The sequence below is a fragment of the Microcebus murinus genome, chromosome 10 (genome assembly GCF_040939455.1).
Source record: "Microcebus murinus isolate Inina chromosome 10, M.murinus_Inina_mat1.0, whole genome shotgun sequence".
In the NCBI taxonomy this organism is placed as follows: Eukaryota; Metazoa; Chordata; class Mammalia; order Primates; family Cheirogaleidae; genus Microcebus; species Microcebus murinus.
Genome location: NC_134113.1, coordinates 51,345,147 through 51,557,706, shown reverse-complemented (window position 1 = coordinate 51,557,706; position 212,560 = coordinate 51,345,147). Strand labels below are relative to the sequence as shown.

The 212,560-nt window shown below is 35.1% G+C and overlaps 1 protein-coding gene across 1 annotated transcript; it reads right to left on the bottom strand.

Moving 5' to 3' along the window:
- Positions 1 to 785: 785 nt before the first annotated feature.
- On the bottom strand, positions 786 to 168,243 carry ARID2 (AT-rich interaction domain 2). The gene is made up of 21 exons (XM_076007199.1): positions 167,962 to 168,243; positions 167,755 to 167,848; positions 166,589 to 166,686; positions 85,323 to 85,456; positions 79,600 to 79,818; positions 76,315 to 76,382; positions 59,336 to 59,402; positions 58,996 to 59,246; positions 58,573 to 58,669; positions 58,277 to 58,486; positions 57,267 to 57,434; positions 51,040 to 51,121; positions 48,996 to 49,130; positions 47,843 to 48,039; positions 44,847 to 47,704; positions 36,552 to 36,700; positions 10,880 to 11,018; positions 10,703 to 10,788; positions 9,299 to 9,422; positions 9,113 to 9,204; positions 786 to 3,888 (listed from the first exon to the last, which is right to left on the bottom strand). Exons 1-21 carry the CDS (start codon positions 168,051 to 168,053, stop codon positions 3,744 to 3,746), a joined length of 5,505 nt encoding a protein of 1,834 aa, XP_075863314.1. The 5' UTR covers positions 168,054 to 168,243; the 3' UTR covers positions 786 to 3,743.
- Between the last annotated feature and the right edge of the window lie 44,317 nt (positions 168,244 to 212,560).

Sequence of the window (212,560 nt, the reverse complement as noted above, 5' to 3'; positions counted from 1 at the left end):
GTCTGTAATTGCACAGCAGAGGTGTTTCCAAGAAATCTGAACAGTGGTTATCAGGCAGTGGGGGTGGAATCCTGCAGATGGGAGTGAGACTTGTCACTGAATATTTTTTAAAAACTTTGATTCCTGAATCATTTTTGTATTACCTACTCACAAAAGCTACTTTTTAAAAGGCAGTTTGTCTTCTGAATAAATGTATCCAATGTGGTTGTATTTCAGACTGAAATCCACAGGAAGCAGGACATAATGATAGTCTTTTTTCCTTAGTCTCATTAATCAAAGGAAATGGATCTGCTTACTTAAGCACATATGACAGTGTGTCTTAGGGTTTCTGATTCATACGAAAGGCAATTCTGGACTTAATTTTTACCAACAGGAAATGAGGATATGCAAATGCAACGAAAGAGTTACAAATATCAACTGTAGTAAAGTGAACACCAGCTGTAATGTATTACTAATTAGAAAGTGGTACTTTCTTCCTTTGTTTTGCTGCCTCTGGAGAAGGCTGATGTAGTTGTTAAAATTCTGAGTATCACAGTGACTATTTCATGTCAACCAGTACGAGAATGGTAAGCTAAAATTTCCTTTGGTACATACTGGATATTTTTCTTTTTTAATTTACTATTTGGTAAAAATGACTAAGAGTAACGTGCCAGGTGTCCCACGTGGTTAATCCTACAGCTCCACTCCTTCTCAACTGCTTTGGTGATAAAGAACATCATGTTTTCTTTGTTTGGTGTTTAATACTTGAATCACAGTGATTAAGACAGAACTCACTTATCCAAAACATTCTCATTTAAAAAATCATTTTTATTGTCATTTTGTGGTTTAAAAAAACATACATGGCATGACTATACAGTAATGAGACGAGTTTTCACATGTGGCTTGGATTACTGAGTCTCATTAGTATATAGTCACATCCTGTCTCGAGCTTGGAAGAAAAATATGCCTTCGCTATATGATTATCAATTTTGTTACTTAAAATTTATTGAGTGCCAACAGAGCACTAGGCACATATATAACACAGAATTGTACAGTCTCTATGTTGTAGACTATATTATTTACATAGATTTCTCAAAGGTAACATTAAAGCATGTATTTACAGAACTTTAGACAAAAATAACAATACTGGAAATCAGCAAGTTTCTGTCTAGCCAGGAGCACCTTTTCATGAATGAGAGGGTTACGCAGAACTTATTGTGCAAGAGCACTTTAATTCCATTACACAGCAAGTCCATGTTGTTATATAGTTCTATAAAGCTATAAGAGGAAAAACCTAAGTGAGAAGCCATAAATTGGTTTCATTAGGTCAAATACATTTAGAAAATTCTCTGCTGAGACCAATGCTTAAAGGACTACAGTCATATTTACATATAATAGCACAAAAGCTAGAACTACAGCATGCAATTCAATGAGGTGGAAGAATGGTCAACAGGAAAATCATTTTTCTAAACCCGGAGTTTCTTCTCTTTTCTATTAATTTAATTACCATTGCACTTTCTTATTTTGAAAAGAAAAAGGTACCTTTAAAACAAATGATGTTGCACAAAATTACTTTACAAAAATTCAAGAGGTTTTTGGATAAGTAAAGTGAATAGAAAATTCCCCAACTGATGTGAACCATCAGGAGCCTTGTAAGTTTGAAGGGTTGGAAAGCCATTCTAGGGTTATCCACATGATCTCTAGGGTGTCTGCTGGGCAGCCCCAGTCTTGGAAGATGGGCCAAGCATAAACCCCACAACCCTAAGAAATAATCCTGACTAATGTTGGATGAAATTTCTCAAGCATTCATTTGAGACAAGGCAGCTGTGCCAGGGATCCTCCTTCAGGGAGAAATTAGATTTTCCTTGGATACTACTTGAATCAGAATATTTTAAAAAATTTTTATATCCAAACTACGGCTCTTCACTCTAAGAATCTGCCCTCGAATTCAGATTAAAGATTTGGATACACTGTGATTCTTAATAAACAGTCAAGAAACACAATATCAAACAATGAGAGCTTTCAGTCAGATGTACAGTATCCAATAAAAAAAGGTATATTGAGCTTTAACTGCACCAATCATATACTATTATCTGGGTCTGCTCTGCATTGTAACAAGATATAAATATTCAGTCAATCTCCTGCTTATGTCATGCAAATTGTCACATAAAAGACCTCTCTTATCTTTTCTCTAATATATTATCAATCAAGATATAATCTAATAGGTAGGTGACCGTTAGACCTTGCCTTCAGCTGAATTTAGGATTCTCTATTTTTTTAAGACTGTCTTAAGCATACTCAGAAATGAAGGACTCAAGAAAATGTTCAGTCTTTTATTTAAAAACTATAAACAGTCACCAAAGTAAATAAAGCCATTCTATAACATAAACTGTTAGGTCTATACTTTTTACTGCACATCCTAAGGACACAGCAGAAATGGTGGTTGGGAGGCCTTCCACATTTTTGGATGCTAATAGAACAGGCAATAGGCAGTTATAAATGGATACATTTCACGCTGGGGGGAAAAAGACAATTTAAGGAAGTGAGCAGTTTCTGAGCAGGAATGTGGTACAGTATTAAGAATGGAAGAATAATACAATAAAATTCCACACTATATTAAGATAGAAAAAGCAGTGAAGAAAATATCATACCTGCACATAATGCATATATAACACAGGAGAAAACCTGTATAAAATTCCATGTATTTAAACCAATTTACAAATACAAAAAATTCTGTCCAAGCTCTGAGCTTGCACATGACAAACGTTTACAGTGGATACATGTTAGGGAAAACCAAAAAATACCTTCAAATAGTTTTCTTCTACAAAAATGACATGAGATATATTATTCCATACTCTTTCAGCCAGCAAAATGAGTTCTACAAGGTATATAATACAAAAAAAAGAAAAAAGAAAAAAAATCACAGTTCCACAAAACTGTTTGACTTTACAGCATCAGTACCTTTGCAGAAGTATTTACACAAATTTAAAGAACATCCACTGCGTAGAATATATCACAATTACTTACAATTGACAGGAAAGTCTAGAAAACTTTAGAACCTACCAATAATGCTTCTAGGACACCACAGAATGTATTTCCAGTGGCTGCAGTGGCATGAAAGGTGGTCGTTCTATTCACAAATATTTACAAGATCTATTCAGACTGGTAAATTTTTATGATAATAAATAAGTGAAAATATATTGGCTCAAGTAAGAAAACCAAGCTACTGATTTCTAAACAAAACACACAATCCATAGCTAGATATTGGTGGCCCCCTCTGAGATTGGGGGTATAAGTGTGCTGAAACTTTTTTTTAATTATTCAAACCAGCTTAAACGGTTTTGTAAATATAAAAATGTGCTCCTTTTGGGATATAGATAAAAATATTTAATGCTTCTATTTCATCTGCTCATGTAGGTTTTACAATATTCCATGTATATTCCAATGTGGATGGTACTGAATTCTGATCATACCAGTTTCCATCAGGATTTATCCGATCTGAGAGACATCCTGCAGATAAGCTGGTTGACAATCCCACAGCAGTTCTTTTTTTTTTTCCTTTTTCTTTTTAGATTTTTTTTTTAAACAGAGAACAAAGGGATTCGCTCAGAGATCAGAATACGAAGCTTCCTCTCAGCATCATGGGAGGAGATAAAATAATTCATTCAATGGTCTCTGTTCCATTAAGACTTGGTGCTTTCTTCAGTAACAATATGTGAAATGTATCTGACTTTGAGTCCCCACTGCGTAAGTGGAATTATTTTTCACTGCAGCATTTCTGACTCTTTTTCTTGTTCTTTACTCTGAACTGTAAAATTAAGTTCATAAAGGCATTTGGCAAGGGTGGAGGAAGCTTCCATGTTACTAATGGCTAGCACTGATAAGTTGTTTTCATGTCTCTTTAACAATCTAAAAAAAAAAACATTAAGAAGGCTGTCAGTCTTCAAGGTCACAGTGATGATTCCTTATCATGGATTTTGCAAGTTTAAAAACTAAAGTATAAACAATACTAGTTCCACACCCAGTAGAGGTTAATATAGCATTGCAGGAAGAGAGGGAGGCATCTGAGAAACGAGTAGCTTAACCTGTTCAATTTACAGATGAGTAAATTGGGGCCAACTTGAAGCACCCCAAACTGAACTGACTTTCTAGCTAGTTGAGGTAGAATTAGGCAATACCATCCAACTGCCTTTTCTCTGTGGTACCTTTCTAAACATGGAAGATTGCATAGCACAATTCTGTATCTATCTCCATTCATGCTTTTCTTTCAAATTTATATTATGTCAGAAAACAGCTGGAGAGGAACAAAATGGTTGCTTTTAGGAGATGATGTGAAATTAAAACTATATTGTAGGTATGATTAAAGTTTCTTTCTCTTCATTAATGAAACCAAGCTATAGCTAGTGTAACTACAATCTGAATTACCCACAAAAGAAGTTTTCTAAAAATTTATAAATTTTAAAAGAAATTTTCTACCCAAAAGATCACAATATTGATGTTGCTGTATGTATATACAAAGACGGGAGATTACAAAAGTGAGTGTTGTCTAGCAAAGAACAAAGTGTTGCTGAGGGCTGAGAAGAAAAGTGGTAAAAATTAGCCAGAAATGGAGGGATAGATAGGTGTAGTTTCACTGCAAATTATTTCAAGTGTGCCTTATGTGTGAACAATTTCATAGTAACACACTGACTGCCACACTAGCAAAAAAATTTTTCCTTGGGGCTACTATTTTATTATGAAAATAGAATAAAAACTTCAAAAACAAAATGCTCCTTTCTTATTTAATGAAAAATTTATTTTTTGTTTTCTGCGTGTGAGTTATATGCAACTTGAAAGACAGTTCATGCAGCTCCCAAGGTAAAGAGACGTGTGAGTTACATACTCTTCACAAGACCCCGGGCTCAAAACTAGCATGGGTTAAATACAACTCACATGGCAGTTAATGTGTTAGATGATAGGAGAAAAATCAGCTAGCATGAGATTATCCAAGAACCTTGGCATTTTCATGAAAATAACTCTGGGTAAGACAAAAAAAGAGGAAATGAAGACTCCTAAATTATGAATAAAAAACATTACAGAAGCAGTTTATGAAAAAAGACACAAAAAATTCAAAATCAAAATTTAACATGAGGACTTTAAGTCACTTTTACCATAACAAAGCAAAGAAAGAAGTAAAACAAATCTAACAAATTGAGATTAGCTGGGCACAGTGGTTCATGCTCGTAATCCTAGCTACTCAGGAGGCTAAGGGGAAGATCACTTGAGCCCAGGAATTTGACATCAGTCTGGACAACATAGCAAGACCACGTCTCCAAAAAAAAAAACCAATCAAGATTAAAAAGATGGCCATCTTTTCATATGTTTTTTGACCATTTGTATATTCAGCTTTATGTAGCCTCCCTATGTTGATACCACCTTCCACCCAAAAGAATGGCTAAAATTAAATATTAAAATCACATCCACCAAATGTTGGCAAGTATGTAGAGCAACAGAGACTCCCATACTTTCCTACAGGGAGTGTAAATTGATAAAACCTCTCTGGAACTGGTTGGCATTATGTAGTAAAGTTGTAATATCCTATGAGTCACTGATCCTTTTCAAAAACTCAACAGAAATGTGTACATATATGGACAAGAAACAGAATATGAGTTAGACTGTTCATTGCAGCATTATTCTTAATAGCCCCAAACTGGAAATAGCCCACTTGCCCATCAAAAGTAGAAAGAGGCTGGGTGCAGTGGCACATATCTGTAATCCCAACACTTTGGGAGGCCTTGGTGGGAGGACTGCTTCAGGTTGGGAGTTTGAGATGAGCCTGGGCAACATAGGGAGATCACCATCTCTACAAAAAAATAAAAATTAAAAAAAGCCAGGCATGGTGGCACATGCATTTAGTCCCAGCTACTTGGGAGGACTGCTTTAGCGCCGGACTCTGAGGTCACAGTGAACTATATGATCAGCCCACTGTACTCCATCCATCTTGGGCAACAAAGCAAAAAGCCTCTCTCAACAAAAATAGTAGAATGAAAAAATAAACAATTCTATACTGCAATAATATGTACAAAATACTGCTATATGCAACAACATGAATCAATCTCACAGACATAATGTTGAAAAGAATACATACTATATGATTCTACTTTTAGGAAGTTCAAAATCAGGCACAACTAATTTATGGTGTCACAGATCAGGACAGTGGTTCCTGGAGGGAGGGAGAATGGAGTAGAGATTGGAGAGGACATGAAAGGGTTCTGTTGGCACCAGCACCGCTCTACTTCTTAACTTGGACGGATAGTTATATGGGTGGTTCGCCTGGTGATAATTCATTGAGCTTTTACACCTCTGTTTTGTATATTCCTACATGATATACTTTAAAAATTCTACTTAACAAATTTCTATGTTTTTTTTCTGAAAAAAAATGAGTCATAAAAATTTGACTTAAATTTACATATAATTTGCTAAAAACTAAATTAAAAAATAAAAACAAGTAAAAAAAAAAAGTACAAATTATTTTCCCTCTGGATCAATGTACATTTTGACCAAAAAGAGCCTTTAGTTTCAAAAACTTAGATAAAATTATAATAATATTTTTCAAACTAACAGCCACATGTTGAAAAATATTCCTTTATTTGCATGTCATATGGAAAAAAACTAGAAAGAATAAACTGAAATCAACAGATGATTTCGAGGTCACTAATGATTTACTTTTTGATATAAACTAGTATCTTTTATTTCTTGATGTTTTTAAAAATGAAATAGGCATTTCGTTTCAATACAATGAAATATGCCTACTTTGTTTTTATAACATGATATTCACTTGAGGCCAGGAGTTGGAGACCAGCCTGAGCAACACAGGGAGACCCTATCTTTACAAAAAATAGAAAAAATTAGCTGGGCATGGTGGTGCATGCCTGTAGTCCCAGCTACTCGGGAGGCTGAGGCAGCAGGATTGCTTGAGCCCAGGAGTTTGAGGTTGCTGTGAGCTAGGCTGATGTCACAGCACTCACTCTAGCCTGGGCAACAAAGCGAGACTCTGTCTCAAAAAAATAAAAAGAAATAGTAACAGACATATTATTTAGAAATATGGAGGCAATTCCTAGAAGAATTGGCTCAAATTGTTGAAAGCTCCCCTCTTGGAGGTGGACAGGAGAGGTGAAGTGGGGAACTATTATACTTGGATATATGCTTTTTAGCACTTATTTTTTTTGTTTAAGAGTCTACTCCATTGCCCTGAGTAGAATGCCGTGGCATCAGCCTAGCTCACAGCAACCTCAAACTCCAGAGCTCAAGTGATTCTCCTGCCTCAGCCTCCCAAGTAGCTGGGACTACAGGCATGTGCCACCATGCCCAGCTAATTTTTTCTATATATATTAGTTGGCCAATTAATTTCTTTCTATTTATAATAAAGACGGAGTCCTGCTTTTGCTCAGGCTGGTTTTGAACTCCTGACCTCAAGCAATCTGCCCACCTTGGCCTCCCAGAGTGCTAGGATCACAGGCGTGAGCCACCTAGCCCAGCCTAATTTTTTCTATTTTTAGTAGAGACAAGGTCTCGCTGTTGGTTAGGCTGGTCTCCAACTCCTGACCTCAAGCCATCCTCCTGCCTCTACCTCCCAAAGTGTTAGGATTACAGGCATGATCCACCATGCCTGGCCTGATTTTTAAAAAATTTATCTTTTATAATAGCTATATTGAAATATAGTTCACATACCACACAATTGACACATCTAAAATGTACAATTCACTGGTTTTTAGTATATTAAAAGAGTTGCACAACCATCACCACAATTAATTTGAGAATATTATTACTATACTATTCTAAGATTATAGGAGCCGAAGATGCCAGAAGAGATTTGGAAGGGTTAAATAACAAAATAAAACAAAAACTTTAAATTAAAATTTTTTGGCTCAACAACATATTAGACCTAGTCAAAGAGGCTTTGCTATAAGGCCAAGAATGTGCAATTTGGATGTGAAAAAAAGCCCCTAGGGTATTCTCATATGGTTACTAAACCTTTTTTGTTTTCTGAAAAAATGTGCTTAGATGTAGAAAATTTTTTTATTTGCAAGAATACTCAATAAAATTAATATACTAAATTTTGTCGTTGCACACACTTTTTTTAGACTTTAGTTTTAAATGTTATTCACCTTCAACTTACAGAAATTTTAAAACTTGATACAGTCAAATTCATTTCTTTCTTTTATAATTGATACCACTGTTTATATGTTTGGAAAATCTAGTCTAAAGGTTACTGCAAGGAATATCATAAAAGACCTAAAACAAGGTAAAATAGGGGTTGGGGGAAGAACTAAGGTAGATTCAAGACATACTGAGGAGAGGGAATTAACAGCATGTAAATGGAAAGCCTGGTATAGAAAGTGACTATCAGGAATGCAAGATGCATAGGAGGACAACTTCTCCAGTCAGGGAGCCTGAGATTGGTCAATCAAAGATGTAGGAGAAATACTAGAAAAGTAACTTCATGGGAGACAAGGTACAGAAGGCATCAATAGAACATTCATATTTATTCTTTCAAAGATTAAAGAGTTATCTTTCCCAGTTTCTGTAGATCTACAAAATCCTAAGTTTTCTCTTGCTTAAGTCCATTAGAAAGTAACTTTAAAAACTTCAAAATATTATAGTGAATCTTAACAATATCATGACTTTGATGGGTACCTTAAACTGCTAATTGTCAATATGAATTTCATTTTGATTCCACTTGATTCAAATGACCAATTCCTTTTATTCCCCAATAAACATCCAAGTTTCCTCTTCAGTATAGCTACTTTTTGTTCTAAATTCTATAGCCAGGAAGAAAATTAACTTAATAAAACAAGTTAAAAGACCACCTTTTGGTTGTTTCAACTTTGTTCTATTTACTTTTGGCTTTTTTTTTTTTTTTATTTCGGCATATTATGGGGGTACAGATTTTAAGGTTTCAATAAATGCCCATTCCCCCTACATTTGGCTTTTAAGAGATCATGATGACCTGACCTTGACATAAGCTTTTAGATGTACTTGTAAAATTGGTGAGAAAAACAGTAAATAAAATATAGATATCTAGTTTTATTAACTTATATGTAAAAGTAAAATAATCTAAATTTACTTTGGCTAAGGAAAACACATTACTCACCTGCGACCACATTCTGAATATTTACCAATATTTTTTAATATTAAGGCAGCTGTTAGTCGGATGTGTTTAGTTATTGGTCCTTCTTTTTCATCCTTAAAAGGAAAGGAAAATAAAAAAAAAAAGAATAAAGATCTAAATCATACAGGGCTCACACCTTTACACATAAGGCTTTCAAAGCATGCTTACTGTAAAATCTCGAAAGACAAGGTTTCTTGATCCTCTCCTAAGAGCCATAAGTGCAGCACTGGGATGATTCACAATGGCCTTTTGTGCTCTAGGAGTTGAGCTTGTGCCCCCTACAGATGGCTGCCTAAATTGATCAGAGAGCAAGAGACTGTTAACATGATACTCCATAGAGACTGACAACTACAACCACCCTGCCAACCCCGTAAGGTGGTTACTTTGAAATTCTGGATAGAGGGTGATTAAAGGTCCCATGGTCCAGCATTAATGTTTATGTTTTGTGTCAGCTTAGGCAAAGGGGCTGTTAGGATCCAGGTGAAGTTTCAAGTCTTTTATTTTCCAATTTATCAATTTTAAAGTAAACAACAGATATTCTATCTTTAAAGTTACTGTGTTGGGTAAGTATGCAATCAAAATAAATATAACATAGTACCAAAGTTGTAGAGTTCTCATTTTTGACTATAATGTGAAGATGTTAACAAAGAAGAAAATAGTCTACAACGTAACCTGCAAATTTAGAAATACTAAATTGTATCTAAGAGCAAAATAATATTACCTAAGAATGTATTGGCATAGGGCATCCAGGAAAAGATAATCTAATATGATAATATGAAATTATGCTAAATACATTTCAAACTATTACTTTCTTAAATCTTATTTCATTATTACTTAGTAATTTCAATCAGTCTTTTCAGTATAGTTCTACTGTTCTTATATAGAACAGAGGAGCTGTAGAGATGGTTTGATATAAAGTCAAATTCAAATTATTATAGATTTCTTTGGCCAAGCAGATACACTGCATCACTATCTGTGTGCTCTGCTGAGGCAGTGGTGGAAAGAGCACTGACCTATGTGAGGAAACCCTGTTTCTGACGCTATAACTAGCTGCAGTATTTCTTTTCATATCTGTCAAGTGGGGGTATTTCTGGTACTTTTATTTTTAACATGAATGAATTCTGAATATTAAGTCAGATAATGTGAAAACAATCTTTAAAGTGTTAACCAGTAGGTGTGCATGTTTATACATATAAAGAAATCTCTTTGTCATTATCAAATAGATGTTTAATTCTCTTAAAGGACAAAGAACTATACATAGTACTTCTAGTTTACTAAGCATTTCTCATATATTAGTATCATCATCTGTCATTATTCTAAAGACTTGTCTACAAAGTAGAATCAGTGTTAGAGGTACAAAGTACCTTACAGAGACCTTGTGGTCTAACGAATATGAAAAGTGATGCCTAGAGAACTTAAGGAATTCGAACAGTCGCGTAGCTGGTTAGTGGCAGAGCTGGAGTAAAACCCAGGTTTCCAGTTTCCCAATATGCTAAGTTGCCTTTCATTGTTTCTGTGTTTTGCCTAGTTTCTTTTTGTATATACAATAGGAAGTGAACTCATTTTCCTTACTTGGTAGAAGATTTTTGACTTCCTGCTTGTCCTGGTTCATCTTGTTTTAATCCTGCAAGCAGTGCATCTTTTGAACAGTGCTTATCCTTTTTGATAAAAAGGAAGTAAAAGAATACACATCAACATCTTTAATGCAACTAGATGACTTACTGATCAAATAGTATTAAGAAAGTGTACCTGCAAGTGAGTAATAAAAGAAAACCTCTGTCGCTGAAAAGGCTCACAACCTTCCCAAAGACACTGCCCTGGATATACATCTTTTCCTCCATGTTCCGTTGCTGCATGGTAGAAAACCTGTGAGGGTGTCTGAAACCACCTATAAAAAACAAAAGCAGTAGAAATTTTCTGACACTTGGATGTATTCAAGTACATGTTGAAACTACTTTGAAAAACTCTCTTGTATTTCCAAGTTGAGTCATTCAACTTCAATGAACACTTATTCCCTATCTTCAATGAAGGCTAAGAATCTCTTGAAAGTGAATGAAATATCATTTTAAAACACAATAGAACATTATCTTATAAACAAATACCATACTCTATTGTACCTTTAGAAGCTGTTCAAGCATTTACTATATTTCATATTATATATAATAATTCTAGCATATCCAATCCAACAACTTATATTCTATACATTTTGGTAAGTCTGCCTTTATAGCTGAGTTCACATTTTGTATGTTCATCCATGTTTTACAAAGTTGCATCACCACCAGGGCTTAACAATACAAATGTCTAAGTGGGTAAGTGGCAAAGGACACAAAACTGAAGGAAGTCAGGTACTATTCTTCTTTACTAATTGGAAAACATGGAAATGATAGGGAACACTAGAATCTAGATAGCAAAGAATGTATTTAAAATGTCAATTACTAATTAGTAACCTAAAAAAAGTTGTTTTGTGTGTGTGTGTGTGACAGTGTCTTGCTGTTGCCCAGGCTAGAGCACAGTGGCATCATCATAGCTCACTGAAACCTCAAACTTCTGGGCTCAAGCAATCCTCCCACCATGGCCTCCCAAAATAGTAGGATTAAAGATATAAGCCACCTTGCCCAGCCCAGTAATTCAATTATTTGTACAATCAGTCTCTTTAAGGTCTGTGGCAGAGATCTCTTAGAACTTTATTTTTTATGGCTGTAATATAAACATGTCTATATTTGAAACAATTTTTAATGTATAGCATATATCCACTATTTCAAATTAATATTCCTTTAGGAAATGACTTTTTAAACTAAATTTTAATCAAAAAGTAATTGGCATATTTAAAAAATGTAAAAAAATCATTGTAAGTTACATATTTAATTTCCATTCATATTCCTTTATATAAAAACTTACCAAAAGTTTACTGTGAAACTAAAATCGTTAAATACATTTTAAGTTTTGGAATTTCTTTTAATTCTCAGAATTCACAGGGCTATTTCATTCATATGAAATATGTATGATTGGAGGTCTGTCATACAGACTAATAATTATCACAAGGAGGCATTTCTTATTGTGTTTTTAAGGCTTTAACTAAACACTATTAAATCATTAGTTGAAATATAAAGTCTCTACACAGACACACACCCTCCCCAAACTCAAATGTGCTATTAGTCACTAGTCAAAATGATTTCTATTTTTAAACTATTTTGCAATACATAAAATTAATCAAGTTTATTTGCAATACATAAAAATGATGAATTTCTTTAAATCAATTTTAATTACTAAATATATACAACATATATATGATTTTAAGACAACAGAGATTTTTAAGTGTTCATTACTCTACCTGCCCAATATAGAGTCTATTATTGCTCTCTAATTTACTACCCTTTCCCTCATCCCAAGTCCATTTTCTAACTACTCTGGTCATACAAGCCATTCATTGATTGCTGTGGTGGTTCAAGATGAAGTTCTAATATGACTATGAATGAAGCTAATTGCAATAATCACATGAGGGTGAAAAGCATTTAAGAGTTCTAAGTCCATTAAATGGAATATCTGGATTTTACAAGTTTAATTGTAATATTGGAGAGTTAAACTCTAAAGAAATATAAAAGAAACAGATAATGAGTTTTCAGATTATAGATTTTTACTGGATGGTGTGGGGGAAGAATGAGAGATGAGACAGGATGCTACTACTGTTTACTATCATGTCTAAAAAAATGATCCTCACTACTACCTTTCCAGCAATCACCTCTGTTTGCCATCTCTCATCCCCCTAAATCATAAAAAAAATGTTCATTTAAGGAAACTGGGAAAATTTAAGAGTATTCAAAAGAAAATAAAAATTCCCTGTGAATAACCAGACTGCTAACATTGTAGTGTATTTTATTTAAGCTTTCTTTATATATGTGATGCAATTTTATGTATGGTACCTTTACATAAATTAAAAGAATGGTCTTTACTAAGATACTTTACTGCCCTCTACTGAAAAACTGTATTGCAATATACAGTTTATGGCATATATAATGTGAATGGTGCCCCCTTTGATGTGCACAGTAATAGGCAGCAGATCTGGGCAAAACGTACTTCTCTGAAACTCATTTTACTTATGAGGAATCTAGCCTTCATGGTAGTCATGAGGCTTACATTTGACAATATGTGTAAAGCTATTTGGCAAATAGGTCATAAATAAATAATAGCTTTTATCATCAGGATCATTAGTAGTGGTAGTGCTAGTAGCAGTACTGGTAACTGCCTGTCTTTTCACCTACCTATCTTACTAATCTACCTTGAGACCTTCTATTGCAAAATATTCAGACTTTGCTCAGTAACATTTGATCTACTTCCAAGTTAATGCCCTCCATTATCAAATGACACTCACCATCACTACAACTAACTGTATTCATTTTTCCTCCTGAAAAATCCTCCCCATAGAAACAGCTCCCAACTCAACTTCAGTGAAATACTGAACTTCACTTCAATCTTATTTTAGAGCTTGTCTTCCCTTGTACTAATGTGAGATTGTAAATTTAGAGACAATGGTTTATATTTATTTCTCTGAAGAAAAGAAAAAGCTTATTACTGAAAGAACTTAAATTTACTCTCTTAGAGCTTCCTTCTTCTCTACATTACAACTCCAGACATTGTTCATCCTTTCTTTCCCTTGGATCTCAGCCAAAGTAGCCACTGTTTTCAGGGTTAACTCTTTCACTTATACACTGGATTCTATTGTGTTCCTTCATATATTATCCCTCTTTTGCATCTTCTATATTTTCATCTCTACTGAAGACTACACTTAAGTATAAAATATATATGCTATTGTAACTAAAAACAACAGAAATAATACTTTTTCTTTCATCTGCTACTTTCTCAAAAGATAGGAAACAGAATGTATCAATATCTGGCAAAATAATACAAAAATTTTAACACATATTTAACAAAATATTTAACACATTTATTATAGTAACTATTTCTGACACTTTTCTCTCAGTCATTGGCAATCTTTTAAAAATCCATATTATTATTTTCAATTACATTATCAATACGATTTATAATGGCTAGTCTCCTGCTCATTATTTAAATAATTACAGTGAAGCTCAGGATTTGCTTCTACTCTTTCATTTAATTCCTCTTCAGCGAAATTATTTTTTCTTTAATCCTATGAAAAATTGTTTGGTTCAACTGAATAGATATTAACAAAAGATAACAGGTACAAGTTTCCTGATTCCATCTACCCAAAGCAGCCAATTAAGATTAGCATACTTAATACTGGAACTAAAACAAAGCCAATAATCATTACTTTACTGGTATAATTTATACTGTAATTGTTACCATCACTTTTCCTATCATCAAACAGAATTTCTTAGGCATCATAAACACATAAACAAGTGAAGTAAATAAAGCACAGTTTTCCTACCACCTTAAGAGTTTATTCTTGAGCCAGGCACAGTGGCTTATGCCTGTAATCTTAGCACTCTGGGAGGCCAAGGCAGGAGGATTGCTTGAGCTCAAGAGTTCAAGACCAGCAAGAGTGAGACCCCGTCTCTATAAAAAATAGCAAAATTAGCTGGCTGGTGTGGTGTGCGCCTGTAGTTCCAGTTACTCGGGAGGCTGAGGCAAGAGGACTGCTTAAGCCCAGAAGTTTGAGGTTGCAGTGAGCTGTGATGATGCCACGGCACTCTACCCATGGTGACAGAGTGAGACTCTGTCTAAAAAATAAATCAATAAATAAATCAATCAATAAAAAGAGTTTATTCTTTAAAAGCCTGCAATGTACAATGTACTCAGGAGGTGATACATAGTAATAATGTATAATACATATAACATTTTAATAATTTACCATATTCAAAAGAACAATTTGAAAACAAACATCAGTGATTATAAAGCTAAGACTGTTTCCTTTGTTTTAAAACCATAAATAAAAGGGTTGAACATAGCACTCAAAATTCATTTGGAGTTTTCTTAATCAATCAAGTTCTTGGCAGGCTATTTTTGTTTAACAGCCAAAAAATATTCCATGTCCTACTTAACAACCCTCCTGCTACAAAATATTTTATTTAAGATGCATAAGGGTGTTGTGTTTTTTTTTGCAGGAATATTCTATTTTGAAAGACATGCAGATAAATGTTTAAAATTCACATAAATGTATATATGACTATACATAAAAAAATCCACACTGCAAATATATTTTAATAAGAAAGAGCTCCATTATTTGTGGCAGAACAACTAACTTTTACCTAAACCCTTGACATATAATTGTTTACATACATAATATTCTATGGCAAAAGAAATAGCAAGAACATGCATTATTTTATATCCAAATGAGATCTGATAACAAGCTGCTAAAATTTGGGGGGGGAAAACCCATACCAACAACCTTGGTGGGAGACTAACAGAATTTTATTTTATCCAGATGTAAAAGTTCAAAATGGGGAAAAAAATACTAATTTCACTATTACAAAATTTAATTCCTTAATGCCTGACTAAAAATTACAAACTGGAAAGCCCAAAATCAGTACTGGTGTTCTTAGAAACTAAATACTGCTCTTCCTACAGAAATGAATTCTCCAGTCTCAGCTTCTCTGCCACAGTCAATCCAGATTCCAAGTTGCAGGTGGTAACAACGGGATTGACTACTGTAGTTGCCAAAGGCAATGGAGGAGGAAGCAAGTATTTGGCCTTTTATTGGCTTTTGGCTTCTGTCTCCCAGTAAGATTCAAATTGTAGGAAGTATCCCAAATATAGGAAAGGGGTCCAGATGGAAGACAGCCCAAACCAACTGTCTTCAGCTTCACCTCCTTTCTTTCCTTCTAATACTTGCTAGAAGAAAGGATTTCTGAATTTGCTTTTTGATCTTCCAGCACCAACTCCTACTAACCTACTGGTCTGTGAAGCACTTATTTTACACAGCAAAATACTAATATAAAATTGAATTCTTTTTTTTTTTTTTTTGAATTCTTAGAGACTCTGTTTAAATATGCTCTTAAAATGTGTAACCTCCGCAAAAGTATGGATGTTAGGCTGAAATAACAGTTTGAAAAGCACTATGGAAGTGGATTTGTACAATTCAGGTATTATAATTATGCTATACTAATAAGCTAAAAATAAGATAAAAATAAGTGATATGTGTATCTTCAAGTTTTTAATGAGATTAAAAAAAGCATGCAAATGATTTTCAGATTTCTAAATTCTAGCTCGGATATTCACTTGGTTTCCTTTAAAGATATGGCAGTGTATCACTTCACACTGTTCTTGACAGAGCTGCACACAGCATAAAGCAACTCCCTACCTGCACTTTAGTTTGGTCAGCACTTACCATATATCTGGTATGTTCATATGGCATCTTATTTGATTCTCATGATTGCTCTTTAAAGAAGGTAAAATTATCCCCACTTTACTGCTGAGGAAATGTGCTTTCAAAAAGTAACTTTCCCAGAGCCATACAGCTACATGACAGAGCTGGGAACTGAAACGAGGTATGTCTAATACTAAAGACCTGATTTTTTCCTACTATATCATAACATATAATTATTTACTTAAAATATGCATAAATTAATAAGTTAAAAACTGAGGTAGAATTTTATATACAGTATCCATGATACTATCATTTTTTAATGCTAACAAATTCTGAAAGCATACTAGGTTTAAGAGGTTAGCATTAGTACACAATTCTCCTTATTCTATGCACAAATTTCTAAGGAATAAGTAAAGTTTACTGATAAACTACAGGCTCTATTCTCACTTTTGGAAATTTTTTCCCAAAATAGTTTAAGTATCTGACACTGAAAAGGACTTTAACACAATTAGGCAAATTCATCTCACAGTATATAACATTTTGGTATTTGATAACATCTTTAATCAAATTCTTTGGTATTCATTCAGTGTTTGAAAGAAAAGAGTAAGGTAAAGAACGCTGCCACCATGTGTGGTAGAAATTAGGGCTTTTCCTAATAAAAAATTTTATTTAGGCAGATTAATAGTTAAGGCCCAAGGGACACATATTTCTCAAACTGATGCTACCAAAAATAATTACATGAAATTAATCTCACATTTATAAAGGCTCATTAGTTGAAATTATAAGTAGAGTAATATTAGTAAAATACCCAGTGATTCTAGAGCTTTTACACAAAATCTTTTATAAACCTACAAACAGCAAAATCATGACCTGTTATGTTGATAATTGAAAATGCAAGATGCCAGTAAGTTAGGTCAGCAAAGAACTGTTGACTTTAGAATCAAGCTAGGCAACCTTCCTTCATTTAACTCACTCAAAACATAACCCTCTGAATGTCTCTTCTGGTTTTATGACCACAAAATTGAGACAAAAGATGCTATAAAACTAATTTCAATTTTTTTCTCCTACTGACATTTAATACAAGTTGTTGAACAATTTAATTACTGATTAACATTCAACCTAAACTGGCAGCTTATCAAAAACTAAGCAGTCCTTGCTGAAGGTGCAGAATCATGAATTAAAAATTTCCACTCTGGATATTTTACTCTACCAAATATTTCCAAATCATCAAGATGGCAGTTTTGTAAATAAAACTCAACTAGTCTTTAGATACTTCTTTACTTAATATAAAATGTATGAAACTGCCATCAATTTTTGTTAGATATTTGATTTTTTCCCAGTATTTTTAAACTGATTATATTATTTCTGAAATATCAATTACTAGAGGAAATTATTAATAAAGTTTTACCAGGAATTCTGGACGATACTTCTGGAATAAGTAGAAGCACCTTTATTGAGAAAACAAATTCTAGCTATCTCTAAGTTTTTAATCATTTGCAAAATATAGTGAAGTTGATGTGTACTGTTTTCTGTTATTTTCCATCAGACCAAGCATTACTAAAACCTCAGCCTGATATAAAAATATTATTCCACCTTGTACAGTAGGAATAATTAAACCTGTGACAGAACTTTTAGGAGGAATTGCAACTGTATAAGTTTCAGTAGGAACTCAGTAATTTGAACCACAACATAACTTAAGTAGATTCCTGAGAGGTTGACAAATATCAATTTTATTAGTACCAAGTAAGAGTCCCTAGTTCATAGATTGGTGACCAGCTTTCACATTGGCAGTTTGTTTAGAATAGGTTTGAGATCCTCTACATTCCTGATTTGACCTTTAATGATGCAATTCTAAATATAGACACAAAGTAGACATGTTCCTGTCAAGGGGAAATAATTTTCATCTTTTAGGTAGCAGTTATTAACTAGAAATCTATGAGGAACAATGTATTCTAGAAAAGTGGTTTTCAACTGTCTTTTTTGCAGCAGAAACTACTTTTCAAACAAAATATTACTTAAAACCCCTATATATAAAACAAAAACAGAGACCTAATGGTTAAAGGCAAGTTGAACAGCCTCTCTTAAACTTTGCCCCTATCCTAACATCGCTCATTCAAAGAACACTGTGGCCAAGAAACAAAGTAGAAAAAACACTGTGAATATAAATTCTTGACTACTCAGAGGCATCAAGTCCTTTTCTCCAATTATACAGAATTTAAAAAAGCAATTCATAGGTGTTTTTTAAGAAAGGGAATTTTGGGGGTCCACTTTCTTAAAGGAAAAAAGCAAAACAAAATATAATCACATTATTTATATATTTCAATTATAAAGCAACAGTCAACCTCATGTTTAATGATAATAAACAAATGAGGATAAAGACAAGTATGAGGACTCCCAGTTACCTTAGTCGTGAAAAGCTTGGAAGTTACCAATCCCATCCTTACAAGAAATAAGCTGAACAAACTAAAAATTAAAAACTCTTCTTGAAGCTATCATTGAATTGAGGTCACAGGGAAAACTGCCACTCTGAAAACTGGAGAGACCCATGAATACAGAGATTCACAGTTTATTGCTGGAGCCAGTAACTTGTAGAAACAGTTAAGCAGTAACTGACCAATTACTGGAAACTTACTATGGACTATCTTGAGAGTTAAACACTCCTGGGAGGCCAGTCTCCAGGGAGAACCCAGGCGTTTTTTATGATTTACCTCCAGAAACCCCACCACGTTCTCAAAGTGAAGACTGAAGAAAAATTCCCTAGCATTTCCAGAAGGAGGGAAGTAACCATTTTTAATATACTCAGAGTGTTCTTTTCTCCTTAATGAAGGCCTGCCTTCAAGGAAAAGTCACAGTCCTTAGATGAAGGCCCCTTAAAACAAAGTAAGATTTAATCATAAGATTGTATAACACTTCGCTTCCCCCAATACCTGACCAACAGGGCTCCAGTATTATAGCAGTGGATTACAAATAAGAGAGATACAAGATACAGACTGTATTTAAAAAGGAGTTTCTGGCCGGGCACTCTGGGAAGCCAAGGTGGGAGGATTGCTCGAGGTCAGGAGTTCGAAACCAGCCTGAGCAAGAGCGAGATCCTGCCTCTACTATAAATAGAAAGAAATTAATTGGCCAACTAATATATATAGAAAAAATTAGCTGAGCATGTTGGTGCATGCCTGTAGTCCCAGCTACTCGGGAGGCTGAGGCAGCAGGATCATTTGAGCCCAGGAGTTTGAGGATGCTGTGAGCTAGGCTGACGTAACGGCACTCACTCTAGCCTGGGCAACAAACCGAGACTCTGTCTCAAAAATAAATAAATAAATAAATAAAAAGGAGTTTCTAAGGAAACCCAAAGACAGCAAGGGAAGGAAAAAAAAAAAAAGACAAGAGAGGGAACTGAAGCCACTGACATCTACCGCTACAACAAACATTAAACATAACTTCCACCAGATAAACATAAAACTTCACACTAAAGGTCTATCTAACCCAGTCCCTATTAACTGAAACATCATGTTTGACTTTCAACAAAAATTCACAAGGCGCACTAAACATAAACACAAAACCTAACTTGAATCCCCCAACGTACACATGCACACACACACACACACACACACACACACACACACACACACACACACACACACAGTCAGAAGAGACAAAGCAAACGTTAGAACCAATCTCAGATATGGCATACCTTTTGAAATTATCAGACTAGAAATTTAAAATAATTATGATTAATATGCTAAGATTCTAATGAAAAAAGTGTAAGAACAAATGGATAATGTAAGCAGAGAGATGCAGATGCTAAGAACCAAAAGAAAATGCTAGAAATTAAAAAAAAAACCTGTAACAGAAAACAAAATGCCTTTTTTTTTTCGAGATGGAGTCTCACTCTCTTGCCTGGGCTAGAGTGCCGTGAAGTCAGCCTAGCTCACAGCAACCTCAAACTCCTGGGCTCAAGTGATTCTACTGCCTCAGCCTCCCGAGTAGCTGGGACGACAGGCATGCGCCACCATGCCTGGCTAATTTTTTCTATATATTTTTAGTTGGCTAATTAATTTTTCTATTTTTAATAGAGACAGGGTCTCACTCTTGCTCAGGCTGGTTTCGAACTCCTGATCTTGAGCCATCCTCCTGCCTCAGCCTCCCACAGTGCTAGGATTACAGGCATGAGCCACCGCACCCGGCCAACAAAATGCCTTTGATGGGACCATCAGTGGACTGGACACCTGCAAGGAAGGAATCAGTGAGCTTCAAGGTATGTGAATAGAAACTTCCCAAACTGAAAGGCAAAGAGAAAAAAAAGGAAACAATATCCAAGAACTGTGGGACAATTACAAAAGCTACAAATACATGAAATGCCCGTAGCGGAAATACTGGAAAGAGAAGAAAAAAAGAACAGAAAACATATTTGAAGTACTAATAAAATGGATGAGAATTTTCCAAAGTTAATGACACATTAAACCACAGATTCAGGAAACTCAGAGGACACCAAACAAGATAAATATAAAAAATCCACATCTGGGCATATTATATTCAAACTGCTAAAAACCAAACATGAGGGAATAAAGTCTTCAAGGAATTCAGAGAAAAAAAAAACCACTTTATTGATGGGAGGACATGGACAAGATAACACTGATATATCTTCAGAAACAATGTAAGCAAGAGTGGACTGAAATATTTAAAGTACTGAAAGAAAAATATCTACCAACCTAGAATTTGGTATCCAGCAAAATTATCATTGAAAAGTGAAGGGAAATTAAGACTTTCTCAGACAAAAACTGGAGGCATTTGCATCAGGAGACCTGCCTTAAAAGAAATGTTACAAGGAGTTCTTTGGAGAAGGAAAATATAAAAGGTCAGAAACTTGAATTTCCATAAAGAAAGTATTAGGGAAGGAGTAAATGGAAATAAAATATTTTATTTTTCTTATTCTTAATTGATCTAACAGATAATTTTTTAAAAAGTAATATTAGTAACAACATATTTGGTAATTATAGCTTATGGATAACTGAAATGACAGCAAGGGTATAGGGGACACAAAAAAAGAATTGAGAGTATGCTGTCACAAGGGACTTGCACAAGCCATGAAGCAGTAAGCAGGCAAGCCTCGTTCCACTGGGCTGCGCTTTATTATGCTTCCCAGATAGTGTGTTGTTTACAAATTATAGGTTTGTTGCAACTCTCCTTTAAGCAAGTCTAAAGGAGTCATTTTTCTCACAGTATGTGCTCACTTCCCGTCTCTATGTCATACTTTCGTAATTCTCACAATATCTTAAACATTTTCATTATTATTGTATCAATTATGGTGATCTGTGATCTTGACGTTACCATGGTAATTGCTCTGGGCCATCAAGAATCATGCCCATATAAGATAATGCACTTAATTATTATTATTATTAACCGAAAACATTTATAAATATTATGTGTGTTCTGACTGCTCCACTACCTGGCTATTCACCCATCTCTCTCCTTCTCAGGCTTCCCTATTCCCTGAGACATAAAAATATTAAAATTAGACCAATTAATAACCCTACAATGGCCTCTAAGTGTTCAAGTGAAAGGAAGAATGGCATATCTCTCACTTTTAATCAAAAGTTAGAAATGGGGTTGGGCACGGTGGCTCACGCCTGTAATCCTACCACTCTGGGAGGCTGAGGCGGGAGGATTGCTCGAGGTCAGGAGTTCGAAACCAGCCTGAGCAAGAGTGAGACCCCGTCTGTACTATAAATAGAAAGAAATTCATTGGCCAACTAATATATATAGAAAAAATTAGCCGGGCATGGTGGCACATGCCTGTAGTTACAGCTACTCAGGAGGCTGAGGCAAGAGGATCGCTGAGCCCAGGAGTCTGAGGTTGCTGTGAGCTAGGTTGATGCCAAGGCACTCACTCTAGTCTGGGCAACAAAGCGAGACTCTGTTTCAAAAAAAAAAAAAAAAAAGCAAAAAAAAAAAAAAGTTAGAAATGATTAAGCTTAGTGAGGAAGGCATGTCAAAAGCCAAGACAGTCCAAAAGCTAGGCTTCTGGCACCAAATAGTTAGCCAAGTATTGAATGAAAGGAAAAGTTCTTGAAGAAAATTAAAAGTGCTACTTTTAGGAACACATGAATGATCACAAAGCAAAATGGCCTTATTGCTGATATAGACAAAGTTTTAACCACAACATTCCCTTAAGCCAAAGCCTAATCCAGAGCAAGATCTTAACTCTCTTGAATTCTATGAAGGCTGAGAGAGGTGACAAGTTTGCAGAAGAAAAGTTTGAAGGTAGCAGAGACTGGTTCATGACACTTAAGAAAAGAAGCCATCTTCATAACATAAAAGTGTAAAGTAAAGCAGCAATTACTGAGTAGAAGCTGCAGCAAGATCCAGATCTAGCTAAGATTTAAGATAACTGATGAAGGCAGCTACTCTAAACAACAGATTTTCATTGCTGATAAAACAGCTTTTTAGGGAAGAAGATGCCTTCAAAGATTTAAAAGAGAGGCTGACTCTCTTGGTTAGAGATTAATGCAGCTGGTGACTTTAAGTTGAAGCCAATGCTCACTGACCATTCCAAAAATCCTAAGGCCCTTAAGAATTATGCTAAATCAGAAAAAACAAAAACAGAAAAGAATTATGCTAAATCTACTCTGCCTGTGCTCTATAAAAGAAACAACAAAGCATAGATGGCAGTGCATCTGATTACAGCATGGTTTACTGAGTATTTTATGCCCACTGTTGAAAATTACTGCTCAGATAAAAAGATGCTTTTCAAGATATTACTGCTCATGAATAATCCACATGGCCACCAATGAGCTCTGATGGAGAAGTACAAGAGGACAAATGTTTTCATGCTGCTAACACAACATCCGTTCTGTAACCCATGGATTGAGGAGTCATTTTGACTTTCAAGTCTTATTATTTAAGAAATACATTTCATAAGGCTATACATGCCAAGTATGGTGATTCCACAGACAGATCTGGGAAAATTAAATTGAAAACTTCTGGAAAGTAATCACCATTCCAGATGTCATTAAGAACATTCATGATTCATAGTAGGTTAAAATATCAACACTAACAGGAGTCTGAAAGAAGTTGATTCTACCCTCATGGATGACTTTGAGGCATTCAAGACTTCTGTGGAGGAAGTGACTGCAGATGTGGAGGAAATAGTAAGAGAACTAGAATTAGAAGTGGAGCCTGAAGATGTGACTAAATTGCTGCAATCTCATGATCAAACTTGAATGGATAAGGAGTTGCTTCTCAGGAATGAGCAAGGAAAAATGGTTTCTTGAGATGGAATCTACTCCTGGTAAAGATACCATGAACATTGTTGAAATAACAATAAATAAATTAGTACAGTACATAAACTTAGCTAATAAAGCAGCGGCAGAGTTTGAGAGAATAGACTCCAATTCTCAAAGAAGTTCTATGGTGGGTAAAATGCTATCAAACAGCATCACATGCTCTTGTAGGAAGGAAGAGTCAATCAATGCAGCAAACTCCTTTGTTGTCTTATTTTAAGAAATTGCCACAGCTTTCAGCAACCACCACCCAGATCAGTCAGCAGCCATTAACACTGAGGCAAGACCCTTTACCAGCAAAGATTATGACTTGCTAAAGCTTCAGATGATCACTAGCATTTTTTAGCAATAAATTTTTAAAATTAAGGTATGTACATTGTTTATTTAGACAAAATGCTACTGTACACTTAATAGACTACACTACAGGTAAGCATAAATTTTATATGCACTGGGAAATCAAAAAATTTGTGAGACTTGCCTTCTTGAAATATTTACCTTCCTTGTAGCAATGTGGAATCAAACCTGCAATATATCCAAGGTATGCCTATAGTGTTGTTTAAAAGTGGTCCAAGTAACTATAAATATATATTGAAAACTCTAGAACAAACACAAAAAATCATTTTAAAGACATATAATTAGTATGCTAAGTCAGAGTGAGAAAGTGGCAAACAGCTCAATTAAAACTAGAGAAGACAGAAAAATAGGAGAAAGCAGAAAAAGAAACAAAGAACAAGTGCATTTACAAATATGTAGATAGTAATGCAACTATACCATAATAACTTTAAATGTGAATGGACTAAATACACTAATTTAAGGACAGTGACTGGCAGAGTGGATTAAAAAAAATCAAGACCAAATTATGTACTGTTAAAAATAAAGACACGGATTACAAGTAAAGGGATGGAGAAAGATAAACTACATTAACACTAATCAAAAGAAAGCTGAATACCAATACTAATTTCAGACAAAGCAGACTTCAGAGTATGAAAAATTATCAGGGAGAGAGAGGGGCATTGTGTAATGATAAACAAGACCTAACAATCTTTCCAAGAAGACATAACAATTCTTAAGGTATAGGCACCTAACACAAAGAATCAAAATATGTGAGGCAAACACTGATAGAACTATAATACAAGGAAAAAAGAGCCAAATCCACTATTATAGCTAGAGACTTCAACATACCTCTACCAGTAATTGACAGATCCAACAGGCAGAAAATCAGTAAAGATATAGTTGAACTGAACAGCCACCATCAATCAATTGGATCTAATTGACATTTATAGAATACTTCATCCAACAATATATTCTTCTCAAGCTCACATGGAACATCCACCAAGACAGATCACATTTTGGGACATAAAACACACCTTAACAAATTTAAAAGAATAGAAATCATATAATGTATACTTTCAGACCACAATGAAATTAAACTAGAAATCAATTAATGAAATGCTGGAAAATACCAAAACATTTGGAGATTACACAATACATTTCTATAATATTCTGAACTAAATGCAAATGGAAATACAACTTACCAAAATTTTGGGGATATGGTAAAAGCAGTACTTAGAGGGAAAGATACAGCATGGAATGCATATATTTAAAAAGAAGATTTAAAATCAATAACCTAAGCTTCTAACTTAAGAAACTAGAAAAAGAAAAGCAAATTAAATTCAAAGCAAACAGAATAAAAGAAATAATAAAAATTAGAGCAAAAATCAATGAAATTGAAAATAGGAAATCAATAGGGAAAAATCAACCAAAAAGCTGGTTCTTTGAAAATCAATAAAATAGATAAATCTCTAGCTAACCTAACCATGAAAAAATGAAGAATATACAAATTACTAATATTAGAAATGAAAAAGAGGACATCATTACTGATCCCATGGACACTAAAAAGATAATAAAGGCATATTATAAACATCTCTATGCTCACAAATTTGATAATTTAGATGAAATGGACCAATTCCCTGAAAGACACATTATATCAGAACTCACACAAGGAGAATGAGATAATCTGAATAGCCTATAACTATTAAAGAAATTGAATCATTAATTAATAACCTTCAAAATAGCACCAGGACCAGATGGCTTCACTGCAGAATTCTACCAAACATTAAAGTAAGAAATAATATAAATTCTTTACAATTTCTACCAGAAAACAGAAGCAGAGGAAACCTTTCCTAACTCATTCTGTGAGAACAGCATTACCCTACCAAAACCAGACAAAGACATCACAGGAAAACTACAGCCCAGTACCTTGCATGAACACAGATGTAAACATTCTCAACAAAAATATTAGCAAATCATTATCAAACAATGTATAAAAAGAACTATATACTATGACCACATAGTATTTATTCCAGGTATGCAAGACTGGTTAAACAGTCAAAAACTAATTGATATAATCCATCACATCTGTAGACTGAAAAAGAAGAATCACATATGATCATGTCAACAGATACAGAAAAGTATCAGACAAAATCCAATACCCACTCATGCTAAAAACTCTCAGCAACAAACAACTACATTAAAAAATGAGTTGAAGATCTGAATAGACACCCCAACAAAGAAGATACATAGATGGTAAATAAGCAAATAAAAAAATGCTCAACAACATGTATCATTAGGGAATTGCAAATTAAAACAATAGAGATACCAATACATACCTATCAGAATGGCTAAAATCCAAAACACTGACAATACCAAGTGCTGACAAGGATAATAAGCAACAGGAATTCTCATTCACTACTGATATGAACGCAAAATGGGACAGCCACTATGGAAAAGTTTGGTAGTTTCTTAAAATGCTAAACATAGTCTTATCATGTGATCCAACAATTGTGATCCTAGGTGTTCGCTCAACTGAGTTAAAAAACTCATGTTTACAAAATAACTTACACGCAAATGTTTATATCAGCTTAACTCATAATTGCCAATAACTAGAAGCAAGTAAGATACCATTCAATAGCTGAATGGATAAACAAACTACGGTATACATCCATACAATAGAATATGATTCAGAGATAAAAAGAAATGAGCTATTAAGCCACAGACACACATGGAGAAATCTCATATGCATATTGTTAAGTGAAAGAAACTGGTCTAATAAGGCTATATGCTGTATGATTCCAACTATACTACATTTTTGAAAAGTCAAAACTATTGAGATAGTAAAAAGATCCATGGTTGCCAGGAGTTGCCAGTTAGGCATGGGGTGAGGAGGGATGAACAGGTAGAGAGCATGGTGGATTTTAAGGACAGTGAAAGTACTATGTATGTTACTATAATGTTGGAAACCTGATAATTATGTATTTGTCCAAACCCATAGAACCGTACAACACAAAGAGTGAATCTTAACATAAAATGAACGTACTTTAGTTAATAATGTATCACCACTGGCTTATCAATTGTAACTTAATGTACCACACTAATGCAAGGTGTTAATAATAGTGAAAACTGTGCTGGGAAGAGCAAGTATGTGGGAACTCCACACTAACTGCTCAGTTTTTATTAAACCTAAAACTGCTCTAAAAAATAAAGTCTACTAGTTTAAAAAAGGTATATATTAATATTATCACTATTACTGTATAACTGAAAACATTAAACAATATAATTAGAGGGCAAAACATGAGGTATAAATATAGAAAACTATCAGCTAAAAAAGGTAACGGAAGATCATTTATGATAGCAACAGAAAAGAATACCTAGCAATAAATTTAATAAAGTTACAAAATTAATGTGAAGAAAACACTAAAGCTCTACTGGAGAAAAAAGACCATAATACCATGGGCTGATACCTTTTTCTTGTAAAAGAAGATTCAATATTGGGAAAATGTTCACTTTCATAAAACAAAAAACACTGTTCATTAGCAACTGCAACCCAAATCCCAACATGGCTTCCTTAGGAATCTCTAGAAACATTCTAAAAGAATAAATATCAGTGCAGGTACCAAGTCTGATTTACATAGCACTCTAATTTTAATACCTAGCACAGTGCCAGACACAAGGTAGGTCCTAGAATATATGATGAGGAACTATAAAAAAGAAGAACCAGCACAGGTAACTTGCTATATCCAACATTAAAATATATTTTAAGTGATGGTGTGATTAAGGACAGAAATCAATGAGATAACAAGTAATCCAGAAATAGGCAAATCATACATAGAAATTTAGTATATGACTGGAGTGGCAATTTAAATGTCTAAGGGAAAGATAAACTTGCCAATAAGTCAGCATTTGGAAAATTATTAAGGTAAAGTCATACCTCACTTTATATATCTAATTAAATTATAGATGGGCCAAAAAGTTAAAATATTAAAGTACTACAAGGCAATAAAATGTGTATTTTATGATCTAAAAGTTGAAAAGGTCTTTCTAAGTATGACACAAATATTTAAATTTTGTATAGCAAAATATGGCTAAAATCTCAAGACAAGCAGGGTTGGTATATAATGAAGAGTTAATATACTTAATATATAGAGAAGTATAAATTTCTAAGAAGTACAATAAAAAATGAGCAAATTACATGAGAAGGCAATTCACAGGGAAAAAATCCTATTTAAAGATGTTTAATTCATGAATAACTGAAGAAATAATTAAAACAGGAGTTGGGGGAAGGGAGAGATGAAGAGGCATAACAGAAGATTTTTAGGGCAATAAAACTATTTTGTATACTATAATGGTAGATGTATGTCATTATACATTTGTCAAAACCCATATAATGTACAATAATCAAGAGTGAACCTTGGCCAGATGCGGTGGCTCACGCCTGTAATCCTAGCACTCTGGGAGGCCAAGGCAGGCGGACTGCTCGAGGTCAGGAGTTCAAAACCAGCCTGAGCAAGAGCAAGACCCCATCTCTACTATAAATAGAAAGAAATTCATTGGCCAACTAATATATATAGAAAAAATTAGTCGGGAATGGTGGTGCATGCCTGTAGTTCCAGCTACTAGGGAGGCTGAGGTTGCTGTGAGTAGGCTGACGCCAGGGCACTCACTCTAGCCTGGGCAACAAAGCAAGACTCTGTCTAAAAAACAAAAAAAAAGAGTGAACCTTAATGTAAACTACGGACTTCGGGTGATAATGATGTGTCAATGTAGGTTCACTGATTGTAACAAATGTACCACTCCAATAGAGATGTTGATAGCAAGGAAAGCTATACGTTTGGATGGACAGGGGCTATATGGGAAGTCTCTTGTACTTACAATTCAGTTTTACTGTGAACCCAAAATTGCTCTAAAAATAAAGTCTATTTTTTTAGAAATTAAAATAACAAAAGAACAATAAAAATCAAAGGTCTCTGTGGGTATCAAATTGGCAAAGATGAATAATTATAGTAGCTAGGTAGTGGGAAACAAGTTCACACTGTATTGTTAGAATTATAAATTAACATAACATTTTTTGATGTTAATTTGTTAATTTCCATAGAAATAAAAAATGTATATACCCACCAACTCTGCAATTCCCAATTTGGTACTTTATCCCACAGAAATACTTGTAGAAAATGTTATAGGCAGAAAATTGTTCACCACAGCTCTGTTTATTTGTAATAGCAAATAACTAAAGACTCAAATAGTCTTAATATAAGATATGGTTAACAGATTATAATGTAGGGCTATTGCCTTTTATGGAAAGAATGTGTCCTCGTAATTCAAGAGTAAACCTGTCAAAGAAGAATTACCAGTTCTATTTACCAACACAGGTAACCAATACATATATTGTAAAAGCATTCATATTCATAAAAAGGAATTCTTGATATTCAATACAAAGAATGCGTAGATCTATGTGTTCACATTTAAAAAGTATATATATTCTATATTAATGAATATATGTTATCGAAGCAAGTTCTGTATCTATATATAGCTTGCTTAGTTTAAAATAAGAAACAAGGGATACGCTATAGTTGTACATGAAAAAGAAGGTTTGGAAAGATATACATCAAACTGACAACTATGATTATCTTTCAGGAATGCTATTTTTAGAACTTAAATTATTTTACAAGGTAGAAGTATAATTTTACAATTAGAAAAATAATTACAATAGGAAAAAAGTTAACAGTCTGGAGTCAGTATTTATTTATAAATGGTTTACTTATAAATCATTTTATGATATATATAAATTTATAATAAACCAAGTCAGGTTTATTTATAAAAATAAACCATTTTTATAGTATAAGGAAAAATGGATAGTTATTGTGACAAAGCAAAAGTCACTGACTCACCTTATTTCCTTAAGATTAGATTACTGACACAGGGAAAAATTCCAAAATGTAAGAGATTTAAATGTAAACTATAAAACCACCACATAAATTCTAGATAAAAACATAGATTCTGTAACAAATACCTTAGACCAGGAAAAGAAAAAAAAAAAAGAGAAAAACACATTCTTCTACAATCTAGGAATGGAGAAAATCTCCTTAACTATAACCCAGAGATCCAGAGGCGATATTGGAAAGGCTAACAAATTTGATTACAGAAAATTAAAAAAAAACAAAACTTTCTCATGACAAAAAACAGATAAACAAAAAACAAAGGGCAAAGTAAAAAAAATGATGAACTGGGAAAATCTTTTCAAGTTATACTACAGCAGACAAAATGTTAATGTATCTGATATAAAGAGCTTCATAAAATAAAAAAGAAAAAACCAAACAACACTATAAGAAAACAAGTAGAGACATGAAGGGTTGACAGAGAAAAAAATGCAAATTAAAATTGTACTGAGTATCATTTCTCACCCATTAGATTCGCAAAACTCCAAATGTTTAATAACATACTGTATTTGCATGGTTGTAGAAAAATAAGCACTCATAAATTGCTGGTGGGAATCCACAATGGTGTACTGCTATGGTAAAAACAGTAATATCTAGCAAAATTACATATATATTTATTCTTTGACTTATCAATTCCATTCCTAAGTATTTACTTCAAAAATATGAGCAAAAATACAAAAAACCCCGCACTATTCCTTAGACAGGGTAATTCAATACAGCAATATTTTTAACAGGGAAAAAAAAAAACAACCCCAAAACAAGTGTCTATCAATAGGGAACTGGTTGACCAAAATAATGTTATGTCTACACAATGGAATACTATGAAGGTGTACAAAAGGAAGGTAGATTCTCTCTATATGCTACTTTGAAGAACTCTCTAGGATATATTGTTAAATTTAAAAAAGCAAGATAGGCTGAGCATGGTGGCTTATATCTGTAATCCCAGAGCTTTAGGAGGCCAAGGTGGGAAGATCACTTGTAGTTCAAGACCAGCTAGGGCAACATAGTGGGACCTTGTTTTCACTAAACAGAAAAAAGATAAAAATTAGCCAGGCATGGTAGCTTGCACCTGTAGTCCTAGCTACTCCGGAGGCTGAGGTGGGAGGATCACTTGAGCCAGGAGTTGGGGGCTGTAGTGAGCTATGATCATGCCAGAGCACTCCAGCCTGGGCAACAGAGGGAGACTTTGTCTCTAAAAAGGTAGGGAAAGTTAATACAGTATGTATATTTAGTTTCCTATTGCTGTTGTAAAAAACACTACAATTTAGTAGCCTAAAACAACACAGATCTATTTCACAGTTCTAGAGGCTAAAAATCTATTTCACAGTTCTAAAGGCTAAAAATCCAGAATGGATTTCAATGGGTCAAAATCAAGATGTTCGCAGGGCTGCACTCTCTACGGAAGAATTCACTTCCTTGCCTTTTCCACTTTTAGAAATTCATTCCTTAGCTCATGGCCCCTTCCTCCATCTTCAAGCCAGTGGCATAGTAACTTCACATTTCTCTCCACTTTCATTATCACATTGCCTTCTACTGATCTCCTGCCTCCCTCTTACTACATTAGTGATTATATTAGACTCATTTGGATAATCTCATCCCAAGGTCCTTAACCCAATCATATCTGCATAGCTTCTTTTATCATATAAAGTAACATTTTCAGGTTCTGGGGATTACGACATGAACATTTTAATGAGGATGGGGCCGTGGGTCTGGGGATATTATTCGTCCTACCACAGTATGCCTCCCTTTATTTAAGAAAGTAGAAAATACAAATATATTTGCAATTTATTTATATTTTAAAAGGTAAAAAAGAATGAAGGTTATTTATGGGGGAAGGAAGAAATAAAATGGAAGAAATAGTGATAGAAGCTAAATTTCTCTGAAGATACCTTGTTTTATTAATTCTACTTTGAAACCATGGAAATATTTTTAAATAATTGTAAATTTAAAAAAGGTAAGCCCTTAAAATATAAAATGATGCAAGTGAACCATTAATGTTTCCAGTTTATGATATAACCAGTACTCTGATATATATGATATATGACATATATATCTCATATATATGATATAACCAGTACTTTCTTCTAAGTGAAATAAAAACATGGAAAATTGTGACCGCACAGCCCTTAGTGAGATACACTTTAAAGCAAACAACAACAACAAAAAAACCAGCAAAGGCTCACGCCTGTAATTCTAGCACTCTGGGAGGCCAAGGCGGGCAGATTGCTCGAGGTCAGGAGTTCAAAACTAGCTTGAGCAAGAGCGAGACCCTGTCTCTATTATAAATTCATTGGCCACCTAATATATATAGAAAAAATGAGCCAGGCATGGGGGCACAGGCCTGTAGTCCCAGCTACTCAGGAGGCTGAGGCAGTAGGATTGCTTGAGCACAGGAGTTTGAGGTTGCTGTAAGCTAGACTGACACCATGGCATTCATTCCAGCCTGGGCAACAAAGCGAGACTCTGTCTCAAAAACAAAAAAAAAAACAAAAAAACCAGCAAATAATTCTTAAAACTTTTTTCATTAATCATATTGTTAGAGGTAGTATTGAGTTTATCTTCACACTGTTACATAGGTAATGTAGGATTAAGCATAAATTGTATTGAAAAATGGCATTTTTGGTATAAAAGAAAGAAGATACAGATGTGAAAATGATGAAGTTAAGTAAAGATCTTCTTGTACTGAATTTAAACTCAAAGTATAAAAAAGAACACATCGAACATCTTGTCTAACAGAAAGCAAGGAAGCTATCAAATACTTATATTAAGATCACAATCAAAGGACTTGGGAATTAGCTTGAGTTGTCCTTTTACTGGCCAAAGATGGCACAAGTTGAACACCAAGAAGGATACAATAACTGCAATGGACTGAAATACCTCAAACGTTTAAATTGAAAAGTTAGCCCATAATGACACTACAAAACAAAACAAAAACCAAACCTTATGGTCATCTTTGTAGAATATTAGTAAACAACTTATTATTTTTAAAACTGGTAAATATGGGAAATAATCATGCATGTATCTTGCCTTTCTTCTAGGAACTATTCCTCAGAGAAACCAAGGAGTTGATAAAAGGGGACCTTTAATATTTTACAAATCTTAATGAAATAACATTCTGGGCAATGATCCTCAATGGCTGTTTGCATCAGAAACAGAGACAAGGAGATATTACATATCTCCTGATGTAAGCACACAATACCATTTCTAAAGTGGTCTTTTTTAAGCCAAATCAAAACTTAACCCAAATCTGGAACAAACTACCAATGTACAGAAAAATCAAAGTCAGAGTAACGTGCTAAAGAATATCAGTAAAACCCAGCTTGTGATGATCTACAGGACAAATTACCCATTTTTTTTTTAACAAAAAATTGTAAAAAAGGAAAAAAAAAAGAGATGGAGGAGTAATCTACAGATTAAAAGAGACTTAAGACTAAGGCAATGTTTGAACCTTGGATTCCGATTCAAGCTTTAAGCAAACAGAAGACCACTGGAGAAAGATAAACATTGACAAGATATTTGAAGAATTTATATTAATAATATTAAAGGAGTTAATGTTATTTTTCTGCAGGACTGTGGTGGTGGTACACTGGTTATCTTTAAATAATGGGGTCCCTGACTTTTAGAGATACATGCTTACAGATTTAAAAAAGCAAGTATTGGCTGGGCTCAGTGGCTCACGCCTGTAATCCTAGCACTCTGGGAGGCCAAGGCGGGTGGATTGCTCCAGGTCAGGAGTTTGAAATCAGCCTGAGCAAGAGTGAGACCCTGCCTCTACTATAAATAGAAAGAAATTAATTGGCCAACTAATACATATATATATATATATATGTATTAGTTGGCCAATTTATATATATATATATATATAAAAAATTAGCCGAGCATGGTGGCGTATGCCTGTAGTCCCAGCTACTAGGGAGGCTGAGGCAGAAGGATTGCTTGAGCCCAGGAGTTTGAGGTTGCTGTGAGCTATGGGCAACAAAAGCTAGACTCTGTCTCCATAAAAAAAAAAAAAATAGCAAGTATTGATATGTGATGATGTAAGAGGGAGTGGCTTAGTGAAAAGAATCTATATTATACATAGAAAAGGATAATTATAAAGACTATGTAAAGTGTGATCCCACCATAGAACTAAATAAAAACAGGTTAAACATACTCAAAATTCACTTTAAATTCCATGAAAAGAGAATATATAGTTAGCTATTTCGATTTTAAATACTGAGCATTATCAATATATCAGTGAAAGAAATAATTTTAGCTCTAAATCTGATGGAAACAAAGAAAGTTCTTTATTAATATTTTTGATCTGGCATTAAATAAATTAAAACCTAGTCACTTAGTAGACAACGGCTATGACATATATTTTTCCACGTGGAATTGGAACTAAATATGAAAAATAAAAGCCATTACTCTCTTTCTTCATGTCTTTATGCTCTTGGCATTCTAAACCTTTCAGTTTCTTGAGCATACTAGGTCCTTTTTAACTCCTAAGTTTGTACTTGACTTTCTGACAGAAATTATTAATATTTTTGCATGACAAATTCCTACTCATTCTTCAAGACTCAAATGTAATGCTTGTAGTGAAACTTTTCCAACCATCCCAGCATTACATTAACTGTCCACTATGAGGCCAACAGCATTATGAGGCCAACAAGAGCATTATCTTTTTATAGCTCTTATTTATATTGTAATTTATTAGTTTTATGGGTCTGTGTCCCTAAGGAGTAGGAGTAATCTTTGTCTTTCTAGCTCCTAGCACATGCACCTTCCTAGAGGGTGCTCAATAAATATTTTCAGACTCAAACTGAACTTATTAGCAATGTAGTATCTAAAAACTATGGCTTAAAAAAATGACAAACTCTAAGAAGCCTTTTTGAATCTGTCTTATTCAGAAAAGCCTTACAAAGAAAAAGTTATAGCATCAAATTATGTAACTCTGATCCAATTAGTAAGATGGGAAACTGTGCTGGTCATCTAGGTTCATTAACTCTTCCAGCAATTTTTTTTTTTTTTTTTTAATTTTAGTAGAGACAGGGTCTCGCTCTTCCTGCTCAGGTTGGTCTCAAACTCCTGACCTCAAGCGATCCTTCCGCCTGGGCCTCCCACAGTGTTAGAATTACAGGCATAGGCTACCATGCCTGGCCAATTTTTTTCTTGAAGTACTCTAAATACTTCATCTAAAGCAGTTATTCTAAAACTTTTTTATTTTTTATTTTTTGAGAGAATGAGGTCTCACTGTGTTGCCCTGGCTGAACTCAAACAACTGGGCTCAAGCCATCCTCCCACCTGAACCTCCTGAATAGGTGGAACTATAGGCACAAGCCATCACACCTGGGTTCTTAAACTTTTTAAAAAGTCAACAAACAGCTTTTGCAGACTACCTACTCCATCAGCTACTATTTGCCATTAGAAAAAAAAAAAATCTCAAAACAAATGGAGAGGATAAAATTGATATTCAGTGAAGAATGTTTCAAATTAACTTATAACATACACTAAAAACAAAAATGAGACGGTCAAATTAAATACATGCAAGAAATAATCAGAAACAACTTGAAGTACTAGTTTTTAAACAACTTTTTGACAAATAGATTTTACACTATTATCAAGAACACACACATATATATATAAAAACTGAAATCAATACTTACCCTTACTAACATGATAGAATATGATATATTTCATACATTTTTTTCATTGAAAAGAAAAGCAAACAAACAAAAACCTCCTGGTCAAGACCCACTAAAATAATTCCATGACCCCGATACTGGGTTGAGATTTAAAGTTTGATAAGTACTGACCTATAAAAATTTTGCATATTATTAATAATCCCTAAGCTATACAGATAGCCATAATCCTATAATAAATCTGTATATAAAGTTCATAATGAAATACAATATCTTTAATATATCATAAAATTTAGGAATAGCAAATATAGATTTTTTAAAAAATATTATTTCTGCTATCAATTAGAAAGAATGAAATGGAATCTTTGGTATCTATGAAATAAAGAATATGTTTATTAAGACAAGTGCCTTAGTCCTAGAGCTCTAAAGTATGACTCAAGGCAAAGGGTCTTAGCAGAATACTGTTGAAAGCACAATTCTAAAAAAGGTTTATTTAAGAAGTTCGCCTCAGTTATTAAATTGTGAGATGGTATGGCTTTAAAAATAATTTTCATGGGATGTCTACCTGAAATTCAAACTTACATCATTTTCTTTCTAACAGATTATTACTCTAAGCTACTATAAAGAAATTCTATAGCTGTCACTAAGTCACTTTTAAAAACCTATCTCTTTTTCACAGACAAATACACAAATTCTTAACAGATTTTATTTTATTAAATACTAAGGCTGAACCACATTCCCCAATAACCTACCATTAGGCAATGACGTTCTTTCTACTATTTATATAAATTTCTTAGATTAGGTGCCACTGGATCCACATAAATATAACACTTAACATAAAATATTTTTGCTAAAAGTTAATAGTTTCAAAAGATAGTTTTCATAAAACTATAGAGAACAAATTTAAATATAAAAGCATTCCAAAACAAAGAATACTTTTATATATCAAATAAAATTGCCATTTACTTTTTACAAGACTGCCACAGACACATGAAGTTCTGTCCAGGTTTTCTCATTGGATCCCCATGTTGACTGGATGCACTGAATGGAGAAGGCTGAGAACTGGTAGGCTGGCCCTGCACTGATACAGCTGGTGAAGGTGGCATAGGAGTGTTCTGTGAAAAAGAACAAATGTAGAGTTGGTGACATGACACTGAAAACCATTTATGTTTTATTATACAGTCTTATAAGTTTAATTGCATTAGTAGTTATTCATTTCTAGCATATGAAATTTACATTTTATAATTTTAAGATAATAAAATTCTTTAAAAAGATATCCTTTAAATTTTAAATTCTTTAAAATTCTTTAAAAAGATAATTATTTTTATAGAAATATTTAGACAGTCTGATTTTTATTTAATATGAAACCATAAAGGCAAGATCACATTGTTGTAACCATTATAAAATATATATTACTTAAAATTAAGATTTTTAGGTAGGAACAACACAATTATAGATATAAATGAGAAATATAAATGTGCCCATTTGATTTACTTATGTTATTTTTCACAAGAACAGACTGACTGCAAATTATTTCTTTGCAAATTTTTTTTTCAGATTTTCTAAAGACTATGAAACAAAATATGGTAAAAAGCAAAGAAATTTTAGATGATAGTTAAAAATGATATAACCATATAAGTAAAATATAAATATTAACTAATTTGCAGTAAGCTATTTAATAATTTTAGTCTTTGAAGTTGTTCAATTATGTCTTTTGATATTAAAGGATTCTAATAATGGGCATAAAGTCTTTTAAATATAACCTATATTGTTTTTTCTTCTATATCTTATCTATTTCTCTCTATAAAACACTAATAATTATAATGTAGATTAAATTATTTTTAGGAAATACTTATAGTTTTCTTGTAGTACCACAAAGGAAAAAAGACCATTGAATTTCTTATAAAAATGGTAGCACATCATTTTCAAAGCATTGTCTGGAGGCAATAAGTTAAAACTTTGGGAAAATATTGAATGTATTTGTTCATTTATAAGGTAATATAGTCATGCATCCACTTAACGATGGGGAAACATTCTGATAAATGCATCATTAGGCAAGTTCATTGATGTGTGAACAAAGAGTGTACTTAAACAAACCTAAACAGTAGCCTACTTACACCTAAGCTATATGGTAGAGCCTATTGCTCCTAGGCTACAACCCTGTAGAACATATGTCACTGCACTAAACACTGAAGGCAACTGTTACCCAGCGTGAAGTATCTGTATACCTAAACATAGAAAAGGTATAGTAAAAATACAGTATTATAATCTTATGGTACCACCATTATATAATATGTGGTCCTTTGCTGACAGAAATGTCATTATGTGGTGCATGACTATATTGGGAATAGGTGAGCAAACACCAAGTTAAAATTGCTGAAAATTTCAGATTAAAAGCCATAATAATTTGTTTTTAAAGAAGAGATAAAATACAAACATATCAGGCTACCATAACATAAATATGAAGAAGAGAATAAAATGTTGAAAGAAAACATTCTTATCAGAAATTGGAAGTCATAAAAACTTCTGAGTTCTAAGCTCTGGAGAAAAATATCTACTTTGGAGATGTGATATTTCTGTAATAGGTTCCTGCCCTTAAGATTTTACAATAGTTAGAAAACATATGCATGCATGAAAAACATTTTAGGGCAAAACAGATGTCACAGATAGGATGAAGATTTTCCAGCTTGACACATCGGTATTCAAATTTTCAATCTGACTTTTAACTAGCCACGTGATCTTGGGCAACCTCTCTCATCCTCAGTTTTCTCATCCATAAATCATAAATAATAAAATCTAACATATGAGATAATGGAAAGACCAGAAAAACTACAGATGAAAAGCCTAGCTCTAGATTCTCAATAAATGGCAACTGTTACTATATTATTACGCTAATTGAGAAGTCCAGAGTGAAACCATATTTTGGAGGAAAGATGATGAATTCAGTTTGGGAACAGTGACAGATGAACCAACTAAAAATGTCTATCTATAAAAATTTAATGCTAGAAACATATTTGACAATCATTGACCTGCAAATTGTTAAAGCCATAAAAACTCTGATGGTGAGAAAATAGACAGGAGAAAAACAGGTTACAGAGAAAAGAAGGAAAGATAAAATTAGAATCAGTGTATTTAACAAAAAAATTAGTAAAATTGTTTCCTTGAAATGAAAATTACACTAAATGAATGAATTACATTAAATGAATATTACATTAAAAATCTAGGAAATTCTAATAACTAGAAGTAACCAGAGGATCAGTGCTATCCAAATACAAACGATGAGTAATTAGTTACAAAAATCCCAGAATTTTAATTAAAGGATAAATTTGTCAAAGGTATCAAATTCCCTCAGAATGAATCTTCTGGTTCCCTATACTACAGGTTGAGTATCCCTTATCAGAAATACTTGGGAACAGAAGTACTTTAGATTTTTTCAGATTTTAGAACATTTCCATATATATAGCAAGATACCTTGTGACTGGGACCCAAGTCTGAATGTGAAATTCTCCTATGTTTAATATAAACCTTATATACAGAGCCTGAAGCTAATTTTACACAATATTTTCAATTTTTGACTGCAACCTGTCACGACAACAAGCGTGGAATTTTCCACTTATGGTGTCATGTTGTGCTCCAAGTTTCAGATTTTGGAGGATTTATGATTTCAGATTTTTGGATTAGGGATGTTCAACCTGTATTACCACTTAAATTAGGTATTTTATTTGACTATCATGTCCTATATTTATAAATTAAGCTTAACTTTATAAGTGCTAACTTATAAATCGTAGGCTTTCCTAGACTACCCAGGGTTTTTTTTGTTGTTGTTGTTGTTGTAACTGCGGAACTCTTATTAGTGTCATGTAGAAAATTTAGTAAGATCATATGGTATTTTAATCCCAAATGCTAACAATGGATGTGGCAAGGATGACTGAAGTTAATCTAAGCTGTTAAATAAAGAATAAATAAAAGACAAACTAACTAAATGCAATTTGTATAAGAGTTTTTGGATACTAATTCAAACAGGCTGTTAAAACATTTTTTATGACAACTGGCAAACAAACACGAACTGAGCATCAGATTATATTAAGAAATTATTATTTTTTTAGGTATGGTTTGGAATTGTGGTTTTATATACCTATTTAATAGTCCTTAACTATTAGAGAAATATATACTGAAGTATTAATTGGTGAAATGAAATAATGTTTGTAATTTTACTTAAAGTACTCCAGGGAAAAAAAAATTATAGTGGTCAGGAAAAGATCAAACCACCATGTACTCACCATCAAATTGGTATTAGCTGATCAACACCTATGTGCACATACAGTAGTAACAGTCACTGGGTGTCAGGCAGGTGGGAGGGAGGAGGTAGGATGGGTATACTCACACCTAATAGGTGCAGTGCCCACCATCTGAGAGACAGACATGCGTGAAGCTCTGACTTGGGTGGGGCAAAGGCAATATATGTAACCTAAACATCCATACCCCCATAATAATAATGCTGAAATAAAAAAAATAAAAAAAAATGGCAAAACATTGATAATATCTGAAGCTAGGTGATGGATACATGGGGGTTTACCAGCTCTATTTTTGTACTGTGTAGTTTTCAAAGTACTAAATTAATCATGTTTTAAGAATTAGGTCTTTTACATGAGAATGGAAATTACATTTCTTTTAAGATATAAAAATTTACTTTTTAGGCCGGGCGCGGTGGCTCACGCCTGTAATCCTAGCACTTTGGGAGGCCGAGGCGGGCGGATTGCTCAAGGTCAGGAGTTCGAAACCAGCCTGAGCGAGACCCCGTCTCTACCAAAAATAGAAAGAAATTAATTGACCAACTAAAAATATATATACAAAAAAAAATTAGCCGGGCATGGTGGTGCATGCCTGTAGTCCCAGCTACTCGGGAGGCTGAGGCAGAAGGATCGCTGAGCCCCGGAGATTGAGGTTGCTGTGAGCTAGGCTGACGCCATGGCACTCACTCTAGCCTGGGCAACAAAGCGAGACTCTGTCTCAAAGAAAAAAAAAAAAAAAAATTTACTTTTTGTGAACTGCCAGAACATTAGCCATAGCCATAACTCAAATATAAATGTAAAGTAGATTTCTATGGCATAGTTTTTGAAATGACTGGCTCTTGAAGAATATTCTATATCCCTACTCTACTCTGCTAAGGAAGAACTGATTTTTCATATTATAGTTATTAAAATCAGAGTGGAAAGGGCACAACTTCAGTGAGTGACCAGAAATATAAAATTAATGTAGCATTTTTATTTTTGGCAAAGATATTGATTGTTGTTAAAAGAAAGAAATTATAATCTTGCATTCCTTTATCATCTTTTCAAGAGTAAATTACAGTTGGCCTCTATATCTGTGGATTCAATCAACCACAGATGGAAAACATTTGGGGGAAAAAAAACTTCCACAAAGTTCCAAAAAGCAAAACTGGAATTTGCCACACACCAAGAACCACACTGAATCCAAGTGAATGAAGTCATGTGTAGGCATTGTATTAGGTATTATAAGTAATCTAGAGATGATTTAAAGTATATGGGAGGATATATGTAGGTTATATGCAAATACTATACCATGTTATATTATGGACCTGAGCATCCACAGATTTTGGTATCCATGGGGGTCCTCAAAACAATCCAGCACAGATACTGAGGGGCTATATAGACACAAATTCTAGCTAACACTGACAATACTTTGATGTGATGCTCTTAAACCCTTACTTTCTTATTACTATTAAACTTTAAAAACCTTTGAATAAGACTAAAATTTAAACATTTCAATCTGTGTTAGAAAAGCCACAAAGTCATAATCTATTCCCCTCAAAATAAATTCCTAGCAGTAATGAGATACTGTGTTCAGTCTTAGCTACACATTTTGAAAGCCACTTACAGAATGGAACTAGTTGAATATGATGAATAAACCAGACATTGTAACACCTAAAGTTGAAGTGAAGGAAATGGGCAAGTGTATTCTAAACAAAAAGTAAAGAGAGATACTTTTAAGAACTTTTAAAAACTTAGGAATTATATTCACTCTAAATGTAATGTAAAAGAGATTACATTTAGTCTAAACGTATAGATCTTTAGAGAACAGAATTAAGACAACAATACAAATAACTGGAAAAGAGAAGATTTTTGTGAATGTGGGCAAGTCACTTCAAACTCTTAAAAATGGGAATTTTGAATACGAGACAATATCTAAGACTGCTTTAGCTCTAACATTCCTTCATTTGCTTGAAATACCAAGTTTTTTCCTCTTATTAAGTATAAATCTAGATCATCAATAGATAACCAAGCTTGCTTTATAAGAAAACATGAAAATACAAACCAAAAAATTATGTTTAATGGTAACACCTTTCTTGGTTTTTATAATGTGTAAATCCGAGCAGTAGTACTCTTAGAAAAACATTAAAATGATATTCTTATGGTTCTTACATTTTATAAAATGATCTTTTATAGCTATGATTAAATGCTGCTGCCCCCTTGAGGCTACAGATCTACTTTTTGATGGGTTGAGTAACTTTCGCAAAGCTCATGAATCAAGACAACACCAATATTGAATCAGGATGGGTAAGTAAGGAATGGTATGTATATATACCTTAAATAGATACATTCTTAAGTAAACTATTTTTATATACATAAATTTGGCATGTTATCAGGTTATGGGCTTAATAGATACAGGTATGTTCAACATGTGTTTTGCATGATCCTGGAAAAAAAAAGTCTTTAGGTAAGTATAATGAAGTCTGTTTCATTTTTAAATTCATTTTTATTTTTTAATATGTCAATATAGTTTTCTGCCTCTAGCAGATATTAATTCATGAATAGTAGAAGAGGATAACAGGGCTGTTGGAAAAAGTATAAGTTAAACTTGAACTTGCAAGTAAAACATTTAAAATAAGCAGTTACAAATAAATCTGCTTTTGAAGAGGTACAATTTTATATATTATAAACTGCCCAACTAAATACTACTTAAACACAAAAATCTATGGCTATATCTTTTACTTTCATGTGTATCCTTCCCTTACTCATTGTTATATTTTTCTATAACAAAATTAATACAGCTGATTAATGGAAGCAAGAAGGAACAAAATTGAGAATAATCATAATAGCATTAGGAAGGATTACCTGTTGGCCTTTCTCACCAGGAACACGTCCCTGTAGTCTTTCCAGCCCTGAGCATGCAAGTCTAGAAATCCCTTCCTGGGGTCCAAGTACCTCTTTAACATACCTAGACACCTTGAAATGGTATAAATAACAAGTTTTTGCTAAAAAAAAGTCACCTTTAAAATCCTCTTATTTCATCTACCCCTTTAAGCTACCAATTCAAATAGTAAAAAATAGTGGTGTTAAACCAAAGTGTAAAATGCAATTTTAAAGAGTATATAAAGAGGCCAGGTGTGGTGGCTCATGCCTGCAATCCTAGCACTCTGGGAGGCCGAGGCGAGTGGATTGCTCAAGGTCAGGAGTTCAAAACCAGCCTGAGCAAGAGTGAGACCCCCGTCTCTACCATAAATAGAAAGAAATTAATTGGCCAACTAATATATATATGTATACAAAAATTTAGCCGGGCATGGTGGCACATGCCTGTAGTCCCAGCGACTTGGGAGGCTGAGGCAGGAGGATTGCTTGAGCCCAGGAAATTGAGGTTGCTGTGAGCTAGGCTGACACCACAGCACTCATTCTAGCCTGGGCAACAAAGTGAGACTCTGTCTCAAAAAAAAAAAAAAAAAAAAAAGAGTATATAAAGAAACTTAAAGAATTTGATTAAAAAAAAAAAGGATTTCTATTAATTAGCAGGCTCTTAAAGAAGACCCAACAGACTATCCCTTCAAAAGAAACTTATTATGCTACCTTGAACAGTTCATTCTTTTTTGATGAGTTATTTAGCATCTTGAGTCCTCATCTCTAAAATGAGGATAACAATTTATTAGGGTTGTTGGGAGGATTAAATGAGAAATTGATTTAGTACAAAGTCTCTAGCATATTTCCTAATCTTAGTATTATTATTCATTCTTTGTTATTGTGATATCATTATTGACTATCATCATACTGGAAGATTACGGGCACAAAAAATAAGGGTTGATAAAACAAATCCATAGTAATAGAGTTTTTCTCTAATTTGGCTTGGTCTACTATATTGTTTTATAAGACTCTCCGAGGGAAGTACTTTCTACCAATAACTCAGTATTATTGTCATGTATTTAACATCCACTAAAGAATATACAGCTTAGTTACTTTGAAATAGAGCTACATGATACAAACATAGAAATTAAAATCCCAGTATGTCCCAGAGAAGCACTGTCCAACTTTATCCATTCATATGAAGAAAGACACATATTAGTAAAAAAGAATTGTTCTGAAGCAAGAGAAAACTTCCTTTTATTCTTCTATCTTCCATTTTGCTGTCTCAGCACCACACACCCCCTCACCAGGCCCCACCAAACATACACATACACCTAGATTTGGTACTAATTCCAACAATTTTGCTAGCAGAGTTGAGAATAGCCACAAAAGGTTCTGGCTATGCAGGAATTAGGAAAAACAGAGTGAAAGACAAGTGATCCAGGAAATAGGTGGTAGCAACTATTACATGAACCTATGATTTCAGTGGAAATAGCATGTAAGGTTGTCCTTAAAATTTCTACAGGCTGATTGGTCCCTCAATTCAATAGTGCTGAGCCTACAAATACTTTTATTTACTAAGGCAAAACACAAAAGAATATCAGAATACCCGAAACAAATTAAAATTATAATAATACTTTTTTTAAGACTAAAGGAAACTAGCTCAATACATAAATTTAACAAGAACCAGTTATGAGATTCACCCTTATTACAAAAGTACTGTTAAACACACTTGCCAAAATCAAATACAGAAATCCCCATTTGGAGCACTCTTAGGAACCTCTCTACCATCACCCATAGTAAACTCTCTTTTTTGAGACTCTCTTTTTTAAATTCTCTAAAAGCTGTTAGATTAGCAGCTGCTTCTTTACTTTGGGAGGTCCACAAAATTACTAATTTGAGTATATAACAAAACTGAAAGATTCTTTAAACCATGTGCTAGAAGTGGCAACTGTTGACTATTACAAAATATTACAAAACCAGAAAAAAACAAGCAGGACAGCTTGAGTACAAGTGAGCTGATACAGTAACTTTTCAAGATGAGACATGGAAAAACAGTGCATTTCCCCCTAAAATCATATTTACAGATCAGAATTTTTATAAGAGAAATTGTGACAGAATGACTTACCTGTGGGACCACATTCTGTATGTATGTTGGTGGAAGCTGTTGCTTTTGCTGAACAGCACTTTCTATTGCTACTTTAGCTACAGTGCTTGGATCTGCTCCTGCTGGCACAGCAACCATTGTTGCACTGCAACCAGCATTGTTGGGGTCACTGATTGTAACAATTCTAACTCCTACTTTATTTGGAATTCCTGTGACTGTTTCCCTATCATTATCCTCTGCTGGCCTCTTTACAGTCTTGCATTCTGCTGTGCCATTTGTAGACCGAACGTCAGATGACAGGGCAGGAGAATGGGACACTCTTGATCCTGAGTGGGGAACTGCTATGATTTGGTGCCCCTGTATAACAGAGGTTGTAGAGTGTGGTGAGACAACTACACTTGGGCGTTGCTGAGGCACATCTGAATTCAAACTTGAAGCTAGAGGTCCATTAGGCAAATCAGTACCACTAAATTGCTGTGTTGCCACATTTGAAACCTCCTGTATACTGCTCACTGATGATGAACCACCCAAAGTCAATACAGGTCCATTAGAAATTCTTTCTAGTTGATCACCTTTGGCAGTATCTTGCTGAGTGACATCTAAAGTCCCTTGTGGTTCCACTGGAGATATCTCACCATTTCCCACATGATTGGAAGTTTTGTGATTTGGAATGTTTTTGCTTAAATGGGAACCATCTCCTTTATCAAAATCACAGATCCCATTAACTAGGGGTTTTTTCAAATCGCTTTTGATATCCTGCAGATCCATTTGTTCTGAGTTCTGTTTTCCAGATGCTCCATTCTCACCTAATTCTAATGATGGCCCATTACTGATTAGTGAGCACTGATTAGCCTCACTTTGAATTTTCCCTGAGTTTGAAGGAGGTAGACTTGAGTCACTGTACTTTCTCCCATTTAATAAGCTTCCCACCTGCATTTCATTTTCCTTTGTATCCCCATTGCTGGTGTTTGTGGATCCTCGTCGGCAGGATGGGTTCTCCATGACCTCAATTTTACGCTCATGAACATGTAAACCTGTTGCTTCCTTTGCTTCCTCCTCCTTTTGGCAAATTATTTTATCACCTTTGAATGGGAGGGTAGCAGTAGTACATGATGATTGTCCAGCTGGAGACACTTGAGTGGCTGGAAGCGCTTGCACATGAAGTCCAACTCCTGTCTGCGTTCCGCTCATGGTAATTCCTGCTGGAGCAATGAGCTGAGTTGTATTTCCCTGACTCACAGTTGCAGTTGCAAAACTTGTATTTGGCACAACTGTTATGGTTACCTGGTTGCCAGAAGTCCCTTGGAAAATGGTTGCTGGGCTATTTGAGATCAGTGGGCCTGGCAATATTTGTAAGTTCGAGATGGGCATGGTTTGTACTCCCCCTGTGGGTGGTATTGCACTTTGGACCAACTGAACATTTTGCTGACCAACCAATAGGGGCTGAGCTGGAGTTTGCCCTTGCACTCCAAAACCTGCTGCTTGGTTATTGGCCACCTGATAGACCACCTGAGGGCTAGGAGCTCTTGCATTATTAGGAGGAGGAATCTGTGGAGCTGGGAGAATAAGCTTACCACCTGGTGTTGATGGACCACGCTTTGGGAGCAGCAGCTGTTTTATCAGACTCGACTCACCAGAAGCAGATTGACCAACTCCTGCATTTGTTTGCTGAGGCTGAACTTGCATCTGTACTTGTTGTGGCTGCTGAACTTGTACTTGTACCTGTTGTGGTGGGGGTGCTGGTGAATGCTGCTGCTGTTGCTGCCTTTTCACAGATAGCATTTGACTGACAGTAGGAGGTGGTCCCTGTGATTGAGGGGTGGAAGAAGATGAGATGGCAGTAGGGACTTGGTTAGCTGGGGCAGGTGAGGGTGAAGAAGATGGAGTTATGTTTGGTTGTCCAGTTAGTTGAACTGTTTGACCAGCTGGAAGAGCTGCTGGATTAGCAAGAACAATTTGGTGAATGGCTGGTGCATAAGTTTGACCTTGTTGAGCTGGCTGGCTTACAATCACTACACTTTGTTGGGTTGGCTGCTGTGGTTGTTGAATAGGCTGCTGTACCACTGTTGATGAAACTTGCTGAGAAGGGAGAGGTTTGGGTGCAATGTTCTGAAACCCCACCCTTGAGGGTTGTGGACTTGGGACACCAGCAATGGTAACCATTTGTCCTGCAGCTACCTGAAAATTCTGTACTGAAGTTGCTGAAACAATATTGGATGCAGAAGTTGTTACATACTGTGGGGGTGCTATGATAACAGTGTCTTGTGGCTGGCTGCTAGCTGACGTCTGTTGAGATGAAGTTTGCACAGGTTGGGGTGATGTGGTGATTAACTGTTGACCCTGTGAAACTGTAGAAGTACATGCTGGTATGTTCTGTACTCTTCCAAATATATGACTCTGTGGGACAGCTTGTTGAATTACTGTAACAGGAGTGCCTGAAGGTATCTGTCCTGGTACCACTGTGTGTAATGAAGACTGCTGTGGAATTACAGATGGATGGTGAAGTAATGTCTGAGAATTCACAACTGTAACAGGTTGTGGTCCTGTACTATGATTTGGAACCACAGAACTCTGTGTAGGTCCTCCTCCAACAGCAATACTAACAGGAACTGCTGTCTGGGGCATAGAATTCTGTATTACGGTAGCCTTAACAACTTCACAAGGAATTGGAGCTTTATTTTGAATGACAGTCACTGGAGCATTTTGCTGCTGGTGGGTATGAACTGAAGGATTTGGTGGAATCCTTGAAACAGTCTGTGCCACAGTATGAACACCTTGTACTGGAAAAGACATTTGTGTTGCAGTCAAATTTGAAGATTGGTTGGTGACAGGAGTCCTCTGAAAATGGTTTCCTACAGTTTGTGGTCCATGAGGGATTCCTGAAAATATGAGGAAAAGGTCAAAATTCCAAATGAAATGACTAGAAAAACAACGAAAAGATATACATTTAAAATATATATAGTATACATTTTTAATTCAGTTTTATTAATAATATTTAAAATAATAAAAATTAGTACCTGCAGGTGAAGGAGTCGGAGACACATCAGGAACAGAATCAACACGAACAACAGGAGTAGAAACTGGTTGTTGCTGATAGTACATCTGAATGGGAAGTGGTATAGCCCTCCGTTTTACTCCTACCACATGAATATGTGCTTGACCACTGTTACTGGAATCCTCCACTCTCTTCACTGTATGATTTGGAAAGACCGTTCTGTAAAGTACACATATACTCAGTATATTTTGATAACTATCACACTAGCAAAAAACACTGACTTCTAACAATGTGTACATGAATAATGGCAGTATATTTACTGCTACTTATGTATGTATCAGTATGAGTCATAAAATTTATAAAGTTATATTCTGTAAGGGTAGGAAGCAAAGAAAGAAATACAGAAAGTTAATCCTCCAATTAACAGTGTTGTTGGGTTTTAAACAATCCCACCCATGTATAACTAATAAAAGACACCTATTTTATAAACTTTGCAAAATATCAAAAAGCCATGATATCTGAAGAGTATTAATTATAGACTATTATTCAAGAATTAAAAGGCCTAAAGTCATATTTTTAACATGTAAAAGTAGGTACATAAAAAGTAAACTTAGTTTTTCTTTTCTTTGATAAAACTCATGTTTCAACACAAACACCAGATGTGATTTCCAAAATTGTCTTTTATTTAAATTTCCACTGCACTACAACCTATCCATGTGAAATTTCTTTTTTTTTTTTTTTTTTTTTGAGACAGAGTCTCACTTGTTGCCCAGGCTAGAGTGAGTGGCATCAGCCTAGCTCACAGCAACCTCAATCTCCTGGGCTCAAGCAATCCTCCTGCCTCAGCCTCCCGAGTAGCTGGGACTACAGGCATGCGCCACCATGCCCGGCTAATTTTTTCTATATATATTAGTTGGCCAATTAATTTCTTTCTATTTATAGTAGAGACGAGGTCTCACTCTTGCTCAGGCTGGTTTCGAACTCCTGACCTTGAGCAATCCGCCCGTCTCGGCCTCCCAGAGAGCTAGGATTACAGGCGTGAGCCACCGCGCCCGGCCTGAAATTTCTAGTAGTAGATATATTGAAAACTAGTTAGATAGTTTGGTATTTTCTCTAAAGAGCAAAAGGTGTCATAAGTGGTAAATGAACTTTATTCAAAGAACTATGGATCCTACCTAAGACATTTATAAAATCCAGTTGATGTTAGGATTCCACCACGCGCTAGTTTACTGCAAGTTGAGAGGTATTCAGAATACATTTCTGCTCGAGAAACAGAACAATCTGGATTTACTTCAAAATGAGCATTTAGCCTAAAAGAGGAGAAAAATTAAGCATTATGCAATATAGTGTAGGAATGTCTATATTTCAGCATACTAAAGCCATTTTGAGACAATGTATGATAAACTAGTAATTATACCTATTAATCAAATTCCACTATCTCATATGTTAACAGCAAAAATACATGCTAGGTTTTAGATTAAAACCAAAATAGATTACTGAATCATACGTATTTTACTATTAAAAATATCATTAACAACAAATATAAAAACTGTTTATACTCTAGCAAAAGCAGGGATGGTCTGTGGCAACAAATGTTCTATAAGCAATAGTTTTATTCAGTGAATATCTCCTCAGGTTGCTGTCTTGTAATAATCATAATACACAAGAAGTTCCCAATTATGAGCTATTTGCATTAGAGTTGAGAAAAATGGCAGAAACACTAAACTATCGTTACATTTTTCTTGGCTCTTGAATCAAATTCCTTCAGAAAAAACTTACCCAAAGCTTTTCAACTACTCCCCAAAACAATGACACTTCCATGCTGCACACTCCCATTCCCCCATTCCAAAACACTTCCATTTGCTAATCCATTACAAACTAATTCAAATTTCAGTTTCCCTTTTTCTTAAAGTGACTTCCACCTATAAATTAGGATTGAAGACCCAGTTACTCTTACAGGACTCTTTCCAGAACTCACTATATATAATAGGCCAACTTAATAGCTGTTTCTTATAAACTGAATCAAATAATTATGATAAAATAATTGTAAAATGATTCTCTTTTTGCTTTCCAAGAACTGGCAGAAATGTGCAACTGGGATTTATAAGATCAAATCTATGCTTTACACACACAGATTTTATAGTGGTTGTGGTATAATCCTCTTTCCAACTTTCATAATCCTCTCTGTACTGAGATTTCAAAAGACTACATATAATAATCTTCAGTTTGGTTGCAAGGCAGAAGACAAACATTTCCAAATATATTGGAAGAGATTCCTGAAGTAAAAGGGGCCAACATGTAAAAATATAGAAGGTAAGGAAAAAGCAAATAATTAGAGATATTTAAAACCATAAACCTAATTTAAGCAAAGTAGAAAAGTCTGGAGAAAACTGTCACAGAAAAAGATATGAAAGCATCAAAACATGAAACACAGAGCAACAGGAGCACGGAATGGGTGACAAATAATGTTAGAGAATGGGAGAAAATGGATCAAGGAAAGAAATTTTTATAAGTGAGATTCACCAGAAAGTGATCTTATATGTCCATCTGTTACTCTTCTAAAAAATTTAAGTTAAACTTTGTAAATAATGCTGAGGCAACTATTCATAGCAAATGAAATCTAACATTTGTTTTTTCAGAAAGTGGCTAAGATATGATTATTCAATCTTCTCAAGAAAAGATTACTGTCAAGTTGCTTATTTTAAGGTAGATACACTGGTTATCTATCATTTGATTAATTTCCCCTTACTACTTACACACACAAAATTAACTATCAGTGAATAAGAAGGTTTGCTTTAGATGGAAAAGAAGGGATATTGAACAACAAAACCTGGTTTTATTTTCTTAAAGTCAGTTCAATTCAGTTTTAACAAAACACTTATTTTAGAAGAACAAATTTTATGTGACAAACCTTACTTTCTACAAAGTAATTTTTAACACATATTTTACTCTGAAAAGAAATTACATGGTGTAATTTAATGAAAGTCTAGTCATGCCATTTTAATTCTGAAACTTTTGAAGAAAACTTTTCTTTCAAATTGTTCCAATATACAGGTGAAGTGATTTTACAATGTCCTTTCTTTGTATAAGTGATATTCTACTCTAACTAAAAAGAAATGTGGAATAAAACATTCTGGATGACTATTGAATACATTTCCTTTTTTTCCTTTTGCTTTATTCTTCCCAAGGATAAAGCCTTAATAGAAATAAACCACTTACCACTGACAAGCAAACTTCTCACTATCTATTTCCACTATTCCTGGAGGTGGAGCAACATGCTGTGCTACAACTGCTCTGGAAGCTAAAGAAAAAAATACATTAGCTACATCATTTTTTAAAATTTAGTCACTATATGCCATTTAGTTCATGGATACTGAACCAATTAATATTCACAATGAGTATCTTTTAAAAAGGTGTATAAACATATGTAAATACACAAATTTGAAAAGGAAACTAATGTATAATGGAGCACATATTATACCAGGCACTGTCTTAGAGGCTTTGTATGACCTATTTTGTTTAACCTCACAATCATTCAAATAATAACAATATGGATAATTTAGCTAATATAAACTCTATTTTTCCCATGGGCCAGACACTGAACTAAATACTTTACATATATTATCTTACTTAATTCTTCTGTGAGATATTAACAGATGCAGATAAGAAAAGTAAAACTCAAAGTGATTAAAATAACTAGCCCAGGGGTTACACAGTTCAACATATAAGTAAATAAGCATCTTTCAGTTTAGTTACAGAATCAGAATAAATCAGAAATTTCAACTTCACTTCTGAATTTAAAAGATTAATATTAACTCAGTGGCATATATAAAAACTTTTGGAATACAATGAACAAAAGCTAATTAATTTAAAGTCCTACATTCACAATAGGACTTTCATAGGTTATTTTTCTGGGGAGGAAAAAAAGGGAGAGATCTGTTGTAATAACAATTTTGAAGTATATTTTTTGTCCTGAAAAAAAAGCAACATGATTGTATAAAAATGTACTAGCTATTAATCTTAAAACACAACTAATTTCTAAGATTTCACGTATAATGCATTTTAAAACAACTTCAAGGCCAATGAATAAATGAAGTAAATCATCTATTATTTTCTAATAAGCTGAACAGATCTGTAGAAAAATGAATATATGTTCTTTTCTTCTCTATTATGTTATACAAAAGAACTAATGAAAATATGAAAAATAGAATATAAAAGTCATATTATAAATTATAAATATGAATCTTGTGTATTCGTAAATGAAACTTAAAAGTAATTATCCTGTTATACCATTGAATCAGCATTATTTTATAGTTTTAAACATATAGAGTATACCCACTTTTTTTCAGATAACATTTTAGAAAAACTTCTCAGAACTCTCAAACAGAACAAGTGCATTTCTAAATTATTTTAACTAGACAAACTCCATAGCACAGTGGAATCTGTGAATAATCTTAAGTAATCATGACCTTGATGAGGGCCCCCTGCTTTCTTCGGGATAATAGATAATAGCAGCCATTTATATTTATATTTTTATTTCAATCTTCATTATAAGTTTAATTATCTCTATTCTACAGATAAGAAAACTAAAGGTTAGAGATTAAGTGCATGCAGGAACACATGCTAGAGATAGGGCTGGGTATAGTGGGAAAGTCTTTTTTTTAGAAGTGTTGGATGTGAATCAAGGTCTGTCATATATCAGAGGCCATACTGTGATATGCTGTTTCTTAAGAGAATGTAATAATTAGAACCAAAATAATTTTCCTGTTGGTAATCCTAGCTTATCTTTTCTTCTCCTTCTAACTTGATACTATTATAGAAAATACCTTTCTAGGGCCTGAACCTATGTAGAAATCTTCTTACCTTTTCTTCATTACTTACACTATGAAAAGAGAATATATCCTACTCAGAATGAAATCTCCTGAATCAATTAACAATCAATTTTGTGAAACATTAGAAATTATGTTGAAATTATGAACTCTATAAACAATGAACAAAAAAGAATGATGAAGTCACAATTAAAAATTTAAACTGGAAATGTATAATTACTATAAAAAGTAGCTACAAACTGAGCAGCATTGCCTTCAGAATACCTGAAGACATTCCAAATGATACAAAGGCACTTATACTTTGAAAGGAATGAATTTTCAGGTACACAACACTTTTATATGTATTCTTCCTAAAACTGCTTTGCCTGCGAGCATCACCTTCTCTTTAATAACTGTTCTCCCAGTTTGGAATAAAAACTCTCACCCATCTTTTATAGCACTGCAAGATTATGCATTATGGCTACATACATAATGCACAATTCTAGAGTTAGAAGGTTCTATCACTCATTAGCTGTGACCATGGGTAAATTATTTAACTTCTCTATCTATAAAATGGGGGAAAGTAACAGTATACTGATGTCATATGTTGTTATGAGGATTAGAGGAGTTTATATGTAAGTCACTTAAAAGAATGCCTGGCACAAAGTAAACACAATGTAAATGTTAGCTATTAATTATTATTACTGTGGTGTAAAATCCTCTGGAAAACCAAGCAGAGAATTAAAAACATTAGTGTCCACATAGGCTCTTAATCAAGGTAGTATGGTAGAGCTTCCTATCAATCCTAATGTTTTATTCATTGCAGTTAAAGGCAAAATTTGGCATTAAAAATTGGGTATTCTGGTCCTTTGGTGTGTTCTGAATTCAGATATATTATATGTGATGACAATTTTGCTTAATGTCCTTGCCTCCTCTATCTCTTGACTACTGTCAAAGAATGCATTACTTCTGAGGCAGAATCCTACGTAAAAGCAAAGCACAGAAAATACCTTAAAGAATTATTGAAAGTAGTTGTATCTTATTAAGATTACAAACTCATGGCAATTTAACTATTAGAATTTTAAAGTAAAGAAGGTGTCACAGTAATATATATTAACATACTTTCTTGAACTGAAAACCAAAGTTGAACTTTTTCTAAGTAAAAGAAAGTGAGTCTGATGAAGAAAGAGACTTGATAATAAAAACTACTTTTATCAGTTAGGTTATGTGGCATTTTTCATAAACTGAATGAGGTAAATCTGCAGTGCCAAGATTTCCACAAAAATATACTCGAAGCCATGATGAAAAGCACTTTAGAAACATCAAATACACTGTACTGGTCTTGAACACTATTTCAATTTTCCTAACCCAGTAGTCCTCAAAGTATAGTCCCCGGACTTGCTGCACCAGCATCTCATGGAAAATTGTCAGAAATTAAAATTCTTAGGTTCTATGTGATTCAGAAACTCAAGTTATGGTGCCCAGAAATCTGAGCTTTAATAAGTCTATCACATGATTCTGATGCACCATAAAATTTGAGAACCACTGTGTTAAAACTTCTTGAATATATTAGGTTACACAAGATGCCTCTAAGTAAAAGAGTAGCAAGTATAATTTATAGCCCGATCTTATTAATATCTTTTTGATATATTTTCCAGAAACTTAAAAAAAAAGTATCTAATGACTATGCTACAAATATTCTTAAAAGTTAGGTACGTCAGGTACTTGTTAATTTTTTTACTTCGACCAAAAAAAAAAAAAAAAGAACACAAGTTGTCAGATGACCATTAAAAATAAATTTAGTACTTTTTGGATTCAAAGAAATTCAAAGAACTGTAAGTTCTATCATCATCCATTTATTGATGTGAACTAGATTTTTCAATGTACATCTATACAAAGAAAAAACAGGGATAAAATTGATACTGATTCCAGTTTCATTCTAGCAATAAGTAATATTCACTGAGAGATACAGCTTCTAGAGGATTAGAGGAAAAAAGTCCCACCATGTTATTAAGAGATACACTTCCAATAATTTTACTTTTTGTGTAATATTTATAAAAACTTGTGTTTACTATTGTTTGATATACTGTTTATTACTAAAACATGTAATGATAAATATTTAAACACAGCTTTATAGAATAACAAGGAATTAAAAACCTTTAAAATGTTTATTTTATAGCTAAAAAGTATTAATAGGACGATGAATAAAAGAGTTTCAAAGATAAACTGTATTATATTAGGATAAAATTGTGTGAGGATATTGGAATTTGTGTTCAAGATAAAAAAGGAATATTGTAAAATTTCTGATGTTAAAGAGTGTGTATTTTTTTAAAAAAATGGATTATGATATAAAGATTCCACTGAATACAAAAGCAATGTAATTAATTTTTAAAATGTATCTTAATATATATCAAGAAAATATATTCTTTACAACTATTTAAATTATGTTAAAGAAATTTAGATATCAATCTAAAAATGGGTGAAAGGTTATAAAAGTTTCAATAGGGATGAGGGAAGTGAGAAAAAGTTTGAAGATGACTACTTCATAAGAATGCAACATTAAACTATGGGGGGGGCGGAGGATAGGCCAAACTACAAACCATAACTAATCAAACAATTTAAAGTTGTCATTCAGGGAGAGCATAAATAATAAACTGTTTCTCCAGCTCAAAATTAAACCTTTTATGTACCTAGAGGCCTATTCCCATCTCTATCAATGAATTACTACATAAATGAATGAGCCACAAATTCTCAATGTTTAAATTTGTCCATCTGCCAAATGAGATCCAAATCTTAAGTTGGGGAGTACAGGTTCATTTCTTGAGATCAAAAGAATTATTAAGGCCAAAGGTCTACCATACAGCCTTCATCACAATCACGTTTGCATATTTCTCAAATGGCTCACTACAGTTCAGTGTATTCACTGATTATTTGTCTAATCCTCTGTTTCTTTATGGCCTTCAATTAACTTAATCTCCAGTTTCTTCTCTGAGGAAAAACATATCCTCACTACCCACTTCACTGGCAACATGAACTGTTTTATTTCTTTGTCAAGGTTGAGAAACCATTACTACTCTGACTGTTTAACATCTATTACCTGTGGGTGAAAGCTCACTGAGTAGACTAGCAGTCAGAAATACCTATTTTGTTTTTGCCATCTGTGATTTTTCTTCTTCTGTTTGGTGGATTCAAGTAAATTAAATGAACATAGGCTACCACTCTACCGCATACTTCAGAAAGACATAAGAGAAATAAAAGACATAAAAGAAATCAATGAAATATGTGATACATATTATATACTTTGCAGAAATAGAGCCTATGATTTTAATACTATGAGTTGGAGTAGAAGAGAGATTGGGACCATGAATGAATGTGAAGAGAAAAGGTAGCTGGAGAGATACAATAAGAATTTGAACTGAGTCATAAGCACTGGCAATTGACAAGACCAGGGTATTTAGGAAGATTCAACAAGACTTGGTGAACATATGGATGTGACAGCCAAAGATTAAGAATAATGAGATCTCTGGTTTGAGGATAGTGAGGTAAAATGAGAAAGACCTGAGTATATTTCTCGCTGAAAGGAAAAAGCAAATAAACAAAGAGGTTTAAAATATGAGAACAACAACAACAAAAAAGACACAGGAACAAGGAGATGAGAAAGACTGATATTCAGAGGGCAGATTCAGAAGTTGGCAACTCTTTCTGAGACAAGCAGAAGCTGAAGGAAAATGAGTTCAGATGCTAATAAGTTTGTAAGTGAAGGAGTAAAAAGTTGAAGAAATTCATTCTACACATCCACCATATTAACTGCAATGTGAGAGGTGAGATCAACTGATAAAATGAGCATCCTCCATTCAAAAAACACAAGGAAATAAAGCTGTTTTGGGGACAGCAGAAGGTGAGAGGGTAAAAAGTAGAAGGGTAAGTGAGGTGAAGAGGATTATTAGGACAAACAAAGGTAGAAAAAGCACTCTACAAAAAGGCTGGGAGTGTTAAAATATAAAAATAATGACTCATAATGAGCCAGGAGAAAGAAGTCCAAGGACTGAAGAGAAGGTTGGTCATTAGATATGTATATTTGCACTATAATTACAGTTGTGTTAAACAGAATTGAGCCAAGGGACCCCAGGAGGGGTGCATATGTGCAAGTATATATGCTTGGATGTGTGTATGCATACGCAGGTGTGTGTGCTCCTAGGCTCTGATTCTGAGGTGTTGGGTTCAAGATTGAGAGGTGATAGGGGTATTTACGTATCCTAGTACTCACCTGAGAACACTATAAAGTAATATATGATTAACCTAATCCTGATATGTCAATGTTCCCATGACCAAAATCACAAATAATAAGCCCATTAGAGCACTTCTTATTGATCTTACAATTGCAAATACTGAATCCCATACATTCCTCCAAATCCTTCTCAACTGGATTTCCCTATTATACTATTCTTCCTGTGCTCACCTTGATCCTGCTACTCCTAAAACATATATTATCTAAGAAATTAAGGTAATACCCAAATTCTTCTTTGGCTTCTCTATTATAAAATATCAGTTCCCTGTACTGCACATTGAAATTTATCCTTAGTATAAAATCTTGCACACCAATAAACATACTGAAGATGAAAATGTAAACACACTAACCTGGGGCAGATGCTACATGGGTCTGGGTTTGGACTTGCTCTATAGCTTGTGGCCTAATTTCAGATAAAACTTGATGACTGGAACTTGGATGCTCGACGAGTTTTACTGCAGCTAGTGCATCAGGGCCAAACATCTGAATATCCATAGAAACCAGACACACTAACATGTCTAATATAAATAAAAAAACAATAGTTATTAGTCAATAATATTATAAAACAATGTCATCACTGATGAACATATGTTGTACAGAATACTTCTCAAATGCCAGTCCACGAATCATTATACATCAGAATTACCTGTGGATCTTTTAAAAAGATTTTTAGGCTCAATCTCTGAAGACTGATTAAGTAGCTCTGGAGTGGGGGCTAGATATCTGTATTCTTAAAAAGTTTTCAAAGTGATTCTGATGTGTAGGCAGATTTAGGAACCACTGATATGGAAAGTGATATCTTCATTTCTCAATAATAATAATTTCTAAGCTAAATTTTTATTAACTCTGATTTTAGTACTTATATCCAAAAAAATACATCATTTTAATCACCGAGTAAAATGTTAACATGGCATGCTTTAGTAAGTATGTTTAATACTGACAACTCTTAAGGAAGTGAGTTCACTGATTTTTGAGGATAGTACCAATATCAGCAACTTCTAGGAACAGAAGGAAGCTTGTTTCACTTAGCTTTAGTTGTTTAATAGTAGTAGCAGACCATATGAAACATAAAGACCTACTCCCAGAGAAGTCAGACATAGAAGTTTTGTCAATTTCAAATGTGATATATAACAATAGGAATAAAGGATTGCTGATAGCCACATATTCCTGGTTTCTATAAGATAGATGTTTCTTGCTTGTCTAAAACGGGCCGAAAGAATAATGTAAAGAAAGTCTGAGAGGGTAATGACTCCTCAAAATAAAACACAAAACCCCAAATATCAATTAAGTTTTTTGTATAGCACTATATTAAATATTTTTCCTTAAAAAATAATTTAAATGTTTTTTTGTCCAGTCTTACCTATGCTCTTTTCTACTTTTGCAATTTTTGTGCAAGCAACATCTCCCATTTCAGTGAGCATGTATAGCACCTCAAGTGTTGAGATTACGAGCAGCACATCAGGTAAAGTGAGATGACAAATGATCTCTCTGTATGAATCCTGATCCACATATTCACAAATTAAAACACCATTATCTTCTGCTTTGCAAAGATTTCCCAAAATTTCCATGCCTGAAATACACACACATATATTTGTTTTTTTAACAAATGATAAAGTTTGTTCACTTTAGACAATAAAAACTTAAGTGACCACTTACCTCTCATCTTTAAAAATCTATCCCTTGACATTAGGCATTTTGTAACAGTATGAAACATCAGATGAGTAGTTTTGAAATCAACGGGGTCCAATAAAAGCTATAAAAATAAAAAGAACATTACTGTTGAGGTATGCTTCTTTCAGAGATGTATATTTCAAATTTAATAAAAATTAACAGGATAGTGTTGTATATCTTTAAAAAATGTAATTATTATAAGACTAGTTATCACTGTTTGAAGTATCATTTCAAATATTTCTTTTCTCTACAAAAGTGTGTGATGCTTCTACACCATCACTTTTAACAAAAAATATATGTAAGCATTTAATATTCTGTAAATATGGCAACTATAAAATGCCACACCCTAAAATTTTAAAATAAATGTTGCTAACTATAAAACTATTTTAAGGTACTTCACATGCTTACCTCAGCTGCAATATTTCCTAATGTGTCAAGGCCTAATTGCCTTAAAGAAATAAAATGACTATGTGCAGAAAGTAATAGGAAACGAAGACAGGTACGATTAGCTGCCAAGAGCTTAACATTGCCCTCCTCAAAGGAAAGATTTCGCAAAATCACTGCAATCTGAAGTACCCGCTGTCCTTCAATATCGTTAATGCCCAGCTTTCGAGGTGGATGAAATAAAGATTCCCAAATCCATTCTCCTGATGTACCTTCTACAACAGAAAATATATATTTCACTTAAATTGATACTTCATTATTGACACTTAAAAATTATTTAATAATTTTGCTTTCACTGACTTACCATGAGACTTGTTTCTGTCAGAAATGAGGTCACGAACTTCATTATCATCAACAATGTCTTTCCAAAACTGTAATGAGAAATCACTATATTTAATTCTTCTGATTTGAAAAAACTATTACTTTAAAAATACTCATACATAATATAAAACTGTAATATTTCTAATTTCTTTTTAGTACATGTGGATATTGTTACATTCTATGGATTTAATTCTTTGATATAAATGCTTGATTTCTATAGTTCAAGATATTTATATAATAAAGTATCATTTATGATCAGAGGTTCTTAACCTGGGAGCCACAAACCCAAAGGTCTGTGAAAGAAATCAGGACTTGGATGGGGAAAAAATGACATCTTTATGCTCATTAAATTCAAACTGAAATCAAGCATTTCTTTAACTTTTTCTTCAAATCTGAATGTCAGGCAATGAACCATAGTAATACTGGCAGTGCCTGTGACTTTGTTACCAATAAGAATCGCAGATATTTTCAAATCATTTTACGGCCATAGAAAATACCTAGAAATAGTGTTTATGCTAGTGAGTACTGGAAATTTATGGGAAATATTAAAATCACTTGTAAATTGCACATAATCACAGTATTCCTGTTTACAGACACTTCTGAAATACAGCAAGTGGTGAAATTGCATGTTCCTAATTTGATAATCCAGACATTTAAGTGATTTTCCACTATTCCATATCTAAAAATTGCTTTTTGATCCATATATGGGAAGAGATGAGTCAAACTCCACCCAACTGTTTAATATTCTTTTTCAGGCTAAAAAACAAATGCCTGTACACTGATATATCTCTAGAAAATGAACTTTTCCTATGATACATAACTGTTACTTATGTACTAATAAAGAAGCACATGGGCTATTAGTTCACTTTTTATTTCTAAACATTATGGTATTATGTATTTTTCAAAATAACTTGCTTTTTTTGGAATCATTCTTTCACATTTAAAATCATTAGTCTAAGAAGAGGTTCCTGGGCTTTATGAAATACCACCAAACAGATCCACTACAAAAAACCCATCATAAAAAATTCTAGTAGCAATACAAAAGAACTAGACATATTTTTAAAAGATAACATTCAATAACCAAGAAAAAAGGATCTCAGGAATTCAAATATTATAAGAATTACAAATATTATCAGACAAGAAACTTAAAATGACCATGGATAGTAAGTTGATAAAGAAATAAAAGACTGAAAATTTTGGAAAGAAATGAAATAGAACTAAACAGAAATTGTAGAATTGCAAAATATAACAACTGAAATTAAGAAGTCAATGGATGGATTTAAGAACTGATTAGATACAACTCAAAAGAGTATTAGTGAATTAGAAGAAAGGGAAAAAAATAACAAATTTGTAGTAGAAAGAGAAAAAAGGACGAACAGAAATAGCATATGTGAGATAAGAGGCAAACACAGAAAAGTTCTAACATACAAATAATTCCAGGAGGAGAGAGAATGGGCAGATACAGTATGTAAAGAGATAAGGGCAGTTAATTTTCTAAAACAACTGAAAGATGTCAAACTGCATATTTAAGAAATACCACAAACTCCAAGAAAGATAAATAAAAATGTATAGCAATATCATAATTAAACACCTGAAAAACAAAGGGAAAATTCATAAATGCAGATAGACAAAAAAAACCCAGAGAAGCTTAAAAAGGACAACTGAAATAGCAGCAGACTTTGTAATAGAAATAATGGAAGCCAGAAGACAATGAGATATTTTTAAAGTGATGGAAGAAAATATCTGCCAACCTAGAATTTTTATACAGTAAAATTGCTCAAGAATGAAGATGAATCCCTGTTCATCTAGTGGTTAGGATAAATTTAAAAGTAAAAGAGGAAAGAAAAAAGAATGAAGGTGAAATAAAAACATTTTATGACAAATGAAAAACTGAGAAAACTCATTATCTGCAACCCTTCACTAAAGAAGAATACATGAAAGGCCGGGCGCTGTGGCTCACGCCTGTAATCCTAGCTCTTGGGAGGCCGAGGCGGGCGGATTGCTCAAGGTCAGGAGTTCAAAACCAGCCTGAGCAAGAGCGAGACCCCGTCTCTACTATAAATAGAAAGAAATTAATTGGCCAACTGATATATATATATAAAAAAAAAAAATAATAATTAGCCGGGCATGGTGGCGTATGCCTGTAGTCCCAGCTACTCGGGAGGCTGAGGCAGGAGGATCGCTTGAGCCCAGGAGTTTGAGGTTGCTGTGAGCTAGGCTGACGCCACGGCACTCACTCTAGCCTGGAAAACAAAGTGAGACTCTGTCTCAAAAAAAAAAAAAAAAAAAAAAAAAAAAAAAGAAGAATACATGAAAAAGGTAAATGTGGTTAACCTAAAATAAATATTTAATGTATAAAACATTTTTAAAAGTATTATGGAGTAATAACATGTAAATTTAAAATTTAGAAAAAAAAAATTGCTTTGAATAGACTTTTGCTTAGACCGTAATGGAATAACTAATACCTAAGTAGTCACCTTAGCATAAACCAACATGCTTGAAAAAATTGTTTTCAGACATTGAAAACAGGTATTGTGAGACAATCACTGAAACAAAGGAAACAAATGAGATGAACTCAATGATTGGCCCATGCTTTTTTACCTTGCTATTATTTCTAGACTAAGACATAGGGAAAAAACCCTAAGAGATCATAGCAATTGTTTAGCTAAAGACACTGACCAGAGCTTAGCAAGCTAAGGCAGACAGAATTTGAGAGCAAATTTGCAATAAAAGAGAACCGATACAGAGAAAGAGCTCCATGAATATGCAGAGGGCTATCCTGAGGCTGTTGCTAAGTAATAAGTTACACATGTGTATGGTCAAACTCCACAATGTCAGGCAAGAAAATAGATAGATAGATAGATAGATAGATAGATAGATAGATAGATAGATAGATAGATAGATAGATAGATAGATAGAATCAAAGAGAACTACTGAGGAGCTATAATCAAACCATTCCAAAAATAGAGAAAACTCAGTAGATACCCAGTTTATTCAGTAAAAATTCCTCAAATTCCACACTTTAGGGGTAACAATAAACTAGCCATAGAATAAAGGCTAAACGGCATTTGTCATAATAAAGCTTTAAAATGACCCTACTACAATAATCCACATATCAATTAACAGTGTGCTAAAACAAAGCTCAACATTCTAGAAAAACACCAAAATCCACTCAACCATGTAATATTCACAACATTCACAGACACACAAAGAAACTAGAAAACAGGACCCATAACCAAGACAAAAATCAATTTCAGCAAAAATAGACCCTGAAATAACAAATATAACAGAATTAACAGACAAGAAGTTTTTAAAAACTGTTATTAAATATGCTCAAGGATTTAAAGGAAAATATATACATAATTAGGAAACTAATGGAAAATATAAAAAGATAACACAACTGAATTTCTAGAGCTGAGAAATATAATACAGATTTATAATGGGATTATACCCCGATAAGCCCACAGTAAGTCAAAAATGCATTTTATATCCCAATAAACCCATAGTAGTTGAAAAATTGTAGGCAGAACAATCATAACTCAAAGATCATCTGTAGCTGAAATGAAAAAAACTCATGAAATTGGCTTAACTATTTCCTAGGTAAGAAGATAATAACATAACTATAGAAATAATCCACAATGGCATACACAGTAAAAAAAAAAAAAGCCTCAAAACAATGACTAGAGCTTCAGAGACCTGTGGAACAACACATGGTCTAATATATGTTTACACAGTCAGCCATTAGTATCTGTGAAGGATTGGTTCCAGGACTCCCCACAGATACCAGACAACAATCTAACAAAGAGCAAATTAATGTGTAAAAGAGTAGCATATAAATCAAGACTTAGTAAATGGAGATGAAGTTCTTCTAGGATCCCAGTCTTATCTAAGAGGTGGTAAAAATATTCATTTACTAAATTAATAAGGATTCAAAATATAATCTCCATCCAAACAAACGAGAGAACAGAAAAAGTGTATATAATTAATATACAAACTAATAGTGGGGAGAGATTAAATAATAAATAATACTCAGTTGAATCACTTCAGAAAAAGAGAGGAGGAAGGAAAAAAACCAGAAAAGGAAGGACATATAGAAATTAGAAACATGGTAAATTTCAACACAAATATATCAAAGTTATATTAAATATAAATGGAATAAATGCACTAATTTAAAAACAAAGCTTTTCATGCTAGGAAAAAAAACAAAGCCCAAACATATGTTGTTAACAAAAAAACTCATGTAAAATATAAAGATAAGAAAGGTTGAGGCCAGGCGCGGTGGCTCACGCCTGTAATCCTAGCACTCTGGGAGGCTGAGGCAGGCGGATTGCTCGAGGTCAGGAGTTCGAAACCAGCCTGAGCAAGAGCGAGACCCCCATCTCTACTATAAATAGAAAGAAATTAATTGGCCAACTAATATATATAGAAAAAATTAGCCGGGCATGGTGGCACAGGCCTGTAGTCCCAGCTACTCGGGAGGCTCTGGCAGAAGAATTGCTTGAGCCCAGGAGATTGTGGTTGCTGTGAGCTAGGCTGACGTCACGGCACTCTAGCCCGGGGAACAGAGTGAGACTGTCTCAAAAAAAAAAAAAAAGAAAGGTTGAAAGTAAAATATAAATCATATAAATGCCAATCAAATGAAAGCTGATACAGTTATACGGATATCAAGACAAAAAATATACATCAAGGCAAAAAGAAAGACACCTCATATATTCAACTGACCAGAAAGATACAACTACACTTGTGTGCACTAAATAACACAGTCACAAAATATTAAAACATAATTATTAAAGAACTAAAAGGAAAGTCACATCCATAATCAAACTGGGTGATTTTAACATACCTCTTTATAGAAATGAAGGAGTGAACACACAAAAATATCAGTATCGATGTGGAAATATGAACATCAAGATTGTGTTGGCCTGACATACATAGAAATCTACACTCAACTTCAGTATATATATTCTTTTCAAATACATGTAGAGTACTGTTTTAAAAATCTGACTAATGCTAGGGTAAAAAATAAAGGGTGAAAACATTTCAAAAGGTTAAAATTATACAGAGTACATTCTTTCTCAAAACAGTGCAATTCAGTTAGAAATTAATAAGAAAAAGAAAACTAGAATAAATTCATATGATTTGGTAAATTAAGAAAATTACTCTCTAAACCTACATAGCAAGAGAAAATCATAATAGCAATGAGAAGATACTTAAACAGAGCGTAATGAAAACATGACATAACAAAACTGGTAGAATAAAGTTTAAGTTGTGCTTAGAAGGAATTCTGGGCCTTAAATGTATGTATCAGAATGTATATATTAGGAAAAAAAACCAGTAATGATCTAAGCGCCAGCTCAAGAAATTAGAAAAAGGACAGCAAACTAGACTCAAAGAATACAGCACAGAGAAATCAATTAAAACACATACAACAGGAGGAATCATCTACTCTTCAACAGATTTGTATCTTCTTAGTGATTATACTGACAACACTCACTGCCCACTATGACTGCATACATAAACACTGCGTGCAACCCACAGATTTTCCTGAGGTAAAGAAATTACATAACTCTATAATCAAACGGTTTGGCTTTTAATAGATGGGGTTAAGGACAGTATATAGGACCTTGGGTCAGCTTGTGAAGTGGGGAATTAGAAATGCAACTCTGTATCACTGTGAAAAATTTGAAGATCTAATACCCTAAAAGAAAAGGAGACAAAAGGACTTGACTCTACCTGAATTTTGGGTTAAGAATGACGCCCTAAATTTTCACCACTGGCCTGCTCCCCAATCTCCATGGGTTTAGTTTTACTACCTGAGTAACTGGAAAATCAATGAAGTTAATATAGTCATTCTAGATCAGATTTTCTCCTAAGATGGTTGGCAAATGCCATACAGCACTGGAAGAATAAACTCTTAATCCAATCTGTACAAAAATCCCACAAAAACAAGTCTGCTGACATTTGTAACTAACATGATAAAACAGAAGGGACTAATTCACTCATTAGTTAGTATTAATAAAATTAGTTACAAAAACTTCAATCAAATATTGGAATTATCAGTTGTGTGCATTTAAATTTAATTTACATTTTTATATAGAGTATTTATATATTTTGTTCATGTTATGTAACTGTTTAATTAATATATAATTTAAATTAATTCATAAAAAGATATTTTAAAAATATATATCATATTCAAAATTATTAAAAGCATAGAAAAAGAAGGTCAAAAGGGGGAAATCTGAAAGAAGACAGAGAGTTCCTAGAAATTAGGACATGGTCACTAAAATAAAAACTTAACAAATGGGTCAAATAGCATATTAGACACACCTCAAAAATGAATAAGGAACTGAAAAACAAGCCTAGGGAAATTATCTACAATTAAAGAGATAGAATACACAGAAGAAAGGTTAAGAGAAATGTAGGAAGATTAAGACAGTTTAACTCCGTAATTCCAGAAGTAAAGAAAATCTACAACTTGTCACATGGTTGCAAAATACCAAAGAAAAATAGAAGATCTGAAATTAACAAAAAAGAAAAGATTACCTTAAAGGAAGGTAGAAATCAATCAAATGACAATAATACTTAAGAAGGCAACTTACAGCTACAATTCTCATAGAATGTGGGCAAAAATAAAGACAATCACAAAACTCAATTTTACTAGTAAGATATCCTCATTGAAAGATATAGGTAAGAATGTGTTATACTATGGAAAACATACTCAAAAGGGAAATGGGATATGTAAGAAAGACTAGGGACAAAGAAATGAAAAGACCTGCTTTTTTGGGTTTTAAATTACATGAAGGCATAAAAATAAAGATAATATTAGTAGTAAGGAACTATGAATAAAAATATGAAAATAAATGAATTTTTTCTAGTTAAAAAACAGAATTTTTAATTGAAATTTCAATAAAAAGAAATCTAATTTCAAACTAAAAATCTGATAATTTAAAGCCTTAACACAGGGGAAAAAATGGAAAAAAGAGCCTAGAAATAGATCCACACATATATGACTTGTGGATTTATGACAAAGAAGATAATGTAACACAATGGGAAAAAAAGATTTTTAAAATGAATGATATAGGTTCAACTGGGTAGCCATATTAGAAAAAAATCAAATCTTGCCTCCTAACTTATACTACACACACAAAAGCTCCATATGAATTACAGCTCTAAATATGAAAGGTAAAACTGAAGGAAAAAAGTAGACCATGACTTCATGGAAAGCAAAATTTTGGCTCAAAAATGGCTAACTTTAAGAAAAAAACTGATAACCTAAACTACATTAAAATTAAGAACTTAAGTTCATCAAAAGACACCATTAGAGAATGAAAAGGCAAGCCAAAGAAAAAAATATTTCTAACATATCCTAAAAAGAACTTTTACCCAAATATATAAAGAACTCTTATGAATCAGCAAGACAAGCAATCTTAAAGAAAAATGGGCAAAATATAGGTACTGCACACAAGAAGTTATCAAAACAGCCAAAGGTATTCTGTTTCTTATCAGTCATTAGGAAAAAATGAAAATTAAAACTGGAATGGTTTCACATTAGTAGAAGCTATAGTGAAAGGGAAAAAAAACTGCAATGTTAAAAGGAAAGAGACCGACAATACTAAATACTGACAACAATGAGCAACTGGAACTCTACATATCGTACAACCTAGCAATTACACTCCTAGGTTTATTATCCAACAAAAATACATGTGTACAGTTACCAAAATACATGTATTATATAAACCCCCCTTCATTAGCAGAATTATTTTTTTCTAAACTGGAAATCACTTCATCCTTACTACTTTCTATATTTAAAGTAGAATGGACAAGCTGCTACATATTCATGCATGTAGTGCTATACAACAATAGAAAGGAAGTACAAATATTTAAAAGAATATGGATGAAACATTCAGAAACATAACATTGAACAAAAGAAAAAAGACAAGTAGCATGGGGAGGGGAGGTTAACAGGTGAGCGAGTGAAGGAAGAAGTGACTGCAAGAAGGGCTTCAGGCTTCAGCAGGGGCGCATCAGAGGTGCTCACGGCTAAGCTCCGCTTCTTTGCCTAGGTAGGATTACATTGGTGCATTCACTTTATAAACTTTTATTCCTTTTTTATTTTTAATTTTTATGGATACATAATAGCTGTTGTAAACATTTCTTGAGCTATATACTTATGTGTGCTTTTCTAAGTGTGTGTTATAATTTGGTTAAAAATTTACTTAAAAGATTTGGGAAAATATATTAAATAAAAAATTTCAATGTATCTTGAAGCTTAGTTTTAATACAGACAAAAGATATAATGAATATATCTTTTGGTATTAATCAGAATTTTCTGTTAAGTGCACATTCATATCTAAAACAGGCACACTGTTTGCCACAACTTTCTCTTTTGTTTACCAAGATCCTGCCACACACGCATACTTTCTATACTTCAAACTGAATTTGTTCTTACCTCAGAGCATTTGCATTTGCTATTCCCTCTGTCTGAAAAGCTCTTGCTCTACAATGTTGGTCCCCTAATATCATTCAAATCTACCAAAAATCATCAGATATAACCTCCTGAGAGAAAGCTTTGCTGGTCATTATTACCTACTGTTCCCACAAATTCACATGTGTCTTCTCTCTATCACATTTTCCTGCTTTATCATCTTTACAATACTTACAAAAGCCTCAAATTACACTGTTTACTTTTACGTCTGTCTTTCTACAACAGAATGGAAATGTGGTGAGAGTGGGAACCTTGTTTTTTCAGTGTCTGGAAAAGCGTTGGCATGTGGAAAATGCTCTGGAAATATTTGTTAAATAAATAAATTAATATACAAAATAATTAAAAAGACACAACCAAGTAAAATAGTTCAAACTACTTTTTTTCTGAAGTAAAGTGATTTCAAGTTATCAGATATTTTTTACCAGATGTTATCAGATAAATGTCTTAAAAATTTTAATCAATTATACAATATGTAACACTAAGCCAAGCTATTTGGGGCTAAAAATTTCATTTGGCATAATAATATATAAACTGTAACTTTACTATAAAATTCAGTTAAGGTAGTATACTTTCCTTGAAGGATTTAATACACAATTTGTCTCAGAAATTTTTCTTGGAATTATCTTAAGGAAAAAACTATTTTATTCTTGTGGGTTTGGATATAAGTATGTGCATCCCAGCTAGGTTTATAACAAAAAATAGAAAAAACCTAAATTTCAGACAATATGGATTATTCACATGAAGGATGAAATATCTGTAATATGAATGATGAAGTGACCATTAAAATGTTAAAGATCAAGGATGAAAAGAAAAGCTCACAATATAATAAGTGAAAAGGACAGGTTACAAATAAAGTTTGAAATAATAACTTTTGCTTTTAAATAATATACACATACAAAAAACCCGATAGATGTATATAAAAGTAATAGTAGAATTTATTTCTGGATGGATGTGATTTATGGTAGTTTTAATTTTTGCCTTTTGCTATATATTACAGCTTTTCCAAAATGTGCATCCATTACTTGTATAAAGTCATGAAACATTTTTTCTTTTTCTCCACTATTTAACATTAACTCAAATATTACTAACTTATTAAAATTCACATATACATCTCTGAAGAGACATTATATGTTCCTATATTGCTTGAAATATTTTAAAATGAAACTGTTTGTTTTGTAAAAAAAACTATTTCGTAAACAGAAAAATGGTAAAGACATTTATGTAGAATGTTTTATATCTAGTCCATACTAACTTTTAATTCTTTACTGAAAAGTAAAAGAATAATTTTATATACAGAACTTTAACAAATCTACATGACACTTAATAAAAAATTATTTTAATATAAGCCAATGATGGTGACTATCTAACTATAATAATCTAATTTTATTTCTTCTTAAAGAAAAAGTTAACACATTATAAAAGAAATATGCCTCAGTGATAATATTAGTTAGAAAACAAACTTATAAGGATTTTCTGAATAATCAAACATTTGTAATCCACAAAGAATTCAAGAAACCATGCTGGTCTAGTTTAAAGTTTCAAAAATGTCTTGATGCACTACTATTCCTAAAGACAATTATAATTCTTAAAATAGCCTACTGAAAAAGAGTCAAAGTTTCTTATTTGTATAACCACATCATTAGCAGTTTTATTAAACCTAAAAATGATATCCATCAGCACAAACATTTTACATTTCTTTGTGCTGGAAACATTTCAAATCTTCTCTTCTTGGTATTTTGAAACATATCAATTATTAACTATGGTTACCCTACTGTACTATTGAACAGTAGAACTTATTTCTTCTAACTGTATGTTAATACCCATTAACCAACTTTTCTTCCTCCCTCCCTACCCCTCACCTTCCCCAAGCTCTGGTGACTACCATTTTACTCTCTATCTCCATGATATCAACTTGTTTCACTCCGACATGAGTGAGAACATGGGGAAGTGTCTTTCTGTCCTACTAAATCTCCAGTTTCATCCATGTTGCTGCAAATAGCAGGATTTCATCCTTTTTATAGCTAAATAGTATTCCATTGTGTATATACTGTGTTTCCCTGAAAATAAGACAGGGTCTTATATTTATTTTTCCTCAAGAAGACTCTCTAGGGCTTATTTTCAGGGGATGTGTTATTTTTTTTTTAAGTACAGTACAACAATCTAGATTTATTCTAATATAGTTAAATCTTCTTCTGGAATATCATCATAACTCTCCAAACTCCGAATTCATCCTGAATTTCTTGCAACTCTATTTCCTTTAGAACAATTGGCCCCAATCTCTCATGTCAAGCAATAGAGCTCTCATTAAATGAGCATCTCTTATCCATGTAACCTGCTCGGAGTGCATTGGTAACAACACTGTCAGTGATTTTATCCCATGAATTCTTCATCCAAATCACCCCGTTCTTGTAGGCTAGGCTTCACAAAGTTTCCAAGTTGATTTCTTGTCATTCTATTTTCATCTTCTTTATCGCTCCACGACGAAATGCATGGGTTGCGCAGATACACAGCATAGCCACGCCCATCACTAGGTCTTATTTTCGGGGTATGGCTTCTAGTGCGCAAATGCTTAGAAATCCTACTAGAGCTTATTTTATGGGTAAGTCTTATTTTTGGGGAAACATGGTAGACCACATTTTGTTTACCCATTCATCTACTGGTGGACACATGTTGATTCTATTATCTTGCGTATTATGAATAGTGCTGCAACAAACATGGGTGTACAGGTATCTCCTTTGATATACTGATTTCCTTTCCTAATGATAAATACCCTGTAGTGACACTGCTGGATTATATGGTAGTTCTATTTTTAAGTTTTTTGAGAAGACTTCGTCCTGTTTTTCATAATGGCTATACTAATTTACATTCACACCAACAGTGTGTAAGAGTACTCATTTCGCTAGCATTTGTAATCTTTTTGTCTTTTTGATAATACCCATCCTAACTGGAGTAAGATATCATTTCATTATGGTTTTGATTTGCATTTCTCTAATAATTGGTGATGTTAAGCAATTTCTCATATATTTCTTGGCCATTTGTACATCTTTCTTTGAAAAAAGTCTACTCATCCTAGCACTCAGGGAGGCCGAGGCGGGCGGATTGCTGGAGGTCAGGAGTTCGAAACCAGCCTGAGCAAGAGTGAGACCCCGTCTCTACTATAAATAGAAAGACATTAATTGGCCAACTAATATATATAGAGAGAGAGAAAAAAAAAATTAGCCGGGCATGGTGGCGCATGGCTGTAGTTCCAGCTACTCAGGAGGCTGAGGCGGGAGGATCACTTGAGCCCAGGAGATTGAGGTTGCTGTGAGCCAGGCTGATGCCACGGCACTCACTTGAGCCTGGACAACAAAGTGAGACTCTGTCTCGAAAGAAAGGAAAGGAAAGGGAGAGGGAGGGGGAGGGGGAGAGGGGAGAGGGGAGAGGGGAGAGGGGAGAGGGCAAGGAAAGGAAAGGAAAAAGGAAAAAGGAAAAAAGGAAAAAGGAAAAAAGGAAAAAGGAAAAAGGAAAAAAGGAAAAAGGAAAAAAGGAAAAAGGAAAAAGGAAAAAAGGAAAAAGGAAAAAGGAAAAAAGGAAAAAAGGAAAAAAGGAAAAAGGAAAAAAGGAAAAAGGAAAAAAGGAAAAAGGAAAAAAGGAAAAAAGGAAAAAAGGAAAAAGGAAAAAGGAAAAAAGGAAAAAGGAAAAAAGGAAAAAAGGAAAAAGGGGAAAGGAAAGGAAAGGAAAGGAAAGGAAAGGAAAGGAAAGGAAAGGAAAGGAAAGGAAAGGAAAGGAAAGGAAAGGAAAGGAAAGGAAAGGAAAGGAAAAAGGCAAGGCAAGGCAAGGCAAGGCAAGGCAAGGCTACTCAGATCCTTTGCCCATTTTAATAGGATTATCTGTTAGGTTTTTTTTGTTTGTTTTGTTTTGTTTTTGCTGTTGAGTTGTGTTCCTTGTATATTATGGATATAAGTCCCTTGTCAAATGAACAGTTTGCAAATATCTTCTCCCATTCTACTTGTTGTCTCTTCATTCTGTTGTTTCCACTGCTTGCAAAAGCTTTGTCGCTTAATATAGTCCCATGTATTTTTGTTGTTTTGTTTGTTTTTTTTAAGAGACAAGATCTTGCTCTGTTGCCCAGGCTCAAGTGCAATGGCACCATCACAGCTCACTGCAGCCTCAAACTCCTAGGTAGTCTCAAGCCATCCTCCCATCTAAGCATCCCAAGTAGCTGGGACTACAGGTATGTACGTGCACACCATGCTGGGCTAATTTTTATTTTTTGGCACAGACAGGTTGTTGCTATGTTGCCCAGACTGGTCTTGTGCTGGCCTCAAGTGATCCTCCTACCCCAGTCTCCCCTCCCAAAGTGCTACCATTACTGCCATGAATCACCACACCTGGCCCCACGTGTCTACTTTTGTTTTTGTTGCCTGTGCCTTTGAAATCTTAGCTTAGACCAACATCCTAAAGCATTTCCTATATGTTTTCTTCTACTAGTTTTATAGTCTTGGGACTTACATTTAAGTCTGTAATCCATCTTGAGTTGATTTTTGTACATGGTAAGAGATAGGGGTCTAGTTTTATTCTTCTGCAAATGTATATCCAGTTTTCCAACATCATTTATTAAAGAGGGTGTCATTTCCCTAACATATGTTTTTGGTGTCTTTATCAAAAATCCGTTGGGTGTAAATAAATGGATTTATTTCTGGGTTCACTATTCTGTTCCATTGGTTTATGTGTCTGTTTTTAAATCAATACATGCTGTTTTGATTACTATAGCTTTCTAGTATATTTTAAAGCCAGGTAGTGTGATGCCTCTACCTTGGGTTCCTTTTTCTCAGGATTGTTTTGGCTATTCTGGGTCTTTTGTGGTTCCATACAAATTTTAGCATTGTTTTTTCTATGTCTAGTGAAGAATAATAATGGCATTCTGATAGGAATTGCATTGCATCTGTAGAATGCTTTGGGTATTATGGCCATTTTAACAATATAAATTTTTTGATCCATGAGCATGGGATGTGTTTTCATTTCTTTGTGTCCTCTACAATTTCTTTCATAAGTTTCACAGTTTTCCCTGTAGAGTTCTTTTACCTCCTGTTAACATTATTCCTAGGATTATTTTTTTTGTAGGTATTGTAAATGGGATTGTTTTCTTGATTTCTGTTTCAGTTCATTCATTACTGGTATATAGAAACGCTACTGATTTTTACATGTTGATTTAGTATTCTGTAACATTATTAAATTTATCAGTTCTAAGAGTTTTTTGGTGGAGTTTTTAGGTTTTTCTATATACAAGATCATGTTATCTGCAAAGTGGGACAATTTGACTTCCTCTTTTCCAATATGGATGGCCTTTTCTCTCTTTTGCCAAGCTGCTCTGGCTAGGACTTCCAGTACTATGTTGAATAGGAGCGGTGAAAGTAGGCATCATTGTCTTGTTCCAGTTCTCAGAGGAAAGACTTTCTGCTTTTTCCCCATGCAGTATGATGTTAGCTGTGGGTTTATCATCTATGGCCTATACTATGTTGAGGTATGTTCTTTCTAAGCCTGCTTTGCTGAGAAGCATGAAGGAAAGTTGAATTTTATCAAATGCTTTTCCTGTGTCTAGTGAGATGATAATTTTGTTTTTTGTCCTTGATTTTATCAATATGACGTATCACACTAATTGATTTGCATATGGTAAACCATCCTTGCATTCCTTGGATAAATCTGGCTTGAACATGGTATATTATCTTTTTGATGTGTTATTGGATTCAATTTGATAGTATTTTGTTAAGGATTTTAGCATCTACATTCATTAGGGATACTGGCCTGCAGTTTTCTTTTTTGTTTTATCCTTGCAAGGTTTTGGTATCGGGGTAATGCTAGCCTCAAAGAATGAATCAGAAAAAATTCCCTCTTCAATTTTTTTTTTTTTTTTTCTGAGACACAGTCTCACTTTGTTGCCCGGGCTAGAGTGCCATGGTGTCAGCCTAGCTCACAGCAACATCAAACTCCTGGGCTTCAGCAATCCTTCTGCCTCAGCCTCCCGAATAGCTGGGACTACAGGATGTGCCACCACGCCCGGCTAATTTTTCTGTATATTTTTAGCTGTCCTATTAACTTCTTTCTATTTTTTTGGTAGAGACAGGGTCTTGTTCTTGCTCAGGCTGGTCTCGAACTCCGGAACTCAAACGATCCACCTGCCTCGGCCTCCCAGAGTGCTAGGATTACAGGCGTGAGACACCACACCTGGCCTCCCTCTTCAATTTTTTTGCAATAGTTTGAGAAGAATTGGTGTTAATTATTTATAAGTTCGGTAGAATTCAGGAGTAGAGCCATCTGGTCATGGGCTTTTCTTTGTTGGGAGAAAACAAAAACATGGGAATGTCTCCAAAATGTCTAGTTTATGTACTACTCTTTATATAGAAACACCTATTGTAAGTTTTGTCTCTTTTCCAAAACAACCCTTGATGTTGCTGCATACATCATAGACCGTGACACAGTAACCTACATATTCCTTCCAAAGCATGTATACTTTTTCCCCAATACATAAGCCCTTGGTTTGGGGAGTTGGGGTGCAGAGATCTAGCTGTCTTGCAACTACCCAAGACCACACTTCTGTAAGTTCCCCTAATAAATCATCCCACACCAAAAACTGAATTTATCTGCCTCATTCTTTTTTGTAATTTGTTAGCATATAGTTGTTCATAATAGTCTCTAACAATCCACTGTATTTTTGTGGTGTCAGTTGTAATATCTCCTCTTCTGTTTCTGACTTTATTTATTTATTTGGGTCTTCTCCCCCTTTTTCCTTCTTGGTTAGTCTAGCTGGCAGTTGATCCGTTTTGTTAATCCTTTCAAAAAAGCCACTTTTCATTTTATTCATCCTTTGTCTTTTTAGTCTTTATTTCATTTATAATAGTTCTGCTTTCTTCTACTAATTATGGGTGTTTTTTTGTTTGTTTGTTTTGCTTATCTACTTTCTTAAGGTGCATCTTTAGGTTATTTAAAATCTTCCCGCTTTTTTGATGTAGGCGTTTATTGCTATAAAATTCCCTCAAGATTGCTTTTGTTTTTTCTCATAGGTTTTGGTACGTTTTGTGCAGATTAAGTCAGATTTTCTTTGTTGATTTTCTGTCTAGATGATCTGTCCAAAACTAAAAGCGGAATGTTGAAGTCCCCTATGATAACTGTATTGGGAATCTATCTTTTTAGCTTTAATTATATTTGCTTTATATATCTGGGTGCTCTGATATTGGGTACACATATATTTATACTTGTTATATATACATCTTCTTGCTTAACTGATCCCTTTGTCACTATATAATGACCTTTTATGTCTCTTTGGGTTTTTTTGAGACAGAGTCTTACTTTGTTGCCTGGGCTAGAGTGAGTGTCCTGGCGCCAGCCTAGCTCACAGCAACCTCAAACTCCTGGGCTCAAGCTACACCCTCCTGCCTCAGCCTCCCAAGTCACAGCCTCCTTGAGACTACAGGTGCAAGCAACAACGCTCAGCTAATTTTTTGTTTCTATTTTTAGTTGCCTGGCTAATTTTTTTCTATTTTTAGTAGAGACAGAGTCTCGCTTTTGCTCAGGCTGGTCTCCAACTCCTGAACTCAAACAATCCTCCCACCTCGGCCCCCCAGAGTCCTAGGAGTGAGCCATCACGCCCATGCTCTTTTTATGTTTTTTGAGTTAGTTTATTTTGTCTGATTAATATCAAAATTTTTATTATAATTGCTGATTACTCAATAACATCTATATATGTTATATATCATGGTGTTTTGGGAGAGTAATTTCAAGAATCAAAGTAGACAGGTTTGGAAATTTTAGCCAAAATGAAAAGTAATCAAACTTAAATATCACTCATGTATTGGTTTTACATTAAAAGAAAATATGTTTAAATAATGCTGTTTAATGTGCATGTTCTATTATTAGACATGATAGCCTGTACCCCAGATGATAAGTAAAAGTATCTTATACTTTGAAAGCCACTGAAGTTAAACAAGTATGAATGAGAAAACAGTATGTTCAAGATTTTTTATAACTTCTTGAAATTCACAACTAGATTTTTTTTTCTAAAATGTATTTCTAGATATTTTCCTGTATACTGATACCTAGTAATCTTTTAGTCATATGTCTTTCTAAGGATTTGATGATAGGTCTGGAACTTCATTCAATCCTGAATTGTATAATTTCAGAACACACATAAAAATAAAACTTCCCTGAAACCCATGTTCCACAGTCCCAGGTGGGAAAAGGGTCTATTAAATGTTTATTACTATTACTGAAGATTTATCATTCTCAGAAATCAATATATAATAAAGTCAAATTTTATTTATGTTTATTAGATATACTAAAAGATTTTTTACTCAATTTAATCACAACTCCTAAACAGGTATGTATATATTAGGTAAAGATAAAAGTATGGGTAGTATCATATGCTCATAGAAAATGAGCAAAAATAGGCTTGGCCGTATTTAACTCAATAGGTCAACATTTTAATTTACGTGAATTACCTTAACAAAATCTCTATCAGTCTTCTCTTTCCATTCTTCTCCAAATACAGTGGAAAAGGATCCTAAAGCTAAAAAAATAAATGGTACATTCAGTAAAATGCAATTAATTCTTACAGTTAATTCTTTAATAATAGGTTGGCTTGGAGAAACAATAAAACTACATTTTAATATTTCTTGTTCACTAGAAATTATTTTTTTATAAATGACAGAAAGTCATGATAATTTCTTTTGAAACACATTTTTTAGTTATAGGATTTAAAGAAAATCTGTATTGCTACAAATTAAAAATATAGTTATATAGATAATAAAGAAATGAAGAGTACTATAATAATTACTTTGCATTAGTTTTCACTTTTAGAGAAGGAAAATATTAAAAAGTCAAACTGATGTTAATGCTATTAGTTTTCTAAACTGTTGTCATTTAAAATATTTAAATTAATTTCAGATATAATTGTGTAATTCATAGTTCAAAAAATATAGAGCAAGGCATTCTTTGAAAATAATTCCATAAATAAAATCTCCCCTAAGGAAAATTCTCAGACCAATAGCATGTTCATGTTTCTTGATAAAGGTGCTTTATCAACAACTTTATGACCCTGAAAAGTCTAATCATCCATTTTTAAAGGCTACTTCTTAATAGCACTCTCTCTCACCCATATATGTGGCACTAATTTCGCTCCCACAAAAAAATTAAGGCATATGGGTACATGTTACATTATGTTTTTCTCCTTTATGTTGTTAGCTCATACTGTCAGTTATGGAACAGACTAACAAGCAGTATGATACAAATATCTGAGCTGTGACAAAATATATTTTTTTCTTTAAAATTTAGGCCAATCCTTCATTAACTATCAGATTAATTCTGTAACAAAGCTACTGCTTTTGGAAAAAAGAAATAAAATAATATAGTGATAATTGTAAACAGAAAAACTAGTTGTTATGAGTATTAATCTTTTAAAAAAGTAAAATGAAGCCTTCTTATTGGACATGTCATGACAAGCATAACAAGTAGTATGTTTTCTGTTATAAAAGATTTATTGAATCTTTATAGTCTTGTTACGCCTTTAAGTGGGAACCTAATATTTAGTTCATACTGAGTAAGATAAAGTTTGTAAAGCACTTAGGTTAAAATAAGAATTTTCATTTTAAAAAGTATTTAAAAGGGTGAGGAATAGAAACATTTTAAAAATAAGTTATATTTGTTAATGATTTTAAGACTGATACGGTTATAAGGAAATGATAGAAATAACAGATATAAATGTTTATAATAAATAAGTTAACTATAGTGACCTAAAAAAGCATTTCATAAAATATCAAACTTACATATAAGTAGCAGCTTAATCAGAAAAATGAAGCCCACACACCACTAAAGAGATACAGGGTTTTGTTTGTCCTGCAAAGCTTTATTAAAAAACTTCACTGGGAAAAAAATATTGGATAGAAATATAAGATGGAAAAATTCAATTTTTTGTCACATAGAATTATTATACTTCTTCAAACATAAAAAATGTATAAACATTCCACACTTTCTAAAGGAAGTGACATCTATATTTACCTCTCAATTAAAATCACATTCCCTAGAAGACAAATCAAAATTTCTCGAAAGACTAAATAAATCAAATGTATCTATAATCTTTAAACTCCAAAGAGAATTATTTTTATCATGTAAAACCACTATTTTAAGTATAGAGTCTTCATAAAGTCCACTATACTCTGGAACCAAGCTTTCTAAGACTGTTCAAATGACAGAAACAATCCTTAAATAGGATTTGCTAAATTATTGATTTTTCAGTTTGCTATACTAAATAATATAATTGTCTAAAATAAAATAAAAATGCCTAAAGAATGCATAAAGAAAAATTGGATCTAAAGAACCCATGCCTTGGTTCACCAAAAGTGATAAGATTAATTCTTTCATATGCACATCTTAAGTTATTACGTTTCACGTAATTCTATTCAACAATTAAATGCTAAGACTTCACTAAAAGTATTCTGCCATGAGTATATATATTCTCTCCAAAAGCTTCATTTTAAGGTTTCTAAAAAACGTGAAATAATTTCCAACTCCAGTCTATACTAAATGTTGAAAGTTGCATCGGAAAGACCAAAATAAAATATCAGGAATCAAAGAACATGAAAGTGAGATGGAAATTCAACAAATTTATATCTTCAAAGTTATGACAGAAACTGAGAAGTAAAGGTCTTTGTTCTTCCCCATTGTAAGCAAGAATAGTTTCAGTCAGGTTAAGAAACTAATTTTCACTTTTGTTTAAACTAATTTCAAAATTGTTTTCATATAAAATAAGCACATGTCAAATTTCAAGGAATCCTATTAGATAATCCCAAATAAAACCAAAAAGTATACCACTTGACTCAAATCAAATTGCAGAAAAATGAACTCTTTTGCAACATCTTTCTGTTTAAAGATAAAAACAAAAAGTCATCAATCTGTAAAATGTTCCATCACATTCTCTCACTGACTCTGCCTACTATGCTATATACATAGTTTCCTATAAGATAAAATAATTTTAATATATGTCAATATCTCATGCTTTAAAAGGATATGCTTCTGGCAAAAAAAGTAAAAACAATGGGGTTGGGATAAGGGGAAGGGTTGGAAAGCAAGAAACAAATTTGTATCAAATTAACAATCAGCTAACAGATATTTTACAAAGAAAACCTATGAGCAAGAAAACATTTCAAAATATGTTTTCTAAATCTCTATTCAACTACCATCAGAAAACTGAAGAATTTTGTCTGAACAGTAATCCAGTCTTAATAAGAGGTAATTTCAGAAAAAATAATGAATTTGATTTATAAAAATCTACAACTAGCAAACTCTGCAAGTAAAAAAGATAAAGCATTTAATAAACTTTATTTTGATCATTTAGGGAAGCAAATTTTCAAAAGTGTTTGTTTTAACTAAAAATTCTAGTCACACACTAGTAGAAACAGACTTCAGAAAACAATTTGTTCCAGATCCTACTTTTCTTTATCAGAATTTTAATCTTCTCAACTCGAGAAACCTATATATTACTCCAAGAAAAAAAAAACAGGATTTCTACTTTAAAAGGTCTAATGAGATAAAATTAGTATTCAAATACTTAATGTTAAAATATCCCAAACATTATCTTAAATAGTATGCATTTAATATAACAAAAGGAAATAAAGAATGCCATTATATTGACAAATAAAAAGTACTTTTCTCCTTAAAAACCTTAAACAAACCCAAAACTTTAACATCTTTGTAGAATAATTATACAATATATCCAGCTTTAAACTTACTGTCATCAAACACCCCGGCATTAGCAAGTAATAAAGTGATGATTTTAGGGTCTTTTTCAAGTTGCATGACGTGCTTGCTTTCATTTGACAGGAGAGTGCATACATTAATAGCAAAGTCCACTTCATTTGGGAGTCCAGATAACAGTGAAAGCACCAATTTATTGTAATCATTTGGCGAATTAAAGTCCATAGATAGCCCATAACTTTGACGCAGATAATCTAACAAAGAAAAACAAAAACACCTTAAATATATCAAGAATTCGATACCCTTGTGGTTAATATCTTTTGAATGTAGAACACAGCTTTATTATTTTTTTAAATAAAAGATAAACTGATTAGAAGTTGAAGAAGTGCAACCTCTTAGGTTTACTAATCACTAAAATTACACTCATGAAAAAATATTAAAATACAAATATATACATATATACATATATACACACCCACTTGGACATCATTGTCAAAATATTATTGCATCATTATTTTAATTTACCTAATCTATACTTTTGACTATTACATTTCAAAGGATTTATTCTGATTTATTGGGATGTAATTTACATGGTTAACAGCCATGCTTGTTAGTACCATAATTCTATGAATTTTAACAAATGTATAGTATTTTAACTACAACCACAGTCAACAGATAGAATATTTCCATCACTCCAAAAAGTTTCTCATGCTTCTTTGTAGTCAATCCCATCCCCTACCACTAGGTAACTTGCATTCTATTTAAAGAGGTGGGTTTTTTTTAACTTTTTAAAAAATCCAGATATTTCTGAAATATTCTGAAATATTTCATTTAGAAGTTTATCTGTTCCTAAAGCTTTGTTTCATTTCAAAATGCAAAATAAATGAAGTCATATGGTGTTAGCCTTTAGTGTCTGATTTCTTCCATTTAGCAAAATACTTTTGAGATTCATATCCAAGTTGATGTGTGTATTAGTTGTCCATTCCTTTGTAAACAGAGCTTGTTTATCCATTCCATAGTTGAGGAACATTAGGATTGTTTCCAGTTTTGGGGGCTTCTGAATACAGCTACTATAAACATTCACATATGGGATTTTGTGGCGATATATTTCTTCATTTCTCTTGGCTAAATACCTACAAGTAGGATTGCTGGGTCATACATAAGTATGTATGCTTACCATTGTTAAGAAACATGAAAATGTTTTTCAAAGGGGCTTTTACCATCTTGCATTTCCACCAATAATGTACAGAGAGTGTCTCTTGTCAGTACTTAATATTGCCAGTTTTAAATATGATGAATATGAGTGCTTTAATATTTATTTTGCAAATATTTTCTCCCAGTCAGTGGTTTGTCTTTTCATTCTCCTAAGTATCTTTGAAGAGAAATTTTAATTTTGATGAAGTTAAATTTATAAATTTTTATTTTTGTGGTTCATGATTTTGTGTCCTAAGGAATCTTTAATTAAACTAAAGTATCTTTGATTTTTTTGTGAAAATATTAATTTAAAACATCTATAAAACTTGGAAGGTGGGGGAAGATGGGCTTGCAGAATGCTAAAATACTATATAATCATAATATGTACACATGAAAAATGTTTCTAGAAATACTGAATCTTAACTGGGGCAGTTTAGAACTTGGCAGCTATGTCCTGAGACAAATATCCCAAGTACATTTTTCAAATAAAGCTGTAACTAGTTTAAATGGAAAAGTTAAGAAATTAGAGTTAGAAGACTTCCAGATGAAATATTTCAGAAATATCTGGACTTTTTAAAAAGTTTTTTTAAAATCACCTCTTTAAATAGAATGCAAGGAAATCTGTCACCATATATCATAGAAAAAAATTACATAGATAAAGAATTTCTTCATTTCCCAATGTAGACAGTCAAAGAGATACCTCTTCAATTCTAAACTATTCCAGGAATGTCTACAATAACATAATGAAGTACCACAATACAGTTGTAAATGACTATGACATAGATTCTTTACAATATTTAAATTAGGATTAGGATGAGGGTTAGGTTTAAAAGTTAACGGTTAGGGCTGAATAATAAGAGATTTCATAATCTTTATGCATGATATTTGTTATAAATTAAATATAATATCTGCAGAAAAAATAATGAAACTTCTATAAATATAAATTTCTGATATTTCTTCTCTCTCTCTTTTTTTTTTTTTACAGATGCGGTCTCATTCTGTCACCCATGCTGGAGTGCAGTGGTATGATCATAGGTCAATGTAACATGCAACTCCTTGGTTCAAGCAATCCTCCCATCTCAGCCTCCCTGGTAGCTAGGACTGCAGGCAAGCACAACCATGCATAGCTAATTTTTATTATTATTATTATTATTATTATTTTGTAGAGATGGGGTCTTGCTATGGTGTCCAGGCTGGTCTTTAACTTCTGGTCTCAAGTGATCCTCCCGCCTTGGCATCCCAAAGTGCTGGGATCATAGGTGTGAGCCACCACGCCTGACCAATTTTGATATTTCTATTCTATAAACTGGAATTGATGATGATAAGCCAAATTTCAGAAAGTTAATTTTTTAGATTCCTCATAGCTTTTATGCAAGTCTCTTGAATAGAAAAAATTTGGAGCCCATACATATTGTCAGAGTCTCAAAGTTTATGTACTTTCAATATGACTTTAGAATTGTTCTATTTCCTACTAAAGAATGACAGATACTCAATTCAATACATCCGTATGTGAATGACTCTGTCAAAGACATCTTCAATTAGAACAAAAAAAAATAACTATGAAATTATATCAGGCTTGGTAAAGATACCTAAAATAATTCAGGAGAAAATGCTTACAAGATTTTAAGATCCTCCTTTCTCTTCCCAAAGTAGATATGATTGAATACCTACACTTTTATAATCAGAATGAGATTAGATATTTATTTACAACATTCTTGATTCAAAGTTTATACAAGTAGATCACTGCTAAGAAACTTAATTTGAGGCAATCACTTCTCTTTGTTTTCAGTTTAGAGGAAAGGGAGAATTGTTCCTGGATTGCTCTTGTTGTAGTCCAAATGTATGTTAGAATATGGAACATTTAAAGAAAAATCTTTACTCAAATATAACTTACAAATTTTTTTAAAAAATCTTCCTGCATGAAACTTTTCCAAATTTAAGTACCAAAAATGCAAATGGGCAGGGTGCCTGGCCTAATTTTATTAATATGTTGAATTTGATTAAATGATCACTAAAATCCTGGTTACCTCTAAAATTCTATTAATTTCAATGAGCTATCATTTGTCAATTTTGTCTAATTTTTCTATAAAGGTACTGCAAATACATTTTTCTTAAAAAAGGTAAAAAAAAAAAAAGAACAAAAAAATCCTTAATAATCCATCCAATAATCCTACAGAAATGATTGTATCCAATCTTTGTTTTATATCCAATCAATACCAAGAAGAAACACTGAAAAAGAAGTAAATCAAAGGATTGGGAATTTATGTCAAGAATAAGTGAAAAACTATCCGGGATAAATGACAAAACCACCATATATTGATGCCAGTGTTGAATTATCCTAAAACTCAAAGCAAAATGCACATGATTTTTTTGCCATTTAAAGTCACTGGGCAAAAGTAGTCAATATCCTCAATGGCAAATTCAGTCTATAAATGTATGATATTATATATCCTGGAGCTACTACCAATTTAAATTCATTATATCACCTTTCAAAACATTGATTTAGAATAGCTTTTCTTATTATCAACAATGTAAGCATCTCTAGATAAATACATTTATCCAAACCTACAAGGGGAGTAACACTGTATGATCAAAGATATAGACACAAATCTTTTCAAGGTTCTAAAAAATTTTTCTAGACACTCTTAATCTACTATTAGGTAATTCCTTTTTTTTTTGAACACACAGACACAGATGTACACACACACACACACACACTGAGTTATGAAGCTTACTCTATTTTTAAATAATACTTGAAAAGAATAATCAGTGAAGATTTGTTTTATGTAGTGATAAGTTAATTTTTAGAACATAATCATGATGTTGCTATGGCTTTCTAGAAAAATAAAAGGCACCTCTACATTCATAAATGCTGCCCTAAAATACTACCTCTTTTCAGTTTGAATTAGATATTCTGAAACTTGATGTTTCCTATCGATTCTCAGTTTCTACCTCATCATGAATCCCCAATCTTAATTTTGTCAAACATGTTACACATTACATAATTGTTCAGAAAGGAGTTGTTAAAACAACAGATTAAGCAATTCTATCATTTCTTTAACTTTTTTTAATTAACAAGTTTCATCACAGGTTTCTGAAATACTAAAAATATTTCACATTTTCTTTCTTAAAGTAAATCAATTATAATTAGGGGAGAAAAAAACAATATCCAAAAAAACAATCTAATTTTAAACAAGACCAAACATAGAAACGGGTTGGTTTGAAGAGCTATAGTAGTAGATGCCAAACTTTCTTAAAGTTACAAGGATGAAGCTCTGCTGCTATTGTAATATAGGAATCGCACAGTTTTAAGTTGAAAATGATCTTTAAAGGTCATTAGTATAACATATCATGCAATGCAGGAAAACCCTCTGGAACATTCTTGAATTCGATAGAGGTCATTAGCTCTTTTCAGGAACAAAAAGCATATCACCTAACAAGTCAACCATTTTATTTTATCAGCTTTAATTATTAGCATGATGACTTAAAATGTTCTCCTTTAGTCTTGGTTCTTACAGTGTTATAATAACTACTCATTAAACACAAAGCTAGGTTTGGCTTGGACTCCCTGCGCTACCCCTACCCAATTATACAAAAGCATCAGATGAGGACTCTTCTAATGGAGATTATAAATTGTAAAAGGAGATTCTGTTTCTTCAGTCATTACTAGTTGGGGAAGAAATATGCAGTCAAATTCAACATGAAACTTTGAAAACAGATGATGTGAAAAAAAATTGATGACACTGCCACAAATGAGACAGCTTAAATTTAAGGATAACCTATAAGAGATTGGCACTAGTATCAATTAATAATAATAAATATTTATAATAATTGTAATTTTTATAAAGAACATACTTTGAAAAAGAAATAGCTCCTCTTTTTTTATAGGACAATGTTGATGACTACAGAAACAGGAATAATGTATCTCCTTAGAGCTCTCTTATTAGTCATCAGTCCTGACTCTCAAGCCACTAAAACTGGAATCCCATCTATTCTACTCAAGAATCTCTTTATCAAACTCTCAACTTGATTATTTCCAATTTGAGTCCATCTCTTTTCAGCTGGAGATTCCTCTACAGCTGTTACGAGAATGAAAAGCAAAAAATAAAAAAATAAAAAAAAAACTTCTTCCTCGTACCACAGCAGAAAAATAGAAAATTAGAAACATTTCTGATAATTGTGGTGCTAAGAACCCCAGTAATTGTAAGAAAATTATAGAAAATCTAATAGATTCTATATGAATATTCTTGGCTTTCCTAATCCCAGCAAGACCTTCCTCTTCTCATATTTGTGACTATTCAGGATAAATCAATGATCAGTCAAAGCAATAAGGAAACATTTTACTTGAAAGCATAAGTATTTGTAACTAAATATTTCTGCAACTACAATTCTTAAGCAACAAGTGATAGAATGGTCCCTGGTATCAATTAGATATCAATCTTTGAAAGCTGTATTACCCTAGGCCTTGAGTGTTCTCATGTGCAAACTAAGGGACTAATTCATTGAATGATGTCTGTTTTCCTAATTCAAAACCTTAGCCCTGTTAATGTCGGGTGATATTTACCTGACACACTGTGTTGCTGGTAATTGTAGGAAGATGGAATTGCACCAATAGGAAGCTGTGGCTTTGGATTGCCTGGTGGTACCTCATCATCATCCTCCCCAAAATGATGAACTTTCTCATACTTTTCTAGGTAACTGAAATAGAAAAACAACATGTAAAGATTTAAACATAGATTTATGTCTTATTTTTAAACTCCTACCACATACATCTCTTTTCCTTTTCTAAATGCCCCCAAATCTAAAAAATAATATAAAAATACCATAAACCTCATATATCAGCAGAACAGAAACTTCAGTATATTATTTATTATTTATTAATATTGCAGATAAACTCAATACAACAGTTCTAAAAATATTTTTATATTTTCAAAAACATGTAAGAACATAAAATAGAGAATATCAAACAACAATTATATGTAGAGAATAGTACATTTACTTAGATTTTTTAAAAAAAGTTATACATGGTTGGTCATCGTAAAAGCCAAATAAAAATGAGAAGATTCCCTAACCCCTGGCTTCTCCAATCTCATTTATCAGAGATAACCACAGGTTCATGTGCATACTTCAGCATATTTTCTATAAATATTTTTATTTAATAATATATTTCAGAGATCTAAGCATGTCAATACATACTGTACTACCTCATTCTTTTTAAACAGGTATATAATATTTGATACTATTGATACCTAATAATTTAACTAGTTCTCTAGCAATTCATGTAAGTTATTTTTAGTTTCCATTTTTTGCTATCACAAATCATGTTGTAATACACTTAATCTGTACACTTGTTTGAATATTTTCTCTGGAAAGTCACTGGAAATGTACAAACATTTTAAACAGCAATGGCAAAATTCTAATCCAAAAGTAGTGTGCCTAATACATTTTGACCAATTTTTAAGATAGTTCCTATATCCCCCACTGTATCACCATTACTGGGTATAATCAATATTTTTAATATAAATCAGGATTAATTTTTCAAATTCACAATCTCTTATCACCTACCAATTTCAAATAAAATTTTCAAGTAAGATTTTAAAATGGGGAAACAATTGGTGAATCCATGTCAAATATCACACTGTATTCTAACACAGTTATTATTGTATTTCACAAATAAGAGTTAAACTGATTAATATACTAATTTACATTTACCATAGAAAAGTTCTACATGTAATTATTTAACAGATCATCAATCCTTCTACAATTCCTGATTCAGGCAAGTACTAAGTCTATTAGCAACCAGGCAAAGGCATTATATGTAACCAAAATGTAGGTTTTTTAGACAGCTGAGGTCAGGGAGGTGGGGTGTCCATGAATATATAAGATGATCTCAGAAGTATTATTTTGTTTTGTTTTTAGTACCAAACCTTAATTTTCAAGGTAGAATAAATGGAAGCTATAATTTTACAAATATAAAAACTAGTGGCATGGAAAATCATTACCATTTATCATTCTCCCCTTCCAGCTTTACAAAGCACAATATTTCAAATCCTTGAGCCTGGAAATAAATTAAACGGTTCCCTTCCATTCCTACCAAGTTCTCTATATAAGCTCATTTTGAGCAGGGAATTCTTTCCTAGCAGGTAGCTTGATAACTAATGAATCCAACACTTTTCTTTATGATTGTAGATACAGCATACCAAAGCAGAGACATATGCACAGATATAATCCCTGAGTGTTGAAAAGGGTATGCAGCTGCACACATTTAAACCTGATCCTGGGCATGTCCCCAACAGATAGAATTTACAGTGTAAAGATATAAAGCAAACAAAAAATGATTAAAAAGGGGCAGTCTCTCTCTAGTATAAACCCATAATGGTCTTAAATGGGTAAATGAATCAAGCCTATTCTTTTTGGATTGCTAATACCATAGAAAGAAGAGTATATATAAATGTAGACATAAAAAGCAAACTGTCCTAGCACTCTGGGAGGCCGAGACGGGTGGATTGCTCGAGGTCAGAAGTTCGAAACCACCCTGACTGAGACCCCGTCTCTACTAAAAATAGAAAGAAATTAATTGAGTGACTAAAAATATATATACAAAAAATTAGGGCATGGGGGCGCATGCCTGTAGTCCCAGCTACTTGGGAGGCTGAGGCAGGAGGATCACTTGAGCCCAGGAGATTGAGGTTGCTGTGAGCTAGGCTGACGCTATGGCACTCACTCTACCCTGGGCAACAAAGTGAGACTCTGTCTCAAAAAAAGAAAGCAAACTGGAAAAACAGCTGCTCAAAATTTATGTGACATCTTTTCTGCAAATGAGGTATAATCTGTCACATGAAATCACCTGGATTAGTATTGGTACATGTATTTTAGACAGGTCTTTTAGAATTGATTGAACTCATTGTAAAATTGGTTAAAAAAGACTACAGAGAATAATCTTTACAAAATAATTGTTATCTAAATATATCAAAATAACAATGAAGATTTAGAATTTTAAAATCAAAATCTTACAACCAACTAATATGTTTAAGATGCTCTTTTTATTAATAAATTTGCTACTCATAATTGAGCACGGTAGATTTAAAATAGGTATGTTTTTCATACAGCTGAAAGAGCAAACATTACTAGTAAAGAAACACTATAAATATGAACTAGTCCTTCCTATAACACCCAAAATGGAACATAAGCAATACAGACTGAACTGATAACAGAAGTATTATATACTCATAATATATCACATATATTATTATAAACATAAAGCCCTTTATAATTCAAAATTCATAAGATTTTAAAAATATATTATTAATACTTCTGACCCCTTGTGACATTCTAACACTATTCCTCCAAACAGAGTCTTTGCACAATTCCAAACTCCCACAATTTATGATTTAGGCTAATTTTTATGATTTTTTAAATTTTTTATTTCCCTGGCTTGCAGGCCAGTACTTGCTCTCATTGCCATCATTAAATATTTCCAAATGAGACAAAAAAAATTGGCAAGCAGTCTTGTTCCTCTCAATAAATAAGTGCAAAGTCTTTTAGTTTTTAGTTATAATTCTAAAAATTAAAAAGTATTAACAGCGGAGAGAACACAGCTAAAATACAAAGTTACATTTCAAAGTCCAAGTCTTCTGATTTAATTCTCTAACATGACCTTGAGTTTATACACTAAGAGATCTACTGTGTTCACTCATTAAACTACAATGCTAAACTGCACATTTCTTTTTCTTTCTCAAAGTCAATGACATCACTTTTAATAGTTAACATATTAATCAAACAAATATTTACTGAGCTCCTACAGTACTCTTCCTAGTATACTACATATGTAACTCAAGATTGTAAAATACTAGAATCTAGATGGAAGCCCAGTTCAACATTGGGAGGGATGGATTACATCTTTTTCTTCAACTTGGCATGAATTTATTTCATGGTGGTGTCTCTATGCCATAGAAGGAGGCAAATATGAAAAGTTGGCATATAAAACAGAATTTATTTTAAATTAAATAATTAAAAAGCTTAAGTGTGACCAATACAATGGAGGAAAAAGTCCACTGAAAATAGCATCAAGTAACACGGACACCATTGCAGTGAATGTGGAGAAATTAAACATACCTCTTGCGGTATCTGACAGAGTAAGTAAACAAAAAAATAAATCAGGTTATAGAAGACTTGAATATAATCACCAATAAGATTTATTTGACACATAATGATTTTGTTTTCAAATCTCCATGGAAATTGTAAAACTGATCATATATCAATTCACATAGAAAACCACAGTAAATTTAAGACAAAAATGAAAGACATGTATGATAAACAGGAACTCAAACAAAGAAATAAAAAATTTAAAAACTGGTGGTCCTACAGAAGAGACCAGAATAAATGAAACAGAAGCAATAATCATTGATATAACAGAAGAATTTCTTTAACTGAAAGGCTTAACATATATATCAAAAAGTTCCCTAGGGTTGGGGTGTCAGGGTGAATACATCATCAGACAAAACTTAAAGAAAAGGGAAAAACACTCAGACACATCTTGATGAAAGATTTAAGCTTCAAAGATAGAAAAGATTCCTAGAACTATCCAGAACCACCATTTCCCCACAAAAAGTTACATGGAACATTTGTACAAGGCTGTCTTCTCTCCAAAATAAATTGCTAGAAGATAATGAACAAATATGTGAGTTTTGAGGAGAAAGGTTATTTCACAGGAATTCCCTATACAACAGAAATTCACTTTCAGATATATAAAGACTCAGAAAGAATAAAGGCATAGAGCTCTCAGGGAAGGGGGTGAGGGACACTCAAATAAGTGCTCTAATTGACAGACACATCAAAATTAAAGGAATGGTTAGAAACAGAGAATAGAATGGTGGTTACCAAGGCCAGGGGAATGGAGAGAAAGGGGAGATATTGGTCAAAGGATACAAACTTTTCAGTTATGATATGAATAAGTTCAGGGGATCTAATATACAGCATGGTGATTAAAGTTAACAATACTGAATTGTTACACTGTATTTGAAATATGCTTAAATATTCTTACCACAAAACAAAAAGGGTAACTAGGTGAGGTAACAGATGTGTTAACTAACTTGATAGTGGTAATCATTTTATAAAAGATGTATACCAAATCATGCCATTGTACAGATTAAAATATTCGTCAATTATTTCTCAATAAAACTGGAAAACTCTTAAAAAATTAAGGAATCATTAAGTAGCAATGCTGATGACTGATAAGCTTAAAAAATGGAACACTATTAAAATAATTCAAAAATTATACTCCTGATATGAAGCTCAAGAACTTTTTCACAAAGATGGGGAAAAGAGAACAATGCATTAAGAAGAATTAAATCTGTACTCTGTGTGTTACACAGGAAGAGTGAACAAAATGGGTTTATTCTCATAATTAATATTAATGGAAATATGTTCTCAGCTGAGTTTCTAAATTTTTTTCAAGTGTTTAACAGCAAAAGTAAAATCAGGAGGATCATTACTTTCAAAATCACCATAGGGAAATTTAAGTGCTAGTGTATATAAATACACAGAGAGGAGGAGAAAAGAATATTCTGTGATGAAGCAATTCCATTTTCAGGCACATAACAACAACAAAAAAACCCTGCATACAACACAAATATCCATAAATGACAGCACAGATAAAAACACTGTGGCATATTCATGCAATGAAATACTATATGGCAATAAAAATTAAACTAAAATGAATCTATACAAATAACCACCAACAACAAAACATTAAGTATAACAATCGTTTCAGAAGAATCCATTATGATTCTATTTATATGAAGATCATATAAACATGCAAAACACTTTGAATATATTTTTAGCAACATGCCAGTATGTAGTAAAATCACAAAGAAAAGCAAGATAACGATCACCACCAAAAATAAGCTAGGATTTACCCCACTATAGAAAGATGTAATAAAGGAATACAATGGTTTTCAAAGGTATTAGTAAGGTTAATTTTTTTTTCGTAGTATAGATAAACTTACATGTATTAAGCTTTAGTGTGTGTATATTTCACAATTTAAAAACATTAAAAAATACCAAAAAACAATAGTGAGTTATTTCAAACTATTAAAACAGATATTTCCATTGCTATGTAAAATCTTTCCAATTATAGAAAAATATTAGAAGTTACCCTGAAAAGTATAATTTTTTAAAACTCTTATGTCATAAAAATTGCTGTTAAAAAATTGCTACATATAAAAATAGTAGAAAAACCAATCTATTGGTATATATTAAATAACCACCCCACCAAGACTCTCAAGATTTTACCGTGGAAACCCAGTGATAGTCCAACATTGAAAATTTCATAACATTTAACTCACATGTAGATTAAAAAAAAAAGATATATATAAACAAAGAATGCCAAAGGCATTTAATAAAATGAAGTATTCACGCTTCACTGAAAAAAAATTAATTAATAAAGAATTCCAGAATACTTCTACTTTTGGATCTCTCCGATGGAGCCTTTGTTGTACAATTCAGGGAATTTTCAACATACCCTTTTTCCAGTACAAGCCTTCTCTGGACTTCACAACCCAAATTGAGCCATCATTTTTGCTTCTTTAGAAAAGTACTCTCCAAAGTGGGGCACACACATAAGACACTCCAATAGGAAAAGATATTTAATTTATAGATTGACACAATCTCCTCCTTCCCTCACTTCATATATCAGGGAGAACTACATATGTTACTCATCTCATCTGAGACAATGTGGAGGGGCTAAAAATGAAACTTTCACTCATTTGTTAGCTCAGCAGTGGGGGGAATCTGTGGCCTTCTATGTCCTTAGATGTGGTCTTTTGACTGAATCCAAATTTCACAGAACAAATCTTTTTATTTTTATTAATACATTTGTCTTTTATGTTTTTTATTTTTAAAATGAACCTACTTAAAATACCACAGAATAAAATAAGTTTCAATGAAATAATCCTCCAAGATTGACTGGTACAATTAGAACATTAGTAAGCCATAAGAGCTAAACTGACAGCTGCTACACTCATGATTTAGTTCTGACTTTCCCTGCCTGACTGGCACCACTACCACATGAGGCTGGTTAGCTAGAGTTTATGGGGGTCCAGTATGCCAGTCTGTTATCAGCTTTTGACAATGGTGCACTGTGTTTCTGTTTGAAGCAGAATTTGTGAATAGTTGCACAGTTCGACAGTATTTTTTAATTGTATCTGCTTAACAGCCCATCATATCAAAGAAGACCAAGAGAATGCTAAAGGAAGAAAACATTTTTAATGAAGTTGAGAACTGCAATATTATCTTGTTTCTGCTAAAGATAAGATGATTTGTTTGCTTTGTGATACACTACACTATCAACACTAAAAAAAAAAATCAATGCTCATCAGTATTATAACACTTATAAGGACCACAAATATTTTAAATTAGAGGAAGAGGTAGGAAAGGTTATATTGCAGAATATAAAAGATGAAAAGCAAAAGCAAAGAGTTCTTTCAAGCAGTAATAAGACCTGGAAATAATACCACTGAAGCAACTTATAAAGTAGCTTATATACTTGGGGAAAAAAGGAAAGCCATTCAGTGATGCAGAAATTGTGAATGAATGCACTGTCCAAGTTGTAGGATGCTTAGACTCCGATAACATTTCTAAATATAAACAACTGCCCCTTTCAAGGAGAACCATGACTAATCATTAGCCTTCAACTTAACAGAACAACTTCATGCAATACTTCAAAAGGAAAATATATATTATTCAATCACTTTGGATGAATCAACTGATACTACTGACTTGGCACACGTTTTATACTTCATTCAAGTCACAACAGAAAATTTTCTTTGCTATGAAGTCACTCACTTTGGGCACTCTTGAGAGAATTTGGGGAATAGATATCTCCAACAACTTTCAAGGTAAATGTCATGAAATTGGACTTAATTTGGTAAATTTAGTGAGTGTATGTACAGATGGCGCACCTTCCATGACAGGAAAACGTGAAGGGTCTACTGCACAGATTTTAAAAAAGTATTAACAGATACAGATGCTCTCATTTCTTTTCACTGTATCTTACATTGGCAAAACCTCTGTGCTAAAGCTACTATTTTAAGTGACATTTTGCAACAAGTTACAAGTACTGTTAACTATATTCATGCAAATGCAACATGGCATCATCAGTTATATAACACGCTAATGTAGAAAGATGAGGTATTCAGTGTGGATCTGCCATATTCTAAAGTGTGTTGGCTATCACAGGGACAAGTGTTAGGCAAAATTTTATCTCTATGAGAACAGATAGTTAAATTTTATGAAGAATAGAATCAGCAATGTGAATTATTGAAAGAAGGTTTCTATAGGAATGCAGCATTTTTGTGTGATATGTCAAATCAAAATGACTTGAATATTTCTTTGCAAGATAAAACTGAGTCTATATAAGACATGTGGCAAAAAAATCCAAGCCTTTCGAAAAAAGCTACCTTTTTTCAAAATATTTCTTCAAAAAAAATTTGAGATGAACACTTTCCCCAGTTAGCAAAGGTCACTGATGACCAGATGACACATATGAATCATTTGAAGAATATGCAACTGTTATAGACCTATTAATTAGAAAATGCAATGAAAGTTTCACTGACACTAAGAATCATGACATCACATTCAAGTTAGCATATTTCAGCCTCACCTCGTGACATCACTAAGTCACCTAAATAACCACAGATGGAATTGATTAAGCTCTCAGAGGATCACATTTTAAAGTCATTGTTTGATACCAAGAAAGATCCAACTGAAATATGGAAAAATGCAGAATACTCATGCCTTCATTAACATGCCTGAAAAATGCTTTCCTGCATTTCAACCACTGTTGCAAATCTACATTTCCTACCTAACCCAAATCAAGATGCCCTTAAGGTCACAAATGACTGATCCATCTACAGGATCAACTGAAACTGCAGACCTCCATGCTACAACCAAATATTTAAATACTTTCATACTTTCAAACAAAAAGCAGACAATAAAGTCATTAAAAAGGTTAGTTATCTTTAAAATGAACAAAGTTTTCATTTTATGAAATTAAGTACATAGTAGTTAGATTTTTATAAAATAATATACATTTTTAAGTATATCTAATTGAAGTTTCTTGAATGAAGCCTTATTTGATAATAGCTATATTAATGCAACCTTCCAACAGTTCCCCACCCCTGTTAGCTTTTGACCAGTGAAACCTTTACTCATGCATTACTTTGCATAAACTAATGTCTGTGTGTGTCTAGGTTAAATGGATTTAAAGATAATATTATATAATTTTAGCTGAATTATCTCTCACAAAAAGGACAATATTAATGGATTCCTCCAAAGAAATCAGTTTCCATAATGCAAGCAAAAATAAGCAAGAAAATGGCAGAGTAGACACTTATAACATGAGCTTATGGTCAACCACACTATGAAATTGACAATGCAATCAGATACGAAAGGATTACGCCAAAAATTTCAAAGTTACAAAAAAAAAATAAAAAAATCTAAACTCTGGGTTTACATGCTCTAACAAGGAAAATGAACCTTGTCTTAAATTAGTGCTATACTTTTTGTTACCAGATGATTTGTAAGATGCTTACAACTTAGTATCTAGAACTTAAAAGACAAACCTCTACATTTAGGAATATCTTCAAATCACTGAAACTTAATCAAGTACTTTTTAAAGCTTAAAATTAAATATTATTACATGTAAACATATTGATAAATATTTACAAGAATCATTTTGGATGCTAACTTCTGTGTCACTGAGGAAAGATTTATTCATTTTCTCATGATAAAAATGGCAATTGATAGTACATAGAAAATGCAGCAACAAAACAAATACTGTTGGAAATAAGAAAACATTATTGAAGAGTTGAAGAAATAAGGATTAGAGCAAATTACACTGTGTGGGAGGTTTCTATATAGCCGAATTCAAGTACAGATGTTTCTAACATGTCTGAGCTTATGGTATTTACTAGATTTTCTTTCAAAAATGAAATTCACAAATAACTAATTTTTGGTGACTCATTAAAGGAAAGCTGTACCATGGAAAATATATTGTCATAAGCAAATGACTTGTTTTTAGAAAAAGTTTTTTTCAGAAAAACATGTTAAATCTACTTAATGCCATAATGAAGAAGCAGCTGCTTTAACTGTAAAAGGGAAGAGGAGGAGAGAGTAGTGGGAAAGGAAAAGGAAAAAGAGGAAAAGAGAAGAAAGGAGACCTTACAGGGTAAGATTAAACCTGTGAAAATCATTTATTGCCTCATATATATGAGGTAATCATTTATTGCCTCAAATTGACAGGCAAGCCAATGTAGCAAAGAAGCTGGACATTAGCAATGCCAAAGTGCTACAGGATAATTTCAATGTAGTCAACTATATAAAAACAAAGTTTTTGATATATAGCAAAATTTTCCCATATACTTCGTGAGATATGAAGCAATATGAAAAATCTTATTTTCCCACACAGAGTCTGAAGGGATATCTCAGTGAAGAGTGCTTATAAATGCTGCCAACCTTAAGAAGAGTTATACACAACTTTTCTAAAGTCCCAAATTTTCTAACTTTTCCTGTAACAACATTAGATAATGGGCAGTATTTCAACCAGCAGATTATTTAGAAAGCAAAGCAAAGCAATAAAGATGCTTAATCCATCTTATGAGCCAGTAAAGGTAAAATTTTAACAATAAAGAACCTAACTACTTTTAAAAAGAAACGTATGCAATAGAGAACTTTTTATTTTAAAGGCTATTTTTTTAAAAAGTATTTTCCTTCTATCAAAAGTGACTTTTTTACTGAAAACACTGTGCACATTGTCATATTAAAACTTTCATATCTACACTGAACTAGAAAAAAAGAATTTTCCAAACTATTTAAAAATTTTCCTTAGGTTTCTGTAGGCTTTCAATCCTTTAAAAACAATTTTTATATTGCTATAGATTCATACTTTTCTTCAGAACAATAGAACAAAGAATTCATACGTACTCTATCCAGATACACCAATTGTTTACATGTTCCTTCACTTGCCTTATCATAGTCTCTCTCTCTTTCTCTCTCACCCTCCTCCCTCCCTACACACACACTTTTTTTCATGAACCATTTAAAATAAGTTGGTTTTCACTGTTTTTCACACCCTTGACATTCTTCAAGAGTTTAGGGCAGGCCAGGCGTGGTGGCTCAAGTCTATAATTCTAGCACTCTAGGAGGCCGGGGTTGGAGGATTGCTTGAGTCCAGGAGCTCCTGACCAGCCTGAGCATGAGTGAGACCAATCTCTACAGAAAAGAGAAAAATTACCTGGGCATGGTGGCGCAGGCCTGTACTACCAGCTACTCTGTAGGCTCAGGCTCTGCACCTGAGCCCAGGTGTCGGAGGATGCAGTGAGCTATGATGATGCCACTGCACACTAGCCCAGGTGACAGAGCGAGACCCTGTCACAAAAAAACAAACAAAAAAAAAACTTTGAAGAAAAAAAAAGCGTATAGGACAGTTATTTTGTAGAATATCCCTTAATTTGGGTTTATCTGATGTTTCTTCATTAATTAAATTAGACACAAAGAATGCATTTTGAGCTGGGCGTGGTGGCTAACGCCTGTAATCCTAGCATTCTGGGAGGCCGAGGGGGGGGGAGTCGCTCAAGGTCAAGAGTTTGAAACCAGCCTGAGCAAGAGTGAAACCCAATCTCTACTAAAAATAGAAATAAATTAATTGGCCAACTAAAAATATATATAAAAAATTAGCCGGGCATGGTGGCGCATGCCTGTAGTCCCAGCTACTCGGGAAGCTGAGGCAGGAGGATCGCTTGAGCCCAGGAGTTTGTGGTTGCTGTGAGCTAGACTGATGCCACGGTACTCTCGCCCAAGCAACAGACTGAGACTCTGTCTCAAAAAAAAAAAAAAAAAAAAAAAAAAAAAAGAATGCATTTTGGAAGGAATACAACTGATGTGAATTGGTATCCTAGTGCACTGTTCTAGATGCTAAGAATACTTAGTAAACAAAACAGACAAACATTCCCAACCCAATGGAGCTAGTTATGACATTCTCATGGGGGGAGAAAAATAAACAATGAGAATAATATACTTTTTAAAAAGATCATAAAAAGATTTTTATCTGGTTAATAATAAAATTTAAAATATAATTTATTTCATTTTATTTATCATCTTAAAAATTTACTTTTTACATATTTCTATCTCAATACATTTAGGTTTTATTTGGAAGATATACCCTAATTTTTTACTCTTAGGAATATAATCATAGTCTAAAGAACAGAAAAGTAGAGAGGAAAAATGCCAAGAGTTTTTAGATGTAAAGCTGGATGGAAGAAATAAGTTATGAAACTTCAGGTTGTCCCCCCTTACAGAATGAATAAAAGCATTTCCAGGTTTAAGAAGAATCATTACGATTTAATAGGCTAAAGAGGTTTTTATTGTTTCCTGCAAGTATGTGTATGAGAAGAGGGTTGTCTTAGATATTAAGCAGATAAAATTAAGGCTGCATTGTTTGTTTGTTGATATCCTGCATTCAAGTACCCTACTATTTGGAGCACTGTCCAAAGTGATGGGCAGTAAAGTCTGGCCTCACACTAAAAACATAAAAGGGTGAAAAAAGCCTACTCTTCACTTCTAGGTAGCTATAACATGGACATATAACTCAATTTTGACCAAATGGATGATCTTGCATGAAAATTTGAATTTTTAGGGAATAACAAACATAGGTTTATTCAGAACAGTGGTAGTAGGAGCCAATTCCTGGTTCTCCAGACTTCTTGCAAATTTCTTTTCTTCTGAAATTTGATTTACGTTGTTTGTAACTAGTTACAGTCCATGACCCAATAATTTCACTTCTAGAAATTTATACTGTATGGCTTGCAGGCAAAGACTAGATAAGGATATAGAATACTACAGTACTTTTTGACAACAAAAGACTGGGGTGCGGGGGAACCTACATTTTCAAATAATAGGAAAGCACTGTTTTAGATTCTTAAATTAGATTAAGCTGTAAAAAAAAAAGTCAGGGCCGGGCGCTGTGGCTCACGCCTGTAATCCTAGCTCTTGGGAGGCCGAGGTGGGCGGATTGCTCAAGGTCAGGAGTTCAAAACCAGCCTGAGCAAGAGCGAGACCCCGTCTCTACTATAAACAGAAAGAAATTAATTGGCCAACTGATATATATATAAAAAAAATTAGCCGGGCATAGTGGCGCATGCCTGTAGTCCCAGCTACTCGGGAGGCTGAGGCAGAAGGATCACTCGAGCCCAGGAGTTTGAGGTTGCTGTGAGCTAGGCTGACGCCACGGCACTCACTCTAGCCTGGACAACAAAGTAAGACTCTGTCTCAAAAAAAAAAAAAAAAAAAAAAAAAAGTCAGATCTCTATTAATATATATTATATACTAATATATATTAATATGTAATTTTAAAGAGTGCAGAACAACTGTGTATATGATAAATTTCTATCTATATAATAAAAAGGAGATCAGCTATACTCTTGCATGTGAACAAAGTATTTCTGGTATAGAATAAATAATCTATAATAGTGGTTACCTTCATATTGGAGACTTTCTTACCCTTTACGTTATTTGAATTTTTCCCTTTTTTTAAACAAAATGCTTGACTACTTCTCAATAAAAAGGGTTAATTAAAAATTATAAATCTGTTAAAAGGTAAAATACCATGCTCATGGATCAGAAAAATCAACACTGTTAAAATGTCTATACTACCCAAAGTAATCAACAGATTCAAAGCAATCCCTATCAAAATACCAGCATCATTTTTTGCAGATAAAAAATAAGAGAAAAAATAATTCTGTGCCTCATACAGAACCAGTGAAGACCCTGAATGGCAAAAGCAACCTTAAGCAAAAAGAACAAATTGGGAGGCATCAATTTACCAGCCTTCAAGCGATACTATAAGGTTATAATAACCAAAAAGCATGGTACTGGCACAAGAACAGAGACATAGACCAATGGAACAAGACTGAAAACCCAAATACAAAACTATCCTCATATAGCCATCTAATCTTTGACAAAGCAGACAAAACATACACGGGGGAAAAGAAAAGAATCTCTATTCAATAAATGGTGCTGGGAAAACTGGATAGCTACATGCAGAAGATTGAAACAGGATCCACACCTTTCACCTCTCACAAAAATCAACTCATGATGCTTAACAGACTTAAACCTACGGCATGAAACCATAAGAATTCTAGAAGAAAATGCTGGAAAAACTCTTATAGACATAGGCCTAGGCAAAGAATTTATGAAGAAGACCTCAAAAGCAATCACAACAACAACAAAAATAAATAAATGGGACCTGATCAAATTAAAAGGCTTCTGCACAGCCAAAGAAACTATTACTAGAGCAAACAGACAACCTACAGAATGGGAGAAAATATATGCATGCTATATATCTGATAAAGGGCTGATAACTAGAATCTACATAGAACTTAGGAAAATCAGCAAGAAAAAAATCAAACAACCCTATCAAAAAGTGGGCTAAGGACATGAACAGAAACTTTTTGAAAGAGATAGACTAATAGCTAAAAAACATATGAAAAATGCTCAACATCTCTAATCACCAGGGAAATGCAAATGAAAACCATAACGAGATATCACTTAACTTCAGTGAGAATGACTTTTACCACAAAGTCTCAAAACAACAAATGTTGGCATGGATGTGGAGAGATAGGAACACTCATATACTGCTGGTGGGACTGCAAACTAGTGCAACCTCTGTGGAAAGCAATATGGAGATACCTCAAAGAACTAAAAGTAGAACTATCATTTGATCCAGCAATCCCACTACTGTGAATCTACCCGAAGGAAAAAAAGACATTCTATAAAAAAGACATCTGCACTCAAATGTTTATAGCAGCACAATTCACAATTGCAAAGATGTGGAAACAAGTGCCCCATCAATATATGAGGGGATTAATGTATTATACCATGCATTACTACTCAGCCATAAAAAAAAAAAAAAATTATGAACTACCTATTGTATTACCCTGGATGGAGATGGAGCCCATTCTTCTAAGTGAAGTATCACAAGAATGGAAAAACAAGCACCACATATACTCATCATTAAATTGGTACTTACTGATCAACACTAATGTACACATATGGGAAGTAACATTCATAGGATGCCGGGCAGGTGGGAGGGAGAAGGAGGGAATGAGTAAAACCACACCTAATGAATGCGGTTCACATGGCTTGGGGATGGGCACACTTGTTGGGCAGTGCAAAGGCAATTTATGTAACCAAAGTGTTTGTACTCCCATAATACTCTGAAGTTAAAAAAAAACAGAATAAAGAGTTGAATAAATAGAACAGAGAATCATAATATAAAAAGGTAGTATTTGAAATATGTGTGAGTAAGTAGCATATTCAATAATTAATTCTGGGATACCTCATTTATTACTGGAAAACAAAATAAATTAACTTTGTGCCTAATACTGTACTAACCAAAGTAAATGCCAGGTGAAGTAGCAATTCATATGTAACATTTTTTAAAAGAAGAAGATATAAATTAATATATTTATATTATTAAAGAGCGGGGAAAACCCTTTTCATCATAAGAAGTTATCACCCACAAAGATTAATTAATATATTTACCTCATGAAAATTTAAAAACTCTTAAGGCAAAAAGTAAAACAATGCTAAATGATAAACAATAACTTGGAAGAATATTTTGTGTTATCTTAAACTACTTTAAGTTATTATGAAAGGGACTGATACAATTTTTTAAATGAACAATGATATGATTTTTTGAAAACAAAGGAATATTTGATGTACATGAGAAATGCAGATTTTAAAATCTGAGATAAGTTTAAAAATATATAATACCCAGTTATGGCAAAGGTAAACAGAAACTCACAGAGTAAAAACATATAGTGGTACATCTTTTCTGGAGAATAATTTGATAATTGGGGAATTGGTATACTAAGTTTTATGCAAGAGAAGTCCATGTGGCTAATAAAAATGGTGGTGTAAAAGAATACTTAGTAATATGTGAAAATATTTTATATACTATAATAAAAAATTAGAAAATGCAATGCATAGCATGATTCTATTTATTTAAAATATTCATTCCACAAGTATATTTGAAATATATATAAAAATTTTATCAAGGAAAAAGGAGTATAGGTAGAGAAGTTATTCATTCTGAGTGCAGAGTGAGAAGAAAAAAAATGACTTAAGATATAAATCATTTTGAAGTAGCAGGAAAACAAGTTGTAAAAAAAAAAATCTAAATGCCAGTTTCTATTTTCTTAGTACATTAGGAGGATACCTAAAAAGCATACAGCAGGTAGGAGTGGGGACTGGGGGATTTAAACAAAGTGATATAACATTAAAATGGCTTTTGTAGACAAAGAGAATGTGGTTATTTCATGAGATGGTACCCAGGCAGCAGAGGTAGTGTTATCTAGAGAAAGAGAGGTTTTAAACTTAGAAAAAAGAAATTTGAGGGTGACAGAAAGTGTGTAGGAGGGGCAGGAAGAGGAATAGGATGGAAATCAAGGGAAGAAGAGATGAGCAAAGAGGATGAGAAGAAAAGAAAAGGATGGGGGAGGAGGAAATAAATTGGGAGGTATGAAAGAAAAGGGAAAGGGCACAGGAATAGGAAGGGAAGAAAAGGAAGGCTGAGGAGGAAGAAAGCAGGGCTGAGTACCACAAGAAAGGACTGATAATATAAAAGAGTTTATACTAAATGAAATAAGATATCCAGAGGCTCCAGTGGAGTATTATAGTTAGCTGGAAAATAGTGTCTGTATGAGAAAAGGAGTAGACTTGTAGTCATAGAATAGGTAGAAATGATCCTTTACAGAGTGAAGGTTCTAGAAGCACTTTGACAGTGGCATATGGTGGGTGCATAAGTGGCATATCATGGGATATAATATACCCCTATACTAAAATGCATCCTTCATAAATGTCTGTGTTTATTTCTGAATTTTTACAAAAGGTAAAATCTACTTATATCTCCTAAATAATTTAAGAACTCTTTCAGGTTTAGAAATCTAAGAATATAAAAACTGCAGGAAACAAAAAAAAGGACAGGGATGGAAACTTACAAGATAGTAAGTTTTAGACTGAAATGAGAAAAAGAATGGCACTAGTGGTGAAAGTCCTCTGGAAAGCTGAGAAAAGGGGGTAAATATTATCATGCTAAATTGCTCAAGATAAAAATAATAACTAAGTAGGCAGAAATTATGAAATTTCTTTTCATAGTTCTACCACTTAATATACAAATTAGCCTCATTATTTAATAACTGCATTTTGTTTTCTGTTCTCAGACATGAAACTGAATGCTCTGGCTAAATGAGAAAGAAAAAATCTCTTATCCTCAGGAGAGACAGGCTTGTTTAACCAATGAAAGTACATGGGACAAATGCTTCCTATCACCGGGATAACACAATCAGAACAAAGAGCACATTGGGAGCTCTCCCTGGTGCTGCAGTTGGCCCTGGCTACCTGAGACCTGACCTAAACTCTAGTTTTTTTTAACACTAAATCCAAGCTACTACTTCTATGCTGATTTATTGGCCTGAATTCTCATGTCTTATTCTAGCAAATTATACACTTACTTGTGCCTCTATAAGTGTAATATTTCAAAGATTATTAGAAACTGCATAAAATATAGTGATAGAGAAAAGGGTTCCAGTCTAGGTCATTTATGCAAGATGTTTTTGTCATATTTTCCAATAATTTTAAAAATTAATAACCAAAATACAAAAGCATAATGATACTAATGAATCCAAATAAAAGTATCCTCCTATGCATATAAGAAGCACTAGATTGGCCAGATGCGGTGGCTCACGCCTATAATCCTAGCACTCTGGGAGGCCACGGAAGCGGATTGATTGCTCGAGGTCAGGAGTTCGAAACCAGCCTGAGCAAGAGCAAGACCCCGTTTCTACTATAAATAGAAAGAAATTAATTGGCCAACTAATATATATATAGAAAAAATTAGCCGGGCATGGTGGCCCATGCCTGCAGTCCCAGCTCCTCGGGAGGCTGAGGCAGCAGGATTGCTTGAGCCCAGGAGATTGAGGTTGCTGTGAACTAGGCTGACGCCACAGCACTCATTCTAGCCTGGGCAACAAAATGAGACTGTCTCAAAAAAAAAAAAAAAAAAAAAAAAAAGAAGCATTAGATTAATCATAGGCCATATGGTCAACTAAGTATCTCTAGGAATTAGCCTTTCTAGAAAAAAAAATTCTCCTTTGATCTTACTTATTCAATTAATGTATCTACAATCATAACATCTGTAGATCTTTGGGGTGTTTTCCCCTTTCTGATATATAATTGACAGCAATTATTCCACTGCCTAATTAGTATCCATTTTATTACATTTACTTGTTTAAAAAAAACACACACAACCATGTCATATAAAAAATACTTCCAGGCCGGGCGCGGTGGCTCACGCTTGTAATCCTAGCACTCTGGGAGGCCGAGGCGGGCGGATTGCTCAAGGTCAGGAGTTCAAAACCAGCCTGAGCGAGACCCCGTCTCTACTATAAAAATAGAAAGAAATTAATTGGCCAACTAATATATATATATATATATAAAATTAGCCGGGCATGGTGGCTCGTGCCTGTAGTCCCAGCAACTCGGGAGGCTGAGGCAGTAGGATTGCTTAAGCCCAGGAGTTTGAGGTTGCTGTGAGCTAGGCTGACGCCACAGCACTCACTCTAGCCTAGGCAAGAAAGCGAGACTCTGTCTCAAAAAAAAAAAAAAAAAAAAAATACTTCCAGAATCTAAGCACCCAGCATTAACTAAGGAAGATAACCAGAATTCCCTAAGTCATAACACAGAAATCACTGAGAATAACTTTTAACTGCCATTTATTCTTAGGAGAAAAAAAAAAACAGTAGTAGTTTTGGTTGCACTTATTTATTAATAGGATGTGCAACACAAAAATGACCTACAAAGAATCAAGATATTGCAATGTAAAAGTTTGTCAGAATGACTGGACATTCCAACAGATACGGTAGCTTTACTAAAGATGGTTTACAATGGAAAGAGATAAAAACAAAGAGCTTTAGAAAGAACTGTCTGATATAAGGATAAGTAGTAGAAACTCGAAATTTTTTTCAAATGACCTAATCTAATTTTCCTCTTGGTGGTTGGTCCTCTAAAACAAGAGTTGCCTCCTCTCATGAAGAGCTTAATCTAAGAAACTTATCCAGGCAATCAATCGTTGGGATATTGTTTGTCTAAAAATACTCAAAATAAATAATTCTCTTTATACTACCAAGTGATCTATAAATTATAGGTCCAAAAATTTTGAATTTTTTTGTCAATAAGTCATGTTTCTTATTTTTAATCATTTGTTCCTATTAAGGAAAAAGAAAGAAGATATAACTCAGGACAGCAGAACCCATTCTTGCCTGAAAGCACAGTTTGTGAAAGACATAAAAAGAAACTACACCTACTCCAGAATCCTGTCCAATTCTCCCATCTCATTACCATCTCCCTTGTGGTCTGAGGTACCCGTGCAGACACTTAGCAGCTCTTTGGAGCAGACTGAAAACTTACTGCCTAAGAATGTAAAACATTTTAAGTTGACTGTTGACACATAACTTACATTAGTAAACAATGAATAAGAACAAATTAGAATCAAAGGTGAATAGGTGTGTAGTATTGAAAAGCAATAAAAATGTCTATATTCTTAATCTTTTTAAATATAAGACTTATATTCTGTTAAGTGGTAAAACACTATTATAACAAAGTTGCTGATTTAATTCAGTGGTTTTCAATTGAGGGTGATACCATTCCTGGGATATTCTGAAAAAGTGTTGGGTCATTTTTACTTTTACAATTAGTAAAGAAGCCCTAACAGTAATTACTATTCCTGGGATATTCTGGAAAAGTGTTGGGTTGTTTTTATTTTTACAATTAGTAAAGAAGCCCTAACAGTAATTACTACATAGAAGCCAGGGATGCTAAACATGCTACAACACCCGAAGAATTGTATCATACCGAATGCCAATAGTGCTTCCACTGAGAAGCACTGATCTAATTCAACTTTCAAAGTAAGAATTCCCAATAAACTGGAAAACTAATATTTGTTTCATGAACATCCTTTCTAAACAAAAGAAATGGGGACTCAAGAGGAGCCCTGCCTCCAATGGAAATAAGTGTCTTAGCATAACCAAATCATACCACTTAGGGAATGACTATACATTATTTTATGCAGGCTTTAACAAGATGCTGCGACCCAGAAGTATCTCTCTTGCCCAATCTATACAACAAACTAAACAAAGCAAACAAAACAATAAACAAACAAAAAACAAAGAATGAAAGAAGAAAGATATGCATGCTAGCAACTGTAGGAGAAAAACATAAAACACACAAAAAAACCCACATAAAATCCCTTTGGAAGAATATTATTGCAAAGCTGAAATTTTACCACAATGAGTTAAATAAGCAGTGAAGGCCAGCCTACAGATCATTATGACATTTCTATCAGACTTCACACTCGTTTCCAAGCTAGTTGTAAATAACGAAATAAAACTAACTTATAAATTGCTATCAAAGGCAAGGAGTAATAGTGACTTTGACATCACACCAACGGTTCAATTTTTATATATGTAATTCTCTTTTTTATTGATTTCTTTTTTTAAGCTATTCAGTCTATGGTAATAATTCTCTCTTTTTTTTTTTTTTTTTTTTTTTTTTGTGACAGAGTCTTTGTTGCCCAGGCTGGAGTATAGCCGTGTAATCATAGCTCACTGTATGCTCAAACGATCCTCCCCACCTCAGCCTCCCAAGTAGCTGAGACTACAGGTAAGCACCACCATGCTCAGCTATTTTTTTAATTTTGTATAGAGACGAAGTCTCGCTTTGTTACAAACACTGGTCTCGAACTCCCAGCCTCAAGTGATCCTCCTACCTTTGTCCCCAAAGTGCTGGGATTACAGGTGTGAGCCACTGCATCCAGCCTATATGTATAATTCTTTAGTTTGAAAGACAAACATATTTACCACATGCTATTCTAAATCTGTTTAACTATCTTAAACATGTATGTAAATCTTTAAAAAATAGTCTATATTTTGAATATATTAAAAAATAATACTAACTATTGATTTCTTTGCTATAAAGTAGTAAAAAATTAAATTCAAATGTTTTCCTTATAAGAAGTTCCAAACTATGAAAAAAATTTTTACTAAAACATTATTAAATCATTAGAAAAGACTACACTGCCTTTTGGGGCCCTACAGCTAACTGAGAGGAACTCAGACGGTGAGTTCCCCACCAGCCAGCCCTCCCAGGAGCTGCTGGCCCGGTGATCCCAGAAGAATGGGGCAGACCCTGAGGCTGAGAGACACAGACCCCGCTTGGGCTCCCCATGGGTGAATTGGGACCAGCACTCCTCTCCCTGGTGGAGATATAGTTTGAACTCTGGGACCCAGAGGTCAGACCTGCAGATACAAGTAGATCCTGTGCACCCAGGTCTCACATTGCCCGGGACACAGAAGGGATATATGTGAACAGCCTACTGAGGTGTGTGTGCCTTCAGAGGAAGATCAGCGTCCTAGAGGGCAACCCTCCTCCCAAAAGGAGGCTGTGTACCAAGCCCAGGTGGCATTCCTGCGCAGGGAACCTCCCTGCCGGCATCACAGCTAGGGGAGGCCCGATGGTGTGAGGTCTGGCCTGCTGGCAGACACCCATTAGTAGCTGCAGAGTTGGGGAGGGTGGAAAAAAGCGAGGCCCGCTCCAAACTGCGGGTCTCAGACAGCCCCACCCCACACGCAGACTTTCTGACCGAGCAGGGCCATTCCAGCCCCTCCTTGGCAGCTTTTCCCGGAAGCAGAAAACAGAACTTTGACCCCTACTAACCCTCTACTAACAGTATTGGTGGTGCCTGAGGGCAGGCTTACCCAACCCAGCTCCGCCCAGACTCACTCCCAGACCAGCCCTCACTGAGAGGGAGAAAAGGACATACCTGGAAGTCCCAGGGCCCCACTGACCACCTGAGGCACTAGAGTGCCTCTTCAGGGGAACAAGAGCTGGTCACAGGTCACAAAAACAACAGCATAGCCTGTTCCTCCAAGCAAGCGCCACCTACTGACAAGGAGGACACCCTGCACACCCTCTTCACAGCACCTACTGACTCATTATACAGGGAGTGGTCGAACCTCACCTATCGACACCACCTACAGACACCACCTACCGGCTCAGAAACTAAACAAGGCGTGTGAATATCCAAACAAAAACCTAAAGGAAAGAAACAACAACTGATCAATATGGGAAGAAATCAGAGAAGGAACTCTGGAAATATGAAGAACCAAACGGAAACCACACCGCCAAAGAGAAGCACTAGCCCCTTAGAAATGGACACCAACCAAAATCAGGCAACCAAAATGACAGAAGAGGAATTCCAAATGTGGATCATAAGAAAATTCAACGACCTGCAAGAACAACTCAATAACCAACACAAAGAAACCACAAAAAGCCTCAAGCCTCCAGGACTTAGAACAAAAGTTCACTAAAGAAATCGATACAATGAAGAAAAGTTTAACTGAACTCCTGAAAATGAAGAATCAATTCAGGGAACCACAAAATTCAGTGAAAAGCCTCAAGAACAGGGTAGATCAAATAGAAGAAAGAATCTCAGAGATTGAAGATAACACCTTCCAATTAAATAAATCAGTCACAGAGATACAGCAGAGAAACAAGAGAAAAGAGCAAAGCCTACAAGAGATATGGGATTATATGAAGAAATCTAACGTGAGGGTCACAGGGTTGCCAGAAAGGGAAGAAGACAACACTCAAGGGTTGGACAAGCTATTTGAAGATATAATAGAGGAAAATTTCCCAGGCCTTGCTAAAAATCTTGATATACAAGTTCAAGAAGCTCAGAGGACCCCTGAGAGATTCAATGCAAACAGGAAGATGTCACAACATGCAGTCATCAGACTGACCCAAATATCAACTAAAGAGGCCCTTCTAAGAGCTGTAAGACGAAAGAAGCAAGTACAATTCTAATAACACCAGACTTCTCTACTGAAACTTTACAAGCAAGGAGAGACTGGGCCCCCATGCTCACTCTTCTGAAACAGAACAATTGCCCAGCCTAGAATCTTATTCCCTGCAAAACTAAGTTTTGTATATGAAGGAGAAATCAAGACATTCTCAGATAAGCAAAGACTGAGGGAATTCACCGAGACAAGCCCAGACCTTCAAGAAGTACTCAAAACAGTGTTACCCACGGATCAGCACAATAAACACTCACGAATGTAAATCTACTCAAAGCTAAAGATCAAAGCCCAGACACTACAATGGCTCAAAAGAGAAAACAAAGCAACAAAGTTCAACCCAACATAATGAACAGAAATCTTCCCCACCTATCAGTTATCTCAATAAATGTGAATGGCTTGAACTCCCCACTCAAGAGACATAGGCTGGCCAAATGGATAAAAAAACACAAGCCAAGTATCTGCTGCCTTCAGGAAACACATCTAACCTGCAAGGACATTGGCCTAGGCAAAGAATTTATGAAGAAGACCCCAAAGGCAATCACAATAGCAACAAAAATAAACAAATGGGACCTAATGAAATTAAAAAGCTTCTGCACAGCCAAAGAAACTGTCAAGAGAGCAAACAGACAACCCACAGAATGGAAGAAAATTTTTGCGAGCTACACATCTGATAAAGGGCTAATAACTAGAATCTATATAGAACTCAGGAAAATCAGCAAGAAAAAATCAAACAACCCTATCAAAAAATGGGCAAAGGACATGAATAGAAACTTCTCAAAAGAAGACAGAATAACGGCCAACAAACATATGAAAAAATGTTCAACATCTCTAATCATTAGGGAAATGCAAATCAAAACCACAATGAGATATCACTTAACTCCAGTGAGAATGGCCTTTATCAAAAAGTCCCCAAACAATAAATGCTGGCATGGATGCAGAGAGAGAGGAACACTCCTACACTGCTTGTGGGAGTGCAAACCAGTTCAACCTCTGTGGAAAGCTATATGGAGATACCTCAAAGCGATACAGGTAGATCTACCATTTGATCCAGCAATTTCACTACTGGGCATCTACCCAAAAGATCAAAAGTCACTTTATGAAAAAGACACCTGCACTCGAATGTTTATAGCAGCACAATTCACAATTGCAAAGCTATGGAAACAACCCAAGTGCCTATCAATTCATGAGTGGATTCATAAAATGTGGTATATGTATACCATGGAGTACTACTCAGCTTTAAGAAACAATGGTGATACAGCACCTCTTGTATATTCCTGGATACAGCTGGAACCCATTCTACTAAGTAAAGTATCTCAAGAATGGAAAAACCAGCACCACATGTACTCACCAGCAAATTGGTATTAACGGATCAACACCTAAGTGGACATATAGGAGTAACATTTATTGGGTGTCGGGAGGGTGGGAGGGGGGAGGAAGGGACGGGTATATACAACCACTACGAGTAAGAAGTGCAACGTTTGGGGGATGGACATGCTTGACATACTCGAGGGGGGAGGGGAAGCATGGGCAATATAAGTAACCTTAACACTTGTACCCTTATAATATGCCAAAATAAAATTAAAATTAAAAAAAAACAAAACCATAATGTAAAATGAAAAAATGTTGCAAAAGAATACATGTAGTATGACTTTCTTTATATAAGGATTAAATATATAAAAAATCCTGTGAAATATTTATGTATACATGTATAGTAACAGTATAATAATATGCATTATAATTATACATACCAAGCTCTAGAGGAGAAGCAAAAAGGAAAAGTTGAGGAGCACAATTTTAATTGCTACAGCAACATTTTATTTTTTAAAAAGGAAAAGAGTTCTGAAGGAAATGTGGCAAACTGAAAATTCTTGTTAAGTTTGGTGGCTACATAGGTGGTTATATTATTTTCTGCACTTCGGTATGTTTGAAATATTTCATAATTAAACAAAATAAAATAAAACTGGAAGTCCTATTTAAAAAAAAAAAAGACTACACTGCTGAAAAAGTGAGTACACATTGCCATACCATCATATTAGTAAGTCAATTCACAACTTCTCAAAAGTAGAGTAGGATCTGATAAAATAAACATATGCATTATTATTGCTCTACATATTAGACTTCTTTCAAGTAAGATAATAAAAGAACACATTAAATTGGAAATTGCATATTAATAAAAAAATATGCTGTTTAATTGAAGTTTTGATGAAAACACTTTGAAGGACTTTTTTTTCCTAAAAAAAGAAATAAGCTCTTAAATGGGTATTTCTACTTCTACATCTATGCTCCTACTGAGAACCAGAAACGCTGAAATATGTAAATATGTATATTTGCTAATTGTTCAAAGGCATCAGAGAATGAGAACTTAGCAAAGACAATGAATTAAGAGGTAAAAGAAAACAGAAATCCAGAAAAGCAAACAGTATTTGGGGCCACGTTTGCCTTGGGAGCAATGTGGAAAGGGTGGTTGGGCCAGAGCAGAATGTTTGACAGCCTAGACAAATTTTAAGCCCTAAAATTGAATTAAGGCGATCCTAGATTGCTAATGCCCTCAGATTCCTGTCATAAGCAAACTATTCAAAATAAACTCTGAAGAAAAACAATACAAGTTTAGTTCTCGTTATGCCTATAAAAAATTGTTAAGTACAATCCAGTATACAATCAGAGACAACCAGAAAAACCAAAAGGCAAGAGACATAAGCCAACAGAATCCTGATCTGCAGTTTTGCTTTGCGCAGTTTCAGTTACCTGAGGTCAACCATGTGGTCCTAAAATATTAAATGGAAAATTCCAGAAATAACAATTCAAAAGGTTTAAATTGCCATTGTTTGAGTAGCTCAATGAAATCTTGTGCCACCCCCTCCCAGAGCATAAATCCTCCGTTGTCCAGCATATGTACTCTATATGTACTACCAGCCCACCAGTCACTTAGTAGCCCTCTGAGTTATCAGATCAACTATATGGTATGACAGTGCTTGTGTTCAAGTAACCCTTATTTTACTTAATAATGACCCCAAAGCACAAGAGTAGTGATGTTAGCAATTTGAATATGCCAAAGAGAAGCCATAAAGTGCTTCTTTTGAGGGAAAAGGCAAAAGTTCGGAACTTAATAAGGAAAGAAAAAAATTATGTGCTGAAGTTGCTAAGGCCTATGGTAAGAACAAATCTATCTGTGAAACTGTGGACAAGGAAAAAGAAATCTGTACTAGTTTTACTGTTGCAACTCAAACTGCAAAAGTTATGGCCACAGTGTATGATAAGTGCTTAGTTGATATGGAAAAGGTATTAAATTTATGGGTGGAAGATACAAACAGAAACAAATTCTGATTGATAGCAATTGGGTTCAAAACTACCTGAGGGTTCAGGCATCTAATGGGGGTCTTTGAACATATTCCCAAGGATAAGGGGGGAGTACTATAAAAACACACTCACAAATGCTCCAAATACTGGGATTATCATAGACTAAAACCCCAGGCAATATTAAAAAGAATTAATACCTGCTTATAACATGTAAGAGTATAGAAAACCAAAGAGAAAAATAATTATTAAAGACAGAGGAAAAATAAGACATTTTCTTCAAAAAGCAAGAATAGAAAGACATTCAAGTACTCACTAGAAACAATGGAAACCAGAGACAATGGAATTAAATTTTCACTGTGTTCTTAAAAAAACTGAAAATTTAAATTCAACGTCCAGAGAATGTATCATTCAAAAACAAAAACATTTCCTAATATCAAGAAACTATTTTTTTTGTTTTTGTTTCAGCAGACATGAACTGAAAGACAAAAGGTTTTCTTTAGGCAGAGGGATAATGAATACAACAGAAGTATGGAGATGTAATGAAGAACCATGAATACACATATATATTTGATATATTGTCTTCTTCAATTTAAATATAGGCAGAATAAAAATATACAACACTCATGGCATATATGGCATATAAATCACAGGCAGTTATATAGTTAAAATATTCTAAGGTCTTTCAATTAGGTCTTTTAATTTATGGGAAAAGGATAAAAGTACCGAATATTAGACATTGATAAATCAAGAGTGAATGTTATTAGTGGAAATACCCATACCATAAACAACATAATAAAGATATAAAAAAATTCCTCAGTGAATTCAAAAAAGGTAAAAAAGGAGAAAAATATATATTAAAAAAACAAGTAGAAAGATAAAAATACAAAATAAGACATTAGATTTAAACCTAAATATATCACCAGTTGTATTAAATATAAATACACTAAACATTCAAGTTAATAAAACAAAGATTCTCCGACTACATTTTTTTTTAAGACAGGGTCTCACTTTGTTGCCCAGGCTAGAGTACAGTCACATTGTCATAGCTCACTGCAACCTCAAACTCCTGAGCTCAAGTGATCCCCCTGCCTCAGCCTCCCGAGTAGCTGGGACTACAGGTGTGTGCCACCACGCCTGGCTAATTTTTTCTACTTTTAGTAGAGACAAGGTCTTGCTCTTGTTCAGGCTGGTCTTGAATTCCTGACCTCAAGAGATCCTCTTGCCTCCCAGAGTGCTAGGATTATAGGCGTGAGCCACTGTGCCTGGCTCCAAATACATTTTAAAAATTCAACTATTAACATATGCTATTTGTCCAGAATGTTGAAAATTTAAGAATGTAAATACTAACCAAATATTAGCTGATATAGCTATATTAATATCCGATAAGGCTTTAACACAAAATCTTTATTAAGACTAATTTTATAATGATAAGATATTCAATTTTCTAACAAGCAAAGGTTCAAATCATCATGAAAATATTACCATTTTAACTTTGACCTAGTAAAAGCCCCAAAATATATAATACAAAAATTGACAGAACTCAAAGATGAAATAAGACAAATCTACAATTTTTATGATAGTTTCACTTTTTAAACATATCTCTTTTAATAACTGAAGAAACAACAAAAACCCACTAAGGACATAGTTTTATCTATATGTTATTAACAAACAAACTAATGGACATACTGCATAGAAAGCACTGCACTCTGTGTTACAATGCAGAATATACTTAAGCACACAAAGAATACATAAAAAAATTTACCAGACATAAAATAAATTTAAAGAATTTGGAATCATATATAATATGTTTTCTGACCACAGTGCATATAAATCAGATTAACAGTAACAAAAGACTGGAAAATCACCATGTTTGGAAATTAAGAAATAATACTCTTAAATAACCCAAAAGACAAAGAAGGAATCCTAATACTGTAGAACACAGAAAAACATTTTAATTTAATCATAATAAAGAAGAACATGCGGCCAGGCACTGTGGCTCATGCCTGTAATCCTAGCACTCTGGGAGGCCGAGGCGGGCGGATTGCTCGAGGTCAGGAGTTCGAAACCAGCCTGAGCAAGAGCAAGACCCCCGTCTCTACTATAAATAGAAATTAATTGGCCAACTAATGTATAGAGAAAAAATTAGCCGGGCATGGTGGTGCATGCCTGTAGTCCCAGCTACTCAGGAGGCTGAGGCAGCAGGATCGCTTGAGCCCAGGAGTTTAAGGTTGCTGTGAGCTAGGCTGACGCTCTAGCCTGGGCAACAAAGCAACACTCTTGTCTTAAAAAAAAAAGAAAAAGAAAAAGAAAAAGAAAAAAGAACATGCAAAACTTGTGATAACCAGCTAAACGCAGTATTTAGGAGAGAAATGTGTAGTCTCAAAGGCACAAATATTAAAAAGATAAAAATTGATGAGCATCCATCTCAAAAAGTTTTAAAAAGCAATATCAAAGTAAACTCAAGGAAAACTGATGAAAGAGAATAAAAGATGAAATTAGAAATTACTGAAATAGAAAACTAATATAATATAGAAAAATCAACAAATTCCAAAGTGGTTTCTAAGAAAGCACTAATAAAGTTGATTACTCTCTGGAGAGATTGATGATGGCCAAAAGGAGAGGGCACTAACAACAAATGTTAAGAATGAAAGTGGTGGCTCACGCCTGTAAATCCTAGCACTCCCAGGGCCAAGGTGGGAGGATCACTTGAGCTCAGGAGATCGAGACCATCCTGAGCAAGAGGGAGACACCATCGCTAAAAAAAAAACATAGAAAAATTAGCCAGGTACAGTGGAGCATGCCTGTAATCTCAGCTACTCGGGAAGCTGAGGCAGAAGAATCCCTTGAGCCTAGGAGTTTGAGGTTGTAGTGAGCTGTGATGACACCACTGTACTCTAGCCTGGGCAACAAAGCAAGAGTGTCTCAAAAAAAAAAAAAAAAAAAAAATGAAAGAGGGGACACCAATTACAGAGCCTGCTGCCTCTTTAATATCTGACTAGTAATTATTAAAGAAATTTCATCTGTAATCACAAACCAACTCATAAAGAAATCTCTAGACCCTAGATGACTTCCTTGCTGGTGGGAATTATATCAAATATTTCAGAAATAAATTACAACATTACATATACTTTTCCAAAGATAAGAAAAAGAGTTCATCATAACCCTGATAGCAAAACCCAGTAAGAGTATTTCAGGGAAAAAAAGGTCAAATCATCTATAAAAAGAGATGTAAAATTATAAACAGAACATTAGCAAATTAAATACTAGGATATATATAAAGAATAATACTTTATGACTAAGTTGAGTTTATTCTAGGAATTAAGATTGATGTAATACTTTAAAATGTGATTGGCTAAACTTAAAGAACATAGGAGACAAATCATATAATTTCAATAGATGCATTAAAAGTTTTTGATAAAATTCAATGTTTATTTGCAATTAAAAGAAAACAAATTACTACCTCACACCAATTCAACCATTAGAATTGCTGCTATTTTAAAAAAAAAAAAAAAACAGAAAATATGTGTTGGTAAAGATGTGAAGAAACTGAAAGCTTTGTGCATTGCTAGTGGGAATGTAAAATGGTGTAGCCCCTATCGGAAACATAGTGTAGTTCCTCAAAAAATTAATAACAGAATTACCACATAATCCACAAATTCCACTTACAGGTATATGCCGAAAAAAATTAAAGCAGGGACTTGAAAGATTATTTATACACCTATATTCATAGCAGCATTATTCACAACAGCCAAAAGGAAGAAGCAGTGCAAGTGTTTATTGATGAACGAAAAGATAAAAAAGAAAACAGAAAAACCTATTTTCAAAGTAGGAATACAATTCCTTATTTGATAAAGATAGGTTTTTATTTATAAAAAACCAACAACAAACATCATATCTAAATGATAAAAGCTTGTTTAAGTGATAGAATCAGGATTCAAACTTGTTTAACTTTAGAGCACTCTAGTGCTCTGATTTCTGTAGCCTCCATCTCATTTATCTCATTTTTCATCACCTCCTTTTTGGCAAAGAATTAAGAAAAAAGGGAGGCTGAAGACTGACAGAAAATTCTCTAGTTAGAACAAAGTTTTCCTTCCTTATGTCTAATACAAATTTCAGCTATTTACTCATAATTAGGTAATTTACTGTACTGGAAAGATCTAGGCTCAAAGTATCAGCATCTTTAACTAGTTGCTTGGTTTTAGGAAAGTCACAACCTTTTCAAGCCAGTTTCCCCACATGAAAAAGGGATGATATTATGGATAATACCAACTATGGGGTTTAAGTAACATTTGTGTAAACTGGCTGTCGATAGAAAGGCTGGAGTTGAAATAATATTTTCTTCCTGTGTGGTTTGCTTCTGAATGAGTCAAGAATATTACAACAAACAAAACCATCAAACACAAATATACACAAAAGACACTCATTTTACAAAGAATGATTCAAAACCTAAACGACCCACAATTTTCAGCTGGGTTTTTTATTTATCAGTAGAAGTTAATCTCGATTGTAAAGAAATAAGTGGAGATATAGTAGACACAAACAGTTATAATGACAATATTTCAAAATGTAGTAAGTAAATAAATGCACTGATTACACTGCATTGTAATTATTTATTTATATGTCACTCTCTTGGTGGAGCTTCTGGAAAACAAGTGAATATGTTTAATATTAGTTGCTAACACTCATTTAGACAATCATTCTCTTAGCCAGGTACTATTCTGAGCACTTTACATGTACAACAGTACTGTATGATTGGTTCTATTTTTATTCCCATTTCACAGATGAGGCAACTGAGACACAGAAGAGTAGTCACTTGCCCAAGGTTACCCTGCTAGGAAGCAGTAGAGTTAGAACTCAAAACCCTACCTAACCTGACTCTCACAAATTTGTATCTATAAATGTCAGGAAAAATGGGCATAATTTGTATTTCCTCTTAGTATGAGTTTTATCCTGGCAGGGAACAAGGGCTGCATAGTTTTGAGAGTTCATAATGCCTAGATGATCCATCCCCTTCAATTTTACGACTTATGGCTTACACTCAAACTGTTTCCACCTGCTTTTCTGAAATTGGTCTACTGTGTTTTCTATTAAGTACCTATAGGGTATTACCGGGCTTTCCTACTTTTTCTGGTCTTTAAGATAATCGATTGTTTCTCTGTGTTCACTCCTTCATGGAATCTTGTAGTTATGATTTAGCCCATACTCTTATAAAAAAGGGCTCACAGGAATATCTTAATAGTATTTTGTAGATGTTGTAAGTGAATGTTTTGCTTTGCTCTTTAGGTAGGCATCTTCTAACAAGGCTCCCAATGATTCCCTCCTTACTCCTTTTCATCACTGTGTAATTCCCTCCCTTTGAGCGTAGGCTGAAATTACTGACTTGCTTTTAATATCAGAAGTGGTAACATGTCTCCTCTGAGATTAGGTTACATAAAGACTGTGGCTTCCATCTTGTTCACCTTATTTTGCTCTCCTGCTTGCTATCTCTGATGGAAAGCAGTTGCCATACTGTGTGGTGCCCAATGGAGAAGGAACCGAGCATGCTTCCAGCCAACAGTTAGCAAGGAACTGAGACCCTCATTCCAATAGCCCACAAAGAAATGAGTTCTGACGACAATCCCTTGTGTGAGTTTGGAAGCAGAGCCTTCCCCAGGAGGATAACTGTAGCCCATGGCAACACTTTGTAGTCTTGATTATAACAGATTGACTGTAAAGAGACTCTTAGCTAGAGTACATAGCTAAATTACGCACAGATTCAGAACTCACAGAAACTTTAAGATAATAAAATATTTGTTGTTTTAAGTGTTGGGCTTGGGGGGTAATTTGTTATGCAGCCATAGATAACTAATACATTTTCTTGCAGCTCTGTTTTCATGAGGGTAGGTGATTTAGAGAGATTCAAAACTATTTCATATGTAATTTAAAAAAACAAATATTACTCTTAAAAGTAATTAGTATATTTTTCTTTAATTTCTTAGGCCACTTTTATTAGCTTAGCAAAGAAAATTCTTTCTATTAATTTACTTCAAAATGTAAATGTACTCTGCTATTTAGTTCTCAATAAAGCAATTCCTTCTTTCTCTGAGAAATTGAAATAATTATAGCATCATTAATTCCAACATGCATTACCATAAAAAAATCAGTTGCTTTATTTTCTAGCAGCTTGAGTTTGCCATGTAAAGAAAAGCAGATACTAACTAAGCACATCACTTTTCATATGAATATAAATTATACAGAAAACAAACAAACAAAAAAACCCAGTGCAATGGTATTCCTCCCCCAAAAGACAGAAGTCATTCTTTAACTTAATTTATTAGTGTAAGGTCATTTATTCCAAGTTTTAAAAACTCCTATTTATGGTTACTCTAATTTTGCAAGATAAAATTATCTCACCTCACCCCCAATTATAGTTTAAGTTCCATCAGAGATTTGTCAGTTTGTTTCATCGTTATATCCTCAATGTCTCCAAAGTATGTGGCACACTGTAAACATTCAGCAAATTCTTGGTGGATAAATCTATCAAAATCTGCTAAAATATTGCTAGCATTTATTTAGCATTTACCAACTACCAGCACTCTGCTAAGTACTTTACATGCATTATCCTTTAGAAGTCCACCTGCTTTTAACCTTCATTTAATAGATAACAAACCAAGGCCTAGAAGTTAGACAACTTATCCAATATAAACATTGTAAACAAGAGGCATAATCTTTTTTTTCTTTTTTTTTTTTTGAGACAGAGTCTCACTTTGTTGCCCAGGCTAGAGTAAGTGCCGTGGCATCAGCCCAGCTCACAGCAACTTCATTCTCCTGGGCTCAAGCAATCCTCCTGCCTCAGCCTCCCAAGTAGCTGGGACTATAGGCATGCGCCACCATGCCCGGCTAATTTTTTGTATATATATTTTTAGTTGGTCAATTACTTTCTTTCTATTTTTAGTAGAGAGGGGGTCTCGGCTGAGACTGGTTTTGAACTCCTGACCTTGAGCAATCCGCCTTCCTCTGCCTCCCGGAGTGCTAGGATTACAGGTGTAAGCCACCACGCCCGGCTGAGAGGCACAATCTTAATAAACCACTAAAAAGTCTAATTTCAAAACAATGCTCTGAAACTCCTATACTGTAACTGCTATTTTCTAAAACTTGATAAAATAGCAAGCATTAACTTAACTACGTTGCCCAGACTGGACTTGAACTCTGGGCTCAAGAGATCTTCCCACCTCAGCCTCTTATATTTCTATAGTAAAAAAATATCTTCTCAGTATGAATTTTCTCTTGCTTTAAGCTGCTTTGTTTCAACAATAATAATTTCACATATTGTTATATATTAATTTGGATAGTAAAATAGTCCACTATTCTTCACTTGGCAAAACTAAAAGATGATGATAGCACAACTAAAGAGAATTACTCTAAAAATCAATGTAATTATCATAGGCCCTCGACAGATCTAAAGCTGCAATGCAGTTCTACTAATCAAATGCTGGCTCCCAAAGGACAGTCTGACCATTACAATGACCAAATACTTCCAAATCTTCTATTGTTGACAATGTTCTACTAAATTACATTTTAATTTAAATTCATAAAGTCCAAGTATGATTTTTCGAAAGTTCAATTAATCTATTTAAAACTGTAATGCAAAATAACAATATTTTTAGTATTTTCACAATATTTGATAAAATAAGATAAAATTTTTCATAAATGGGGGCACGGTGGCTCACGCCTATAATCCTAGCACTCTGGGAGGCCGAGGCAGGTGGGTTGCTCAAGGTTAGGAGTTTGAGACCAGCCTGAGCAAGAGCGAGACCCCGTCTCTACTAAAAATAGAAAGAAATTAGCTGGACAACTAAAAATAGAAAAAAATTAGCCGGGTGTGATGGCACCTGCCTGTAGTCCCTGCTACTCAGGAGGCTGCGACAGGAAGATTGCTTGAGCCCAGGAGTTGGAGGTTGCTGTGGGCTAGGTTGACACCACAGCACTCTAGCCTGGGCAACACAGTGAGACTCTGTCTCAAAAAAAAAAAAAAAAAAAAGATATGAAAAATGCATTGTTTACGTTAGGTTAAAAGGAGGATATGAGTAATCCCAATTTTAAAAATTTATTTTTCAAAAGACTGGTAGGAAATACACCAAAACATTAAATGTGATTATTTCTGAGTGTTAACATCATATGTAATTTATAGTTTCTTCCAGATACATTTTTCAGATTTTTCCAGGTTTTCTATAATTAACAAGTGTTAGTTTTTGGATTAAAAAAAGAAAGCCCATTCATTATTTTCCCAAGGGTTGGATATGAATAATTAAATAAAATATATGAATTTTAATTTTGAAATATAATAAATCATGTAAATGAACACAGCCATTATATTACATTATAGAAGCTAATTTAAATAAAAATATATTAAGTAGAAGTCATGAAAAGACTGATTTTCTTACTGATCTAAACAAATACATTGTAGAGTAAACTATATATACTATATATAACTTCAGAGCAAATATACATAATTAAGGCCCCAAAGTTTTTTTTATTACTCTTTCTCTCTCTCTCTGCCTTCTCTACATATATATATTACTATCAAAAATAGTAAAAAGTACTAATATACATGTAACTTATATTCTTTTTTCACACAGAATGTACATATATCCCTGCCCTCTATCCAGAGTTATGAAAGTTAAACGCCCCATTGAGAATAAAGTGAAAAATAGCAAATTAACAACATAAGAGGTCATTCCCACTCTGCCATCTATATTTTGAATCAGTAAAAAGGCATTCTCTGAAAAAAGAGAAAACAGGCATAATATGGGGTTTTAACAATTCTTATTAGCAAAATTACTGGATAGTCCAGTATGTTAAAATCTTATTTGTTGATCAGGTTGTAGGTTGCCCATGAAAATGTAAAAAAGAAAAAAAAATCTTACCTGTTGAGTATAACATAAACTTTAGAAATAACAATCCATGTACTTAGGACCTACAATCTAAGACAACACTAACAAAGGCTAATGTATAAGCTAAACTAACATTTATGTTAGTCTGCCAAGAAAGATAACATATGTAGCATCTTTATCAAAACAGAATTAGGAAATAGATTCATGTTAAGAGTTTAGTAGTATCACTTACATATGAAAAAATATAACTTACAGAAAGAAAAATTAAGGTCACCAGTTGAAATACTTCTACATTAATGTACTGCTTTTGCATGATTAAGAAGACCCAAAGATTTGAAAGCTATGGATAACACAGTTCCGTATATTTAACGTTATTATATCTCCTATATATTACACATAATATACTATCATTTCAATGGTAATTCAGTCATTATGGATACATTAGAGCACTAATAAATAGCATATTACAAAAAAAAAACACGGCCAGGCGTGATGGCCCAGGCCTGTAATCCTAGCAGACTCAGAGGCCGAGGCGGGTGGATCGTTTGAGCTCAGGAGTTTGAGATCAGCCTCAGCAAGAGCGAGACCCTGTCTCTACTACAAAATTAGAAAGAAATTAGCTGGACAACTAAAAAAAATCTATATCTATATCTATATCTATATCTATATCTATCTATCTATCTATCTATCTATCTATCTATCTATCTATCTATCTATCTATCTATCTACACACATACATATAAAATTAGCCAGGCATGGTGACGCATGCTTGTAGTCCCAGCTACTTGGGAGGCTGAGGCAGTAGGATTGCTTGAGCCCAGGAATTTGAGGTTGCTGTGAGCTAGGCTGATGGCATGGCATTCTAGCCCGGGCAACAGAGTAAGACTCTGTCTCAAAAAAAAAAAAAATTTCTATACAATATGTATTTACTATACAATGAACTTTTACACTATATATTTCAAGACTTTTTTTGTTATATGATGACAGTTTTCAGCATACTCCTTCTTCATATCTATTATCATCACTCTAATTTCCATTTTAAGTTTCTATGAGTGCATGTGGACCCCCAGATAATGGGTTCCACAGATTAATCCCTTGATTTCATACCTCAGAGTTCTGTTTGAATCAGCAGCCCCTCAGTACCAAATAATCATTCTCCCACAGTGCAGGATTTTGAATTAAATATCTTGAGAGTTTTATTTTATAGTGATTTATACAAATATCTATCCTGTTTCCTTCAAGTAATATTTCTCAAATCCTTCTTTATACACTCTATATATGCTATGAGTACAGTCAATAGTTTGGACAATTTATCCTCCCACAAGTAATACAAGTTTCCAATGTGGTAGGAACAAAAGCAGAACAAGTATCCTGAATTAGTGAACTTAATTCAACAAGTCACTCTCTGTAGAGCAGTTACTAAACTTTAGCAAACATCAGACTCTCCTGGGGGACCTGTTAAAACACAAACTGATCAGACCTACACCCCTCACCACAGAGTTTCTTATTTAGTAGGTCTGAATATCTGCATTTCTAAACAAGGTCCAACATGATACTGATGCTGCTGGTCTAGGGGACTTCACCTACAAAATCACTGCTATAGAGTCTTGTGAACCATACTGTCTGAAATAAAAATTGTAACTTATGTCAAAAGTTCTCTAATTAAAAATAAAGTACATATCTAAATATTTGTAAGCAAATATTCTCTTGCCTAAGAGGTGTATTAATTAGTTACTGGAAGGAAATTCTTTTTTTTTTTTTTTTTTGAGACAGAGTCTCACTTTGTTGCCCAGGCTAGAGTGAGTGCCGTGGCGTCAGCCTGGCTCACAGCAACCTCAATCTCCTGGGCTCAGCGATCCTACTGCCTCAGCCTCCCGAGTAGCTGGGACTACAGGCATGCGCCACCATGCCCGGCTAATTTTTTGTATGTATATTTTTTTAGTTGGTCAATTAATTTCTTTCTATTTTTGGTAGAGACGGGGTCTCACTCAGGCTGGTTTCGAACTCCTGACCTTGAGCAATCTGCCCGCCTCGGCCTCCCAAAGTGCTAGGATTACAGGCATGAGCCATCACGCCCGGCTGGAAGAAAATTCTTTCAGAGAAAGACGGTACCATTGGATTTTCACCAATTTACTATTACAACATAGGCTAATAACATTCTTCAAAAGGTTAAGTTTATCTGCTAGAAATTACTAGGATAAATATCAGAAATTAATTACTTCAAGCAGAACAGAGAAGAGTCCTAAATAACTTATGAGATAAAAATATTAGTCCCTTAATATATTTAAACTAAGTTCTATTTGCATCCATCTGGTAGTAGAATTAACATAGTATGCTTTTATGTCAGATAAACCTAAAGCTAAATCATGGCTTCACCAAATCACTTTGATCATGTGACACTGGCTGAGCTAATGAGTTAATATTTAATATTTCGCCTGTCTTTTGGTAGAAAATTCCAATATGGGCAGAGCTTTTAAATGCTTTGTAATGCCTTTCTCCATTACATGAAACTACAAATGTTCAGAGCATCGTATTATAAGAATAGGAATGAATAAATTTTCAAAAGGAGTCTAGGAGCCTCTGAGAGAAAAAGGATTGAAAACTTAAAATTCTTTTCCCACCTGGACTCAGTGATTGAGTCCCACTGGGTAGAATGAAAGGCAGACCAAAAGTGAGGGCAAAAAAGAGCAATGATGCCTCTTAGATACAGTCACTATTGAGAGAAGAAATAGACGTTTTGGTGGACTGGGTCAGGCATAGAGGGCAGTGATCCAAAAATAATTCTAGGTTTTCTCTGAGATGGCAGACATCCAAACCTTTCCAGAGCTAGATATATAAGGTGGCCAGCTTATGTCCTAAGCTAAGGAGAAGTAGCATAAAAATATCAAAGTTGAACCAAACACTGAAAAGAAAGCATAATTTTTCCTCAAACTTTCAAGAATCATTGCTCATAGGATGATGGCAAAATCACTCTAGTTCATTCATGGTTTCTCCTTCCCACCACTATTAACGTTTGGGACAAAATAATTCTTTCTTGTGTGGGGCTATCCTGAGCACTGTAAATATTCTTAGTATCCCTAGCCTCTACTTACTAGATGCCAGTAGCACTACCCAGTTATGACAATGAAAAATATCTCCAGACACTGTCAAAAATGTTCCACTCACTCAATATACATTGGCTATTATTATTATCATGTTGTATGAGTACATGGCTGCACAGTATGTTGGCAATAACAGTAATCTGAATAACCAGCTTCTTGTAATAGTAATAAAAAGGTTTAGGAACTCAGGAAGGAGAGAAAAGAGTTCCAGTAGTGCTGTATATTGGGACACTAAATGGGAAGGCATAATTTACACCCCAAATGGTAAGAAGTATGCCACAATTCATATTCACACAAACCTAAACATGCACACACGTACACATACACATGAAGGTGAAGAAAAAGATGATAATATAATAGTTGACCTACAGCCCTCAAAGATTTGTAATGCTCGAAATACACACAAATGATCTCTGACAAACGATATACAAAGAGTCTCTTAGAAAAAGTGATGTTAAACTATGAATAGGAAAACATAAATGAAACACAGAAAATGAACATTTTCTTAAAAATTGGTAATTTCAACCACAACTTGTACTTTTTAAGCTTATTCAGAATGACTCAAGGAACACAAAAAGATCTTTTGTTCTTATAATAGACCATAACACTAACAATTAGGTAATTAAAATCTGAATATGAATAATTTAGTAATGCCTTTAGACTGATATTATTACATTAGAACCTATAAATACAACTATTTATTCAGTCTTTCTTTGTAAATTCCAAACCTTATTGAATCTTTAAATAAATTCAACCATCAATGATCTGCCTTCAAAAAGTTTTCCTCACACAGACAATACAATGTATTTTAAGGAAGTTATAAGTTTTATAAACTAGTTACAAGATAATTGAACCCAGGAAGCCACTATATGGGAAAAAAAAGTTTCTATTGAAAGCGGGGCTCCTATTTTTCCAGTTCCAGGGCAAGATAAATAACTTACTGCCATCTTCCTAATGCTCTTGTCACCCTCTATGCCACCAACTGCTGTAAGGGGTACACCAGGCCCCAACTAAGTCCATTTTTTGCAAGAGTGTACTACTTTTTATTTTAACGTTTGGTAGAACTTACAGCCTGTGAGTAGTTTATTTTCAACTACTAATCCAATCTCTGTGCTTGCTATATAGGTCTATTCACACTCTGTTTTTCTTGAGCCAGGCATGGTGGCTCATGTCTGCAATCCTAGCACTCTAGGAGGCCGAGGCAGGCGGATCGTTTGAGCTCAGGAGTTCGAGACCACCCTGAGCAAGAGCAAGACTAAAAATAGAAAGAAATTAATTGACCAACTAAAAATATATAGAAAGAATTAGCCAGGTATGGTAGTGCATACCTGTAGTCCCAGCTACTTGGGAGGCTGAGGCAGGAGGATTGCTTGAGGCCAGGAGTTTGAGGTTGCTGTGAGCTAGGCTGATGCCATGGCATTCTAGCCTGGGCAGAGTGAAATTGTCTCAGAAAAAAAATAATTTGGTAGTTTGTATCTTTCTAGAAATTTGTCCTAGGAATCTCATCAAAATTACCTAATTTACTGGCTTACACCTATAACTATTCCTCTAGTCTTTCACTTCTGATTCTCGTAATCTGAGTTTTCTCGTTTTCTTCTTGTGCTACCTAGGCTAAAGGTTTTGTCAAATTTGCTGATATTTTCAAACAACCAGCTTTCGGTTTTACTGGTTTTCCCTACTGTTTTTTTATTCTTTATTTCATTAATATCTTCTTTTTTTTTTTTTTTTTTTGAGACAGAGTCTCACTTTGTTGTCCAGGCTAGAGTGAGTGCCGTGGCGTCAGCCTAGCTCACAGCAACCTCAAACTCCTGGGCTTGAGTGATCCTTCTGCCTCAGCCTCCCGAGTAGCTGGGACTACAGGCATGAGCCACCATGCCCGGCTAATTTTTTATATATATATCAGTTGGCCAATTAATTTCTTTCTATTTATAGTAGAGACGGGGTCTCGCTCTTGCTCAGGCTGGTTTTGAACTCCTGACCTTGAGCAATCCGCCCGCCTCGGCCTCCCAAGAGCTAGGATTACAGGCGTGAGCCACAGCGCCCGGCCTCATTAATATCTTCTTGAATCTTTATTTTTTCCTTCCTCTACTTGCTTTAGGTTTATCTGCTCTTCTTTTTCCAGTGTCTTTAGATGGTTATTAATTTGAAATCTTTCTTTTTTTAATACACATTTACAGTTTTAAATTTCCCTCTAAGCACCACCTTAACAGCACCCATAAATATAATATACTAGGGTCTTCATTTTCATTAATCTCATAGTATTTTTTCCACCTTAGAGATAGGATCTCACCCTGTTGCCTAGGCTCGAGTGCAGTGGCACAAATATAGCTCACCGCAGCTTTAAACTCCTGGGCTGAAGTGATTGATCCTCCTGCCTCAGCCTCCCAAGTAGCTAGGACTACATACAGGCAGGCACTACCATGCCTAGCTAATTTTTATTTTTTGTAGAGACAAGGTCTCACTATGTTTCCCTAGCTGGTCTTGAACTCCTGGCTTCAAGCAATCCTCCTGCTTCGGCCTCTCAAAGTGCTGGGATTAGAGGCATGAGCCACTGTGCCAAGCCTCATGGTATTTCCTAACTTCACTTATGATTTATTCTTTGACCCACTGGTTATTTAGAAGTGTTTTTAATTTCTACATATTTGTGAATATGTAGAAATTTGTGATTTTCAAATTTCTTTCTATTTCACTTTATAGTGGTTTAAAAACATGCTTTGTATTATTTCTATCTTTTTAAATGTAACGATGTTTCTTTTACACCCTAGCATATGGTGTTTCCTGAAGAATGTTCTGTGTGCACTTCAGAAAAATGTATATTCTATTGTTGGGTAGAGTGTGTTACAACTATCTGTTAGGTCTAGTTGATTTATAATACTGTTCAAGTCAGTCTTCTATATCCTTGCTGATCATCTGCCCTAGTTGTTCTATTCATTATTGAAAGTGGGGTACTGAAGTCCGAAACCATTATCATTGAATTATTTCTCTATTTCTGTCAATTTTTGCTTCATATACTTTGGAGCCTTGTTGTTCAATGCAAATATGTTTATAACTGTTATGTCTTCTTAGTGAACTCACATTTTCATCCATATATAAAATGTCCCCTTTATCCTCTAACAGTTTTTCAAATTGTTTTCAGGTCCATTTTGCCTGATATTAGGATAGTCACTCCACCTTTCTTTTCATGTATAATAGTTTGCATGATATATCTTTTGTCATCCTTTTATTCTCAATCTATATTTTTGAGTCTGAAGTGTGTCTTCTATAAAAGAGCATATAGTTGGATCCTATATTTACTTTTTATTGTATTTGACAATCATCTCTGCCCTTTTTTGTTTAGAAACAGGGTCTCACTATATTGCCCAGGCTAATGTCTAATACATAGTCTCAAGTCATCCTCCCATTTCAGTTTCCTGAACAGCTGGGACTACAGGCGTATACCACTGAGCGCAGCTTTTGCCTTTCAATTGAAGTGTTTAATCCATTTACATTTTATGTCATTATTGGTATAATTAGATTTTCATTGGCCATTTTACTTTTTGTTTCTATGTGTCTTATGTTTTTTACTCCAGTCCCCATTACTGCTTTATTTTGTATTAAGGGAATATTTTCTAATGTAGCATTTTAATTTCTTTACTGATTTTTTTACTATATTTGCTATTTCCATTTTTCTTTATACTTGTTATTTCCTTCGTGTCTGCTCTAGAGCTTCCCACATACATCTTAACTTATCATTTTCAGCTTCAGATTTATATTAACTTAATTACAGTGAGACATAGAACATTATTCCTATATAGCTCTACTTCCTTCCCCCTTTTTGTGCTATTACTATTATATTACATCTATAAATGTTACAAACTCAACAATACATTGTTATAACTATAACAATTTACATGATTTTATGACTTTTAAAAAAGCTGAGAAAAGAAAGAAGAGCAAAAAGAGCCTTGGTTATATTAACTCCGTATTTATCGTTTCTGGTTCTTTTTATTTGTTCTGTGGCTTCAAGTTACCATCTGGAGTCATTTCCTTAGCTCAATACATTTTTGTTCCAACAAACCTCCTTTATGCTGCAATTGGCAAATATATGCATTTTTATGTATTATAAGCCCAATCATATATTATATACATATTGTTTTACACAATTACTTTTCAAATCAATTAAGAAATAGAGAAGAAACATGCATTTATGCTATCTTTTAAAATTACATAATTACCTTTACTAGTGGTCTTTGTTTCTTTCTATAGATTTGATTTACTATGTGGAGTCACTTGTTTTCAGCCTGAAGAACTTCTTTTAGTATTTCTTATAAGGCAGGTATGCTAGCAACAAATCCTCTCAGTTTTGTGTATCTGGGAACATTTTTATTTTGCCCTCATTTTTCAAACATAGCTTTCCTGGACATAAGATCTTTGATTGACAATTCTTTTATTTTGTTTTGCCCTCTCTTAGGCACTTTGTGTTATTCCACTGCATTATGGCCTCTTTTCTTTCTGATAAGAAGTCAGCTATCGATTTTATTGGGGTTCCCTTGTAAATGATGAATTAATTGTTTTTTTTCTTGCTGCTCTCAAGATTTTCGTCTTATCCTTGACCTCTACAATAAAGTGTCTGTGGATCACTTTTGAGTTTATTCTACTTGGAGTTCCCAAAGGTCCAGGTTATACAGACTAAAGTTTTCAATAAATTTTTTAATACATTTGTCAATAAAAGAAAATTTTTCATTTATTTCTTCAATTATTTTTTGTTTTTTTCCTGCTCTTTTCTCCTTGTCTTCCCATTATGTGTATGTTGGTACACTTAATGGTCTCCCACATTTCTCTGAAACTCTGTTGATTATTTGCCAATCTTTTGCCTCTCTGTTCTTCATGTCACATAGTCTCTATTAATCTATCAAGTTGGCTAATTTATTCTTCTGCCTGTTAACATCTATGACTGAGGCCCCTTTAGTGAATTTTTCATTTCAGTTTTAGTACTTTTCAATTCCAGAATCTCCACTTAATTCTTTTTAAAATAATTTCTGTATCTTTACTAACATTCTCTATTTGATACAAATTGTCATTATACCTTCTTTTTTAAAAATGGTTTTCTTTATTTCTCTCAGCAGATTTACAATGGCTATTTGACATTAAATCCCAAATCTGCTTGCTTTAACAGGCAGTTTCTATTGCCTGCTTTTTTTCTGGTGTATGGCTCATACTTTCCTGTTCATTTGTGTGTCTCACAGCTTTTTGCTAGAAACTAGAAATTTTAGATAATATATTATTGCCAGTCTGGATACTGATTGTTCCTCTCTGGGGTTTGTTATTGTTATATCTATAGTCATTGGCTGGACTGTTTTAGTGAGGTCTATTCCCTTATCTACCCTCAGTGTGAAGGCCCTCATGTTCCTCATCAGGAGGCAGAGCCTTGGGTATTCCCAAAGAGATGAGATGAGGTGAGATGACAGTGGTTTTGTCAGGGCTCTCTTTTTTCTCTTTCCTAGACCATACCCAGTTGTTAGGTACCACTACTTGCTGACTGATTACTGTTTTCAACAATGGCCCCAAGGTGGGGCAGAGACTGGGGGAGGGGGAAATGCCCCAAAGCACAAATTGCTCTACAGACCAAATTGCTCTGGCTATACCAGAATGGAGTGGAATTTCTATTTCACTAAGCTGGGAGAGGGGAAAGAGGAAGTGGGTCTCGGTTCAAATACCATGTATTTTCTTTTTCTTTTTTAATTTCAGCATATTATGGGGGCACACATGTTTAGATTACGTATATTGTCCTCCTCCCCCTTCCCCTCAGAGCTTCAAGCATGTTAATCCCCCAGACAGTGTGCATTGCACTCATTATGTATGTATATGCCCAACCCCCCTCCTCCCCCTTCCCATCTGCCTGATGCCCAATAAATGTTATTCCTATATGTGCACTTAGGTGTTGACCAGTGAAACCAATTTGCTAGTGAGTACATCTGGTGTTTATTTTTTCCATTTTGGGGATACTTCACTTAGTAGAATGGGTTCCAGATCTACCCAGGAAAATACAAGAGATGCTATATCACCATTGTTTCTTATAGCTGAATAGTACTCCATGGTATACATACACCACATTTTATTAATCCACTCATGTATTGATGGGCACTTGGGTTGTTTCCACATCTTTGCTTTTGTGAATTGTGCTGCTATAAACATTCGAGTGCAGGTATCTTTTTTATAAAGTGACTTTTGATCTTTTGGGTAGATGCCCAGTAGTGGAATTGCTGGATCAAATGGTAGATCAACTTGTATCTCTTTAAGGTATCTCCATATTGCTTTCCATAGAGGTTGTACTTCTTGGCAGTCCCATCATCTATATATTAGTGTTCCTATCTCTCCACATCCACACCAACATTTATTGTTTTGGGACTTTTTAATAAAGGCGATTCTCACTGGCAATAAGTGATATCTCCTTGTAGTTTTGGTATGTATTTCTCTGATGATTAGAGATGTTGAGCATCTTTTCATGTTTGTTGGCCATTATTCTGTCTTCTTTTGAGAAGTTTCTGCTCATGTCCTTAGCCCACTTTTTGATAGGGTTGTTTGATTTTTTTCTTATTGATTTTCCTGAGTTCTAATTAGATTCTAGTTATCAGCCCTTTATCAGATTTATACCATGCAAATATTTTCTACCATTCTGTAGGTTGTCTGTCTGCTCTCATGATAGTTTCTTTGGCTGTGCAGAAGCTTTTTAATTTGATCAGGTCCCATTTATTTATTTTTGTTATTGCTGTGATTGCTTTGGGGGTCTTCTTCATAAACTCTTTGCCTAAGCCAACGTCTAAAAGAGTATTTCCAATGTTTCCCCTACAATTCTTATAGTTTCATACCTTAAGTTTAAGTCTATTATCCACTGTGAGCTGATTTTTGTGAGAGGTGACAAGTATGGGTCCTGTTTCAGTCTTCTACATGTAGCTATCCAGTTTTCCCAGCACCACTTATTGAATAAGGATTGTTTTCCCCAGTGTACGTTTTTGTCTGCTTTGTCAAAGATCAGATGGCTATATGAGGATAGTTTTATATCTGGCTTCTCAGTTCTGTTCCATAGGTCTATGTCTCTGTTCTCGTGCCAGTACCACACTGTTTTAATTACTATAGCCTCATAGTATAGTTTGAAGTCTGGTAAATTGATACCTCCCATTTTAATCTTTTTGCTTAGGATTGCTTTTGCTGTACAGGGTCTTCTCTGGTTTCATACTCAGTGTAAAATTATTTTTTCTATATCTGTGAAAAATGATGATGGTATTTTAATAGGGAATGCATTGAATCTGTAGATCACTTTGGATAGAATAGACATTTTAACAATGTTGATTCTGCAGATCCATGAGCATGGTATGGTTTTCCACCTGTTCATGTCCTTTGCTATTTCCTTCCTCAGTGTTTCATAGTTCTCCCTGTAGAGATCTTTTACCTCCTTAGTTAAGTATATTCCTACGTACTTTATTTTCTTTGTTGCTATTGTGAAGGAATACCACAGATTTTCAATATTTTTACCAAGTTTTAGTAGACTTTCTTGAATAAATTTGCTGTACGCTGGCAATTTCCAGAGACTTCGAATGACCACTTTTTTGAAATAGCAATTTCACTGGGAAGTGGGTCCACCAGAGAGCTTCATGATGTCCTGCTGGAAGCAGACTGTCCCAACTAAATCTATACCTCAAACATCTCTTAATGATTTCTTACTGTGTCTTCCTTATCACATCCGTCCTCCACAGTAAGAGATGATTATCAGAAAAAGGATGAAGAGGTTTTTTCTCATACCTCCAATAAGAAAGATGTACAAACTATAATTCCACACCTACATCCCGTATCACAGGCCAATACTCTCTGCAGAGCCCCAAGTTTCTTGGTATTTTTAGTGAGATGCCATTGCTACCCAGTCATTAGAGATTTATTTCCTCATTGACAGAATTATTCAAAGCATGGAAAAACTCTATTTTCAAGTAACAATATAAAAAACGATTTAAACAAAAATTGCAAGTTATAGTCCCTTAAACAGACCTGTTTGGTAAATACAGAATTTTACCCACATAATTCAGTCAAAGAAGAAAATATCCATTTTTAGAAACCAAACTTAAAAGTTGACTTAAAGCCATTTAAGACCCAATTATTTGAATTTACTACCAAGGGGGATCCTAACCACACAAAACTACACTTTGTAAAATAAACTAGCATTCATTTCTACTAGAAATTCCAATTTATCAAGAGTACCTAAATTATCAGTAAAAATATATCCAATAGGATCATTTTTCTGGTAAGATGAAAGGAAGCAAAATAGTGAGTATGATATTTTAAGGCTGAAGTGACATATTTAGTCATATATTAAAATAGGAGAGGTAAAAGAACTATAAAGTTATATGTGAGGCACTAAATTCAACACTGAGATCTTTTGATAAGTACAGCCATGTGTCACTTAACAATGGAGATAGGGTCTGAGAAATGAGTTGGCAGTTGATTTTGTCCTGTGTGCACATCATAGTGTACTTCACAAACCAATGCGGTACAGCCTACTACAATGTTACTATACAGAATACTTTGGGCAATTGTAACACCATGGTAAGCATTTGTGTATCTAAAGATTTCTAACATATAAAAGGTACAGTAAAAAGATAACATTACAGTCTCACAGGACCATCATTATTAATCTAGTCCATCACTGACCAAAATGTCATTATGTAGCATGTGACTGTACATCCATCAAGTAATAAATTTCATTCATTTATACTATTTTCCAAGTGTGAAACTAACTTTAAATGTGTGATGTAAGAATTCTTGAAGAAAACCTACAAGCATGAAATTAAGGTATCTAAAAGTATATCCACTGCAACCCATTAATTAATTTAGAATTTATAAATCATAAATCCCTAAAACAAAGCACATTTAGATAAAGGTTGAAACAAAAAAACTGGGGCCAGGCACAGTGGCTCACACCTGCAGTCCCAGCATTCTGGGAGGCCAAGGCGGGAGGATTGCTTAAGACTAGCCTGGGCAACATAGTGAGAAAGATCTCTACAAAAAATTTAAAAATCAGCCAGGCATGGCGGCATGCACCTGTAGTCCTAGCTACTCAAGAGGCTGAGGATTTACTTGAGCCCACGAGTTCAAGGGTGCAGTAAGCAATGACTGAGCCGCTATACTCTAGCCTGCAAAACAGAGCGAGACCTTGTCTCACCAAAAAAAAAAAAAAAAGGAAAAACTAGTACTTAAGCCAAGACAGATGACAGGAATTGGATTTTATGGAAATCTGGATCTACAACAAAAGAATGAGAGAAATGGAAATAGTAACAGTGTGGAAAAATACAAAAGATTTCTTATTATTTAAATCTCTTTAAACAATCAACAGTTTTTAACAAAATTAGCTACTATGTAGTGCTTAGTTTACAACATACGTAGAATAAAATATAAGAAAACAATAACACAAAGGCCAAGAGGGGTGCAATGGAAGTATATTATTGTAAGATTATTATACTATATATGCATAAGATCAAGATGATAACTATAATAAGTTACAGCAATCACTAAAACAAAAAGTTATAGCTAATATGCAAAGCAAAGGAGATAAAATGGAAGCATAAAAAACATTCAATCCAAAAGAAATGGGGTAAAAAGTTTAAAAATGGATAAAAGAACAATTAAATGAGACTGTGAGACAAACAGATGAGACAAATAGAAAACAAATCACAACATTAGGCACATAAAACGTAATCTAAGCACCCCAATTAAAAGGCAGAGATTGTCAGATTAGGAAAAAAGGACAAGCTAACTATATAGTGTCTATAAAAAAATGCACTTTAAATATATGACACAAATAGGATAAAAGTAAAAAGGATGGGAAAAATATACCAAGCTGACATTAGTCCTTTAGTCAAAAGGACTAATGGCCACCTTAGACAAAGTAGATTTCAGATCAAAGAATATTACCAAAGATAAAGAAAGCCATTTCATGGTTATAAAACGGTCACTTTACCAAGACAACGTAATGATCCTGAACATTTATATACCTATTAACAGAGTTTCAAAAATACAAGAAGCAAAAACTGATAAATTACATGGTGAAATAGACACATCTACAATTATTGTCACAGTTTTCAATCTCTCTCTCTCAATAATTGATAGAACAAGTGGATACAAAATCAGGAAGGACACATTAGGGTTAAATAATGTTATCAATATATTTGGCCTGAATGACATTTATCGAATACTCCAAACAAAAAGGCAGAACATGCTCTCTTCTCAAGTACACGTGGAACATTTACCAAGACAGACCATAACAGGCCATAAATCAACTCTCAATAAATTAAATTCAAGGCATGAAAAGTATGCTCTCTGACAACAATGGAAGAAAATTAGAAGTCAATAATCAAAAAATATCTGAAAAATCCACAAATATTTGGACACTAAATAACATACTGCTAAATAACCCATGGGCCAAAGAATCCAAAATGAAAATCAAAAACTACATTGAATGGAATGAAAATAAAAATATATCAAAATTTCTGGGATCTCACTAAGGCATTACTTATGAGGTGACTAATAGCCTATAATCCTAGCACTCTGGGAGGCCGAGGTGGGAGGACTGCTCAAGGTCAGGAGTTTGAAACCAGCCTGAGCAAGAGGGAGACCCTGTCTCTACTAAAAATAGAAAGTAATTGACCAATTAACAAAATGTATAAAAAATTAGCCAGGCATAGTGGCGCATGCCTGTAGTCCCAGCTACTTGGGAGGCTGAGGCAGAAGGATTGCTTGAGCCCAGGAGTTTGAGGTTGCTGTGAGCTAGGCTGATGCCATGGCACTCTAGCCTGGGCAACAGAGTGAGACTCTGTCTCAAAAACAACAACAACAAAAAAGAAGGTGACTAATAGTAGACACAACATGAATAAACTGACTCAAGATAGATCATACATTTAAATATATTATAAAACCTAAAACTATAAAACATCTAGAGGAAGATACAGCAGAAAATATTTGTGACTGGATTGGGCTAAGATTTCTTAGATACAACATCAAAAGCATACTTGAAAAAATTTTGGTAAATTCAACTTTACGAAAATTAAAAAATTATTTCTCTTTTCCTAAGAAAGTGAAAGCACAAGCTATAGATGGGAGAAAATATTTGCAAATCACATAGCCAATAATATTCAGAATATATAAAGAACTCTCAAAATTGAATACAAGGAGATCAACTCAATTAAAAAATATACAAGATGATTTGAACCAGCTTTTCACCAAGGATATACAAACTGCACAAGTACTCAACATCATTAGTCATCAGGGAAAAGCAAATGCAAACCACATTAAGATATTAAGATATCACTACACACATACTAGGATAGCTATTAATACAATTAAAAAGATTGACCATGTTGAATGTTGGTAATAACATGGATCAATCAGAACTCTGCTCTACATTTGCTGAAGACAATGTAAAATGTTACTACAATTACGCTAAAGAAGTTTTACAGTTTCTTTAAAAGTTAAACATACACCCACCATATTACCCATGTGTTTTACTTCTAGAGAAGCTGAAAGTATAAATTTATGAAAATATTTGTATACAAATGTTCATAGTGATCTTATTTGTAATAGCAAAACAATGGAAACAACCCAAATGCCTATCAACGAGTGAATGGCTAAACAAATTATGGTATATCCATACAACATACTACTACTCAGCAATAAAACAGGAATGAATTTTGTCATATGCAACACAGATAAGATTCAAAATAATTTTGTTGAGTAAAGGAAAACAGAACACAAACTGTATATATAAATTCTAGATAATGCAAACTAATTTGTTATGAAGAAGAAAAAACTAATAAATTAGTGGTTGCTTGGGGACAGAGAGGGAAGGGATTACCAAGGGGCAGAAGAAGACTTTTGAGGGTGATGGATATGTTCATTTTCTCGAATGTGGTGACAGTATCTTAAGTGTATTTGTATGTCAAGACTTACCAAATTATATACTTTATATATTCGGTTTGTTGCCTATCAATTAATATATCTCATTAAAGTTTACTGAAGAGAGAATGAAAAGACAAATCACAGTTTGTGCAAAAATATCTGCAAATCATACATCTTTTTTTTTTTCTTTTCTTTTTTAGAGACAGGGTCTCACTCTGTTACCCACACTGGGGTACAGTGGTATGAGCACAGCTCACTACAACCTCAAACTCCTGAGCTCTAGTGATTCTCCCGCCTCAGCCTCCTGAGTAACTGGGACTTTAGGCATGTACTACTATGCCTGATTAATTTTTTAAATTTTTTAAAGAGACAAGGTCTCGCTACCTCACCCAGGCTGGTCTTGAACTACTATTGGCCTCAAGCAATCCTCCCACCTTGGCCTCTCAAAGTGCTGAGATTACAAGCATGAGCCACCTGTACCAGCCATGCAAGTCACATATCTGATGAAGGACTTATATTCAGAATAAAGAACTCACAAAATTCAATAATAAGAAAATAATCCAATAAACAAATGGTTAGAAGATATGAACAGATACTTCATCAAAGAAGATAGACAAATAGGAAAAAAACATAAAAATGCTACATCATTAGTCATTTAGGAAATGCAAACTCAAGGAACAGTGAGATATTACTACACATCTTTTAAAATGGCTAAACTTAAAAAAACAAACTAACCATATTAAGTGCGAGCAAGGTTAAGGTACAACTGGAACACTCATACATTGCTGACAGGAATGCAAAACGGTTCAGCCATTCTCAAAAAGTTTTAGCAGTTTCTCATACAGTTAAATAAATATTATGGTATGAGCAAGCAATTTCACTCCTCAGTATTCACCCAAATGAAGTGAAAATTTCTTTTCACACACAAACTTATATGCGAATGTTTACAGTGTTTCTAATGTTTACAGTGTTTCTAATTAATTCTAAACCTGGAAACACAAATTGTCCCTCAACTAGAAAATAAAGAATCTGCAATATATCAATACAGTGGAAAACTACTTGACAATAAAATGGAATGAAATTTGACACATTTGAGTGCAAGACATACAAGCACACAGTAAATACCTCTTCAGTCTTCATTTCTATTTGTTTTTTATAAATAACAGATACTCCGAAAATTAAATGGTTCTGTTTAATCATCCTAAATACAATCCCAAAACCAAAAATCAAAAAATATAATAAACCAGAAAAAAAAAACATGAACTACGTAAAACTGACAAATTCTCTAGGTCTCTGTTCCCTCAATAGTAACAATCTCTAAATTTCCTCCTTCAATTATTTTCCTATTCTACAGGCAAAACATTTTATGACTTTAATGGAATTTACTAATTTTTGTCTTAAAGAGACAGTAGTAATACACAATTTTCATTATTAAGTTAAAACTTTTCATTGGAGAAATCGTCCTGGTCTTATCCCAACATTACATACATAAAACACTTAGCTCAGTACCCAGGACTGTGAGTATACATGTCCTGGGTACTGTACATGTATACCAACAGTCCTGGGTACTGTATAACAGCTATTATTTACTGAGTGCTTACTGTGTAGTATGTTATAGATCACAATACTTTAAAGGTCAGTTACAATTCTACCACAAAAAGTTTGCAAACTATACCATAACCAGTGAGGAAAGAGACATAAATTGTTAAAGATACATTGTTTCCTTGTACCTTCAAAAGAGTACTCCAAGTTGTTCTGAGAACTTGAACGAAATTTAATAATCACTTACAGCCACTACCTATAGAAGTTAAGAGATGGGTTTTGATTTCTGAAAAGGTAAAAGACTAGCACCACCTGCTGGTTGTTGTTTCCTTCCTATAAATCCTACGCTAGAGATGATGCCAAGGTAATATTATATAAACATAGCTGATCTCAGAAACCAGTTAAACAACTCTTAAAGACACAGATAATGGCAGCGCATATTCAGGAAGTCACAGAGCATATCAAAGCCAGAGTCCACTTACTGATGGGAAGAATAAACTGGGGTTAGGATTTCTGATTTGTGTGCCCTTTTATTAGGCTAGATTTTCTTATGCAGATAGATTATTGCCTATGTTACAACTACCACTTTAGTGTAGAAATCAGCAGTGACAAATATCAAGACTAAAACAAAAGAGACAGAGGTACCCTACTGGTATAAGCAGTAACTATAGAGAGGTGTCCCTAAAAAACAGGAGCTGCAAGTGGGCAAGATGCCAAGTATAGTTGAGCTTAATGTATAGATTATAAAAGATTAACAAATGGTAAAAAAGTAAAGAGACATTTGAGAAGCATTAATACGGGGAAGGCAAACACACACTCACAAGAAAAAAATCTAATCAAAGAAAAAGCAGAACTAATCAAAAAAAGAATTTTAAACAGTCATAATAAATAACCTTAGTGAGACAAGAGAAAATTTTAGAAATGTATAGCAAGAGTAAGCAATTAAGTGGAGATGTTGCTGTAATATATATATATATATATATATATATATATATATAATCACTGAAATAAAAGATTTTTAAATGGTTTGAATAATAAAATGAATAGAGCTGAAGAACAATTTAGTAATGTTTAAGACTGAATTCAGGAAATGTTCCAAAGAGCCTCAGAAAGAGATAAAAAGATTAATATAAGAGCAAGTTAAACTACTAAGGGGAAAGTAATGTAAGTGTCAATATCCACCTAAAAGGAATTCCATAAGCAAAAAAAGAAGAAATGAAGAGGAAGAAATTGAAAAATAATGACCAAAAATGCCACAGAATTTAATATATGATCTTATATTGAAATGGCTTAGAGTGTTAAGAAGAAGAAAAGATAAGAAAAAGTCCCATACCTAAACATATTAGAGTGAGATTTTCAAAGACAAAATTTTAAAAGCTTCTAGCAAGAGGATTAGGGGAAAGATCACCTATAAGAGAGCAAGATCAAATTGATATCAGACATCTGAAGAGCAACACCATGACAAGCTAGAGGACAACGAAACCTCACCCTCAAAATACTGACCGGGGTGGCAGGGGTGGGGGGTGGGGGCTGGAGGTGGGTAACTTATGCTTAGGATTTTATATCAAGGTAAATTATCACTTTAATGTGAGTGGTACATATATTTATACCCATATAATATCTCAAAGTTTACCACAAAAAGATCCTATTTCAAAGAACCTATGAAGCATGTAATGTAACAAAAGGAAAAATGAGTCCAGAAAAAAAACAAAATATGCGAAGGGAAAATTTTAGAAGATTTACTGTTATCTTAAAATAATTACATTCATAAGAATAATGAAAACATCTCATCACCCTATTCCAAGAAAGTAGAGTAGGGAGGGGAGAGTATGCTAAGGTTCTTGAAATTTATTGGGCAGGGAAGGAGTAACACACAGAAATTAAACTTAGACACTGAAAGGATATGATATAAAATGGCAGAGCTAAGTTCTAATAACAATAATCACATTAAATATAAATGGGTTAACTCAGAAGATACATTCTTAGATTAAATGTAAAATCAAGATTCAGCAAAACTAGGGGGAAAAGGGACAAAAAAGGTAAATTAAGAATATGAACCACAGCACTCTGGGAGGCCAAGGCAGGCAGACTGCTTAAGGGCAGGAGTTCAAAACCAGCCTGAACAAGAGCAAGACCCCCGTCTCTACTATAAATACAAAGAAATTAATTGGCCAACTAATATATACAGAAAAAATTAGCCGGGCATGGTGGCACATGCCTGTAGTCCCAGCTACTTGGGAGGCTGAGGCAGCAGGATTGCTTGAGCCCTGGAGTTTGAGGTTGCTGTGAGCTAGGCTGACGCCACAGCACTCACTCCAGCCTGGACAACAGAGTGAGACTCTGTCTCAAAAAAAAAAAAAATATATCAACCAAAAGCAAGCCACTGTAATATCAAAAGAATTAAAATTCAAAAGGAGGAACAATAAGAGACAAATACAGATATTACATACTGTTAAAAAGATAAAGAATACACACACACAGCTTCAATGTATATAAGCAACAACTAAAAATTTTGATGCAAAAGCAACAAATCAAGAATTCTAACTGGAAGTTTTGTGTTTTATTAGTTGTTTTTTTTTTTTTTTTTTGTAGAGATAGCGTCTCCATATGTTGCCCAGGCTTATCTTCAACTCCTGGCCTCAAGCAATCCTTCTACCTTGGCCTCCCAAACTGCTGGGATTATAGGCATGTTCCACAGCACCTAGCCTCTAATTGGAAATTTTTAAACATGACTTTGGAAAATGACAATAAAAAAGAACAAAAAATTGAAAAATGCTACCTTGAAAACCTAACATATGACATACATGACATCACAACACAGAATTTCTTTTTGAGCTTAAACAGAACATTCATAAAAACTGACCATATAATAGGCCATAAAAGACACCTCCACCTCAATTCATACCCCCTCAAGTCAACAAACTACAAACTATGTTCACAAGGTATATAACAATTAAAATTAAAATCAATAACCAAAAGAGAATTTTAAAAATCTTATATCTGGGAATTAACCTGTGGATTACAGAGGAAATCCTACGTATAATACTTAGAGCTAAATGACAAAGATATTCTACATCAAAACGTGTGAAATCTAGGTAAGGCCTAAAGAGAAGTTTATCTGAAAACATTTATCAGAAAATAGAAATCATTAAAAAAAAAATTTAAGATTCCGTCAAATAATATATACATGGAAAGTGCTTGTTAAACTAAAAAACTTACCAAGTGGAAAGTATTATCATAAAATACAGTTAAAATTATTTTCTAAATGTAATTGTTTTAGTTGGACCTCAGTATAAAAATTATTATAGTAGGCTGGGTGTGGTGGCTCACGCATGTAATCCTAGCACTCTGGGAAGCCGAGGAGGGCAGATGGCTCAAGGTCAGGAGTTCAAAAAATTATTACAGTAAATAGAATTCATTCATGCACAGTTGTTTACATTACAAAAGTATGGTTTTTACAAAAAAATGAATGGACATATCTTAATATATATATTTTCCTCTATATAAATAACATATATAGCCGGGCGCTGTGGCTCACGCCTGTAATCCTAGCTCTTGGGAGGCCGAGGCGGGTGGATTGCTCAAGGTCAGGAGTTCAAAACCAGCCTGAGCAAGAGCGAGACCCCGTCTCTACTATAAATAGAAAGAAATTAATTGGCCAACTGATATATATATAAAAATGAGCCGGGCATGGTGGCGCATGCCTGTAGTCCCAGCTACCCGGGAGGCTGAGGCAGAAGGATCACTTGAGCCCAGGAGTTTGAGGTTGCTGTGAGCTAGGCTGACGCCACGGCACTCACTCTAGCCTGGGCAACAAAGCGAGACTCTGTCTCAAAAAAAAAAAATAAAATAAAAAAAAAAAATAACATATATATACCATTTATCTTTACAATTTTAAAACTTAAGAATTTAATTTGGAAGCAAGACCTAAAATCTCCCAGGTCATACTAAAATTGGAATTGCAATTTAAATGGGCCACTACATTAAGTCATTATTTTTTTCCATTTGTGGAAAACAACTGTAATCAAAAGTACTCATTTTATGTGGTATATGTATACCATGGAGTACTATTCAGCTCTAAGAAACAATGGTGACATAGCACATCTTATATTTTCCTGGTTAGAGCTGGAATCCATACTATTAAGTGAAGTTTCCTAAGAATGGAAAAACAAGCACCACATATACTCACCAGCAAATTGGTATTAACTGAACAGCACCTAAGTGGTCACATAGGTACTACAGTAATAGGGTATTGGGCAGGGAGCAGGGGGGCGGGTATATACATATATAATGAGTGAGATGTGCACCATCTGGGGGATGGTCATGCTGGAGACTCAGACTTGTGGGGGGAGGGAGGGAAAAGAATTTAACAATTTTAAAAGAATTTAACAATGTACAGGTCTAAATGAAATGCATTCTCAAACTGTATTCCTATGACAAAAATAGAATTTGCACTTAAATGTAGAAACCGAATCCTAACAACTCTCCATACTAAATATTTGCTAATTCACTAATCAGGGTCCATAATCTCCAGACTTTAAAAGACTTCTCTCTAGGACCCAATTCTACCTAAGTTTTACTCTCCTGGTGTGTTTAAATCAAATCTATTAAAATATGATTTTTCTTTTTTTTCTGCCAAGCTATTTAAGATCATGATCAATCAATCATGTTAGCCATGCATTTCAGAACTGAAAGGGCAATGGGCTTTCCACATCTATCTCAGTAAATTAAGCATTTTTCAAAACTATTCAAGTTGGAGGCCGGGCATGGTGGCTCACGCCTGTAATCCTAGCACTCTGGGAGGCCGAGGCGGGCAGATTGCTCCAGGTCGGGAGTTTGAAACCAGCCTGAGCAAGAGCGAGACCCTGTCTCCACTATAAATAGAAAGAAATTAATTGGCCAACTAATACATAGAGGAAAAAATTAGCCGGGCATTGTGGTGCATGCCTGTTGTCCCTGCTACTTGGGAGGCTGAGGCAGGAGGATTGCTTGAGCCCTGGAGTTTGAGGTTGCTATGAGCTAGGCTGACTCCATGGCACTCACTCTATCCTGGGCAACAAAGCGAAACTCTGTTTCAAAAAAAAAAACTATTCAAGTTGGGTCCACTTTATTTAGCAAGTTCCTTTGCTAACAGCAGCATTTCTGAAAACAGTTCACAATTACTCTGTGAGTGGGTATGTATGCTTGGGGCTGGTGAGGTCAGGAATGGGAAAAGATGGGACAATTAAGATCAAATGTGTTTAGGAAATTCTGTGGACAGTCACAAAAAAAACAAAAAACAAAAAACCCCCCACAAACTTCACATCTTCACTATATATAGAATAAAGGTCAAATACCTTGATCTGATTTTAAAAATCCTCCATTCTAATACCAATCTTTGTTCCTGGTCTTACATTCCACCAATCAAATGCACAAAGCCTATGCTGTAGAAGAGCTCCTTTATACAACTAAAATAAATTATGCATACCATCATTTCCCCCCTTCCTCATATTATGCCATTAAATATGAAATGTCCACTTTCAAATCTAAGTGTACTTTATTACATCTCAAACAAGAAGCAGTACAAGTAATCAAAGTATGTGTCTAAAGTATTGACATAGTTTTTTCATCTTAACCGTAGTTTGTTTCTGCCAGCAGCAGCAGAAGAAGCCTAGACAGAGAGTAGCAATGAAATAGTCAAAGTCGAAAGTTGTTTTCCACACCTGGTTGAGAACTGAGTATTTTTCCTTGCAAAAAGTGGTCCAAAGCCTGAAAGAAGTAGTAGTCACTTGGTACAAGGTCTGCATATTGTGGATGACAGATAGTTTCCAAGTCCAGCCTCTGTAGTTTGAGCAGTATTGTTTGTGCAACACATGGTTGAGCCTTGTCTTGCAAGAGGAATGGCCTGTCTCTATTGACCAATCCTGGCTGCTTAATTGCAAGCTTCATCATCATTTCATACAATTGGGTGTAGTAGACATCCGCTGTAATTGACTGACCAGGTTTCACAAAGCTGTAGTGGATAATACCAGTGCTAGACCACCAACAGACACCATTAGCTGTTTTTGATGAATATTTGGTTTTGGACTGTGTTTCGGCACTTCATCATTATCCAACCACTGTGCCGAATGCTTGCGACTGTCACAAAGAATCCATTTTTCATCACATGTAACAATACGGTGTAGAAATGGTTTGCCTTTATGTCCTGACAGCACAAAAAGGCAAGCTTCAAGATGATTTCTCTTCTGACACTCGTTTAATTAACGCAGTACCTTCTATCCAGCTTCTTTACCTTGCTGATTTGTTTCAACTGGTCCAATACTGTTGGAACAGTAATGTCAAACCTTGCGGCTAATTCACGCATAGGCTCACATAGATTCACTTCCACTACAGCTTTCAGCTCATCATTATCCACCTTGGTCTCAGGTCACCCACGTGGCTCATTTTCAAGATTAAAGTCACCAGAATTAAACCTTCAAACCATAGACTGACTGTGAGTTCATTAGCCACATCCTTCCCAAACACTTCAGTGATATTTCCATCTTATCTGCGTTGCACTGGTTCCATGCTCCAAAAACTTTAAAAGATAAACACAAGCCAAAACATGTGTTTGGCAAGACTGGGGATGTACCTTCACAATAAAAATAAAACTAGAAGTGTCAAAGCAAAATGTCAGAGATATCGTCAAACTTAGCACTTAAAGAAATCAAACATTTCATACTTAATAACGTAGTATCTAAAAAAAAAAAAGTCCTCCATCTTCCTTTTTTTCCCTGTATGTATCCAACCATTTTCAACGCCAAGCTCGAGGTTTTTCCGTAGGATCCTCTCTACCCTCAGATAGAAATCAGATAAAAGTGATATCCTTGTTTTCTTCCAATTATCCTTTCAAGCATTCATTCATTGATTCCATTATACACGTTAGGTAATTTCTATGCACTAATCAGTGTTGTGTTATGATGTTGGGGGCTACAAAAATACACAAAACTAAGTCCCTACCTCCTTGAACTCACAGTGCAATAGAGGAAATAGACAAGAAAAAAGCTGTTATAGCAGTGTCTACAATAGAGGTATAAATAGGGGGAAAAGTGAGATTATAAAGAAGGATCACTTCAAGCTGCTTGGTGAGATAAGAAAAGGCTTTTTAGAAAAGGTGACATTTGTGTTAAGTTTCAAAGACAGGTAGGAGTATGTCAGGCAAAGAAGTAGGGAAAGAAATTCCAGGCAAAGAACACAGCACATGCAAAGCCAGGAAGGTGAGAAAAACTTGGCATGTTTGGAGAACTAAAAATAGATGAGCATGGCTGGAGTTCAGAGTATATAAACTAACTGTACCAACACTTACTGTCCATTCACCAAGACTTAAAACAAATGAAAAAATCACAGTATGTGTCCTCAAAAAATGCAAGGTTATGGTAGGAGATGAGAAAGGAAAAGTAATGAAGGACCTTGTTTGCCCTCCTAAGAAATCTGGACTTTTTTCTTTAGCAATAGAGAGCCACTGAAGAAATTTAAGCACTTACCTGCATCACTCAGCCCATATATTAATATTTTTACTATTAATAGTTGTAACACTATTAATTAATATTAATACTGATACTATTAATTATGCTTTCAAGGAAATAGGACGGTTCTAAAAGAAAAAAAATTTGCTTTTAAAAACTAAGCTAGACTTTATTCATTTAAATGAATATTATTCTTTTCCAAGTAATCACTGTTAAATTATAAATTTATTTCAATGATACTGTTATTAGTTAAAAATAATGTTTTTAGTAGTTGCTTTAGAAATGACTTCAGATATACCCAGAAGCATCAAAAATCTTCAGATTTTATTATGTTGAAAATAGCCAAAGTCACTAAACTAAATTTGGTAAATAAGGTAGATGATAGGTAGATGTTAAGGTTGAAACTTAAGTTGTGATTATGTTTCAGATCAATCAAACAAGGTCAATCAGAAATTAATAAGAATTAGCATTTATAGATTACTTACTATATACCAGGCACTATATATACTAACTTATTTACCACTCACAACAACTTTATAAGGTACATCCTTAATTACTCACCTTTTACAAATGAAACTGAGATACAGAGTAACTTGACCAAGGTCACAAAACTGATTAAATGGAGAAGGTGAAATCTGAACCCAGGCAGTGTGACTTCAAAGCCAACTCCTAAATAACTATATTATAGACTATCATGAGGAGGGAAAATTTTTAATGAACAAATTTAATGAAACAAATTTTATAGCATGATGCAAACTTACTCTTCGTAAATTCCATAACACCTTTTCAGAACAATAGTATCACTGATGGCCTCTTCCCAAAGTGACTGCTTTGAAAAGCAGTAGTCATTATAGCTTAATTTCTATTATGTTTGCTTAAGAAAAATCAGCCTTATTATTTTAAAGTTGTACTGCTGGTTGTTTCCTTCTTAACTAAATTGCAAATCATTGAATCACATATGGCATTTAGAATAGGTCAAACAAAACAAGCAATACTAGCACCTATTACAAACCAAACACCATGAGAAATAAATAGCACGGTTCCTATTCTAAAGGAGCTAAGACTTTAGTAGAGGAGATGAAGAGCCATCTTATGGTGGATAGGTTTAATGGTTCCATTCTTATGAAAAAAGACTAGGAAAAATATGCCAAGATATTTGTTCATAGTGCTCGATATTTTTCCCAAATATGCTAAAATAGTACTGAATAGTGCTGAATATCTTCCCCTTCATGAATTTTCTAAATTGTGTACAGTGAAGACCTTACCAAAAGCCCTATAAGATCTGCTACCAGATCACACCTCTCTAATTTAATCATCTCCAACTGCTTTCTTCTTTCTCACTAACTGTAGCCACTCTAGCCTCCTTATTGTTCCTTGCTGTTATTCACTCTTATCCCAGTTATCTACCTGGTTTGCTCCCTCATCTCCTCTAAGTCTTTTATTCAAAGGTCACCTTCTTGGTAAGACTTTTCCTTAGCACACAGCTGAGTCTAGAAAACAAAGAAAAAAAAAAAAAAAAAAAAAGACTTTTCCTGTCCAGTTTACTTAAAGATGTAACACTCTACCCATATGAAAACTGTTTTCCTTTATTGGCTTTATTGTTCTCCTTGCACTTATTATGAAATATACTGTTTTACTCATTTGTTTACTATTTGTCTCCTTTCCCTAGCTCCAAAGGGGAAAGATTTTTCTCTTTTTCATCATGATGTATATCTAGTGCATAGAGTAGAGTCTAGCAGGTGATAGGTGATCAATCATTATTCATTAAATTAATGACTAAAGAGCAGTACTCTGCATAGCCATTAAAAGTTTGGTCTCATGAGGCAGAAGATCTGGATCACCTTGTACTTGTGTGACATTGTACAAGTTGCTTAACCTCTCCAAATGTTAGTTTCCTGATTATAAAATGATGATGATAGTATCAATCTTATAGGATAGTTTTAGGGATTAAAATAATGTAGATTGAGCACACAGTGCCTAACAAATAGTAAATGTTCAATATATGTTAACTATTATAATCACAATGAACATTCCTAACTTCTAAAATGCTTCCACCAAATTATTACATCATTTCAAGTATCTATTTTTTCAGAAATAGTAATTATTTCACAAAATCCTTGGATCTTCACATGTCAGTTTAAACCAAAGTCAATACAGATATATTTTATTGTGCTTTGCTTTACTTAGCTTCGTAGATATTGTGGTTTTTGTTTTGTTTTGTTTTTACAAATAGTAGGTCTTAGGCAACTCTGCATCATGCAAGTTCACTTTTTTTTTTTTTTTAAGTCCACTTTTTTAACAGCATGTGTTCACATCTTGTCTCTGGGTCACATTTTGGTAATTCTTGCAATATTTCAAACTTTTTCATCATTACTATCATTATTATAGTGATCTGTGATCTTTGATGTTACTATTGTATCTGAGAACACCACCAACTGCAACCACATAAGACGGCAAACTTAATGGATAAATGTTGTGTATGCTCTGACTACTCCACCAACCAGCCATCCCTCGTCCCTCTCCTCAGGCCTCCCTATTCCCTGAAACACAACAATATTGAAATTAGGTCAATTAATAACCCTACAATGGCCTCTAAGTGTTCAAATGAAAGGAAGAGTTGCATGTCTCTCATTTTAAATCAAAAGCTAGAAATGATTAAGTTTAGTGAGCAAAGCATGTCAAGAGCCAAGATAAGCTGAAAGCTAGACCTCTTGTGTTAAAACAGTTAGCTCAGTTGTGAATGCAAAGGAAAAGTTCTTCAAGGAAATTAAAAGGCTATTCCAGACAACACAATAATGATAAGAAAATCCAAACAGCCTTATCGCTGATATGGAGAACATTTGAGTGGTTTGAATAGAAGATCAAACTAGGTATGACATTTCCTTAAGCCAAAGTTTAATTCCAAAGCAAGGCCATAAGTCTCTTCAATTCTATGAAAGCTAAGACAAGAAAAGTTTAAAACTAGCAGAGGTTGGTTCATGAGGTTTAAGGAAAGAAGTCATCTCCATAACATAAAAGTGCATGGACAAGTGCAGTAAATTATCAAAAGAGCTAGCTAAGATCATTGACCACGGTGGCTACATTAAACAACATATTAATATTTGCAGTGTGGAGGAAACAGCCTTCTATTGGAAAAAGATGCCATCTAGGACTTCTATTGCCAGAGAGAAGGCAATGTCTAGCTTCAAAGGACAGGCTGACTCTCTCTTGTTAGGGGCTAATGCAACTTTAAATTGAAGCCAATGCTCATTGACTGTTCTGAAAATCCCAAGGCCCTGAAGCCTTTGCTCTATAAACGGAATAACAAAGCCTGGATGACAGCACATCTGATTACATCATGGTGTACTGAATATTTTAAACCCACTGTTGAGACCAACTGCTCAGAAGGAAAGATTCCTTTGAAACTATTATTGCTCACTGACAATACAACTGGTCACCCAAGAACTCTGATGGAGATGTACAAGGAGATGTATGTTTTCAGGCTGCTAACACAATATCCATTCTGCAGGCCATAGATCAAGGAGTCATTTTGACTTTCAAGTCTTAATACTTAAGAAATACATTTCATAAGGCTACAGTTGCCATAGATTGTGATTCCTCTGATGAGTCCAGGCAAATTAAATTGAAAACCTTCTGGAAAAGAGTCAGCATTCTAGATGTTATTAGGAACATTTATGATTCATGACAGAAGGCTAAAATATCAACATGAACAGAGTTTGAAAGAAGATGATTCCACCTCTCATGGATGACTTTGAGGGGTTCAAGACTTCACTGGTAACTGCAGATGTGATGGAAACATCAAGAGAACCAGAATTATAAGTGGAGACTTAAGATGTGACTGAATTGCTGCAATCTCATAATAAAACTTGAACAGATAAGGAGTTGTTTCTCATGGATAAGCAAAGAAAATGGTTTCTTGAGATGACAACTACTCCTGATGAAGATGCTATGAACACTGTTAAACTGACAACAACTATTACATAAACTTAGTTTGGAAAGCAGTAGCAGGGTTTATTGGCTCCAGTTTTGAAATAAGTTCTACTGTGGGTAAAATACTATCAAACAGCATCACATGAGACAGAGGAATCTTTTATAAAAGGAAGAGTCAATCAATGTGACAAACTTAATTGTTGTCTTATTTTAAGAAATTGCTATAGCCACTGCAACCTTTAGCAACCATTATCCTGATCAGTCAGCAACCATCAATATCGAAGCATACCCTCCACCAGCAAAAAGATTATGTCTCACTGAAGGCACAGATGATTTTTAGCATTTTTTAGCAATAAAGTATTTTTCAACTGAGGTATGTACATTTTTTTAGACATAATGCTATTTGCACACTTGAATACTGCATTATAGTATAAACATAACTTTTTATGCACTGGGAAACCAAAAAATTTGCACAACTAGCTTTCCTGCAACATTCATTTTATTACAGTGGTCTGGAACTGAACCCACAATATCTCTGAAGTATGCCTGTATTACTCTATGTCAAATCTTACCCTACACAAGATTCAATTGTCATATTGTAGTCTGTAAAGAGAGATGAAGAGACATTAGTGTGTGGTTTCCTTAAAAAAATTTTTAAGTAATGTATATAATTGTACAAAATGCTATATTTATCACAATATTAATTTATGTTCTACAACTAGAAATGACTCTTGGTGCTTTTTTCATAAAACCACACAAGAAAGGGTTAAACTTTGGGCCAGACCAACGGAATGCTATACTATTAATTCTAAATTTAGGATATTTCAATTCTCTCAGAAGTTCCCAAATTAGATTTCCCATTTGCTGAGACCCTACCATATCCACCTGAGTTCATAAGAAGCTTCCCTAGTGGCAGAAGATCCTAACTCAGTTCCATGACCATGTACCAGATATTAAGAAGTACAAAAACATTTTTAAAAATTCTTTCACCTCAAGACTTTGTTTACTAGTAAAATAGAAGCAGTATATTATAATTTACAAAGCTAAACTCTAATCTTATATTAGCAGTTGTTCTTTTTTTTTTTTTTTTTTTTTTGAGACAGAGTCTCACTTTGTTGTCCAGGCTAGAGTGAGTGCCGTGGCGTCAGCCTAGCTCACAGCAACCTCAAACTCCTGGGCTTGAGTGATCCTTCTGCCTCAGCCTCCCGAGTAGCTGGGACTACAGGCATGCGCCACCATGCCCGGCTAATTTTTTATATATATATATCAGTTGGCCAATTAATTTCTTTCTATTTATAGTAGAGACGGGGTCTCGCTCTTGCTCAGGCTGGTTTTGAACTCCTGACCTTGAGCAATCCGCCCGCCTCGGCCTCCCAAGAGCTAGGATTACAGGCGTGAGCCACAGCGCCCGGCCAGCAGTTGTTCTTAAAGGCTTTTTTCCTGATCTATAAAATAGGATAATACCTGAGTTGTAAAAATCCGCTAAGATGAGTATCTGCAAAAATAAACTATACTATAAACTGTACTGCTCACACACATATTATTGCAAAAAGATATATTTAAAGGATTTTTAAAATAAAAATAAAAGCCATAATCCCATGACAATCCCAACCATTTTCGTATTTTGCTTATTCCCTTCACGTCCTAATCTTCACATACTTTTTTATAAAGTTATAATCACATATACTTGGGAGAAGATAGTATAACATGTCTTTTTTAGAGCTGGATGGCCCAGGTCCTCAACTTACTTTGTGACCCTGGGCAAGGTTCTTAAACCCCTTTGTCCTGTTTTATCATCTGCAACATCAGGATAATAACAGTACCTATATTACAGAGAGGTATGAAGAAGAAATGAGTTACCACTAAATACACTGCTTGTCACATGGCAAATTAAACATCTGTTAGCCCAAAACTGAAATATAAACATAGTAATTTTTTTCTGACAGTGTCGCTCTGTCACCTAGGGTAGAGTGCAGTGGTGTGTCATCATAGCTCACTGCAACCTCAAACTCCTGGGCTCAAGTGATCCTCCTGCCTCAGCCTCCAGAACACAGGCGCACGCCACGACACCTGGCTAATTTTTCTATTTTTTGTAGAGACGGGGTCACATTCTTGCTCAGGTTGGTCTCGAACTCCTGAGCTCAGGCAATCCTCCTGTCTTGGCCTCCCAGAGTGCTAGGATTACACTCGTGAGCCACCGTGCCTGGCCAGTACTGATTTTTAAAAACTTGATATGGTGTCATAAATCAAAAATACCCTATTAAAGTATCATAAGAAAGATAGTTTTAAAAGAACTCTAGGATATATTACATTGACTGGTTTTAAAAGAAATCTTTTTACCATCCCTTTGTCTAGATATTTTACAATGTATAATAAAACCTATCTATTACTTCATACTTCCAGCAGAGGTCTCCATCTAAAAAATAATGTACCAAACTGAAAACTTTAGCTTAGTATCCTGATTATTAAAAAAAAAAAAAAAGAATTAATCAAATATGTAAGCTTTATCAAATATGCAAGTTTAGGGTTTTCCAACCAAAACATTTTTTTTTTCTAGTGATTGTTATGTTTTGGTATAGGCTCACCAATAATACTCATTTGTGTTATAATCACAATCCTTTGGACAGGGGAAAGAGGTGAGACTATTGTATTAAAATGATAAACCAAGTGCAGATTTATCATCTTTACTGACCAACAATTTAATACCTATGCCTCACTAATGGCATAAATCAATAGAATCATCTTAACGTAAAAATAAAGATCACATTTTATATAACAGAGAAATCTCTGTTATATAAATCTCTGTTTTATATAACAGACAAATCTCTACAATTACTCCTTTCAAAACAGAATGGAGTTTCTAGTGTAATAAAGGCAGCTCTGGTTGGTTTCTATTAATACTCCTCACCCCGCCCACTCCATCATTCAGTAGCAGTGATCTTAGGCCAGTCAATTATCCTTTACAGACCTGCCAGAAAAAAAATCCTTATTTCTACCCTACCAGAAAGCAAAGGGCTAGATCACCTTCTTAAAATCACTTCTAGTACTAAGACTAATAATACTATGAATTAACAGGTTCACTAGCCACATCCAATTGGAGCTAACTTCATAATTCTTGTCCCCATCTTTAGGAATCTAAAATTTTCAGCTCTGTAAGGCCTCTATAAAACATTAAATTTGCATACAATAATTAATATTTATTTATACTTCAACTTAGCCTCTTAAATGTGTAACACTTGCTAAATTCCCATAAGATTGGATATGACCAAGAAATTATCAAGCAATATGCCTAAAGCTCTGAAGAGTGCTACACATGTACACAGGCACAAACACTTTATGTAATCCCCACAGTTTAAAAAAGGGGGCCAAAGAAGGAGGGATGTTCCAAGCAACTCTCAAAACTAGCAAGATATTTTTTAATAACCATATTGTGTCTAATTCTGAGGATCAAAATTACAATGTAAAAACATAAAATATTTCATTTAGTGTTGATGGATTTAAATGGATTCACCTAAACAAACATATAAGATTTCTTTTTACTTAATATAAGATTTCTGATTGTAACTAAAGTATAATTTTGCTTTTCTTCTCTACAAGGTTCATTAACCTATAAGAAAAACTTTTTAAACCAAAATAATTACTTTTCACCTTAAGAAAACAAAAACCAAGCAATGATGCAAATTACTGCCTTATTTTTGTATATTAAGTAATGCCATCAATGACCAACAAAGAATAAAAACCAAAGAGTTTATAATAGATAGATCAGGAAAAGTTATTTTTCTCAAAAGTTATCATTAGCACTGTGGCTGACTTTTGTTTATAAGTTAAATTCATAGCACAAGAGAAACATTCACATTCAAATATAGGCTGCAAAATAGGATTTTAAAAGTTTAATATTTACAATTTGCTCTCCTCTTGAATATAGATAATTAAAAACACAGATTTCATAAAATTAAAACCGAACTATAATAGATAAAACATATAAAAGTTATCAATCTGACTTCTAAGTATAACAATATTGCTCATCCAATAAACAGATACAGGTACCCTTTTATATATCACAGGATTATTACAATTAAAGTCAATAGGCCAGACGGAGTGGCTCATGCCTATAATACCAGCACTCTACAAGGCCAAGGCAGGAGGATGGCTTGAGATCAAGAGTCCAAGAGCAGCCTGAGCAAGAGTAAGACCCTGTGTGTACAAAAACTAGTAAAAAACTAGCTGGGCATGGTGACACATGACTGTAGTCCCAGCTACTCAGGAGGCTGAGGCAGGAGGATGGCCTGAGCCCAGGACTTTGAGGTTCCTGTGAAGTGTTTGGTCATTAAATATGAAATGTCCGATTTCTAATCAAAAGTGTAGTTTATTATATCTCAAACAAGAAGAAGTACAAGTAATCAAAGTATGCGCCTAAACCAGGGGTCCTCAAACTTTTTAAACAGGGGGCCAGTTCACTGTCCCTTAGACCGCTGGAGGGCCTGACTATATTTTAAAAAAAACTATGAGGCTGGGTGTGGTGGCTCACGCCTATAATCCTAGCACCTTGGGAGGCCGAGGCGGGCGGATTGCTCAAGGTCAGGAGTTCGAAACCAGCCTGAGCGAGACCCCGTCTCTACCAAAAATAGAAAGAAATTAATTGACCAAATAAAAATATATATATACAAAAAATTAGCCGGACATGGTGGCGCATGCCTGTAGTCCCAGCTACTTGGGAGGCTGAGGCAGTAGGATCGATGAGCCCTGGAGATTGAGGTTGCTGTGAGCCAGGCTGACGCCACGGCACTCACTCTAGCCTGGGCAACAAAGTGAGACTCTGTCTCAAAAAAAAAAAAAAAAAAAAAAAAAAAACTATGAACAAATTCCTATGCACACTGCACATACCTTATTTTGACTTAAAAAAACAAACAGGCAAAAACATCCCCATGTGGCCCACGGGCCGTAGTGTGAGGACACCTGGCCTAAACTATTGACATAGTTTTTTCATCTTAACCGTAGTTTGTTTCTGCCAGCAGCAGCAGAAGAAGCCTAGACAGAGAGTAGCAATGAAATAGTCAAAGTCGAAAGTTGTTTTCCACACCTGGTTGAGAACTGAGTATTTTTCCTTGCAAAAAGTGGTCCAAAGCCTAAAAGAAGTAGTAGTCACTTGGTACAAGGTCTGCATATTGTGGATGACAGATAGTTTCCAAGTCCAGCCTCTGTAGTTTGAGCAGTATTGTTTGTGCAACACATGGTTGAGCCTTGTCTTGCAAGAGGAATGGCCTGTCTCTATTGACCAATCCTGGCTGCTTAATTGCAAGCTTCATCATCATTTCATACAATTGGGTGTAGTAGACATCCGCTGTAATTGACTGACCAGGTTTCACAAAGCTGTAGTGGATAATACCAGTGCTAGACCACCAACAGACACCATTAGCTGTTTTTGATGAATATTTGGTTTTGGACTGTGTTTCGGCACTTCATCATTATCCAACCACTGTGCCGAATGCTTGCGACTGTCACAAAGAATCCATTTTTCATCACATGTAACAATACGGTGTAGAAATGGTTTGCCTTTATGTCGTGACAGCACAAAAAGGCAAGCTTCAAGATGATTTCTCTTCTGACACTCGTTTAATTAACGCAGTACCTTCTATCCAGCTTCTTTACCTTGCTGATTTGTTTCAACTGGTCCAATACTGTTGGAACAGTAACGTCAAACCTTGCGGCTAATTCACGCATAGGCTCACATAGATTCACTTCCACTACAGCTTTCAGCTCATCATTATCCACCTTGGTCTCAGGTCACCCACGTGGCTCATTTTCAAGATTAAAGTCACCAGAATTAAACCTTCAAACCATAGACTGACTGTGAGTTCATCAGCCACATCCTTCCCAAACACTTCAGTGATATTTCCATCTTATCTGCGTTGCACTGGTTCCATGATGAAACTCATATACGAAAATAACACAGATTTTTGACTTATCCATGGATTCACAAAAATTGCTCCAAAAATATTGAAAGACAAACACAAGTCAAAACATGTGTTTGGCAAGACTTGGGATGTACCTTCACAATAAAAATAAAACTAGAAGTGTCAAAGTGAAATGTCAGAGATACTAACTGTCAAACTTAGTACTTAAGGAAATAGGACATTTCATACTTAACAACCTATGATGCACTTTAGCCAGGGCCACAGAGCAGGATTGTCTCAAAAAAAAAAAAAGGTCAGTGGTTAACACTGCATCAAAAACATAGTGGGCAGTATCTTACTCAATGAGGAAATGTTAGAAGCATCAAACTAAGGTCAGCATCAAGGCAAGGAAAAGATGTCTCCATTTTCCCTACTACTTAGTACTGTATGTATGTATTGTCCAATGCAATTAGACGAAACAAAGTAACTGAAGCATAAAAATTAGAAAAGTAAAATAATCCCTATTTGCAGATGACATGCTAGTATACACAGAAAAAAGAAAAAAAGAAAAAAATCAATGATAAAATTAACACAAACTGTAAAACAATTTAAGCAAGGCAAGAGGTTAGATAATATGAAAATTCAATAGCTTTCACATAAATAAACAATAAACAATTAGAAGATAAAATGGGAAATAAACCCACACTTGCAACAGCAACAAAAATAACATCCGTAGGAATAAACTTTTAGAAATGTCCAAACCCTACGAAAAGAAAACTTTAGGCTCCTGAAGGACACAAAAAGATTTGAACAAATGGAAAAACTTCTATTGTGTTGGGTAAGTTAACTCAGTATCATCAAGATCTGAGTTCTCCAACTTATAAATCTAATGCAATCCCCATAAAAAGACCAATAAGATTTTTCTGGAACTAGAACAAATGGATACTAAGTGAAGTTCGTATAGAAAAACAAACATAAAAGAATACCCAAGAAAACCTTGTAAAACGAACTATGAGATGGGAACAGTACTACCAAATATTAAAACATGCTATGAAGGCCAGGCATGGGAGCACAGTGGCACACGCCTGTAGTCCAAAGGCTGAGGCAAGAGGATTGCTTGAGTCCCAGGAGTTCGCGGGTATAGTGCTAAGACTGTGCCTATGAATAGCCACTGTCCTCTAGCCTGGGCAACACAGCAAGACCTTGTCTGTGTTTTTTTTTTTTAAAAATGCTATAAAACCTCAGTAATTAAAATACAGTGAGATAAATATCTTAACCCCCTAGATTGGTAAAATTTAACAAGCTTGACAACACATGGCAAAGCTATGGGAAGAAGGCACCATCATACACTGCTGGCAAGAATAGGAAAAAGTTCTCTCCTACAAAGGTTATTTTGGCAATATTTAACAAAACCATAAAAACTATATATACATTTATTCTTTGATTGCTGCTTCAATCCTCACTTTAGCATTTTCCTCTGAAGACACATCTACAATAATTTGGAAATAGGTTTACATAAGGATACTTAGATTTATACAGAGTATTCATATAACATTAATTACTATTGTAGCATATCAAAAACAACCTAAATGCCATCATGTAGGGGATTGGTTGAATAAATCAGGATACAACCACACCACTGAACTCTGTGCAGCTGTAAAAAAAAAAAAAAAAAAAACTGAGAGAGAGAGATTCTATGGATGTAGAGTGATTTTTCAAAACATATTACGTAAAAACAAGCAAAATACAAAAACAGTGTTTCTTCCTCTTAATGAGAAGAACTAAGAATGCATGTACATATATATTTACATATCTCCTTAATTTTGCAAAGATAAACACAAGTAGGATAACTGAAAACTAAGCAAGTTAGTTACTAACAAAGCATGGGTAGGAATGGGATAGAAAAGATAAGAAAAGGAAAAGAGTAACCTACAAATATACCTTTTCTTAAACCTTGATTGTAGAATTCTATTAAGTGTTTTACATATTCATCAACAAAATTAAATAAAGATGTGAGAAAACACAAAATTAAATAAAAATTTTAAAAATATGAATTTTATTGTATTTCAAGTGAATAATAAACACCCAAGAAAAATATAATCACTGTAAATTTTTTAACACAATATAGTCATGTGTCACTTTGTGACTGTGACACATTCTGAGGAACACATTGTTAGGTGATTTCATCATTGTGCAAACATCAGAGTGTGTACTTCCACAAACCTAAATGGCAGCACCTACTACACACCTAAGCTATAGCCTGGGATAGCCTATTGCTCCTAGGCTACAAAGCTGTACAGCATGTTACTATACTGAATACTGTAGACAACTCTAACACAATGGTATCTGTGTATCTAAACATATCTAAACAGAAAAGGTACAGTAAAAATATGTATTATAACGTTAAAGAAACTCTGTCATATATGTGGTCTGTCATTGACCAAAATGTCATTACGCAGCACATGACTGTACATTAACAATACATTTTCAGACTAAATACAAAAAGAACCACAAACAAATTTGTGGCTCTACTTGGTAGATTTGTTATTTAGTGGTAATGGTATGCCAATTCTCACAGTATATGTATTATAGAACTGAAAAGATAAATAAACATACTGCTGTAGAGAACTAGGGTTCTCATTGTAAGTTAAGGAAGATACATGGAATGGAAGAAGGTAAGAAGAAACTTGTTTGGACTATAAATACAAGTATGAGCATAACCTCATGATTTTTAAAATATATATATATATTTATATATAAAATGAAAATTTTTCCTAGCTCTGTTCTCTATAAGGGCCTAAAAGAAAAAATAGCCCAATAGCAATGAGCACACCTACCACCCAGATCTTGGTTTCTATACGCCATTCCATACTAAAATAACCAGGACTTCTTGGAGAAGTATCTGATTCTAAAGCTGGGTAGGCAAAACACAAATTGACCCTGGAAGATCTCGTTTTGTCAGAAAGCAAAGAAGAGCTCAAAAATAATAGAAACATGTTAAAAAGACAAAGGAACCAGCTTAAAAGGGCTCCTACTAGCCAAATTCAAGCAGCAAAATGCATAACAATACTAGATTTAAGTCACTGTATAAAATAAAAATCTAATAAATAAATAAGAATGAAAATATTTCCCTTACTATAGACCTGGCATCCTCAAACTATAGCTCGCGGGCCACATGCGAGTGTTTTTGCCTATTTGTTTTTTTACTTCAAAATAAGATATGTGCAGTGTGCATAGGAATTTGTTCATAGTTTTTTTTCAACTATAGTCCGGCCCTCCAATGGTCTGAGGGACAGTGAACTGGCCCCGTTTAAAAAGTTTGAGGACCCCTGCTATAGACTATCAACCAATAAATGTAGAAGGAATGACAGAAAATAAGCGTCTTATATATATATATATATATATATATATATATATATATATATCATAGTAATAACTAACTCAAACAATAACCATCAGTGGAAGTTAAAACTATTGGGTAAAAATCTGACAGTAAGCAAGATATTTATGAAATCACAAAGTATGTCCCCAGAGGTTATTAATTAGAAAACAGAAAACGGTAACTTTACGGTAGAGAAACTGGAGGATACCACCTTAACCAAAATTAACCTCAGCAATAATGGGATGAAGTGACATGATATGCCTCTTAATCTAATCCTGAATAAATATCAGATAAATCCAAACTTTATAGTACATTTGGCAGTTCAAAAGATATCAAAAGGCTGAAGAACTGGAGATGTGATAATTAAATACAATACAAGATCATGGATGGGGGATATGATTGATATAAAAGATATCTTTGGCACAATTGGTAAAACTTAAGATTTGTCTGTATATTCGGTAATACAATGGCATCCATGTCAAGTTTTCTGAATCTGATAACTACATTGTTACATTAGAGAATGTTTTCATTTCTAGGTAATATATGCTTATAAATAACAGTAAAAAACATTATACCATAATAATATCAACTATTACACAATAGTAATAACAATAATACGTGTATGTATATATAATCACATGTAAAAAGAAAAATATAAAGCAAATGTGGCAAAATAATAATTAACTGGTCCGTCTAGATGAAGTATAAAACAAGAGGTCATATAGATAGAAAGCAAAAAAGAAAAATTAAAAGTTTTAAGAAAAGAAAACATGGCAAAAAAGAAAAATGATGGGCTCACCATTTCTCTCCGACTAGACTATTCTAATAACACAGATTTTTACTAGACTGAATTAATACGTTGTAATGTGGGGCTATCTGAAAAAATGATTCAGAAATTCAAAACTTTGACTCTATTGGTGTAAAGTAAAAAGATTATACCAACTACTTAAGTACTCTTTTTTTGTTTTTTTGGTTTTTTTTATTTCGAAGTAAAAGTCATTGGAAATACTTAAGTACTCTTGACAGACCACCCATTACTTGCTAGCACACCTGGAGGTACAGGCTACTAAGGTCCTAACTACTGTTTAGGAAGTACTAAGTGGTATGGTCTGAGCTCAAGCACATTGAAAATTCCCTTAATCTGTGAACCATTATACAAAATTTGATCAACTTGGGTGTTACTACTGACAAATTTAAATTCAGCGTAATCTCAAAAGCACTACAAGTTAGGTATCTTTTGATAGGGCACTAACTTATAGTCTCTTCTTTGCCCCATTTTAACAGAAGAATGTTCCTACTGACCACATGTATGTTTATATTAACATTTTATTAATTTAATCACTGGACTAGAAGGACAAAATAAAATTTTACCCAAAACATTTCACCATGAAAGATATCTGTGTTATATAATAAAGATCATCTTTGTGCACATAGCAGCTGACCACTGGACACTGCAAATAAAAATTTATCAAGTAAAATGGTAAAAACTTGGAAAGATCAGAATTATAGAATCTTGCCATATTTTATAATGGGATGTATATCCAGGCAATAGATTATTACAGCACCTTATTCAAATTCTGCTTCATAAAAACTTTATATTTTAGCCCCACTACATGGAAATTTAAAAAAATCATTTACTGATAGAACCAAAAGCAAAACACACTTTAACATGAAATATACCTAAAGATATTTAGCAACTGTGAATAATGGAGGATTATGTATAAGATAATGGTTTGTAAAATGTAAAACAGGTCTATCACCAGGGAAGGGAATGAGAAGGTGAGATGGGGAAAGTGTGGTCTGAAAATACGTAAAATAGAATTTCCTGATGGCAATTTTGGCTGACACTTAAGATTGGGAGTTGGATATAACCTAGAACCTATTTTTCTTTTTTAAAGAAGTAACCCATATACCCCAGGAAGAAAAGAGTGGTGTAAAGAATTTTTTCCCTAAGTGTTGTTATTTTCTAAGATTAAATAACAACTGTGATTACTTCTGAAATTTAAAATGATAAAAATAAAATCTCACATATGAAAATGCTTTGAAAAATGAAGATACTGTGCATTAAACAAAAAAAGCTATTGCCAGTATTGTTGTTTTTAATGGAAATTTATACAAGTTAAACTTCCCTACACATTACTAGGACAGACTAACAAAATACTCAACAAGAGAACATACATTCAATAAATTTAATAAAACAAATGATACTCCATTTGGGAAGAATATTGTAAAATCCTATGTATAGGTGAAAAAACACATTATATATTAAGGAAATTCTCTAGTTAGGAATAATGAAGAAAAACTTATTTTTAAGTTAATTTTTAAAAATCCAAATTATATAAATATAATTAGGATGAGTTAAAATTTGGTAGTTTGCCCTTTTGTTCCCCCTTAACTGAAGTGAAGCCCTTATTACCTTCTATGGAGCCTAGAGACAAAGTATAGGGGATGTGTCCAGACCCTGCTTAGTGATGACAGGTGCAGCTTGAGCAGGTGCCCTGTCATCTGCTTAGTGACCAGATGTCACTAAGAGGTTTTGTTCTGGATGTAGGCCTAGCCAACATGTGCATGCCAAGTTAAACCAGTTATCTCAGCAACTAAATTGGTTTCATTACAATACTTAAATCAACTGTTCTCCAACTCCAATGTACTTAAAAATCACCTGGGGCATTCTTTTTAAAAATACATATTAATCAGGCTATTAATACCTAAAATGACTGTTCAGTCTTAACATCACTAAAAACAATCAACTAAGCATTATATATGACTCATGATACGATGAAAAGCACAATACTACCTATTAAGTATGCCTAAAATATTGAACCTGAATGATCTAACCTTTAGATCTATTGGTTTTCAGGAAATAAATACAAAGGATAGAGGAACAAGTTAACTGACACTAGAAGGAAGCAATCAACCAAATCCAGAATTTGGGACATTCTAAAGGACAAATGATCCCATTACTTCAAATCAATGGCATGATGGGGAAAAAGAGTGAAACAGCCAAAACATCAAAACAACACATTCTTCCTGGGGCCCTGCCACAAAATTCTATTGCAGTAAGACAAGGGTGAAGCCCTGCAAACATTGACTTAGATATTAATGGAACTATGGATCTGTCATTTTGGGGCAACAATATGTGATAGCTATTCCTAGACATCACCAAGAGACTTTAGTTCCAGCAACAGATTATCGCAATGTACTTAGTCAAATGAATTAACCTGCAATTCACAACAAAATAAATATGCAAAAAGTATCCATGCACTTAAGTAAAATTTCCTTATGTTTTAAAACAGAAAAATATTATGTCAGACTCTACTGTAAAAACACAATTCTTAGAAAGCTTGAATGCTATGAGAGTGACAATTTGGTCTAAACCATCTTTTATTCCAGGTGCCCCAAAAGTTTTGTTTCCTAGGCAAACGCTTCAGTAAGTTTTATGATTGGTAACCCATACAGATCCATCATACGCAATTTTGGGCACTTTTGAATAAACTAAAGAAACTTGCCAATTTCTTTGGCTCTACTATGGATAACTGAACTAACCATATTATATGCGTTTATTTTAAATTAAAAAGACAGTATTTTTGTTTTTCATAAAAATTATGCTTATAACTAAGTTATAAAATATTTGAAGATAATCTTTAATCTTAACATCTCCCTTTAAAAATCAAACAAAAATCTCCATTTTTAACTCCAATATAGTCTGGTCTTTAGACCAATATCTATTTCTAAACAGCTTTTCCATAACATCAAAATTCATGATATGACTTCTTAGTTTTTAAAATCAGAGAACTGAAGCAAATACAAATTTTAAGCAGGACTACTATCATCGTATTTCAAGAAAAGCAATGCCTATTCTATAAAACAGTATTATAAAAGATTCTGCCACAATTCTCTAGAGACACTTGTTTATATAGATTTTACAAAACAAAGTTTTAAATACAAATAACTTGTCTAAAAAAAGAAGGATCAAGTTAGAAGGGATGCTTTATTTTTTCCCTTTTACAGAGAAGAAAAAGGAACAGTGACTTGCCCTTTGAGGGCTGCTAGTTTAAATAAGAATGTCAAGGGTAAAGAAGACCAAACCAACCAAATAAAATTAACCATAAATTCTTTTGTTGTAAAGAATATCGTGTCAATAAGTGAATCATTGCCTGAGACTTAAAACTCTTTGTCATGGTCATGTTTTTTGTCATTTGTCACATTACCGTTTAAACAGTAGAAAAAATACTGTTATGTATCTATGATGATGTCTTTCCCCATTCTGTATCAACTAAGGCCACTACTTATCCTATCCGTTCAACTTTTCTTCTGCCAACATTTAGACTACAATATTTCTTGACCTTTCTTTCCTGTCGATAAACACAGGATAATCTTAAAATCTCCCTACTAGAACAACTATTTAATAAGTATTACCAATATAATTGCATACACTGGTAAAGATATGCAAATAGTAATTCCATAAAAATTATTTAAATTTGTATGTCCCTATATAAATATGCATATAATTACCTCTCATCTCATTTTCCCCATTATTTTCCATATTTAAAGTTTTTCTTATTTACACTCCTTTCTTCTAGCTCACAGTTTCCCAAACTATGCTCCAAAGAACTTAGTAGGTATTCCTCAAACATGCTGTATCACACCATATACCACTGTGGTAGTGTTTGAGAAACACCATTTACTACGAGGAGTAAGGGAAAAGTGTTTTCCCAAATTTTCTAGAGATCCACAATACACATTCACAACATAAAATCTCTAAGAAATCCTGCAAAAAAGTAACCCATGGTTAGCTTTTTGCTCAAATTCATTTGGCCTTCTTTTCCAGGAAATATATTAACATTTCAGGAAAACTACTGTTTCATAGAGCACAAATTGGGAATTTCTACTCTAAGTGACCCTGAATACCAAACAGTAGTGATGACAGTAGTGGTAGATCAAAGAGAGAGAGAGAGACAGAGAGAGAGAGAGAGACAGAGAGAGAGAGAGAGAATATCCCCTACCCCCACCTAATTCTGCCCCATATGCCCTCTAATTCCCAAATCAGACTAAATCCATTTTTGCCATTAAACTTTAGTAGGTCTGGAAAATGCCCAATAGGCAACCTTCACAAAATAATAAAAACTCTTTAATACTTTATCTAAAAATATGTGTTAAGTACTTGCCCACTAACGCACTTAAATTCCAAGGAATTAAAATGTTTTTCCTTCCTTTTCCAAATTCTAATTTCATTCAGTTTGAGAATATGAAAGATCCATAGTATTGATATATTTTTCTATCAAAGTGATTTCACATACAATCAACTATGAAAATACTGCATCTACAACAGAACAGAGGTAGGATTACAAAAGAGTGCTTCTATTCAGAAATAGATATTTTTAGTTAACAGCTAAGGTAGAAAATTGAAATGCAAAAATGCATATAAACATTTTTGGGAATCATACAGTTCTTAGTTTGTATGCTCAGTAAAATCTGTAACCTCAGTAAACTATCTACTTGGAAAGAATTCAACTTATTTCTACTTGGGTTAAATTTAAGCTGTTTTAAACATCAATTCTAAGACACAACACTAACCTAGCTGAGCTTTGATCAGTCTTTCAACTTTCTCCACTTTCTACTCCTCCTTTCAACAAGTCTGCATGCCCTTTAAAAATGTAACATAATATCAGAAAATATCAAAATCAGGTTTTATTCATAAAATATAGAGTTCATAAAATTAAATTTAAAATACATATATAAGTAATTTATTCAGATACAGTTGTTCTTCCAGTCTCCATATTACTTTTATTTTCCTTTCTTGAATGTGGAGAGTAATCCGTTTATTCAGCTCCATTTAGTAATTTACAAACGCAATGTGTTACTTTACTTATTTATTACAACTTTAAAGAATTCTTTTACTTAACCTCAAGTGATTCATAAAAGGCTTTCTCTTAAAAGAACTGATCTACATGGTAGACACCAACTAAAGAACGCATGAGTGTATTCATTCCATTTAACCGGTAAGTGTAAACTCCCTCTATTGGTATAATTTAAGGGAGGGCTTTACCCACAAAGAAAAACAAAATAGAATAAATTCACAATATAATTGAAATTCCACTATGGTGAGCAAAACTCTACAACTAAGTTTTTGACTATTCTAAAGGTTGGTACATGTAAAAAAGAAATCACTTAATTAAGTTTCAGTGCCAGAAAACCAATAACATGTAGTTTCCTATAATAAATTTTTATTGTCCAAGATACTTCCCCTCCCTCCCAAAAGTTTTATAAAAGAAATATCAAGTTAACTTTGACTAAACTGTACTACTTTGTGTCAGTGAGCAAAAACAAAATTCTTCAACTAAGTATTTGGAATATATAACTAAATCTTCATACCTAAGCTTCTAATTCTTAACCTAAATTAGAGTAGCAAATTGTCCCCCAATCTCAGTACTAAAACAGAAAAATAAAATTCACTGAGTAAATATAGAACACATTGGACAAAGATATACTTGGGCATAAATTTAGCATAAATAATTTCTAATTATATTTTAATTTCTTAAAATCATTTGTAACAAACTAAACTCATAATAGACTGATTAAATATTACTGAATACATCATGAACCCAACCTTTTTTGTCCAATTAATGAATGCCCCTAAAGCCACTTTAAATTTTTTTGCACTTTAGTATCTCCCATCTACAAAATGTGGGAAATACCTCATAACCTTTTATACTTATAGGAATATTCCAATAATAAACATTTGTAGAACACATTGAGATGACATACCAAGAAAATAACTAAATGAAAATAAAGTACATAATATCACAGATGATTACTACCCAATTTTTAAATAGAGTACTTTCATATGTTATCAATAGGCACCTCTATTTTTAAAAATTAAATGCTGATGTTAAAACAAATAAGTGCATTTTTAATTTTAGACTTTGATAAATTTGTATAGACAATCTATAGCTGAATAACTATATATGATACAATCAAGCTAACTTTTGGCAGACTATAAACACTCAAGTTTCTGTATTTAATGACTGTGTATATTTGTACCAAAAAGAACATAAAGCTGTTATAACAAATATATAGCCAGCATGATATTTTGCTCTTCCTTATTTAAATGTCTGTAATATTATGAAGATATATCAGAAAACATTAGGCTAACAGCCATCCATCCAATTAATACTAAAATTACAGGGGAATGTGAACAAATATTAAACCTGTAAAGTAAAGTAAAACTAACACATGTAATAACATCCTTACAATAGGTCAAATAGGCAGTGCATATTAAAAAAAATTATTCCATCTGTAATTTATAAAATACACTGCATTATCTGCTCATCAGAAACTATGATATTAAATTTGATGCAGCAAAGAGGTCACTGATTACTATCTCTTACTATGAAGAGGCACTCTTATGGTTAACAGAATTACTGTTAAAGCTTGGCATCTTGTCTACTAGTTCAGATTTTTCAGTGGAAGGTGTAAAACCCAGTATAATACATATCTTCTAACTGCAATATTACGCCACTAGGAAAAAATTCTTTCAAGGTTGGTAGTACCCAATTTTTAACCAGCATATTTCTTTTATATTTCTTTACAAGTCATGCAAATCTTCACATGGTTTTATTTTCCAAAACAAATGCTTCAACTTTTTTCCTAGTAGCCTAGCTACAACCCTACAAAAACAAACCTGGAGAGTGACATATGGAGGAAAAACAAGTTTAGCTAAGGACATAGTTCAAAAAGCAGCTTCTAATAAGAGCATAAAGCCCAAATTGATCTGAGAACACTAAATACTTACAACCTTGAAACTATAAAAATAGTACCTATAACTATAATTAATGGATGATAAGATCTCAAGACAGAAATGACAACTGGAAAAACAATATTTATGATTTACCTTTGTAAAAAAAAATTGGGGGCCTAGACATTTAATTGACTATGTTAAAGTGTTAGGATCAATGTAAATTTTTCAGAAAAAATATACAAATCATGAACCATATATATCATATCGTACCTTTTAGATACTAAATTTCAATCAATCAGTCAAATAAACACCAGGCAAAACTATAAAATATATATTTTTAAGAGTCCAAAATCCAAATGGTTCAAACTGATTACCATAAAACCAGAATATGTACTAACATGTTCCTCTCAATAGCATGAATGGAAACAAGCAAGTAAATATTATGATAAATATAAATTCTCTGTTTCTCATCCCACTAATTCAACAGTTTTGGAGATTGTTTTTTTTATTTAGCCTTTATGTACTCTGACACACATGCAAGACATCACACACATACACACAATAGATAACAACCATATTTAACATTTCCTAGACTTTTTGTGTAACTCAGTACTCCACAAAGTTCTGTGAACTCCAAGCCTGAAGTCAATCTAAGATAGCCAATAGAAAGTACACCTGTGCAATTACTGTACTTCCTATTTCAGAATGCTAAGCATAATACAGAATAACTGAGTGCATTTGAAGCAATAAATGCAAAACTCAAATTATGCAGAAGCTACATTACAAAAAAGGCCATTCTGTAATATTGCTATTTAAAAGCAATAAATACAAGGAGTATTATTTTAGTTTCAAATAACAACCAACTTATGACCCTCTATGCCTAAGTAAACATTAAAATTAAAAGACGACCTAATAATAAATTATAATATGAAAGTATTCCTAGAAGAAAAACTAGAAGGAAAAAATTAAAGCTAACTCACAAAATATATTACCTAGACTGTACCACATACCAACTGAATAAGAAATTTACCCTGTCAAATAAGCATCAAAAAAGATGGGGGAGAATGAAAGAAAATGCAAATTACAGTATTGTGTTCCACAGTATCCCCATTTTCCTAAAGGTAAAATAATCCTTTTGAACGTTTTTAAGTCACTCAGAAACTCAACAAAAAATAATCCTAAAAACAATCCTGGTTACCTAAGGCACCAACATGTCATGCTATGTAGGAATATTCTACTGAAAAACTATTCGATGACACAGTTCCAAACAAGAAGTTTCATTTATTTTTTAAATTCTGAAAGTCAGAATTTTAAAAGTAAAGGAGTTTCCAAAACAAAGAGAAAAATTTTCCCAAAGGTTACAAAGTTTCATTAACTATCTTAATTCTTTTACTAAGCATCACCTTTCTGCTCCTCAGTGGATACCAAGCAATCAATAACAATGTCACAAAAGAATGTTTACCCAGATTGGGGGGTGTCACCTGTAATGATTTTGTTCGAAAAATATAAACGATCCTAAAGTGGTGAGGAAAACTTCACCTTCCTACAACCTCACTTTGTTTATATTAAATGTTTCCCAGGCTGAAATTAACACGAGATTAGAAACTGGTGTGCAAGGTTCGCTTTTGTTTTGCTAAAAACAAATCTCCCCATAAGTCCCTTATTTCCAAATACCGTGGAAAAGTCACTACTACTCACCGCAAGTAATACTGCTTTAAAGCAAAGGCAGCGTTAGAACAACTTCTGGGAAAGTTGAACTCTTCAACAATTTCTCCCCACTGATTCTTCTCAGAAACCTGGTAAAAACACAGGCACACTTGTCTCAAAGTGCACAATCCAAGAAAACCTTAACCTAACTATGAAATAAATACCCATTCTACAGAGATCTGTAGATACCTAAGGCATCAATGGGTGTTTCGGATCGATCCGTAAGAGTTACTAAGGAAGGGCTTTTTGAATCACTGTGTTTTCACCAGAGAGCCCTGTATTTAATAGCACTTGTTTTGTTTGGGGGGGGTTTGGTGGGTTTGTTTTGTTTTTGAAGCCCGGACAATAACCAATCGCAAGTCCCTCTGTCGCCCCCTTTTAAATCTCAACGCGGTCCGTTTACACTTAAAAAAAAAAAAAAAAAGTTCAATAGGATCAATACTGTTCCGGACAGCGACGTCCGCGGGTTCTGGGGGGGCCGGGGCTGGAGCCGATTCCGATCCCTCTCCCAGATCTATCCATCTCCATAGGCCCTTCTTTGAGGCCTACAGCTTCTGCCTAGCCTTGAAGCCTAAGATGGCTATTTGGAGACAGGTCCTGGTTTCTTTTGTTAGCTGTATAAACCGAGGGCGACGGGGCCGAGGCTGTGCCCCCGGCTGCCGGGATCATTTCGCAGCCGATTATCGATGTTAAACCTGCCCGCGCTAATTTTGAGTTGCACGAAAACTGCTCTCAGAGTCTGTGTGTCTCTGTGTCTCCGCCTGTGCTAGAGCGGCAGCGGCGGCAGAGCTGACTCGCGAGCGAGCGAGCGGGCGGCGCGGGCGCGGGGCGGGCACGGGGCTCGGGCTGGCGCCCCGCACGCCCGCACTCCCCGCCGCGGCGCTCAGACCCCGCCGGGCCGGCCGGGCACCGGGCAGGACGCGAGCCGGCGCCGGGCCGCCCGCCCGCCCGAGCCCCGCGCCGGCCGCGCGCACGCGAGCCACCAGGCCAAAAACAGCCCCGCCGCCGTCCGCCTCCGTGCCACCGGCTGGGAGGGAAAAGAACGCCTTTTGCCCCCGCGGGCCACCCCCCCAGCCCCGGGCGCCCACTCCGGGGTCAAAGGAGACTTTTTGGAGGAGGCCAGAGAGAGGGAAATACAAATTAAAACTTCCACTCACCTTCGCGAATCCGCCTAAAGTAGTGACTCTGGTGTAGAGACCGTGAAGATCCAGCTCCTTCCCACCCACCGCAGGGATTTTTTTAAAAGGCGACCTGCGGGAGAGAGAAAGCCCCGCACTTGTCAGCCGGGACCCCGCGCCCGGCCCGGGCGGGAGAGCCCCGTTCGCCCCAGCTCGCCCCGGCTGCCCCCCCGGTTCTGCTCTCACCCTCTGCTGTGGTGGAACTGCCGCAGCTCGTCCAGGAAAGCGAGTCCCTTTCTCCGCTCGTCCGGAGGCGCCTTCCCCGTCGAGTTTGCCATTATTTTTTCAAAGGAGGTTTTAAAAAAACCCAGATCAGTGTTTTAAAAGCGCCCCCCGCTCCCAGCGCTTCCTACCAGAGCCCGGAGCCCATTCCTCGGCCGGCGGCGGCGGGGCTCAGTCATGGGCCGGCGGTGGCGGCGGCGGCGGCGGCGGCGGCGGCGGCGCAGGGAGGGAGGGAGGGAGGGGGAGGAGGAGGAGGAGGAGGGGAAGGAGGGAGCAGGAGGCCAGGGGGAGAGGAGGGAAGGAGGGAGGGGAATTTCTAAAAAAGTTTAAAGAAATCGGAGCGAAACTAGAGGGGCAGGCGACAGCCGGATCCGCGCGAAGCCGCGGGGCGAGCGCGGCCCCCACCCCTTCCTTCCCTCCCTCCCTCCCCGCGGCCCGGCTCTCGCCCGCCTCTCAGCGCCGCCGGCCCAGGCGGCTCGGCCCGGGGACGCGATTCAACATGGTGCTGCTGCCGGGGGCGCGCGAGCGGACGAGGGGAAAGGCGAGCCGACGGTGAGGGGCCGGGGCGGCCAGAGGCCCGAGAGTTTCCGCGGCCGCGGCGGAGGCAAGGCTGGGGCAGGCGGGGCTGGGGGTGGGGAGGGGGAGGTCTGTGTGGTGGTTTGTGGAAAGCCGGGTGACAGCGTGTATTCCGGCCCCGGCTCCGCGGGGCCCTTGCACACATTCACGCGCGGTCTCGGCCGCGGCGGCCGGGGCGTCCCCAGGCAGAGGCACCGGCGGCAGCCGAGCCGCTGCGCGCCGCCCGCCCGCTTCTCTCCCCGCCAGCCTCCTTCTCTGCTGCTGCCGGTGCCGCCGCCACAGCCCGGCAGCCAGTGCCGCACAGCGACCCCCGAGGGCCGGCCGCGGCACTGCGCCTGGCTCCACACCGCCCCGGCAGCTCCTCGCGGGGAACAATAGACTCGGCTCGCCGGGCTTAGGGTTCATCTGCAATGTGCCGCACATTTCACACGCACACAAAGCCGGCGGAAAGGGGGGCGGCGCGGGGAAACGGCCACTACCGGTTGTTCCAGGGTTAGGGGTGGAGGCGATGTTCGCGTCCCCGGCCTGGCTGTGGCAAGGGCCGCCTCGGAGTCCCCGCCCGCCCGACAGAACCGGTGTGGCGCTCTGGAGGGAAAGGGAGCTCAGAGGGGCATCTCCTCCCGATACGGAACAGTCACAAAGCGGAATAAAGTCAATTTCTTACCTTTTGGGTTTGTTTCTTTTTTTAGGTCTACAGGAATCGGCTTTTCCGAGCCTTATGCTAGTATTTTGGGGCCTGATTAGCACATTTTCCATGAATTATCCACAAGCTAACTTTAACAAACCGTACACTGAACACCGTGAACTGTCCTAGTTCTGTGGAAATAGAGTAATGCTCTTAATACATCTTGCCTTTGATTGGTTTCACGTATCAAACTGGATTATTCTATGACCAAAGTTATGCAAACAGTAATTAAACTGGTTGGGAAGCAATTTGTCGAACTGCGACAATAATAATTAACGTGTATATTTTTATTGTAAGTTATCTTAAAAGACTGGGTTTAAAATAAATATCGAATAAAACATGTTTTCCTTGCCTTTTCCAGTGTCTTAAATATCCTAGTTTAAAATAGTTTTGAAGGTTAAAATAAAAAAGGAAACCTTAGCTTAAATGGGAGATACAAAACATCTCAACAAACACTGTCACTTAAGTTTGCATTTACAAGGGGTGTTGGAGCCGGCCCTTTGCAACAAATGTTCATTAAGCTTACAGCCTGTGAAGCGTGTTATTACTCCTATTTTAGTGACGGCCACTACGGGCAAAGTCACTGCCTAACCCAAGGTCGTAGGGGAGTGAGGGTCTGGATAGGTTATTTCAGGTAGTTGTTCCAATGGGAACATTTATTTGGTGGTGAAAAATTATGCAATAAAGCCCAGCGTGCTTCCGGTGCTCACTCTAGGAAACAGATTTATTTCCCAACTAAAGTTTTTCTCTTAAATGGGGTCGAGTCGGAAAGAGGCTGTGGCTAGGAAGTTCCTGACACCACGGGGCCAGTGAATGTCTCTGAAACCGATGGGGGGCGGAGACCCGGCCGGGGGAGGAGGAGAAGCTGGGCCCGAGCGCGAGGCTAGGGGTGGTGGTAGGAGTGAGACCCGGTCAACTGGCCCTTCCCCCACCGGTCCTCTTAGGGGGAGTGGAGATGTGGGCCTCAGAGCTCCGCGGCCCGGGCTGTGCGGATTCCCTGAACGCCGCACTTGCGCACAGCCCCTTACGTAACCGTCAGTGCTGGGGATTCCCTAGAGGGGGTCATTCTATTCAACCATTACACACACCCCAGGCTCCTGCCGCCGTGCCGCCGCCTCTGCCGCCTCACAAAATGGCGGCGCCCATAGAGGAGACAGCGGCCGGTTCCTCGGCCCCATTTTGTGGGAGGCGAGAGATCTGTCAACATGGAATACCTCTGCTCAGGATGCATTCGAGTTTGGAAATCCTACCTGAAGGATGGAGCCTAGGGGACCACAGTAGACGGAAAATGCCAACGACTTCTAGCACCTCTACGCTTTTTTACTTTTTCATTTTCTCGAAGGAAACGCCAGAAGCCTCCGGGATAACTGTAACTAAGGGGAGAAGGGACAGCGGCGGCTGGCTGCTCCGGGGACTTGCCGCGGCGCCTCGGTGGGTTTGGTTGCAACCCCACGCTCCCGGCAGCTGACCGGGACCTCGCGGAGGGTTGCTTTGGCCGCCTCGGTGGCCTCTGCCAAGCCATTCGTTCAGTGAGACTTTTCGGTAGTTTTTAAATGCCGGAGTCCACGACCCCAAGTCGTCTGAGTCCTGGGCTTCTGGAGCCCTGGAGGCCCCAGCTCCGGGAACTCGCGGTCGAGCGGGAGCCGGCGTACTCGCGGAATCCGGCGGCCCTGGCGGCTGGCGGTCGCGGCCCGGCTGCGGGCCGGGGATGGTGCGGATGGGGCAGGAGTGGGAACGAAGGCACGTACACTGAAATTTAAGTCGTCCGAGTCGAGACCTAGGGTTGTACGTTAATGTTGTCTCAGGTTAGGCGTTGGAACGTCTTTTTCAGTTTCCCAATCTGTAGTGGGCGAAATCGAAGGACAGAATGGAGGGGTGACATAATTTTACTTTTCAAGGGGAGGTTGCCACTTTTAAGTCACCGACTGATATTAGTGGGTGTGTGTGTACACACACAAACATGCATGTACGGTAGTGTTTTGCTTTTCAGAGCAAGTATTACAGGCTAAAGGCTTGAAGTGATACTGAAGCCTTTTTAAAATTTAAGATGTAATGTGAAACCAGAGAATTGACTTTAAAAGAAAATTCCTTTTCTATAGAAGATGCTGTCTTCAAAAACAGAGTCCTAAAGTATATCTGATGACCGGTTTTAAATCCTTAACACTTTATATATGCTATAGTCAGAGTAACAGCATAAACATAAAGCTTGATATTTATCACCTTACTTACATGGTTCAGCTTACCCGTGATTAGAAAATTGTAAGACAAAAGTAAGCTATTAACGGTATTTGCTTGTAAGAGTAATGTAAAAGTTTAAAGAACGATGAGATTCATCTGTTGAAACGTATGCATTACACGAATAATTGATTTTTAAATGTTTTCTAGTTGAAGCAATCATTTGTGTTTTCATGACTTTTTTTTTGGAAGTGTTTTGTTTATGTTGATTTTAACCCTCATATTTTCTCTAGTACAGAAGTGCCGCTTTCTGCAGGCTGTTCCTCAATCGCTAAATTCCACACCCCATCTCCTGCGGCAACCAGTTGCTACTGCGGGCGTGTGGGTGACCAAGATACAGTTTCTGGTCCTGTCTGTTCCTACTGATGTCCTTTAGATTTAATAAATTTGGTTGCCACTAATCAGTCTGTATCTCTTTTAAGAACACCATATTTGGCACCCAAGTAGCCAGAGAATTTTTTTAATGGGATTGCACTAAAGTAACCCTAGTGCATAGTATTACATTTCTTATTAACATATTGCATTTCCTATAGTGGGCAGCATAGAGCAGGTGGATCCTGGAAAAGTAATGTTAGAGATGTGCTGACAGTTTTACAACAATGTTCTCCAACTAATAAGATATAAAATGAAATATAGTTCATAGTTTTCAAGCATTAATGGAAACTGTTCCTATAAAAAATTATTAGTGAGTGAAAATTGTCCCAATTCAATTTGTATAGCTTACTGTTTTAATGAGAAATAATGACAAAGCCTTTATGATGGGGAAAAATGCAAAACCTTGCTGTTAATTGTAACTGCAAACCCTGCACACCATAATTAGAGGTTTCTGTTATTTTATATGAGTCTTTGATTTTTATCTGTTTTAATATTAGTCAAGAAATTGTGGTAAATTAAAAATTGCCTTATTCAACTAAACTTTAATTGTATCTGGTTTCAAATCAAGCATGTCAGGTATATGACTACAATAGCTGAAATAACTTCATTGAGGAATTGGTATGTCAAATTATTAGAGAAAATTTTGCATTTTAGGTCACTTTAGATTTAAAAGAATAGTTTGGTTGGTTAAACAAGGCTATTGATGTTAAATTGATATTTCTTTAAAGATGAAGTTAGAATAAAGGTACTGATGGTGAAATGTGAGAATGGTTTCTTGGCACTCCGCTATTCTGCTATATTTTTTTACTGTGGGCTAATTTGTCTTATGTGAAAGTTTGGTTACAATATCAAATCATAGTTTAGGCCTATATATTCTGATGGTGATTCTAAGGAGTATTTTAAAAGGTAGGGAAATAGTTTATTCTATTGCAGATTGGTGTAATTTTAGTGCAGATACTCTGGACCTGCTATAGCAGATTTCTGAATGATTTGGCTTAAAAGGATCTGGTCAGCTTTTGGGGATTCTTGAAAAATTTCATTAGATATTAGATGTTACGCTTTGTACATAAATACTGAGTGACTTATTTTCTTAAAGTGATAATTTTCATTTAATAAGACTTAATAACTAAAAAATTAAATTTTAGGCAGTTAATACTCCTTGGAGAAGCATTCCCACATGTGCTTTTGACAAGGAGTTGGTCTCATTAGTTGTTTAGGTCATCTATGTAGTCCTGAATTTTTAAAATTGTTACGGGTTTAATGTGCTACATTTGTCCAATCTTGTTTATTTTATCTATTTTGATCTCTGAAAAGTTTTCCACTAATTGACTGTGCTCATTATACACGGTTTATAGTATTTTAATAATTTGCTCACAGTATTCAGTAACATCTGAAAACTTCAGGAGAATACAAATACTAAACCAAGATACTATTTATTTATTATCAATGTGGATTACTAAATCATTGAGTAAATATTTATTGAATGCCTACATTGGACAAGAGGTAGGGAGATGGAAGGAGAATAACTTAACCCTCAAGGAAATTATAGTCCAGTACTAAATGTTTCGGGACTGTTAGCTTTAGAAGGTTTTATATATAATAAAGCTGGGAGCCATCTACTCAGAAGGTTGAGGTGAAAGGTTCCTTGACTAGGCAACCTAGTAGGACCCTGCTTCAAAAAAAGGGGGGAAGGGACAGTTATAATTATTTAGAGTAGAGTGTTTTTAATACTTAAGCAGGATCTTTAACCTAGAGTTAAATTCAAAATTCTGTTTAGAATGGGGACAATTAAATATAATTATGTACAAAACAGCTTCATTTTAGTGTTAGGATCAGTGTTAGAATTAGTGTTACTCAAAGTGCTTTAATGTTAATAACAAGCGTTTAAATCACATTCTTTGAAAACTCAGATCTTACAAAAAATAAGATTCCAATAATTAACTTTTTAATTATGGGAAAAGCGAAGGAATGTTCAGTGAATGTAAAAAATATACTATAGAGCAAACATTGTTTTAATGAATTTTTGATTTTCTGTTTCAATTTTTTGGTACATTGACTCTTCTTGACATTGCACTTTGTTATTAATTAAAAAAATTAAACCCCAAAGACAAATTAATTCTGTATTTAATGCAGATTTAATTCTTGACTAGCTGTAAAGCTTAAGGAGTTGGCAGTCTTGTTGGCAAAACAATATAAAATAGGAATTAAACTGAAATGCAAAACCATGTAATAATTAGGTTTCATGAAAGTATATATAGTTTTTCTTCATAACTACATGAGTGAGAGTAATACTGACTTAATAACTGAATTTATTTAGCTTTTATTTTTCTCTGAAAACATATCACAAAGTACTTATATATAGCATCAAAATGGAAATTCAGCCAGGGCCAATGTAAATTGTTGAAGCTTATTGCTATATATTAAGGAATATGCTAACCAAGTAAAACAACTTTTTAAAGGTGTTATGACTCTTTAACATGATTTATAATATGTAGAACTCAAAAGGATTCTAGAATAATCTTTGATAATGTACATGAGAAATATTTATAAATAGTTCTTTGCGAGTACAAAATAGCTGACATAAGATTTTGCAGTTAACTACAATGCCTCCAGGTATTAAAGATGAAAATTTTAGAGTATTGTGTTACATTTTTATAACCAATTTCCCTTTTATTAACAATACTAACATTAATAACATTTAGCCATCAGTAATTATAGATAGCCTAAGTAAACATGAGTGTAGGTCCTGGTTCTAACGTCTATTCATTTTAACCCCATTTAAAGACATTTCCTATTTATGGCGCTCAGGGTTAATCAGAGGTTAAATGATGGTCCTCCTGTTTCTCTGGAAACGGAAAAGAAGCTTCCCTTTCTTTAGAGTATGTGGGAATTTGCTCTCTTCCCACGGAACTGAATTCATCCTTTACATTGCTATTTGCTAACCTCAGTTGTTTTTCTGCTCCGTTACAGTTGGGGCCACCAGAAATAGTAGTAATATCACAATTATATCCTGGGTGGGTTTGTACCCATTTGCAGATACCCTCCTTCCTGTCCTAAAAGGCTTTTGAAATAATAGTATACTCCCATCTGGATAATAGTGTCAACTTGTGGTCTGTTAATAATAGTGATCAAAGAGTCTGTGAGCATTGTAAAATGAGATGTCTTTACTTATATTTATGTAGGAAGACGTTCTCAGTAGGCATGGGCATCTTAAAGTGCCCTATGATACACAAAAAGTTAAACCTCTATTTGCTAAAGACAAGTAGTAGGTTTAGAGGATTGCTTCAGGTGCTGCTTTTTATTTTATGTATTGTTGGCCTCTTGGGAATAGCATTTTGAAACTTTAAGGAATACCGTTTTAATTCATCAAATTGAAATAATTACAACAAACAAGCCAAAATCTATTTCTAAAGAACTACATACAATAGATACTTATAGAAAAGTTTAGATTAAATAACTTTTGTGTGTGTGTGTGTTTTGGTTTGCCCTTTATTGAAAATGTATAGATGAGGAATTCCATTAATTCTACAGTCCCCAACCTCCAGGGCAGTGGCTCCGTGGCTGGTACAGGTCTATGGCCACAGACCTGTTAGGATTTGCAGGGCATCACTGCCTGAGCTCTACCTCACCACCTACCTCTGCGTCCTTGGAAAAATTATCTTGCATGAAATTGGTCCCTGGTGCCAAAAAGGTTGGGGACCACTGCAATAGACTCCAGGGAACACTCATTCTATGGCATAGAAGGAGGTGTTTCCTAATAAAAATTAAAAAAATTTTTTTAAAGATAAAAATAGTCTCCAAATATAATTCTTCAACTAACTAATTGGGAATGCTTAAGGATATATATGAATTTATTACCATTTTATAAGTAGTAGCATGTGCTTGTGTTCATGGAAGACATTCATCAGAATGTTTTCTATGATTTGGCCAGGTCACACTGCCATGTTCCTGTTCTTTGTGCTTGCTTGCTCTGATGCTATTTGCTACAGTATCTGAGGATTGTACCTAGGTTTTGGCCTAGCTAAACCTTGTTTTTGTAGAGATCATCCACAGGCCTAATTTATCCCAAATCATGTTCTTATAGCTTATATGTGAGCCCTAAGTAAAATTTAAACTTTAAGGATACTACTTGAGACTGCAATTCAGCATAACCTTTTTTTAAAAAAAAAGGTTAAACTATAGTAATTCAGTCCTAATCTGTACAAATTCCAAATTGTTCATGGCTGTTAGTAAAATATTAATTATTTCTGTGCCCTTTTGGGGATAATTAGATTCTTAAATGAATAATTACTGTTATTTAAAATCCACAACTCTGTGTATTCTGGATGGAGAGGGAAAGTGAGTATCCCATCATGTTTTACATATATGTTAACTTTTTCCTTTTTGGCCCATTCCCTACTGAACCAAAATGAAAGGTTATATTTAAGAGAAAACATGTGCTTTATTCAGGCTCCAATAATTAGGCTGATGCACTTGATTTAAGTTATATGTGGAGCTCATTCTTAAGATGTAAACATTTTGCCATAAACCTTCTAGCTCCCAGATCAGTGCTTTTCCTATTAAACATTCTTTCTGACTTGCTAATAAAATCCAATTTCCAGAACCAAGTTAGTTGCTAAGCAAATAAGCATAAAACCATAAATTTATCTGAATCATTTATAATTTAAAAAGTACTGTATAAAAGTTTAAACAGAAATCGTTGATCAGTGAAAGTGATAGAAAATAAGCAAAATAAAAAATAGAACTAGAGTGGGCTAAAAGGCCTTTTTTAGGTAATTATTAGGAAAACTGAGCTCAAATATAGGGTATGGGACTTCTCAGGCAATACTTTACCTTAGATTAGAATATACATGAACTTCCTTATCACTTATTCTTGATTTTCTTTGCCATTGTGCACTATTTGTTTAATAACCAGATAAGAACATTTGAAATGAATCTTTTTTAAGGTTACAATTTATATAACATTTTTATAAATGTTACTGCTATATATAGAGAGAGATCAACATTTTTAGCCTCACTATAATACCTTGCACAATTTATAACTGCCAAATGGCCTATAAAAGGCTACCAGCCCATGTAAAGCCAAGGTGATACCTCTGTCTGGTACATCTTGGAAAACTCTTTTTGACATGACTTGAATTGCCAGGAATGAAGGAGCATCTTTCCTTGCCAGTGAGAGCATACATCCTTTCTTTGCTGGCTAAATTGAAATCTGAGGTATGTGATTCTACAAGACATTAGTGCAATGACCATTTTCTCGGTAGTGAGCAGATTTAGAGAAGTAGTCTTATTGTTAGCTTTTTAAAATATTTTAATAGTTTTCCGGCTTTCTAAGATTGTGTATAACATCACTTGATGAGACTGGAAGATAAAAGCCAGGACAAATACATATGACTATGAATGAGCATGGCCTCAACAAATAAAATAGATATCTTTTACAAATTATCATACTCTGTTCCTTAAAGTCACAAGTTAATATCAGAGGTTTCACCCAAAGTCAAAGTGCCAGATGGCAGCCTAGAATAAGCAGCTCAGTTCCCATTAATATAGTACAAGAACTCAGGAACATCAATTGCTAAATGCAAGGCAGTTACCTCCATGTTTTCCCACAAATTTTATTGTGATAAACCAGTGCCATACTCTGAACATTAAAGGTTTTTTACCACCAGCTGTCCAAACATTTCACATGTTTTTCAGGTAAAGGCACTGGTATGGTAGCAGTTTCTCCCTTAGTGTTTTGTGGTAATTGACAACAGATCCAGCATTTAAGGAATGCATTGTTATTATAACTTTTGAGTTTTCAAAGCCAAGAATATAAGCAATAACTAGATAGAGATTCATTATTTTTAGTAAAATTAGTTTTACTTGGCCTTTGGTAGTAGACACTCCTCACATTATAATTGAGAGTCAATAACAAAACCAGAAAGTTCAGGAAGTATAGGGTAGAACTGTGGTCTGAATGTTGAAATCCTAACTCCCAAGACATTAGGAAGTGGGGCCTTTGGTAATGATTAGGTTATGGGAGAAAAGCCCTCATGTATTGGTACCCTAATAAAAGATACCCCAAAGGAATTGTTGGCCCCTTATGCCCATGGGTGGTTACAGCAAAAAGACAATCATCTAGAAAGGGGTACTTCACTGGACACCAAATCTGCCAATGCCTTGGTCTTGGATTTCTCAGCCTCCAGAACTGTAAGAAATAAATTTCTGTTTATAAACCACTCAGTCTATGGTATTTTGTTATAGCAGCCCAAGAAGACTAAGTAACAAAAAGCAACCTTCACAGTGCTTTTACTTAGTGTCACGCACTTGTTCTAGTAGTAGTTATTTGCCAGTCTTTGATGAGGGAGATTAGCAGTCCTGCTTTCTCTTGCTTTGAGTGACAGGTCTCAAGTAAGTTCTCAAGATTCATTTTCTGAGAAGAAATTGATTAAACAGATTCTTTGCAGAAAAATGTTTAGAGTGGTAAGCAGATTTAGAGAAGCCTTAAAAGTTCTGTAGTCTTTGGACCTAGTTCAGAAGTGGCCAAAGCCAAACCTCAAAACATAAAAGCAAAAGTCGGACTGAACTTAAGGGAAACAAATTACAATCTAGTTAAGAACCATCAAATAGGCCAGGCGAGGTGGCTCACGCCTATAATCCTAGCACTCTGGGAGGCCAAGGCGGGTGGATCGCTCGAGGTCAGGAGTTCGAAACCAGCCTGAGCAAGAGCAAGACCCCGTCACTACTATAAATAGAAGGAAATTAATTGGCCAACTAATATATATAGAAAAAAAATTAGCCGGGCAGGGTGGCACATGCCTGTAGTCCCAGCTACTCGGGAGGCTGAGGCAGGAAGATTGCTTGAGCCCAGGAGTTGCTGTGAGCTAGGCTGATGCCACAGCACTCACTCTAGCCTGGGCAACAAAGTGAGACTCTGTCTCAAAAAAAAAAAAAAAAAGAACCATCAAATAAGGTCAGAGACGAGACCTTTTTATTGCCAGATAGGCAATGTTAAGTGCTATGTTCTGGATGTTTTAGTTGTTTCATGGTGGACTTCCAGAACATATCTGGAAGGTTTTTTGGACATCTCTAAACATGGAGTTGAATTTTCCTTACTAGCCAGGGTTAAGACACAAGGTCCTCCAGCCATCTAGAATAGATGGTGTTAGCACTACCAGAAGCTATCTGTATCTGTAAGCTGCAGCACTAGTCTGGTGATTCAAGTGAGAAGTGTCCAAGAAACTTTCTTTTAGAGACTGTGTCTGCAAGAAACCAAAGATTAATAAGAAATTGTTTGATAGATGAGATGAACATCTTAAACATAAAGCATAAATCTAAGACAGAAGAACTTGGTACCTGACAAGTACTTGGGAGGACTTTAAAATGCCCCCTTAGGTGAGGTTCAGTCTATGTCCTCCACTAATGAACCTGAAAAATCCCAACTTGTTGCTGAAGAAAAATGGGCAGTATGCCTGGCCACTTTGGTTCAGTTTCTTTAGGATTCCATCTAGATGTTACACTGTCCCTATTGTTTCTAGATGGAGAGGTAGCAAAGGCTTTGAAAAATCTATAGTACTTCATAAACTTTTACAATCTATCTTATAAAGTATATTCCCTGATTATTATAAACAGGCAAATGCTATTCCAAACCTAGCAATAACCACTTTTGCCAACATTCATTGTGTCAGCTCTCGCATATATTTCTGCCCATCCTACGAAAGTACACATAATCACTAAAATCTATTCTTATAGCGACACATATATGATACTAATCTGAATATTTACAGAGGGCTTCCAAGAGTGATGATTTTGTTTATTCATTAATTCTATTTATTTGTTAAGTTTGCAGCCTGATCTTGAAGAAGAGTTATTGCTGAATGAGTTAGCCAAGGAAATCAGTTGGTTAATAAAGAGCAAGGATGCCTATGAACAAGATATCTCCACAGCCTTAGTTTAGTAACAATAACAATAATTTGTAATGCCCACAGCAGAGGAGAATGTAAGGACTAGATATTTTAGCTCCTCCAGAAGTGAGGAATCTGTATTGTTTTTGTAACTGTCTACAATCAAAAACACCCAAAAGCTTGAGGGGGATCAATCACAACTTATGATAAGTAAAAGTATAATATCAGGTGAGGATAGCACTTTCTGCCACCTAGGAAAAATATGGAGAAAGCAAAATTTTTTAATGCCTTGTATTGAGCATAGACTGTATATCCAGAGACCAATTTATGTTTTTCTCCAAGCTACCAGTTCTTTCTTCAATTTGTTATACACAAAGTGTTTGTTTTATTTTGGTCATAGCACCTGTTATTATTATTTTTTTATTTTTATTTTTGAGATAGGGTCTCATTCTCTTGCCTTATCTAAAGTGCAGTGGTGTGATCATAGCTCACTGCAACCTCCAACTCCTGGGCTCAAGAAATTCTCTTGCCTCAGCCTCCTGCGTAGCTAGGACTATAGGAGTATGCCACCACACCAGGCTAATTTTTTAATTTTTTTAGAGATGACATCTCACTGTGTTGCCCACGCTGGTCCCAAACTTTCAGTCTCAAGTAATCCTCCCTCCTCAGCCTCCCAAAATGCTGGTATTACAGGTGTGAGCTACCTCGCCCAACCCCTATTATTAAACAAATTTAGACATTGAAAACTCTTCAAGAAATCATACATAATAAAAGTTGTGTTTGACCATATATTTGAAAGAAAAAGGGTGTGTCATGATTTTTGTCTCACTTTAACAAATAAATTTGCAAAGGCAATTTTCAGAAATCAGAATATTATCTTAAGTATTTTTAACAGGGGCACAAATTATTAAATCAGACAACTAATCAGAATTATGGACTTCATATGTTATTTCCACCGGATATAGCAACACTGAAATCCAGGTGTCTGACAAGAGTACTTTTGTTTGAAATAATATTTGAAAGGGCAGTTTTATGATGTAAAATAGAATTCTATTTGCATTTCTACAGTAGTAGGGAAGAGGGAACATCTTCCCCTTTTGAGCTTGCTAATAATGTTTTTTTCAAACCGGCAATTAGAAGTGTTTAAATACTGGAATTCATTAGCATCAAGAAAAGACAGCAGGTACAAACTTAAGAAAAGGGCAGAAAGATAATGTTAACAAATGGAATATGAAGCATGTTATGTCTTGCCTTCATATGTAATTAAGAATATTAGTAGGCCGGGCGAGGTGGCTCCTAACACTCCGGGAGGCTGGGGCAGGAGGATAGCTCAAGGTCAGGAGTTCGAAACTAGCCTGAGCAAGAGCGAGACCGTCTCTACTAAAAATAGAAAGAAATTAATTGGTCAACTAAAAATATATAGAAAAAATTAGCTGGGCATGGTGGCACATACCTGTAGTCCCAGCTACTGGGGAGGCTCAGGCAGTAGGATTGCTTGAGCCCAGGAGAGGTTGAGGTTTCTGTGAGCTAGGCAGATGCCATGGCACTCTAGACTGGGCAACAGAGTTAAACTCTGTCTCAAAAAAAGAAAAAAAAAGAATAAAAGTAAAATTTATCTCTAAGAATATAAGTAAAATTTGACCTGGTGTGATGGCTCACACCTGTAATCCCAGCCCTTTGGGAGGTTGACGCGGGAGGATCACTTGAAGCCAGCAGTTGCAAGACCCTGTTCTCCAAAAGAAAAGAATATATAAGTAAAATTTATCTCAGATTAAATATTGAAATATTCTGAACAGTCTATATTCAGATAAAGCAAATTTTAGTAAAAGAATTATATATGTTTAAATCACCTATTTTTAAACTTTAGGGCTATTTTTAGTCTTAGTAAAGCATAATTTACAATTACAAATAATTGTCTGTTGTTTTGGAAAACTATTTGTTATTCTTCCCCATCCCTTAACCCCATACCTCAAATTATTTCAAAATACTTTCCCCAAAATTACAAACTTGCTCTTTTGCATATTTTCTAAAAATGTGAAAGGTATTAAAAGTTTTGTGTTTTCAGTGCCTTAGTAAATATGTAAGAATACATTTTTTTAAAATTGTGTGCCTAAATCAACATTTCCCAAAGTATGCTGTTATCTGTTTATAGGTATTAGGTTAAAAAAAAGATTATGCAGTTACATAATTTTGGGAAAAATTGCCCTTTTAATGTGTTTCATGGAAAATACTGGGAAATGCTGACCTAAATATTATTAAAAATTGAGCGCATATGTCTAAAGCAAGAAGTGCCCCATCCTTGACTAGATTGTGAGCTCCTTAAGGGCAAGGACTCATTCCTTGTAATCCCATACTTCATAGAATCAATACACTGCTCAGTATATTTTATCGAATATATTAATATAAATCTAATAAGTGTTGACAGTCCATTTTTAAATGCAAACCTAGTAAACTTCTGATTTGTTGAAGTTAATTATTTTGACTTATATATTTTTTGTGTGTGTTCTTTTTTTCTTCTCCATACTTGGAAGAATTAGAATATTTTAAAAGAAATGGACTATTTTATAGTTTCAAATTTAGGATGGTGATCAGATATTTTTATTTATTGAAAAGTTTGTTGACCTAATTGTATAACAGATCTGCTCATAAAACATGAAACATTCCAAAACTTCAAAATTCTGGTTCATTTCATTTCACTGTAATATTTACCCTTCTGGGAATCTGAAACTTTTTTCATATCCTTCTTCCCTCTTAACTCCTACTTCCCAAGAAGATAATTTGTCTACTTATGTTCCCACTCGTTTCTGGAGTCCATACAGTTTCCCAGAGTTCATGGAATCTCCCCCCACCCATTCCTGTGGCTTTGTATTAGAGAGCCTCTCCCGGGGCTTTCCCATAGGTTCCCTGCCTCCTCTGCCAGAGGCTCCTTGCAGTTCTGGGTGTGCTGAAGACACACGTACCAAGGTGAAGGAGCTCTACTAGGAGAGTAGAGCTCTACTGCACAAGTAGTAGTAGATCTTCAAAGCTCTACAGCAAGGACATTTTGGAGACCTCACTTACCAAGTATGAAACATATCTATAGGGAGTCTAGAGAATTTTGCCCTCCTTCTTTTTAGTGGAAAGGGAAATTTGTGGGATTCCTTGGAGATTTAGGGGCTTCAAAGATGATCAAAGACTTTTTATATATTCCAATTGGGGATCTTATCAAAATCAAAGACCATAAACTATAATAAAGTATCAGGAGCAAATGGGAAAAGAAAAATATATGAAGGAATTTTTTTGTTTGAGTTAAAATTTAAAAGGGAGAAAACAGGGAAGAATACTTCTAATCATTAAGTCAGTTTAAAGATAGACATATTGGGAATGCCCGATAAAACATGTTTTCTTAATTAGATTATAATGCTCTTTAGAGGACCCTTAACAGGTAGTGTGAAATTCATATTTTGACAATTTAGGCATCCATTTTGTAGAATTTTATGAGTGTTTCTTGTGTAAAAGATAACTTTTAACAAGAGCTGTATGATACAGAAAAGTGTTACGAATGGAAATTACGAGATTTCCTACCTTGAAGGCCTTTTAAAATAGGAGATAGTCATCCAGTAGCTTAAATGAATCACTCTTATAAACAACCAGAGAGTTCTTTAATATCCTTTAGAACCAAATGTTTTGTTGCTGATGCTTTTTTCTATCTTCATTCGAACTACCATTAGTGGAACACCATCAGCCAAGTAATGTGCTAAGATAAGAAGCTGTTTGAAGAAGGTGCAGGGACTTAAAATGATGAAGGAGTATGATGGAGGTATTGGCTCTGCCTAAAGAAGTCTGGAAGCCTTATAAGAATAGTGTTTTCAGGCTTTGAGGGATTATGAAAAAAATAGTGTATCTTAAGAATGTTCATAGTTGTGGATGGAGAAGAAAGGGCTAGGATATTCAAAGGCTCAGGGGCATCAAAGTGTATGGCATGTTTGGGGAATGATGAGTAGCCCACTGTGAATGAGCCCATTTTGCAGGAGCCAGAAAGCTATGTTGAGGCCAGTCTGGGATTTGGACTTTTTCCCTGAAGGCTGTTATTCTCAATCATTTTTATTGTGCTATGCAAATGATAGATGAACATGTGTGTGGAAATATGTATAATTCCTGGACCCTGGCTTTTTCTGCACTCAATTACATCCCATTCAAGCATATGGGACTAAAAGAAAGGAAATAACATTATTGTAGATAATTGCAAATAGATACAGATTTGACTTTTTAAACATGTTTGCCTTTTTAAGTTATTGTGCACAACTGGTGAAAACAGTTGTCTTGACATAGGTTCAGAACAGGAGGTGGCTTGTAAGAATACAGTAAACCACTATCATAACAAAACAGGAAACTAGAAGTGAGGGCTTCATTAACAGAATGAGAGGACAGAGGATAAATGTGAGAAATATTGTAGCAGTACAATTGAAAGGACTTGACTGATTTCCAAGACCCATACCATACTTTATGTGTGGGTCATTGTTCCTTACAACAGGACCTTTTCCAGTAGCTGCTTTACCATGGGGCCATGCCTTTTTGAAATGGCTGCTCAAAAACACATACTTTTTGAAAAAAATCAACAAGTTATGCAACAGAGATCTCTGACCCTCATCATCATCCTTATCCCTGCTCATTGCATCCTTCCCTCTATCCCTGAATTTAAAAGATGAAACGTGGTAGGTACCTGTAGTCCCAGCTACTGTGGAGGCTGAGGTGGGAGGATCACTTGAGCCCAGGAGTTTGAGGCCAGCCTGGGAAACATAGCAAGACCCCTGCCTCTTAAAAAAAAAAAAAAAAAAAGATGAAGCACAATTTAGAGAAGTGAGGCTGAATAAAAGTTTCTCTTGCATACTTTACTTGGTAATTTAAAAAATTAAAAATAATTTTTAAGAAAGCATTTTAGGCATCTTCACAATATCCCTGTATCCAAAGGGCTACTTCATAGTGTTAAGGTCTTTACTAACATTTTCTTTTTCAAACAGATGAAGACTAATTTATTTTTCTTCCTCATTCAAAAGCTCATTTATCATCTGGATTTTTTTTTTTTTAGTTTCCCTTTTATAGATTTATTCTAGCTCTGTGTTGTCTTTCAAAGGCACAGCACCTGAAATTTGCTTGTTGTATTCTTTGTGCGCCGTACATGTTTTGGTATGAGAATAGAATGAAACTTTCTATTTCATTTCTTGCATTCTTATTAATTCCAAGCAGTTTCACTGGTACTTAGATTTTAATATCACATTGGTATAGTGGTTTTAGGCAACACTTATAATTGATAGTTCATAGCTCATCATAAAATACAGAGCTTAGAAATCAGCTAATCCTACTTGCACATTTTATAAGTAGGACAACTGAAAATAAGAGAAGTTAACATATTTGTTCGTGATAACACAGTAAGTTAGACCTAGAAAGTCTCTTAATTCTATGCCAATGTCTTATGTTTTTTCTTTTCTTTTTTCATATTAATTTTGAATCATAAATATATTCCTCTTGTAAAAAGTTAAAACATAAATAATTTAAAGCTCCCTTTAGCTCTACGCCCACCCCACCCAAATCACAGCCTTCTCCCTAACTTTAACTGTTATCACTTTGTCAGATGTTCTAGTAGCGCTTTTCTCTGCATTTGCTTACATTTTATACATATGTATATATATACACATACACATATATTATGTGAGCACATGTATGTGCTACCTAAATGATTTTTTTCACTAGTGAATTTTTAATATACCCAGTCATTGTGTAAGCATAGTTGAGTTACTTTTTATAAATGTACCCCTTACACTGTGCACATGGAAGCAGATCTACCACTTATCTGTCCTCTCCTGTGGCCTCATTGGATGTTTGTCCATTCATTCAGTGTGTAAGTGCCCATTACATCCTGCCCTCAAGAAGTTTACATTACGCTTATAAAAATGAAAAATGTTCAAAGATAACTAATATCAAATAATAAGCACTATTAAAAATGTCTAAGGAGTCATTCTGTTTTATATTTCATTATCTAAAAGATCTGAATAGCACAGGAAAACAACTTTAAATACGTTATATAAATCTCTTTGATGCAATCAGTCAAATTCCATGTTTGTTTAGGTTACAAGTATTTGGACAAGACTCCACTTCAATTGACCATAACTGGAGTATTAAAGTATTATAACTAAGATCCCAACCATCTTTGAATTTATGTAAGCCTAAGGCTTAGCTTGAAATTAAAACGTCAGTCTGTTAACAGCTATTTTTTTTTTTATGAACTTAAGAACCAGGTAGAATGTAGGTATTGCAAAAATTAACTGCATACAACTATCATCCATGGTAAAAATATATGTACAATCATATGCTCCATAACAACATTTCAGTCAATGACAGACCATGACAGTGGTCCCATAGCATTATAGTATCATATTTTATTGTACCTTTTCTATGTTTAGACACACAAATACCATGACGTTACAACTGCCTGCAGCATTCAGTACAGTAACATGCTGTAGAGGTTTGTAGCCCACGAGCAGCAGGCTGTATAGCCCCGATATGTAATAGGTTATACCTTCCAGGTTTGTGGAAGTCTACTCTGATGTTCGCACAATGACCAAATCACATAACAGTGCATTTCTCAGAACATATGCCCATCAGCCCATCATTAAGTGATGTATGAGAGAAAGCATATATTTGCTTTAGAATTGGCTCAGACACATGCAGCGGTGAGAAACATTGAAAACTTTGGGATTTTTATTGATTTGGTAGCTAGCTTTAACCACCTCTGGTTTCAATCATAGCATCTGGATGTCTGAGCAGAAAAAATCCTGGATCATATGACTTCTCCATGAAGAATAAACTCTAGATACAGCTCTAACCAGGTGCACAGAGTACCTACCCTGTGCCAGGCACATTTATATTAATATGTGGTATTTCATTTAGTCACTCATAGATGATTAAATCAGCTCTAAAAAAGTTAGAATGATTTTACTTGAAATGAGATTAATGTGCTCTGAGACCCTGCACTATAAAATAATTATTTTTCCAGCATGATCATTTATTACAGTTAAAGGGAAATGTTATAAAACATTTGGATATTCTTCACAAGCTCCTTGTATAAAATGAGCAGATTTCTATTTCTTTCAATATGACCAAACCCTAAAGCTTAAATGCTTTCTTTCATAATTTATAATAATTCCATATTAAATATTTAAACATACAATAGTAATACTTTAATATTTAGTAATAGTAAATATTTAAATATATAAGAATTGTCCAAAACCAAAATAGGAGTTCTGGGTCTTACTAGTTCCAATACTAGTTTACTTTGGAATATTGAATGAGCAGTTTCATATTTCTAACCTCATTTCTCTTTTAAATTAGGAAAAGATTTTCTATTGAATATAAAAATCAGTTTGAAAACCCTAGGCACGAGGTATAAGTTTGAAGTGATAACTACTCAAGGTTTATCCTAGAGGGAAGTGGTTTGGATTGAGAGAGATATATAAGGTGATCATAAAGACTATTCAGCCTCATTGAACTTTAAAAATATATATCCTTTTGCTATAATAGATAAGCCTATATTTAAAAGCTATATATTTTAAAGCAAATATTGGTCTTTGTGGTTCTTTCAGAGACAATAAAACCGCAGGGGGTATTTGTGATTTTAATATATCGACTCCACATGGCAAACAGTTTTCTTCTTCATGTGGAACTGAAGCCTATCAAGACATCAAATACTAATTAGGGCCTGTGCTAGAAACCATGGAACATGGCTCAAAGAATAATCTGAGTTTCAAGGTCTTGCACTGAAGCCAAAGAGAAAAACAAACATTGATAAACCAATTTGAATATGAAACATGCAAAATCTGGTTATAATCTTTTTCTATGTATTTTACTGTTTTATGCCTTAAGTTTCAAATCCTGGCTGTAATTGTATAATTGCTAATATGTAATGTTTAGCTTTATTTATACTAAGGAAAAGTTTCATGGAGGAAAAAGAAAATTGGGATATTTTAAAGGAGGAGATGAAGGGCTGATTGGTAAACATGGAAAGAAATTATTCTGGTTTATTGAGGGAATGGAGAGGGAGAGACTCTAATGAAGGGTTAGAAAAGTTTGCCAGTAGCCTTGAGAAAAGTAAAGACAGGAAAGAAAATTAGATAGATGATAGCAAATTGACATATGCTTCTGCACAGATTTGTTGAAGGTTTTTGAAAAGAGGAAATGATTGATATCATACATGGGTGAAAATTTTAGTTCGTAATTTTTTATATGCCCAGAGGAGAAGAGAGCTGGAAGCCGATGAGGAAGCGGTAGCACTTGGAAACAACTTATATGGGGAATTTAGATAGTAGGACATTCAGAAAGGGATGGATTTTTTTTTTTCCTTTTCTTTTTTTTTAGTGACAGGGTCTTGTTCTGTCACCCAGGCTGGAGAGCAGTGGTGCAATCATAGCTCACATCAACCTCAAATTCCTGGGCTCAAGCAATCTCCTGCCTCAGCCTGAGTAGGTAGGACTATAGGCATGTGCCACCACACTTGGCTTATTTCATTTCATTTTTTTTAGAGATGGGGTCTTACTATGTTGCCCAGGCTGATGGAGAACTGGCCTCAAGCAATCCTCCCGTCTCAGCCTCGTGAGTTGCTGGGATTATAGGGGCAAGCTGGTACACCCTGCTGCAAAGGATAGATTTTTAAAGTGTTAAGGAGTTAGTGTAAAAATTGCTTTAAGGACCCATTGAGTAGTACCAATCACTGAAAAGCAAAGCACTTTAAGTTGTAACCACTGTCATGGTGTCCCTTTAATTTTGCCATTTCTTAGCTTCTTGCTACTGTCTCTGGACACCCTATCTAAAATCTTGCTTATCATTTGTTTCCCATATCCATATTCCATTAGAATTCTATGAGGTTAAGAATTTCTCTGCTTCTCTTTTTACAGCTATATCCTCAGTGCTGAGAATAATGTTTAATGAATTCTGGGTCTAGCCATCAGTGTCTTGAAATATAGCCTCTCAACTTGATATTTAGGATCAATAAATGAGACACAATCTTAAATTTGGCATGGACCTCAGGGGTCATGCATCCCACTGTTTCTTCACTACCTATCTGTGGTTATTTGAAGAAGATTTTTACCACTTGAGTCTTGCCCCAGTCTTGGGAATGACAATTCTAACTATGTGCTTTTCTCCTCTCTTCCCTTCTCCTTTTCCCTCACTTTTGGGATGTAAGGTATATAATTTAACTAGTTTTCCAGTGCAACAACACTGATCTGGTCCAGTCTCCCACCTAATGCAGGAGTTTATTCTATGGCATATATTTTCATAAGTCCCATCTAGGAGTAAAGAGCACACTGTTGTGTGTGTGTGTGTGTGTGTGTGTGTGTGTGTGTGTGTGTGTGTGTGTGTGTGCGCGTGCATGTGCATGCATCCTAGTGTTTCCTCTAAGGAGTATTTATTGAATGGCTACTCTGTGCTAGGCTAAAGATACAGTGGCAAAAAGATACATTCCCTGCCCTCACTTGACTTATAATCTGGTGAAATTTTACTAGCAGCAATTTAGTCTCTAAATTTGTTCCCTGTCCTCTTTTTATTCTCAAAGCTTTTTGGAAAGAAAAGGCAGAATAATGGGAAGAAATAAAGAACAATGAGAGTTAAATTTCCACTAAAAATATCCACTTTTTAGTTTGTAGGGCTTTTAAATTCAATCCAGTTCCATTCAACAAACACCTGCTGCGCATCTCCAGCCCTTGGCTAGATTTTGAAAAGCTAAGTAAGATATACCTCCTACTCACAAGGAGGAAAAATGCAAATGTATAAATACTCTTTAGTGTGATAAGTGCCATATGTAACTGGTTTTGTTTTTCCCTTTCTTTCATTTTCTTTTTCTTTATTTTCAGACAGGGTCTCGCTCTGGCACCCAGGTTGGAGTGCAGTGGCATGATGATAGCTCCCTGTGGCCTTGAACTCTTGTGCTCAAGGATGTAACTGTTTTTTGAGGGATCCCTCTCATTGAACAGTCCTCGCTAATAAAAAGTTGTTTCTTATACTACACAAAAATCTGCCTCTTATAAATTTCTGTTTGTTTTTGGTCCCAGTTTTGTCCTCTGAGTTCTTCATTCATTTGTTTAACCCATAAATCTTTATTGTGGAACTAACCCATCCCATACTTTGCTGGGTTCTCCTCTTAGGCAAATAGGGCATGATCCTTGTCTGAAAAATAGTTAGGATATAATTCTACAACATTGAAGAAATTGCTTAACCTCTTCAGGCTTGTTTCTTCATCTGCAAATCCAGGGTAGTATTAATACCTACTTCCTAGGATTATTGTGAGAATTAAATGAATAACGCATGCAATGTACTGAATACAGAGCCTGGTACACAGCTTTCAGCAATTGATAGCTATTATCATTCCTATGGTTTAAAGGGGCAGAGGCATATAGATAAGTAAATTAGCACTTGCGGGGTTGATAGGAGTGCCCTAAAAGAAGTAAACATGTAGTGCCGTGGGAGTATAGCAGAGGGGTACCTAATCTTGGCTGGGGAGGATATGGAAACACTCTGCAGGAGGAGAGATCTGCACTCTTTGTTGAAGGACTAGATACCGGTAGTTGAGCTGGGAACTGCATGAGTAACTCAGGGAAAGAGGTTAGAGGGCATGGTGTTTTCAGGGTGCTTCAGTTGTTTAGATGGACTACTTTCAGGAAAGCTGAATGGCCGTTGATGCCATGCTAAGTAACTAAGGATGTGTCATGACAGTAATGGGATGGGGAACGATTGAAAAGGTTCTGCACAATTAAACTTTCACCTTTGGAAAAAATCTCTCTGGCAGTAGTATAGACAAACAAAGCAAGAGGAAGGAGAGAAAACCAGTTAGAATGCTATTACTCAGTTCCTACTGAGAAATGTCCTAAATGAGGGCAGCAATGAGAGTAGACAACTGATTCAAGAGAATTAGGACTTAATGACCAATTAGATGTAGATGTGGTAGGAAAGGAAGAGGAGGTTATCAAAAGATCATTCTTAAATGACTGTCTTGAATAAGTGAAGGAAAGGCGATGACATTAGTTCACACAAAGGATGCGTGGGGAAGGGTGGTGCAGGTGAGCCCAATTGTAGACGTGTTGCGATTGAGGAAGGCTAAGCACTTTAATATTCAGTTCAGGAGTTTAGACCGATCTACAGCAGCGGATTTAGGATATGTCAACAGATATTAGTTGGAGCCACTGTGTATGGTATATAGAGGAAGGCCAACATTAAGGGATGATCAAACAGCTGTTAAATACAATTTATGGGAAGCCATTGTTTTGGTCTAGCCTCCTGCACTAGGCCCAGCTACCCAGACCAAACCATAATGGATTCACTCATGCTAGGTGCCACGTAATCAAACTGAACTCTGAAGCAGGCTAGTTTTCCAAAAAACAGGAGATTCACAACAACCAGTCAAAAAGGGGCATGCTTTACCTGAGTGGGCATGCTAAGGAAGTCCCCTCTGTTTTAACCCTGTAAAGAAAGTAACTTTGAAATGACCAATCTACATCTTTCCCTGTTTCTGCTTTCTTCAGCCCTTTTCTGTCTATAAAGCCAACCTCCTTTGCTCAGTTCATCAGAACACTCCTATTTTATAGAAAGTGGTGTTGCCTGACTCTCGAATTACAAATAAAAACCAATTAATATCTTTAAGTTTGTTGTAATTTTGTCTTTTAACATGGCTCATGATGTCAATCGAGAGAATGTTAGAGGAAAATCAAGAAATAGAACTACCACAGAAACTAAGGGAGGAGAGAGTTTTAAAAGAAGTCAACAGTCAGAAATGCTATAAAAGGACAAGAGATAATTGTTCTTTGGATTTAGCAACTAAGAAGTCACTGGGCAAGAGCTGTTTCAGAGTAGTGAAGGGTCTAGAATGTAGATTGCAAGACACTGTGCAGCACAAGGGAAGTGAGTGAGGAAGAATGCCTGGAGGCTCCCTTTTTAGAAGCTGTGAAGAGTAGAGGAAAGATAATGCAGAAGCCAGAGGGCAGAGGGCAAAGGGCAGGTTCTGGTTTATTTAAAGATAAAGGAGACTTGACCTCCTTTCTGTGTTGACATGTAAGAGCCTGGAGAAAGGGAGAGTTAAGGATATAGAATAGAGTGTACACAAATAATAAAACAGGATTCCTGAGAAGGCTGAAGAGATGACATCCAGTGGAGAAATGTGTCTTTTTTTAAAAAAATGTTTTTTATGTTGTTGCTTGTTATGTTGACCCGGCTGGTCTCATAAACTCCTAACCTCAAGCAATCCGCTTGCCTCTGCCTCCTAAAGTACTGGGATTACAGGTGTGAACCACTGTGCCCTGCCAAGAAATGTGTTCTGAACAGGAGGAAAAACTCTTCCACTGACTAGAGCTATATGGACACATATATCTGAAGGGACTTAAAGAAATTGTTTGATGATCTCTCTGAGGCCTAGTCATCTGAGAGTCATAATGGGAGTGGCAGTGGGATTGAGGTGTAGGAATTTGAAGAGGTCCCTTGAAAAGAGGCTTAGAAATTGTTGCCATTTGGGGCCATATGCTTTGTCAATGTACCACTTTAGTAACAGGCATTCCTGCCCTGACCTGCACTAGATGGGGTCTGACCAAGGTGAGACCCCTGGCTCCCTTCAAGTGTTAGTTTCTTTGTTTGGAATTTTATACTTTTACTAATGTAGTTTCTGATGGCATGAGCTAATTTTTTTTTTTTTTTAACAGCTCTTTCTACTGAAAGACCCAGAAAAAGCATTTCCCCAGAAGCCAGGGTCAGAGGAAAATTTGAGTCAGTAATGTTTACTGTTCAAGTTATAAGAATGAACTACTTATAAAAGTCAAGAGTTAATTCAGGAATTGTTGTTAAAATTTAATTGGAAACCTTTCTAAATATTTTCAACATAGTGACAAACACAAGCAAGAATCAGCTGAAAAATGAAGGCCTGGTTGATGTTTAAAAATGTCTATTGAATGTTGAATGCAGATGGTATAGACATCAAATAAGCATACTGTGTGGATATGCCATCATTCCCTACTGTGAGCTGGAAATGAAATTCAGCAATAGATAGATTTTGCTTTCCAAAACATTGTTTTTGTTATTCACCCACCATTCCCCATTATCCTACACCTGGCCAATTGACACTCTAATGTTAACTCCCTAGCTTCTAAACCCATTTGAATTGGATACTGCTGCCCTAGGGTGCTCTAAATGCTGCCATTTGACTAGATCAGCTGAAAGTTACAACCGCTCATGCTATGTTCATCTCAAATAGAGCTGCTTTTGCTAAATGGCTATTTTGTGTGCATGCATTGGCTTGTATTAAAGGATGCAATAATAAAACATCTTCATAAAACATGTAGTTGTGATTACTATAAGCAGAGTGAGCATGTATTTTGATTTGAGGGGGATAGTTCCAGTTTACACCTATTGTCCCAGCTAATGTCTAATAGTTCCCCTTTCACACTAACAAAAGTCACCATTATTATATGATCAGGATATTGTTCTTTTCATTATACTATGCTGTCTTTATAAGGCACTTTTACACTTTTCATCCCATTCATAGGGATCGGCCATATCTGTGCTTTTGAGCAATTGGGTTATTTTTATTATATACATGTGGTGACTCATAACTGCTCAGGTTTCCCTTTTTAAATTGTCCTTAGAAAGCTTAGGGCCAAATTTGCCACCTGTCTCATAACAAGTGTACAGAACTCAATGGTATGCATTTTTATTTTAATCTTACTCCTTTGTTTTTTTTCTTTTTCTTTCTTCTTGTTCCTTTTTACCTTACTTATTCTAATTTATATCTTGGATTTTATGTATCTTTGTCAGCTATCTTAAATTCTCTTTGAAATAAGGCAATGAATAAAGAAGCACAAAACAAAAATACTACTTCTAGAACTTATCTGATATTCTTGGATGACTGAAGAATTGGCTCTTTTTCAGCTTGACTGTTTAATGTTTCCCATTTTGGTCTATTTCTTTAATCCATGATAACTTTTGAAGGAATTGTCAGATTTTGACCAAGTCAGATTCATTATTAAGAGTATAAAGATACTATGCTTCTAACTTGATCTTTGATCAGTCTGCCTCCTTCGAATATAGCTGGTAACATTTTCTGAATGGTTCTATCTTCTATGATTGCAGAGGTTGAATAGGGAAGCAATCTGGCTTAGTGAAAAGAAGCACATAATTTATAATCAGACAAACCCACTTATTATGTAACTTTGGAAAAATTATTTATCTTCTCTCAGTGTCAGGTCTTTCACCGGTAGCTTAGAGATAATATTGCCTAATTCTTAGAGTAAATGAGACAAAATACATAAAGTGCCTAGTTAGATACCTAGTAAATTTTACCCGTCATTATTGTTGTTATCTTTACAATTTACAAATCACTAACACTAACGATTTTGCATTTGGTAAGAACTCTGCCATTTTGTTTTCCTTTTTAACAAAAGAAGACTTGAAAATTAAGCTATTTGTGATTTCTCTGCGGGCAGCATAGCAATCTAGATATTCTTGTCTTTTCCACAGCTAAATACCTAGATACTGGACAAACCATATATAAATTTACTTTTAAATGTATTGTTGAGCTTGCAAACAAATAAAGAGAATCCCCAAGATTTCTACATACCCCCAACAAAAATTAATACAATATAAATACCAAGCTGAAATCAGAGAGGTAACTAACTGAAGAACTGTTGCTACGTTGGGGGTATAAGCCAAGATCAGAAACCTGGAGTCCTGGTGTTATTAATATGGAGCATTCAGAAGTCCAGGAAACCAGATCCCAAGACCCGTACACATTGGAGGACCTAATTCCGAGATACCCCCACCCCCGCCAAATAAAACTGAGATACTGGAAGAGACTATAACTTCATGAATAGATGACTGAAGAAAATGCCCTGCAGTAACATATGAAAATAAGAAACCTGTTTATCTCTGTCATAGCCTCAAGAGGAAAGCAATTAAAATGATAGAATGTATAAACACATCGCACATGGGTCTGGGGTTGAAATTTATGTATTCCTCATGACCAGAACCAAGAAATTAAAATGATCATAAGTTGGTAGCACCTCCTGGCACCCAGCAGAAATAATCAGAAATCTTTTTTGCAGGAAAATATTCTTTAAGCCCCTCAGAATTTCCTCAAAGTAAATTCAGCCAATATGAATTCATAATAAAAGATTAAACAAATGTGTAAGGGATAAGAAACAACAACCAATTGGTTTAGACTTGCAAGATTTCAAATATTGCCATTATACTATGATATGCAGAATTTAAAATAGCTAAATATGAAGTATTTAAGTAAAAGATGGAATTAAAAATATGAATAAGGTGGCTGGGCATGGTGGCTCACGCCCGTAATACTAGCACTCTGAGAAGCCGAGGTGGGAGGACTGCTTGAGATCAGGATTTTGAGACCAACCTGAGCAAGAGCGAGCCCCGTTTCTACCAAAAAGAGAAATATCAGGTGAGTGTGGTGGCGCATGCCTATAGTCCCAGCTACTCAGGAGGCTGAGGCAGGAGGATGGCTCTAGCCCAGGAGTTTGAGGTTGCTGTGAGCTAGGCTGACACTACTGCACTCTAACCAGGGCAACAGAGCAAGACCCTGTCTCAAAACAAATAAACAAAAACACATGAATAAGGAAAAAAGGACTATCAATATATGACCAGGCAGATTTTAGAAGAAACCAAATACAACTTGTAGGGAAGAAAATTGTTACATTGCTAAATAAAGGATTAGGGATAGTTGAAGAGAGAATTAATGAATTAGAAGAAAAATTTGAAAATATTACCTAGCATGGATCATAGAGTTTTAAGCAGATGGGAAATAGGAAAGAGAGATAAGCATGAAGGATATAATGAAAAAGAAAATAGAGAAAATGGGGAAAGGAAACATATTAAACATTATATATATGTATGCATATATATACAATTATGGTGTATACATGCATATATATATGTAGTAAATCTTTCAGAATTGAGGAAAACAACATTTTTTCAGACTCAGAAAGGTGCAGGGAATTCCATGTGGGATAAATAATAAGATATCCACATTTAGACACATTGTAGTGAAATTGCACTACCCCAAAAACAAATAGAATATATTGGTAGACAGGCAGAGAAAGGATTACTTTCAAAGGGGAAACAGACTAATAGCAGACTTCTCAACAGCAATAATAGACAATGAAATAGTGCGGACAGAAAATAACTTTCAACTTAGAATTGTGTACCCAGCAAAGCTATCTTTTAAAAATGATGTGAAATAAAGATGCTTCCAGACAAAATCACTGTAACTTAAAAGACTTAAGCATATAGCATATTTAAAAAACACAACAAAAATAGATATTTCCTTGCATGTCTCCTTTATGTATGGTCAAGAGAATAATCAAAATTTTAACAATTACACTGTTCTTTTTGAATAGCTAAAGGCTCACCATTGAGAGTCCTTGTCTTAAGGAAGTAATAATTAAGTTGTAACAGTACTAGCTAGAAAGTTATGAACTATTTTATCTTCCAAAAACCACACTGAAAGGGAAAAAAAAGAGGAAACTTTGTTGTTCAGGATGCATGTTCCCTACAATGGTTTTTCTAGCACCTACCTTTTTTTGGAAGCTATGCTGCCCTCTTTTTAAACATCTCTATAGGTATATTAGATCAATAAAAATATAGGGCAATAAGCTTATAGAATACTAAGCAAAATTTATATTCTGGTTCCATGGACAATCAGGAATGATACATGCTGCAGTATCTCAAGAAAATTATTTCAAAGTTGTCCCAGTAGATTTGCAGGGTAGTTACATTCAAGATTTCATTTGAAAAATGTGATAGACACTTCATTTAAATAAACAACGATTTTAGTATAGCAAAACATTTAGCCATTTATTCATCTCTTCTTAATACATTTAGGTAATTATTGTAGTAGGAACTGTTCAGCTTACTCAGCCAGAGCTTAAATTGGGCACTCTCTAAAATTCCCTGCTGGATACCTTTCCCATTTTACGAAGGACCATAAAATGTGAAGAAGAATCCAAAACCGTGCCTCCCGGTTCTCATTATTGAACTTATATGTGTGTCTCAGTAGAAACGGGAAATACACAAAGATAATTTTGTATCTTTTATAGAAAATTACTCTTTCACTTGAATGTGTTGCCTGGAGATATTTTATGGGACACAGTGCACACACAGTGCAGCTAACGCATCACAGGACAGGGTTTGTGTAGCATCAGCAAGGAAAACTCTAGGTTACGCTTTCAATGCCTTAGTAGCAATAATAAGAGGCTAGGGAAATTAATAAGCAAGATACTGACAGTAGACAGAAAAAATAAAAGATGAGTATAGAACAGCAATGGAGTGGTTACTTTTTCAAATTCCAGACACTGGCCGGGTGCGGTGGCTCATGCCTGTAATCCTAGCACTCTGGGAGACTGAGGCAGGAGGATCGCTCAAGGTCAGGAGTTTGAAACCAGCCTGAGCAAGAGTGAGACCCCTGTCTCTATTAAAAATAGAAAGAAATTAATCGGCCAACTAAAAATATATAGAAAAAATTAGCCGGGCATGGTGGCACATGCCTGTAATCCCAGCTACGCAGGAGGTTGAGGCAGGAGGATCCCTTGAGCCCAGGAGTTTGAGGTTGCTGTGAGCTAGGCTGATGTCACAGCACTCTAGTCCAGGCAACAGAGTGAGACTTTGTCTCAAAAAAAAAAAAATTCTAGACCCTGACCATGGCTGCAACTATTATTTGGGCTCCTGGGCAAGGTGATAATGAAAGACAACTACTTTGACCTTTTGAATTTAAGATCTGTGAGTCTATATATTGTGCTTACAATAAATAGTATTAGCACTCAGTAAATAGGAAATAACATATCATCTCATTTCATAAAGATAAAGATTTTTTTTTTTTTTTTTTTGAGACAGAGTCTCGCTCTGTTGCTCAGGCTAGAGTGCAGTAGCATCATCATAGCTCACTACAACCTCAAACTCCTGGGCCCAAGCGATCCTCCTGCCTCAGCCTCCAGAGTAGCTGGGACTAAAGGCACAAACCACCACACACAACTAATTTTTCTATTGTTTTGTAGAGATGGGGATCTAGCTCTTGCTCAGGCTGGTCTCAAACTCCTGACCTCAAACAATCCTCCTGCCTCAGCCTCCCAAAGTGCTAGGATTACAATTATGAGCCACTGCACCCAGCCCCATAAAGATAGTTTTAATTTGAAAAATAGGCAGGCTAAGTCTTTGAATAAAGGCCTGAGAAAGAAGAAAACATCAGTATGGTACCAAACACAACACTAAGAACAGAAGTGCTTGGTAGATATTTGCCATTAAATGTTACTTTGGGCAAGTCCTTACATTTCTGTGCCTCGGCTTTCTCTCAAAATAACCCCTACGGTTTCCTAATTAGCAAGAGTTAGCATGTCAGTGTTTGAGAAACACTCTTGTCAGAGAGTGTTCTGTCAGAGCCCCCACAGAACAGAACTAAGTGAAGAACTGTGTGTGGTTTCTTTAGGAGAGAAACTAAAAGGAGTAAGAAAAGACTTACACTCTATCAAATTTAGATTGTGCCTTGAACAAAACAGACTTTTCCTGAAAGATAAATAAGATTTAGAAACAAAAGAAACCAATTGCAAGGTTGTAGTAGTCACATGCCCTGGAAATGGTAAAGTTAGTTTGTAATTTGGGGTCAAAGAAGAAAACTGAAAACTGAAGTAGTAATAGCTCATGATGTCATTCACTTCAGAATTGCTGCTGGGTTTTTTGTGTGTGTGTGTTTGTTTTTTTCTTGTTGTCTTTTTGTTTGTTTGTTTTTGCTATTCACAGCATGTTATGGAGGAATTTCAAGCAATTGCAGTTTCCTTTAACATGCCACTGTATGAGACTACTGACAAGTCTGAGGATAGCCAGCTCCATGTTTCCATCTATTATGTACATACCATGCCATTAAAAAAAAATCTATTTTAAGAACCCCTTTGGGAAACTTTTAAAGCTGTCAATATCTTTGAAATGGTGAAAACCTCTTTGTCAAGCAAAACTTCAACTATGCTTCTCAATCTGTTCCAATTCTATCTATGGCCCATGCCAAAAATGGTAATCGTTGTATGGTAAAATGGGATAAACACAGAAGGTTGCTTACAGAAGAGACCGACCCCATCCAGTTGCCCCAAGGACAGAGCGGGGGTGGGGGTGGGGGGTGGGGGGTGTCAATGTGTTAGAACACCTGTAAGCAATTCAGGCACAAAGGTTGGGATGTTCTACTCTAGAGTTGCTAGACTCGCTGTGGTATTAGTCAAAGAAAGCAGCTCTGCACATCAATGAGCCTCACTTTTGAAGCTTTGTCATCAATCTCAGTCAATAGTCCCAAAAGAAATCTCATCTGTTGCTGGGGAAACAGGTGAGACTTTCAAATAATTTTGGATGTATATAACACTCTTCTCAACAACACAGAAATTGGCTGACTTTGCCAATAACAAATCTTGAAGGGTTTGATTGAAGTAGTGAACTCAAATAAAATTTTAAGCCCCCCAGATAACTCAATGGACTTCCTCTTGGCCAAGGGGGACCTCAGAAAAAACTTAGAGCTGAGTTGCTGGCCATGAGGAGAAAGGAGGTCAAACACACCTTGTTACACCTCCTATGTTTTAGAGTGACTCTTTGTTATAGAAAGATACTAGATCATTAATAGGCCTCACTAAGGCTATGCAAGACAAAGCTTAAACCACACCTGCAGGCCATCAATTTACTTAACATATCACTTGAGTTTCAGTGAATGTGCGTAAACCAGCCCCCCTTTGAGATATCCTGTCTTTTCAGGTCAAACTAATGTACATCTTCCAAGTACTGGCTACAGTGGGCACATTTTCTTAGAGCCTCTTGAAAATATATGGTCTAGGGCTGTTGGTCACACACACTGGGCTGAGAATAAACCTCTTTAAATGATTTTACAGAGTTTGCATTTTTTTTTCTGTTAACAAATTTCAGACAAACATTTTGCTTTTGTTTTTTGCTGAAATAAAACAATAACCTATGACAGGGGAGAGCCCATTCATGACCTCTTTGATAAAATAACTGAGAGAATTTTTTGATGTTGTGTAAGATTGTAGGAGAGGAGATTTGATGAGAATAACCATGTAAACTGTCCAGTGATAGAGGAAATGCTTCTGTAACTGCAGTGATAAAACTTTACCAGTTAACTTGAATTGATAAAGCTTTATCAATTTCTCTGTAGACAGGAATGCACAAAATACAAGAAACGCTATAATCACAGATGTTACAGTTGATGTGTATGTTGCTATGGCAAAGGCCACCCCTCAATGTCAACTTCTTTTTTTTTTTTTTTTTTTTTTTTTGAGACAGAGTCTCACTTTGTTGCTCAGGCTAGAGTGAGTGCCGTGGCGTCAGCCTAGCTCACAGCAACCTCAAACTCCTGGGCTCGAGTGATCCTTCTGCCTCAGCCTCCCGAGTAGCTGGGACTACAGGCATGTGCCACTATGCCCGGCTAATTTTTTATATATATATATGTCAGTTGGCCAATTAATTTCTTTCTGTTTATAGTAGAGACGGGGTCTCGCTCTTGCTCAGGCTGGTTTTGAACTCCTGACCTTGAGCAATCCGCCCGCCTCGGCCTCCCAAGAGCTAGGATTACAGGCGTGAGCCACAGCGCCCGGCCAATGTCAACTTCTTAATTGGAATAAACACAGCCTTCTCAGTGAAATTTTCCTTTGAGCAGAATTAAAGCTAGGTTTTTCTTTTTTCTTTTCTTTTCTTTTCGGTTTTTTTGTTTTTTTTGTTTTTTTTTTTTTTTGAGATAGAGTCTCACTTTGTTGCCCAGGCTAGAGTGAGTGCCATGGCGTCAGCCTAGCTCACAGCAACCTCAAACTCCTGGGCTCAAGCAATCCTTCTGCCTCAGCCTCCCAAGTAGCTGGGACTACAGGTATGGGCTACCATGCCTGGCTAATTTTTTCTATATATATTAGTGGGCCAATTATTTCTTTCTATTTATAGTAGAGACGGGTCTTGCTCTTGCTCGGGCTGGTTTCAAATTCCTGACCTTGGGCAATCTGCACGCTTCGGCCTCCCAGAGTGCTAGGATTATAGGCATGAACCACCACGCTGGCCTAAAGCTAGTTTTTTGTTTTCTCTGAACAGTTTTCTTCTTTTCAGAATGAAGCTGTTAACTTTTGTATGAAAAGATAAGGAAGACATACATATATCTTAGTAAAGATGTAAAAAATGTTTTTATGTAAGGAAAATCTATTTCCAGTGCAACAAAATTAATTGTATGCAAACATTTCGGTGTGTTTTATGTACATTTTTGGTGTATGCTTTATGTACATTTTTGGTGTATGCTTTATGGAGAGAAGATCCATAGCTTTCATTTGATTCACAAATGGGTCTGCCCACTCCCTCACCCTGCCGCTTCAAGGTTCACAGATTACTAATATAGAATATAGGATACTATTTAGGTTATACAACCCTTCCTTTAATGCCCAGTAACCTAATTATCAACACTCCTTTGGTATCTACAATTTTAATATTGGGTATCCTGTTTAAGTTTACATCTTGTCTCTCTCAGCAGTATGCATCTTAGAAATAGAGAGATGCCCTTTCTCCTAATATAACTGGTTGTACACAACAAATTTTTATTTGGTACTAGCTTAATTTTAAAAATCCTATTTAAGGACCAAATTGTGTACTGATACATTATTGTACTGATACATTATGGTATATATATATATATATATATATATATATATATATATCATACTTTTTAGAAAGAAAAACTGTAGATAATTAAAGTTTAATTGAGCAAAGAACAGATTCACAAATCGGGCAGCCCCCAGAACCCAAATAGGTCCAGAGCAACTCAGGTGCTGCCTCATGGTCAGAGAAGATTTATGGACAGAAAAAGGAAAGTGACATCAAGCTTAACGCTAAAACTTGAAGAAAAGAAAAAAAAAAAAAAGGAAAGTGACATACAGGAAACGAAAGTGAGGTACAAAAACCCCAATTGGTTACAGCTCAGCGTTTGTCTTATTTTGCACACGGTTGGAACAGGTGGCCAGCAGAGTGGTTGACAGTATGGAGGCTGTGACTGGCTGAGACTTAGCTTCTTGTTTCAAGAGTAGGTTACAGTCTGTTTGCCTACTGAGTTAGGTTACAGTGTACTATGTATGAATGGAGAAACCTTTAGGCTGAACTTAAAATATATGAGGAGGCAGCTTTAGACTAAACTTAATTTAACAATATTGATCAGTACAGTGTACTAATTTTGCATTTTAGAGAATTTGAGTTACATTGGCTACAGATTAGATTCTAAGCACACCAAATCTATTAATATTTCTACTGTGTATACCTGTGATATTGTGAAATATTTATCTGGTCTTCATCCCTATTTCTTGCATTAGAACTCCTAAAATCCTTGGAATTTCCGAAGTGATAAACATCCTTTTGTATGCTAATGAGTTGAATGATGGCTAGCAGCCCCCTACTTAGCTTCAGGATGGGGGCTGGTTCCCAGAAAGATCAGGGTTGGGTTAGGGGGTTGAGGCTTTCAGCTCCATCCCCAACCTCTGGGGAGGGGAGAGGGACTGAAAGATTGGTTGATCACCAATGGCCAGTGGTTTAATCAAGCATGCCTACATAATGAAGCTTTCATAAAAACTCCAAAAGACTGGGTTTGGGAAGCCTCCTGATAGCTTAACATGTGGAGGCTCCTGGAAGGTGATTTGCTGAGAGAGGCCTAGAGCTTTCCACATGCCTTGCCCTATGCATCTCTTCATCTGTATTCTTCGTAATGTTCTTTATAATAAACTGGTAAATTTAAGTTATCTTGCTTCCTGAGTTATGTGAGCTGCTTTAGCAAATTAATTGAAGCCAAGGAGGGGGTTGTGGGAACCTGCACTTACAGCTGGTCGGTGGGAATACAGGGGAAACAACCTGCAGCTTGAGATTAGTGTTGGAAGTAGAGGGCGGTCATGTGGGACTGAGCCCTCAACCTGTGGAATCTGCTGCTATCTTCAGGTAGATAGTGTCAGAACTGAATTGAATTAGAGGACTGGTGTCTACCGCAGAACTGCTGGATGTATGGAGACAAACCTCCACACATCTGGTGTCAGAAGTGTGTTGTTAGAGTATAGTGGTGTTAAGTAGATATCGAGGAATTCCAGGTCTCCCAGGAACGAAAGTAGGTCCCCTGCCTTAGTGCTGCCCCACCTTAATCCTGTCCAGAGTTACTGCCATGTCTGGAGAAGGAGGGAATACCCTACGAATCTGCCAATCAGAACTGAGTGCACCAACTGCAAAGGAATGTAGAGACTCTGTAGCCCACAGGCCAAGCAGCATAGGCCTGATAAAGTCCGGAAAGTGGCCCAGAACAACCCACATGTATAGTAAGACTTAGTTCATGCAACTCCCACTGTCCAATCAAAGTGGTTCCATGATGACCTCTGAACCACTAGGGAGGTCCCAATCAGGGCACTATAAAACAAGACACAGACCTTAACCAGGTTCCTTCTCTTTTGCCCTCTTTTGCTAGGATGATGGGTGTGTTCGTCATCTGTGGCTTATGTATCTCGCTCTGTAAACCTATGTCTTGCTCTTCCTCTATAATCCTATGTTTCTTTCCTCAATAAATCTCATCTTTGCACTTGCCTTACTTTGGTGCATCTGGTCATTCTTTGGCCACGAGCTTGCCAAGAACTGACATTTCAGACCCTGAAATCTGACAGTAGGAGAAACTGAGTTTGTTCATTCCTATATTCACAATACCTGATGTAAATTCTAAGTAAGTTATTACAGTTTTATAATATATGTTCCTATTCCAAAAAAGGTAAATTCCCCTAGATTTTACCACCAGATAGAATGTTGCTTCGAACATAGTAAGTTCTCAATAAATCTTTGTTATTTGGAGCAAATGTAACAATTTAATGACAGATGGGTTGCTGAAAATATATGAAGTTCTTTGTATTTCCCTGTGTAGTTTAGTTGTAAGGACAGGATGAAGAATGCATAGTCCTGGCTTTGCTATTAATTCGCTGTGCGTTACTTTTCCCTCTTCCTGCTCACAGTAGAACTTAAGCTCCTACCTAGTTGAAGGGATTAGCAGGAGATACTGAGGTTGAAAATTGTGACTGAGAGCTCTGTCACTATACACTCTTTAAGGACATTGGTATTTCTATACCAAATCCTTTTTCTAATCAAAAGACTTTTTGTCTCGCCACTAAAGCTGGCCATCTGTACAACAAACACGGTAACTATAGTTAATATTTATTGTACAATTCCCATTTGCCAGGCACTATTTCGAGTACTTTTTGTATTAATCTTCACATTTAATCCTCACAACAGCCCTGTGAAGCAGGTTACACATGGGGAAGTAGGTCTTAGAGATAGGTAATATTTTACCCAATATCACAGCCTTATTAGTAGTGAAACTGAGATTTGCATGCTGGCAGGACCCAGAACCGACACTGGTGATCATTACAGGTCCTTGCATTTAAAGTTGAGCCATGACAGTGAAGAGAAACTGTCTTCTTCTGCTTCCATGTTAAATAAGAACAGTGTCGAATTTTTTATCTGACTAGTAAGAACTTGGGGAGACAACTGTATCTTTCAGTTTTATGCTTGCTTTCCTTAGCCTTTTCTGTGTGTGCTTAATATGATTTTCAAGTGTAAAATTAATTCTTTAGTACTAACTCATATTTGAGTGTGTGCAGCTGTTAATAAAATGTAGGCTAGTGTTTGAAGTTGTATATAATGTCATTTAAAAATTTTATTTTGGCCGGGCGCAGTGGCTCACGCCTGTAATCCTAGCTTTCTGGGAGGCTGAGGTGGGAGGATTGCTCGAGGTCAGGAGTTCGAAACCAGCCTGAGCAAGAGCGAGACCCCGTCTCTACTATAAATAGAAAGAAATTAATTGGCCAACTAATATATATATAAAAAAAAAAGTTAGCCGGGCATGGTGGCGCATGCCTGTAGTCCCAGCTACTGGGGAGGCTGAGGCAGAAGGATTGCTTGAGCCCAGGAGTTTGAAGTTGCTGTGAGCTAGGCTGACGCCACGGCACTCACTCTAGCCTGGGCAACAAAGCGATACTCTGTCTCAAAAAAAAAAATTATTTTATTTTATTTTTATTTTTATTTTGAGACAGAGTCTCCCACTGCTGCCCCGGCTAGAGTGCAGTGGCATCATTATAGCTCATTACAACCTCAAACTCCTGGGCTCAAGCGATCCTCTTACCTCAGCTTCCCAAATAGCTGGGACTATAGGCGCACACCACCACGCCTGGCTAATTTTTTCTATTTTTAGTAGAGACGGGGTCTCACTCTTGCTCAGGCTGCTCTCAAATTCTTGACCTGAAGTGATACTCTCACCTCCACCTCCCAGAGTGCTAGGATTATAGGCGTGAGCAACCATGCCTGGCCAGCAGTGTCATTTTTCAATCCTTATTTTTCATTTAAACAGGATAAATTTCAGATATATTTCAGCATTATGATTAATGTCCTTCTTCATATCTTTAAAGGGTCAATGCCAAATAGCACTGTTTCCAAAATAGTACTTTCTAGAGTTGGCATTATATCAACAAGATAATCTTTTATTATTCCTTTTGGGAATAATAAGTATGAGAGCCTCACAATAGTATATTTCCATTTCTTCCCTCTAGGCCTTTATACCATTGTAGCATATATTTTCTTATATACATGTTATACTAATACATTTTTTTAGGGATACATAAATTTTAAACCCACAATACAGTGTTACTGTTTAAACAGAATTTTCTACGTAGAGCTTTACATATAAAACTAAGTAAATGCTCAATAAATATTGCTTCTTACTTTTGCACTTACTTTTTAGAGCTTGTATTATATGCCTTGCCTCCCTGACTAGATTAAATGTAGCATTTTGTTTAAAATGCTACAAAACAAAAAACAAGATACTCAAAAAGAGTCAAGTTATGGTATACACTATTTTAATAAAAATTAACTTAATGTCTATTACAGAGGACTTAAAATATTAAGTTTCAGCACAAAAAACTGGAATGTATTATAATAACTCTGCATCTTTATTATGCTCTTTTTTTAAATAATATTTTTGATCCCAAAGTCTGTGACAAATCATGTTCTTTTAATTACATCTCTGGTTCTTTCTTTCTTTTTTTTTTTTTTTTTTTTTGAGACAGAGTCTCACTTTGTTGCCCAGGCTAGAGTGAGTGCGTGGCATCAGCCTAGCTCACAGCAACCTCAAACTCCTGGGCTCAAGCAATCCTCCTGCCTCAGCCTCCCAAGTAGCTGGGACTACAGGCATGCGCCACCATGCCTGGCTAATTTTATATATATATTAGTTGGCCAATTAATTTCTTTCTATTTATAGTAGAGACGGGGTCTTGCTCTTGCTCAGGCTGGTTTTGAACTCCTGATCTCGAGCAATCCGCCCGCCTCAGCCTCCCAGAGTGCTAGGATTACAGGCGTGAGCCACCACGCCGGCTTTCTGGTTCTTTCTTTACCATTGATTTGGCATCTGAAGGATTCCTGCAAAGTAGGTGTATGACTTGATATTTTGAAAGGAAGTATATACACTCCTTTATAGCCCCCAAACCTGCTTCAATGGGAGACATTATTTCTCCCTTCTTTTCTTACAGACTCAGAAGAAGTTGGGAGAAAAGTTAGTGCAAATGGGCTTTTAGTGGCCCAATATCACAAACTAACACTAAGTCTGTTCCTTCTACTCTCAGAATTTTCCCTGATGTCCAGTATGAAAAACATCATCTATGCTGGCACTGTGGCTCATACCTGTAATCCCTGCACTTTGGGAGGTTCACTTGAGCCCAGGAGTATGAGACTAGCCTGGGTGACATAGCAAGACCACTGTCTCTACAAAAAATAAAATAATATTAGGCCAGTGTGGTGGCATGTACCTGAAGTTAGCTACTCAGGAGGTTGAGGCAGGAGCATCACTTAAGCCCAGGAGTGTGAAAGAAAGAAAGAAAGAAAGAAAGAAAGAAAGAAAGAAAGAAAGAAAGAAAGAAAGAAAGAAAGAAAGAAAGAAAATAGATCATCATATTATACCCACGAGATTTGAAAGGGAGTTGCACATTGATATACAAAAGATATCTGAGGAAAATAAGATTCATTTTTTTAAATTTCTATGGAGACCTAAAAATACACATAAATATAGTATTTGGTTTGATTTACACATTAAATTTTAAAAGGAGATAAAAGGTGTCTTTTAACAATTGATTTCTCATAAAAGTAAGAATCTGGCATGCTCATCTGGCTGTCTGAGAAAGAGGTTTTACGGTGATATTATTCCTAACAAAAAGAGCACTAATTCTAAGTAATTTTAAGGCAAAGAACATATGGTATTGCTCTTTGTATTCTCCACAGCACCCCAGCACAATGCTGCACATGGAGTAGGTGCTTAGTAAGTATTTGTTAAATACATAAATCAGTAGGGCTCTGATTGATGCTGCCATTATCCTGTGTGTTTCTTTTCATTTGCTTATTGATTGACTTTGTTTGCTATATTTGGAATAACACTTTCAAAACATTAAACTTAAAACATCAAAGTATTCGTATGATTGTATAAGATATGTGAATCTCAAATACTGTATGCCCATGTTTTGTATAGTGGCATATATAGGTCAGGCCATTGTAAATATCTGTCACTCACCTTTCTCCTGATGAACAAAGCAGTCTTAGCAAAGTTAATATTTACATAGGATTTAACTGTTTAAGTGCTTTCTGTTTGTTTATTTGTTTTTCCTCTAATTCTATAGGTGAACTCAAGAATTCGGGCATGCTAAATACTCAAATTGTAGTGCCAGATGCACAACTATAAATAGGTGCTCAATAAATACTATATTTGATAACAGTGCTAAAACTGCTGGTCTAAAGTTGACTCCATTAAATATGACTCATCACACTGTCTTCTGCTTGGTTTTTCTTTTCCCAATGGTTTCTTTTTCCTTATTTGTTTTTGTTGTTGTTGTTGTTGTTTTGAGACAGAGTCTCACTCTGTTACCCAGGCAACAGTGCTGTGGTGTCAGCCTAGCTCACAACCTCAAACTTCTGGGCTCAGGCAATCCAAGCCTTACCCTTCTGAGTAGCTGGGACTACAGGCATGCGCCACCATGCCCTGATAATTTTTCCTATGTATTTTTAGTTGTCCAGCTAATTTCTTTCTATTTTTAGTAGAGACGGGGACTCACTCTTGCTCAGGCTGGTCTCAAACTCCTGAGCTCAAACGATCCTCCCGCCTCAGCCTCCCAGAGTGCTAGAATTACAGGCGTGAGCCACCTGCTCCTGGCCCTTCCTAATTTGTTATGACTTCCTTACTCTTTCAAAGCTCTCTTAATTTTTTTTTATTTCTTTGAAAAACAATGACCTACAGGTTGCATTTACATATTCCTGACTACAGCATGGCATTTTTAAAATCTTCTTTCTTGTTCCGGTTGCTGTGGAAATGAAGAATGTAATATAATATAATTACAAGACTGCTGCGGTTGGTCTTACAGGTTGAGAAGTGCACCACTCCAGGGGGCATTGCTCATATAGACTGCAATATGGATGGAGGACACTCTGTCATAATTTGGGTTCTCCCAGAAACAGACCCCAAAAGGATTTGAGATCACGAGTTTATTTAGGAAGTGGAAAAAATAGGATAGGTGTGAGAATATTGAGTAAAAAAATCTCAAATTCAGTTTCTCCCATTATACTCTTACAATGGAAATCATTTCTGTGACCTCTAGTCACCAAGATGTGTGTGGGGATTTCTCCCCACCAGCAAACAATTCTCTGGTAGATTCTTCAACAGATACCAGGTGGATATCCACCAATTCAATTCTCATATCATCTGGAGAGAGGCAGCGCCCACAGATGGAGGGCTCAGCCCCACAAGATTGCCCCCTTCTACCTCCTCTGAGTCAATTGCCCCAATTAAGATGCCAATAGCAAGTAATAGGTTGTCTCCTATCATAAAGTAACAGTATAGAAGCCAACTTCTAATGGCTATAAATTGGGGTTTCCATGACCCCTCCTCGCATTTGGTTAATTTACTAAGATGGCTCATAGAACTCTAGGAAACACTTAACATTTACTGGTTTATTATTAAGAATATTACAAAGGATATATTAATAGATGAAGATATGCATAGGGTGATGTATGGGGGAAGGAGCTTGGCACTCTCATGCCTTCTTTGGGCACCCCACCTTATGGGAACCTCCATGTGTCCAGCTATCTGGAAGGTCATTTGATCTCCGTTTTTTTCAAGCTTTTATGGAGGCTTCATGATGTGGGCATGCTTAATTAAATCACTGGTCATTGGTGATCAACTTAACCTTTGGCTCCTCCCCTCCTGGGAGGTTGGGGCTGAAAATCTAAAAGCTCTAATCTGGCCTTGGTCTTTCCAGTCACCAAGCCCTATCCTGAAGCTTCCTAGGGGCTGCCAGCCACCAGTCATCTCATTAGCATACAAAAAGACACTTTGGAGAGTCCATGGATTTTAGGAATTTTATTTGAGGAAATGGGGATGAAGATCAAATAAATATATCACCATATCACAGTCTGCTCCCTGTCTTCAAACATGGACTCCTTAGAAATTAGTTAAGTAGTCACAACCAGAATGCTGATAGAAATATGGACAGTAAAGGCCATTCTGATAAGGTCTCAGATGGAACTGAGGAATAAAGTGTTAGAACCTGGAGTAAAGGCCATCTGTGCTATACATTGGCAAAGAACTTGGCTGAATGTGTTTATGTGAAATAGCCTCGTGGAAGGCCAAACTTGAGAAAGATGAACTAGGGTTTCCGGTGGCAGAAATACCCAAGCAGCAAAGCATTCAGGCTGGTGCATGGCTGCTTTTAACTGCTTACATTAAGCTCTGAGAGGGGAAAACAATGACTTGAAGATGGAATTTATGATCAAAAGAAGCAAAGTGGAAAGATTTAGAAAACTCTCAGCCTGACCACATGAAGATGTTTGGGAGAGGAAACCAAAGGTATAGAGCTCTACCCATTGTTCGAGAAGGTACAAGCTATAAGCCTTGGCAGTATCCATGTGGTGCTAATTCTGTAGGATTGCAGAAAACAAAAGCTGTGAAGGCTTGGCAGCCTCTACCAGGATTTCAAAGGATGTTATTGGTGGGGTCCCAGGCAGAGACCCGGTTTCAGGTATTCTGTTATAAGCAACAGATTACAGACTACAACAAGCAGGCTGTCTGTTCCTTCAGGAATAACCTTGTGTGTGTCTAGTTCACATATAGACATCTGTGATTGTTCCACAGTGAGCTGTGGGTCCTGTATCAATCCAAACATGCTCTTCTATAACATTTAAAACCAAAGGTACTGCTCCTAAATTAGTTACTCTTATATCCATTTCATTAAAGGTTCATCGGGATGCTGATGATAGTGATGAAAATGAAACAGTTCCTTCACACTGTACCATGTAGTTTCAATAGTTTCTTGTTTTTGCCCTTCCCCTACATTGACTGCCTTCTTGGTAACCATAGGTCTTAGAGGTACTTTCGGTTGTCCCTGCATAATTTTTCCCTTGGAGGTTGGCTTTGAGGCTGGTGGCTAAAGCTTACACCAACTAAAATCTGAGCTTGGTCTAGGATGGAGTCCAACCCAGTACTCTTTAATTTAATTTTAGCTATTACAGGTAACAGTATCCAAGGGATTGTATATTTCACTTTTTTCTTAGTAGTCTGCATTTCCTTATGCATACAGTGAAACAACTCCTCAGGAATTGAATCCATCTATAAATGACATTGGTAATTTTTACCTTTAGCAGCCAACTGCGACACAACTGCTGCTCCATGTCATAGGTAACCACATGGGCTAGGAATCAAAGGTTCCTCGTTCCCTTTTATCCTTTTTCTTCCCAAACCACATGTTTCCATGAACCAGGGTGGTTCTAGCAAATCCTACTTCACTGATAACAGTAGGAAAATGAGGAACTGATACCAGGAAGAGAAAATAGCTAATAAGGGATTCATTATTAAGTCAGGTACACCAGTAAATGGCTGGAGCTTAATTTCATGGGGAAATTGGGAAATAGTTCAAAATACATGCCTCAGAACTATCCCAACCAAGAGATGAGGAAGCTCTAGTGTTACATAGCAACTCCTGAGACATGTCACTGTTTGAGGTCTGCTAGGGTGCGTAAGTGTGTTGATTCCTTGGCACTTTGGCCTGCTAGACTCATGGGCTGGGGCTTTCTGTGGTTTTGGGATAGGGAGGGGAGTGGAAGCAAGGAACATTCAGGGGTAGAGATTCAGACACTGAGAGTGGAAGCCAGCCACAGCACAGTAAAAGCCCTCGCCACTGTGGAGTCTGTTACAACACCCTAGAATTGTGAAGATACAGCCCTTATGGCAGCATGTGGTGCCTTGTAAATATATTTATCTTTATTTAATCTAGTATTTTAATTCCATATCATAGATCTAATTTTTCCTTTTTATTATTTTGTTTCTTCTAGGTAAGTTATTAAATTCTGCATTTTTTAAATGGTGGCTAGGCAGTCTTCAGTGTCCAAGTATGATTGGATAAATGTTGTATTATACAGTACTATGTACATGGGCTAAATATACTAAGAGCTATCATCCCGAGTTTTGACATTTACTGTATTTTTTAGGTTTCTATTGATCTCTTGCTTTTTATCTATAAAATCTTAAATATGTTTTCTGATTTCAGCCCTATTTAATCTTATAAAGTATATAAGATTACCTTACATTTCATTACCTTACATTTCTTCAGCATTTTCCCTCCCACTCCTAAATAGTTATTAAAAATGTAAATACAGGCCGGGCGTGGTGGCTCACGCCTGTAATCCTAGCACTTTGGGAGGCCGAGGCGGGCGGATCGCTCAAGGTCAGGAGTTCGAAACCAGCCTGAGCGAGACCCCGTCTCTACCAAAAATAGAAATAAATTAATTGACCAACTAAAAAAAAAAACATATATACAAAAAATGAGCCGGGCATGGTGGCGCATGCCTGTAGTCTCAGCTACTCGGGAGGCTGAGGCAGTGGGATCGCTGAGCCCCGGAGATTGAGGTTGCTGTGAGCCAGGCTGACGCCACGACACTCACTCTAGCCTGGGCAACAAAGTGAGACTCTGTCTCAAAAAAAAAAAAAAAAAAAAACAAAAATGTAAATACATGCTCATAATTAAAAAAACACAAAATGGATAGAAGATTATAACCATTACTTTCACTACAATTCTCCATTATCACCAGTCCTCACAGGTAGCCATGCTTAATACCCTGGCTCCACCTTTTAATATTTGTGTGACCCCACACAGAGCACCTTACCTGTCTGTGCCTCAATTTCCTCTGCTGTCAAACAGGGATAATCTTCACAGCAATGTTTTGAGAACTTATGGAGATAATCCAGAAGAAGCTCTTGGGACAGAGACTAACACACAGTGAATGTTACCTATTACGTCTCTTTCCTGCATAGAGGAGCACATGTCACCTTTGATTTTCATGCAACTAGCTCATACAATGCAAGCGGTCCTGGTTCTGCCATTTATTTATATATACATCTACCTCATCCTTTTTAGCAATTGCATAGTATTTCAGACCTCCATTAACAAACCATTTCATAGTTTGTCATGTTTGTCACTATTTATAAGGTAATTATCATAATAGTAAAATTTACCATTTTAACCATTTTTAAGTGTATGATTAATTCAATGGCATTAAGTATATTCCCATTGTTGTGCAACCATCACCACCATTCATGTTGGGAGCTTTTTCATCCTCCCAAACAGAAACGCCATACCCATTAAACAAGAACTCTCCATTCTCTCCTCTTCCCAGTACC

Bases quoted from the DNA above. Each gene is read 5' to 3' on its own strand.
- ARID2 (XM_076007199.1), bottom strand. From the start codon at position 168,053: ATGGCAAACTCGACGGGGAAGGCGCCTCCGGACGAGCGGAGAAAGGGA. The intron at 58,487-58,572 runs GTAAGTGGTCAC...TGTGTATTTCAG, and splicing joins TAGATTTTTAAAGATGAGAG to GCATGGAAATTTTGGGAAAT. The intron at 57,435-58,276 runs GTAAGACTGGAC...TATTTATATTAG, and splicing joins AAAAGTAGAAAAGAGCATAG to ACATGTTAGTGTGTCTGGTT.